Source organism: Scyliorhinus torazame, chromosome 5 (assembly GCF_047496885.1).
Source record: "Scyliorhinus torazame isolate Kashiwa2021f chromosome 5, sScyTor2.1, whole genome shotgun sequence".
NCBI lineage: Eukaryota > Metazoa > Chordata > Chondrichthyes > Carcharhiniformes > Scyliorhinidae > Scyliorhinus > Scyliorhinus torazame.
Window position 1 is genome coordinate 286257963 of NC_092711.1, and position 285357 is coordinate 286543319.

A 285357-nucleotide genomic window follows, 5' to 3' on the forward strand; every position below is an offset into this window, starting at 1 on the left:
TCCGAATAAGAATAGAGTCCCATAGTGCCAGTGATTAACTGAGTGTTTCCCGGTGCTTGGAGCGCCTAGAAACAGCACGCTATCGAATGGCCATTCAAGTAGATCAGGAGCCTCAGTGGGAAATGGGTGGCCGAGGCCACACTTAGTTCCGTGTTCTGCACTGAGGAGCTCTGCTCACCGGAACTCGTCAGTGCAGGGAGAGATTGGTGTGCCATTTAACCCTCTCCCAGCCCCAGCTCACCTATAAGGTGGTCCTCGCCGCCCCACCACACACCCCAGCGCTCGATTCCCATTGCGTGGAAAATGACGGCTTGGCACCTTGGCAGTACCTCTGCCAGCCAGCAGTGCCATCTAAGAACGTTGGCAGTGCCAGACTGACGCCCAGGGTGCAGTGCCAGGGTGTAATCCTGGTCAGAGGGCAAGCACCTGGGCGCCTCTGATCTCCTAGGAGACCATCACGAGTGCCGTTCCATCTGGTCCCCGTTTGTGGAGACCATCACAGAGCGGCGCACGCCCGAGGTCTCTAATGTGAGGGGGTTAGATCGCACACTTGGATTGATATTGGGAATGCATATTGGAGTGAGACTAGCTGTCTCAAATGAATAGTCAGATTTGCCAGAAAGTGATCATGCCCACAATGGGCAAGCTTCACATTGCAACGTCTCACGAGATCGTGTTCAATCTTGCGAGGTGTGGCAAGCCGGATAGATCCCGGAAGAGGGATCCCCCAGCACCTACTGGCCATGCCGCTTTTCGGGCATAACATGGCCGGTGGCTCTCGCCCTACATTTGTTAGCTAATAAATTCCTTAAAATTCAATTCATGCATTTTAAACAGCTACTCCTATTTCTGTTCATTATATTACATCTTCCTCTGAGCAGGAAATTAGTTAATTATTTTGTTAAGTATTTAAAGGATATTTTTGCAACTTCAGACCTGCATATACAAAATTCAAGTGAATTCATATTTTTGTGCCCATCAACCATGGGCACAAATGTCTGCATCAAATATTCCCAGGACAGTACACTAAGGCAGACTATAGCCTACGACTCCATTCTAACAATATACATTTAGTGTGGAGGCAATGGCGGAGTCGCTGGACTAGTAATCCAGAGACCCAGGGTAATGATCTGGGAACCTGGGTGCGAATTCCACCAGCGCAGATGGTGGAATTTGAATTTAATATAAATCTGGAATTAAGTCTAATGATCACCATGAAAACATTGCCGATTGTTGTAAAAACCCATCTGGTTCACTAATGTCCTTTAGGGAAGGAAATCTGCCATCCTTACCTGGTCTGGCCTACATGTGACTCCAGACCCGCAGCAATGTGGTTGACTCTTAAATGCCCTCAGAGATGGGTAATAAATGCTGGGCCCAGCCAACGAAACCAACATCCCGTGAACGAATAAAGAAAAACATTAGTCCTAACCTCATAAGCATTGCAGTAGAGTAACTGCCAGCTAACCAACTTTACAATCTTAAACCATAATTTGAGGTTTGAATCTTTGGGCTGGGTTTAATGCTGAGGGTGGGCTCCCTGTCACCATTAATTTTTAAGACGGGTCTTTAATTACTAGGAGGTGAAACTTCTGCCCATTTCCAGAAGGAAGTCCCACCTCATAAAGCTATTGGCCAATCAAAGGTAGACGGTTCTGCAGTTCCACCAGGAGCGGTGGCTGCTTCGGGTACTGCACCAAAGACATTGAAGAGGCGTTCAATGATGGGCCAACTTTTAGATACGTCCAGATCTCGCCAAGGCCAGGTTGACAGGCGCTGGCAAGAGGATTGGGGCAGAGAGAATGTTGGATAGGGTGGGGGAAGGACGAGTGGATGAGAGGAGAGAAAGCTATAGTGGAGGCCTCCCAATTGGTATTGGGGACCTGGAAAGGACACACCTCAAACACACACACCCCTCCCCATCCAGCTCCCTTCACTCGCCAGCAGCCCATAGGATCAAACTGTCAGGGCTTCTCTCACTACCTATTAAATATTGTTGATGGTGGGATGAGGCCCTCAATTGTCTCAACAGCAATATGCTGACTCTTAATTATCCTCTGAAATGGCCACTCAATAAGTGCTGGTCTAGCCAGCGACAGTCACATTCCATGAACAAATGAACAAAAAAGCCTTGACGTGGGACATGATAGGGTAAATAGGAAGCTGTTTTCCCCTTAGTAGGGGTATCAATAACCAGGGGGTGTAAATTTAATGTAAGAGGTAGGAGATTTAGAGGGGATTTGAGCAAAGGCTTTTTTGCCCAGAGGCTGGTGGGAATCTGAAACTCGCTGCCTGAAAGGGTGGTGGAGGCGGGAACCCTCACAATATTGAAGGAGCATTTAGATGAGCACTTGAAAAGCCATAGCATAAAATGCCACGAATAGGTAGGTGCTCGATGGCCGATATAGACATGATAGGCCGGAGGCCATAAAACTCTATCTCGCTATGCCTATCTGGGCCATGGGCAGGCAGCGTGCTTGATGCCTCCCCTGCCCTTGTAAAATTGTGATGGCAGGTATGGCAGTGCTGAGCCTGCCATTGCTGATGGCAGTGCATCTTATTTTACCGATCCACCCGTCTGCCTTCCCAGCCTGTAAAACCCAGCCCATTTTTTTTAACCCAGGGATGAGTACTCCTGAGTCAAGCCAGTATCTTTTATTTTAATCTCATAATATTACTTGATCTTGAAAATGTCTTAAATTTTAAAACTAAACAGGGACTAAAATTACACTGTCAGCAAATTCGTAAAATTTTCCTGAGAAATTCTTCAACCATCATTTTCAACCATTTAAAAAAAAATTCTGTTACTCAACTGAACCTTATCTTATATTCCTTATATACCTGAATTGATTCTGGATCCATTTGGAGCTAATAAAAGAAATGAAATTGTTGGAACATATGCTTACACAGCTATGATAGAAATCATTTGTAAACAGCAATGAATTCAGTTCCACCATTACTGATCTGTTAACTTCTTTTAAAAAAGACAAAAATCCAAGTGAATAGGTATTTACTCAGAATTACTTACACTAAAATATTTATAACATAAATCACTAATGATAAAACACAGGGCACAATTAAACCACTGGCGCGAATCTGGGCACACCAAATAGCAGGAAAGGCCAAAATCAAGATTTGCGCCGGGCACCAATCAGTTTTGCAGTCTAACCGCAGGAACAAGCACAAAGCACTGGGGAGAGTGAAAGGTGTCAGCCAGTGTTTGTGGGGGGCAGGATTGGGAGTTTGAGGGGTGGCAGGTGGAACTGATGCCAGAAGAGAGGTGGTACGTACCCTTGCAGCTCGGTGGAGACTATTGGTCTTCATTTGACATTGGTCCTCCCGGTCATGCAGCCCGCACTGACAGCTGCTGCCCCTACCTCCCAGGCGGAATTGGTGGCCGTCTTATGGGAACAGGATGCCCAGTCACTCATCAACGGTGTCGAGAAGCCTGGCCAGGTTGACATCCCCAAAGCAAGGAGTAGGTATGTGCGGTGCAATGCTTGTGTGTTGACTGGGAGTGAGTGCTGAGGGTGCGTTTAAAAGCAGCTCCCCATTGTTAGCTGCAAGATGCTGAGGCATGAGTCTGGCGAATCAGACGTCGAGACAGCCAGTCATGGCAAGAAGCTCATGGAGGCTCATTTCTGAAGCTAAGTGCTGTTAAATATGGGCCATGATCTTGCCAATGTGGCCTTTGAGAAAAACCCCGCCAATCACGCCCAAAATGACACTTAGAAATGCTTCCATTAAATCATGCCCACAGATCAAGAAACCTAATTACTGACACAATGGCCTTTCTTCCATCATAAGGTCAGAAAGTGGGGATGTTCGCTGAAGATTGGACAATGTTCAGCCCATTCGCAACTCATCAGACACTGGAGCAGTCCATGTCGAGATGTAGTAGGCCTGGACAACATTCAGGCCTTGGCTGCTAAATAACAAGTTACATTTGTGCTACACAAGGGCCAGGCAATAATCATCTCCAACAGGCGAGTATCCAACCATCTCACTCGACATTCAATAGTATTACCATAACTCAATCCCCCACTCTCAAAATCCCTGGGGTTACCATTGCCCAGAAACTGAACTGGATTTGCGATATAAATACTGTGGCTACAAGAGCAGGTCATAGGCTGGGAACTCTGTGCTGCATAACTCACCACCTGGTCCTCCCAAAGTCTGCCAACATCCACAAGGCGCAAGTCAGGAGTGTGATGGAATACTCTCCACTTGCTTGGATGAGTGCAGCTCCAACAACTCTCAAGAACCCCGACACCATCCAGGACAAAGCAACCCGTTTGATTTGCACTCCATCCACCACCTTCAACATTCGCACCCTCCATCAACCGATGCACAGTGGCAGCAATGGGTATCATCTACAAACTGCACTGCAGCAACTCACCAAAGTTCTTTCGACAGCACTTTCCCAACCCTTTGACCTCTACCACTGTGAAGAACAAGGGCAGCAGATGCATGGGAACACCACCATCTGCACGTTCCCCTTCAAGCCACACACCATTCCGACTCGGAACTGTACACATTCACTGTCACTGAATCAAAATCCTAGAACTCCCTCTCTAACAGATCTGTGGGTGTACCTACATCACATGGACTGTAGCAGTTCAAGAAGGCAACTCACTACTAACTTCTCAAGGGGAATTAGGGTGGGCAATAAATGCTGGCCTAGCCAGCGATGTCCACATCCCATGAACGAATAGAAAAAATAGGCTTCTACTAGTTTTGAATACCAACATATATGTGTGTTTTATGCAATCCCTACAGAATCATAGAATCCCTAGAGTGCAGAAGGAGGCCATTCAGCCCATCGAGTCTGCACCAACCCTATGAAACAGCATCCTATATAGGTGCATGCCCCCACCCTATCCCCATAGTCCAGTAAACTCTACTAACCTTTTAGACACAAAGGGGCAATTTTATCATGGCTAATCCACCTAACCTGCACATCTTTGAATTGTGGGAGGAAACCGGAGCACCCGGAGGAAACCCACACAGACACGGGGAGAAAGTCAGGTCCCTGGCACCATGAAGCAGCAGTGCTAACCTATGTGCCACCGTGTCACCCTGTGTTTTTTTCTTGAAACCATCAACTTGAAAGGAATAAAACTCCCAGGATGTTTTTGTTAGAAATATCTTGAATGTCCCAACAACAAGCCATTTGGTGAAAGCTTCAATTGTGTGATATAATTGGTCTCAACAGCTTAGGCTATGAACATTGAAAAGTCAGCATTTCTGACCAATATCTCGTCTTTTTTGCAGAAAGGTGCAGGGGTGGACATGACGAGGATTGGACTAGGTTTTTAACATTCTTTGTGGTCACATAGCCCTAGAACGCTCATTATGCAGGCTCACCAATGAAAAATAAAACTTGTAGGAGGTTTCCGCTGAGCTGCAGTTTGATGTTTATCTGTGTCGCAGGAAGAATATAGCACTTTCAGCAAAACAACAGGGACATTTTTTAAAAAGCAGATACAAAAGCGTTCCTTGAGATGCCCTCAAACATGCCTAAAGTAGAAATTATTTTTAGCACCTTACAGTTTTATTGGAATTAATTCAAATCGGAAATGAAATGACAGACACCTACTGGAGTCTGCTCTTTTCACTACCACCAGCATCTTGCATGAATTTGTTAGAGTAAAAGAGGAAGAAGACAGCATCAGGCCATTCTGCATCTGGCCTATTGTAAAAATACCTGATTCAAAAGATTCTATTAAACCTGAATGAAATAAGGAGAGCTTCCAGTGATCACCTGAATCAAACATCGGAGCTTTTTTAATGCTTCCCGTTTATACTGCTTTTAATTGCTGTCATGTGGAAAGAAAAATAGGCGAAATGTAATGTGCAAATGACTATTATTTGTTGTCAGTTGTTAATTGCTAACTATACTGCACAAAGATTCCAGAGTTTCAGTTATGTAAATAGATAAAGTGTGCACTCACATTGGCATTTTTATTACTTCCACATAGTAACAGGAATAAACGGGCACTTTCCTTCCATTAAAAAAAACACGCATTGGGTTTGGTCAATGCCCAGGGTGTGAAGAAACTGGTTTCTGTTCATTTTCCTAATTTGGTGTCAGTTTATTGCTTCCTCAAAGAGCCTGTGCATCAATCATCTAGAGGATAAATACTCAAATTGGAAGCTAAAAGCCTCTCGGGCATACTCTTCGAATGGCATTTAGCTAGCTATGGGTGAATTTGATATGAAGTTAAGGGATGGTACTAAGTTTCCTGCTTCATGAGTTACCTTCTCATTGCAGCTGGGTCAAAATCCTAGACCATTTCACATAATAGCACTGTGGGAGCTCCTTCACAACATGGACTGCAGCAGCTCAGGAAGGCGGTCTACCACCATCTCCTGAAGAACAATTTACAATGGGTAATACATGCTGGCTTTGCCAGGAACACCCACATCCCAAGAACGCAGGGCAGCACGGTGGCACTGTGGTTAGCACTGCTGCCTCACAGCGCCAGGGACCCACGTTCGATTCCGGCCTTGGGTCACTACCTGTGTGGAGTTTGTATATTCTCCCCGTGTCTGCATGGGTTTCCTTCAGGTACTCATTCCAAAGATGTGGTTAGGTTGATTAGCCACACTAAATTGCCCCTTAGTGTCCAAAGAGGTTAGATGGGGTTACGGGAATAGGGCAGGGGGGTGGGCCTGGGTGCAGTCCACCTTTGGAGGGTTGGTGTAGACTCGATCGACCGAATGGCCTCCTTCTACACTGTTGGGATTCTATGATATACAGGCAAGGGAGACTAATCATCCATCCATAGGGAAGAAAGCGTACAGTATCCCATCACACCATCCAACTGCAAGGCCAATCTTCACCAAACCAAACTATTCCAAATCATAGCTCTTTACACATTTTCCTGGCATTATTCTTAAATTAGTTTTATGTCAGTTTTACCATGCTGTCTCATGCTTTAACATCCTGTCTTATTTAAAGTAGTATGCTACATTTCCCATTCCCCACAGCATTCAATGTCTGCGTAATTCTCTAAGAATTCTTCTACAACACTACTTTTCAGACCTAAAAAGCCTAGATTCTCTAATCTTTTCACATAAAGCATCTGTGATGCTACAATTAAACTTCTCTGCATTGCCTCCATATTTTGAATATTTCCTTTGTAAATAAAATGTAAGCACATGTGCACACTGACTAGAATATCACATTAAATACCTTCTGTGTTATAATCTACTGACTAACTGCCGATCAATGTTCAAAGGCGAGCTTGTACAAGGAACACAGAAGGTTAGCATGCAAGTGCAGCAAACATTTCGGAAGGCAAATGGCATTTTGGCCTTAATTGCAAGGGGATTGGAGAACAAGATTAAAAGTCTTGATACAGTTGTGCAGGGTTTTGGTGAGACATCTGGAATACTCTGTGCAGTTTTGGTCTCCACGTTTAAGAAAAGGTATTGGAGGTGGTATTGGAGGTGGTACAGCGAAGATTCAATAGATTGATCCCTGTGGTGATGGTGTTCTCCAATGATGAGAGGTGAAGTAAGTTGGGCTTACATTTTCTGGAGTTTAAAAGAATGAGAGATGATCTCGTTGAGCCCTACAAAATTTTGAAAGGGCTTGAAAAGTTGGACGCTGAGAGATTGTTTCCGCTGGTCAGTAAGTCCAAAACACCAGGGCACAGGCTGGGGCTAAAGGGCCAATCATTTAGGACTGAGATGAGGAGAAATTACTTCACTCAAATGGTTATGAATCTTTAGAATTCTGTACCCCAGAAGGTTGTCGATGCTCCATTGTTGAGTGGATCTAAGGCTGGGATAGACAGATTTTTGGTCTCTCTGGGAATCAAGGAATATGGGGATTGGTGGAAAAATGGAGTTGAAGTCAGTCATGATCATATTGAATGATGGAGCAAGTTCAACGGGCTATATGGTCTACTTTGCTCTTTTTTTCTTGTGTACTTACCACCATTTTATTTACTTTGTTTAGTGCAGCTCTAGTCATTTTGGCCGCTAGCTGCACCACTTTTACCCCTACTCTCATCTCCAGTTTGAATTATTCTGAACCATCTATTATATGCTTATGACGGGTATGTAATTTCCAAAGTACAATATCTTACATTTATCTGTTCAATCTGCCTCCCCGAACAGGCGCTGGAATGTGGCAACTAGGGGCTTTTCACAGTAACTTCATTTGAAGCCTCCTTGTGACAATAAGCGATTTTCATTTCAAGTGTTCCACTCATTTCGAGGTACATCCATTTTTTGCGCTTTATGGTTGTTTTGTGTCCTTGTACCCACCATCTTGCATAAAAAATACTTTCGGAAAAGTTTGATGCAAATCTACATCTTGCCCCGTGGTTTTTCAGTCTATTTGAGATGGCATTTCTTCAAAACTGAATTAGAGATTAGCTGGGCAAAATCTCTTTCTCTTCTGAAGCAGAATTGGCAACTATCTTCTAGGTTATCACACGTGTAATCTTGTTTCTGATTATCAATTTGATTAAAATTTAAGCATTTTGTTGGTTTAATTTTGGCATGGTCCCTTTAAATTCAGTCACAATATATAACACAGAACATACAGTGCAGAAGGAGGCCATTCGGCCCATCGAGTCTGCAACGACCCACTTAAGCCCTCACTTCCACCCTATTGCCGTAACCCAATAACCCCTCCTAACCTTTTTTGGTGACTAAGGGCAATACGGCCAATCTACCTAACCTGCACATCTTTGGACTGTGGGAGGAAACCGGAGCACCCGGAGGAAACCCACGCAGACACGGGTAGAATGTGCAGGCTCTGCACAGACAGTGACCCAGCGGGAATCGAACTTGGGACCGTGCCGCTGCAAAGCCACAGTGCTAGCCACTGTGCTACCGTGCTGCCTTTGAGTTCAACAACTTGAGTCCAACAACTTCAGACCATGAACTTTGTCCTCCATTTGATGATTTTTTAAATAATATTTTTCCCAACACCTCCCCCATCCCTCAACATGGCCAGTCTGTAATCTGTTGTCTTGCTTTCAGAGAGCACGGACTCTTGTTCTCCTATTCGTACATTCTGCTATCTGATCTTTATGCCACAATTTGCATGTTCCTTGGTCTTCAGCATTATCATCGCCATTCATTTTGTCTTGTGTTCCAGATCTTTGTCAAATCATTCCTGAGCTTCCACCTATCCCTGACCTTCCACTTTGCTCCCCCTGCTCCGCCCCCTCTCTTCAATGGTAGAAATCCCATCACTTTTCTCCCTCTCTTTAGCTCTGAAGAAGAGTCCAATAGACTCAAAACATTAACTCTGTTTCTCTCTCCACAGATGGTGCCAGACCTGCTGAGTCTTCCCAATATTTTCTGTTTTTCATTTTATATTTTTTAAAAAGCAAGCCATTTTCAAACGAAGATGGACTGTTCAGGATGTGTATGGCAGCCAAATGTGGTCAGTAGTTGCTCAGATACAGGAGGTGCTAGTATTTGTTTTGGATATCGTTAAAGAGCTGTAGCTGTTTGAATTTTTGACACAGTTTGAAATTCTCCAGAGAACAGACCAGGCAAATTGATTTCCTCCGGCAGTAAGAAGTATCAAGAAACACTGCATATAATAAGTATATTAGAAAAAATACAGCTAAGTAGTAACTTACAGATTCATATATATATTTTTAAAGAAGCAACGTAGGAAGATTTTTACCTGGTTACTTTAATTTTTTAGGAATGGGCAATAAACGCTGGCCTGCCAGCAATGCCCACGTCCCATAAAAGAATAAAGGAAAAAATATATATTTTCTTGTAAACTAAAATAGTTTAATAACATAAAATGGTTGAGCTGAAGGGTGAACGCCACTGCCTATTAAAGACAAAAGAGCAATTCTTTCAGAACATAGGGGGCGGGATTCTCCCATTCGGCGGCGAGTGTCCACATCGTCGGAAACGGCATCGCGTTGCACGACGGTGTGAACGGGCCGCTGGGAGTACCAATTCTGGCCCCTACAGAGGACTAGCACGGCGCTGGAGCGGTTCACGCCACTCCAGCCTCCCATCCCGGCACGAACTGTGCGCTGCGGGATCTGCGCATGCGCAGTGGCACCGGTGCCAACTCGCGCATTCGCGGTGGCCTCCCTCAACGCGCCGGCCCCGACGCAGCATGGCGCAGGGGTTCAGTGGCCGGCGCGGAAGAAAATTGGCCCAGGGTGCGAGATGCCGGCCCGCCGATCGGTGGGCCCCAATCGCGGGCCAGGCCCCATCGGAGGCCTTTCCCGGGGTCGGAGCCCCCCTATCCCCCCCACACAGGCCGCCCCCCCCGACCCTGCGCGCAGAGTTCCCGCCGACTGCGACCAGGTGCGGATGCACCGGCGGGACTCTGCCTTTTTAGGCCGGTTGCTCGGCCTCATCAGGGCCGGAGAATCGGCGGCCCGGCCGCATACAGCGGCCCGTGACCGGCGGCGCGCCAGACGCACCGGCGCCGATTCTCCACTCTGCGGAGAATCGCGTGCCGCCCCCGAAGCGGCGTGGCCCGGTTGCGGGGATTCTCTAGCCCGGCCCCTGGCTGGGAGAATCCCGCCCAGGATTATTTTGGCTGCTAAAACAGAAATCAACAGAAATGTTGCTTGGTGGGCAGGACGGTGATGCAGCGGTTAGCACTGCTGCCTACGGCACTGAGGAACGGGTTCAATCCCGGCCCCGGGTCACTGTCTGTGTGGAGGTTGCGCATTCTCCCCGTGTCTGCACGAGTTTCACCCCCATAACCCAAAAATGTGCAGGTTAGCTGAATTGTAAAATTGCCAAAGCTGCCCCTTAATTGGAAAAAAAATAATTGGGTACTCTAAATGTATTTTAAAAAAAGAAGTGTTGCTCGGTTTGTCTGGTACACATTATTGAAATCCTACCAAAATAAAGTTTTGTCTAGACTCTTTCAAAAGCACAGGAAATTTAGACTCATCCGTATGAGTGATATAAAATTCAGGGCCAGAAAAGCTGGAGTTATAAGCAGTGGGAACAAATTGCCAAAAACATTACAAATAATTATCAGTTATTGTAAGGCTGGTGGAGTCTGCCAAGGTTAGATTTATCACCTTTTTATCATAGATCATCATAGAATTTACAGTGCAGAAGGAGGCCATTCGGCCCATCGAGTCTGCACCGGCTCGTGGAAAGAGCACCCTACCGAAGGTCAACACCTCCACCCTATCCCCATAACCCAGTAACCCCACCCAACACTAAGGGCAATTTTGGACACTAAGGGCAATTTATCATGGCCAATCCACCTAACCTGCACATCTTTGGACTGTGGGAGGAAACCGGAGCACCCAGAGGAAACCCACGCACACACGGGGAGGATGTGCAGACTCGGCACAGACCCAAGCCGGAATCGAACCTGGGACCCTGGAGCTGTGAAGCAATTGTGCTATCCACAATGCTACCGTGCTGCCCTTTAAAATATGAGTATTACCTAGATTGGACTTACCCATTATTGAAGGATTCTCTCATGACAACTGCATTCATTCTTATCTCTAGCTTCAGTGCTGTGGACCTGTAGGCCCAATGGGGTTGCTTCACTTAAGCCAATGTGGTGGCCAAATTACAGCACTTCTGTTACTTAAATAAGTTTATGTCCCCTTTCAACAGGATGGTGTCACCATGTTCCACCATGGCAACAGTACTATTCACTGACACTGTTATGCAGGGTGCAGAATCACCAGTGTCTGTGTGACAAATTTCAAAGGAGCCAAACCAGTAGCTTGCAAGGAGTGAAACTGGCGTTTACAAAGAGATCTGCAACAACATTAACACTTCTTTCACAGCAGGCAGCAGTGCCAAGCAAGCAATGGCATCCAGAGTGGAGCAGCAACAACAAATTGGTGAGTGAAACCAGGCAACTTGACCATGTATAAAGGTCCAGGGGATTTTGGCTTTGGAAGTGTGATTTGCTGCCGAATATGGAGGTTTAAATCTTGGTAATGCTGAAATTCTGGTGGAAGCACAGTACTATTGAATGGGATCCTTCTGAGCAAGTGAAGTGCAACTTGCCGTAGAAATTATTTTTAATAGGAAGAATATGTGCATTTTGAAATAAAGCACACTGTGGGCTCCACTGGAAGTCTCGATGTAGACAGCTGTCAGTGCACTTGAACATACGAATTAGGCACAGGAGTAGGCTGTAGCGCACAAAGACTCCATGAGACGAATAGAGTGAAGTCGATGAGGCTTTATTAAGTGTGTCTGTTCCCCCGCAGCTCGATAGTAAACTGGCCTGCGGGGGAAGACTCCGGCTTCTTATACTCTGCCTTCAGGGCGGAGCTTGAGGTCAACGGCCAACCAGGACCCGGGATCTGTCAGCCAATGACATTAGGGCTTCCAGTCCCACATGACCCCCAATACATACTACCACATTCACCCCTTGTCAAAAATGAACCCGGCGGGGTGATGCTTCGTATGGTGGTAAGGGTTTACAGGGCTGGTCCTGGGAGGACAAAACATTCACATGGCAATACAGTATTGGACAATTTTGTCCTGTTGCAACTATTTACAGAGGGTATAGGAAGAAAAGCAAAATGTTCTTGTGAACAGTCCATATTTGTTTTACATTGACGCCACAAGTCGGTCGGGCGGTCTGGTCGTCCGTGTCGATCGCCTCGGCCCCGGCGGTGGTGGTGGTGCTTGTACCAGTGTTGTCGCCTCCAGGAGCCGTACGGTTTCAGCTTGGGCTTGATTCTTGGTCGGAGCTGAGGGGAGGGGGACCGATCCTCCTGGGAAGGGGGCGGTCGCGGGGTGCGGCGGTGGCAGGAAGGGTTGGGTTGATGGTGTCGGGGGGGTGTGCGTGTTGCCGGCGGGCGCCAGATCCCGCAGGGAGACCGTGTCCTGTCGGCCGTCGGGGTACTCCACGTAGGCGTACTGGGGGTTCGCGTGGAGGAGGTGAACCCTTTCGACCAACGGGTCCGCCTTATGTGCCCGCACATGCTTTCGGAGCAGGATGGGTCCTGGGGCCGCCAGCCAGGTCGGCAGCGACGTTCCAGAGGAGGACCTCTGTGTCGGGGTGTATAAAGCTTTCCGTGCTCCCGGAGTCGACTAGGCATGGCGTCTCGTGGCCGTTTATTAGTACCGTTGTCGTCGTCGTCTGGAGTGTCCGGGGCCGAGCTTGATCGAGCGTAATCGAAGCGAGCCGTGGTTGTAGTAGTGGAGTGGGGTCCGTTGTTGCCGTCCAAGATGGCGTCGGGGATGAACAAAATGGCCGCCCCCATACATTGCACGTGGCTGGGGGGTCACAAGATGGCGGCGGGGGTGGACAAAATGGCCGCCCCCACGCGTCGTACAGGTCTGGGGCGGTCCAAGATGGCGGCGCCCCTCCTCCCCTCGTGGTGGCCGGGACCCAAAATGGCGGCGCCTGCGGGTCGCACATTGGCGCCCCTCCTCCCCTCGTGGTGGCCGGGACCCAAAATGGCGGCATCTGCGGGTCGCACATGCTGTGCTGGGGGGGCTGGGGAGCGCTAGGACCGCGCGGAGCTCCCTCACAGCGAGCGCTAGGACCGCGCGGAGCTCCCTCACCGGGGACAGCGGTGGTCGGGGCCCAGGTCGGCGGCGCCGGCGGGTCAGGCGTGGGGCCGCGAGCGCTAGGACCGCGCGGAGCTCCCTCACCGGGGACAGCGGTGGTCGGGGCCCAGGTCGGCGGCGCCGGCGGGTCAGGCGTGGGGCCGCGAGCGCTAGGACCGCGCGGAGCTCCCTCACCGGGGACAGCGGTGGTCGGGGCCCAAGTAGGTGGCGCCGGCGGGTCAGGCGTGGGGCGCGCGGTGGGGGTTAGGGTGGCGTTAGGGACGCGGAAAACTCCCTCCTCTCCGTGGAGAGTGTTGGCCGGGACCCAAAGCGGTAGCGCCGGCGGCGGGTCATACATGGGCTGCGGGGAGGGGGGTTGGGGGGCGTAGATGGCGTGCAGGGCTCCCAGTTCTCCCGGGACCGCGGTGGCCGGGGCCCAGAGCGGCTGCGCCTGCGGGTCGCACATGGCGTGCTGGGGGGGTTGGGGCGCGTAAACTGCTTGCAGGGCTCCCTGTGCTCCCGGGATGGCGGCGACCTCGCGGGACCGGCACACAACCGCATAATGGCCCTTTTTCCCGCAGCTTTTGCAGATAGCTGCGCGGGCCGGGCAGCGCTGCCGGGGGTGTTTCGCCTGGCCGCAGAAATAACAGCGGGCGCCCCCGGTGCGACTCGGCGTTTGGACTGCGCAAGCCTGTGGGGGGGGGGGGTAGGGGGTTTGCCGCGACGGGTACATACGGGGCCCAATGGGTTGCCGCGTGGTCGGGGCCGTAGGCGCGGGTATTACGCGCGGCCACGTCTAGGGAGGCTGCTCGGGCCCGTGCCTCTGAGAGTCCTAGCGACTCTTTTTCTAGAAGTCTTTGGCGGATTTGGGAGGATTGCATACCTGCCACAAAAGCATCGCGCATTAACATGTCCGTGTGTTCGTTTGCGTTCACCGACGGGCAGCTGCAGGCTCGTCCCAAAATCAGCAGCGCGGCGTAGAACCCGTCCATCGATTCTCCGGGAGCTTGCCGTCTCGTCGCGAGCTGGTAGCGAGCGTAGATTTGGTTAACTGGGCGAACGTAGAGACTTTTCAGTGCTGCGAACGCCGTCTGGAAATCGTCCGAGTCTTCGATGAGGGAGAAAATCTCCGTGCTCACCCTCGAGTGCAGGACCTGCAGTTTTTGGTCTTCTGAGACTCGGCCGGTGGTCGTTCTGAGGTAGGCCTCGAAGCAAATCTGCCAGTGCTTGAAGGCTGCTGCCGCGTTCACTGCGTGGGGGCTGATCCTCAGGCATTCCGGAATGATCCTGAGCTCCATAGTCCTTTTTTTTTTAGGCACGCTTAATAAATTGTAGCGCACAAAGACTCCATGAGACGAATAGAGTGAAGTCGATGAGGCTTTATTAAGCGTGTCTGTTCCCCCGCAGCTCGATAGTAAACTGGCCTGCGGGGGAAGACTCCGGCTTCTTATACTCTGCCTTCAGGGCGGAGCTTGAGGTCAACGGCCAACCAGGACCCGGGATCTGTCAGCCAATGACATTAGGGCTTCCAGTCCCACATGACCCCCAATACATACTACCACATAGGCCAACTGGACCCTTGAGCCTTCTCCGCTATTCAATAAGATCATGGCTGATCTAATTTTAACCTGAGCTTCACATTCATGCCTAGCCCAATAACCTTTCACCCCCCTCGCTTATCAAGAATGGTTAGTTTAATTTGAGAAGTATAGTTTAATTTGACCACTATTATCATAATAGACAGTAGCTGTGTTGTTCTCTTATTGTTGAAGGCACTCCTGGGCCTTTCTGACACTGCAAGGAGAATACAGCCGCTAGATATCACTCGAATAAATCTCAATCTGTACATTTAAAATGACCTGAAATATAATTGCTCTTGTCAGATAACATTTTCTTCTTCTTGTTCGTGTTTTGAAAAATTGGTTACTTCGGCATACCTGCTACACCTATTTTGTTGATCTGAAGTCTGAATATGCTTGGATTAGTCGCCTGAAGTGAATTCTCGATTGAAATGATTTTGAGTGCATTAGCTATGGGCGGGATTCTCGCTGACGGTGGGATTCTCTGTCAATGGGAATTCCCAGTGGAACCATCCCATGCTGCTGGAAGACCCACAGGCGGATATGCATCAGAGAATCCCGCCGTCAGCGAAGGAGATTTCCAATCTATGTTCATTCGTATTTTAATCTCTTATTCGCATCCTTTAAGGTTCTTCTCTTTCTCGAGTGTCCAGCTTGCTACTATTGTACAAGAAATGGCCCAGCAGCCACTCAGTTGTGACAAGCTGTTACAGAAAAATAAAAAAACAATACAAATGTATGGACTATTAAGCGTTGACCCAGACACCGGAAACGACAATGGAAAGCCAGCCCTGTTGACCCTGAAAAGTCCTCCTTACTAACATAGATTTCCTACAGTGCAGAAGGAGGCCATTCGGCCCATCGAGTCTGCACCGGCCCTCTGATAGAGCACTCTATCTAGTCTTACACACCTGTCATATACCCGTAAACCCATAATCCCACCTAACCTACAGATCTTTGGACACTAAGGGGCAATTTAGTATGGCCAATCCACCTAACCTGGATTTAGTTGGATTGTGGGAGGAAGCCAGAGTACCCAGAGGAAACCCAGGCAGACACGAGGAGAAAGTGCAAACTCCACACAGGCAGTCACCAAGACCCAAATTGAACCCGGGTCTAACCACTGTGACCATCGTGCTACCCATCTAGGGGCTTTTATCGGTCTCACAGACTAGTCAAGGACAACTTGACATAGTCATGCCTACCAAATCATACATTACAGGCAATATCCCAGACACGACTATCACCATCCTTGGCAATGTCATGTTCTGCCGGAAGCACAGATCCAACAGAGGTGACGGCACACTGGTATACAGTCGTGCGGAGGTTGCCCTGCGAGTCCTCAACATTGACTCTGGAGCTCACAAAGTCTCATGCCATCAGGTCAAACATGGATAAGGAAACCTCCTGTTGATTACTACCTACTGCCCTCCCTCAGCTGGTGAACCAATACGCCTCCATCTTGAACATTATTTGGAAAAAATCACTGAGTGTGGTAAGGGTACAGAATGTACTCTGGGTGGCGGACCTCAATGTCCAACACCAAATGTTGCTCAGTAACAGCATTACTGACCAAGCTGGCAAAATCCTGAAGGACTTACCTGCCAGTCAGGGCTGCAGCAGGTGCTGAGGGAACCAACAAGAGGGAAAAACCAACTTGACTTTGTTCTCACCAAACTATCTGTTGCAGGTGCTTCTGTCTGTGACTCTTTTGGTAAGAGTGAGCACCGTACAGTCCTTGTGGAAATGAAGTCCCAGCTTTACACTGAGGATGCTCACCATCGTGTTGTGTGATACTACCACTGTGCTAAATGGGCAAGATTCAGAACCGGTTCAGAAATTTAAAAATTGGACATCTATGAGGCGCTGTGGGCCATCGTCAGCAGCAGAATCATATTCAAAATACAATCTGTAACCTCATGGCCCGGGCATATCACTCCCATTAGCATAAAGCCAAGGAATCAACCCTGGTTTAATGAAGAGTGCAGAAGAGTATGCGAGGAGCAGCACCAGGCACACCTAGAAATCAGGGGCGAAATTCTCCAGTATCGGCGCGATGTCCGCCGACCGGCGCCCAAAACGGCGCTAAACAGTCCGGCATCGCGCCACCCCAAAGATACGGAATCCTACACATCTTGGGGGGCCAAGCCCTAACCTTGAGTGCCCCGCCCGCTGGCGCGGAAATGACATTGCCGGGCGGCGCATGCGCGGGAGCGTTAGCGGCCGCTCACAGCATCCCCACGCATGCGCTGTGAAGGGAATCTCGTCCGCCTCCGCCATGGTGGAGACCGTGGCGAAGGCCGAAGGAAAAGAGTGCCCCCACGGCACAGGCCCGCCCGCGGATCGGTGGGCCCCTATCGCGGGCCAGGCCACCGTGGGGGCATCCCCCAGGGCCAGATCGGCCCGCGCCCCCCCCCAGGACCCCGGAGCCCGCCCGCGCCGCCTTGTCCCGCCGGTAAGAGAGGTCGTTTAATCCACGCCGGCGGGACAGGCATTCTAGCAGTGGGACTTCGGCTCATCCGGGCCGAAGAATCGCGGGGGGGGGGGGCGCCAAACGGCGCGATTCCCGCCCCCGCCGAATCTCCGGTGCCGGAGAATTCGGCAACCGCCGGGGCGGGATTCACACCAGCCCCCGGCGATTTTCCGCCCCGGCGGGGGGTCCTTAGATTCTCGCCCCAGGTGTCAATATCTTGAAGCTACAACACAGGAATACTTGCATGTCAAACAGCAGAAGCAGCATGCGATAGATCGAGCTAAGCAATTACACAACCAACACATAAGATCAAAACTCTACAGTCCTGCCCCATCCATAATTGTCCAGTGGTGGACAATTAATCAATGATCTGGTGGAAGCAGCTTCGCAAATATCCCCATCCTCAATGATGGGGGTACCCAGCATATCTGTGCGAAGGATATCTGTCCACATTAACAAGGCACAAGCCAGGAGTCTGATGGAATACGCTCCACTTGCCTGTTTCCGTGCAGTTTCAAAGGGGCTGGTTTAGCACAGGGCTAAATCGCTGGCTTTGAAAGCAGACCAAGGCAGGCCAACAGCACGGTTCAATTCCTGTACCAGCCTCCCCGAACAGGCGCCGGAATGTGGCGACTAGGGGCTTTTCACAGTAACTTCATTGAAGCCTACTTGTGACAATAAGCGATTTTCAAGAAACTCAACACCAACCATGACAAAGCAGTTCACTTGATTGGCAACACATCTATTCATTAAACATTCACTCCCTCCAACACCAACACACAGTAGCAGCAGTGTACCATCAGCAAGATGCACTGCAACAATCCATCAAGCCTTCTTCAACAACGCTTTGACACCCCGTGGGAGTAACACCAAGCTCTTCTCCAAGCCACAAACTATCCTGGCTCGGATATCACTTTTCCTTGACTTTCGTTGGTCAGAATCCTGGAAATTGCTCCCTAACAGCACTGTGAGTATACCTACACCACACGGACTGCACCTTCTCCAGGACAATTAGGGATGGGCAACAAATGCAGGCGTGCCCGACAATGCCTGCATCCCATGAATAGAATTTTTAAAACTTTCTTAGTGTCAGCTGTTACATTGATTTCATTCAACCTCTTGTCCTTTGGCTCTGTTTTGAAGTGCGTTTGGATGTTTCTGTATTCTTCCAAGCAGAACACACTCCCACTCGCCTTCCTCACTGTGGATTTAGTGGTTCATTTTTCCCTCTTGCTTCAGCTTGGATTGCCTTGTTAACTCATTTAAAATGTTCTGAACACCTGTATTTATCATCCTACATATTCCCAGTACTTGATTGAATACATTCGATTTGTCTTGACTTGAGGTATAAATTAGCAAACCCTCCCAAATCAATCTCTTTAAGTCTTTTGCATACTGAGTCTTGTGGTTGGATTTTCGTGGTTCCAAAGAGGGCCGATATGGAGGTGGATGCAGGATGCAACATTTAGGCAAATATATGAGAGTGAGTGAAGATGGCTGGGAGGTGAGATGAACATAAAACGCATCTGCATTGTGTTATTTATTGTTTCAAGCACCAATGTTCTCATTCACAAAGACAGGCCCTGAACCAGGCTGCATCTGCTGTGGTCCGCGTCTATCTCTGGGCCCGTTTCCATCTCTGGCCTGTCTCTAGAGGTGATGGGCCCATCTCCATCCATGCCCAACTCCCCAACACAAAAATAGGGCAGCCGGATGCCTCCAAAATGGAAATTGAACTGTGGGGGACAAGAAAATTCCCAGCTCTCAGTACCTGTCTCAACCATGAAAGTCTAGGCCCTGAATCTCATATAATGGTCCAGGATTCTGTTCTATGTATACTTTTTGGGTAACCGACTATTACCTAGTCAAGCTGAGAACTGCCTATTGTGCCCTCCCCACCATTCCCATTCCTGGTATCATTACACAATTAAGCATTCACCCAGTGCCTGCAGTGGTAATGACTGCAAAATGGTTAGCATTTACTGTCATCATTCCACTGAAATTGACACCAACATTGGGGGTCCACACATATACCAAATAACCTGGAATTCCAACAGCTGCTATCAGTAATCTTAGCATTGACAAGAACTTCCATTCCTAGGCTGTTAATCTTATTTAAAAACCTTTGGAAAAGTTGCATCTTATTCAATGAGATATAGCTAGGTTTGTAAATGGTACGTTAGCTTCATTATTCATGCCAAACACTCTCACTGGCCTTGAAAAGCTAATTTTATATTTGTGGTATGTCAAATTTCTCCACTAAGATCAACAAGTTCACATATTTTTAAAATATATACTTTTAAAGTTTAGCTTTATTTTAGTTTCAGGCACAATTCTCCCAAAAGGTTTTTACATTTTGTTTCCCGTCGGGTGAGTCGGTGCGATCCAAACAGCAATCCACCCAACACTTGGACATTTTTTTGGAGGTTGGGGTGGTTTGCGGCATGAATGAGGTATGCGGGACCTAAAGACTGGCTCCTCAGAGATTAGGGGGCCTGGATTTCAACGTTAAGGCACCCTTATCCTCCCCCACAGACATTGCGACTCCCCGCAGACAAGGGGAACACGCACAACCCTTGATCACAGAAGGTCAACCTCCCCCCCCACCACTAAATGTTTGGGTCACTCCCCACTCCCATACCACACATGCATCAGTGTGACTCCCTTCCTCCCACCCCACCCAAGGATCGCTGACCCTCTCAATGAGTCTCCCTACAAGCCCTGGGATCTCCCTCTATACCCTGCCCCCTCAGGCTCCATTCCTTGGCACTGCCCCAGTGCCAATCTGGTTGGCGCTTTCAGTGTGCTGGGCAGTGAGACCACCCTCTGACCACCCGGGGGTAACAATGGCCTCCGAGGCCCCAAGCATGGTCATTGCACCGAGTCTATGTTTGTGGAGACCAGTACTGATCCGTGCCCGCGGGAATTGCAGGAGCTGGGAGAATTTGGCTTAATGCCGATCCTGCATAATTAAAGGAGAATTTTAACATGCTAATCTGGTTCACGGCCAGATTACGTCTTCAAGGAGAGCCCGGGAGCATCGGAAACTGTTTGCCGCAAGTCCTGTTTCATACTCTCTCGGAATTCTCCAGACAAAGCAGAATTTTTTTTTGCTATCTTTCTTTTAATTTAAAATTGAAGGGATTCAGTGCTTTTAACTTCCCAGTTTGCTGTCGACATTAATACTTCAATGTGAAATGACTGCTCACCCAATCAGGCCTGTAGTCCTCTTAATTTAGCGTCCGATTGAAACTGCAGTCATGAAAGGGGAAATGTGGGTCACAGAAAATGCTAGATCCTTAGGAGTTGTCAACCCTCCAGAATTGCCCTCAAGTCTCCAGGAATGAACAGACTAATATCCAGGACAGGGCTACAAGCAAACCAGAAAGAAAATCAAGGAGGCATTAAAAAAAAGTAATATTTTTTCAATTAGGATGGAGCAACCTTGGATCTGGCCTTAAGTGGCTGAGATTGAACAAACTCCCATTTATTCTGTAGTTTAGCTCCACTCCAGCAGGGAGTTTGTTGAAGGCGAGATGGAGCATTGCAGCAAGGAAGATGGCGAAGAGTGTTAGTGCGATTTTGCAGCCTTGCTTGACGCCATTCCAAAACGTTTGTGGTGAATCCATTGGTCAGGGTCATGTCATCGTGGAGCAGGCAGAGGATGGTGACAAGCTTATGGGGGCAGCCGGAACGGAGGAGGATGCTACATAATCCCTTGCAGCTGACAGTGTCGAAGGCCTTTGTGAGGTCAATGAAGGCCACCTACAAGGGTTGGATGGCGCTCCCTGCATTTCTCTTGCAGCTGTCACGGCATGAAAATTATGTCTGCTGTGGGCGGAATCCGCATTGCAGCTCTGGGTGGAGCTCTTCAACCACAGGGAGAGGGCCTCAGGAATTAAGGAGATTTCTTGCGATGACCTTGCCTGTGGCCAACAGCAGTTACTGAAGTCGAACTTGTCGCATTTCTTGATGATGGTCATGATTACTGCATCTCTGAGATCTCCTGCATGTTCTCCTCCATCCAGAAATAGGAACCTACCAGGCAACAACCAAGATCTTAGCCCAGGCTTGCCCTCATCTATACCATATTCTGCTGGAACATCTGCACTTCTGTATCTGTGCCTTCTTGACTAATTGATCTCTACGTGCCTTCTCATATACGTCCTTGCTCTGGAAAGTCGGATCACTCTGCAACAGTTTCAGGCTACTAATTTCTGAAGGATTATACCATTAGGTTTTTTGACTCTGGGTTCACGTGAAACCATAATTCTTATTTTTTGTCTGTGGCCTTGGCCCTGAACCTTCTTCTTTCCTCCCTTATCCCTCTTTTGTTGTATGACTGCAAATGTGCAGATGCTGCGAACCTACTTCCCACATTTTTAAGTGTGTGTAAAATAAGCCAACCCTCTAATTTTACCCTTTCTCAAATTTTCTGCGTTATAGAGGATTGGATCACTCCTAAACTGAAGGGTTGGGGGTAAAGCTAAATCGCTGGCTTTTAAAGCAAACCAAAGCAGGCCAGCAGCACGGTTCAATTCCCGTACCAGCCTCCCTGAACAGGCGCCGGAATGTGGCGACTAGGGGCTTTTCACAGTAACTTCATTTGAAGCCTACTTGTGACAACAAGCGATTTTCATTTCATTTTTTTCATTTCAAACACACCACCACTTATCCAGGGGGAAATCACACAAAACAAATCAAGAATACCTTTCTGTTTATGGACGGGCAGTGAGTGGGTAAATCAGGGCTGTTCTAAATTAACTACACTTTCTAAAACATATTCTATACCCTTTATCAGATAGTCTTGGATTTGCCTAGCAACAGCAGAAAAACAAATTTAACAAAGCATTATTGGATGTGACCTGCCCAGCAACAGTTAGAAATCTGCCTAGAAACAGCAGTAGCCAGTATTCAAAAGGCTGGATGAAATCCATCTCTCGCAATGATTTGAAGCCGATTTAGATAAGAATCAGATGTGAATAGATTATGAGTAGAAACAGTTTACCTAGCCGACTGGGAAGATCTCACCCCAACTCATAAGGACAGGGCACCCCCGGACACCGGCAAGGACAAGATGTCACTCGGGCACCTTGGCACTGCCAGCCTGGCCCACCCCTGCCAGCCTAGCAGTGCCAATTGGGCACACTGGCAGTGCCAGGGTGGCACTCAGATGGCATAGCCAGGTTGCCCAAGCGGCATCAGGGATGCCAGGGTACCATCCTGCCCAGAGCCCGACCACCCCCGGTTGCCTGGGAGCCCCTCCCCAAGTGCCGGAATGCCTGGTCCACGTTGGTGGAGACCAGTGCAAAATGGCGCTCGCTCTGGGTCTGTGTGGCACGTGCGTTAGAATCTGCGCCTTGGGTAACCCCGGTGTGAACATATTCAAGTGAGCCTTACTGCATGCTTGAATATGCAAATCTGGATCCCGCCCCAGACGCTCACGAGATCTCGTCAGATCTCGCAAGGCATAACAAGACCGTTAAATCTCACAAGGGGCCTCTCGTGAAATCTGATGGCTTTGGTGCATCCCGGGCGCAACAAGGCCAGCAAATCGCGGCCGGTGTTGGAAAGGTCTTTATAGAAAGAATGATTAACAGTTGAATAGGTATGATAGTGGCAAATACTTTTGAATCAGTGAAGATGCTTCAATCGAGAAATTTAGGTTTTCGAGAGAAGAGCTAAGCTAGGTATACAGGTATTCCTCATTTGAATAATGTTTCTGTGAATTTGGGAAGAATAGAAATGGAAATCTAGACCAAGTTTTATATTTAGCCCTCCAGAAATATGCTACTCCGCCCCATTTGCAAACCTGACTTCAGTTTAAAAGGAGACTAATCCCAAACATCACACTATGCAGGCAATACTATTTTCACTGGCCTGAGCGTACTGCCCTCTTAAATGATCAGCACTGATGTGTCAATTTGAAGGGCTACCTCCTTAAGAGTTAATTATCTGAGATCTTGGTCTTAAAACACATACACTGGTGTTCTTCAAACATTTACTCTCAACCAGCATTTTATCAAATATACCAACAATTACACATATAAATATCTCTGTAACTGCAAGGCAGTTACTAGACCAAAATGCAAGTGATTCACATCAATTATCTGACCCCACTGATGAATTATTCTCAAAATTAATTGAACAGCATCAGGTATTACTCATATTCATACAATGAAATGCAAAGTGAAGTTACCTCTCGATTGTCAGTGCCGATAATGTTGTTGACCTTTAACTTCAGAAGATAGCAATCTTGGAATGTAGAACATCAATTAATACCATCAGCACCAAGGAATACTGATTTATAGATTAGAATCTCTAACATTTACCAATTATTTTATAGTCAAATGACAGAAAAATGCCTTTCATGTTTATATTATAAATGTACTCTTTAAGGAGGAGGCAGAATATTGATAATCAATGTCTGAAATACAGAGGGATCTCATTTTTTTGGTGTTACATAGATTTTAGGTCAACCAAAAGGAATCCTAAACACTGACAGTGGCCAGTGATTAGATATAGACATTTCTCTCAAATATACTAAATACCATTGGATGTGTACGGTCATTTAAAATACACAACCCTATGACCTGTTCACAGAAGCATAGTCTAAATCATGGAGAAGAACCAAAGCCATGCTCATAGAAACATGTGGCATCTTACACCAGGTGAACAACATGATGTATTTTACATACTTCTACGTGTGCTTTGCTTGGGTGTCGTTGAGCTGATGCATCAACTAAAACCATGTAAATGTAACTGCAGTTACCAACCACTCCATGAAAGACAAACAAATAACCTTGTGGGCTGGGTCATCCCATAGAACGTTACTGAATTAACTTGTTAATCAGACCACTCGTTCTCATCCAGTTCTGAGTCATCATCAGACTCGCTGTACTCCACTGCAATCCGACGGGACAGGATGGTTGCGACATCATTCCCAACGGGTTCCTTCTTTGCTTCTTGCTCTCGTTGTTCTTGCACTTTTCGAAGCTGAATTCCTGCAATGGGCAATGAGGTCTGATTACACGGCTTCTGTCTACGATTCATACTCTTGTCACTTTAATGTGGGACATTTTGCAGGAAACACATTTTTTAAAAAAGCAATATGGTATAAACTGAAAAATGATTGATAATTGTAACATGGCAGGAGTGAAGATGATTGTGGGTTTAAATTATGAGCAAATATTGAGGAAGGTATGTTTGTTTAGTTTGGGAAAACAGAATTCAGATTACTCATTTGAGGTTTTCAAGGCTATGAAAGGAATTTACATATTTAGTTCAGGCAAACTATTCACGATGGTGAAGGGTCCAAATGGCAAGAAAAAATATATAAAAATAAAGGGCTGAATTCTACGATTTTGGGGAGGATCCATGGCGCTTTACGTGGGAATAATCAGCAAGGCCGCAGCATAAATGCTCCGACCGGTGAAGGACTAGCAGCCGCACCATGTAAAATGCACGGTTTTCCCGCTATAAATACCTGGGGAATTGGCAGGTCCATGGCCACGCATGTGCACGGCGACGACCTGCAGCAGTCGCGCTGTGCAACATGGCGCCGGCCATGACCTGCCAGATAATGCCCCCCTAGACACACGCTCGCCACCCTCAGGCCACCTCCCACCAGTCTCCCCCCCCCCCTCAGCAGCACAGCTCCCGCCCGACTGTTGGCGGCGCTGGACACATTCCGCAGCCGCCACACCGGGTTCCCGACCGCTGAGACCATGAGTCAACCGCATGGTCGGGAACTCGGCGCATCGGGGAGGGTCTTCAGGTAACGTCCTGAGGCCGTCCCAACGGCGTGCGCCTTGCTCCTCGATGATGCCGCGTTGGAGGGGGCGGAGTATCCAAAAACAGGCGGCGCCACCGATTCCATCGAAAAAAGGGATTCTCTGCCCAATCGCCGATTATGAATTCGGCATCAGGGAATGGAGAATCCCTCCCAAAGAATTTAGGAATAAAAAGGGATGTGGGGGGCAGCTCTTTATATCAAAAATTGAAATAGAATGAATTTCTCGGGAAGGCCACTTTATAGATAATGGTCGCAGCGTGGCTGTTGGATCGCACTCAACATCTCTTTTTTGGGCCCTGGAGAGTTTCTCACCGGTTTAGCCCACACTTTAAATATTTTTAACACTGGGGAGCTGAACTCCACGATTAGGCTGCCATTTTGAAAGGGTGCCTCGACGTCTAAGTGAGCTTGTACCTCACCCATGGGCAATGTCACCCTCCCCCCATCCACACACACAATGGGCACTACCCCACACCTCCCCAAGTGAGGACACTCTGCTATGGGGTCCCTGGGGGCTCCCCTCTTTTTCAGACCCCCTCAAGCCCCCTTACAGCACCCCTTCCCCTCCAGGACCGCCACCCACGCCAACCTCCCAGAGGGCCCTTCTTACCTGGCCTGCACACCCCCCACCCTTCAAACTCCTCCTCCAATCTCCTTTTATGGGCATGGCCACTGGCCCTGACCCTTGCCCCGTGGCACCCTTGCATTGCCACCATGTCAGTGCTCCTGCCACCTGGGCGCCTTGGCAGTGCCAGGGTGGCAGTGCCAAGGTGCCTGCTAGTAGTGCCAATATGCCCACATTCAAGAGGGAGGGCCAGGGTCCGTCCCCCCCGAGTGCCGTTTCACCTGGTCCACGTTCTTGTGGACCAGCACTGATCGGCGCCCGACTGCAGCCTCCATGGGGAGGCCGGTAGATCGAGGGAGGCCGGAATATCTCAGGTAGGCAGGCCTTAAGTAGGTTTAAGACCTACTTTAGCAAGTGCCATTTGGTCCCACCCTTTTTGGGCGGGGTTCCCATTCCAACGACTCGCGGGAGTTAGGTTGATCCCTTGAGGCGAGAAGGCTGCCGAGAGGCCAGCGGGCGGCTTCACCCGGGATTTACCAGCCATATTGTGCTCTCACCCGAGTGCAACATGGCCACTGAATCATGGCCATTAATTCATGACCTTTCAACTCAGATGACAACATGTGTCAAACTCAGTTGAAACAGACCAAGGCTTTGATCAGTGAGGACCTAATCTATAAGAATGGAATTGGCATTTTTTTCTCTTGCAGATCGGCTTGAAGCTGCTTATCGCTAACACAGAGCCAGAAAGATAAGATGGGAAAACTGCTTTCAAAATAGCTGGCCTCACTGGTACAGCTGGCCAGGAAGAACTGTCCAACAGTTCAAATGAAATCAATTGCTCGGATGTCCTGGGGTTAAGGAGGGCATCCATGAGTATTGGTGTAGAAGAGCTAAGTTGTCAGATTCAGTAACTCCAAAGTGTTCTTTGATAATACAGTCCAAATTCATTGATTTAAACTAAAATATTAAAATTGAAGCAGAAACAAAGCAAAGAATGTCAATGTTAATAATTATATTGACTGCGATTTTTAAAAGGAGATGCAAAAAACGATATCATTTGAGTAAAAACACCAAATAGTGCGCTGCTCTGCACTTTCGCTACTTCCTGGAGGAAGAGGGGGGGTTGACCTGACTCTTGACAAACGTCTATCTGAGTCTCCTGAACTTTAAAAATTAGCTAAAATGAATTACCACTCACCTCTCCGAATAGCAGCAAGTAGATCGCTTCGAGCATCACTAATTGGCATCAGAGTTGCTTGGGCTTTCTTTATTTCAACTGCAGTGGGTGGTGAGGCAGAGTGTAGTGGGGATGGGACCAAAAGGGGTGGGCCAGGTGGAGGAGGAGGGGGTGCAGCAGGAGGACCAGGAGGGGAAGGGGTATAAGATAATGGGGGTGCAGGTGGGGGGGGTGAGGGGGTATATGTGCGGCCTACAGCTGCCACCGAACTGAGCGCTAGAGGGGGAGGTGCAGAAATAGGACTGTCAAACGCAGTTTGGGCAGATGGAATGAGGGGAGGGGGTGGAGGAGGAGGAGCAGGGGCAGGAGGAGGATAATATTCTGCCAACTGTGCTGGCTGTGCGCTGTAAAAAACATTAGAAATATTAGTCAACACTTACTTGCTAGCCAAATATCACAGACACAGTGGCTGCAGTGGAATAACCAGATAAAATTACAAGAAAGAAACAAAAGAACTAAAAAGGGTATTTCACTGCAAAAATATTGAGCGGGATTCTCCAATCCCGCGGCAGTGTGTCCACGCCCGACGGCGTGAACGGGCCGCTCCCCCCCCCCCCCCCCCCCCCCCCCCCCCCCACCACCCCCCCCCGGACCCTTCAATGCCGAGGTCCCGCTGGCCCAGGGCAGGTTAGAACGGTGCTGGCGGGACTCGATTCTTTTCCTATGGCTGCTCGGCCCATCCGGGCCGGAGAATCGGCAGGCCGGCCGCATAGAGCTGCCCGTGACCGCGCCACGCCAACCACGGCGGCGCCAATGGTGCCGATTCTCAGCTCTGCGGAGAATCGCGTGCCGGTGTCGGGGCGGCGTGGCCCATTCGCGGGGATTCTCCGGCCAGGCCCCAGGCTGGGAGAATCCCGCCCCTATTGTTTATCAAATTAAGTTTAACTTAAGTTTTCTTTATTTTGAAACCATTACACATTTTATGATCTATATAGAGGAACCTTAAAACCAAAATAAGTAAATCAATCCAAATGGCTCCCAAAAGAAGAAATAACCAATATTTCACTTTTTGTAACTTTTACTTTAACACAATCAGAACCATTGCAAATTAAATATGAATTAACAGTCAATTTTATTTTAAGCAGTTGATACAATAAAGAAAGGTCTTATACAACCACAAGCACACGCTTACAATTATAGAATCATAGAATTTACAGTGCAGAAGGAGGCCACTCGGCCCATCGAGTCTGCACCAGCATTTGGAAAGAGCAGCCCACTTAAGGCCACACCTCCACCCTATCCCGTAACCCAGTAATCACACCTAATCCAAGGGCAATTTAGCGTGACCAATCCACCTAACCTGCATATCTTTGGACTGTAGGAGTAAACTGGAGCGCCCGGAGGAAACCCACGCAGACACGGGGAGAACGTGCAGACTCCGCACAGACAGTGACCAAAGCCAGGAATCGAACCTGGGACCCTGGAGCTGTGAAGCAACTGTGCTAACCACTGTGCTACTGTGCCTCCCTAAACTTCTTATGAAGTTTATAAGATTATGATACTTTGGGACCGTAGCTTTAAGTTTAGGGTACATAGGGGCTTTTCACAGTAACTTCATTGCAGTGTTAATGTAAGCCTACTTGTGACAATAAAGCTTATTCTCACGATTATATTATGAAGGGGGTTTTGTGACCTGGTCTGCAGTCTTCTTGATAGTAGGCCTGGTTGCTTTGATTGTCAGGAATCAATGGATGGCATGGATTGTTTTACTGAGAAGATATTTACTGATATTTTACTGAGAAGACAATAGCAACAGTCTCTGAGTATACCACGAGTAAACCCTGAGTCCCTCAAAACCTAGAAAAGTCTTAGAGGCATTGGATTACAATATGTTGTGCAGGGATTGTCCAATTAATTCCAGGAGAAAAGGGAGTTGGGATCAAAGATGGCTAATTAGCAATTCTACCTACTGTACAAACAATGCTAATGTGTTTCACATTCTCATGGGGATGAGGGCAATGTAAGCCCTTTTTAGAATCAGGAAATATGTTTTCCCACAAGATCAATGAATACATCACAGACAGCAGTCTGTTTTGAGTGGTCTGTGGCCACTTGAGGCGGAGAGCAAGAGACGGAGGCAGCCAATCCTGCATCTGAAACAGAGAAAATGCTGACTCTATTATTCACCATGCAGAACATGGGTGGGAATTTGTGCTAGATTGAGTTTCAGAATTCATGAGAATTTACAGAAGGCTGGAAGATTTGCCTAGCTTGAGCTAGAGAAAAAGTATCTGCACTAACATCTACTCTCATAGTAAGTGTCAATTCTACAATCAGATGTTACTTAGCTGGGAAAGTCAGAAGGAAGTCTTCAGGAGCTGAAAACAATTTTAGACTGGTTCCTGGAAAATGAAGCATCCAATGAAGGAATAGTGTAATGTATACACATGGGTTTGTAGTACTGCTATAAGTTAACAGGGACCCTCTTTTCTGTAGTATAATTTGTCTACAAAAAATAAATAGTGCTTAGTCAATGGTATTTTGCAGCTATGTGTTATAATGAAAGTTTTAAAATGTGACAGCTTGTGTGTCCTTCTTTCAGCTGTTAACTGGAAGTTTGAATTTCTCTTCAAAAGCTATCAGTTTCTAACGAGATTATAACAACCTGCATCCCTGCCCACAGACATGTGGCATCATGTGCAGTTCCAAAGTTCTATCACGCAGCCTCTGTTATAAAGAACAAAGAACAATACAGCACAGGAACAGACCCTTCGACCCTCCAAGCCTGCGCCGATCACGTGTCTTATCTAGACCAACCGCCTGTATCCTTCTATACCCCGTCTATTCATGTGCCGATCCGGATAAGTCTTAAATTATATAAAGGATCTCTCATTTTCCCACTCAATCGATTCAGACCACAAGTTAGGTTCACCACCAGCTGTATCCCATAAAGGTCCCCAGAGACTGTCTTCACCCAAATGGCACATTCCTGCAGAAATTTCTTAGCTTGGTTCAAGATGGTCTTGAAGGCAATGATTGCCCAGAGGCTCTTTTATAAAATTGGCCAATTCACAATCTCTGCTCTAACCCAGTCTTTAGTGTTCTGTCCTGTTTAACTGCTTTACAGATATACAGCTCTTTATAAATGTGCCTTTTATGTTCCCCTCTGTTGCTGCTCCCCTTTGTGCCAGCCACACGGCATTTGTATGCTAACTCCCTTCCAGGTTAAGGGTAGCCAGTATTTCTTATTCATAAATAGAATACCTACCATGCAGGAGGTCATTCTACCCAGCGAGTCTGCACCAACCCTCCAACAGAACTCTCTACCTAGGTCCACTCCCAAGCTATGTCCCTATAATCCGTGCACTGATCATGGCAATTCACCTGACCCACACATCTTTGGACTATGGGAGGAAACCGGAGCACCCGGAGGAAACCCACGCAGACATGGAAAGAACGTACAAACGTCCCACAGTCACCCAATGCCGGAATTGAACTGGATTCCTGGCACTGTGAGGCAGCAGTGCTAACCACTGTGTCACCTTGCCACCACTATTGTTCAAGAAAATACAATTGGTCCCTTTAGAATTGATGCAAACTCTTAAAAGTCATTTTCAGACCTTCTTAGAAACAATTACAGAATACCACAGACATTTAAAAGGAATTACAAATGTTCTTCACTGTACTGCTTCTGGGTCAAAAGTCATCACACAAATCTCTCTTTTTCCTTAGTTGTAAAGCAGTCTCCAGGAGAAGCCAGGGAACAACTGATGTTCCAAACAAAGGAGATGGTTATTTGGCCCAGTGTGTTTGTGATGGGTCCTTGTTAAAGCAATCCAAAAATATTCTCATTGCCCTATTCTCTCCCTATAAGCCTTGAATTTTTCTCTGCTTCAAATGTTTCTCCGGAAAGATGGAATGGCCTCTGTCTCATATGCGTTTTGTGACAAAGCATGACAAATACCAACAACTCTGAGAATAAATGCTTCCTCACCTCTCGACTGACTCTCTTAATGATAAATTTAGATCGGCAATCAATCTCTTGCCAATGACTAAGATCACTGTCTTTTTAAAGCCTTTCCTACCTGCACTCACAACTTTAAAAGTCAATGTTTTTCCTGTATACCTGGGGTTGTCTGCAAGGTGAAATTTATTACCAATCCCTAGCTGCTCTGACAATCGTGTGGTTTGCTCGGCTGATGATGATAAAGATTTCAGTTTAAATCATTTTGGGAAGTCTCGAATCATTGTATTAGAAGTAGCATAAAACTTCTTCTAACTCAATAACAGCTAGTAATTAAACTCAAAATTTCCAATGGATGATAGCGTATATTAGTGCAATAGGGGATTCTGGTGTTGTTGCAGCAGAACAAAAGGACTTTGCATCTAACAATAGCTGACCTGACTTAGAGGTGGTTGATCCTGATGTTGGGGTCCCTAAATCTGGTCTATTCTGAGTGCAAACCTTAGAATAAGACTTTTGAAGTAATCACATTCAGATATCTGAGAGGCCCAGTATAGTAAAGTGTAACACTGGTTTTCCGGTGGCGGCATGTAGGTGGAGGTCGCATGTTAGGTGGCTCCTGCTTGATGCCTGGTTACAGGAGCAATTTTTGAATTAGCTGGTGCAGGAAGGTATAAGGAAGGAGGGAGATGTCCAAGTCCCTGAAGAAGGGCACCGGAAAGAAGGGGGCGAGTGAAAGTCCGCCGTCGAGTAAGTTGGTGACTCTGGTGGAAAGGAAGATGGTGGAAGTTTGATTGCCATGGGGGGCCGCTCCCCTCACAGTGGGAATTCTGACCAAGGTGATGGGCGGGGAGTTTGAGTGACAGTTCACTAAGCACATGGAGGTGCTGCGGAGGGCCGGGTGCAGGCAGTTAAAATGAATTCTTTGTCACAACACCTGTTTTTGTTCCAATGTCTGTCGGTCTTTCCGCCTAAGTTGTTGTTCAAGGGGGTGGACAAGCTGATCTGTCAGCAGTGGGGGGGGGGAGGGGGGGTTCGGAGGGACCATGGTGTGAGGTGTTGCGGAGGGTGAACACCTCGACTTCGTGTGCGAAGTTGGGCTGATACAGCTGAAGGTTGTACACAGGGCATACCTCATAAAATCAAAGATGAGCCAGCTGTTCAATGGGGTGGAGGATGTCTGTGAGCGATGTGGGAGGGGCCCCGCGAACTATATGCATATGTTTTCGTCCTGTCCGAAGCTGGAAAGTTATGGAGGGCGGTGTTCAGCACCATCTTGGGATTCTTACATGTAGATGTGGAGCCCGGTCCCCTAGAAGTCATATTCAGGATGTCGGACCGACGCAAGCTGCAGGTAGGTGCGGGACAGATGTCTTGGCCTTCACCTCGCTGATCGCTCGTAGGCAGGTCTTGTTGAGGTGGAGGTCAGCTGCTCTACCCTGTGCCTCAGTGTGGCGGGGAGACCTGCTGTAATTTTTGACCCTGGAAAAGGTGAAATTTGAGCTGAGGGGGGTGAAGGAGGGGTTCTACAATTGTTGGGGTTTGTTCATCGTGCACTTTCGGGAGTTGGTTACCATTGACTGTTGGGGAGGGTTTCGGGGGGGGGGGGGGGGGGGGGGTCTTAGTTTGGGGTTATTATTGTATTGAGAAAATTTCCAAAATATGTCAAATAAAGATACTTTTTAAAATAAATTAACATATAACACTCTCCACCAGAGGGTGGTAGGATACAGGTTTACCCCAGTATTCTCTGTGACATGAGATCTGAAGCTCAGGTATGTTATCACAGGATTAACATCAAGCATTGTAGAGTCTAATGCCCAAAGGAAGGGAGAAATTTCAGCTTGCCGATTCAGTCTGCCGCATTCCCATGTACCCGTAGTGACAGACCTGAGACTGTCAGAGGCAAAGGTGTGGTAGCACGTTGTCTACTTTCAGCTCAGACCCAGACATTAGGAAACAGCACGTTATCAGAAAAAGAAACAAAGCGACTTCCGGGTGCGGCGATGACCAGCTGAGTCGCACGTTTCGGCAGCTCCCGGTGGAACGGACTTTTGGGCACTTAATAAGAGCCCCAACGGCAATTTTAACGGCTAGAAGCACTGTGCGGTAAACCAGAAGGGAATCCCCCCTGGAAACGGATGGAAAAAGGAGAGGGAAGTGGCCAGATTGCAGTGGATCCTTTGGAGCAGCGGCAAGGAAGGTAAGCAAGAACCAAGATGGCGACGGAAGGTGGCAGTTTAACATGGGGCCCTGAACAACAAGAGTTTTTGGAATGTTGCGTGGAAGAACTTAAAAAGGAAATGAAGAAGGAGCTGTTGGCCCCGATATTACAGGCGATCGAAGGGCTAAAGGATGAGCAAAAAACCCAGGAGCGGGAGCTTCGGGTCGTGAAGGCAAAGGCTGCCGAGAACGAGGACGATATACAGGGCCTGGTGGTGAAGACGGAGATGCACGAGGCACACCATAAACGATGTGTGGAAAGACTGGAGGTGCTAGAGAATAACGCGAGGAGGAATAATTTAAGGATTCTTGGTCTTCCTGAAGGTGCAGAAGGAGCAGACGTCGGGGCATATGTGAGCACGATGCTGCACTCGTTAATGGGAGCGGAGGCCCTGGCGGGTCCGCTGGAGGTGGATGGAGCATACCGAGTGATGGCGCGAGGACCGAGAGCAGGAGAAATTCCTAGAGCCACAGTGGTGAGATTCCTCCGTTTTAAGGACAAAGAGATGGTCCTTAGGTGGGCAAAGAAAACTCGGAGCAGTAGGTGGGAGAACGCGGTGATCCGCGTATATCAAGACTGGAGTGCGGAGATGGTGAGAAGGAGGGCGAGCTTTAATCGGGCCAAGGCGGTGCTTCACAAAAAGAAGATAAAATTTGGAATGCTGCAACCGGCAAGACTGTGGGTCACATATCAAGGGAGGCACCACTACTTTGAGACGGCGGATGAGGCGTGGACTTTTATTGTGGAAGAAAAACTGGAATAAGCGGGTTATTAAAAAAGAACGTTTGAAACAAAGTGGTGGGGCGAGTATGGGGGGTGAAGAGGGGGGAAAAAGGGGGGGAAGGATGAGTTTTATGTTATTAATCCTGCGATGCGGTAACTTTTCTCTCTTCCACAGGTGGTGGTGGAGGGAGGAAGGGAGGTGGAGGAGATGGGGCGTTGGCCATGGGGGCGGGGCCAAAAGGGAAGCGCGGGCTTTGTTCCCGCGCTATGAGAATCATGGCGGGAATAGGGAAGCAGGAAGGAGGGGGCGTCGCACGGTGCGAGCCGAGGTCACGGGGGGAAGCCGAGGTCGGCCAGAGTCTGCTGACTTCTGGGAGCAACATGGGGGGTGTAACTACGCTAGTGGGGGATCTAGCGGGGGGGGCTGGGAGGGGGGAGTTACTGGGTTGCTGCTGCTGGGGAGAGGGGGGAGCCGGAATGGGGTGGGGTGGGCGGGAGGGCACCGCCTGGGGGGGGACACAGCTGCTTGGGAACCAGGTGAGGAGCTGGAAAAAGGGGATGGCTAATCGACAAGGCGGGGGGGGTAAAAAGCCCCCCAACCCGGTTGATCACGTGGAATGTGAGAGGGCTGAACGGGCCGATAAAGAGGGCACAAGTACTCGCACACCTTAAGAAACTTAAGGCACACGTGGTTATGTTACAAGAGACGCACTTGAAACTTATAGACCAGGTTAGACTACGCAAAGGATGGGTGGGGCAGGTGTTTCATTCGGGGCTAGATGCGATACTAGTGGGGAAGCGGGTTATGTTTGAGGCAAAGACCATAGTGGCGGATAGCGGGGGCAGATACGTGATGGTGAGTGGCAAATTACAGGGGGAGGTGGTGGTCTTGGTAAACATATATGCCCCAAACTGGGATGATGCCAATTTTATGAGGCGCATGCTAGGACGCATCCCGGACCTAGAGGTGGGAAAGTTGGTAATGGGGGGAGATTTTAATACGGTGCTGGAGCCAGGGCTGGACAGGTCGAGATCCAGGACTGGAAGGAGGCCGGCTGCAGCCAAGGTGCTTAAAGATTTTATGGAGCAGATGGGAGGAGTAGACCCGTGGAGATTTAGCAGACCTAGGAGTAAGGAGTTTTCGTTTTTCTCCTATGTCCACAAAGTTTATTCACGAATAGACTTTTTTGTTTTGGGAAGGGCGTTGATCCCGAAGGTGAGGGGGACAGGGTATACAGCTATAGCCATTTCGGATCACGCTCCACATTGGGTAGACTTGGAGATAGGGGAGGAAACAGAAGGGCGTCCACCCTGGAGAATGGACATGGGACTAATGGCAGATGAAGGGGTGTGTCTAAGGGTGAGGGGGTGCATTGAAAAATACTTGGAACTCAATGATAACGGGGAGGTCCAGGTGGGAGTGGTATGGGAGGCGCTGAAGGCAGTGGTTAGAGGGGAGCTGATATCAATAAGGGCACATAAAGGGAAGCAGGAGAGTAGGGAATGGGAGCGGTTGCTGCAAGAACTTCTGAGGGTGGACAGGCAATATGCGGAGGCACCGGAGGAGGGACTGTACAGGGAAAGGCAAAGGTTACACGTAGAATTTGACTTGCTGACAACGGGTACTGCAGAAGCACATTGGAGGAAGGCACAGGGTGTACAGTATGAGTATGGGGAGAAGGCGAGCAGGTTGCTGGCCCATCAATTGAGGAAAAGGGGAGCAGCGAGGGAAATAGGGTGAGTGAGGGATGAGGAAGGAGAGATAGAGCGGGGAGCGGAGAGAGTGAATGGAGTGTTCGAGGCATTCTATAAAAGATTATACGAAGCTCGGCCCCCGGATGGGAAGGAGAGAATGATGTGCTTCCTGGACCGGCTGGAATTTCCTAAGGTGGAGGAGCAGGAGAGGGTGGGACTGGGAGCACAGATCGAGATAGAGGAAGTAGTGAAAGGAATTAGGAGTATGCAGGCGGGGAAGGCTCCGGGACCGGATGGATTTCCAGTCGAATTTTATAGGAAATATGTGGACTTGCTTGCCCCGATACTGATGAGAACCTTTAATGAGGCGAAGGAAAGGGGACAGCTGCCCCGACTATGTCGGAGGCAACGATATCGCTTCTCCTAAAGAAGGAAAAAGACCCGCTGCAATGCGGGTCCTATAGACCTATTTCCCTCCTAAATGTAGACGCTAATATTCTGGCCAAGGTAATGGCAATGAGGATAGAGGATTGTGTCCCGGGGGTAGTCCATGAGGACCAAACTGGGTTTGTGAAGGGGAGACAGCTGAATACGAATATACGGAGGCTGCTAGGGGTAATGATGATGCCCCCACCAGAGGGGGAAGCGGAGATAGTGGTGGCGATGGATGCCGAGAAAGCTTTTGATAGAGTGGAGTGGGATTATCTGTGGGAGGTGTTGAGGAGATTTGGCTTTGGAGATGAGTATATTAGATGGGTACAGCTGCTGTATAGGGCCCCGATGGCGAGCGTGGTCACGAATGGACGGGGGTCTGCGTATTTTCGGCTCCATAGAGGGACGAGGCAGGGATGTCCTCTGTCCCCATTATTGTTTGCACTGGCGATTGAGCCCCTGGCAATAGCATTGAGGGGTTCCAGGAAGTGGAGGGGAGTACTCAGGGGAGGAGAGGAACACCGGGTATCTCTTTACGCGGACGATTTATTGGTGTATGTGGCGGACCCGGCGGAGGGGATGCCAGAGATAATGCGGATACTTGGGGAGTTTGGAGAATTTTCAGGATATAAGCTGAACATGGGGAAAAGTGAGCTGTTTGTGGTGCATCCAGGGGAGCAGAGCAGAGAAATAGAGGACTTACCGCTGAGGAAGGTAACAAGGGACTTTCGCTACTTGGGGATCCAGATAGCCAAGAATTGGGGTACATTGCATAGGTTAAACTTAACGCGGTTGGTGGAACAGATGGAGGAGGACTTCAAGAGATGGGACATGGTATCCCTGTCACTGGCAGGGAGGGTACAAGCGGTTAAAATGGTGGTCCTCCCGAGATTCCTCTTTGTGTTTTCAGTGCCTCCCGGTGGTGATCACGAAGGCTTTTTTCAAAAGGATTGAGAAGAGTATCATGAGTTTTGTGTGGGTCGGGAAGACCCCGAGAGTGAGGAAGGGATTTTTGCAGCATAGTAGGGATAGGGGGTGCTGGCGCTACCGAGCCTGAGTGAGTACTACTGGGCCGCCAACATCTCAATGGTATGTAAGTGGATGGGAGAAGAGGAGAGAGCGGCGTGGAAGAAATTGGAGAAGGCATCCTGTAGGGGGACTTGCCTACAAGCCATGGTGACGGCGCCGTTGCCGTTCTCACCGAAGAAATACACCACAAGCCCGGTGGTGGTGGCTACTCTGAAAATTTGGGGGCAATGGAGACGGCATAGGGGAAAGACGGGAGCCTCGGTGTGGTCCCCGATAAGAAATAATCATAGGTTTGCTCCGGGGAGAATGGATGGGGGATTTGGAACATGGCAAAGAGCAGGAGTAACACAATTGAGAGATCTGTTTGTAGATGGGACGTTTGCAAGTCTGGGAGCGCTGACCGAAAAATATGGGTTGCCCCAAGGGAACGCATTCCGGTATATGCAACTGAGGGCTTTTGCGAGGCAACAGGTGAGGGAATTCCCGCAGCTCCCGACGCAGGAGGTGCAGGACAGAGTGATCTCAAAGACATGGGTGGGGGACGGTAAGGTGTCAGACATATATAGGGAGATGAGAGACGAGGGGGAGATTATGGTAGACGAGCTGAAAGGGAAATGGGAAGAAGAGCTGGGGGAGGAGATTGAGGAGGGGCTGTGGGCTGATGCCCTAAGTAGGGTAAACTCATCGTCCTCGTGTGCCAGGCTAAGCCTGATACCATTTAAGGTGTTACACAGGGCGCATATGACTGGAACACGGCTTAGTAAATTTTTTGGAGTAGAAGATAGGTGTGCGAGATGCTCGAAAAGCCCAGCGAATCACACCCACATGTTCTGGTCATGTCCGGCACTACAGGGGTTTTGGGTGGGGGTGACAAAGGTGCTTTCAAAGGTAGTGGGGGTCCAGGTCGAACCAAGCTGGGGATTGGCTATATTTGGGGTTGCAGAAGAGCCGGGAGTGCAGGAGGCGAGAGAGGCTGATGTTTTGGCCTTTGCGTCCCTAGTAGCCCGGCGCAGGATACTGTTGATGTGGAAGGAAGCCAAGCCCCCGGGTGTGGAGACCTGGATAAATGACATGGCAGGGTTTATAAAGCTGGAACGGATTAAGTTCGTCCTAAGGGGATCGGCTCAAGGGTTCACCAGGCGGTGGCAACCGTTCGTCGAATACCTCACAGAAAGATAGAGGGAATGGAAAAGAAGAAGACAGCAGCAGCAGCCCGGGGGTGGGGGGGGGGGGGGGGGGGGGGGGGGGGGGGGGGGGGGGAGGAACCAGAGGGATTCTCAGGGATGTTAATATATAAGTATAATATGTATAGGTTGTTGTTATAGATAATTGTATATTGGACTGTTAGAACATATTTTTGGAGAATATTTATCTGGGACAAGGCAGTTGCCATTTAGTTTTGTTTTTGTTTATATATTATTTATTTCTTGTTTATAAAACTGGCCATTGTTATTTATATTATGATATTACTGTGTAAAGGATACACAATGTACTGTGATGGTTGGGCAAAAATTTTCAATAAAATATTTTTTTGAAAAAAGAAAAGGAAACAAAGAAAGACTCTCTTACAAATCCTCCATGTCACCTGGTGCACAGTGTTTGATCTCACAGAGGCTACTTCCAGCACCAAGGTCAGCGACTAATATTCAGGGCGATTCGAAGCATGTTGTAAAATACAAATATGAAATTGTGCACTGGATTACTCTCCCTCAGCATTAAATTTGACCCTGCATTCACTTGGCTTTTGTGCCTATTTGCATCATGCTATCGCGCCTGAACAACATTCGATTGCTGATAAGATAAAAGGCTTCAGATTTCTAAGAGAAACTATTTTTCAGAATAAGATTTTGCTGCCTAAATAATAATAATCTTTTATTAATAACATCAGTCTTAAAAATGGAATGCATTACCAAGAAAGGCCACTGAAACAGAATACATAAAATACTTCAAGGGGCAATTCTGGAGAGAAGGGATTGAGGGGCATCATAAAAGAGCAGTTAATCGGGTTCATTGATGTAAAACCCATAGGGTCTATTTGAGCCAAAGAAATCTGGGTCTAGAAATTCTGAAGCACCAATTTTTGAGCAGAGGGAGAGGGGGAATATAGAGATCAATCCCCATACTAACTAATGCAGCACAGTGGTTAGCACTGTTGCTTTACAGCACCAGGTTCCCAGGTTCGATTCCCGCTTGGGTCACTCTGTGCGGAGTCTGCACGTTCTCCTGTGTCTGCGTGGGTTTCCTCCGGGTGCTCCGGTTTCCTCCCACGAGTGCCGAAAGACGTGCTTGCTAGGTGAATTAACATTCTGAATTCTCACTCAGTGTACCCGAGCAGGAGCCGGAGTGTGGCGACTAGGGGATTTTCTCAGTAACTTCATTGCAGCGTTGATATAAGCCTACTTGTGACAATAATAAAGATTATTATATTATTATTATTATTACTAGTGAAGGCCAGGGCACCATGAGTTTGTGTCTTGGGTCTCATTTTTATGGAGCTGGCAAGCTGCAGTGAGTAACAGGCAGCTAAATGGTTGATTGAGTCACTGTTGTCTTTTCAGCTGGTCTCAGGTTAAGTGAGGAAGAGTGTGGCTGGGAAAAGGGACTGCAGTCAACTCAGGTGGGCAAAGAGCTGTAATTGGGAAGGTGGAACTCACTTGCGATCAATAGAAATGCTGGCCTAGCCAGCATCACCCACAAAGAATCCCATAGAATTTCTACCATTAGGAGAAGTTTGCACTGACCCTCTGACAGAGCACTGGACATGGGCCTACTCCCCTGCCCCTGTACTGGTAACCCCACACATTGATCATGGCCAATTCACCTAACCTGAACATCTTTGGATTGTGGGAAGAAACTGGAGCACCTGGAGGAATCCCATGCTGCACAGGGAGAATATTCAAACTACACACAGAGAATCACACAATCCCAAAGTGCAGAAGAAGGCCATTTTGCCCTTCGAATCTGCACCGACCCTGTGAAAGAGCACTCCACCCAAGCCCACTTCCCCGCCCTATTCCTATAACCCCTTAACCTAACCAACACATCCCTGGACGCTAAGGGGCAATTAAGCATGACCAATCCACCTAACCTGCACTGTGGGAGGAAACCGGAGAGCCCGGAGGAAACCAATGCAGACACAGGGAGAATGTGCAAACTCCACACAGACCGGCACCCAAAGCTGAAATTGAACCTGGGTCCCTGGCTCTGTGAGGCAGCAGTGCTAAGCACTGTGCCACCGTGCCCACCCCATGGATGCCAAAATAAAGTTGAACTTGGTGGCAATCGGGATGGGGGTGGGGGGGGGGGGGGGGAATCAATGTCCATGAGTACAATCGAGGTGCATTTGGGATGAGCATGTGGAGTCAGGAAAAAATCGATGTCCATTGGAACATGCAGGGGGTCCGGGCCGGGCCGTTCTAACCTGCTCCTAGCCAGCGTAGGCCGGCCTCTCAGGCTGGGGGCCTCCTTTCTTCCGCGCCGTTGCCCTGCAGCCCCATGCCATGTTGTGTCCGGGCCGGCGCGGAGAAGGGAGCCACTGCCCATGCGCGCATTGGTGCAGGTGCCACTGCGCCTGCGCGGACCCTGCGGTGCCCAGTTGACGTCGGGATCAGCAGCTGGAGCGGCGAGGGTCGCTCCAGTGCCGTGCTGGCCCCCTGTAGGGGCCAGAATTTCTGATCCTGAGGCCATGTTGACGCCGCCTGGAAACGCGACGGTGTTTCCGATGGAGTCAACACTTAGCCTCAGGATCAGAGAATCCCGCCCACGATGAGCATGCGTTTCCTGCCTGCCATATTGCAGGGTTAGGAGAACACTTATTGCCCAGAAAAAGCAAGTACTGCCTGCTTGAGCTTTTACAACATGATTTCTATGTTTTGGCACAATGTAAAGTGCACCAGCAGCAGGGTTCTTTAAAACTATTAAGCTTCTCTCTTACTGATCTGACTGAATATATTCCCCTGCAATGTGCCCATGTTCAACTAGGCTGGGTGCCTCATAGTTTGGAAAATGCACTTTAATCTCGGCATCATCTTCTCAGCATCTCTTCCTGACTTGCTAAATAGTATAAGGCTATCAGGTTGTCTAAAAGTGATAATCCTCATCAAAAGGGAAGTAATCTTTCCTTTCAAATAGCTCTTAGCTATTCACATTTTTCTAGTATTAATTCTTACAGTCCAATAGTCAGCAGAGTCTTGCTTACCTGTAGTCTTTAACAAGTTGGGGTCGTGGTCCATTGAGAGTAGCTTCAACAGGTTGCTTAAGGTGGGGCTGCTGTGCTCTGGTAAGTGAGGTTTGCCTAACATTTGTGGCAGGCAGTCTGTATGCACGATCCTGTGCTTGGGTTACAGCTGATAAGAGCTCTTTGTTATCGGGTACTACATAGGGAATGGAGAGTGCTGACTGTTGAATTGGATGGTTGGGACTAGCAGGATATGAAAGCTCCCCCACATCAGATACGTAGGACCTGTCAAAAAAAAAACATTTCCATTTATCTTGAGAACTGTTGTTGAATAAAAAATGGGCTAAAAGTTTTGTTGCTCTGGTGTTTGGGTGCGGGGCGTCCTCCTCACAAACTTACCCGCATTCATGCAGGTCAATGTGAGAACCATGGAACTTTCACAGAGCCACTTCATCTGCATGACTGTAGCTTTGGCTCAAGTTACTTCTGCACTGCTGTTGTTCCTCCAAGCTGCCCGTGGCCTTTGCGCACAGCAGAGGGTACAGCAGTGTTATTTGTCAATCACATGGTACTTCCAGCCTGCTCACTTTAAAGGCAGGCTGTACAATAAAGAGAGGCTGCACATAAGTATTCCTGCACTGTAAATAGTTACAACTTGAATGCCAGTGTAGACAGAGTTTTCTAGATTGATAGATATAGCATTGCAGGATATAGTAACTCTGGTGGGCAGCAGCAGAGATTTCATGGTTCCACAATGGTCCAGAAGGCCTGTTAGACAACCTTCGGAAGGGAGTCGGGATAGGTGACCGGGAAGCTAACTCTCCGAGTCTAGCCTTGAGGAGTTGGAAGCAGTGCCACACAAACTCTAATGGCATCACACAGGTGTTCAAAGGTCATCAATACATCTTCACATGACATTTCAAAGGCAATTAAGGGTGGGCAAAAAATGCTGGATAGCCAGCAATGCCCACATCCCATGAATGAATAATTCTCCCCATACCACACCACCAACCTTGCTCCATACTCAATGCACCACACCCCATTCATTCACCCAGCACCACTCACTGGGGCTCAGAACTCATGCCTAACAATTAGATACTCCACCTCACCCTCCCACCTACTAATGCTGCCAGTCTCACACTCATCTATCGTTGCCTCCACATGCCTTCAGCTTTTCTGCTCTGGCAGGCTCTTCATCCAAACAATGCTGCACCATCACTAACATTTTGCTCTCTCCCTTGCAGGAAAAGGTGGCACATAAGAGAAGGAAGGGACAAGAGCATCTCCAGAGCCCCAACAAACAACATGGCCGCCCACTCATGAGCTGGCTTTGACAGGGCCTTCGGCATCCGACATCATTCAGAACATTGAGGTCTTACAGCCTTTCCCAATCCCAGCTCACCCTCTTCCAGCTATCTGGCGTGATGAGCATGATGTTCATGGTGTGACAATGGATCTCTTGCTTCCCAATCCAACCCTGTTATCTCACAACAACCTTTGCTGAACAAATTTCGGCTTTAATACACCCGAAAATGTCTGCCTGCCCAAATATAGTAACCCCAGGTGGGTGAAGGGAGAGCAACATCACAGCACTGATGAAGAGACCCTGTCACTTTTTCTGACACTCACAACCACCAGCTCTAGCATTGCAGAAACCTTGCAGTCTATTGAAGAGTTAGGGTCGCACAATGGCAGGCGAGGAGTAAAGGATGGTTCCATTGCCAACTCACTGGTGGGCAAAGTGACAAACAAGTATTGCTCCAGAGGACTCAGGTGAGGACCTTGATGTGGCAGCATACAGAACAATGCTGGTTGGGCATGCACAAAAAGATGGCGTGTGCATTGGCTGACTTGCTCCAGCTTGAAGTTGGCACAGGGCAGGCTGTCTCCATCTCCTCTATTCTATCTCTCTGTCATGCTGCAGATCAGAAGCACTGCCCCCGATCTGTTACTGCCTTTCTGTGAACGGGTCACCTACTCCACTGCACTTGCTCACACCCTCAACCCTCCACCCCACCCCAGCCTGAGGATGCACCAACACCTCAGCCAAATCTAAGTACTCACCAAAGCACGTCCTGCAACAGCCCAAAGTACTTCCAGATATTTTACAATAAAAAATGTTCCAAAAACAATGACCTTATTTGTAACTTAGGTCCTTGATCCTTTAAATAACTCTCGTGCAAGGCCTGTTTTGCAACTGAACACTTCTTGTTTGCAAAATTATATAGGAATACATTGCCTACAAATGCATTCTCCAAATCAGGGACCCTGGTGTCACATCAGCCAGTTGGACTGTGCGAAGTTAGCATAGCATCCATTCGCAGCTTCCCAGCACACACAAATGGCAGGGTCCATGCACTCTTCTATTACCAAAATGGCAACATGCCGACACTAGGATCATACGTAACATGATGCATGACCTCCATGACAGCGCTAAAAGCTGCATAATTTGAGGGAATTTCTTGCCCAATTTTCTTTTTCATTTTTCCCCAGGTTTCTTCCTGCCGCACATCCTGATCGCCTCACTATCTAGATGATCAGAAGTCCATATTCTGGGACATTATTTTCTCCACGATCACTTGCAAAATAAGCCAAAATCTAGCTGAACTATTTAAATGATCTTCGGTATTCCCACCTGGAAATATCTGACCATAAGATAAATATGACTTGTTGATGTTTCTGCTCTTTTGTTGCCTCTCTTGTGCTGCTGCGACTGCTAATTTGCTTGTCATTCTGTCCTATTCCTTTTGGTTTAAATAACCTTGGTCTTTCTCTCAGTCTTTACTTTTATTTTTCTCCCAGCATAATAATCTTGCTTCGATACTCTCCCTCTTCATAGCTATGCATATATAGTCAGTTGTTATCCTTTTAAATACCCAATCATTGCCCCTTCATGGAATTCTGTGGATCATTTCATATCATATCGCAAAGCAAAGTAATGTTGTCTGCCTGTAGATTTCAATGTCCATACTTGACATTTCTAGAGAACGGCTGGTCATATAAAGGCCAATGTTCCAATCTGTATATTGAAGCAGCAGGACTGCAGCATGGTTAACGTTGGTCTTGACAAGGTTACAACGATCCAATCATGAGACTGATCTCACTAAATATCCATAGCGAGTTCTTGACTTATGTACCTGTGAAGCAGGTGGTCTCTGTCAGGAAGGAACTGGGAAGTATCTCTCAGTAGCCCTCAACAATAATTTCCAGAAGCCTGGTCAAGTTATAATGTCATCCTTCCAACTATCATTTACCATTCTTGCCAGTCTTGAGCTCATCTCTTCTGAATGCGGTGTGACTCAGTATCCCTAAAAGGAAAATATGTTTGATGGATCCTCTGATTGATTTCTATTTACTCTTGATTTTAGTTCTGTAGAATTTTCTTTCATTCCAGACAGGTGCTTACAACAGCCTGTCTGTCCACTGCTTTCCTCGCATTTTCAGCTATGGGTACTACATCTGCACACTTCAGGTTATTAAACTCACAATCTCGGACTTCCATCTTTTCTTAGCAGTCTATTTGGGAATGCCATGCCAATCATCTTGAATAAGCCGAGGAAGTAAATGTATCCTTGTGAGATGAAACCAGTTTTCACACTGGAAAACTCTCTTTTTATCTCACGCTCAGTTCCATTTCTGATAAATGCTACCATCATGGTGCTGCCATGTAACAGTGCTACAAAGGTATAGGCAGTATCTCATTCTTTGGTATTGATGCACGCACTTTTTCCAACTGAGGGGCCATTCCCCAATTTCATGTACGATCTTGCAGATATTGGTGCACTTGTCATTTCATTTCTTCTAAATTTTATCAGCTTATCAGTGGCACTGTGGTCCAGACAACCTCCTCAACCTCAAGCAACTGACAACTTAGAGGAATTGTGATCATTTCCATTATATCATGCACCCCGATTTCAAACCTTATTTTGTTGAAGTGCCACATAAAAGACAATTAGTTAAACTCAAGAGTTGTGGGAATTTGGGATGAACCCTGGGAAAGGATAAGAGCATGGCTGAAGAGTAGGAAATATCAAGTTCTCAGTGAGGAGTTATATCCAGGAAGAGTGGTGAGGGCAAAATCCTGGGATCTTTACTGTTTCTGATTTATATAAACTCAAAAATCAAATGACAAATGATCCAATTTGTTGATGGCACCAAACTAGGAGCAAATTCAGCACAAACATTTACTTGGCTGTCCAAATGAGAAACTGTAATACGCTGAAGTTAACATAATTCTGGGGTTAGTACCATCTGCTGAAGGAATTCATCAAACATAATCCAGGGATAATAGTTACTTTTCTGCAATGTTTAAGCTGGGAGAGTTGTACCTTGTATCTGGTGACACTGATCCTTCAGAAGATGCTGCGTGGTAGGGTGATGGGGAAAACCTGTGATCAGCTCTAAACTCTTTATCGCGTCCCATCACATCCCACTCTGGTCGTCGGGTTCGAGCTTTACGAACTTTCTTCACCTCACGAGTGGCATCTTCCACCAGTTTCTGTTCCTATGGGAGAAGAAGTTTATGTTCAGGAAATGTTACACAATTCAGTCTCAGCACTAGTTACCAGGTGAGCATTTCACCTTTCCCAAATTGGATTTGAATTAAATGGGGGAGACACAGGTGGGAGTGGGAAGGAAAATGACAGCACCAACCCTTCTAACCTAAAGAAAACTTTATTAGGGTGAAAACTTAGCCAATTTAGGGTATATAAGATATGCCTAAATTCATTGGGAATTTGAGTGCTGCTGTCAGCTCTTGGGAACTTCCAGTTGCGTGAGTACATCGTCTATTTTGTTTGGAATTTTAAAAAGTGGTGATTTATTCAGAAATGAATGTGTAATTTATGGTGCATTATATGCTGCATGTATGCTGCAGGTGTACTTTCATAGCTTGTTTGCAGTACTCCAGTTGTTCAGCAGATGGCAGACAAAAATATGGCACCTTTCATATTTCTACTGCAACTGCAAGATGCCATAAAATACAAAGGTCCAAGACATCGAATTTAGCAGTGTTATAGTATTAATAATAAAATGCTGTTCCCCAAAAAATGTTTGCATCATTATTTTTTGTGTACGTAGATTTCTCTGCAAATTGCACTAATATTTTTGGCTATTCCCCATACTCAAGAAAACTGTCTAGTCATTTGTGATTATTAACTTTCCCACTGAGTAAGGTATCATCATTTGTCCTACAGTTGCTGATTTCTGATTAATAGTGTCAAATTATCAGCTGTAAGCACATGTCCGTAGCTTGCAAAGGCAACACCACCAACTCTCTGCATTTGGTAAAATCACAAGCTTTCTCCACACTGACTCTCCCACATCAATCCGTGCAGACCCTCCAGTAATTGATTGTGTGATTCACACTTGCAGCTGTTCTACCCCATTCAGTCTTTTCTGCTAATAAATATATCGACTCTGCTGCCTGGATAAGCAAGACTATTTCACATCAGACAGAACCTGGAACCAAACACGTGAAAAAAAACCTTCAGGAAATCATATTATTTTTGGAAAGTAAATGTTACCAGGAATTCTCAGGTTCAATCCGTGCGCTATGCTGAGTAAGCTGGTTTTAATCAGATTGCGAGTATGGTGTCCTCACAGCTGGCCCAGAGCTAGGCAGGGAAATAAAATCAGCCACGGTTCCAACTCCTCAGGCGGAGCAGGCCACCAAGGAAGAGGAAATATTGGGAGAAACGGGTCGCAGCGGAATAAGAAAGATTCCTTCAGAGAGTGGAATCCAGGAAGGTTGGGTAATATTTGGGTGCACACATCAGCCAATCAGTTACCCTGCAACCATCACCCATAAGAGACTTTTTCTTACATTGGACAAAATTTAAAAAGAATTTTTGAGAATTTGTCCATTTAAACCTTCTGTTTAGAAACATAAATTCAACAGCGAATTGGATAATTATCTGAAGAGAAAGATTTGCAGTGGTAAATGGGGAAAAGGCAAGCGAGTGGTCCAGATGAGTTGTTCTTGGAGAGAGCCAGCATGGGGACAACGGGCCAAATGGCCTACATCTGTACTGTAACCATTCTATGATTCTTTAGTCAGAACAAATTTAGAAATACGGAGATCATAGGGTTCTAGTTGCCAACATAAGCAGATTGTTCAAGATAAAAACATTTAATGATTTCTGGAACATTCTTTTCGTAAAGGCATCTTCTGACGAAAGATCCTAAAAAGGATCAGCCAAAGGACAATAGTGTCTAGCCAGTAAACAGCTGTTAATAGACTGCAGGAGAACCGTCCCAAAGGAGTGCTTCCACATGCACTAGGGCACTGGCAACATGGTGGCTCATTGTTATGCAATGCTCAAAACAAGACTGCATGAATCGGACTTTGGGTTCAGTGTGATGAGCCCTCCAAAAGTGATTGCAAAATATATCATGGAGTTTACAAAGATTTTAAGGTGTTAAGAGAGGCAACCGGGTTATTTGTGGGGTTTGGGGTTTGGGGAGGGTATAAAGAGGGCAGCATGGTAGCATAGTGGTTAGCACAATTGCTTCACAGCTCCAGGGTCCCAGGTTCGATTCCGGCTTGTCTGTGCGGAGTCTGCACATCCTCCCCGTGTGTGCGTGGGTTTCCTCCGGGTGCTCCAGTTTCCTCCCACAGTCCAAAGATGTGCAGATTAGGTGGATTGGCCATGACGAATTGCCCTTAGTGTCCAAAATTGCCCTTAGTGTTGGGTGGGGTTACTGGGTTATGGGGATAGGGTGGAGGTGTTGACCTTGGGTAGGGTGCTCTTCCCAAGAGCCGGTGCAGACTCCTTCTGCACTGTAAATTCTATGATTATCAGTTGCTCGAGTCAAGTTTATTATTAAGTTTGAGATTGTTTAGTGACTTTAAAAATGTTACAAATGTTTATGTTGAAAAGAAAAGAAGTCTTGCATTTATTTAGAATCTCCACATGCAGAAGGAAGCCAATTGGCCCATCGAGTCTGCACCGACCTTTGGAAAGAGTACTCTCCCCAGACCCACGCCCGGTCCCTATCCCCGTAACCCCGCCTAACCTTTTCGGTCATTATGGGGTAATTCAGCGTGGCCAATCCACCAAACCAGCATATTTCTGGACTGTGGGAGGAAACCGGAGCACCTGAAGGAAACCCACCCAGACAAGGGGAGAAAATGCAAACTCCGCACAGTCACCCAAGACCGAATTGAACCCGAAATTGACACTGCTGCTCCAGTGTCTTTCATGACCCCAGGTCATCTCTCAGCACTTTACAGCCAATGAAGTGCTTTTTAAAGGTGTTCGCTTCTGTAATGTAGAACGGTGGAAGCCAATTCTCACCCAGCAAGCTCTAACAAACAACAACATGGTAACAACCAGGTAATGATGCTGATTGAGGGATAAATAGTGGCTAGGACAGCAGGGTTAACTCCCCTGCTCTTCTTAAAAATAGTGCCGTCAGATCTTTTACATCAACCTGAGCAAGCAGGTTTAATGCTGATCTGAAAGACAACTCCTCCAACAGTGCAGCGTTCCTCTCTATCAGAACTGAATGGAGTGTCAGCTTAGATTTGTATGATTAGGGCTTTAGAATGGAATGTTAATCCACAATCCTCAATGAGGTTGAGACTCCTCCTACTGAGCCATGGCTGATAGATAGTAGCATGTGTTAGTAATGGTGATGAGACAGCAGAACATTTTGCTTGAATTAAAATCAAATTAGAGAATATCAAAACGTAAAGACTAAGGGTGAGATTTACCCACCACCCCACCGCATTAGGCGGTCCTCCAGCAGGACCTACCAACCCCACGGGCGTCAATGGGAATTCCCGGTGCCAGCACTCCTCGTCGCCGGGAAGCCCGTGCACTGGCGTGGGACCAGAATTCCCCCCCCCCGGCATGAACAGCCAGTAAATCCCACCCTAAGCATTTGGAAGAACAGGCATTTAATCAAAAACAAAATGATTGATGGAGTACAGACTTAAAGTGCACAAGAGCAGATATACAAAGAGCAAATGACGATGGCCTCTTATTTTTATTGTCTCCATTGAGAACTAATACTCTGTAAGTGTTATTTCTCAGTAAATAAATATTAGGAATAGGGGATCATCATTATCATTTTTTATTAAAATCACAATGCTGTGTAAAATTCTGATTCAACCTGACGTTCTTCTGCGCTTTTTTTCTATTTAAAGCATATTACATATTTCCCAATCTATTCCCATTTGTTCCATTAATTGCATATACTCCCATTATGGCTCATTGCACAACTTCTGACTGCGTCTGTCAGCTGGAATGAAAATTAACTAGTGGCAGGCAAAGGCAATACCCAAACTGTGAAACCTACTAAAAGAAATTCAATGCAAAGCCTCGGGAGACCTTTCCTCCATACATAAGCTCGGGAACGTGCAGACCTTTTTTTAAAAAATGGGACACTGCTACTTCCAAAAAGACTTGCAAGGCAGCTTCCTAACCAGAACTGAGTTTAATAATCTTCCCAAAGATGTAACAGCATCATTTTGGGTGAGATTTTCCCGCCCTTCCCACCAGCATGATCTCTTTGAAGTGATTGATGTTCATAAATTTTGTGGTGAGAGCACTTCGGAGTTACTCAACCGTGAAAGAAGATGAATGAGGCACGGCTGACAGCTGTGTGTGTGTGGATGCTGTCAATCACAGCCTAGTAAGGGAAATGAATGAATGAATGAATGCAACTCAAGGATCTGAGGGGTTTAAACACAGCTGCCTGGATTTTCTTTCCAGGAATTGACCCGTGGTGCCTCCTGTGTCTGGGCCAGCAGGTGTATGCCCAGGTGAATGCTACAACAGTATTTGTTTTCACTGCCTGTGTCTGGACTGCTCTCTAGCTTCCAGACAGGGCGCTCTTTTTTCGGGGGTCTCGGGAGGTATCTTCATTTACGGTGACTCGGGGAAGTTGGGGGGGGGGCTAATTTCTGGGGTCTCTGGGAGAATGGGAGAGGGGAGGTCTGGTGGTGGGGTGGGGTGAGCAGGTCTTACATTGTAGGGGCTGGAGGGGGGCTGGCCCTCGCATGCATGGACTTTGGGGCAATCCCCCCCCCACCCACAAGGAGTTACCCTTCTTGGCCCACCACGTGTTCCACTACATCAAGGTCATGTTTGCCCAGATCCATAGTAATCCTCGTCCACAAGATACCCAGCCTAGAGGACCAGAGAACCATGCAGGCCTGAAGAATATGGTGCCCGGCCCACTAGGCTAGCGAGTAGGTGTGAACCTCAATCAGCGGGGAGCTGGAGCATTGAAAATGGGTAAGCCTCAGGCACCGATCCCGATTTCTCCTCGACTTTGGATTCTTTGCCACATCGGGAACTCCGCTACCGGCGGCAGGTGGCAGAGAATCCAACCCAGTATTAAACTGAAAGAGAAAACCTACAATGTGGCAAAGATTAGTGGCAAGCTAGACAATTGGAAAAGTTTTGAATATGAACAATAGATGACCAAAAAATTAATAAAGAGGGAGTAGATAAATTAGGAGGATAAACTAGTAAGCAATATAAAAATGGACAGTAAGAGCATCTTTAAATATATAAAAGGAAAAGAGAGGCCAAAGTGAACATAGGCCCCATAGAGAATGTGATTGGGGAAATAATAACGGGGAACCAGGATTTGCAGAGGAGTTAAATAAATACTCTGACTAAATGGCAAGTGTTGAGGTGGGACTTCCCTGCCCTGAGAGCAGCAATCATGAACCAAATTTTATCTGGATGGGAAGTCGAATGGCCACATTTAGATTTTTTGTTGTACGGAATCCAATTTTCCTCTGGACTTTTTGCAGATTGAGAATGCTTACAAAATGCACAACCATCCCCACTGTCAGTGGGTTCCCCATTTCAAATGGACGACAAAAGTTGGATTTCCTCTCGCACACCACATTTGTCTAGTGGAAGGTCATTAAATGTGTGCCAAGTTTGAGAGTTCATGAAGAAAATGGAAAGTTTGTTGAGGCATTATGAGTATTTTGGATGGTAATCATAAAGTGTTCTGACCCCTTCAAGTGTCACTATTAGATGATAATTTTAATGTATATGTATTTACAGTGCAATGTATCGTCATGGGGGTCTGTCCTGCAATGTTAGGTTGATCCGCATTCTGTTATTGTTCACATGCATTATAGTACTTTTCCAATGGAGAAACTACCGTAACATATAAGAAAATAATTCAAAAATGTCCTCTGCTGTCATGTTTTGTGATCTATTTAATTGGACTAGCTGCTTAAAAGAAACCCCTGCTTCTGAGTGTAGAACAAATGGTCTACACGTTCTCCCTTCCATTGACCGCCAGGTACTCTGCTTTGAAATGTAAATAAATTTCTGTTCTGTCACTGGGGCTGAAAGCTTTCATTATGACAGCCGTTTCATTATCAATGTTTGGCTGGGTTTCAAAAGCTTCAACTCAGCAGGTGGTCTTATTACTCCTATTACTATTGAAACGTTTACAAGCCTATAATAACAGAACATGTATGATGTGGTTTTTGTTTGTTTGCAAATTTAATAGGCATGTAAAAGATTACAACTTTGTTTTCCTTAAGTCTTTGGATCCAGTACCAATGATATGAGTTTAAATTCAAGGTTTTCTTAAGTTATTAGCAATTGCATAGCTCCTGATAACTGCATACTGGGCAGTAGCTTTGGAAGATACATGGGGACATAGAGTGGCACAACATATCTCATGGGAGAACGTGAGGCAAGCATGTGTCAATGTGAAGTGGCGTCAGATAGCATGAGGTGGGAGAGGGTGTGTGTGGGGGGGACGGTTGAGTTTGGAAGCTGGGCTGCTGTGTTAGAGAATCAAGATGGGCCTTATAACCAGCCCACTTCTGCACCCATACTCCTCATGCACTCTGTCGCGACTTGCAAAATGCTCAATGTGAAAAGATGAAAATCCCTCATAAAGTCACATGTGGGTAGGGTGTACATTTTGTTAGCCACAAAAGTGCTCAGGTTAATTTTTCTAAGCTCAGATGAAATATTGGGCCCCTACCTCCAGTCTGTTAATGTAGGTGTCGGACAGCCGGTATTCCCCTCAGTGAGCTAACCCTGACCTTTTAACCGGGGGAGGTGGAATCTGGCACCACATATAATTTAGCCCACTGAATAGTGCTACTGGAATCGATTGCTGCAAAATGTGAATGATTTTGTTTAACATGATGGCTGAATCTGGTACAAATCTATTAATGTGCTTACTCTAATTAAATAATTTGAAAGATCAGAGCCTTCACCCTTTTGAATCTAGTGTAAGCTACTTTTAATGAACTTGTTTGCACCTTGGAGTTTTGTCTGATGTAAGCAGTGGCTTGATTTATCCCTCAGGCCGCAGTTAATAAGAACTGGGACCTGCTATAGTTTGCAGGCAGGAACAGATCTTGAAAATTAAAGCCACATATCACCTTACAATAACAGCTAACACCATATTTGATCCTAACTTTTAAATTATAACTTAAGTCTTTCCTCAGGTTTCTAATTACTGTAGCAGGGCTGGAGCACTGTTCATCAGCTGAGGGAGAGCTTCATCAGCATTCAGGATCACCAGATTCCCCAGCATCCATTCAGGATCACCACCCTCCCGGCCAGCCATTCAGGTCTCTTGTCCATCATAGGCATCCCGATTAAGATAGCCCCAGTTCCCTGTTTTCCCGGCCGCCCCACAACCTCTCCCAACACCATCAGTCTTTCCCCCAGATCAGCTCAGTTCTTACTGATTGATCAGCAACCATCACAGTCAGCACCATACCAGTCATCTGACCTGTCTGACCTTTCACTACTCTCTCAGGAGCCAGCAAATCATTTGCAAAGTTCAACATTAAAATTAAACTGCCAACAATATTTTGAATACGTTTATCACTGTTCAGATCCAATGATAAAATCTCATCTTACGACATGTGATGTTTGATGTATTTCATCTCTCCCAAGGTTCCTTCCTTGCCTGCCGCACACCTCCACCCCCGTGCAGCCGTATGGCATGAGCTAACTGTTCTGTTTCAATTGTTGTTGCATGCATGGATTGAAATTCTGATAGAGGGAGTCTCTGGGTATTGTAACCATGAAGGAAGAAACACAGAGCTTGGAGCCAATTGAAATGTTTGGATGGGAAATAGTTAGGAATCCATTCAGCAGCCGAAGGTCGCCCTGGGAGACAAGGAAGCAGATGATTGGTCAATCCTGTAGACTCGATCCTTCTCAAGAGAAAAGTCTGACAAAAGCAGGACCCCAAAACAATCAGAAAAGCAAAGGTAGCTTTGGCTGGAAGCTATGGGCTGGGGAGAGTAAGCCATGGTGATTCTGTCATGTCTCAGCATTTCCTGAACTTCAAACTAAATTTTTACATTTCAACGGACTACAAATGGTTACAGGAATCAAGCCACCCTAGGAACACCCAACTTCACTATGGATTGAAACACTATCTGATCTCAATAGGGAAGAAAAATGAGTCATCCGGGCTGATGTTGATTCAATACCTTTTCCTGAAACTAATTCAAAAGCGTATTTTCAAATTGAATGGTTCAGACAGATACAAAGACACTGTTTGCCTCAAACTCTCAGGGTGTGAATTCCATACCTCAGGATGTCAAATCAACCTAAACACCCACCATATTTGGAAAAGAACTTTGAAATCATAATACGTCATGTCATGAGACATCCATGCGTTCAGTTTGCTTCACAAATATCAACAAAAAGCAGAATTCCATCAGAAAGCCATCCACCCACGGTAATATAGCAATACATTGAAAGTGGGAGAAGGACTCCTTCCAATCTGTACCACTTTCGATTTCACCTGAGGACCAATCTGGGGGTGTTTAGCACAGGGCTAAATCGCTGGCTTTGAAAGCAGACCGAGGCAGGCCAGCAGCACGGTTCGATTCCCGTAACAGCCTCCCCGAACAGGCGCCGGAATGTGGCGACTAGGGGCTTTCACAGTAACTTCATTTGAAGCCTACTTGTGACAATAAGCGATTTTCATTTCATTCATTCATTTCATCTCCCAAAAGTTCAACTACAAGATGCCTTGAAGCTTACTTAGACTCTTCTGTTTTAAAAGACCTCCATTCCGACTAAAGCATCAACTCATCTAATAAACTACAGGCCAGCCACAAAAGAGACTGAAACAATCATAAATTGTAATCTGATTGTTTTACTTTCATCTGCATCTACTATTTGCGCGTGTGATAGTGTGTGTGAGTCAAGTTACAAAGACATTGCATTATAAGCCTCCAGGGTAAATATGTTATCATAAATAATCTTCTTAATTTCAAAAATTTATACAAAGCTTGCTGTTGTGATTATTTAAATTGGGATAATAACCATGAGATGAAGAAAACACACACCTTTTGCATATAAACATATTGAACACAGGCAATAGAAAGGAACACAAAATCTGTCCATGCCAATTCTTTGTAAAGAATATGCTTGTGAGTAGAGTTGCTAGAAACTAACAGATATATGTAGAGAGGTGTGACCAGAACAGCGCACAGAATCAGTTTCAGACAAGAAACACTGGACCATTTAGTCAAACTAAAGCAAAGGAAGTAAAATGGTGAATAGTTATTCTACACATGCTGCTGAACTGGAGGGAGGTTAGGAACATTGGTGGTCCTGTAGAGCTGTGAGATTGGTTGAATAATGCTACTTTAAGCCCAGGTACGGGGGTCTGCAGCTTCATACTGCTGGATAGGGACAGCAGAGACCAGATTCAATAGTTTTCAAAAGGAAATTGGTCAAATTCCTGAAGGAGAAGAAAAGCTGCATAGATGTGGGGAACGAAGCAGGGAATGTGACGAGCTGGAGCAGGCATTTTCAAAGTCTGGGGCGCCACCCGTGGGTGGGTCGCGGTCAGGTGTCGGGAGGGTCGCGGAGCCGTCCGTCGCGGCACTCCCAATCGCCCAAATCCGCACGCAACAGACCGCAGCAGCCAGCTATTAATAATGCCGACTGCAAGCGGCCTTCAAAATGGCCACGAACATATAAGAAGAATGTGCCCGCACTGCGCATGCGTGCATCGATCTTCGGTGCGCATGCGCAAAACCGCCGGCATTATTAATAGCCTGTTGCTGCGGCTGTTGCACGTGGATTTGCGCGATCGGAGACGCAGATTTTTTTTTTAAATTGTGATATTGCTGAGAATTTAGAAGCCCAGCTTATTTCTCATTTAAAATCAGTACAGACATTTCAGATTGTGCAACCTTGCTAGTTTACGTTACGTATGTTTGGCACAATGAATTTGTTGTAGATTTGCTGTGCTACCTGACTTTAGCAACCCACACGACTGACACAGAAATTTTTGAAGTTTTGAATAGTTTTGTGGTTGGAAAGTACAGGCTCGACTGGGGTAATTGCAGAGGTATCACAAGCAATGGACCGCCAACAAGACTGGGAAATACAGCGGAGTTAGTGTAAGGATTAAGGAGGCAGCTGGTCAGGACATTGTTTGGAATCATTGTTTTATTCACCGTGAGGCACTGACATCGAAAGGAATTCCATCCAATCTTAAAGTGGTGTTGAAAGGAATAGTGAAAGTTGTGAATTTCATTAAACGTAGCGCACTCGATACCAGACTTTTTGACACTCTTGTGTTCCGATATGGGGGCTGAGCACACACATTTATTGTTCCACACAGAAGTACGTTGGCTGTCAAAGGGTCGGGTGCTACTCAGAGTTTACGAACTGAGGTACAAAATCCACGCTTTCCTCCTCAAGAAATTGTCCCCTCTGGCTGATTCTTTTGCTGATGAAACGTGGATGCTGACAACATCTTACCTTGCAGACATCTTTTCAATTCTAAATGAACTGAACCTCAAATTGCAAGGGAAGGATGATGATTGCTTTCAGCTCTGTGAAGAAATCAAAGCCTTCCAAAAGATACTGAAAGTTTGGCAATTACGAGTGCAAAGCTAAAACTACTATATGTTTCCCTCGCTGCTTCGGCACATTGAAGGAAACAGCATTAGTAAGGAAACTGTAAATAGACTGGCAAGCTTTATTCAGTTGCATCTGGCTGCCCTGATCAACAATTTTGGTTGCTACTTTCCAGTTTAAGATCTCGAGAGAGAGAAGAGGTGGGTGAAAAATCCCTTTTGAGTTTGAGACCCCAGAATCGGTTCTTAACTTGCAGCTGACTCCAAATGAAGAAACTGAACTTCTGTGCCTCAGCTGTGACAGCACATTAAAAACATGGCACAAGTTCATGAATCTGTCACCATTCTGGAGTAGCGTCTCTGAGGAGTATCTGGAGCTGAGTAAAACAAGCATTTTGTTGCTCTTGCCCTTCACAACGACCTACATGTGCAAGGTTGGATTTTCCGTCCTCACAAAGATGAAGATGGCACAAAGGAACCGGCTGAATCCTTCCCTCGATATGCGCATAGCCCTCTCTTCCTGTGAACCTGGTTGGAGTGAGATCGTGAGGACCAAGCAGGCTCACCTTTCGCATTAACGGTTAAGAGAAAATGGTGGGTCACGAAGGCCGTCCAGCATGGGTCCCGAAGGTCGGCCGGTTGGTAAAAATGGGTCCCCGGAAAAAAGTTTGAAAAACACTGAGCTGGGATACTCTTCAAAAGAGTTGCCGCATTACGAAAGGATCAATAGCCTCCTTCAGTTCTGTACTATTGTGTTAGAGACAGTGAGGGTGCTGGGCACTGGAGACAGTGAGCAGGACAGGCACTGGAGAGAGCAAGGGCTCCAGAGTAAGCACTGCAATGAATATGGCATTGCTTCTTCTGCAGCACTAAGATTGGTGAGCCCATTTAGTGCAACATATGTGAAACTGTGTTTTAATGAAAACAAAGGAACAGGCCAGGATGAGCATTGACCATGCGTGTGCTTGTCAAAGATACCGTTATATTTTGACTGAATTGTTACTCAGCATCAGCAATAAGTTTCACAGTAAGTAAAACGGATAACTGAATATGCTTAATTGTATAAGTAATTCTCATACAAAAAATATAGCTGCGCTATACATACAAACATATAACTTAGGAGCAGGAGTAGGCCACTTGGCCCCTTGAGCCTATTCCACCATTTAATTTGATCATGGCTGATCTGTTTGTAACTTTAGCTCCACATTGCCTACCCCCAAAAACCTTTCAGCCTGTCCAACCATCCCTCATAAGACAACCTGCCCATTCAAGCTCATCATCTAGCAAACCTTCTCTGAGCTGCTTCAAACATTTACAAAGATCAAAGAACAAAGAAAAGTACAGCACAGGAACAGGCCCTTCGGCCCTCCAAGTCTGTGCTAATCATGCTGCCCGTCTAACTTAAAACCGTCTACCTTTCCGGGGTCTGTATCATTCTGACACCCCTTAAACGTCACTATCGTTCCTGCTTTCACCAACTCCTCCGGTAGCGAGTTCCAGGCACCCACTACCCTTGGTTCAAAAAACATCCTTCGCACATCTCTAAACTTTGCCCCCCCTGCCCCTCCTCCCCCCACCTGAACCTATGTCCCCCAGTAATTGATTCTTCCACCCTGGGAAAAAGCTTCTGACTATCCACTCTGTCCATGCCCCTCATAATTTTGTAGACTTATATCAGGTCGCCCCTCAACCTCCGTCGTTCAAGTGAGAACAAATCGAGTTTATCCTCATAGCTATTGCCCTCCATATCAGGCAACATCCTGGTAAACCTTTTCTGTGCCCTCTCCAAAGCCACCACACCCTTCTGGTAGTGTGGCGACCAGAATTGAAAATTATATTCCCAGTGTGGCCTAACTAAGGTTCTATACAGCTGCAGCATGACTTGCCAATTTTTATACTCAAAGTCCTGCCTGATGAAGGCTAGCATGCCGTATGCCTTCTTGACTACCTTTTCCACCTGCAATGCCACTTTCAGTGACCTATGGACCTGTACACCCAGATCCCTGTGCCTGTCAATACTCAAGGGTTCTGCCACATACTGTATGTTTCCCACCTGTATTAGACCTTCCAAAATGCATTACTTCACATTTGTCCGGATTAAACGTCATCTGCCATATCTTCGCCCAAGTCTTCAACTGATCTATATCCTGCTGAATCCTCTGACAGTCCTCATTGCTATCTGCAATTCCACCAACCTTTGTGTTATCCACAAACTTACTAATCAGACCAGTTACATTTTCCTCCAAATCATTTATATATTACAAACAGAAAATGTTGGCCAGCATTAATCCCTGTGGAACACTACTAGTCACAGCCCTCCATTCAGAAAAGCACTGCTACCCTCGGTCTTCCATGACCAAGCCAGTTCTGTATCCATGTTGCCAATTCACCTCTGATCCAGTGTGACTTCACCCTCTGTATCAGTCTGCCATGAGGGACCTTGTCAAAGGCCTTACTGAAGTCCATGTAGACAACATCCACTGCCCAATCTTCATAAATCATCTTCGTCACTTCCTCGAAAAACTCGATCAAGTTAGTGAGACACAACCTCCCTTCACAAAACCATACAGCCTCTCGCTAATATGTCCACTTGCTTCCTAATGGGAATACATCCTGTCTCGGAGGAATCCTCTCCAATAATTTCCCTATCACTGACGTAAGGCTCACTGGCCAGACATTTCCCGGATTATCCTTGCTACCCTTCTTAAACAAAGAAACAACTGTAGCTATTCTCCAGTCATCTGGGACCTCACCTGTAGCCAGTGAGTATACCAAGATTTCTGTCAAGGCCCCAGCAATTTCCTCCCTTGCCTCACTCAGTATTCTGGGGTAGATACTATCAGACCCTGGGGACTTAACTACCTTAATGTTTTTCAAGATGCCCAACGCCTCCTCCTTTTTGATCTCAACCGTCCACCCCTGTCCTTGAGTGGGCCAACCCTTTATCTGGCCAACATTTTGCTCTTTATATACATAAAGCCTTGGGATTTTCCTTAATCCTGTTTGCCAATGACTCTTCGTGACCCCTTTTAGCCCTCCTGACTCCTTGCTTAAGTTCCTTCCTACATTTCATATATTCCTCACGGGCTTCGTCTGTTTCCAGCCTTCTAGCCCATACAAATGCTTCCTTGTGATTTTGGCCTATATCAATATAACAATATCCCTTGTTATCCAAGGTTTCTGAAATGTTGCCATACTTATCCATCTTCCTTACAGGAACATGCCGGTTCTGAATTCCTATCAACTGACATTTGAAAGCCTCCCACATGCCAGATGTTGATTTACCCTCAAACATCCACCCCTATTCTAGATTCTTCAATTCCTGCCTAATGTTGTTATAATTAGCTTTTCCCCAATTTAGCACCTTCACCTGAGGACTACTCATCTTTTTCAACAGTACCTTGAAACTTACTGAATTATGGTCACTGTTCGTGAAATGCCCCCCTACTGAAACTTCGACCACCTGGCCGGGCTCATTCCCCAATACCAGGTCCAGTACAGCCCCTTCCCTAGTTGGACTATCTACATATTGCTTCAACAAATCCTCCTGGATGCTCCTTACAAACTCTGCCCCATCTTTGGACTTGAGCAGTACCTCCTTGGTTTGCACAAATGACTTCTCACATTGATCCTCCCACTTACACTTTTTATTTTGACACAGTAGATAATGCAAGTGTTTTAGAATAGTCGCCAGATTGGGGACAAACTTTCCGTCGTAATTTAGTGAACGTAAGAAAGATCAAAGTTGGTTAACATTCTGAGGTGTGGGTGCCTTGATAAAAGCTCTGACATTCGAAGGTTTGAACAAAATAGTCGAATTGGTCTGTATACAAGCTGCATCTCTCTGTATTTTCATCAAACAGCCCCACGGCATCAAAAACGCCTGCCATTTTTCTCTATGGAAGGACCAGCATGTTCACAATATGGCAAAAGTTTCGCTTGCTTCCTATTTCCGAAAACAAGACACAACCTGAGCTCAGCCTGTTTCTCTTTGTGTTTAAAACACCCTCAGCTCTAAATTTGCTGTTGCAGAGTTTGTTTCAGGTGGAGCACTTGGAGAGCTTCTCTCCAAAGTTATTTTCTTCCAGGTTTCGGTGTTTTTAAAAATTCCTCCAGGTGGCTGAAACCATTGTTCGACTCCCTCGTTGCCAGTTTTCGTGTGGCAACGATTTTTTTTTTTAAGTGGCTGCAAGCGTTGCCTGGCTTCCTCATCACCAGCTTTTTGGGTGGTGTTCGCTGGATTGACATTAGGATGCCGTGGAAGCTCAACAAAAACTAAGAGCTTTATTCAGAAGATGCTAACACTATAGGCTGGGATGTTACACTGCACAGTCACCCGCACAAAAGGCCCGCCAACATTCTCTCAAAGTGCCCCTGTTCAGCTGCAAGGCTGCTGGTAAGGAATGACTGAAAATCCTATCAATACACAACACCAACTTTTTCCCCATGACAGATTTGAGCTAACTCGCCTGTTGTTTCTTGCTTTCTGTCTCCCTCGCTTTTTGAATAAAGGAGTTATATTCGCGATTCTCCAAACCAATGGAACCTTCCCTGAATCTGGGGAATTTTGAAAAATTAAATCCAACGCCATCTACCATCTCCCTAGCCAATTCCTTTATGACTCTAAAATGAGGTCCATCACGGCCCAGGACCTGTCAGCTCACGGCTCCAACCATTTGCTCAGTAGCATTTCCTTGGGGATTGTAATTTTCTTGAATTTCTCCCTCCCTTCCATTTCCTGACTTACAGCTATTTCTGGGATTTTGCTTGTGTCCTCTCTAATGAAGACCGATGCAAAAGACATATTCAATTTATCTGCACCTCCTTATTTTTCATTATTAATTCCCCAGACTCACTTTCTATAGGTTCAATGCTCACTTTGTTATTTCTTCTTTTTTAAACATCTAAAGAAACTCGTACTCTGGGCTGGATTTTCCACAACCCGACGCTGAAATCGCGGCCAGTGAGGGGGCGGAGAATCCATTTTCCCGCAAGGAATCGGGACCGGCGCGGGTTTCCCGATTCTGCGGGCCCCGAAAACAACGCCGCGCCACCTGGGACCTACCTGGGCCCATTGCCAGAGGCCCGCGCCGCCATTTTCCGCCCCCCCCACCGGCCGAAGTCCCGACGGCGTGGAACTAATGTGCTCCAGCCAGTCAGGATACTCTCATGGCGGCGGCGGACTCAGTCCGTGGCCCCCCCTGGTCGTGCCAATCGGTGGGCGGGGGTGCCTTATAGGTGGCCAGTAATTGCTTGTGCGGGCGGAGAGTGTCGTGCGTGCGGCCGATCGGGGGTTTCATTTTTGGGTCCAGCTCCACGTTCCGAGTCCACCATGGAGCACGGCGCGGCCGCTGGAGGCCGCCGCCGTGCACATGCACGGCCTCTGACCCGGACGTGCGGTGGCCCGTATCTGCAGCAAAAGCTGCAAGATCTACGCCGGGTCCCTGCCAGCCTCCTACGGGGCTAAGAGTTTGTGGTCCTTTCATGCCAGGTTTTCTGGCGTGGAACTCCACCATTTTGACGTCGTCGTGAGGACATAGTCCTAATAATGGAGAATCCAGCCCCCTGTCTTTATATTTCCAACTAACTTTCATTCGTACTCTGATCTTCCCTTCGTTATCAATCTTTTAATTATTCCTTACTGTTCTTTATATTCTGTCCTACCATCCAGCCTGCCACATCACCACAAATGGTGGTGGTCCTCCCTTGGACTGTTTCTTTCTCGTTGGAATGTATCTATTCTGTGTATTCTGAAATATCCCTTAAATGTCTACCACTGCATTTCTATGGACCTATGCCTTAACCTAATTTGCCACAATTCACTTTGGCTAGTTCTGCTTTCAAACCCTCAATTGCCCTTTGTAATAACCCCACGGGGATACCCTGATTGATTTCCTCGTTGGACTCGTGGAGTATGGGCTTCCCAGCTGAGGCTCATAAGAACTTAGTGTAAAGGCCAGCCTGGACAGGGACCGGCATGTTGGTTGTCCCAATAGGACTGTACTCTGTAATTATATTTGCTGCCGCGGGAAGACTCTTTGCGATCATCAGTAAATTGACATTCAGCTGAACGCTTGGCTTCCTGGGTCTTAATACCCTTATTTAATTTTAAAATACTATCTTAGATCCACTCTTCTCTCCCTCAAACTGAATGTAAAACTCAATCATATTATGATCGCCGCTGCCTAGAGTTTCTTTCACTATGAGTTCATTAAGTAATCCTATCTCATCACACAATACCAGATATAGTATTGCCTGTTCTCTTGTTAACACCAGAACAAACTATCCCGAATTTCTGATCTACGCTACCTTTGCCACCTGTTTTTTCCACTCTATATGTATATCAACATCATCTATGATTACCACCATACCTTTCTGACAAAACTCCATTATTTCCTCCTTTCTGCCCTGTTCTACCACATGGTTATGATCAGGGTGCCTGTACACCACTCCCCCTCCCTTTATCATTTTTCATGCTATGTTGCAGGGGGCTATGATATTTTTATAACACAGGAGTGGGGACCTCAGAATCAAAAAAGTTGTGAATCCTTGAACTGCAGCTTGAACTCAATCCTCCACTTCCACCTTGTAAACTGGAAGGGCTGGATTTTACCTCCGACTTCGAGACTCACCAACAATGGGACTAAATGGTAGTCCTGAGCACATATTTACCAGGAGCATGCCGGTCACTGCGATATTCCCAAAGACGTTCTCCTAATCGACCTCTTCCAGGTTCACCAACCTTAGGTGGGCTCCTAATGCTGTAAGCCGAAGCAGAGGCCTGGCAACTCTGCAACATGAGCAACTCCACCTGGAATGGTGGACAGGGTCCGATGTGGGCTCCGCAACATGGCGACATCTTCAGAAGCGTTCATAAATTTAGAAACCGTAGAGGATCAAAACCGGTAAGGGTTATTGCAGTGAAAAAGAAGCCCCATTGGATGATTTGTTTGGGCCATGTATGCAACCTTTTCAGCCTTCAGCTCCGTTATTGAGGCATGAAGACTCTGGCCTGCTGCAGGGGGGATGAGATGAGAGCCTCCAAATGGGGCGGGGAGCTGGGATAACCTGCTGATCCAAAATGTCATTGTCCCACAGAATTGCCTGTAATCATCATAAGATTCTGCCCACCCCTGTGACACAGGCAACCAATCTGGTTCCCTGCTGCCGCCTGGACAATTTCCCTGATGGCGGGAATTTGATGGGGAGTCATCCCATCACAGCTCCTATCTATTTTCCCAGCTTCCTCTACCATTCTCCACATCCCCATTCCCACCTCCAAATCCTGCCTGAAGCATCTAAAGTTGATCCCAAGTTTAATCTTGGATACCCACCAAAATTAGCTGGTTACATTGGGTACTATCTGCCTTTACTGTACATTTACTGCCAAATTCCACAGATTTGGTTTGGAAGTTGAGGTTTTATCCATTATACGTGGTTGCCCACCATATCTGAATCTGCCCTGGAGTGAGTGAAAGGGGCTGTATATGGGATATTATATGTGCATATTAGATTCGCAAAATCTCTTTGTAATACCTTTTGTCTTCGTTTTTCCTTCCTTTTATCCTCTGTTGCCTGCAGCATCTTTTCTTTCCATAAATTGAAGAAATAGGAGGAATCTGTGTAAAATTTCAGCCCATCTTTTCTATCGTCCCTGCAAAACATAAAATGCAAAAAGCAAAAGTGGAGAACCTTTCTGCAAAACAGAATGATAATACACCAAGGAATACAGTTCCCCTGATATTCACCCAGCCCTTCACAGAGCATGAACCTGTTCAGAATATAAAATATCACGCAAGAGTGTGCAGCAGAAAACAAATTATTACACTGCAGATCCTTCACATGATCGCAATTACCCTTCAAATCAAAAGTCAACACAAGTAACTGCACTTCCTGCCAGGTTATTAATCTTCCTACCTGTCCTCTGGCAGAACCGACAACTTCATTCCTCTCGCCAATTCTCCTGTGACGCTTTTATGCAATCTTGCAACTGCCTCTGATTCTCGTCAGATTTGTGAAATGTTGTCAGCTTTGGAAAACACTACCTGGGCCATTTTTAAAAATTAAACTTGGCCAGCTCCATGGGCCTACTCTTAATGTTCCCAATTTCTGTTGTAATATACTCACTTGTGGGTCTCATTCTGTTTGCCTGCATTAAATTGTTGGTGTACACTGCAGCCTTCTAACAAACTCCAGAACAGTGTTTGATCAAGTGCAAATCACCCCCCCAAATCTAACAACATTGACTTACTCCATTTTACTCAATTTATCTTTAAACAGAGGGTTCCTTCCATTTAATCAATGAATAAATTATCCCTCACTTAATATTTCATCATCCACTCCCCTGCTGTCAAATAGTGCGTGCAGCATCACTTCCACATAAAATGTTTAGTAAAAGAACTGCATAGAAAATAACCTGTACATCTGCAAAAAACAAAAAGTGCTAGAAATACTGAAAAAAAAACTACAAAATTAGTTTCGATTTTTGCATTCAATTAGTTGCATAGAAACATAGAAAATAGGAGCATGAGGTGGTCATTCGGCCCTTCGAGCCTGCTCCGCCATTCATTATGATCATGACTGATCATCCAACTAATCCCGCTTTCTTCCAATATCCTTTGATCCCCTTCTCCCCAAGTCCTATATCTAACTGCTTCTTGAAAACATTTGGCAATAAATTCAACAGGTCGACCACTCTCTGGGTGAAGAAAGTTCTCCACTTTTCTGCCCTAAATGGTCTACCACGTATCCTCAGACTGTGAGCCCTGGTTCTGGACACACCCACCATCAGGAACATCCATCTTGCATCTACCCTGTTAGAATTTTAGAGGTTTCTATGAGATCCCCCCTCATTCTTCTGAACTCCATCAAATACAATCCTAACTGATTCAATGTCTCCTCATACGTCAGTCCCGCCTCCCCAGGAATCAATCTGGTAAACCTGCGCTGTACTCTCTCTAGAGCAAGAACATCCTTCATAGAATTTACAGTGCAGAAGGAGGCCCTTTGGCCCATCGGGTCTGCACCGGCCCTTGGAAAGAGCACCCCACTTAAGCCCATCCCATCTCCGGAACCCAATAAACCCATCTAACCTTTTTTGGATACTAAGGGCAATTTATCATGGCCAATCTACCTAACCTGCACATCTTTGGACTGTGGGAGGAAACCGGAGCACCCGGAGGAAACCCACGCAGACACAGGGAGAACATGCAGACGCCGCACAGGCAGTGACCCAAGCTGGGAATCGAACCAGGGACCCTGGAGCTGTGAAGCAACTGTGCTAACCACTTGTGCTACCGTGCTGCCCTCAGATCAGGAGACCAAAACTGCACACAATATTCCAGGTGTACCCTCACTAAGGCCCTGTATAATTGCAGCAAGACTTCCCTGCTCCTGTACTCAAATCCTCTCGCTATAAGGGCCAACATACATTTTGCCTTCTTTACCGCCTGCTGTGCCTGCACGCTTACCTTCAGTGACTGGTGTCACTGTGTACCTAGGTCTCATTGCACATTTCCCTCTCCTAATTTGCGAACAAAATGGATATCCTCGCATTTATCCAATTTATACTGCATCTGCCATTCATTTGCCTACTCACTCAACTTAATCAAATCACGCTGAAGGATCTCTGCCTCCTCCTCATAGCTCGTCCTCCCACCCAACTTGGTGTCATCTGCAAATTTGGAGATGTTACATTTTGTTCCCTCATCAAAATCATTAATATATACAGTGAATAGGTGGGGTCCTAGTACCGATCCCTGCGGTACCCCACAAGTCACTGCTGCCAAATTGAAAAAGACCCGTTAATGCCTACTGGGCTGGTTTAGCACAGTGGGCTAAACAGCTGGCTTGTAATGCAGAACAAGGCCAGCAGCGCAGGTTCAATTCCCGTACCGGCCTCCCCGAACAGGCGCCGGAATGTGGCGACTAGGGGCTTTTCACACAGTAACTTCATTGAAGCCTACTTGTGACAATAAGCGATTATTATTATTGTCTGCCAACCAGTTTTCTACCAATCCTAATATACTACCCCTAATTCCATATGCGGGACTTTGTCAAAAGCCTTCCGAAAGTCAAAATATACCACATCCACCGGCTCCCCCTCATCAACCCTACTAGTTACATCCTCGAAGAATTCCAATAGATTTGTCAAGCATGATTTCCCCTTCATAAATCCATGCTAACTCTGTCTGATCCTTCCACTATTTCCTAAGTGCTCTGTTATAAAATCTTTGACAATGAATTCTAGAATTTTCCCCTCTATAAAGCATGTTGGGAATGTTATGACACCCTTGGCTAGAACTCGGTCAATTCCAGCTCCACTGGCCCCAGAGTCCCAACACAAGTGAATTAACTGAAATCAGGCTGACTGGTCTATAATTCCCCATTTTCTCTCAATCTCCCTTTTTCAAATAGTGGAATTACATTAGCTACCTTCCAATCTGCAGGAACTGCTCCAGAGTCTATAAAACCCTGGAAGATGACCACTAATGCATTCACTATTTTTAGAGCCACTTCCTTAAGTACCCTGGGATGTAGATTATCAGGCCCTTAGGATTTATCAGCCTTCAATCACATCAATTTCCCCAACACCATTTCTCTATTATACTGATCTCCTTCAGTTCCTCACTCTCACAAAACCTTGTGTACCCGGACATTTCTGGTATACCTTGTGTACCCGGACACTTGTGGATCTGTGTCCAGTCTCTGGCTATCTGGATCCCCAGGTAGCGAATCTGTTCTGGGCTGTTTTGAACGGGAGCTCCTTCAGCTCTCTCCCTCCCCCGTTTGGGTTCACGGGGAATGTCTCGCTTTTGCCCAGGTTAAGTTTGTAGCCCGAGAAGGTTCCAAACTCTTTCAGTATTTGCAGTATTGCCTTCAGTCCCGGCTTCGAGACATAGAGAAGCAGGTCATCTGCATTGAGTGAGACTCTGCGCTCTCTGTCTCCTCTTCGGATTCCCTTCCAGCTTTCCACGTCCCGTAGGGCTTCGCCAGGGGTTCGATCGCTAGCGCGAACAAGAGTGGGGTCAGGGAGCAGCCCCGTCTTGTTCCTCTCTGCAGCTGGAAGTATTCAGAGCTGGTGGTGTTAGTTTGGACACTCGCTTTGGGAGCATTGTACAGGAGCCTCACCCAGGTGGTGGACCCCGCTCCTAGTCCAAACCATTCCAGTACCTCGAAGAGGTATTTCCATTCGACTCTGTCAAAGGCCTTTTCTGAGTCCAGGGAGGCGATCACCTCTGGTGTTCTCTCCCCAGAGGGAGTCATTATTACATTCAGCAGCCGCCTGATGTTCACTGTGAGCTGCCTACCGTTGACAAAAGCCCGTTTGGTCCTCTGCGACCACCTCTGGTACACAGTCCTCCAGCCTTTTGGCCATGACCTTTGCGAGTATTTTCGCATCTACGTTCAGCAGTGAAATGGGTCTGTATGATCCGCATTCCGTCAGGTCTTTATCTTTTTGGGTATCAGTGAAATTGTGGCCTGAGCTAGCGTGGGGGGCAGGGTGCCCCTTGCCAGTGAGTCCGCGAACATGTCCCTTAGGTGTGGGGCCAGGACTGGTGCAAGTCTTTTGTAGAAGTCCACCGGGAACCCGTCAGGTCCCGGTGCCTTACCCGCCTGCATGGAGCTGATGCTCTCCATGATTTCTCCCAGGTCTATTGGTGCTTCCAGCTCTCCCCTTCTGTCTTCCCCCACAACTGGTAGTTCCAGTCCGTCTAGGAACTGTTGCATCCCCGCGCCCCCATTGGGGGGCTCGGAGGCGTACAGTCCCCAGTAGAAGGTCTCAAATGCCCAATTGACCTCCTTTGGTTCTGTTACCAGGCTGCCTCTGCTTGCCTTTACCTGCGCTATTTCCCTTGTGGCTGCCAGCTTTCTAAGCTGGTGAGCCAATAGGCGGCCAGCTTTGTCTCCGTGTTCGTAGAAGATCCCCGTGTCTGGTGGAGTTGGTACACTGCTTTCCTAGTGGATAGCAGGTTAAAGTCCATTTGCAGCTTTCTTCTCTCCGCCAGCAGCTATACTCCGAGGTGGGGGCCTCGGAGTATTTACTGTCGACTTCCAGGATGGAGTCCACCAGTTGTTGCCTGGCCACCCTCTCTTCCCTATCTCTGCTTGCCTTGTAGGCTATGATCTCTCCTCTAATCACGGCCTTCAGTGCCTCCCAGAACGTGGAGAGTGAGACCTCCCCGTTTTGGCTGTTACTAACGTAGTCGCCTATGGCCCGCGATGTCTTTTGGCAGAAGGCCGTGTCCAGCCTCTATATGGGGCACTTGGCACGGCCTCTCTCCCGGGTGCAGGAACCTCCATGGGTCCACCGCCCCCATCTGCTCCATAAATGCTCCTAGTTCCCTAGCTATGCCAGTCTTTTTCCCTGCTCTGGGTTTGATCTGTCGGTCAGTGGGTCCTGTACACAGTTGAACTCGCCCCCCCATGATCAGTCGGTGTGTGTCTAGGTCGGGGATTTCTGCCATGGTCTTCTTTATCAATCCTGTGTCATCCCAGTGGGGAGTGTACACGTTTACCAGTACGGCCGGTGCCCCTTCCAGGACACCGCTGACCATGGCGTACCGTCCCCCTGGGTCCGTAACTGTCTTGGTTTCCGTAAACCTCGTCCTCTTGCTAATTAATATTGCTACCCCACTAACCCTCGTCCCGAAGCATGAGTGGTATGTCTGTCCCACCCAGACCTTTCTTACCAGCAGTCGGTCCGTCTCCCTCAGGCGTGTCTCTTGTAGGTAGATTATGTCTGCTTTTAGGCTTCCTAGGTGGGTGAAGACTCTGGATCTTTTCACCGGGCCGTTGAGTCCCCTTACGTTCCAGGTAACAATCCTGGTGGGGGTTTTCGACCCCCCGCCCCCGGTCCTGCGGGATCACCCATGCTTACCTGGTGGACGCCCCCTGCACTCCAGGGTTTCCCTTCGATAGGGGGCCGTCCAAAATGGCCGCAGTCGCCGCTCTCGCCATGAGATTGGGCCCCAGGGTTTCCTTTTGTCCAAGGGGCACCCAACATGGCCGCCAGCTATGTGTACGCCACGTGGCTGCGCCCCTGCACTCCAGGGTCTCCCTGAAGACATGAAGCCCTCCCGAGTGGCTGTTTGTGGCACCATCTTGGTTCCTCGCCCTGCTCCATGCCTGCCGAGGCCTGTGTGCGTGCGGCTTATCTACCTCATCCTTCTCTTTGCTTCTCTTTTGTTCTACGCTCTCCCCCCAACTCCTCTCCCCCCCTGAGTTCTTCCCCCCCTTCTGCCCTGTCCCCCCAGTTCTCTTTGTGCCAGGCGCTCCCTCTCCCCTGAGAAGCGCGCCGCGGCCCTGCTTTCTTCTTGCCCTCCCGTGTTAGCTCTCCTCACTAACACGGTGGCCCCCCTCCAGTACTTGCCCTGCTCTGGTCCTGTTTTACCTTCCTTTTGCTAGCCCTTGTCTCACACTCCTGTCCGCCTTTCTCATCCTCATTCACCTTGCTTCGCTCCCCCCCATTGCATTGAGAGGTGGAACGAGCCCGGAAACGAGTTAGCACAGTCCCGCGCAGTACACCAAACACGTGTGTACAGTTTGTGATCGTATTGTCTCTGTTTGCGGTCTGCCCTCCGCTCTTTGTTCCGATTCTTCCTTTCTTTTCCATCCCCATCGCTTTCATGATGGCCAGTGCGGCTGTCCCTCCCCCAGTTTGTTCGCTCTAACGAACTCCTCCGCTGCCGCTGGGGTGTTAAAAAACAGCTCCCTCCCCTCAAATGTTACCCAGAGTTTGGCCGGGAATAACATCCCAAATTGCACATTACTTTTGTCAAGTGCTGATTTGGCCCTGTTGAATTCAGCCCTTCTTTTGGCCAGGTCCGCCCCAATGTCCTGGTACACCTTTATGATCTTCCCATCCCACATGCTCGATTTCAGCTGCCGGGCCCACTTTAGGATTTTTCCCTGTCTTGGAACCTGTGCAGCTTCACGATAATCGCTCTGGGCTGCTCCCCAGCTTTAGGCCTGGGTCGGAGCGACCTGTGCGCCCTGTCGATTTCTGGGGGGGTTTGGAAATTTCTCCCTTCCCACTAGCTTGCCCAGCATTTGGGTGGCGTAGCCTGTTGGGTCTCTGCCCTCCAACCCCTCTGGCAGACCCACTATTTCAACATTCTGCCGTCTGGACCTATTTTCCTGGTCCTCCACTTTCCCTCAAAGCTCCCCTGGGTCGTTACCAGCCTTTTCACCTCGGTTTCCTGAGTTACCATCCTGTCGCTCAGGTCCGAGGCGGCCCTCTCCAACTCTTGAATCGTTTTCTCCTGCGCCTCCACCTTCCTTTCCAGGCCATCGATGGTTTGCTGCATTTTGCCCGTTGTCTCCGCCAGCATCTCCTTCATAATTGTGTGGAGCTCCGACCTGAGTGTCTCCCTCATGGCGTTTATCTCCGCTTTTATCTCCTCCTTTATGGCATTTATTTCCATTTTCAGCACGCTTCTCCATTCCTCTCCCTGTGTGTGTGTGTGTGTGTGGGGGGGGGGGGGGGGGGGGGGGGGGGGGGGGGCGGGGAATGGTCGCCACATCCTGTTCCTGTTCCGCTGTCGGCTCGCCAGCTTTTCCGCTTCCATGTTCGCCTGAACCTCCGCCTCGCCCCGTGGGGTCATCTGCCTCGCCTGAACCTCCGCCTCGCCCGTGGGGTCGTCTGCCTGCACAGCCGCAGCTCCTGCTTTTTTCCTTCACCTTCGCTGCTGCTCCTTCTTACATCTCGCCGTCCCCCCGATCTAATATTATTTGCATGCATATTTCTGTTATGTGCCTTGCTCCTTTTTTCCTGGGTTTTGGTGCGAAAAATAAATTCTCCCCCCCACCCCAAAAAGAAAAAAAACCTATATAAAAAGGATTTTTTTTTTCCAGAAAGTTTTTTTTTTAAAGTTATTAAAATTTTCAGGAGAGGAACAAAAACGGTTGAATAAAGAAATTATTATTTTGTTTTAGTCTTCTCTCCGTGCTCTGACTTTCAGGCAGTTTCTTGTTGCGATCCCCACTCCTCCTCCACGTGTAGCACACCGGGGCCACGCAGATTACAAGTATAGTAAATAATGAATAGAGTCGGTGGGAATTTTACCTTGAATTAATTGTCTCATCTACAGTGAGCCGTTGGATCAGAACATATTGCTGTGAGGAGCATATCTAATGGCTCCTGTAAGGATCCTCCTGTTTAAACCTGGTTTCCCCTATGTATTCCCTTTGTTTTCTGTCATTTTGGCTCTTAGAAATTTTGTATCCAGACGATTACTTCAAGATGTGTGTTTAGTCTGGCCTCAGGAAACCCCAGGTGAGATGTTCTGCTTGGAATGGCCTCAGTGATGACACATTTTGATGGACTTGGCTGGCAGCCAATCAGTTGTTTTAAATTCTCGGGTCTTGCTTAACACAATGCTGATTGGGGCTGTCCGTTCCAGAATTTTTGCACAGACAGGCAGACCTCATCCCAAGGGAAGCTTCATTTTGGACAGAGTTGAAGTAAGCTTTGAGTTTTCTCTCTCCCTGAAAGAGGGGTAAACCTCTCTCTCTACAGTCAGATTTACCTGCAAGGATGTTCAATCCAGCATCAGCCGCAGGCAGGCCGGTGATTTAAAGAATCCTCTTTGAAATCTCATGTGTGGAAATCTGTGCTTATCGTGGAAAAACTGTTAGACATTCTGGGGAAGCTGGCAACAAATGAGAATTACACAGGCCTGGAGCTGTTCATTTGGTTGAAGGCTCAGGTTAATAAAATGAAAGTGGGCTTCATCCGGTGCTCCTGTTTCCTCCCGCTCCCTCTCTCCATTCCAGCTCCGAGCTACAGTTTTCTACCAATGGCTTTCCCATGTGAAAGCTAACCAAATTCCTAACTTGGTCAGCTGTTGGATGGGAAACAGAGAAAGACTCAACTGGACCCCATGATCTCCATATCTCTAGATCAACTTGCCGCTAAAAGCAACTCATCCTTCCATAAGTAATGGGGTCATTATGTGATAGAGAATTTTGCTTTATATCATATCTAAGCTGTACCTAATTTGACCACACTAAGTACCGATAACATCACCTTGACGGATGTACAAAAAATAATCAAACCGTCTTGAGGAAAGAATTAGATTTGCTTATAAATTTGAAGATTTGCTGAGGAAGCCAATTTTCTCCCCCAATGTATTGTCCGGATTTGTGCATTTTCGAGTACCAAGGAACCTCTTACCTGTATGGTGTCAAGATGTTGAGAGGTGGTGGTTTATCGCATTTCTGGAACATTTCCAACACTGGGTTTGGAATAGTATTCCGCGAAACCACCTGCTGATCTTGTGTTGTCGAACTCTTAAACGCTTTCCTCATGTTGATGTCCTGAAGTGAGACTGCAAACCAAAACGAACAGATGGCTATCGAAATATTATCTCCACTTTTATTTACATAGCATCAATTAGTTATTGATAAGAAAAGAGAAACTTAACTTTTAACCTCAATTCCTTCTTGCACAAATGGCCCTAATAAACACTCTCTCACATGATTTTTGCACCAATTTCAAATTGTTAAAATTTGTGGGGTGTCGCAAGGTCAGCCCATCCCTAGCTGCCCTTACACATAATGGCTTGCCGTACCATTTCAGAAGGCAGTATGGGTAAGTCACATTGCTGACTGGACTCACATGTGGGCTAAACCAGTTAAGGATGGTAGATTTCCTTCCCTGAAGGCCATTGATGAACCAGCAATTGACAATGAGACTGGCTTTGCAATTCTAGATTATTAATTGAATTCATGTCCTCAGGGTATTAGCATGGGCCTCTGGATTACTAACCCAGCAACATTATCACGAGGCACCATCACCCATCAACCGTTAGTTCTCAAGTTCATAGAATCATAGAATCACTCAGTGCAGAAGGAGGCCATTCAGCCCATCGGGTCTGCACTGACCCTCTGAAAGAGCACCCAAGCCTGGCCACTCCTTCATCCTAGCCCCACAACACCATCCTAACCTGCATATCCTTGGACACTAAGGGGCAATTTTATCATGGCTAATCCATCTAACCTGCACATCTTTGGACTGTGGGAGGAAACCGGAGCACCCGGAGGAAACCCATGCAGACACGGGGAGAAAGTGAATACTCTACACAGACAGTTACCCAAGGCCGGAATTGAACCCAGGTCCTTGGCGGTGTGAGGCAGCAGTGCTAACCAGTGTGCCACTGTGCCGCCCTTATGTAATCGGGGGCGGCATGGTGCAGGGAGGCCCTGTCGTGAGCAACAAACACAACAAAGTTGGGCAGCAGAGCCTCATTTAAATATCATCTATATAAATATGTAAGCAATAACCAAGCACACCAAGTTTACATTAACACAGCAAAGTCTATAGGGTTAAAATGCAGGTTGATATAGTGAGTTAATTAGTCAACCCCCGTGTACAGGATTAAGATTTAGGTTAATGGTGAATCATCGCTTTCCTCCTTCCACAGGGTTAATTTTACTACTGTTCTTTTTTGCTGAAGATCAAATCCTTTCCACCAGAATTAATATCTTAAGTTAGCAATCTGTGGGGGAGTGTGTGTCAGCATAAATGATTCTTCAAGCTGAAGTATAAGGGTAGAGAGACCTACAGGGTATTACTCATTACGAACAACACTGTATATTTGGTGGGGGCGGGGGAGGAATCATTGCTGAGAGCAAATTCACTTTCACAGTCACTGGAGGAGGCCCGGTTGGCTGGAGAGGATTGCTTTGAACTGACAAACCAAGATAACAAACCAGGATGAAAAGCCAAGCCCTGCAGTGCAGGACATCTGTGGCTCACGTCTCTCTGATGCAACATGTTGCAGCTACCCACAGAGTGTCGCCCGGGCAAATGAGCCCTTCAGCAAAGTGTCTGTAAAACACCTGCTGCACCATTTAAAATCATAGAACCCCAAAAGTGCAGAAGAGAACCATTCGGCCCATCAAGTCTGCACCAACCCTTTGAAAGAACACCCTATCGAGGCTCACTCCCCTTAGCCCCATAACCCCACGTAACCTTTGGACACAAAGGAGAAATTTAGCATGCCAAACCACCTAACCTGCATATCTTTTGGACTGCGGGAGGAAACCGGAACTCGTGGAGGAAACCCGAGAAAGGGCAAACTTCACACAGACACTCAAGGTTGGGTCCCTGGCACTGTGAGGCAGCAGTGCTAACGAATCTGCCACCGTGCCACCCTAAATAAGTCAGTAAGATTGTGGAGTAAATATTACCAGTTCAGTATCATATAGCAATGTAGCAACATAGGAAGAAGAGTAAGGCATTGTGCCCCTCAAGCCCATTTCATCATTTGTACCTCAACCCGCCTTTCATCCATATCTCTTGATACGATACCAAACAAAAAGCTATCGTTAGTTCCCTTCTCTCTCCACAGATGCTGTCAGACCCGCTGAGGTTGTCCAGTATTTTCTGTTTTTGTTTCAGATTCCAGAATCCGCAGTAATTTGCTTTTATATTAAAAAGCTATCAATGTCAGTCCTGAAACGTTCAGTTCTTCCAGCATCCGCAGACTTTTTGGGAGAGAGGCTAATATTTCTACTATTTTTTGCATGAAGAAGGACACCCTAATTTTACTCCGGCAATCATTTCTGCATGGATGCTGATGACACCGAGCTCTATCTCTGTATCACCTCTCTTGACTCCCGCACTATGTTTGCGCTGTCTAACAGTTTTGCAACAGTCATTCTTGGATGTCGCACAATCGCCTCCTGTGGGGAGACTGGATCCATCATCTTTGGCCCTTGGCACAAACTCCATAGCCGTGACACTGATTCCATCCTTCTCCCCAGCAACTCAGGTGAATGAGACGATTTGCATCCTCAGCACCTTTTGCATCCTGTTGGTGGACATTTGACCCCATGTGCACATCATCATAAAATACACCAATTTCAATCTCCGTAGCATCACCTGCCCCCACTCCTGCATCGGCCCATATGCTGTTGGGACCAGTAATCTCTAAACCTAACTATTCCAATATTCTCCAAGTCTGTCGCCCATTCTCCATGAGTCATAAACGTCACATGTCCAAAATTGCTACATATATCTATTCCTGTACCAAGTCTCTTTTGTCCACTGTCCTTGTCGCTGCTGTACTCCTTTGGCTCCCTGGAGCCCAATGTCTTCAATTTATAATTCTCATCTACATGTTAAACCCTTCATGACTTTACCCTCTTCTATCCCCATTACCTCCTCAAGCCTTAAAATGCCGTTAGAATTCTGTGTTCCACAAGAGTGAGTACTTTGTGTTGTCTCGGCCGGGGGTGGGGGGGCTGCCATTCCGTAGAGCAGGGACTCATTTTAGGTATCTGGGGGTGCAGGTTGCCCGGGAGTGAGGGAGGCTTTGAGGTACAACATCACTAGTTTGGTGGGGAGAGTGAAAGCCGATCTGGCAAGGTGGGACGGCCTTCCTCTGTCACTGGCAGGTCGGGTACAGGCAGTTAAAATGAATGTGTTGCCGCGATTCCTGTTTATTTTTCAATGCCTACCGATTTTCCTGCCAAAATCTTTTTTCAGGGAGATTGAGGGAAGGATTACCTCATTCATATGGGGAGGGAAGGTGGCCAGAGTGAGAAAGGTGCTGCTACAGAGGGGAAGGCAGGCAGGGGGTTTGGGTCTCCCGAACTTGTTGTACTACTACTGGGCGGCAAATGTGGAGAAAGTGCAGAGCTGGGTTAGAGGGGTGGATTCTCAGTGGGTCAGAATGGAGGAGAGTTTGTGCAGGGGGTCGGGGCTGAAGGCACTTGCAACAGCGCCGCTCCCGATAGCTCCGGGGAAATATTCAGGGAGTCTGGTAATAATAGCTTCATTGAAAATCTGGAGGCAGTTTCGCCAACACTTCGGGTTGGGTTTAGGGTCAAGGGAAATGCCGATTCGGGGGAACCACAGATTTGAGCCAGGGAGGTGGGATGGGAGTTTTCGGAAATGGGAAGAGAAGGGGATTAAGACACTAAAAGATTTGTTTCTTCGGGGTCGGTTTGCAGGATTGAGGGAGCTGGAAGCGAAGGATGGACTGGAGCAGGGAGAAGGGTTTAGGTACATGCAGGTTCGGGATTTTGCCAGGAAGGAGATACAGAGCTTCCCAGAGGAACCGGCCTCCACATTGCGTGGAGGAGGTGTTGACGACAAGGGGACTGGAGAAGGGGGCAGTGTCAGTGGTGTACGGAGCTATTCTGGAAGAGGATAAGGCACCACTGGAAGGGATCAAAGCAAAGTGGGTTATAGAGGACGGGGTCTGGTGTGAGGTGCTCCGGAGAGTGAATGCCTCCACCTCATGTGCGAGGTTGGGGCTGATACAGCTGAAGGTGGTATATAGAGCGCACCTCACGAGGGCGAGGATGAGCCGATTTTTTGAAGGAGTAGAGGATGAGTGTGAGATTAAGGGTGACTATGGGTCGGACGTCGGGGCATATGTGAGCACGATGCTTCACTCGTTAATGGGATTGGAGGCCCCGACGGGCCCGTTGGAGGTGGAGGGAGCTTATCGAGTTATGGCGCGAAGATCGAGGGCTGGAGAAATTCCTCGAGCCATAGTGCTGAGATTTCTCCGATATAAGGTCAGAGAGATGGTCCTCAGATGGGCAAAGAAAACCCGGAGCAGTAGGTGGGAGAACGCGGTGATCCGCATATATCAGGATTGGAGTGCGGAGGTGGCGAGAAGGAGAGCAAGCTTTAATCGGGCCAAGGCGGTGCTGCACAAAAGGAAGGTTAAATCTGGAATGCTGCAGCCGGCAAGACTGTGGGTCACACATCAAGGGAAACATCACAACTTGAAATGGCAGAAGAGGCGTGGACATTTATTGTCGAGGAGAAACTGGAATAAGCGGGCTAGAAAAAAGAACGTTTGGGACAAAGTGGTGGGGGGATTATGTGGGGTGAAGAGGGGGGAAAAGGGGGAAGAGATGATTTCCCAAGTTGTTAATCCTGTGACCCTGTAACTTTTCTCTCTTCCCCATGTCGTGGGGGAGGGGGGGAGGGAGGATGAGGAGCTGGGGGCGCCGGCCATTGGGGGCAGGGCCAAATGGGAAACGCGGGCTTTGTTCCCGCGCTATGGTAATCATGGCGGGAACAGGGTAGCAGGAAGGAGGGGGCCTCGCACAGTGGGGGCCGAGGTCACGGGGGGAAGCCGAGGTCAGCCAGAGTTTGCTGACTTCTGGGAGCAACATGGGGGGTGCAATTACACTAGAAAAGTATCTAGCGGGGGGGGGCGGTTAACTGGGTTGCTGCTGCTGGGGAGAAGGGGGAGCTGGTATGGGATGGGGTGGTCGGGGCGGGAGGGCGCCATTGGGGGGAAGTTACGGCTACGTGGGAACCGGGTGAGGAGCTGGATTGAAAAAGGAGATGGTTAGTCGACAAGGGGGGGGGGGGGGTAAAGAGCCCCCCAACCCGGCTGATCACGTGGAATGTGAGAGGGCTGAACGGGCCGATTAAGAGGGCACGGGTACTCGCACACCTAAAGAAACTTAAGGCAGATGTGGTTATGCTACAGGAGACGCATCTGAAACTGATAGACCAGGTCAGACTACGCAAAGGCTGGGTGGGGCAGGTGTTTCACTCGGGGCTAGACGCATAAAATAGGGGGGTGGTTATATTAGTGGGGAAGCGGGTAATGTTTGAGGCAAAGACCATAGTGGCGGATAGTGGGGGCAGATACGTGATGGTGAGTGGCAGATTGCATGGGGAGGCGGTGGTTTTAGTGAACGTATATGCCCCGAACTGGGATGATGCCAATTTTATGAGGCGTATGTTGGGACGCATCCCGGGCCTAGAGGCGGGAAAGTTGGTAATGGGTGGAGATTTTAATACGGTGCTGGACCCAGGGCTGGACAGATCGAGGTCCAGGACCGGAAGGAGGCCGGCTGCAGCTAGGGTGCTCAAGGACTTTATGGAGCAGATGGGAGGAGTAGACACCTGGAGATTTAGTAGACCTAGGAGTAAGGAGTTTTCGTTTTTCTCCTATGTCCACAAAATTTATTCACCGATAGACTTTTTTGTTTTGGGAAGGGCACTGATCCCGAAGGTGACGGGGACGGAGTACACGGCTATAGCTATTCGGACCATGCTCCATATTGGGTGGACCTGGAGATAGGGGAGGAAAAAGAACAGCACCCACCCTGGAGAATGGACATGGGATTATTGGCAGATGAGGGGGTGTGTTTAAGGGTGAGGGGGTGTATTGAAAGGTACTTGGAACTCAATGACAATGGGGAGGTCTGGGAGGCGTTGAAGGCAGTGGTTAGAGGGGAGCTGATATCTATCAGGGCACATAAAGGAAAGCAGGAGGGTAGGGAAAGGGAGCGGTTGTTGAAAGAATTTTTGAGGGTAGACAGACAATATGTGGAGGCACCGGAGGAGGGACTGTACAGGGAAAGGCAAAGGCTACATGTAGAATTTGACTTGTTGACTACGGGTAATGCAGAGGCACAATGGAGGAAGGCACAGGGTGTACAGTACGAATATGGGGAGAAGGCGAGCAGGTTGCTGGCCCACCAACTGAGGAAAAGGGGAGCAGCGAGGGAGATAGGGGGGGTGAAAGATGTGGAGGGAGAGATGGAGCGGAGAGAGTGAATGGAGTGTTCAAGGCATTTTATGAAAGATTATATGAAGCTCAGCCCCCGGAAGGGAAGGAATGATGTGCTTTCTGGATCAGCTGGAATTTCCTAAGGTGGAGGAGCAGGAGAGGGCGGGACTGGGAGCACAGATTGAGACGGAGGAAGTAGTGAAAGGGATTGGGAGCATGCAGGCGGGGAAGGCCCCGGGACCAGACGGATTCCCAGTGGAATTTTATAGGAAATATATGGACTTGCTGGCCCCGCTACTGATGAGAACCTTTAATGAGGCGAGGGAAAGGGGGCAGCTGCCCCCGGCTATGTCAGAGGCAATGATATCGCTCCTCCTAAAGAAGGAAAAAGACCCGCTGCAATGCGGGTCCTATAGGCCCATTTCCCTCCTGAATGTGGATGCTAAGATTCTGGCCAAGGTAATGGCAACGAGGATAGAGGATTGTGTCCCGGGGGTGGTTCATGAGGACCAAACTGGGTTTGTGAAGGGGAGACAGCTGAACACGAATATACGGAGGCTGCTTGGGGTAATGATGATGCCCCCACCAGAGGGGGAAGCGGAGATAGTGGTGGCGATGGATGCCGAGAAAGCATTTGATAGAGTGGAGTGGGATTATTTGTGGGAGGTGCTGAGGAGATTTGGCTTTGGAGATGGGTATATCAGATGGGTACAGTTGCTGTATAGGGCCCCGATGGCGAGCGTGGTTACGAATGGACGGGGTTCCGATTATTTTCGGCTCCATAGAGGGACGAGGCAGGGATGTCCTCTGTCCCTGTTATTGTTTGCACTGGCGATTGAGCCCCTGGCCATAGCATTGAGGGGTTCCAGGAAGTGGAGGGGAGTACTCAGCGGAGGAGAAGAACACCGGGTATCTCTGTATGCGGATGATTTGTTGTTGTATGTGGCGGACCCGGCGGAGGGGATGCCAGAGATAATGCGGATACTTGGGGAGTTTGGGGATTTTTCAGGGTATAAATTGAACATGGGGAAAAGTGAGTTGTTTGTGTGCATCCAGGGGAGCAGAGCAGGGAAATAGAGGATTTACCGTTGAGAAAGGTAACAAGGGACTTCCGGTACTTGGGGATCCAGATAGCCAAGAATTGGGGTACATTACACAGGCTTAATTGAACGCGGTTGGTGGAACAGATGGAGGAGGACTTTAAGAGATGGGACATGGGGTCCCTGTCACTGGCAGGTAGGGTGCAGGTGGTTAAAATGGTGGTCCTCCCGAGATTTCTTTTTGTGTTTCAGTGCCTCCCGGTAGTGGTCACGAAGGCTTTTTTCAAGAGAATCGAGAAGAGCATTATGAGTTTTGTGTGGGCCGGGAAGACCCCGAGAGTGAGGAGGGGATTTTTGCAGCGTAGTAGGGACAGGGGGGGGGGGTTGGCACTACCGAGCCTAAACGACTATTACTGGGCCGCCAATGTTTCAATGGTGTGTAAGTGGATGGGAGAAGGGGAGGGAGCGGCGTGGAAGAGATTGGAGAGGACGTCCTGCAGGGGGACTAGCCTACAAGCAATGGTGACGGCACCGTTGCCGTTCTCACCGAAGAAATACACCACAAGCCCGGTGGTGGAGGCTACATTGAAAATTTGGGGGCAGTGGAGACGGCATAGGGGAAAGACGGGAGCCTCGGTGCGGTCCCCGATAAGAAATAACCATAGGTTTGTTCCGGGGAGAATGGATGGGGGATTTGGAACATGGCAAAGAGCTGGGGTAGTACAATTGAGAGATCTGTTCGTAGATGGGGCGTCTGCAAGTCTGGGAGCGCTGACGGAAAAATGTGGGTTGCCCCAAGGGAATGCATTTAGGTATATGCAACTGAGGGTTGAGCGAGGCAACAGGTGAGGGAATTCCCGCAGCTCCCGACGCAGGAGGTGCAGGATAGAGTGATCTCAGAGACATGGGTGGGGGATGGTAAGGTGTCGGACATATATAGGGAAATGAGGGACGAGGGGGAGATCATAGTAGATGAGCTGAAAGGGAAATGGGAAGAAGAGCTGGGGGGGGGGAGATTGAGGAGGGGCTGTGGGCCGACACCCTACGTAGGGTAAACTCATCGTCCTCGTGTGCCAGGCTAAGCCTGATACAATTTAAGGTGTTACACAGGGCGCATATGACTGGAGCACAGCTCAGTAAATTTTGTGGGGTAGAGGATAGGTGTGGGAGATGCTCGAGAAGCCCAGCGAATCACACCCACATGTTCTGGTCATGCCCGGCACTACAGTGGTTCTGGGTGGGGGTGGCAAAGATGCTTTCGAAGGTGGTGGGGGTCCAGGTCGAACCAAGCTGGGGGTTGGCTATATTCGGGGTTGCAGAAGAGCCGGGAGTACAGGAGGCGAGAGAGGCTGATGTTTTGGCCTTTGCGTCCCTAGTAGCCCGGCGCAGGATATTGCTTATGTGGAAGGAAGCCAAACCCCCGGGCGTGGAGACCTGGATAAACGACATGGCAGGGTTTATAAAGTTAGAACGGATCAAGTTCGTATTAAGGGGTTCGGCTCAAGGGTTCACCAGGCGGTGGCAACCGTTCGTCGACTACCTCACAGAAAGATAGAGGGAATAGAAAAGAAGAAGACAACAGCAGCAACCCAGGGGGGGGGGGGGGGGGGGGAGGAACCGGACGGACTCTCAGGGATGTCATTGTATATGTATAGACACTTGTTATAAGTAATGTATATTGGATTGTTGGATTGTATCTTTGGAGAGTAACTATTTTTGACAAGGCAGTTGCCACTCAGTTTTGTTTTTGTTTTTGTTTATATATTATTTATTTATTTGTTTAAAACTGGCCACGGGTATTTATATTGCTTTGTTGTTGTTCAAAAGAAAAACTATGTACTGTTATGTTTGGCCACAAAATTTTGAATCAAATATATTTTTTTAAAAAGGGTGACTATGGGTAATCCCTGATTCCTTTTTGTCATTTGTTTATGTAAACATGTGGGCTGAGGTTTGGGGGTTGGTGGGCGGATGGGAACATTGTTATTATGGGGATTGACATATCATGCTGACTACTGTTTATTGTTGATGGGTGTAAATGTGGGCGAAAATGTGAAAGAGGAGGAGAATTAAAAAAATATATATTTTTTTAATTAAAAAAAAAGAATTCTGTGTTCCCATCAGAATCTGGCCTCGATGTATCACCTTTCCTTACATCTACCATATTGGCCATATTGTCAGTTGTGAAGGCCCCAAGCCTTTCCGCCTCTTTACTTCCTTCTCCTAAAACCCTCCCTTCTTTTCTTTGACTTGGTACAATTCCTTTGATTCAGGGCGGGATTCTCTGCCCTCCCAGCGGCGGGAGGCGGTGCCTCATTCGCTGGCAGGGGGATTCTCTGCTCCCACTGCTGTCAATGGAAATTCCCATTGCCACCAGTGACCGGCCGGAGAATTCTGGCTTCAGTCTCTTTTAATTTTGTTTTTCATTAAAAATGCTATTGAAATGCACATTGATCCTTATTCTAAAGTAGGAAACCTTGAAACAGTGTTTAACTCCATTTTTGTCTGATTCTAACTCTGCATCGCACCTTGCTGCATTAAAGCTCGGTACGGGTGCCCCAGAGATTGAGACGCCATTTAGAAAGGCATCCCGATCTCTTGCTACATTGAGGAGTTCTGGCGAGCAGAGCTCATCAGTGTACAACAGGGCTATGTGAGGCCTAGGCTGCGCGTTCCCCGCTGAGACCTCCTATCCAACCTGGGTGCCATTTTATATCACTGTGTTTCTCGGCGCTGCGAGATCCAGGAATCACGTGGCTAAACGCGCTCGCTATGTGGCTTTGTTCCCATTTTGTGAAATTCCGCCCATTATCTATTCAGAGGTCCTTTTGTTTCTCATCATGCTGTTTCGTTGTGTGTCATCTATCTGGCTAATTCCTCTTCTGCAATACATACAAACATACTACGTTGAAGAAAATCCACCCAGCGCAATACAGTGCAACTGCTTAACGGTTTGCTCTGATCTGCAAACCTCTTGCCCACTTCACTGACCTTCCTCTACAGTGGAGTCCAGTTGGGTGACTTTAATCGCCAGGCAGTCAATTCTCTCTTGGAGAGAGTTAACTCGCATACAGAAATTGTTAGCTTCATTAAAAAGCTCTCCAAATATATCTTCAGCATGTCTACCTGAGGAAGAAGACAAGTGTGTCAGTTAGAACCACTGTCCATTTTAACTGTTCTTATTTGAATGAAAAAACAGACAACTGAAAAGGTTAATTGCAGAGAATAAACTGAAGGTGACAAAGATCATGGGCGGGATTCTCCGACCCCCCGCCGGGTCGGAGAATCGCCGGGGGCTAGCGTGAATCCCGCCCCCGCTGGTTGCCGAATTCTCCGGCACCGGATATTCGGCGGGGGTGGCAATCGCGCCGCGCTGGTTGGCGGCACCCCCCCCGGCTCCCCCCCCCCCCCCCCCGGCGATTCTCCAGCCGCGATGGGCCGAAGTCCCGCTGCTGGAATGCCTGTCCCGCCGGCGAGAATCAAACCACCTCTCTTACTGGCGGGACAAGGCGGGCGGGCTCCGGAATCTTGGGGAGGGGCGCGGGGCGATCTGGCCCCGGGGGGTGCCCCCACGATGGCCTGGCCCGCGATCGGGGCCCACCGAACCGCGGGCGGGCCTGTGCCGTGGGGGCACTCTTTTCCTTCCGCCTTCGCCATGGTCTCCACTATGGCGGAGGCGGAAGAGACCCCCTCCACTGCGCATGCGCGGGGATGCCGTGAGTGGCCGCTGGCGCTCCCGCGCATGCGCCGCACGGCAAAGTCAGTTTCGCGCCAGCTGGCGGGGCACCAAAGGCCTTTCCCAGCTGGCGGGGCGGAAATTAGTCCGGCGTGGGCCTAGCCCCTCAAGGTTAGGGCTCGGCCCCTCAAGATGCGGAGAATTCCGCACCTTTGTGGCGGCGCGATGCCGGACTGATTCGCGCCGTTATTGGCGCCGGCCGGGGGACATCGCGCCGATTGCGGTGAATCCCGCCCATTGTTTTTGTTGCTGCCAGTAAGATACCAGTGCAGTTTACAAGGCAAGATTTTGTGGACAATTGGTTAAATTCGTAGGATGAGAAAAAAGTAACAAGTTTCTGAGGAGGGAGGAGTCTGACTCATCCTCTCATTTTATTTCAGGCTAGTGCCCAGTATGAGTTACCACCGTAGCATTGTCCATCTCTGCCTTAGACTTCTGTTGCTGAAACCCTTTAGCGTGCCTTTGTTACCTCCAGACCTGACTATTCTAACGCACTGCTGGTGACCTAATATGCTACCCTTATTAAACTTGAACTCGTCTTAACACAACTAAATTCTGTTCACCCATCACCCTGTCCTCAGTGACCTATATTGGCTCCCAGTTTAAAATCACCTTGCCTTTAAAATTCTCATCCTCTTTTTCAAATCCCTTCTTGGCCTCACTCCTCTATAATCTCCCCCAGACTTCTGGGTGCGGCTATGCAGAGCTAGGTCGCATATTCGGCAGCTCCAGCTTGGAACGGACTTTTGGGCTCTTTTACAGGGCCCCCACGGCATTTGTTTGACATTTCCCGGTGTGGGAAGAAGGCTGCAGCATTCCCCTGACAGTGTCCCCCAGGAGTGTTGTGCCTTTTGGCTACCAGACCCGGCAGAAACAGTGGAAGATTTGGCTTGAGCTGCAGCAGTAGACGAGGGCCTCTTCCAGCATGCAGGCGGGGGAAGGGCAAGCTTAAAGCTGCAAGCTGGCTTGACTCTATCAAAGGTGAATTCTAGCAGCAGAGGGAACAACTGTGAAAAGATCTACCAGGGCCATTGAAGAAGCAGGGACGAGGCTTCTGGTGGCGGCCATGGAGGAGTAGGTCGCGCATTCAGCAGCTCCCGTCTGGAGCCGACTCTCAGACCTTTTTCAGGAGTTTCCATAGACTTTTTGGGGCAGACTGGTGAAGCAAACACTGCCAACTTCTATGAAACGGACCAGAAGTGTAACGGCCAAAGGAGCGGCACTGGAGCAACGGGAGAAGCGAGGGAAAGAAAACAAAATGGCAGCGGCCAGGGACAAATGGGAGCTGCAGGAGTTCATCAAGCGCTGCTTCGAGGAGCAGCGCGAGGAGATGCGCAAAGAGATGTTGGCGCCTATGCTTTCGGCAATTGAAGGACTCGGGATCTCGCAGAAGGCCCACGAAGCTAAGATCCAGGAGGTACAGAAAAGGGTCAGTCAGAACGAGGACGAACTCGTGGGCCTGGCGGTGAGAGTGGAGCAGAACGAGGCGCTACACAAGAGGTGGGCGGGAAGACTCGAAGACCTGGAGAACAGGTCGAGGAGAAAGAATCTGCGAATCCTGGGTCTCCCTGAGGGAGAGGAGGGGGCTGATGACGGGGCATACGCGAGCACGATGCTCGAGGCGATGATGGGCACGAAGGCCCCTTCGAGGCCACTGGAGTTGGACGGGGCACATCGGGTGCTGGCGAAGAAGCCCCAGGCAAATGAGCCGCCAAGGGCGATGGTGGTGAGGTTCTACCGGTTCACGGACAGAGAGTGGGTCCTGAGATGGGCCAAGAAGGAGCGGAGCAGTAAGTGGGACAATGCAGAGATCCGAATATACCCGGACTGGAGCACGGAGGTTGCAAAGCGGAGAGCGGGTTTCAACCGGGCCAAAGCGGCGTTGCACCGGAAAGAAGTGAAATTCGGAATGCTGCAGCCAGCGCGACTGTGGGTCACATACAAGGGCCAACACTATTACTTCGAAACGCCTGAAGAGGCGTGGACCTTTGTACAAGCCGAAAAGTTGGACTCTAACTGAGGGTTTGTGAGGGTGGGGGGGATGTTTTGGGGTTTGATGTGTGATGGTTGTTGTATATAGGGGGTCAATCACGCGCAGGAAATGTTACATGGGCTGGGGGAGAGAGACAAGGCCGCGACAGGAGCTGCGCCAGAGGGGGCGGAGCGGGCTTTGGAAAGCGCGGGTTTTTTTCCCGCGCGCGGGAAGAAAGGCGGGAAGGAGAACGAAGGAATGCATATGGATTGGGAGACTCCCACGCAGGGAGGTCAATGGGACGGCGGGGGAAGCCGGGGTCAGCAGGCGAGTGACTTACGGGAGTGACATGGGGGGAGCAAAAAAGCTAGACAGGGGTCTAGCGGGGGGAGGGGGGGGGGGGGGGGAGGGTTGCGCTGCACTGGCCGAAAGGGAATGGGACACAGAAGAGGTGGTCGGGACGGGGGTCCCCCCTCTGGGGGACTGTAGGGTGAGGGAGGCGTAGACACGGGACTGGCCCAGAAAAGGAGATGGCTAGTCGGCGGGGCGTGGGGGGGGTGAGAGCCCCTCCAATCTGGCTGATAACGTGGAATGTGAGGGGCCTGAATGGGCCGGTGAAGAGGGCTTGAGTGTTCGCGCACTTAAAGGGACTGAAGGCGGACGTGGCCATGCTCCAAGAGACACATCTGAAGGTGGCGGGGAGGTGGCGGACCAGGTCAGGCTAAGAAAGGGATGGGTAGGACAGGTATTCCACTTGGGACTGGACGCGAAGAATAGAGGGGTGGGAAAGCGGGTGCCATTTGAGGCCAAGACTATTGTAGCGGACAATGGAGGGGGATATGTAATGGTGAGCGGTAGGCTGCAAGGGACGTGGGTGGTGTTGGTAAACGTATACGCCCCGAACTGGGATGATGCAGGATTCATGAAGCGCATGTTGGGGCGCATTCCGGACCTGGAGATAGGAGGCCTGATAATGGGAGGGGACTTCAATACAGTGTTGGATCCAGCACTGGACCGCTCCAAATCAAGGACTGGAAAGAGGCCGGCGGCGGCCAAGGTACTTAGGGGGTTTATGGATCAGATGGGGGGAGTGGACCCATGGCGGTTTGCAAGGCCGCAGGCCAGGGAATTTTCTTTCTTCTCCCATGTACACAAAGCCTACTCCCGGATTGATTTCTTTGTTCTGGGTAGGGCGCTCATCCCGAGGGTGGAGGGGACGGAGTATTCGGCTATAGCCGTTTCGGACCATGCCCCGCACTGGGTGGAACTGGAGCTGGGAGAGGAGAGGGACCAACGCCCGTTGTGGCGGCTGGATGTGGGACTGCTGGCGGACGAGGTGGTGTGTAGGAAGGTGAGGGGTGGAAAGGTACTTGGAGGCCAACGACAACGGGGAGGTGCGGGTGGGGGTGGTATGGGAGGCGTTGAAGGCGGTGATCAGGGGAGAGCTAATTTCCATTAGGGCTCATAGGGAGAAGACAGAGGGTATGGAAAGGGAGAGGTTAGTGGGGAAGATTTTGAGAGTGGACAGGAGATACGCAGAGGCCCCGGAGGAAAGATTACTTGGGGAAAGACGACGGCTCCAGACGGAGTTTGACCTGTTGACCACAGGGAAGGCGGAGGCACAGTGGAGGAAAGCGCAGGGGGCGACCTACGAGTATGGGGAAAAGGCTAGTCGGATGCTGGCACACCAGCTCCGTAAGAGGATGGCAGCGAGGGAAATAGGGGGAGTCAAAGATGGAAGGGGAGCCACGGTTCGGAGTGCAAGGAAACTAAACGAGGTATTCAAGGCCTTTTATGAAGAGCTGTACAGATCCCAGCCCCCAGCGGGGGAAGAGGGGATGAGACGATTCCTAGATCAGCTGAGATTCCCGAGGGTGGAGGAGCAAGAGGTGGCTGGTTTGGGGGCACCAATTGGGTTGGAGGAGCTGAGCAAGGGTTTGGGGAGCATGCAGGTGGGGAAGGCCCCGGGACCGGACGGATTTCCGGTGGAGTTCTACAGGAAGTACGCAGACCTGTTGGCCCCGCTACTGGTGAGGACCTTTAATGAGGCAAGAGAGGAGGGGACCCTGCCCCCGACAATGTCGGAAGCGACAATTTCTTTGATCCTAAAGCGGGACAAGGACCCACTGCAATGTGGATCGTACAGGCCGATCTCGCTCCTCAATGTGGATGCAAAGTTGCTGGCAAAAGTGCTGGCCACGAGGATCGAGGACTGTGTCCCGGGGGTAATCCACGAGGACCAGACGGGATTTGTAAAGGGCAGGTAACTAAACACCAATGTGCGGTGGCTCTTAAACGCGATAATGATGCCATCGGAGGAGGGCGAGGCGGAGATAGTGGCAGCTATGGACGCAGAGAAGGCCTTTGACCGAGTAGAGTGGGAGTACCTCTGGGAGGTGCTGCGTAGGTTTGGGTTCGGGGTAGGGTTTATCAATTGGGTTAAGGTCCTTTACAGAGCCCCGATAGCGAGTGTAGTGACGAACCGGCGGAGGTCGGAGTACTTTCGACTGTACCGAGGGACGAGGCAGGGGTGCCCCCTGTCCCCCCTGTTGTTCGCATTGGCGATCGAACCATTGGCCATGTCATTGAGGGAGTCTAATAAATGGAGGGGGGTGGTCCGAGGGGGAGAAGAGCATCGGGTGTCGCTATATGCGGATGACCTGTTGCTGTACGTGGCGGATCCAATGGAGGGGATGGTGGAGGTCATGCAGACTCTAAGGGAGTTTGGGGAGTTTTCGGGCTATAAGCTCAATGTAGGGAAGAGTGAGCTCTTTGTATTACAGGCAGGGGACCAAGAAAGAGGGATAGGGGACCTACCGCTGAGGAGGGCGGAGGGGAGCTTTTGGTATCTGGGGATCCAGATAGCCAGGAGTTGGGGGACCCTACATAAACTGAATCTGACGAGGTTGGTGGAGCAAATGGAGGAGGATTTCAAAAGATGGGACATGACACCGCTCTCGCTGGCGGGTAGAGTGCAGTCGGTCAAAATGGTGGTTCTTCCGAGGTTTCTGTTTGTGTTTCAGTGCCTTCCCATCGTGATCACTAAGGCCTTTTTTAAGAGAGTAGGCAGGAGTATTATGGGGTTTGTGTGGGCAATAAGACCCCGAGAGTAAGGAGAGGGTTCCTGGAACGCAGTAGGGACCGAGGAGGGTTGGCGCTGCCAAACCTGGGGAGCTACTACTGGGCAGCAAATGTGGCGATGATCCGCAAGTGGGTTATGGAGGGAGAGGGGGCGGCATGGAAGAGGATGGAGATGGCGTCCTGTAAAGGAACGAGCCTGGGGGCATTGGTGACGGCACCGCTGCCGCTCTCGCCGACAAAGTATACCACGAGCCCGGTGGTGGCCGCAACGCTAAGGATCTGGGGCCAGTGGAGACGGCACCGGGGTGCAATGGGAGCATCGGTGTGGTCCCCGATCAGGGGTAACCACCGGTTTGTCCCGGGGAAGATGGACGGGGGGTTCCAGAGCTGGCATCGGGCGGGGATTGGAAGAATGGGGGACCTGTTCATCGACGGGAGTTTGCGAGCCTAGGGGCACTGGAGGAGAAGTTCGAGTTACCCCCGGGAAATGCCTTTAGATATATGCAGGTGAGGGCTTTTGTGAGGCGACAGGTGAGGGAATTCCCGTTGCTCCCGGCACAAGAAGTTCAAGATAGGGTGATCTCGGGTGTATTGGTCGGGGAGGGCAAGGTGTCGGAAATACACCAGGAGTTGAAAGAAGAGGGGGAAGCGCTGGTAGAAGAGTTGAAGGGTAAATGGGAGGAGGAGCTGGGGGAGGAGATCGAGGAAGGTCTGTGGGCTGATGCCCTAGGTAGGGTTAATTCCTCCTCCTCGTGTGCCAGGCTTAGCCTGATACAATTTAAGGTGGTCCACAGAGCGCACTTGACGGGGGCGAGGTTGAGTAGGTTGTTTGGGGTAGAGGACGGATGTGGAAGATGCTCAGGGAGCCCGGCGAACCATGTCCATATGTTTTGGCCATGCCCGGCACTGGAGGGGTTCTGGAGAGGAGTGGCGGGGGCAATATCTCAGGTGGTGAAAGTCCGGGTCAAGCCAAGCTGGGGGCTAGCAATATTTGGAGTAGTGGACGAACCGGGAGTGCAGGAGGCGAAAGAGGCAGGCATTCTGGCCTTTGCGTCCCTAGTAGCCCGGCGAAAGATCTTGCTAATGTGGAAGGAGGCGAAGCCCCCCAGCCTGGAGGCCTGGATAAATGATATGGCTGGGTTCATAAAGTTGGAGAGGATTAAGTTCGCCTTGAGAGGGTCTGCGCAGGGGTTCTACAGGCGGTGGCAACACGCGGAGCGTTAGAGGAAGGTTGGTCAGCAGCAGCAGCAACCGTGGGGGTTGGGGGGGGGGGGGGGGCGGGTTGGGGGGGGGACGTCCTGGGAGGGGGGGTGAAGGGGGGGGACTGACTGGGAGGGTGGATGAGCAAGAGATAACATGAAGGGTTGGGGAAACTGGCACGTACGGGTGAGGGCCAGTGTACAAAGCTGTGTAAATACATCATTTTGCCATGTATATATCTTGCTCTGCGCGATTTCTCGGGTTTTTTTGTTACGGGGGGGGGGGGGGGGGGGGGTTATTGTTTGTAAGGGAGAAAAATTCCGTTAAAAAACTTTAATAAATATATATTTTTTTTAATCTATATATATATAATCTCCCCCAGCTCCACAATATTCCAGAACATCGGTGCGCCTCTAATTCTGGCCTCTTGTGCATCCCCGAATTTCAGTGCCATTGCTGGCCATACTTTCAGCAACCTGATCCTGGAGCTTGTGAATTCCCTCCCTCAACCTCTCCACAGCTCCAACTCACTTTCCTTCTTCGGGATACTCCTTAAAACCTATCTTTTTGACCTAATATCTCATTATAAGGCTCAGCATCATATTTTATTTTATAATGCTTCCATGAAGCACCTAGGGGCATTTTATTATGCAGTTTGCTACCACTTTAGTTTTGTTAACAACCACTATAAGGAAAGTTGGTAATATCAAGCAAAATGTGAAAAGTGCTTTGGCTTTAAGATTAACAAATTCCTTCCTCACCTGCCCCTGCATTTAGAGCATAGCTGAGGCCGTACTAACCCACATCTGAAAACTGCATTCAAATTGCTCTACTACTTGCCTTCATTGGGAGGGGTGCCCGAAGAGCATTTTTAAAAATGATTCTTTCATGGGATGTGAGCATCACTGACATGCCTAGCATTTATAATAATAATCATAATCTTTTATTGTCACAAAAATGAAGTTACTGTGAAAAGCCCCTAGTCGCCACATTCCACGTTCGGGTAAGCCGGTACGGGAATTGAACCCGCGCTGCTGGCCTTGTTCTGCATTACAAACCAGCTGTCTAACCCACGTGAGCGCATTTCTTCCCACCCTTGATCCCCCTTGAGAAGGTAGTGGTGTGCCACCTTCTTGATCCGCGGAAATAATCTAGTGTAGGCACACCTATATTTCTGTTAGGGAGTTCAAGGATTTTGACCCAGTAAGAGTGAAGGAACTGCGATATAGTTCCAAGTCAGGATGGTGCATGGTTTAGAAGGGAACTTGCACTGGTGGTGTTTCCACTTGTCTGCTGCCCTTGTCCTCCTAAGTCAGTGTTTTTCAAACTTTTTTGCCTGGGGCCCATTTTTACCAACTGGCTATCCTTTGGGACCCATGCCGGCCAACCTTTGCAACCCACACCAGCCGACCTTCGCAACTCACTATTTTCACTTACCTTTAATGTGACAGGTGAGCCTGCTTGGTCCTCACAATCTCACTTGCTTTGTCATTCAATGTTATATTTCAGATAATGACTTCAGCTGATGATTTAAGATCTCACTGCATCCGATGAAAAGAAATCAAGAGGTTTGTCCTTGAACTCGCCATGTTTATTCTTCAAATGCCTTTGAGGGTTTTAAACTTTCATTTGCCAGTGCTTCCCTGCATAAGATGCACATGAACTTTGAATCCCGATTTGCAGCGGCACAATTAAGAACCTATACCTCAAATAATCATCTTTCTGCTGTTTTGTTCCTGTTTTCAGCTTCTTCTTCATGGGTTGTTCACCATAGGCCCTGGAGTGCACACCAGCACTGCTGGCAGCTGCAAAACGGAGGAATCTCGCTCGCTCCCAGAACACGTGACATCAGCATACAGGGCATGTAACCTCTGCCCCCGTTTCCGATGGGAGAACTTTGTTGTTTGCTGAAGAAAACTGGCCCTGGACAGCACGCTGACGTCAGGAGGAGGCGATCCACCCCACTGGGCTCCTTGATCTGGCATGCATAGGTGAGATGGCCGACAACCTCAAAAGTCAGTCACTGCCGGCATTTTTAAAAGCCAATTGCGGCCGTTTGCCAGTCGTCCCACGATCGGGAATTCCGCGACCGATCATGCCGCAACTCGCCTGAAACCTGCCTGCAACCCACCCGTGGGTCGTGACCTTGAGTTTGAAACTGTTTATCCTAGTAGCAGAGGTCACAGGTTTGGAAGATGCTGTTGAAGGAGGGTTGGCAGATTTCTTCAGTACATCTTGTAGATGGTACACACTCCTGCCACTGTGCCTTGTTAGTGGGGTAGTTAATGTTTAAGGTGATGATTGGGGTGCTGATCAAGCAGGCTGCTTTGTCGAGCTTCTTGAGTGTTTTTGGAGCCACACTCATTTGGGCAAGTAGAAAGTATTCCATCACACTCCTGACTTGTGTCTTGCAGATGGTGGAAAGGCTTTGGGGAGTCAGGAGGTGGGTTACTTGCCACAGGATTCCCAGCCTATGTCTTGCTCTTATAGCCAATGGACAGAATTATCCCATTCCCCCACTGGTGGGTTCAATGGCAGGCAGGGGGATTCAACAGGAATCTGATCAGTTTTATGCCAGCGTGTATTTTCCACAGGATCTTCCGCTGGTGTTTACCATGACGGATCAGGAAAACAACTGGCTTGAAACTGATTTGCATCCCGCTAATGGGATGCAGGTGACGGTCTCCCCACACCTGAGTCTCTGTGACGCCAGCAGGAAAACACGTTGGCTCAGAACACGTTTGGAATACCATGGCGTATCAATGGCCGTATTGATTTCCTGAAGAATGCCTGGAACTGCCTCCAAGGTTCAGGATGGAGGCCACCAGTGACTGTAGGCCCTGGAACACCACAGCAGTACGTGTGGGGCGCATCTACCAAGTGGATCTTCCACCCTTAGAATGTTCCTGGAGATCCATCTTCTTTCTTCAGGAGGTCCAGTGATGTTGGATGCCTTTTAAATATGGCACCCAGGTACGTCGTGGGACGCATGCAATTAAGTCCACCTTGCCATGAAATATGGCACTAAAGCCCCAGATTCTTAATTAATGAGATCGGGGCCAGAATATATGGCATGTTTTTAAGTCGACCACCACAACGGGAAACACTTCCCATCCCTGCCCCCGCGACGAAACTTAGTTCCAGATTAAAGAAATCCACCCATTGTACTTATATGGTGAAATTTCCACCATACTCTTCCAACGACCTACCTTAACTTCAACTTTAGAAGAGCACTTACTACTGCATCAATATGGGATTTCCAGTTCCTATACTGTGTGCTATGAGCCCATGCTTACTAGGAAATGAGTTCATGTTACCCAAACCTATGGGATTTAAGTCCTTTGCAACCACCAGGGAATGAATGGTTTCCATCGCCAGAAATACATTTTTTTAGTATGAATGCTAAATCTTGGCAAGAATCTGAACAGAAAACAGATTACACGTGGTTACGTACTGAGACTGCCAAGCTGCTTTATAATGGCAGCTAATGTGCTGTTCGTCACACATTCCAGCTCGCTGGTGACACCCTCTGGTAAAGCCCCGTGGCACAGATGCCGGGGTTCAATTATCCTCTTGATGAGCGGCATCTTTATTTCAGATCGACATCAAATCCCTGAAACAGAATATATTACATAAGAAAGTTAGGCATGGCAAGGATTTTGTAGAAGTAGTCACTTTTTAAACAAACAATATCTCTCTCACAGTTGTTCACCTTTTAGCTATTACAGGAATGGTAGTATAGTAATTATGATACCGGACTAGTAATCAGAAACTCAGACTAATGATCCGGAGTTCAAATCTCTGGTGCCAACAGGGCGTTTTAGATTCAATCGACAGATAAGTCTGGAATAAAATACTAGTATCTGTAATGTTGCCGAAGAAACTACTACATTGTTGTAAAAGCCCATTTGGTTCACTAATGTCTTTTAGGAAAGGAAAGCTGCTGCCCTTACCTGATCTGCCTGAAAGTGACTCCGGACTCACTGCAGTGTGCCCTCTAAAATGGTTTGGTAAGCCACTCAGGTAAGATACTAGAGATGGGCAGTAAATGCTAGTCTTGCCTGCATTGTCCACATCCTGCAAATGAATAAATAAAACTTTCAATTGATATCAGTGAATTAATCGTGCTTTTAGCCAGTGAATTAGCCAAACTGTCATGGTCAATATTTTTTCAAGTTTTTGGACCAGGAGAATTCCCGACTTTGTGAACCCAATGCCTGAAGAACTGCGGTAGATAGTCATATGTTAGCTCAAGGGGTGAGGGGCGGGGGGTTACTGGGACTCAGGCCCACCGCCTGCCAGGTGTGGAGGTGGGCTGGGCAAAAGGCACATCAATGATCCAGCTCTTCGTCCTACCTGCAAAGAAAACATAAACAAAAAATAGCCCTCTATTCCTCACGCCATCAACCAGCTCCCCCCCCACATTTCCCATGCTCTATCCATGCCACCCAATGCCACTCAATTCCCCCCATGGTCCCTTGCACCTTCCATGCCAACCTATGCCCTGACCCAACTCACATGACCCTTTATAGCCCCAATGCCAACAGTGCCAACTCATGCCAATCCATGCTTCCTACCTACCACCCTTTAACTTTACGCCCTCACCCAGTATCTACCATGGGCAGACCTCAGGGCCCAAGCACGTTAATTGGGAAAAACCCATTTGCTACATTTAAATTCCTTTATCCATTTAATCCCTTACAACTAGAAGCATTTTAATTCATAGTGCCACTTCAAAGACTTTATCAGCACTAGAGCTGTCATACAAATTATGAACTGACAGGCACCCCACCGCAGTAAGGATTTGAAATCAGTCATTCAGCATTAATACTATAATTGTTGATCCCCAGGGTTTAATTCAATAGACAGAATGAATTAGCAAGCACTGATTTTTTTTTAAGTTGCAGAAAGCTTTTAAAATATTTAAAGGGCAGGATAATTAAACACCTTGACAACTACCAGAAAATTCCAATGAGCTTGACAGTTCCATTGAGTTTATCCACTTCTTCTTTCAATAATCCCAAAGGATACTTCGCCTCTCCCAAAGGTGTCCCAAGGTCATATCAAAATGGGTACGCTATCTCTCCAAAGAACCCCACTCAAGACCTTCTCTTGATAAGTCTGAAATGCACAAGTCGTGCTTTGGACACAGCATTAACTAAAATTGGATCTGACTGAAGGTAGCAACACTTTAACATATGTAGTTGCCTCCATCAACCACGAATATACAACTATAACTCTCCATTCCCACTCCTTCAAAAAAGGTGGAGGGCGGATTCAGGGCCACGATTTCTGGAGTCCAGCCTCTGAGCCTCTCCATCTGCGTGAACGATCAGACCAAAGTCTCAAATTGCAATGGTGGGACTGTGTGTTAATTAAGGTGTGGGTCGAGATCTTTGGATTACCAGTCCAGTAGCATAACCACTGCCATAAAAAGTGTCATTCTCAGGATGGCAGACTGTTACGAGTACAGCACCACAAGGATCTGTGCTAGGTTCACAGCTGTTCATAATCTATATGAATGATTTGGATGTGGGGACCAAATGTAGTTGTTCCAAATTTGCTGATGACGCAAAACTAGGTGGGAATGTGAATTGGGTGAAGGATGCAAAGAGACTACAAGGGGATATGGACAAGGTAAGTGAATGGGCAAGAACATGGCAGATGGAATATAATTTGAACAAGTATGAAGTCAACCACTTTGGTAGCAAAAATAGAAAGGCAGAATATTTTTAAATAGTGAGAGGTTGGGAAGCTTTGATATCCAAAGGGACCTGGGTGTGTCCTTGTTCCTGTGTCACTAAAAGCTAACATGCAGGTGTAACAAGCAATTCAGAAGGCAATTGGTACATTGGCCTTCATCGCAAAGAGATTTGAGTACAGGAGTAAAGATGTTTTGTTGCAATTGGATAGAGCCTTGGGTGAGACTGCACTTGGAGTATCATGTACAGTTTTCATCTCCTTATCTAAGAAAATATGTACTTGCTACAGAGGGAGTGTAATGGAAGTTCACCAGACTAATCTCTGGGATGGCAGCATTGTTCTATGAAGAGATATTGAGGCAATTGGGTCTGAATTCTCTAGACTTTCAAAGAATGAGAGGTGAACTCATTGAAATTTACAAAATTCTTACAGGGAATGACAGGGTAGATGTGGATAGGATGCTTCCCCTGGCTGGTGAGTCTAGAGTCAGGGGACACAGTCTCAGAATAAGGGGCAATTTAAGACTGAGGTGAAGAGGAATTTCTTCCCTCAGAGGGTGGTGAGTCTTTGGAATTCTCTACCTCAGAAGGCTGTGGAAGCTCAATCATTGAGCATGTTCAATGCAGAAAATGACAGACTTCCGGATACTAATAATATTAAGGCTGGGGATAGTGTGGGTAAATGGCATGGAGGTAGAAGTTTGACTGTGATCTGAATGGCAGAGCAGGCTTGACAGGCTGAATGGTCTACTTCCTACATCTCTAAGTTCCGATCAATGGAATTTTTGGATTTCGGCGGCAGCGGTGCGCAGGGGCCTTCTGGAGGTGAGTAGTGTATTTAAAACCACTTACCTTTCCAGGAGCAGCCCTTTGGATTTCGGCGGCAGCGGTGCGCAGGGGCCTTCTGGGAGGTGAGTAGTGAATTTAAAAGCTCTTACCTTTACAGAAGCAGCCCTTTGGATTTCGGCGGCAGCGGTGCGCAGGGGCCTTCTGGGAGGTGAGTCGTGTATTTAAAAACCTTACCTTTCCAGGAGCAGCCCTTTGGATTTCGGCGGCAGCGGTGCGCAGGGGCCTTCTTGGAGGTGAGTAGTGAATTTAAAAACCTCACGTTTACAGGAGTAGCCCTTTGGATTTCGGCGGCAGCGGTGCGCAGGGGCCTTCTGGGAGGTGAGTAGTGTATTTAAAAACCTTACCTTTACAGGAGCAGCCCTTTGGATTTCGGCGGCAGCGGTGCGCAGGGGCCTTCTGGGAGGTGAGTAGTTAGTTTAAAAGCTCTTACCTTTACAGGAGCAGCCCTTTGGATTTCGGCGGCAGCGGTGCGCAGGGGCCTTCTGGGAGGTGAGTAGTTAGTTTAAAAAGCCTTGCCGTGTCTGTTCTTCTTTTCAGTTTTATTTGTTTTTATTTGTAAATGTGGTCACACCCAAGGTGCAGGCAGAGAAATGGGTGACCACCAGAAAGGGCAGGCAGTCAGTGCAGGAATCCCCTGTGGTTGTTCCCCTCTCGAACAGATATACCCCTTTGGATACTGTCGGGGGGGATAGCCTATCAGGGGAAAACAGCAGCAGCCAGAGCAGTGGCACCACGGCTGGCTCTGATGTTCAGAAGGGAGGGTCAAAGCGCAGAAGAGTAATAGTAATAGGGGACTCTATAGTCAGGGGCACAGATAGGCGCTTCTGTGGACGTGAAAGAGACTCCAGGATGGTATGTTGCCTCCCTGGTGCCAGGGTCCAGGATGTCTCCGAACGGGTAGAGGGAATCCTGAAGGGGGAGGGCAAACAGGCAGAGGTCGTTGTACATATTGGTACTAACGACATAGGCAGGAAGGGGCATGAGGTCCTGCAGCAGGAGTTCAGGGAGCTAGGCAGAAAGTTAAAAGACAGGACCTCGAGGGTTGTAATCTCGGGATTACTCCCTGTGCCACGTGCCAGTGAGGCTAGAAATAGGAAGATAGAGCAGACAAACACGTGGCTAAACAGCTGGTGTAGGAGGGAGGGTTTCCGTTTTCTGGACCACTGGGAGCTCTTCCGGGACAGGTGTGACCTGTATAAGATGGACGGGTTGCATCTAAACCGGAGAGGCATAAATATCCTGGCCGCGAGGTTTGCTAGTGTCACACGGGAGGGTTTAAACTAGTATGGCAGGGGGGTGGGTACGGGAGCAATAGGTCAGAAGGTGAGAGCATTGAGGGAGAACTAGGGAATAGGGACAGTGTGGCTCTGAGGCAGAGCAGACGGGGAAAAGTTGCTGAACACAGCGGGTCTGGTGGCCTGAAGTGCATATGTTTTAATGCAAGGAGCATTACGGGTAAGGCAGATGAACTTAGAGCTTGAATTACTACTTGGAACTATGATGTTATTGCCATTTCAGAGACCTGGTTGAGGGAAGGGCAGGATTGGCAGCTAAACGTTCCAGGATTTAGATGTTTCAGGCGGGATAGAGGGGGATGAGCCCGGCCAGGTGGTAGATGTTTCAGTAGGGGAGCATTTCGGTAACAGTGACCACAATTCAGTAAGTTTTAAAGTACTGGTGGACAAGGATAAGAGTGGTCCGAGGATGAATGTGCTAAATTGGGGGAAGGCTTATTATAACAATATTAGGCGGGAACTGAAGAACATAGATTGGGGGCGGATGTTTGAGGGCAAATCAACATCTGACATGTGGGAGGCTTTCAAGTGTCAGTTGAAAGGAATACAGGACAGGCATGTTCCTGTGAGGAAGAAAGATAAATACGGCAATTTTCGGGAACCTTGGATGACGAGTGATATTGTAGGCCTCGTCAAAAAGAAAAAGGAGGCATTTGTCAGGGCTAAAAGGCTGGGAACAGACGAAGCCTGTGTGGCATATAAGGAAAGTAGGAAGGAACTTAAGCAAGGAGTCAGGAGGGCTAGAAGGGGTCATGAAAAGTCATTGGCAAATAGGGTTAAGGAAAATCCCAAGGCTTTTTACACGTACATAAAAAGCAGGAGGGTAGCCAGGGAAAGGGTTGGCCCACTGAAGGATAGGCAAGGGAATCTATGTGTGGAGCCAGAGGAAATGGGCGAGGTACTAAATGAATACTTTGCATCAGTATTCACCAAAGAGAAGGAATTGGTAGATGTTGGGTCTGGAGAAGGGGGTGTAGATAGCCTGGGTCACATTGTGATCCAAAAAGACGAGGTGTTGGGTGTCTTAAAAAATATTAAGGTAGATAAGTCCCCAGGGCCTGATGGGATCTACCCCAGAATACTGAAGGAGGCTGGAGAGGAAATTGCTGAGGCCTTGACAGAAATCTTTGGATCCTCGCTGTCTTCAGGGGATGTCCCGGAGGACTGGAGAATAGCCAATGTTGTTCCTCTGTTTAAGAAGGGTAGCAAGGATAATCCCGGGAACTACAGGCCGGTGAGCCTTACTTCAGTGGTAGGGAAATTACTGGAGAGAATTCTTCGAGACAGGATCTACTCCCATTTGGAAGCAAATGGACGTATTAGTGAGAGGCAGCACGGTTTTGTGAAGGGGAGGTCGTGTCTCACTAACTTGATAGAGTTTTTCGAGGAGGTCACTAAGATGATTGATGCAGGTAGGGCAGTAGATGTTGTCTATATGGACTTCAGTAAGGCCTTTGACAAGGTCCCTCATGGTAGACTAGTACAAAAGGTGAAGTCACACGGGATCAGGGGTGAACTGGCAAGGTGGATACAGAACTGGCTAGGCCATAGAAGGCAGAGGGTAGCAATGGAGGGATGCTTTTCTAATTGGAGGGCTGTGACCAGTGGTGTTCCACAGGGATCAGTGCTGGGACCTTTGCTCTTTGTAGTATATATAAATGATTTGGAGGAAAATGTAACTGGTCTGATTAGTAAGTTTGCAGACGACACAAAGGTTGGTGGAATTGCGGATAGCGATGAGGACTGTCTGAGGATACAGCAGGATTTAGATTGTCTGGAGACTTGGGCGGAGAGATGGCAGATGGAGTTTAATCTGGACAAATGTGAGGTAATGTATTTTGGAAGGGCTAATGCAGGTAGGGAATATACAGTGAATGGTAGAACCCTCAAGAGAATTGAAAGTCAAAGAGATCTAGGAGTACAGGTCCACAGGTCATTGAAAGGGGCAACACAGGTGGAGAAGGTAGTCAAGAAGGCATACGGCATGCTTGCCTTCATTGGCCGGGGCATTGAGTATAAGAATTGGCAAGTCATGTTGCAGCTGTATAGAACCTTAGTTAGGCCACACTTGGAGTATAGTGTTCAATTCTGGTCGCCACACTACCAGAAGGATGTGGAGGCTTTAGAGAGGGTGCAGAAGAGATTTACCAGAATGTTGCCTGGTATGGAGGGCATAAGCTATGAGGAGCGATTGAATAAACTCGGTTTGTTCTCACTGGAACGAAGGAGGTTGAGGGGCGACCTGATAGAGGTATACAAAATTATGAGGGGCATAGACAGAGTGGATAGTCAGAGGCTTTTCCCCAGGGTAGAGGGGTCAATTACTAGGGGGCATAGGTTTAAGGTGAGAGGGGCAAGGTTTAGAGTAGATGTACGAGGCAAGTTTTTTACGCAGAGGGTAGTGGGTGCCTGGAACTCACTACCGGAGGAGGTAGTGGAAGCAGGGACGATAGGGACATTTAAGGGGCATCTTGACAAATATATGAATAGGATGGGAATAGAAGGATACGGACCCAGGAAGTGTAGAAGATTGTAGTTTAGTCGGGCAGTATGGTCGGCACGGGCTTGGAGGGCCAAAGGGCCTGTTCCTGTGCTGTACATTTCTTTGTTCTTTGTTCTTTGGAATTAGAATAGATAAGTGCTTAACAGCCAGCTCAGACACGATTGGTCGAAGGGCCTCTTTTTTTACTGTAAAAGTCTATGACACTGAGGTTCAACAGATCAGTTAATAACCTTTCTCAGAGAGATATTAAGAATATTTACCACAGAAACGGAAATATTTCACCCTGAGGTTTTGGGTATTCATTTTAAAAAATAAATTTAGAGTACCCAATTCATTTTTTCCAATTATGGGCAATTTAGCGTGGCCAATCCACCTACCCTGCACATCCTTGGGTTGTGGGGGCGAAACCCACGCAAACACGGGGAGAATGTGCAAACTCCACACGGACAGTGACCCGGGGCCGGGATCGAACCTGGGACCTCGACGCCGTGAGGCAGCAGGGCTAACCCACTGCGCCACCGTGCTGCCCCCAGGTTTTGGGTATTCATTAAAGAAACTGTTTAAATGTTATTAGAAATACCAAAGCTTTCACCAAAGTGATCAAAATCCACACCACACCTAACAACAAGAGGAATTGCTGTGGGGCAGAATGATGAGACCTTTAAATCTGCCGTCTGTATATCTGAGGACCCTTCTCATAATGCCAAGGACCCAGATTTTCCTGGGTTGCAGGAAGAGAGATCAGTAGCATACAAGTTCTTTCTTTCAATTGCACCTCCAACAGCACCCAACGATATACTGGTACAATAAAAAGTGAGATCAGCATTTGATGGTCACAGATATCCCATTAAACATCCCTCTCCAGAGCCCCAACCTGACTGTAGAAGAAAGGTTGGTCGGAAAACGACTAGCTTTAGCAGAAGGCTGCCCCACAGCGATATTACGTTGCAGGTGGCTGAGGGTCAGACTTCTGTTCTCATCAGCAATTCTCAGTCACCCTCTCAGGGCCTGTTATTGAACAGCATTTCAAGTGTTGTCAACTTCATCTTGCGCACAAGGTGAAAAGACCATTTGCATATGCAACAATGCCCCTCTGATGTCTGGACACACAATGCATGAATACATGTCATCACAGTTACATGTCTTGTGAATATGCGCACATTCATTTCTTTGTGTCACAAAGGAACATTAAATGGAGTTGAATGGATCTCAAAATTTGCATGCATATATTTATCACTTAAACCTTGTGCATCATAGGGATCAAAATATTTTCTCTGACAAGGCTTGAGCAGTGGAAATGTCCTATTCCCTCCAGGTCTTTGTGCATATCTTTTTAGGTCAAAAGGAAAAGGGAATTACTCAATAAGTGACTTCCAGTATTTACACAGCCTTCAGCCACCACAGTTGTTTTGTGAGGTTCTGCAAGTTTGTAGAAAATCCTCCCCTTATCCCAAGGGCCGTTCCAATATAACTACTGCGCCAAACAACAAAGCAAAAGACAGCTGCATGTCATCATAATTTTTAACATTTTCAAATTTTTTAAAATGCCATTCAATAGAAGTAGCAATCAATTATTTTGACTAAAAATATAATTTTGTTTTTGAATGCTCGTCACTCATAATCTGATAACAACCCTTTTTGTTCAAATGTGTTGGCAATCTGACTCTCTGCAATCACAGATTTAATTTTTAAATGTTTATCTTTCCTCAGAGCCCTGCACATGCTCCTGATGTTGTTGTGTAGAGGGAGGACCACAATTCACCACGTGTGAAGGCTGCACACAGATATCACACACTTCAGTGGTTGTACACAATTCCGCATCCATAAGGAGCTGAAGGACTCTGCATCTGCAATGGAGCATGCACAATTAGGGCGGTGAGCAGCTGCTGCTACAACACAACATCTGCCCCAGTCACTGACTCCCCACAGCAAACACAAAATACCATCTTTCTCCTCTGAGTGCACCGTAACCATCATAAGGAATCAACATTATGACTTTGAGTCACAGATACATAAAACTCTAGGAATTCCGCCGTAGTTAGAGCACTATCATTACAGTTGCGAAGACAGACAGAAATTGGTGCCACACTCGCCGATGTTTGAGTGACTTCATTCAGTGAGCAGTTGCAGCATTCAGATCAGGAAATCGCTGGCTTTGATTACCAGTCTGCAGAGAGTTAGCTGGGCCAATGACGGGGTCATCACAACTCACCTTAGCATCACCAAGTTAAGGAGGAGAAAATCGTCATGGGTTCCTTCTTTTCGTCACAAGCAAGCAACCATGATTCATGTGGACATGGAAGTGAGGGGATGACATAATCAGACTCAGCGTTCATCAGTGGCAGCGCCTAGTCTTCTCCCTGTACCAGTGGACACAGTAGCAGTGTGCACAGTGCACAGCACACCCTCAGGTTCCTAAGTCACATACAGGAAGCTGAGCAAGGTTCCATGAGGAAGACACACAATATAGCTAATGAGATGTGGCACTTTGTGGAACCATTCATTCATTAGAAGTATTTTATTTCTCTTCCTGATATTATTTTCTTATTAAACCCAACGTTTTTTGATAGCAAACATTCAGCTTTTATTATTGACCAAAAAAGCATTTTATTTGCAAGTGATTGCACCTTTCTTTATCCCAAATTTAAGACATTAGATAGAACCTGAAAATGTAAGTTGTTTATTATATCATTAACAGTAATTCTACCATCAACATTGGCTATAAACTCGTGTTCCTTAACTGGAAGAATATAGTACGGATTTTACCTTCTCCCGTTACAATTATACCAGTGGTGAGTTGGGTGTTGGGTAGCCCACCCAGCAGCAGCCTGCCTGGTAGACGTCTGTCACGGGCTGGTGGTGGCAGTGTGAGGGGGCCCTCCTTAACGGACCCCTGGGACCATTGGAGGGCCCACCCCACCTCCACCAAAAATGTTACACCCACTCAGATTCCCCTCCCAGCCTCTAAAACCTCAGCTGGGGTCTGCGAGTAGCATGGCAACTTGCGAGACCCCCCCAACATTGCCCAAAATCCTGATCCAACCCTGCACACCACTGTCCCCAAAATGCTGGAGGGCTGTCAAACTGTGATTGGCCAGCAGCACTCTGAAGTGGGATTTCCTAATCCAAAAGTGTGGAATTCCCGGTTCCAATCTATTAGCGGCCAATGGCTGAAGGGCAGTTGGTGTTCCGCTCGGCAGGCTCCATTCACCCATTTTTTAGTTTGGGGAGGAAATCTGGTACCTCATATAATTCAACCAATGGAAACTGAACAACCAGTAGAATCATAGAATTTACAGTGCAGAAGGAGGCCATTCGGCCCATCGAGTCTGCACCGGCTCTTTGAAAGAGCTCCCTACCCAAGCCCACAGCTCCATCCTATCCCCATAACCTAGTAACCCCACCCAACACTAATGGCAATTTAGCATGGCCAATCCACCTAACCTGCACATCTTTGGACTGTGGGAGGAAACCGGAACACCCGGAGGAAACCAACGCACACACGGGGAGAACGTGCAGACTCCGCACAGTGACCCAAGCTGGGAATCGAACCTGGGACCCTGGAGCTGTGAAACAATTGTGCTAACCACCATGCTACTGTGCTGCCCGGTACCGTCATACCTACTCAGTAAAATATGGATGCATATAGTGACACCATGGGGCAATTTTGCCACCCCCTCACAGTGGACAGGAGATGGTTGTTGGGGGATTGGAGGGAATGGGGGGGGGGGTGTAGGTAATTCAGAAAACATGTGAAATGCACCTGCATCCATTTTAACTGAAGCAGATTGGGAATATCCCAGTAGCCCACTTTGGAGAGATGGATCTGTGGTACATCGGGTCCCCTGGAATACAGGACACAATTTCAAGATTTGATGGTGCTATGAAAGTATTGTGAATTGTGAGGAGGATAATGCCGAACTTTGAAAGGACATGGACAAGTTGAGGGAATATGAGTGGCAGATGAATCTCAATGCAGAGAAATGTGAAGTGATTAATTTTGATAGGAAGATGTTGGAAAGATAATTTAAAATAAAGGTTACAATTCTCAAGGAGGTGCAGGAGCAGAGGACCCTGGGTTTATATGTGCAAACATCATTGAAGGTGTCAGGTCAGGTTGAGGGAGTGGTTAATAAAGCGTACCAGCACCCTTGACTTTATGAATATGGACACAGAGTACTGTTGTTTGCTAAGTAAATAGACTTTGCTGTAAAGCTTTAAGTGCTTTAAATGTTGCCAAAAGTCCCACCCTCCTCCATCTCAGTGACTGATACAGTGGCGTCAATTCTCATTTTGGTGAAAGAGACACAGATTAATGGATGGCTGCAGTAATCCAGTTTCTGGTGTCTCAAATTGGGAAAGCAATTTGTAAGCATCAACTGGACACTGAGCTCAAAATATTGCTTTCATGTGACCCAAGACTAAAAGGAAAATTCAAGTCAAAATTGTGGGGATTAAATCGAAATGGAACGAAGGAGGTTGAGGGGAGACCTGATAGAGGTCTACAAAATTATGAGGGGCATAGACAGAGTGGATAGTCAGAGCCTTTTCCCCAGGGTAGAGGGGTCAATTACTAGGGGACATAGGTTTAAGGTGAGAGGGGCAAGGTTTAGAGTAGATGTACGAGGCAAGTTTTTTACACAGAGGGTAGTGGGTGGCTGGAACCCGCTACCGGAGGTGGTGGTGGAAGCAGGGACGATAGTGACATTTAAGGGGCATCTTGACAAATATATGAATAGGATGGGAATAGAGGGATACGGACCCAGGAAGTGTAGAAGATTGTAGTTTAGTCGGGCAGCATGGTCGGCACGGGCTTGGAGGGCTGAAGGGCCTGTTCCTGTGCTGTACATTTCTTTGTTCTTTGTTGTTGATAATAAACTGGCTGGGTCAGACTGGAAACGAGGACTTTATCTTGGACGATATGGGAAGTTACTGGGTGGGTGACTTCGGAATTAATTGGTGGGGTGTGGTGCGCCACACCTGGATACAGAGCCACAGACGGTTTAACGATCCTTTGCGTTCAGCAAGGATGATGGTGCTGCAGAGAGAGGGAGAATTCTCTTCAGCCCTCTCAGAAGCCATAATTCAGCTCTGTGTACTAGAATGGGCGATGGGGAGCCCAATTTTCTTGTCCTCATTCGTTATGAGATGGCTGCCCTCGAGATGGAATACCACTGCAGAGCTCGCTTTGCCGGTTGTGGAGAGGCAGACATCGCGGAGGAGGATCGGAATGCAGTGCACCCAGATGTGAGACTAGCGGTGAGTGTAAACAGCATGGTGTTGTGTCATCCGAAATGAAATCGTCAAGCAAGACTGTCCATCGATTCTCCAATCACAATAGTACCATGATGCAGTTCTCCATCGTCTCACCCAGCCCGACAAGCATGTGAATTGGCCATGTAATAATGGAATGTACTGATATATTGCATTCCTCCCTCAGGTGTGACATCCTCAAGAGGCTCCTTACACTCTGAAAACACCACCCTTTACCACCTGAGGAGCACACACCTGTATCAAGCATGTTGGTGGGTATCAGTTCATCGGTTCCTATGGTAATGCACAGTGAGTAGATCATGTCACATTCAGGTGAGGAACTGGCTGACGCAGAGAGTGCCCAAAGGCCCCAGCAATTGGAAGACTGCTGATTCCAAGGCAGAAGATGAATATCTGCTTTTCCGCGAGATCAGACGCCACCCGCTTATAATCTATCATTTATCCTGATTGCCCTTTCTTTCCTTCACCTTGAATTAGTATTAATATTTGTTGTTATGTCCCTGGAAGGCTTTGGGATTAGTATTGGTAAGACTGAGCTGAAAAACGCAAGAAAGCCATCGGTAAAAGATTACAGCCGGATTCCGTGAGGGCGGAGCCGTCCTTTGAATATGGCAGCCTGATCCTCGGGAGGTCTCTAGGCCCACACCCTCTTGGAAGTGGTGAAAATTATGACCGCCTCATCCGAGTTATTGACCATTTGATGTGTTGACCCAAACTCTATTCACTCTCTATGGACGGCACGGTAGCACAATGGGCAGCACGATAGCACAGTGGTTAGCATTGTCGCTTCACAGCTCCAGGGTCCCAGGTTCGATTCCCAACTTGGGTCACTGTCTGTGCGGAATCAGCATGTTCTCCCCGTGTCTGCGTGGGCTTCCTCCGGGTGCACCTGTTTCTTCCCACAGTCCAAAGATGTGCAGGTTAGGTGGATTGGCCGTGCTAAATTGCCCATAGTCTCCAAAAAAAGGGTAGGTGGGGTTACTGGGTTAGGGGATAGGGTGGAGGTGTGGGTTTAAGTAAGGTGCTCTTTCCAAGGGCTAGTGCAGACACGATGGGCTGAATGGCCTCCTTCTGCACTGTAAATCCTATGATTCTATGTGCTCATAAGGCCGAGTTGCAAAGCACCATTCAGAAACTTGATGATACGGAGGAGAGAATCCTGCACGTTGAGTGTGCCTTCTGCTCTCTCTACTATCCAGGGCGGTTCAGACTTTCTATCCGGTCTAATTGACCATGGATTCGATACCTGGAGAGATAAAGGCATTCTTAGGTTGGGAGACATGTTCAGAGGTGATTCCAGGTCATCCTTTGAGCAGCTGTGTCAGCAATTTGACATACCAAGACTTTCCTATTTTAGTATTTACAGCTTAGAAACTTTATTCCCAACAACGCTTTCCTGTATCTTGACTCCTCAATATCCCCGGTGGAAAGAATCTGGAATTCTGTGAAGACTGAACGACTGATTAACAATTTCTGTAATGTTCTGAACTACGGTTCACAACAAGATGAAGGAGACCCAGTTTAAGATACTACATTGCTCTCATATTCTGCCAAGTCTTGTAACAAGTTTGATCCTGCCTTATCCCCGATGTGTCTAAAGTCAGGAACTGGCAGTAAGGGTAAACATGAGTGTGCATCCCTTACAGGAGCGACAAAAAGCCTTGGCATCTGTGAGTGTCACAGAATGTAAGCATCATCTGAGATGCCTGGTGTGGTGGGCAGACGATCTGCACGTTCATTGAGTGGGGGATGCCTGCAATTGCCACAAAGGCTTTGGCTCTCAGCCTGGCAGACCTCCTCCACCCGATTATGAGTGAATATTATCACCCACCTGAAGGGAGCATCAGAACAAGCTTAACGCAACTGTAGGCAGCAGATTGCAACACGCCACGCAGATCCCCCACTGAGCACTGGGAAGAACCAGTGGCCTAGAAATTGAGGGCTATTGTGACCTTCATAGCTACTGGCATGGTATCCACCCACGTAGTTGGAAGCGGCCTCCAGCCCAATCATCTGGCATACAGTGGTGATTGTCCCTGGAGAGGTGGAGCCTCCTTCGCAGTGGACCTTGGACATGTTGAGATACTTGGAGCACTGAATGCACTCTGGCGTCTCCCTGCTGGCTCTGCATTCCCTGTGCCTGCACCTCTCCTCCATTTGGTCATTCTCTGGGATGCTGCCTGCTGTCACGTGGCCTCCTCTCCCTCCTGACCCTCTCTTCCTCCTCAGAGGATGGCCCACCGGCTCAGTATACGATGCCCACGATCAGAAATGCAAACGGCACTGTCTCACACAATCTACGGAAACCTTCAGACAAAGATGGCAAAAAAAAGTATTCCAAAACACAGCTATCCATGCATGATATGCATCAACAATGACAAGGAAATCTCTCAAATCAAATAAACTTCACAGCAATAAGCTCTACCGAAAGAGCCAAAGCTTTTCTCCAGGGGCATTTTATCCTGACTCTGGATGAGAACCTTTTTCTTGGTATAACATTTTATTGAAGGTTTATTTAAAATTTATATATAACCAAGCATAAACAAGAAGTACAAAAGCCAACCGCGGCAACAGGAAACAAACCCCTCCCTCCATGCATGACCTCACCCCCCCCCAGCAAACACCCCCCACTCACCCCGCTGCAATCCCTCCGCCTTCCCCCTTTTTCCAATTTTTCACGCCAAACAGAAAATAAAAATACCACCCCCCCCATGACACAATGCTCCTTAAAGAAGTCAATGAACAGCTTCCACCTCAGGGTGAACCCCTCCTCAAAACCCCAAATGGCGAACTTGATGTTTTTTCAAGTGCAGGAACTCTGCCAAATCGCCATCCCATACCCCTGCCTTCAGTGACTCCGAGTCCTGCCAGCACAACAAAATCCGTCCCCAGGCTATCTGAGAGGCAAAGGCTAACACGCGGCCTCTCTCCCCACTTGCACTCCTGGATCCTCCGACACTCTGAATATCGCCATCTCTGGCCCCGGAGCTACCTCTACCCCCAAGTGTTTTAACATTACGCCAGAAAATCCCTTCCAAAACCCCCTCAACCTCGGACACGCCCAAAACATATGCACATGATTCACCACATCCCCGCACACCGCTCACACCTATCCTCCATCCCTGGAAAGAACCGACTCATCCTGGGCACCTTTGTGTGGGCCCTATGCACCACCTTAAACTGGATAACGCAGCATCTTGCACACGACAAGGCTGCATTCACCCACTGCAGAGCTTCACTCCATACTCCGGGCCCCAAAGACCCACCCAACTCCTGCTCCCACTTATACCTAACCTGCTCCACAGGAGCACTCTCCCTCAGTAACAGCTGCCCATATATATCCGCAACATTGCCCTCCCCGATCTCATCCTTGGACAGGAGCTTATCCTGCAGCACTGGGGGCGGCAGTATTGGAAACAACCTGCAGATATCTGAACCCATTTCCCTTCAGCAACTGATATGTCCCCTCTACCTCCTCCAGGCCTGCAAACTTCCCTCCCACAAACAAATCCCTAAAATATTCTAGCCCTACCTTCCTCCACCCCTAGAACCTCACATCCAACCCCACCGGAGCAAACCTATGATTATCGCAAATTGGCACCCATAAGGACATGCCTTCCAATCCGAAGTGCTGCTGACACTTGTTCCAAACCCTCAGTGCCGATACCACCACCGGGCTCGTGGAGTACCTGACTGGCGAGGAAGGGAGGGGTATCAATCGTGCCCTAAGGCTGGTCCCCGAACACGAGGCCACCGCCATCTGCAACAAACCGACAGCTTCTCCATGGCCCATTTCCTAACCATTGCAATATTGGCTGCCCAGTAGCAGTTCGGCAAGCTCGGCACACTAGCCACGCCCCCATCCCACCGCCCAATCCCTCTCCAAAAACACCCTCCTTACCCACGGAGCCTTCCCTGCCCACACAAACCTTAAGATCATCCCATTAACCTCCCTAAAAAAGGACTTGGGCACAAAAATCAGGAGGTTTTGGAACAAAAACAAAAACTTCGGCAACACCGTCATTCTACCATCAGGACCCGATTCGCCAACGGCAACAAGTCCTACCTTTTAAAGTCCGTCTTCATTCCCTCCACCAACCGCACCAAGTTCAGCTTGTGCAGCTGAGCCCAACGCAGCACCACCTGTATCCCAAGATAGCGAAAGCCCCCACCAACTGAAGCGGCAGTTCCCCCAACCTCTTCTCCAGTCCCCGTGCATTAATTGGGAATACCTCACTTTTCCCCATATTAAGCTTATAACCCGAAAAGCGGCTAAACTCCCCCAAATCTCCAGGATCCTATCAAAACTCCCAATCGGGTCCGAAATATACAGCAGGAACCCCCCCACCCCTTCCAATACCCCTCCACTCCCTCAAACCCCTAATCGCCATTTTGAGTGGCTCAATCACCAGGGCAAAGAGCAGCAGAGAGAACGGACACCCCTGCCTTGTCCCCTGCTGCAACCCAAAATAATCACTCTGGGAACACCCGGTGCACATGCAAAAAATACGAAAACTCCCCCCCCCACTCCAATACGTTCCTTAAACCCCAGCAGCTCCTCTGCCATGGCCAAACTCTTCAGGGAGCTAGGGCATGACCGATCCAAGCTAGGATCCAGCATCATATTAAAATCCCCCGCCCATAACCAGCCAGAGTATGTCCAGGTCCAGAATCTTTGCTAAAATCCACATCATCCCGATTTGAAGCATATACATTCACTAGCACGGCCGGCGTCCCCTCCAGCTTCCCATTCACCATCACAAACCTATCCCCAGGGCTATTTCCAATACTTCCCACCTCAAAAGCCACCCTCCTATTGATCAGCACCGTCACCCCCTTGTCTTCATATCCAACCCCGAATGCAACACCCTTCCTCAGCCTTATCTGGTCCCGCAACTTTAGGTGCGTCTCCGAAGAAACAGAACATTTGCCTTCAAAGCCCTTAAATGCGTGAAAACACAAGACCTTTTAACCGGGCCGTACACATCTTCGTCCATCCCCTCCCTCCTCGCCGATCAGCCATAACCCCTCTATAACCAGCTCCCCAGGCCCACACTTCACTCACCCTCGGGCCCGTCCCAAAATGTTCGCCACTATCTCCCCTTAACCAACTGCACCACACAGCCACACCAACTCCACCCAAGTGAGCATCCCCTCCCCACAATGAACAAAGAAAAAGAAAACCCAACCAGCCCCCCCCCCCCCCACCAACTCCTTCCACAGATCAACACCCCACTTCACTCCCATTAACTAGCCATCCAGCTAGCATGGTGGCCCCCACTCGAGACCGCCGGCTACCCCTTCCCCCGAGCCGCCCTTCACCCACATTTCCCCGAAAACAGTAAAGCACACTTACCCACTCCGCACCCAGACACATTAAATACCCCGAGCGGGACTTCCGGTGACAGCGGGCGGGAGGCAGCCGCGCGTTGGAGGGCTCCCGTTCGGGAACGGCATTATCGGGGAGTAACGCCCGATCCTAGGGCCAGCGACGGCAGCAAAAGTCGGGAGACAGCGCACAGAGAAGAAGGATGTCAAAAAACAGCAAACAAACGGCCGTGAAAAAAGCGGCTGAAAGTCCGTTGGGGAGTGGAAAGGTCACCGCGGGGTCAGCAAAGAAAATGGAGGCTGGAGCACCAGGGGAGGCCGCAGTGCTTACGGCTGAAGAACTAACTAAGGTGATGGCTGCGGAATTCGAAAAGCAGTTGGCGCAGATTGCGAAATGCATGGAGACGGTGAGGAAGGAGATGAGGGAGGTTTTGAGTGCGCTGGTGGAGGAGGCGATTTCCCCGGTGACGAAGGCGGTGGCGAGCGCAGTGGCTGAGATGCGAGAGCAAGGGGAGGTGCTGAAGGAAGTGGAGGAGACGGTATTGCAGCACGGTGATCAACTTGCCTCGATGGGGAAAGAGATGCGGAAGGTGATGGATACTAACAAGGATCTGCGAGGAAAAATGGAAGACCTGGAAAACAGATCCAGGCGACAGAATTTGAGGATTGTGGGGCTGCCCGAAGGAGTTGAAGGACCGAAGCCGACTGAGTATTTTGCTGCGATGCTGGCAAAACTATTGGGGGAGGGGGAGGATCCCTCCCGATATGAACTGGATCGGGCTCATCGGTCGTGGAGGCCTGTACCAAAGGCGAGTGAGCCGCCAAGGGCAGTGACTCTGTGCTTCCCTAGGTATAGTGTGAAGGAGAAGATCCTGAGCTGGGCCAAGCAGAAGCGGGTGGTGCAGTGGGCTGGAGCTGGTATACGTGTACACCAGGACTTTACGGTGGAGCTGGCGAGGAGGCGGGCTGCCTTCAACCGGGTGAAGAGGGCACTGCACATTAGCAAGGTGCAGTGCGGCATTGTATATCCAGCGAAGCTGAGGGTGACTTACAAGCTCAGGGACTTTTATTTTGGAACGGCGGAAGCAGCGGAGGAGTTTGCGAAGGCAGAAGGACTGTGGCAGAACTGACAAATTGGGGAATGGCCATGTGCCGATGTAACCTCATGACTGTATTTTCTTCTTTTTTGTATCACTGCGCGCGGGTGTAGAGGCTAAAGGAGCCAATGTTGTATATATTTGGACAAGGGAAGGGGCGGGACTTTCACTCGAAATGAGGACTCTTTGGGGTGTAGGTGGATATGCGGGGTTTGTGTGCTAAAAGGAGATCTTTGGGCTTTCCTAGGGCCGGGCAAGGGGGAAAGGGACCCGGGCGGGGGCCTCCATGCTGGTCGGTTTAAGCCGGCCAGTGAACGGGAGTGAGGTGGGGGGAGGGGCTGCGGCCATCGGAGCCTGGCAGAACAGGGTCCGAGTGGACTAGCCGGGGTGGAAAGTTGCGGGGAAGAAACGGAGGTTGGGAGGAGGAGTTTTACAAGAGGCAGTGGACGGGAGGAGCTGAAGACTTTTTTTGGGGGGGGGGGGGGGGGGGGGGGCGGAGCTGTGTAGATTAAGGGTGACTACGGGTAATCCCGGATTCCTTTTTGTCATTTGTTTATGTAAACATGCAGGCTGAGGTTTGGGGGTTGGTGGGCGGGTGGGATCGTTGTTATTATGGGGATTGACATATTTTGCTGATTATTGTTTATTGTGTAAATGTGGGAGGAAATGTGAAAAAGGAGAATTAAAAAAAAAGTTAAATTAAAAGAAAATACCCCGAGCCACCCGGCGGGCAGACCCAAATTCCCCACATTAACATCTCCAAAGTTCAATGTCCTCACACACCTCCCAGTCCATGATCTCTCATAAGTTGATACACCTCCTCCGGCATATCAAAATAAAACTCTTGATTCTGGTGCGTGATTCACAGACGAGCATGATATAACACTCCAAACTTCACTCCTTCCTTGTAGAGAGCAGCCTTGATCTGATTGAAGCCAGCCTGCCGCTTGGCCAACCCCGCACCCAACGCCTGACAGATCCTCAGCAAGTTCCCTTCCCAGGTCCACTTTTTCATTCCACACCACTATTCATTTTGTTCGCCCACCTCAATATCTTCTCCTTACCGAGAAAACGATGCAGCCACACCACTATTGCCCATCTCCAGCCTCTGTTCCACTCTCACGATAACTGCCCCATGCATGTCCACCACCTTCATCAGGTCCTCTGAAGCCTCCGGTCTCTGCTGCTGAAAGTCCATCCGTTGCTCAGTAGACCACTGGACAGGCCACATCACCCCAGAACGCACCATCATCTTTTCCTCTGTTGCACGACGAATAATCATTTGATCAGGCTGTTGCCTCTTACTCGTTACACACCTCATCTGGTAAACCATAAACAGGCCCCATCGATGGAGCACGACTATTTCTCTGTGCTCATGCACCTCACAGCAGCAAACGCCCCTTAAATTGGATGAAAAACGAACAAACAAGTCCACCTCGAGCAGGAGCCACTAAACGTGGGGCCAATTACTCCATGGCTGCCACTAGAAGTCCCCCGGATGAGAACTTAAGGTAAATATGTTAGTTACATTCCCACATTGCCTGTGCGATGGCCGCAAAATTGCACGGACAATGTAGCATTGCTTTCAACTGGTAAATTAGTGGCTTTAATTGACCCGGGCAGTATGGTGACACAGTGGTTAGCACAGCTGCCTCACGGCTCCAGGGCCCCAGGTTCAATACCAGTGACTGTGTGTGGAGTTTGCACTTCTTCCCGTTTCTGCATGGGTTTTCTCCGGGTGCTCCGGTTTCCTCCCACAGTCCAAAAATGTGCAGATTAGGTGGATTGGCCATGCTAAAATTGCCCCTTAGTGTCAAAGGTTAGGTTGGGTTACGAGGATAGGGTGGGGGCATGGGCTTATGTAGGGTGCCCTTTCCAAGGGCCAGTGCAGATTCGATGGGCCGAATGGTCTCCTTCTGCACTGTCACTTCTATGATTATATGACCCTTTAAGTGTCAGCTTCCAATTCACATGTGAGTCCACCGACTGTAATATCGCCCATGTGTGCGATGGCGTTGGGACGCACGCTCAACGTCTTCTCATTGGATTTCACTACGTTCGGGTTGGGTGTATTGCCGCTATAATCATGTACGATTCTGGCCCATAAAATTGCTTTTGGGCATATACGAGCAGGTCGCTCTGTTACAAAATACATTTTAACTGAAGAGGTTTAGACAAAAGAAGGGAAAAGGAGGAATACAAATTGGTGGTGAGAGTAGCCGGGGATATAGAGTAACAGGTAGCTTGAGGAGTGTAGTGCAAGGAACAGTTTCTTAAGGATTCACCCATTGCCCTTTAGTTTGGTAACTGGTGGAAACATGTTTCCCCATAAAATAGATTTTTTTGTTCCAATATGGCTTTCGCCAACTATCTTCCTCTTACTAATCTATAATCTATATCATTATCAACTGCAGCAATCAGCACTTTAGAAATCTGATGGACTTTACAAAGCATCTGCTGTTGTTCCCCTATTCAAACCACTCAAAGTAATGTTTAACTTTAATGAATAAATGCTAGATTTTGCCCCCCCCCCCCCCTTCCCCCCCCCCCCGCCCCCCCCCCCCCCTCTTTCTGGGCACATAGCATATGAAAGATGGGGAGCCCACTGTTTCCCCAGTCTCCATAAAACATTGGCAGGTGAATTGACCGGAATATTCTGTTCCCATCCATAATGCGGTTTGCAGGGGCAGGTGAGCAGGGATGGACACACAATTGTTTTCGCCCAACTGGTCAAAAGATGAAACGGAAGCAGGGGTACACCCTTCAGAGGTGCCCTCCCCAAGTTAATAACCACCTTTGTGCCTCCCTGCATGGCCTTCGAAGTATCCCCCCCTCCCCAACCCACAAGGTGCCTATTTGTAATGACTTACACCAGGCCTTTGAGATTGACCAATTGGAATACGAATTCCCTTATTAGTGTCCCAATCAGGGAACCCCTTCTTTGTATGTAACGGAGTGTCAGATCCTCTGCGCTCCCAGTGTAAATAGCAAGCTGAATGCACATGGTCGTCCTGCTGCTGGTTTTGTTAATAAAAGGGATTCTGGTGAAGGGACTTCGGCCTCCATGGACTTATTACACTATTCCATTACCATCCTAAAAGCTTAGTCCAGGGTCTATTTCTCCTCTTCCCTGGACCTGCTGGAGGCCTGGCAGCACAGACCACTGATTTTTGGTGCAGCTGGGACTGCTAGATGTGCTGGTCAATCAGATTAGGTGGACGTTCTCGGGGACTTCCTCGTACTAAGGGGTGGAAGTTTCACTATCTGCTCATTTATGCCACCCCCAACGTATTACTGCTGCGAGGCAGTCTTTGTTTTAAGTCAATTGGTTTGAAAACAACTTGTGTAATTGGGCAGGGCGAGGAGGGACAATGTACCCCTCCATATATATAAAATCTACATCATTGTATATATAAGACCTGTATCATCGAACCAAAACAAGTTAAATGGCTTTCCCTTCATTTTCCTTTGTCACATTTTAGTTCACACCCCAGTCAGCTTTAGCAAAAGCTGGAAATCGGTTGCAGAGCCTTCTCAGACCTTGGAGATTGTAAGGATTTTTGTTCTCTCTATTAACGCCTCCAAATTCTAACTACATACAACATGCTATTCTCAGTACCACTGTACTCTTTGCACAGTCCAAATCTGCACCTGAAGCTATGCGTATATATGAAAATAAATAAACCACAGAAAATGAATGCATGCAACAACTTTCACTTCAGGTTAACCAAATAACTGTTTTAATGTATTCATGTGAAAAATGCACTAAACTCCATCCATATCAGAAAGGCTGTGCTCATTTGTGCTAGAATACTAGGGTGAGGACTTTCTGAACATGCACAGTGTCAGGGTATCAGCTGGCTGCATAAAACAAAAAAGTTGGTTTGACATAGACCAACAATGAAGTTCAAGCTACCTATTTCTAGATCTGTGCAGTCCTTAACCAATGGCAAGTTCTATAGTCTGCCTAATATTTATTAACTGTTCCAATGTAAAACATGGCTCTGATGATTCAGCAAGTGATGTATAACGTTTAGTAAATTAGATTAATGAATTCAGAAACCATGGAGAATTGATTACAATTTGTTTTAGTAAACATCAATAAAAATGTAATTTGAATCAAATATTTAAATCCATACCTCAAGTAGAATTCAAAAACAATGACCCTAGGATTAAGAGTTCCATTATCTATCAACTGAGCAATGATGCTCCCTTGGCAAATCCTTAACACACTGGGACGAAAATAGCATAAATGAACCAATTATTTTGTGAATTATTATGGATCGTAGAGAGTGTAGAGTGTAGAGAGTAGAGAGTGTCTTGTGTGTGGATTTAACCCCACTGACGATGCAGCGGTTTCTCTTTCAAAGCATCTGGGTGTCTTTTTTGGGCCCAGAGTGGAATGGGTGTGAGGTGTCAAGTATCAGTTCAATTTCTTCCTGATTAAATTGGCTCAAAATTGATTAGCTAGGAAGTTTGGCAAAATCTCTGCCGAAGGGAATGGCGTCAGGAAATGTTGCTTGTGCAGCAGCAGCGTGGGCCGAATGAGTGTGTGCAACTGCTCCTGGTGCCTTTCCAGTCTGTATCAGAAAATCTCGACTATGTTCTGTAATGTGACATATATCCCTGCTATGCACTGACAGAAAAATTACTTCAGACCGTTTATTATAACATCTTTATTGTCCTTTATCTAGGTCCCACTGTCCCTTAAATGACAAGTTACTCATACACTTTCTGGTGGTTCAAGGTTTCTGGTGGTAAGTTCAAGGGTTGCACGAGGAGAGATGCATTTTACTTTACAAAGAATTGCACAGATTTATCTCAATAAATAAATAAATAATCTTTATTGTCACAAGTAGGCTTACATTTACACTGCAATGAAATTACTGTGAAAAGCCCCTGGTCCCCACATTCCACCCCTGTTCAGGCCCACAGAGGGAGAATTCAGAATTCTCAGCTGGTACAGGAATTGAACCTGCGCTGCTGGCCTTGTTCTGCATCACAAACCAGCTGTTTTACACACTGAGCTAAACCAGCCCTACACTATGTCCATCCTAGCTGAGATCAGTACCAATTAGGGAATGAATCTTCTGTATGGACGAGGTACATGTCGCCTTTTCTAGCTGAGGGGAACAGCTCTGCTGAATTCTTCTCATTTCAAGAAATAACAATGAAGAGGGTGGCATGTGGCACAGCGGTTAGCACTGGGACTGCGGCGCTGAGGACCCGGTTTCGAATCCCGGCCCTGGGTCACCGTCCGTGTGAAGTTTGCACATTCTCCCCATGTCTGCGTGGGTTTCACCCCCACAACCCAAGATGAGCAGGTTAGGTGGATTGGCCATGCTAAATTGCCCCTTAATTGGGAAAAAAAAATTATTGGGTACTCTAAATTTATTTTAAAAAAGAAATAACAATGAAGGAACACCATCTGGCTGTGCAGTCTAAGAGTTTAACACAAGTCTTACAGTACTGCCAGTGAAATTTATATCAACAACCTACAGATTGTACTTCAATTTGAAAAAGCGTTGCATGATAAAGAACGATATAATTATGAACAGGCATTCTGCTTCAAGACACTGCCCAGGCAATTTTAGCATGTAGGAGCATGTGGGTTCGGATGCAGATGAGGAATTAAAACCGGCAAAAATACCAGCATTTGGAGAAGCCAGCTCCAAGCCACCATTTAACACGAATGCATTCGGCAGCTTGCTCACAATGCCCTGGTAGGTGCTCAATTGGAGTCTATTTCAACACATTTGTACGTTGAAAATTGCAGCCACAGGTTTTGCAGATTTTGCAGGAACTCAACAGCAATTGAGCGAGGTCATTAACGCAGGTGAAAATCCTGCGCTCAGTACTCACAGTTACTGAGCCAATCGTGGGAAAGCGTTTCCTCACAGTACTTTTGCTGAGAGTTTACTATCAACACTTCCAGCTGGTTTTCTGAACTACATCACCATGGATGGCACCTTGGCTTGCCTTAAACCAGACATCAGAAGCTGAGAAATGACCAGCAGCCGCAGTCTGCTGTTGAGAGGCTGGCGGCTGGACATCAGAGAGGGGACCATCATCATCAGCAGCAGCAGCCGGAGGCTGAGCTGTAGAAATGGGAGCAGCAGAGGAGGGCAGCTTAAAAGAGGCTCACGGTGTACAGGCAGAGGATCAGCTTTTTGGCGACCTGATCCTTCCAGGGCTCTGCTGCAAACATTTGCCGGATCACCCGGTCGGCAGCTTGCCAGGGCCGGCAAATATGTGAACTTGGCCTGCGATGATTCCAGTCAGAATGAGCAGGAGCTTGGGTTTGCATCTTGAATTGGCTTCCCACAGGCACCTGGTGTAATTGACTGCACACACTGGACAATTTAAAGCACCTATAGCCAAACTGTGGTGTTGCAGGCGTCAACATTCTATTTTGCCAACTATCAAACCGCCCTCTTAAAGATGGGCGGGATGATGACACAGTGGTTAGCACTGCTGCCTCACGGTGCTGAGGACCTTGGTTCGATCCCAGCCCGGGTCACTGTCCGTGTGGCGTTTGCACATTCTCCCCGTGTCTGTGTGGGTCTCACCCCGACAACCGAAAGATGTGCAGTGTAAGTGGATTGGCCATATCTTTTGATTAAAACAGTAAAAAACTTATACAAGGCCAAACAGTACAAACACTAATTTTGCGTTGGAGAGACAGGGTACCCTCTCCACAGTACCAATGTACAGGGAGAGGGATAGGATACTCTGATTATTAAAACAGTTCACAACACAGTTGTACAAAAAACAAATGGTACAAGCACTAAACTTTGCGCTGGAGAGACCAGATACCCTTGCCTCTGTACCAACAGAAGGGAAAGGAAGAGAGGGTGGTGGGAAGAGAGGGGAAAGGAGGGTGGCGGTGATGGAGTCAGGGTGTTGGTGGAGGGGGGCCCAATAGGGCATTGCCTATCTATGGAGGCAGAATAAGAAAAGAACCTTCAATTATGATGTGCCAGATTCCGGGAGTCCCCCAGAGCAGGTGACGGGCAACACAGTGTCAGGCACGAGTGAGCCCTGCACCCCATTGCAGAGAGCCTCATGTGCACCCTCCGCTCCTGACATTGCTCGGCTGACAGCCTTCGGATGGTCGCCCTGCTAAATTGCCCCTTAATTGGAAAAAAAATTGGGTACTCTCAATATAAAAAAAATTCTGGCCAGAGTTCATCATGGTTTTTATATTCCCATATTCACTATAAATTAATTGAGAAAGGTGAGTGATATATTTAAAAGCAGACTCTTATGTTCAATATTCGTTGTTGCACGTCCAGGGAATATTCCAAACCCAAGCTCTCCCGCAGGAAACTGACAGCATTTGACACCGTTCCATTTCACTCTCAACTGAAATAATTGGTGTGTACAATTAGGCAGGCTGTCTGACCGGTTAGGTTAAAATCACCCCTCTAATGTCTGCACTGTGTAACATATATTTTATTTCCGCCACACCAGCTGTCAAAGGTATTCAACAGAAGCTGGCATCACTTCACAGAAAGGAGAAACCAACCCAAATTACAATTACATCATGCATTTTTTATAATAAACCATCCCAAAGTACTTCAGAGTAGTATAAAGTAAAATTTGACACTGAGTGACATAAGGAAATATGAGGACATATGACCTAGAGCTTGGTCAAAGAGGGAGGTTTCAAGGGGGGTCTCAAAGGAGGAAAGAGATGTAGAATGTAGGGAAGGAATTCTAACGCATCGGACCTTGGCAGTTGAAGACACAACCACCAATGGTGGCGCAAATTAAAACTAGGGATGTTCAAGAAGCCAGGATTAGAGGAATGCAGATATCCCAGAAGGTTGTGGAGCTGGAGAAGAATACAGAGATGAGAGAGTGAGGCCATGTAAGGATTTGAAAACACAGATTAGAATCTTAAAATGGAGGCCCTGCTTAACCAGAAGCTAATCTAGGTCACTTGGTGTGAGTAAGGCCTTTGGCAATAGAGTTCTGGATAATGTCAGGTTTACGCAGGGTTGGGCGGCACGGTGGCACAGTGGTTAGCACTGCTGCCTCACCGACACCGAGGACCTGGGTTCGATCCCCGTCCTGGGTCACTGTCTTTGTGGAGTTTGCACATTCTCCCCGTGTCTGCGTGGGTCTCACCCCCACAACCCAAAAATGTGCAGGCTAGGTGGATTGGCCACGCTAAATTGCCCCTTAAAATAAAAAATAAAAGGTTTACGCAGGGTAAAATGTGGGAGGCTGGTCAGGAATGCAACAAAATAGTAGACACTCGAAGTAACGACGGCAGTAGTAGATGAGCTGAGGCAGGGACAAAGTCAAGAAATGTTAAGAGTTGTAAAAAGGCAGTGTTGGTGATGGCATATGAAGTTGGCAGCTCTTCTTCAAGTCAAATATGACACCAAGGTTGTGAACAATCCCGTTCAGCTTTCAGCCAGCGAGGGAGCTGAACTCGTGGTTAAGGACACTGTTTGTAGCGAGGATCAAAGGCACTGGCTTCAGTCTTCCCAATATTTAATTGGAGGAAATTTCACTCATCCAGTACTTGATATTAGATCATCATTCTGACAATTTAGCAAGAGTGTAGGAACATGGTAATGGTGAAGCATTTCCTTCACTGTACATATGAAAACTAGTGCTGTGTTTCAAGTGATGTTGTTGAGGGGTAGCTTGTGGACAGGAAACAGAAAGGAAACAAAAACAGACCAATGGGGACATTTTCGGTAACTGTGGGAGCTGGGAGCAGGGAGAGAACCCATTGGAAATGAGACTCCGAATATGATTAGGCAGACAAGAATGGAATCAAATGAATGCAATTCCAGCCAACTGGATGGCAGTGAAGTGTTGGAGGAAGATCATGTGGTCAACCATGTCACAGGCTGCAGACAGATTGAAAAGGATGAGAGGTAGTTTACCTTTGTCACAGTCACATGGAATGCCATTTGTGATCTTGATAAGAGCCATTTCAGCACTGTGTTAGAGGTGGAAACCTAACTGGATGGATTCACACAGAGTATGGGGAAAACAGGTACAGATTTTCATAGAATTTTTTCATAGAATTTACAGTGCAGAAGGAGGCCATTCAGCCCATCAAGTCTGCACTTGCTCTTGGAAAGAGCACCCTACCCAAGGTCCACACCTCCACCTTATCCCCATAACCCAGTAACCCCACCCAACACTAAGGGCAATTTTGGACACTATGGGCAATTTAGCATGGCCAATCCACCCAACCCGCACATCTTTGGACTGTGGGAGGAAACCGGAGCACCCGGAGGAAACCCATGTACATACGGGGAGAATGTGCAGACTCCACACAGACAGTGACCCAAGCCAGGAATCGAACCTGGGACCCTGGAGCTGTGAAGCAATTGTGCGAACCACAATGCTACCGTGCTGCCCTTTGGGAGGCAACAGCATGTTGAAGAACTTTAGAGATGAAAAAGATGATAGGGTGTGCAAGGACAGGTGGGTAAAGGGTCTGTTTTTTTGAGGAGAGGGTTGATGATGTCAGATTTTAGGCAGGGAGTAACAGTGCCTGAAGAGAGAGAATCATGAACAACATCAGCTAATGTGGGAACCAGGAAGAGAGGCTGGGTGGTCAGCAGCTGATGAGATGGTCTCAAACTTAAGAGACAAAGAAGTTCATGTCTTCCTCATACTTGTTGTTTCATGTCAGGACGGAAAGATGGAGAGAGGGGTTTTAGAAGACTGCTTGCAATAGACAAACAAAGCCAGGCATTACCTTTGTATCCCAAGATGATCTTGGCTTTACATGGTCCAACCAGATCTGGCGGTGAATGGTTCGCCATTTCAATTCAAGTCTGTGCCTCTCGGACGTAAGAGAGCAGGGACATAAGAGAGCCTTACCAGGGAAATAAGAATAATAATCTTTATTAGTGTCGCAAGTGGGCTTACATCAACACTGCAATGAAGTTACTGTGAAAATCCCCTAGTCGCCACACTCTGGCGCCTGTTCAGGTACACTGAGGGAGAATTCAGAATGTACAATTCACCTAACCAGCACGTCTTTCAGTACTTGTGGGAGGAAACCGGAACGCCCGGAGCAACCCACGCAGACACGGGGAGAATGCGCAGACTCCGCACAGAAAGTGACCCAAGCGGGAATCGAACCTGGGACCCAATTTTGTTACCCAATCTTTTATGTGACACTGGAACTGCATTTCTACTCTTTGCTGTTCCCTATGTGCAGTCCATTGCCCATTTCCATGGTCTAGAATCGGACTACACTCCCTCTACGTGTCACTCCCAGCAGTCTCCAATGCTGAGTGCTGGTTTGAGACTGGCACACACCCCGAAGACTCCTGCACTTCCTGCCTCTTCTTACCCATCCAGCTGGCTTACATCCCTGAACTCTCTCCACCTGTAGGGTGACCACCACCTGAAACATCTAATCCAGGAGACTCTTAGTCTCTCTGATGCTCTGCAGTCATTCCAACTGCTCCTCAAGCTTTAAAAACCCTGGGGTCAAACTAAAGCAGCAGGAACCACACAGCCAATACACCTGGTCCCCCAAGACACAAATGTGTCCTGAAGGTCATACATGTTGCAGTAATGTCTCAGCTCCCAGCCACAGCCAAAAAAAAATCTATTCCTATTTTTGGATTTCAGGTAGTACTGATTTTAATTAATAATTCTAGGTCTCATAGAGCCCATTCTGTGCTGGGAAAACAAGAATAAAGGAATAAGTTGCTCATTTGAATACCACTTCCCAGCACCTGGTCTGTAATCTTGCAAGTTACAGCACTTCAGATACAGATACCTCTTCAAATGAGTTGAGCATTTCAGCCTCAACCCAGTACCGACTTGAGCAGGAATTCCAGATACCCACCACCCACTGAGTGACAAAGCTTTTCCTCTTAATGTCCCCTATAATCCTCTACCAATCAACTTAAATGTATGTCCCTGCTAATTGACCCCTCAGTTAGGGGTAACAAGCCTTTCCTGTCTGCTCTGTCAAGGCCCCTCATAATTTTGTACATCAGTGGTTCCCCACTCCCTCTTATGCCCCTCCTTGCTTTTTGTTAAAAATACCACAACAGCACCTCTTCCCTCACTGCACAAAATTTACTCATTCACCAAATACCATGTTTAGTGCTCTGTAGGAGTATGCCGTGTTATTTGCTCCTTACATTAGCAAATGTTTCCTGATACGTATATATACAATAGCAAAAATTCCAAAAACCTGCATCATCCAATCGTGAATCAAAAATATAAATAGAATGCATTCAAAATGTGTAAAGCCTCTCAGGCCAAAGTTTGGAATCCATAAACCACTTTACAATCCTTTCACCTGTGTCACAGTTTAATCAATGTATCCAACACATGAAGAAAGTACAGAAATATTTTACCCCACAAATGTCCCCTAATTGAACTATATTTCTTGCAAGTTATTACTGTGCACGTAATATGCTAACACAGGCACAAAAATTATGCAAATAGCAACTGCAGTTAAGATGTAGAGTATGAACTATTGACCTGCATGCATTAGACATGACGGAGTGTATTCTAATGGCCACAGTCTGCTGTTATATTTGAATCAATGAGCTCGGGCCAACAGTTCAGCTTATTATAGCCTGAAAACACGAAGTGTTGGCTCATTATTTTTTTCAAAGAAATGCACCAAAACCTATTTCCACGCAGCAAATCACAATTACTGTTTCATTAAATTTATATTATGCATGCACATATTTAACATAGATCAACAATTACATTGTTAAATGTTCCTAACCTCCTATCTTCTTCGTATACATTCCAAATCGCATGGACAAGAAAATGCCTGCAATTCATTTCAACGGTTTTCATTTATGCGTTGAATATTTCTGAAACATTGGCATAGAAACCTCACATTTCAAAGCAGCTTTAAAAAAAATCAACTCTGCACCATTTTTCAGCACATTTAGGCAAATGTTACGAGGAGATTGTTTCAGAGATACTTCGATAGGTATTGCAGGACTTCATTAATGATACCATGGTTATCTCGGGGTGGAAATGTGATATTATGGTACTGCATTAACTGAATTAGGTATCTTACACGTGTTATGATCACAGCCACAAATCTGACATATCTCTATGACACTCAAAGCACTGTGCCTTACATCCCATTAAAGTGGAGCTTTGACTTGAGCTTCCGTCTCATTCCAAATTTCCCTGCAGTAATGGCTAAGATCACCTACCTTACTGGACAGCATGGCATTATTTTTGAAAGGTATCAAACGATGCATGGCGTTACAGGTAATCAACTGAAAGTTATTTCTTGATAAGTTGGCAACAATGTCACAATCCTTAATCCATTAGGGAAAATGTAACTGGGTACTAAGGGCATGCAAGAGACTAAATACTGACAGGAAGCATAGATCATAGAATTTACAGTGCAGAAGGCCATTCGGCCCATCGAGCAGAATGAACTGCTCCCAGTCATCTACATCAAAATAATTTAGATTTGTTTTCCTGAATTCATTCCAACTTTTCCTCAAAGCAAGGACTTATGCTAAGACACAGTTTCATGGTTCCCAGCAACCTCATTCAAGTTGCTTGTTCATTTGTGAAGTTAGATGGTGAGTGCTGGTGGGCTATTCAACTGGGACAGATTTTTGGGTGGATCCCACTCATGCCCTCGCCTGTTGTGCATTTTCTAGCTGTTCTGTGTAGCTCAATATCACATATGTTGTGGCTGGATTTAGACTAGACCATCAGGGGAGCCGATGGAAACCCTTTATATTGTAAATGTTAACAGATATCAGTAATAATCTTGTGGTGATTTATGCCATTTCTCTTGGATTTCCAGATACATACTGCACAAAATTGTAACAGATGATTGGAAGAACCTCTGAAAATTCCACCTCTATGACTTTCCTGTTTAACTTCATTGGGGCATGTGAAATGCCCTGAAGTAGATTTGCTGTCACTCCCATTCCTTCACATAAAATTCCCAGAAGCCTAGCTTAATTCATGTATAATATTTTGAACATAATCCACTTGCATTATATTAAACATTGCAGATTCATTGTACATCACAAGTTATCTCATTACTTTACAAACATTCTAAATAACCTTAATTACATTTGAGAACAAACTTTCAAACAAGCCAAGAAATACAGAGCAGGATTCGATATAGATTTTATTCTTGTTACATTCCCTTTCAGGGTTATGTATATCTGGGCCTGAATTTTAGGCCTGGTGGGGGAGCGTCCCTGGTGGGAGTGCCTGCGATCGGCTCCCAACATCAAATTTATGCTGGCTGGCCAATTAACTGCTGGCCAGCATGAAACGTGCACTGAGGGAGGGGTAGTGCTGCTGGCAGGGGTAGGAAGAGAGCAGGCACCGGGATGTATAAGGGTGCAGGTGGGGCTTCTAAATGAGGCTACCTGAAGGCTGCCAATCATTGCTCAACAATGATGGATAAGGCACAAAGTGACTCTGTTAACATCCGTCCATCTATAGTGCGCAAGGAGGTTCAAACCAATCTTATGTTGGCGTATGACCTGCGGCTGCATACTTGAGGCAGCACGGTAGCACAGTGGGTAGCACTGTTGCTTCACAGCGCCAGGGACCCGGGTTCGATTCTCGGCTTGGTCACTGCCTGTGCGGAGTCTGCATGTTCTCTCCGTGTCTGCGTGGGTTTCCCCCGGATGCTCTGGTTTCCTCCCAGAAGTCCCATAATATGTGCTTGTTAGGTGAATTGGGCATTCTGAATTCTCCCTCATTGTACCCAAACAGGTGCCGGAATGCGACGACTAGGGGATTTTCACAGTAACTTCATTGCAGTGTTAATGTAAGCCTGCTTGTGACACTAATAAAGATTATTATCTGGAGCCTCAGGGCATTTCTGATAATGGCAGCAGGTCCTCTCCCCCACTGCCAATGACTGCCGCATCTGAGGAGTGCAGCGCCATGGCACGGGACTCTCACGCCCAGACGAGGTCTGCACAGGCACTGGCGACCAGAGGCTTGCCACCAAGGTCATCAAGGCCGATGGGGCATCAGAGTCAGCAGCCTTCCTCCAATTCAGCTGCCAGCAAGGGGGAAGCATCAAGACGTAGCACTCACAAGCGCAAATTTAAGTCACTATGATTACATAAGAGATCCGGAGGTGATTATTTTTTCCTTGCCATGTTTGATATGCTGCATGCATATCTCTCTCTTCAATTTTAAAATTTTAAGTAATCTTCAATGGCCTTAGTGTGCTTTATGCAATTGTTAGGGGAGAGGCCTAGAAAATCGTGTGACACACACTTAATGGGTTGCAACGTTTATTTGAAAGGTCGGGACATGAGTGGAGCATGATAGGCATGCCTCGTCAGTGTTGATCAATAAGGAGGCATTCACTTGCCATCATTTTGACTTCTTGCTTTATGTCTTATCTGATAGTCCTCTGAATCAAGGCCTACCTGGTTACCCTGCCAGCCATAAGCTCCTCAATTTGAGATCTTGCTGCTCCTCCTGAGGCCAGTCAGGCTGTTCCTCAAATGCAGCACTGGAGTCGTCCTCTGCAGCCTCTGGAACAGCATCAGTGTCTTCACCCTCCAATGGTACCCTTCTTGAGAGGGCCAAAATGTGTAGGTTGCAGCAGACTGCAACAATAAGGGAGGCGCATTCAAAAAAATATTGCAGTGCTCTCTGAGCAGTCCAGGCAATTAACGTTCAACATGAGCAGGTCTATGGTCCTTTCAATTCTTGCCCTTGTGAGGGCATGACAGTGGTTGTAGCTTTCCTCACCTGCAGTCCTTTGATATCTCAGCGACGTCATGTCATCTTTTCAGCAAATAGCCTGTGTGCCCAAGTAGCCACCCACCCATCCATGCTGGAGCAACGACCAGTCTTGGCAGCTGGGAGTGACTAAGGATGTGGGCGTCATGTTAGCTTCTTGGTTTCTAGGCACAACTCTGCAATATCTCGCTCTTGAGGTCACACACCATCTGGATATTTAGAGAGTGGGAGTCCTTTCTACTGACAAAGGCAACTGGCTCCCCCACTAGTGTCATTATGGGCACATACGTGCAGTCACTAGATCCCTGAATTCTGGGAAATACTGCAAAATTAATAAAGGCTCTTGTTTGTTTTGCCTGGGTGGCCTCGTCTGCCCTGAAGTGAATGAAGGTGTTGTCCAGCGTAATACAGCTGTGGGCAGTGGTTTGCAAGACTCCACCGAGATCTCCCACTGACCGCTGAAGCGAGTCGGAGGCATAAAACTTCAGGTGTCCTATCACCTTCAGAGCCACTGGCATAGCGTGGCCTCCTGCACAATTGGAGGCTACTTTCTGGCTCATTAGTTATTTAAATTTAGAGTTCCCAATTCATTTTTTTTTCCAATTAAGGGACAATTTAGCATAGCCAATCCATCTGCCCTGCACATTTTGGGTTGTGGGGGGTGAGACCCACACAGAAATGAGGAGAATGTGCAAGCTCCACGCGGACCCTGACCCGGGGCTGTGATCAAACCCTGGTCCTCAGCGCTGTGAGGCAGCAATGTTAACCACTGCCCCCTTACTGGCTAATCATATCGCCGATAGAAGTGACAGTGCCCCTGGAGAAGCAGAGCCTTCTTCGGCACTAAACCTCGGTCATGTCCAGGATAGCATGGTCATTGTCTGTACGTTCTACATGCTGGGTATTGGGACCTTCTCCGGACCCTTCTGCCTTGCAAATCCTACTGGTCCGCCACTCCCTTCTGACTGTGCATCTTGGTCCAGAGAGCAGACTCTGGGATGGTGCCCGTGGACAACAGGCCTCCTCTTCATTTTGGCCTCTCCTCCTCTTGTGAGGTGGACCCTCCAGCTGAGTAGCGGACGGTAGAACTGTGATTAGCACTGTTGGTTCACAGCGCCAGGGTTCCAGGTTCGATTCCCGTCTTGGGTCACTGTGCGGGGTCTGCACGTTCTCCCTGTGTCTGCGTGGGTTTCCTCCGGGTGCTCCGATTTCCTCCCACAAGTCCCAAAAGATGTGCTGTTAGGTGAATTGGACATTCTGAATTCTCCCTCTGTGTACCCGAACAGGTGCTGGAATGTGGCGACTAGGAGCTTTTCACAGTAACTTCATTGCAGTGTAAATGTAAGCCTACTTGTGACAATAAAGATTATTATCATTACATGTATGGCCTGATGGTTGCACAGGTTTTTGCACCGAAGGGGCCTTTCTGCTGAAAGCCTCTGCAAATGTTTCCCAATCCCCAAATTATCGAAAAGTAACCAAACAGTGTCAGAAATATTCTCTCACAACTAAAATTCACAGTAAAACTCCTAACTCCTCACCCTACCAACGTTGTCTGGGCCTTTTATCCCGCCCTGGATGTAGTACTAGTGAAAAACATGAAGGCCACCTGGCTGATTGGACCATGCCCAAAATTGGTGACACGGTGACACAGTGGTTAGCACAGCTACCTCACAGCGCCAGGGACCTGGATTCAATTACAGCCATGGATGACTCGGTGTGGAGTTTGCACATTCTCCCAGTGTCTGCGTGGTTTACCTCTGTGAAAATGAAATGAAAATGAAAATCGCTTATTGTCACGAGTAGACTTTAATAAAGTTACTGTGAAAAACCCCTAGACGCCACATTCCGGCGCCTGTTCGGGGAGGCTGGTACGGGAATTGAACCGTGCTGCTGGCCCGCCTTGGTCTGCTTTAAAAGCCAGCAATTTAGCCCAGTGTGCTAAACCAGCCCCTTAGTATGCTAAACCAGCCCCTAGGTGCCTCTAGGTGCTCCGGTTTCCTCACACTGTCCAAAGATGTACCAGTTAGGTGGATTGGTCATGATTCGGGCGAGGGAGTGGGTTTACATTGTGTACCTTGTGTTGTCCTATTATATATTTTCTGTTCATGTGCTAAATGATCTGTTTGAGCTGCATGCTGAAAAATACTTTTCACTATACCTCGGTACACGTGACAATAAAAAAATACAAATCCTAGTTATAGTGTTATATAGTTATATTAGTGTTCTTTCGGAGGATCGGCGAAGACCCGATGGGCCGAATGGCCTCCTTCTGCAGTGTAGGGAATCTATGGACATAAAAGCCCAAGGGCCAATCAAAATTGCTGTCAATTAGTATTTGAATGGATTTAATTGGCCCTTTAACTGTTAGTGGGGGACTTCCGACTTCTCTTGCATCCAGCGACCGCGATATTGCGAGATGGCGCGATGATATCAAGACGCCCTCCTGACATCATCGCGCCCCATTTCACGAATGTTCGTGTTCAATGCACGTCCGCTCGGCAAATGAAAAATTCTGGCCCTGGTTTCTGTTTCATCTCTCGTGTGCAGCCCACTGAAAATCCCACTAGTAAATTCAATAGAATTAAAAGAAGCTGGGTTTGGTGGGAGGGTGGGATCATTGTTATTGATATGGAGATTGACATTATATTTGTTACTGATTATTGTTGGGTGCAAATTTGGGAGAAAATGTGAAAAAGGAGAATAAAAATATTTTTTTTGAAAAAGAATTAAAAGAAGCTCAGATGCATTGATAATGAAGCAACACTGCATAATATTGCAGCTCTGAAGCTTCGTATATTTCCCCTCCGTAAAATCAGTTCTTTATTCACATCTAACTAAAGGCCATCATGTTCTCTGTTACAATTTCTTGATTTATTGCAATGCTTTATCATTACTTTCATTCATTCAACAATGTAAAACCTGTCATTAATTTTGCTTTCTGCAACAGCCCGGGCCAAAATTTATTTTTCAGCGTGACTGGTCCCAATTCCGTCTGTATAGGAGATTCAGGCACATAGAATTTCATAGAATTTACAGTGCAGAAGGAGGCCATTCGGCCCATCGAGTCTGCACCGGGTCTTGGAAAGAGCACCCTACCCAAGGTCAACACCTCCACCCTATCTCCATAAACCAGTAACCCCACCCAACACTAAGGGCAATTTTGCACACTAAGGGCAATTTATCATAGCCAATCTACCTAACCTGCACATCTTTGGACTGTGGGAGGAAACCGGAGCACCCGGAGGAAACCCACGCACACACGGGGAGGATGTGCAGACTCCGCACAGACAGTGACCCAAGCCGGAATCGAACCTGGGACCCTGGAGCTGTGAAGCAATTGTGCTATCCACAATGCTACTGTGCTGCCCGGTACGGATGATTCTGGTACGGATTTCAAAGTCAGAGGCTCAGAAATAAAATATTGATTTTTCATCAAGGCTATATGGATTATGCTCTTATAAATTTTGCTCGGTGTTTTGCTCTGATTTCTTTTCAAGGTCTCTTCTCTTTTCTCCTACTGTCCTATTTATTCTCGTCTTCCAACTGAACAAGAAGCATGCCTATAGGATCAAGCATTATAGTGGGGTGGGGGTGGGATAGGGGGCTGATGATGTGGGCAATGGGAAACACAGAATTACTACACCCAAAACTTGAAAAACCAACCCGTTTGTGGTCTTAGCATGGCAGTGCAGTATTTCTTAGGGGTTGTCTGTTATTGGGTCTCTGATAAACTCTCGCTAGGTTTCCTTCACACCATTTTCCACTCATGCCTTCCCCTTAAATATTTCCTCTTTTTGTCAGTCACTGAGTGAGTAAACTTGATCCAACTCCTTCTTTGCCACACAAGAATTATGCTGTAGCTGTTGTATATCCTTCTGAATAGCTGCAGCAGTGCCCAGTCATGAAAAAGATGAAGGGCAAAAAATTGATATGGAGCTGTTTACAGGCACGGGGACCACGATTTTCTGCCATGTGCCCGAACCCACTACCTTAGTCCTAGACAGCAAGCAAAATGCATGCTACATTGTCATTTATTTGATTTCAGCATGTAGACTAGCTTAACTCATACTGCTAGCTGGATACACACTCAACAAGGGGCAAAGCAGCATGTGAGTCAAGCAGATATAACAGATAATCTTCAGCTCTTAAAGGCAATCTGTCCCCCTTAAAGGGAATCTACAGTGAATCAAAGGATTGGTGACTGCAGCATTTGGAGACCAGGCAACTAAAAATAGCAAAGCAGAGATCTGCACGGTTCACAGATGTTTGCCGAATCCCTTGGTCATGGAGATTTACAGGAGGAAACACACCACTTCCGCACAGAGCTAGTGACCTTCAAAGAATGTCCTCCAAAGGCAAAGGAGCGGGTGGACAGGGAGATCAATGCAAGGGGTCTGTACATGAGGGTCTGGCAACAATGCTGCAAAATGTTTAATGATATCAGGCAAGTGGTTACGGTCAGTGAATGCATCCTTGCATGACATCTCCTACCCACTTCACCTCCAACCTCTCACACTGCTCAATACCCTGTTCACATACAACAGCATCCTTAGCACACAGAATCCATGCCTAACGTTCAGACATTACATCTCACCCACGTTCCAATGAGGCCAGCTGCACATCTTTCAGCCTCCACACACTCTTAGCTATTCAGCCGTGGCAGACGTAACCTCAAACACTGTGCCGCACAATCACTGACGTTCTTACCACTTGAAAGATAATGTAGCTCACAATAACAGGGAGCAAAGAACCAAAAGGGCAAGACCTTCATTCCCTGAGCCTGAGGAAATAGTGATTCATATTTTGACACCAACAGTGACAGGGCCCGTAGCATTTAATATCAACGAGAAGATTTAGGGTGACAATATGTTATTGCCTTCTCCTGTTATCTGTCATGATGAGTTAGCTGCAGATGATGTGACCATAGGCTTCATGTTTTCCACCCTAACCCTCTCCTTCCGATCTTATGCCTATAGATACACAAGAACTGTCACATAACTATCTTCATCATCCGCTGAAGGAAGAGCGAGAGGAAGTCAACAGAAGAGATGAAGCGGTGGGAGTACGTGTCCATAGTGGTTAGCACAGTTGCTTCACAGCTCCAGGGTCCCAGGTTCGATTCCCCGCTGGGTCACTGTCTGTGCGGAGTCTGCACGTGCTCCCAGTGTCTGCGTGGGTTTCCTCCGGGAGCTCCGGTTTCTTCCCACAGTCCAAAGATGTGCAGGTTAGATGGATTGGCCATGCTAAATTGCCATTAGTGTCCAAAACGGTTAGGTGGGGTTACTGGGTTATGGGGATAGGGTGGAGGCTTGGGCTTTGGTAAGGTGCTCTTTCCAAGGGCCGGTGCAGACTCAATGGGCCAAATGGCCTCCTTCTGCACTGTAAATTCTATGATTCTATGACATAATCAACCGCAATACTGGCACTGTGTGTACTCTAGAGGCTAGTACGGAGTTGGAATCTGCGGCGAGTCTGCAATCAGGCTGGGGAAAAGAATAGCTCATGTGTCAGATCTGCTTCAGGGACACAGACAACCTCCTTCCACAGTCATGGAACATGGTGGAACGTACTCGCAGGGCATTGCTCAGGGTTTGGAGTCCACTCTTTCCACTGTGTAAGTGATGGCCAACTGCATGACAGCATTATTGGACTTACCCATGATGTAACATTTAGTAGCCACTATCAGCTTTACCTGCAGAACTGGTGAAAGTCTCAGTAATGCAGTGGGAGCTGAGACAGAAGATCAATATGTGTGGCCATGCAAACTCAGACGAATGCCATTATTGTTGCCAATATGAGTGAGGTTTCAGGTTAGCACAGCGGTCCAACAATCTGGCCTTCAGCAGGTTTGATGGGGCACAATCCCCAATGAAATGGCAGCGGCTCCGTGGAGCACAGACCTACTAGCTTTTCTCAGAGTGAATGCATTTGTGCTCCCACCATTGCCACTCCACTGCTGTTGCCAAGCAACCCAAACTGCTGCCACGCATGCCAAGGTGGTACAGTCTGAAGCCAGGCATTCAAGGCCCAGAGCTGCTCGAAGGCATCCTGCAAGACAATTCTCCCCCAGTGAAAGTCAGCAGTCATTCATGTAACATGTATAATTGGGCACTCTAAATTTAAACAAAAAAAAAATGAACAAATGGCTTGCAGCTATTGGATTTGAGGGGTTGAAATACAGGTCACAGCTGTTCTCCTTTCAGAAATGGCCAGGTGGAGCTTCCAGGTAAGTGTTACATGTTGCAGCCACAGGAGTAGCACTGTGTGGAAGCACCAGAGAAAATATAGGCACCTGAAGGCAGGGACTAAATGAACGTACAGGGATGAGTGCACAGTTTTGCTTGTTTAATGGGATGTATTGTCGGATAAAGATGTAAATGAAAAGGTTTTGGTTAGTGCCTTTTAGTTTCAGATATTGGCCAAGGGGGTGCTGTGATGGAGTGTCTCAGGTCAATGTTACACTAGGGAGTGGTGAACTCATAATGGCACGGAGAAACTGTCCTATGAGAACCAGTTTATGAGCATGTGCCCCCCGACAGCCCATCAAGAGTGAAGGGGTCCAGGTTACATCCACGCTCCCACCTCTTCTTCTTCCTCCTCCTCCCCTCAACTTGCAAATTCCTGGTGACAATGGCTGTGCATCAAGGTGGCCATGCTATGGAAGATGCAGCTGATCACAGTGAATTTGGACCCCCACACTAGCATGCACAGGTGGGTAACCCATAGGTGGCCTACGCAGCAGAAGCTGACTGCTCCACGGTGTTCATGATGGCTCCGTAGCTTTCACTATGGGCGGGATACTCCATTTGGGAGATTATTTGTTCCCTGCCGGAGGAGAATGACAACAGATTTGCACTTATGAGTGTAAGTCATTCAAACCAGTGTACGTAGAATCATAGAATTTACAGTGCAGGAGGAGGTCATTGATTGCAATGTAATTAACACTCTTTGATGTGGTTGATGTTTGTAAATATTGGGGTTTCTGCACTTAAAGTGTCATTCATCCATGAAGGGAAATGAATGAATCAAGGCTGTAGCTGTTTTGTGGGAGTGTCAATCACAGTCCACTACTAGAAATGATTAAATGAGAGTGGCATGGTGGCGCAGTGGTTAGTACTGCTGCCCCATGACACTGGGGTCCAAGGTTCGATCCCAGCCCCGGGTCATTGTCTGTGTGGAGTTTGCACATTCTCCCCGTGTCTGCGGGGTCTCACCCCCACAAACCCAAAGATGTGCAAGATAGATGGATTGGCCACACTACATTGCCCCCTAATTGGAAATAATAATTGGGCACTCTAAATTTAAACAAAAAAAAATGAACAAATGGTTTGCAGCTATTGGATTTGAGGGGTTGAAACACAGGTCACAGCTGTTCTCCTTCCAGGAATGGCCAGGTGGAGCTTCCAGGTAAGTGTTACAGCCGTAATTATTTTCATGGCCCCTGTCTGGACTGCTTTCTAACTTCCAGACAGGGGTCTCTTTTCTGGGGGAGGGGGAATCTGTGAGGGAGCATCCCTTTAGTCAGTGGGTCCCTCTGGGAGGCCCCTGGGTGGGGGGGGGGATGGGGGAAGTCTGGTAGTGCATTGTAGGGGGGGGGTTAGTCCTCAGATGGACTTTGGGGGCAACTCCCTTAAGGGGCCACCACCTTAGCCGCCGCGAGGACCACCACGTCAAACTCACGTTTGGTGTGACCTGCAGTAATCCCCGCCCATGTGATTCCCGGCCCAGGGAACCAGAGAATCACGGAGGACCGGAGATTAGAGTGCCGGTCCGCTAAACGGATGCAAATGGATCACTAACACCCATTTGCATTCATTTATATCCTTCAGCTGGCACATGGGTGTGAACCTCGATTCCACCACCAACAGGGGGTCGGAGCATCATTTTTGGATCAGCCCCGCCGAAGCCCGGTCCCAATCCCGATTTTTTGATTCTCCGCAATATTGCAAAATGTGCTTTAGGCCTCCCCGGGCGAAAAATTCACCCTATGCGTGTTGTCCTCATGTGGTCAGGTAGCCATTAGCCACCAAACAGCCAGTCCTGTTGGAGGCCCAAAGATGATGTAAACAGCAGTCTGCCTCAGATCAAAGGCATTTTCCAGCTGCCAGAATAGCGGGCATTTCCAGCTGCCAGAATAGCGGGCATTTTCACGCTCCAACTGCAAATTAATTGAGTAAAAACCATTGCGATGATTCTTTCTCTCCTCACTCACAATGTGGTGCCAGTATCCTACTATCTTCACAAAAGCCACATGTTGTTTCACCCTGCTATTCCTGGCTGAGGGAGAATGCAATCTATTTACCTCTCCAGGCATAAACGGCCTCGGTCATCTCCCAGGTGCATCAATGCATGGCGTACATATAGATGGAGGATATCTCACCAACTTCTGCCTGGAAAGATCTGTTGAAAAGAACTTCAATGCCTATCGTGTATTTTGTGGTCACTGGAAAAGTCATCTTCACTCTGCTGCAAGTCTTCAGATTGTATGAAAAATACGGTTCACCTCCTTGTTGAACCTGAATCACCTCTGAAACTACTCCTAACTTAAAGTAAGATACAAGAAGTGATCTAAAAAAAAGGCAAGGTGGGTAGGGCCTTTTGTGCAATGTCCTCCCCATTCTCCAACCACTTTGCAGAGATTCCATTTCTGTAGACTTTAATCCATTTCTTAGTCATTCTGCAGATAGCAGAGACTCTACAACCGCATCCCCTGATACCTCATGCACAGCTGGGTCATTTAATCCTCTGGCCATCATGAATATTAGTAGCTGTTCAACACAAAACCTCCAAAATGAAGCTACAGCACTTCCACTAGCTTTGCCACAACAGAAGTAAGTCAGCAAGTTGGATGCCTGGCTCTTTAAATGTGCTGGTAGGGGGTTCCTCATGTTGCTGAGCGCACGTTCAGCTGACCAGCCCGAGGGGTCATGCATACACCAGGTTTGAAAGATACGGGCTTATTATGTCTGATTTATGTCACAATTGGAGCTCTCCTTACTATACCGACACCCTGCCCTTTGTGGCTTCGAGGACTCCGTAGATGCTGCAATGATGCTGCAGAGTCCAAGATCACAGCTTGAATTACTATCCATTAAAAAGAGTGCAAGTAGATCTAAACTTAATATCTACTCTCTTATGAAATGCTGAGTCATTATAACTAGCCATCTAAACATCATTATGTTAAGAACAATTATTAATAAACATGTAGGCAGACAACCAATAACTTTACTAAGAAGTCTTCAACTTAAAATACTTGTTAAACAAAAAACGTTTGTCAGAAAAAAAAGAAATGGACTTGTCTTAAATACAATCATTTATATGCCCCACTGAAACTGCCAGCTTTCCAACAATGCTCAAGGACACTAATAACAGAAGGAAAATGTACACAAGAGTAGAAAAATGGCTTGCTCTCATATCAATTGCTGGTTCAATTTATGATTCCCTCATCTCATCATCGCATTGTCTCCGGTTCCTGCGATGACAAACCATTTAACAATTCTTAACTTTCTCTAACATGCAAAGTCAAAGAATTATCTGTTCTAGCCTTGCTTCTGCACTCCTGTCCAGAATACCAGACGATCCTTCTTATCTGTTAGGCAATCCTTCTCATTGCCAGACTCCAGTCTCTCATCCATTAGAATATTTAGTGATAGACATTGCCCGCTGAATGTTCAGCTCCAATTCTCTATCCATCCTTATTACAATACATAATTTTACATTTGTGCTGTGTTAAAGTGAAAACAAACTGCATTGAAATTAAGACGTTTCACGCTTTCATCCTACTTTATCTAATTTTGTCCCAGTACGTTAACATCTTGAACTCCAGAGCTACTTTAGTTTTACCTTACCCTATAACATATCTGTTTAAACAACCCAAGCTTGGGGTCATCAAAGCACTGTGATTTAATTTGTCTTCATCTACCATTTTGACTTCAGTGGTTTCACACACAATGGTCCTTGACTTTAACCTAGGTTTCGCAACCACAAAAAAGTCTGCAAAAAAAATCATATTTCCTTTTAATGTAGAATTCTTGAAAGCTTTCTGTATTCTTCTAAATATTAGCTTTTGATGTGCATTTCTATACATTCTTTACATATGTTTCTATGAAACAAATCCTCCCCTATTTGTCCTTTATTTCCCCCCTGAAGCCTTTTCATTTTGCTGCTTTTGTGGTGTCTCAGTCCTAGAAAAAAATTAAAATCCTTTTGGAATCAGACACTGAAATGGTGACATGAATGGAAGTAATGTACTATTCTGGAACAAAATATGCTGACAAATAATGATGGGGAAATGCAGTAGTCAAATGATCCAATAGTATGCCTGTGGTAACTAGTAAAAATTCTTTCAACAAGGTGGGCAGGGTTTGAGTCAAACATTTACTTACCATGCAAGATTGTTGATGTTTTGTTGCTTGGTATCAATTCTCGAAATGGTGAGCTGAGGACAGTACTACAGTAAGGTACAGTGAAAATACTAGAAACACACGTAATCCAAATGGATGTGACGGATATCAAAAAACAATGATGGTCTTCACTATCATACCTTCTCATCCACAGCAATCAGCTCATGTGGGCCAACAGAATGGATGATAATTTCAAGACAAAGATCAGGTGGCCAATAGGCCTTTAATATACTGAAAATAAGGGCAACCCTAAAGGCCATTACATAAATTGAACTCAACTCTACGCTGTTATCAGAAACCGTGCACAATATTTTCTCGGTTTTGGAAAATGGTGACATCGCCTGACTTGTAAATTATAAAGGAAGACTTGCATGTTTGGAGCCAGAAGCAATCTTTTAAATGGCTCAGCTCAAACAACTTAAAGGAAAACATTCGATCAATTCAGATGTTGCAGCACATTTCCAATACCTTAGGGTTGTCATTGATCAAAAATATTTAGTGATAGACATTGCCCGCTTAATGTTCAGCTCCAATTCTCTATCCATCATTGATCAAAAATAAAATACACCAATCCCACAATTATACAAAATGCAGCAGCCAATTTTCCAACAGCAAGGTCCCTCAGATAGCAACGTGTTAATGATCAGATAATCTGTGTTCAGTGGTATTGCTTGAGGGATAAGTATTGGCCACGACACCAGGGAGAAGCCCCCAGCCCTTCTTCAAAATAGTGCCAAGGGACATAGTACATCCACCTGAGAAGGCAGGCAGGGCTTTGATTTAACATCTCATCTGAAACACAACGGAGGGGGACTCTCCGGTCTTGTCCATGGTGGGACCTGTTGCATGTGAGAATGGAAAATTTGGCGTTCCAGCCAAAACTCCATTCACGTCAGCGACACCAGAAAATCCCAGCCACTAAAAAGGACGGAGGATTTCAACCAACACTTCAGATGGTGCAGTGTCCACCTAACATTTGGCCTCAAAGCCCAGGATTGGGACTTGAACCTACAATCTTCTAACTCAGAGTAAAGTAAAAGTAAAGTCGCCATAGTCCCAGCTGACCATTTGCTGCTTTCCCTTTGAGAGGGGCAAGGTTGAGAGGGTGAGCCTTCACAAAAAATGCTACCAAATGAGCCACAGCTGACACTACAAGAACAAGCTTACCTCTGATATGTTACAGGTCTTCAGGATATCACACTCAAATATCATTCATGTGTTGTATGAACCACAAGCTGTACTTTATTGGTGTTACAACACAGGGGATATTTATTGAAGGAAATCTAATCACTAAATGAACAGATAACTCAACAAAGCTTCAGTCTTTTTACTTACATAGGGTCGCAAGAACAATATTAAGTTCCTGCAAGTGCCACTATTGTTTATCAACAATAAAATGAAGGAGTGACAAAATGCTACTTTTCACCAGTAAAATAAGGTTTGCATGCATCTTTGGGTTCATTTTGCTTTCAACTGAAGAAATTATGACAAGATGAGCCGGCTCCATATTAAAGTCTCTCAAAGAATTCAAAAGACAATGAAAAAACAACTCTACATTTTCATAAACAATTTACATCACTACACAGTCAACAGGATATATTACATAATACAAAGATTGATAGCCAACTCTTTGCCAGTTCAGGATCTCAATTTACCCTATGCCCTGAAAGAAGGTTGCTCAAGTGGATACCAAGCTTTAGCAATCAATTCTTCAAAGACAGGGGTTATTTAGTTCGAAGTGCATTCATATTTCTCCATTTTATGTTATTTGAATTTTGAGGGCTGGAACTTTGGAAAAGGCTGATTGGTGGATAAGTCCGATATGGAAGTCAGAACACCAAGATCAATTACATGGAATTACACAGAAATTGCAATCGATAAATAGCATAGACAATTTCAAATACCAGTATATCAATGAGAACATGGTTTTAAAGTAATGAGTGGCCCCTAATGTTCCATTAACCGTATCTACAAAGGCAAGTCTGTACATCCAGTCCTAAAACATGTGATCTACAATTAATTAGTATTTGCCTATCATGAGTCTTACCCACCTCGGAAATTGTGTTATTCAAGGCTTACAGTTTCTCCACTTTCTTCTGCAGTTTGAAACTTCTCTCTTCTTACTGTATTAAAAAAGTCAAAAGTTCAATTAATCTAATGCTTTCAGAAAGCAAGGTTTGAAGCTTTTTACTCATTTTCAATGGAACAAATAGTCAACTATTTTCTTATTCAAATAAGTAATGTGGTGTATGGATTTCAGTGCCAGTGTGATGTCAGGTATATATAGGCTATATGTTGCAATGATTGGTGTATCCTATCAAACAGCACGTCCCGTCAGCTGTTTGCAACAGGCAAAGACCGACCATACTCAACCAGCCTGTGCTTATAAAACTCAAAACTTAGTGCTCAACGTTAGATGTGATTCTGTGATTAGACAACACTTGCTAAACAATCCTGATTATGCTGTGAATTACACTGACAATAATATAAGATTATCGTCAGGCTCCCAGTGTGACTCACTTACACATGCTAAAGGCTATATCTAGTCACATGCAGGGCCCTATCCTTTGCAAACAGAAGGAAAATGTTCACCTTTTTCAACTAAACAAAAGCCCCTGCTTCATTCCCCATGGCAATGCCTTGACCAAGCAGAGTTAACATGCCGGGTTTGAATTTAAGAAGATGCTTGGCAGTTAACTGTTCTCCAAGACAATGCTTCTACCAATTAGAGTCCACTTGCCAACCAACCTCTACCATTTTTCATGCAGTATAAGTTGCTGTTCCCTTTGAGATTTGGTATTCTTGCGAATCTGACCTGATGAAAAGCTTCAACAGCATGTCTTTTTCAGCCATACTCAAGTTCTGTACTATCAACTGACAAAAACTGCACATAAATTATATTATACAAGGTATAGCCTCCAATAACACTCCTTTTAGCATCATTAACCAACTCATTATGTTTGCCATCAAGATAAAATAATGGAACATTTCTGACTCCAGTTTTACTGTCAAACACTCCCAGATTAGGTGCAGGATAATGAGAAACCAGCAGGGCAATGGGATTTGTTTTATATTTCTATGCCAAAGCAGTTGCACATAATAGCTAAAAGATCTTCTTCTGTGCCATGAACCTTTATGATGACAAGGCCAAACACTCAATAAAATTTAAATAATGAAATGTATGTGACTATTGCCTTCAGCTGGAGGCTCTACCTTGTACAATTTCTACTGATGTGCAGAAATGATTAATCAACAAGGTTAATTGATCAGGGTTCAAATCAATTATCAAAAACTATCATATCAACAGAAATTTAAATAATCAATAAAATGACTTGCCACAGAAACACACGTCAGTTAGTCAATCAGATCTTGTTGCTAAGATACATTACATATTGAGATAAAGCATTGATGAAATGTTCTAACCCCTCACAAAATTCCTTCTCTTCCGCTGTACTTTTGGCACCCAAAATATCTTTCTATCGTCAGCTTTTTTTTCTCCTGCACAATGCCCTGTTTTCTTCTCCATTCTACAATGTGCTCTAAACATGGGAAGTGCTTTGGAAATTAGGTGGTAGGTAATATGTTTTTATATTTACTAACAGAGCAATTGGCATTATATGTGGGCCTAAAAATGATATGATAAAGCTTGGATGCATTAAAAATAGCATTAACATGCAACTCTAGTCAGGCAGCTTTGTACTTTATCTTGCTTGAATGTATTTAATTACATTCTCTCTCTCTAACTAGTCAATAAAATAACTAATACCACAAATTGTCAATAGACCATATAAATTACATTGAATGATTTGGTTCTAAATAGCCTACAGAACCATAGGATTGCAATTTAACGTACTTTGCTTGTCATAGGAAAAATCAAGGATGGGGGAAATCAATTCATCATAAAAAGTACTACTAACCACTTTTCCTTCTCAAGGAGACAATACTTGCACAATTAAACAACAAAAAGGACATTAATTATAGATACTGTTCACTGTTGGCATAGGCTTTTCTTCACAAAGATAGATTGGGGAGGTGTAAGTCAGAGACAATTAACTTCATCATGTTTGCCCCTGGGCATGACTCTGTACCCAACAACAACAACTTCAATTTATATAGCACCTTTAATGTAATGAAATGTCCCAATGGGCTTCACAGGAGGGTAACATAAGGAGACATAAGATCAAATGACCAAAGCTTGGTCAATGAGGTAGGTTTTAAGCAGTGTCTTAAAAAGACAGTGAGGCGGAAATATGAAGGTAGATATTCCAGCGCTTTGGGCCGAGGAAACTGAAGACACAGCCTCCAATGGTGGAACAATTACAATCAAGGATGCACAAGAGGCCAGAATTAGAGGAGTGCAGATATCTTGGAGAGTTGCAGGATTGGAGATTACAGAGAAAGGGAGGGTTAAGACCTGGAGAGATTTGAAAGCAAGGATTAAAACTTTTAAATCAAGATGTTGCTTGATCGGTGGCTTATACAGGTAAGCAAATAAAGGGGTGATAGAGGAAAGTGGGGCTTGCTGCAAGTTAAGACATGGTCAGCAGAGAATGGGAATGATATAAAATCTACAGAGGATAGGATCCGGAAGACTAACCGGGAGTGCATTAGAATAGACAAGTCTAGAGATAACCAAGGTATGAATGAGCAATGAGTTTCCATAATATCAAAGTCACATATTGTGAGACCTGGCATTACATGCTATTGTGTATGCAAAAGCAAAACTGACTAATGTCAACAGTATCCATTTAAATTGGAAAAATTAATATTATTAAATACAAGTGCCAATGAAACAAGGAGCACACTTCAATAGCAGAAATGGTGAGTGGCGGCGAGTTCAGCTGATAAACAAAAACCACTTGAGATGTAGCACTCTACAACTTATAATATCTGAGCCCCTTTACTGGATTATTGCTCTGCAATTTGACACCGTGTACGGGGATTGCACTAACTGCACCTCTTCCAGTGTGATACTGAAGAACAGGAGTATTAATCTGAAGATGCTAAGAAAGGTAAAACAAGAATTAAGGAAAATTTAAAATAATAGTTTCTGTAAAGTATACTTTTGGAAGACTAAAGAAAATAAAAGTTGCATTTAAAACTATTGTAATTCATAGAGCTGTGAATTTTCTGCCGGAAACATTTAATTGCATCCAACAGATAAGGCACACGATTGCACTATTTTATACTACAAATGTTAGCTTATCATTCAATGCCCTCCTGCATTTCAGTAACAAAACTGAAGGATGTTTGAGATACAGACACTTTGTACTGTTTCTTTCCTTCAGGGCCAGGGGAGATGCTTGGTATGTTCTATTCCTCTGTGTATAACAGATACTGAAAGCATGACCATCTTTTGCCAAGTCCAAAATGGGCAATGGAATGAAATAGAATGGGATCATAACTCCACTGCTGACATTTTTGTTTTCGGCAAACTGAAGACAAATGAAAATCTTAATCATTCATGCTTCTACAGCAGTAGGTGACACAGTAAGCAAGAATTAACTTTTCAATGCATAATTTTAGTGCTCAACGTTCAACTTAGTCATTTCCAAAAGCAGCATGCTAATACAAAACTGGGTCAAAGCCAAATCCATGGCAATCGTTGTGATACACGGTGTTGAGTCACCCCTGACATTCCCTAAATTGGTTTAGTCTAACACAACCTTGGAGAGCATTCACCAGGGTCCCGAACTGCCATCAAGAAAATATGAACAGATCACAGGATTTTAAGAATGACTTTCTTTCAACCAAAGTCTATTCTCTCCCCCACCAACAACTTTTTTTAGGTACCCCTCAAATTGTGAGAAACAGCAAAAAAATACTGCGAATGCATCCTCAGGTGAACTGTCACAGCTATGGAGAGTATAGAAAACCGAATTCCGATGGTTAAAAAAATGCTTCAAAGTTGGTAAAGTACAGGACCGAATAGATCAGAGAATCTATCGGTAGCCTCTCAAGTAGCTGCTAACCTGAACCTTGAGCTGTGCGGTGTAAATTCGGCCACTCTTGTTGGGAATCAAATAAATATTAAGTACCAACGTATGAGAGCAGGCTTGATCATGGTCTGCCTCTTGGTTTGATGAAGCTTCTCTGCATCAAATGGCTTCCCTTTGGCTCCCCCTGATTGCTGCCTTCCCATGCCTTCATTCGGAAAGAGTCGCAATGGTGGGATTTGATTTTTTTTTATTAATTCTCCCAGCCTTGGCGCAGATGGTTGCAGCCATTGTGATCAGTGTTTAAGCAGACAGCACAGTCGGGTGCTTTCTCTCTCTCTCTCGCTCTTTTACCTGATGCACTTACTGCTCCATTGGTCTGATGGAGATGTGAGGATGGGTTAAAGTCACCTGTACCTGGCTGATGAGGATGCTTTTTCCTGCTGGGATCTTCATCTTTTCTGAGGGTGCTGGCCCGGGGAAGCGAACTTCTGGCTGCCGCATCTGGCTCCCGGCGAGAACCAGCTCGCTGCCCGCAATGGGCAGCGCGCATGCGGCTCCCAGCCTGGGACCACCACCCACTCCCACACACACATATATACACTGGCTTAAAAGGGCAATGCACCTCACCGCTTGAAAAAACCTGCTGGTTGCCGAACAACTGCATCTTCGATTTGCAGGGTTTTTAGTTTGTTTTGGGTATAAATAAAATGGGATCAATGATATTTAGTTCGACCAATGATTAGAGAGAACAGTCGGAAAGAAATTACTGCGGATGCTGGAATCTGAAACAAAAATAAAAAATACTGGACAATCTCAGCAGGCCTGACAGCATCTGTGGGGAGAGAAGGGAGCTAACGTTTCAAGTCTGAATGCCTCTTTAAAGAGCCAACCAGACTCGAAACGTTAGCTCCCTTCTCTCAATACGGAACGGTGATGTTTCCTTGTTCTTCAATGGTTAGTGTGATATGTGGAATGTTATGTAGTTGATTTTCAAATCTTTGTTACTGTTGACCGTTTAATAAACAAAATATTCTGGCGCAGTGGTTAGCACTGGGACTTCGACGCTGAGGACCCAGGTTCGAATCCCTGCCCTGGGTCACTGTCCGTGTGGAGTTTGCACATTCTCCCCATATCTGTATTGGGTTTCACCCCCACATCCCAAAGATGTGCAGGTTAGCTGGATTGGCCTCGCTAAATTACCCCTAATTGGAAAAAAATAATTGGCTACTCTAAATTTTTTTTTTAAATAAACAAAATATTCTCTCCAAAGACGCTGTCAGACTTGCTGAGGTTGTCCGGTATTTTCTGTTTTTGTATTAGAGAGAACATACTTAATCCTTTAGATGCGTGGCTACAATGATCATCTCGGGCAGGTTACTTTGCCCACTTCACCCTGTAAGATTCCACATCTCATGTTGTCTCGTTATATTTCCGTCTCACCATACATTTGTCTTATTTTGCTACCCATCTGTTATTTATTAGCCACTAGCCAAGTACTCATATTTCAAAGATTCAAGTAACAGCTTCACATTAAGATTAAAATGCAACAGGATTGCAATGTTTAGTTTACTCTATCAATGTTATGAATTGTGATACATCTTTGAATTTTCGTTTTAATTATTTTATTTGACAATACTTATTTGTGGCACTATCAACATCCTACCATTGACCAGAAACTGAACTCTATGGGGAAATCGGTTACGACTTTCAAAGTTTCGATTTACAACGTGGTCCCCAGGAATCAATTGTGCTGTACATCTGAGGACTGGCTGTACATGGGGACACCATCACCTGAAAGTTTCTCTCCAAGTCACACACCATCTTGAATTAGAAATATATCACTGCACCTTCACTGTGGTTGAGTAAAAATCAACCTGGAGCTCCCTCCCTAAGCACTGTGGGTGTTTCTACATGACTTGGACTGCAGTTCACCACCACTTTTCCAAGGGCAATTAGAGATGAGCAATAAATGCTGGCTTCGCCAGTGATACCCACAGTCCATGGATGAATGAAAAGAATCCATTCTGCTTGTTAATCAAAGAAACATGATACATATTCTGCAGGCTGATTGTGTCTTGACGTACTCAGCAAGCAAAAGCAAAAAAAACCTGCAATCGTTTTTAAAAATCTATTCTTTCATGAGATGTGGGCATAATTGGCATAACCAGAATTTGTTTTCCATCCTTAATTGCCCTTAACATGAGTGGCTTGCTAGGCCATTCCGGAAGATAGTTAAGAGTCAACCACATTGTTGTGGGCCTTGATTCACATGTCAGCCAGACCAGGTAAGAATGGCAGATTTCCCTTCCTTAAAGGGTAAGAGTGAACCAGATGGGTCTTTTGAACCATTGACAATAATTTCATCTTTATTATTAATGAGATTCGTTTTTAATTCCAGATTTTTTTTCATTAATTGAATTTAAATTCCATGGTGAGATTTAAACTCTTGTCCCCAGAACACTTGCCTGGACCTCGTGGATTACTAGGCCAGTGACATTACCACTACACCACCATCTCCCAATAGTCATCAATAAGCATCCCCGCTTCTGAGCATTTGATCAAGGGAAGGTCTTATCTTCATGCATTGTGAGAACACGCCGCCCTTATCCTTCTCATAACTTGTACCAATGTCTAAGATTTTACTATTTCTAATTGGTAGGCCATTAATATATTTTTACAAAAAGTCATGTCCAGAGATGTTCACTATTGCATATGTTAACAGGTGGTGGAAAATTTGTATTTGTCCAGAGGATCTGTGCACAGGTTACCATAGTAACTATTGCCAATATGTGCTTGAGAATATGAAACAGAAATTCAGGTGGGCGATTGTGGGTTGGTGGTGACAAATCAAAGTGCTGTCTCCTGTTTGTGACGATTCTAAGTAAATTAAGTGCAGCAGCATTAATATAATTCCCAATGAGCCAGCGTTCATAATGGACAATTGTTTGGAATTGGAACTGAATTGTCAATCTCATTCGGGGAAACTCATGGAAAATGAGATGTCGCCATAGTTTAGTGAAGGTAGGGTGTATTTTCATGAATAGGAACATTGGGGACGTAGTACAGCAAATTATATTTCATCCTTTTATGATCATGGACCAGCAAGGAACCAGTAACATTCTATTTAAAGTAGACAAAGTTTGAGATTTTAGACACTTGTTAAGAGAATAAAGCTACAAGATTCCATGGGTTTTGAAAAACAAAAATAATCTTTACTATACAAGGTCAAAAAATAAAACAATTTATAATATCTATCTTATACTCTAACAAACTCCAAACTTTTCACTTTTGAAGATCATGCCTCTGAATTTCCTTAAAAGTCACTCTAACTCAGACTACCTCAACAACTGCACGCGTCTCAGGGTCTCATCTCCTGAAACTCTGTTCCTCTGGACTTCCGAGTCAGTACTCCAGCTCCTACTTACTTGCACAATTTCAGCTCTTTAATAGCTGGTTGGCTTCACAGGGCTAACACTGTCTCTGTAACCTCCAATCTCCCCAGCACACCAAGCTATTAATGGCTCCCAGGTCTTCTTCTAAGCCCTAAGCCTTTGCAGCCTAGAGCCAATGACTTTTTGCCATCTATTCAGCTCTGCGGGACTTCCGCTGAACCATAAGTATACAGATCTGTCAAAAGACTCTTGAGATTTTGCCTGAGCCCCAACTACACAGAGGAAGCTGACAGCAACACCTTTGCTGACTATAGCCTGCTTACAGCAAAGCCTTTTCCCCTGTTGCCAAACACTCACTCCCCCAACAACAAACACACAGATAAACTGAAACCTTGAACCTTCTTCAGCTCCACCCAATGCACGATGAAGTAACCTTCCACAGCTCACTGAATGTTTTGAAATTAATTGTAGCTTTGATTCCCAAGATAAAACAATTCTCTGGGCTGCATTTCTTTGTAAGCTGTGTAGACACCTCATCTCCAATTTCCCAGTTGAGTAAGCCCACCTACTATTTTATGATCTTACCCTTTGAGCGATGAACCCCTTATGACAACATGACTCTACCTTTTAAGTCTATTAGTCTTGAAACTGGTTTAGTTGAGCTTATCTCATTTTCTGCAGTTAAACTTTAATCTCCGATAGGTAACAAATGATGGGATGAATTCTCCGCCTCCCCAACAGCATGTTCCTCGGCGGTGTGCTGGTGCCAGCAGAAGGATTCTCCATTCCCGCAGCTGCCTAATGGGATTTCCCATTGTGGTCACCCCACCCATTCCGCCAGGGAATGCCTGGTGGATTGTCCAGGCATGTTCTAGGAACAAAAAGAGGATAAATGTATCCAGCCTAGGTACAGTTCTATTGGTTTCCTCTCCATCTTCTGCAATCATAAGATCATAAGCAGAAGTGGGCCATTGGACCAATCAAGCCTGCTCTGCCATTCAATAAAATCATGGTTGACCTGAATTTGGCCTTAGTTCCACTTTCCTCCATGTCCCTCCATAATCCTTAACTCCCTGGTCGATCAGAAATCTGTCTAATTCAGCCGCGAACATTTTCAATGGCCCAGCCTCCACTGCTCTCTGTGGGAGAGAATACCAAAGACTACCGACACTCTGAAAGCGACATTACTCCTCATCCCCATCTGAAATGGGTGACCGTCTATTTTTAAACTTTTCCCCAGTTGTGGATCCTTGAATGAGAGGAAACATCCTTCCAGAATCTACCCTTTCAAGCCCTCTCAGAATCTTAAAGTTTCAATAAGTTTCTTCTAAACTCCAATGAGTATAGGTCCAACCTACTTAATCTTTCCTCATAAAACAATCCCTTCACCCCAGGAATCAGCCTAGTGAACCTTCTCTGAACTGCTTCCAATGTAAGTACATCCTGTCTTAAGTAAAGAGGCCAAAACTGTAGATGGTATCCAGGTACCATCTCATGCACCAATGCCCCATTTAGCTGCACCAAGACTTTCCTTCTTTTATACTCCACCCCCTTCAATAAAGGCCAACAGTTAATTTGCCTTTCTAATTACCTGCTGTACCTGGATACTAACATTTTGTCATTCATGTGGACACCCTGATCCTTCTGTACCACAGCATTGTGCAGACGCTCTCCATTTAAATAATATTCTGCTTTTCCGTTCTTCCTGCCAAAGTGAACAATCTCACATTGTAATCTATCTATAATCCTTTGCCGACTCCTCACATCTTGCTTCCCTACCTACCTTTCTATCAGCAGAAAAGTTGTCCACAATACATCAAAGTCATTCATACGGATTGTAAACTGTTGAGGCCTCAGTACTGATCCTAGTGGCACTGCATTAGTTACAGTTTGCCTATCAGAAAATAATCCGTTTATCCAAACTCCATGGTTCCTGTTAAATAGTCAATCCCCTTTCCATGCTAATATACCATACCCAGCTCCAAGAGTTCTTATCTTCTGCCATAATATTTATGTTCTTGGATTCTTTTTGAGAATCCAAATACACTACATCTGCTGGTTTCCCTTTATCCACCCTGCTTGTTTAACTTTAAATTTGACAAACAGGATTTTCCTTTCACAAAATGGTGTTGATTCCTCCTGATATTCCAATAATGCTATTACTACCTCCTTAATAATGGTTTCTAATATTTTCCAATGGCCGATGTTAGACTAACTGGCCTCTAGTTTTGTGCTTTCTGTCTCCTTTCTTTCTTGAATAGCAGTATTACATTGTCAGTTTTCTAATCCACTAGAACATTTACAGAATTGAGGAAATTTTGGAAGATTATAACCAATACATCCATTATCTCTGCAGTCACTTCCTTTCAGTTGGCCGTCAGATACAGGGGATTGTCAACTTTTATTCTGATTATTTTTTTCAAATACGTTTTCTCTACTGATCCAATGTGATGGAAGAAGTAATCAATAAGGCCACCAAGCCACACTCAATTATTAGGAACTGCCCATGCATGCTGAACTCTGCTTCTGCCAGAAAAGGTTAGCTCCAGGCCTCAATAAGGCCCAGATCCTGATATGGACACAAGGGCCAAGATTATTATCTTGGTTTAGGAATCTGTGAGTTGGGCATTTTTATGACTTCTTCTTTTTAAAATAATTTTTATTCAAGTTTTCACAAAATATCAACAACAAAATACAGAAAGAAAAGAACAACCCCCCCCCCCCCCCCAATGTACATAAATAATAAATTAACAGCCTTCATCAACACAAAGGCAAAAATACACGCCCACTCAAGAAAAACAAACCAACGCGCGCGCCCCCCCCCCCCGCCCCCCGGCCCGGGTTGCTGCCACTGCTGACCGTCTCCTAACGTTCTGCCAGGAAGTTTAGGAACGGTTGCCACCGCCGGAATAACCCTTGTACCGATCCCCTTAAGGCGAATTTCACACTCTCCAATTTAATAAACCCCGCCATATCGCTGATCCAGGATTCCACGCTTGGGGGCCTCGCATCCTTCCACTGAAGGAGAATCCTTCGCCGGGCTACCGGGGACGCAAAGGCCAGAATACCGGCCTCTTTCGCCTCCTGCACTCCCGGCTCCTCTGCAACCCCAAATATTGCGAGCCCCCAGCCCGGCTTGACCCTGGAACCTACCACCTTCGACACCGTCCTTGCTACACCCTTCCAAAAGTTCTCCAGCGCTGGGCAAGCCCAGAACATGTAGGTGTGATTTGCTGGGCTCCCTGAGCACCTAACACACCTGTCCTCACACCTAAAGAACCGGCTTATCCTTGCCCCGGTCATGTGGCCCTATGCAGCACCTTAAATTGTATGAGGCTAAGCCTCGTGCAAGAGGAGGAAGAGTTCACCCTCCCCAGGGCATCCGCCCACATCCCCTCGTCAATCCCCTCACCCAGCTCCTCCTCCCACTTACCCTTTAGCTCCTCCACCGAGGCCTCCTCCTCCTCCTGTATCACCTGATACGTTGCCAAGATCCTTCCCTCTCCAACCCACACCCCCGACAGCACCCTGTCCTGGACCCCGCATGGCGGCAACATTGGGAACTCCACCACCTGCCGCGGAACAAACGCCCTTACCTGCATATATCTGAAGATGTTCCCCGGGGGGAGCCCAAACTTCTCCTCCAGCTCACCCAGGCTCGCGAACTTCCCATCCAAAAACAGGTCCCCCATCCTTCTAATACCTACCCTGTGGCAGCTCAGAAACCCTCCGTCCATCCTCCCCGGGACAAACTGGTGGTTCCCCCGAATCGGGGACCACGCCGAGGCCTCCACCTCCCCCCTGTGACGTCTCCATTGCCCCCAAATTTTGAGGGTAGCCGCCACCACCGGGCTCGTGGTATACATCGTTGGAGGAAGCGGCAGCGGTGCCGTCACCAGCGCCTCCAGGCTCGTGCCCACACAGGACGCCATCTCCAGCCTCTTCCATGCCGCCTCATCCCCCTCCACACCCACTTATGCACCATCGCCACGTTGGAGGCTCAATAATACCCACACAGGTTAGGCAACGCCAACCCCCCCTCCATCCCTGCACCGCTCCAGGAACACCCTTCTCACACTCGGGATCTTCTGCACCCACACAAAACCCATAACGCTCCTGTTAACCCGCCTGAAGAAGGCCCTAGGGATCAGGATGGGGAGGCATTGGAACAGGAACAAAAACCTTGGGAGCACCGTCATTTTAACTGACTGCACTCTACCCGCCACGGAGAGTGGCAGCATGTCCCACCTCTTAAACTCCTCCTCCATCTGCTCCAATTTTTGTGACTTCTAATAGCCAAGCTCACCTTGAACTGTCATGCCCAGTCCTCGCCATTTAAATCCCCATGCCACTCATGCCCCGTCCATGTTTTGCATGTATCCTCCATAGGCACTCACCCAGTATCCATTATGAGGAGTCCCAAGGATGTCTTTGAATTGGGCATTAAAGATATAACGTCCGAACAATCTAATACAGCTATCATTCAAAGACATTGCATACTGAAATAAATTCTCATTCATAAAAGCCATTCAGAAAATGAAAATCTCCTCTCGCGTTCGGTCGGTTTTAAACACAAACCCTTATCCATTAACCACATCAAAGACATACAATTCTTTAATAACCACTTTAAACTGTCAATCAAAATGTTATTTTAGCATGCTGATGATAAAAGTTGTCCTGGAGCTTTTGAAACTCAGCCTACCATTCACAATAAATCCAGCAGTAATATCAATGTTAATGATTGGATGATTATTTTGTTAAAGATACAGAGCTGATGGGCATTGTTTGAATAAGGAGTGAGAACACATATAAAGAGAATCAAGTTTAGTTACTTAAGTTTCCTTTGAGAGTTTGTTATAGTTAGAGTGCCCCCAGGAGCTGTCGTCCCCTGTTATTTGTGTTTCATTTACTGATTTTTTTCTTTAAAAAAAGAGTTTAAAGAGAGTCAAATCCCTTTAAGAGGCTGTCAATTGGTTAATTTGTTAATTCATTTATTTGTTTTCTCAAAAGGTCATAACAAATGTCAACTGGAACACTGCACTGGTAGTTAGGAGGCAGAGATCTGCAAAGCTTCATCCTGTCAATAAATCTACCAACAATGAAAATATCTGTGTCGCGTTCTGTATTTCACCATCTGACTTGGATCCATTTAGTATGATAGCAGACAATGGTAGCCCAATGGTGAGTTTTGGAAACTAAGAAGAATTTGTTTTCAGTCAGGGGACTGTAATTGGAATTATTTTTGAGAAGAATGGTTGAAACCAAGTGTAAAGTATTAGTGTATGATTTTCTGCCAATGTTCTCCAACTCTGAATTTTATGCTCCATGGAAAAATGAAGTAGATTTATGGACATTGGTTACATTCTTAACAAAGTGAAAACAAGATATGCCCTTGGAACTGTTGCTTCGTTACAAAGGCAGGATCAGGTGAAATGTATTTTTGTAGCTAGAGGCTCATCAGCTGGACAATGAAGAAGGTTTGGATAATCTGGGCTGGATTCTCCAGTCCCCCAGCCTCGTATTTCTTGGTGGCAGGATTCTCTACTTCCCACCGCTTGTCAATAGGATTTTCCACCTTGCGCCTGGGAAACCCACGGAAGGAGGTGCGCTGATGGTGGGAACAGAGAATCCCAGCGGCCGGAGAACTCTGGCCTCTATTAAGCTTTGTGCATAAAATTTAAAAGAAAGATTATCTATTAGATGCATACAAAGCACAGTAAGCTTTTGATAAATATGGGAAAACAGATGGTTATTCCATAGAAAAATATATCACAGAATTTACAGGCTGTATACAAATTCCTGCTTCAGTGCTTGATTTCAAATTGTTGGACTGTGTTAAGTGTCACACATGGATAGGCTACTACCGGTCTTAGCTGGAGTTAAGTGGACTATGTATTGGTCTTAACAGTCATATCAGAGCCCATCTAACCAGAGGGAAAACAAGTCATCCTCGATCCCAAGGGGCTTCCTAAGAAGGTCTCAACTGAGAGAGGAAGAAAAAATATATATCCCCATCAGCCTCACTACTTTTTTTAAAAATATATTTTATTCAAGTTTTTTGGCCAAACATAACAATACGTAGTGTTTCTTTTACACAACAATAAAGCAATATAAATAACCGTGGCCAGTTTTAAACAAATAAATAAGTAATATATAAACAAAAACAAAAAACAAAACTAAATGGCAACTGCGTTGTCCAAAATAAATACTCTCCAAAAATACAATCCAACAATCCAATATACAATTACATATACCAAATACCTATACATATACAATAACATCGTCCGATTCCTCCCCCCGCCCTCCCCCCCACCCCCCATCCCCCTGGGTTGCTGCTGTTGTCTACTTCTTTTCCATTCCCTCTATCTTTCTGTGAGGTAGTCGACGAACGGTTGCCACCGCCTGGTGAACCCCTGAGCCGAACCCCTTAACACGAACTTAATCCGTTCCAACTTTATAAACTCTGCCATGTCGTTTATCCAGGTCTCCACACCCGGGGGTTTGGCTTCCTTCCACATAAGCAATATCCTGCGCCGGGCTACAAGGGACGCAAAGGCCAACACGTCAGCCTCTCTCGCCTCCTGCACTCCCGGCTCTTCTGCAACCCCAAATATAGCCAACCCCCAGCTTGGTTCGACCCAGACCCCCACCACCTTCGAAAGCACCTTTGCCACCCCCACCCAGAACCCCTGTAGTGCCGGGCATGACCAGAACATGTGGGTGTGATTCGCTGGGCCTCTCGAGCATCTCGCACACCTATCCTCTACCCCAAAAAATTTACTAAGCCGTGCTCCAGTCATATGCGCCCTGTGTAGCACCTTAAATTGTATCAGGCTTAGCCTGGCACACGAGGACGATGAGTTTACCCTATGTAGGGCATCAGCCCACAGCCCCTCCTCAATCTCCTCCCCCAGTTCTTCTTCCCATTTCCCTTTCAGCTCATCTACCATGATCTCCCCCTCGTCCCTCATCTCCCTGTATATGTCCGCCACCTTACCGTCCCCCACCCATGTCTCTGAGATCACTCTATCCTGCACTTCCTGCGTTGGGAGCTGTGGGAATTCACTCACCTGTTGCCTCGCAAAAGCCCTCAATTGCATATACTGAAATGCATTCCCTTGGGGCAACCCATATTTTTCCATCAGCGCTCCCAGACTCGCAAACGTCCCATCTACAAATAGATCTCTTAATTGTACTACCCCAGCTCTTTGCCATGCTCCAAATCCCCCATCCATTCTCCTCGGAACGAACCTATGATTGTTTCTTATCGGGGACTGCACTGAAGCTCCCGTCCCTCCCCTATGCCGTCTCCACTGCCCCCAAATTTTCAATGTAGCCACCACCACCTGGCTTGTGGTGTATTTCTTTGGTGAGAACGGCAACGGCGCCGTCACCATTGCTTGCAGGCTAGTCCTCCTGCAGGACGCCCTCTCCAATCTCTTCCACGCCGCTCCCTCCCCTTCTCCCATCCACTTACACACCATTGAAACATTGGCGGCCCAGTAGTACTCACTTAGGCTCGGTAGTGCCAGCCCACCCCTGTCCCTACTACGCTGCAAGAATCCCCGCCTCACTCTCGGGGTCTTCCCAGCCCACACAAAACTCATAATGCTCTTCTCAATTCTTTTGAAAAAGCCTTCGTGATCATCACCGGGAGGCACTGGAACACAAAAAGGAATCTCGGGAGGACCACCATTTTAACCGCCTGCACCCTACCTGCCAATGACAGGGACACCATGTCCCATCTCTTGAAATCCTCCTCCATCTGTTCCACCAACCGTGTTAAATTAAGCCTATGTAATGTACCCCAATTCTTGGCTATCTGGATCCCCAGGTACCGGAAGTCCCTTGTTACCTTCCTCAACGGTAAATCCTCTATCTCTCTGCTCTGCTCCCCCGGATGAACCACAAATAACTCACTTTTCCCCATGTTCAGTTTATACCCTGAAAAATCCCCAAACTCCCCAAGTATCCGCATTATCTCTGGCATCCCCTCCGCCGGGTCCGCCACATATAGCAACAAATCATCCGCATACAGAGATACCCGGTGTTCTTCTCCCCCCCTAAGTACTCCCCTCCACTTCCTGGAACCCCTCAGTGCTATGGCCAGGGGTTCAATCGCCAATGCAAACAATAACGGGGACAGAGGACATCCCTGCCTCGTCCCTCTATGGAGCCGAAAATAGTCAGACCCCCGTCCATTCGTGACCACGCTTGCCATCGGGGCCCTATACAGCAACTGTACCCACCTGATATACCCGTCCCCAAAGCCAAATCTCCTCAACACCTCCCACAAATAATCCCACTCCACTCTATCAAATGCTTTCTCGGCATCCATCGCCACCACTATCTCCGCTTCCCCCTCTGGTGGGGGCATCACCATTACCCCTAGCAGCCTCCGTATATTTGTATTTAGCTGTCTCCCCTTCACAAACCCAGTTTGGTCCTCATGGACCACCCCCGGGACACAATCCTCTATCCTCATTGCCATTACCTTGGCCAGAATCTTAGCATCCACATTCAGGAGGGAAATGGGCCTGTATGACCCGCATTGCCTCTGCAACGAGCGATATCGTTGCCTCTGACATAGTCGGGGGCAGCTGCCCCCTTTCCCTCGCCTCATTAAAGGTACTCATCAGTAGCGGGGCCAGCAAGTCCAAATATTTCTTATAGAATTCAACTGGGAATCCGTCTGGGCCCGGGGCCTTCCCCGCCTGCATGCTCCCAATCCCTTTCACTACTTCCTCCGTCTCAATCTGTGCTCCCAGTCCCGCCCTCTCCTGCTCCTCCACCTTAGGAAATTCCAGCTGATCCAGAAAGCACATCATTCTCTCCTTCCCGTCCGGGGGCTGCGCTTCATATAGTCTTTCGTAAAATACCTTGAACACTCCATTCACTCTCTCCGCTCCCCGCTCCATCTCTCCCTCCTCATCTCAACCCCCCCCTATCTCCCTCGCTGCTCCCCTTTTCCTCAGTTGGTGGGCCAACAACCCACTCGCCTTCTCCCCATATTCGTACTGTACACCCTGTGCCTTCCTCCATTGTGCCTCTGCATTACCCGTAGTCAACAAGCCAAATTCTACATGTAGCCTTTGTCTTTCCCTGTACAGTTCCTCCTCTGGTGCCTCCGCGTATTGTCTGTCCACCCTCAGAAGTTCTTTCAACAACCGCTCCCTTTCCCTACCCTCCTGCTTTCCTTTATGTGCCTAATAGATATCAGCTCCCCTCTGACCACTGCCTTCAGCGCCTCCCAGACCACTCCCACCTGTACCTCCCCATTATCATTAAGTTCCAAGTACCTTTCAATACACCCCCTCACCCTTAAACACACACCCTCATCTGCCAATAATCCCATGTCCATTCTCCAGGGTGGAAGCTGTTGTTTTTCTTCCCCTATCTCCAGGTCCACCCAATGTGGAGCGTGATCCGAACGTTCTTTTTCTGGCCCGCTCACTCCAGCTTCTCCTCGACAATAAATGTCCATGCCTCATCTGCCGTTTCGAAGTAGTGGTGTTTCCCTAGATGTGTGACCCACAGTCTTGCCGGTTGCAGCATTCCGAATTTGACCTTCCTTTTATGCAACACCGCCTTGGCCCGGAGTGCCTCCGCACTCCAATCTTGATATACGCTGATCACCGCGTTCTCCCACCTACTGCTCCGAGTTTTCTTTGCCCATCTGAGGACCATCTCTCTGTCCTTATATCGGAGAAATCTCACCACTATTGCTCGAGGAATTTCTCCAGCTCTCGGTCTTCGCGCCATAACCCGATAGGCTCCCTCCACCTCCAGCGGACCCGTCGGGGCCTCCGATCCCATTAACGAGTGCAGCATCGTGCTCACATATGCCCCGACGTCCGCCCCTTCTGCACCTTCAGGAAGACCAAGAATCCTTGGGTTCTTCCTCCTCGCATTATTCTCCAGCACCTCCAGCCTTTCCACACATCTTTTGTGTTGTGCCTCGTGGATCTCCGTTTTCACCACCAGGCCCTGTATGTCGTCCTCATTCTCAGCAGCCTTTGCCTTCACGACCCGAAGCTCCTGTTCCTGGGTCTTTTGCTCCTCCTTTAGCCCCTCAATCGCTTGTAATATCGGGGCCAACAGCTCCTTCTTCATCTCCTTTTTGAGTTCATCTACGCAACGCCGCAGGAACACTTGTTGGTCAGGGCCCCATATTAAACTGCCTCCTTCCGACGCCACCTTGCTTTGTGCCTGCCTTCCTGGCCGCTGCTCTAGAGGATCCACCGCAATCCGGCTACTTTCCTCTCTTTTTTCCATCCGTGTCCAGGGGGGATTCCCTTCTGGATTACCGCACAGTGTTATTTGCCGTTAAAATTGCCGATGGGGCTCCTATCAAGAGTCCAAAAGTCCGTTCCACCGGGAGCTGCCGAAACGTGCGACTTGGTCATCGCCGCACCCGGAAGTCCAGCCTCACTACTTTATAAAATTATTTGTTCTCTGTTTTTCAAATTAGACAATTATTGCATTGATGAAATGGCTGCAGCAGGTCACATGCTGATTTCTGGAGTGCCTGGGCAGATTGAAAGTGAACAACGGCTAACTAACACCTCATGCCTCCTGGAATGTAACAGGCCTTGAATTATATAAACATTCCAGTCAACCCAACCCAATGCTTTATCAGATGAGATGCCTGTCCCAGCCAGCGATGGCCAAAGGCAGCTGTTTGTGATTCCTAATTTCCAATGTGATGTTAATGGCTCCAACATTACCTGCTCCAAAACACAATGTGTTTCAACCAAGGGCCCCATTAGTCGGCCCAAAATCACCCTGTCATATGACCGAAACTTGTGTTGCCTGAATTCCTTCAACTAATAAACTGCTGGACCTTATCTTCAGTCATTATTTGACCTCGGAAGAGAAACAAAACTCCAGGCAGCAGCCTGTCTCTGTCTACCATTTACAAACTCACAGGTAGCAGCCGAAAAACCCATGCTCAGGTTTACAATTGTCTGGTCCTCATCTACACTGTGAACTACTAGAACATTGGAACTGGCATCTTCAAGACTATGTGCTTTCTCCCTTCGTGGAAGTCCTCAAAAGACGGATCATCCTACAGTCAGCCAACCACTGTCTGAAAGAATACGTCACTAGACATTTGATTCTGGACTCTGGACTTAAGTAAAACCATAACTCATATTTTTATTTGGGTCTTGATCTGTACCCTATTCTTTCCCTTATCTTGTGTGTGTGTGTGTGTGTGTGTTTGTAAAAGGGCGGACATTGTGAAATGCCTTTCTTGCATTGTAGAATAGAAAATACAGTGCAGAAGGAGGCCATTCGGCCCATCTAGTCTGCACCGCCCATTTAAGCCCTCACTTCCACCCTATCCCCATAACCCAATAACCTCTCCTAACCTTTTTTGGTCACTAAGGGCAATTTATCATGGCCAGTCCACCTAACCTGCACGTCTTTGGACTGTGGGAGGAAACCGGAGCACCTCGGAGGAAACCCACGCAGACACGGGGAGAACGTGCAGACTCTGCATAGACAGTGACCCAAGCCGGGAATTGAACTTGGGACCCTAGAGCTGTGAAGCAACTGTGCGAACCACTGTGCTATGCCCCTGTGTGTGTGTGAAATAAACCAACCTTTTTATTTCATCTTAACTCGAGTTGCTGTGGGAGTAATTCATCAAGGTTTCGAACAGTCCAAACTGAAGGGCTGGGGAAAATACTCCGCCAATTATCAGGTGGGAAATCAGAAATCAAAATAACTTTCTGTGTATGGACGAACGGTGAGAAGAGAAATCAGGGCTGTTTAAATTATTCTCCTTCCTGTCCATAGCAAACAGAAGAAGAACTGAGTTCCACCACAGTTAAGGATGGAAGATTCTTGCAGCCATTTCTTCCTGTCTCTTCTGTATCATTCTTGACTGGATAATGTAAGGCTGGAGGGCTCTCCTCTGACCCGTTGGCTATGAGACTGTCTCAACAAGCACAATATTCACCTTAATTAATTCAGATTAACTAATTGAACAAAAGAATTCCGCTGTTAGGCTCTTTTAACTTTAAGTAGGTGTAATAAATGAGCCAGCTGAAGAAAATAATAATGATGCAAAATCCAAACTCTGTAGGTAGCATTCCTTAGCTGTGGAGTCCTTAAATACATTCCCAAGTGTCTAAAGTTTATCCTATGGCCGGCACTTTAAAGATTTTGACTTGTCTCAAAGGATGTTTTCCATGGAATTTTCTCAATTCTTGAAGATTTCCAGACAAAAAGATATTTTGGACACTTGGGAAATAAAGAGATATGCGGGTAGTGGGAGAAGTTGGAATTGTACTGGAAGGTCAACTGTGATCACATTGAATCACAGAGCAGGCTCAAAGTGCTGAAGAGCCAACTCCTGCTCCATTTCCTATGGTCTTAGATTCTTGCTTTTCAAATCAGTCAAGCACCCTCAACTGAGTCGCTGGAGCATCCTAAACTAGTTTTCATCTATCGTGGAAGGCAAACAGATTTAACATATAATAAATTAACCTCAAGTTAATGTAATTTATTAATTTGTCAGGATTTTCTATTTATTGCAATTTCCACAATTTCCCTGAAATTGCTTTTTGATTTGTTGAACTGTTTAAGGTTGTTTTCATTTCCGAAGATTTTAATCACCTTTAACTATCAAACTCTTTTTATTTTCTTTTTTGTATTTTTTTATTCTACATTTTCACATTTTCCTTCAAAAATTTACACCCCACCCACAAACAGTAAATGGTAACAAATACAAAATCAATCCCCTTAATAATACCAATGATCCCATCCTCCCACCACCCCAAACCACGGCCCACCTGTCAATATATGCATCCAATAAACCATACCCTCCCACGGTGGGAACAGAAAACAAAGGAGAAAAAGGAGTCCGGGACCGCCCATGGTCACCATTGACCTATAGAGACCACTCCCCCCCCCCCCCCCTACACTCAACGCCATCCAACCTCTGAAAGAGTACCGTACATGATACCCAAGAGTTGTACCCCCCCAAGTCTCCAGCTCCTCCCGTCCACTGCCTCTTGTAAAACTCCTCCTACCAACCTCAGTTCCTTCCCCCCAACTTTCCACCCCTGCTAGACCACTCGGACCCTGTTCTGCCAGGCTCCGATGGCCGCAGCCCCTCCCCACCTCACTCCCGTTCACTGGCCGGCTTAAACCGGCCAGCGTGGAGGCCCCCGCCCGGGTCCCTTTCCCCCTTGCCCGGCCCTAGGAAAGCCCAGAGATCCCCTTTTAGCACACAAACCCCGGATATCCACCTACACCCCAAAGAGCCCTCATTTTGAGTGAAAGTCCCATCACCTCCCTTGTCCAAATATATACAACATTGGCTCCTTTAGCCCATTCACCCGCACGCAGTGAAACAAAAAAGAAGAAAATACAGTCATGAGGTTACATCGGCACATGGCCATTTCTCAATTTGTCAGTTCTGCCACAGTCCTTCTGCCTTCGCAAACTCCTCCGCTGCTTCCGCCGTTCCAAAATAAAAGTCCCTGAGCTTGTAAGTCACCCTCAACTTCGCTGGATATACAATGCTGCACCGCACCTTGCTAATGTACAGTACCCTCTTCACCCGGTTGAAGGCAGCCCGCCTCCTCGCCAGCTCCACCGTAAAGTCCTGGTATACAGCTCCAGCCCACTGCACCACCCGCTTCTGCTTGGCTCAGCTCAGGACCTTCTCCTTCACCCTGTACCTACGGAATCACAGAGTCACTGCCCTTGGCGGCTCACTCGCCTTTGGTACAGGCCTCCACGACCGATGAGCCCAATCCAGTTCATATCGGGAGGGATCCTCCCCCTCCCCCAATAGTTTTGCCAGCATCGCGGCAAAATACTCAGTCGGCTTCGGTCCTTCAACTCCTTCGGGCAGCCCCACAATCCTCAAATTCTGTCGCCTGGATCTGTTTTCCAGGTCTTCCATTTTCCCTCGCAGATCCTTGTTAATGTCCATCACCTTCCGCATCTCCTTCCCCATCGAGGCAAGTTGATCACCGTGGTGCAATAACGTCTCCTCCACTTCCTTCAGCGCCTCCCCTTGCTCTCGCACCTCCGCCACTGCGCTCGCCACCGCCGTCATCACCGGGGAAATCGCCTCCTCCACCAGCACATTCATCTCCTTCCTCATTGTCTCCATGTATTTTGTAAACTGCCTTTCGAATTCCGCAGCTATCAAACCTTAGTTATTCCTTCAGCCGTAAGCAATGCGGCCTCCCCTGGTGCTCCAGCCTCCATTTTCTTTACTGACCCCGCGGTGACCTTTCCACTCCCCGACGGACTTTCAGCTGATTTTTCACGGCCGTTTTCTTGCTGGTCTTCGACATTCTCCTCCTCTGTGCTGTCTCCTGACTTTTACTGCCTTCGCTGGCCCTAGGACCAGGCGTTAACCCCCGACAATGCCGTTCCCGAACAGGAGCCCTCCAACGCGCGGCTGCCTCCCGCCCTTCGTCACCGGAAGTCCCTTTAACTATCAAACTCAATTCCATTTTCACTTTAGCAAATCAACTTCATCACATGCAATTTTTCTGATGTATCCTAATAGATCAACGAGTCAAGATTAGATTGTTATTTCTTCTTCGGATTGTTTTATTAACAATTTAGCTCATGAAGATAGTCCAGGCGGGATTTTCCGTCAGCCGACACCGAAACCGATAAACGTTATTGGTTGGAGAATCAATTCTGATGCCGATATCGCGCCAGGAGGGGGTTTCACGCCAAATCGCAATTCTCCGTCACCTCGACAGCGGCGTCAATGTGTTTCGGAACGCGCGTACAGTAAATGCCATTGGTATATCATAAGAGGGCCTGACCTGGTATTCCCCAGGTCCCATGCGATTCTTCGCCTCAGGTGGGCGAAGTTCCGACAGCGCGGTTCACTTTTAAACATCACAAAACTGCCATTGTGGCCGATGAGTGGAAGAGAGGCGGTAGGATATGGAGAGGTGCGACTGTGGGCTGCTGGGCTGGACAGTGGCAGGGCTGGCTGGCCCCCCAGGGCCGGGGGGCTGGGGGAGGGTGACCAGGGACGGGCTGTGGGCCAGGATGACCCCCCCCACAGGGCTGGGGAGGAGTCTAGGCATGGACCGCCATTGCCAAGGCCTGCAAGGCACACATCTTGCTGTGTACCCCGCTGACGACCCACCTTGGCCCTGGTTCTGCAGAGTGACACCGGCCATATAGATTCCCCCCACCGCCCCACCCCACCCTCAGCCATAATCCCCACTACCCAACTGGCCGCTACCCGCTGGCGAAGCATCAGGCGGCCCACTCAGAGCAACGCCCACTGTAGCCCCTATGGGGGTACTGGACGTGGGCGCGGAGTGTACTCCTGGCAAGGGCAGTGCCAGCCAATGGTATCCCTGGCAGCAGGGACTGGCGCCAGGGCCCCCACGGTGCCAGGCATTGATGGGACCAGAGGTGCAGGGATGGGGGGGACATGAGGGGGCAGGGTTTGTCGTGCCAACCGGGGTCACTGTGTAGACCGGCGGACCTGGTTGGGCACGGGGTACGCACCATGCTAACATGTCAGGCCTTCACCCCTATAGACAATGGATATTGGAATTCAACCAACAATGGTGGCCTTCATACGAGTCACCGCAGCCCTGTTGGGCGAGCTGTGGTTGTACAACTGGCGCTGCTCAAGCAGAAGGAAGCTGCAGCAGCGGAACCTGCCCGAGAGGAACAGGAGGCAGCCACCCAGGATGGAGCGCTGGCTGCCCTACAGGCACAAGAGGAGGAGGAGGAGGTGCAAGGGATGTGCTGCATGAGACCTTGCGTGTATCGGCAGTGCCTGTCATTCGAGGACCTGCCAGACCTGGATGTTGTTGAAGACTCCGGCTGAGCAGGGGGACAGTGCAACATATCTGCCAGATCATGGCGCACCTGGCACTGTGGGGGAATGGGGGAGGACACCCACTTCTGGTGGCCCTCAAGGTGATAGTCACCCGGAACCTTTACGCCACGGGCTCCTTCCAGGCGACGAGTGGGGACCTGTCTGGAATCTCACAGAGCTCGTACACAGGTCCGCACAGTCACGGAGACCCTAAATTCACAGTCGGCACAATACATCCATTTCAATGTGGACTAAGCCCACCAGGATGCCTAGGCAGCAGGCTTCACTGCCATCGACGGGACCAGGGGGTGATCAATATTATGCATGTCCCCCTACGAGCACCTGCATCTGACAGGCCGCTCTACACCAACCGAAAGGGGTTCCACTTGATGAACATTCAGCTGACATGTGACCATGAACTGCACAGCATACATGTCTGCGCCTAATACCCGGGCAGTGTGCACGACGCCTTCATCCTGACACACTCAACAATTCCTGACATGTTTGAGACTACCTCCCCCATGCAGTGACCAGGGGTGTGATCGAGTGGTGTTTCGGCATCTGGAAGATGCGGTTCAGGTGCCTGGACCACCCTAGAGGTGCCCTCCAGTATGATGCTGAGAGGGTCACCCGCTGCGTACTCCACTACATCGTGCAACAGAGAGGGGCGACGTAATGCAGGAGGAGGATGAAGGCCAGACTTCGTCCAATGAGGAGGATGTTGGGGAGGGGGGGGGGGGGGGGAGGATGGGCAGGACATAGGGCCCAGGCAGGCACAGCAGGCCAATCGCACGGGGTGCTCTGATCGGCTCCAGGTTCACCGACTAGGGGAGTACTGGCCAGGGACTGGACACAGCATCCTACCATCGCACCCCCCACCCCCTCGCCTGCAACCCCCTCCGTAGTACATACCTGCCGCTCAAAGGGTGAGGGCCGTGGATTGGCAGAAGTACCGGGTCTGGTCCATGGGATGGAGGGTGATGACAACCCGCTTTGCGATGAGCTCTGGTGCTCTGCAACGTATGACAATGTCTGACTCCTCCTGTCCACGGTAGCACTTTCTACCGTCCACTTGTGTGATCCCTGCATGCGAGCTGGCCATTCCATCACATGGTCCCATCGGATCCTTGGGGTGGCGGTGGATAGGGATGGTCAGCAGGGATGGTGGGGAGCCCAGGATACCCAAAACATCGGACCATTTCTGCCCCCCCCACCCACCGCGCCTCCTCTCTGGCCAGCTCAGACCAGCCCACTCCTCACACCCATCTGACAGGGCACAGAGGCAGGTTGTTGTAGTGATATCATGGTTGTGTTTTAATTCACCGACTGACCACTAGGAGTCCCATTAGTATATAAGTGAATGTTAGAGTCAGGTGACCCCTCAGACAGGCTGGAGGAAGCTGAAGAGAGAGATTGCTTGTGCTTGATCTTACTGTTATTCATCTGTTGTTTTGTTTAGAATTTACCCACAGTTAATGTTAATAAATTGTTTCTAGCTTTAGCTACAAGTGTTCTTGAAATACAAATCAGGCATCCGACAAGAATATCACAGTTGTAAGTGTTAACAGGTGTTTAATATGCACAAATATTTAGAGATATGTGCCCCAGCCCCTATGACTAAACTGTGCCCTGCAGCCATGCCAACGTAACTGGTGTCTAACTTTCTGGTCTTACGGGCCCTAACGCTATGTCTAGGTGGGGCCCCAGAGGGTACATCAGGCGTGAGGCGGCCTGTTGTGATTCTCACCCTGTGACCTGCGTCCCTGGGGGTGACCGTCTTCTGGGGCAACCAGGCCTGGATGGGCCTGGATATTGCTCGGGTGTCTCAGGTGGCATGGTGCCACCCTGTTCTGACCATTGTCCATGTGGTGCGCAGGAGGGGGAGTCTGAGGGTGCTGTGGCGTTGCAGCACTACCCCTGCGGGAATGACTGGCATGGGCCCCATCATCTCCTCTTCCCTCAGGGTGCCAATGGCTGCTCCATGGGACGGGGATGCGACCGGAGCTATTTCTGAAGCTCCCCCGCCACCTGGTCTCGACCAGGGTCTGCATTCTCGTGGCCATGGAGCACAGGGAGTGGATCATCACCATCTGGGACTGCGCCACACCATCCAGTGACTGTGCACCACATTCTAAATCATTCTAATCATCTATCATACTTTGTGTGAAGAATTCTACCAGTAAGGCTTCCCAAGCCAAACTCAGAATAAATCTGCAAAGTAGCTAAAGGGACTGCTTGAGAAGAAGTCAAGAGGAGGGCTGATTTTATAAATGCACATTACCTACAGGGAACTTCACCCGATAGCTGTGCATTGCAAAAGATCGATTTTCCATTCATGGGAGTTGAGGGCTGCACACCTGCAATTTCCCAATTTGTGCAGCAGCTGAGCAAGACTTCCTACTGGAAGCATGTGTTCATAAATCAGCTGCCAGGTTTTACATCTGCCTTGTCAACAGTCCATGAGTAATAGTCATCAATCACTGCTTCAAAGTAGCTCACTGAGCTATCTGTCGGAGATGTGCATAGATGTTCAGCACACTGAATTTACTGAATAGCAATTTTATTTCCATCATCCTTTGGATTTCCTAATATTTAAGAATAAGATTGCTGCACCTGCAGTGCGCAGTGGGGAAAAGTGACTGTTTACATTTTAGGCTCTGTGGTTCCTGTTTATCTCAATGTGAGTTAGGTGTCTGAACAGTATGAGCAGGTTAAAAGCTGGCAGTTTATGGGTGTATGACAGTGTATGGTTTGTGAACTTCCAGAATCAACTCATAATGGGCAGCACGGTAGCATAGTGGTTAGCACAATTGCTTCACAGCTCCAGGGTCCTAGGTTCGATTCCCAGCTTGGGTCACTGTCTGTGCGGAGTCTGCATGTTATTCCCGTGTGTGCGTGGGTTTCCTCCGGGTGCTCCGGTTTCCTCCCACAGTCCAAAGATGTGCAGGTTAGGTGTATTGGCCATGCTAAATTGCCCTTAGTGTCCAAAATTTCCCTGGTTTGTATATAGTGTTGATCTCGTTATTCTTGTTGCAACTTCCAGAATAATCTCATAATGGGCAGCACGGTAGCCTTGTGGATAGCACAATTGCTTCACAGCTCCAGGGTCCCAAGTTCAATTCCAGCTTGGGTCACTGTCTGTGCGGAGTCTGCACATCCTCCCCATGTGTGCGTGGGTTTCCTCCGGGTGCTCCGGTTTCCTCCCACAGTCCAAAGATGTGCGGGTTAGGTGCATTGGCCATGATAAATTGCCCTTAGTGTCCAAAATTGCCCTTAGTTTTGGGTGGGGTTACTGGGTTATGGGGATAGGGTGGCGGTGTTGACCTTGGGTAGGGTGCTCTTTCCAAGAGCCGGTGCAGACCCGATGGGCCAAATGGCCCCTTCTGCACTGTAAATTCTATGATTCTATGATTCTATCCTGCTTCTCTGCACCAGACACCTTCCCATGTAAATAGCTTAGTTCTCATGCACGTAGTCCTGTAAATATGTCTTCGCACCCTACACATAGTAAGGAACGTTCTCACCATACATTATTTATTGCCACACACATACATTCTTTTATAAAAGGGGGGATGTCATAATATACACCAGTATATCATGGTGCAGACACACACACTGATGGACACACAGCAAGACCAATCAACACACACAACACCGCAGCCAATCACCAGTTAGAGCACACTCACTATAAAGACAGAGGGCATCAGAGTTCCCGCTCATTCGGGATGCAGCCTCCTACAAGGACAGAGCTTACAGCTTACAGCACAGATCCTCACCATGTGCTGAGTGCATAGACTGGTTCGGACAGGCATAGGTCTTTAGTTTAATCTAACATCGTGTTAACCCACAGTGAAAGTATGTTCAACAGTTTCTAACTTTATAAAATAGTGTTGCACTATTTTAAATGTTGGTGGCCTGTATGTGTTCCACGGATCCAGAGCACCCAACACATCAATGGCTGCTGAGAGAGACTGAAGAGGCAAGACATGGAGAGGCGTGGCCATGCACTACCAAGCTGGAGACGGGCTTGGAGAAGTTGGTGGTGGAGGCGGTGAGGGGGAGGGGGAGGCATTGCCGGGGCACTTGCCAGCGGATGGACTGTGGAGCCAGGGTGACCCCCCCCCCCCACGGGACTGAGTTGGCATCCAGGCACGGACAACCATTTCCGCGGCCTGCAAGGCAGCCACCTTGCTGCACACCTCATTGACTACCTACCTCTTCCTGATTTTGCAGACAGACACCGGCCATATGGGTGTCCAAACCCCACCACTCCAGCCCCCACCCTCCATCCCACCACCCCCGCACCCCACCCTCCGCCATACCACCCCCCAACCAGTCGCCAACCGCTGGAATATCACGCAGCCCACCCAAGAGCACCGCCCACGGTATACCTTACTGGGGGGCGGCAGATGGGGCCACGGAGCATACCACCGAAGGGCAGCACCAGCTGACAGTACCCCTGGCAGCAGAGATGGGCGCCAGGGACAGAGGCCCCATGGTGTCAGGGAATGACGGGGCCAGAAGTACGTGGATGAGGGAGGGGGTACGTGGAGGAGCTGGGTCTTCTGTACCAACCGGGGCCACCGTGTAGCCCGTCACAACTGGTTGGGCACAGGAGTCTGCACCATACTAACATGTCAGCCTTTCACCCCCTGCAGATAATGGATATTGGAATTTAACCAGCAATGGCGGCTTTCCTCCCAGTCACCGCAGCACTGGGGGATCCCCTGTGGCTGTACAAGCTGGAGCTGCTCGAGGAGGAGGAAGCTGCAACACCGGAGTCTGCCCCAGAGGAACATGAGGCAGCCACCCAGGATGGAGAGCCGGCCGCCCAACAGGCTGAGGTGGAAGAGGAAGTCCAAAGGAGACGCCGCACGAGGCCTTGTGTGTACCGGCAGCGCCTGTCATTCGAAGACCTGCCGGACCAGGCATGCCGTTGAAGATTCTGGCTGAGCAGTGGGACAGTGCGACCTATCTGCCAGATCATGGTGCACCTGGCATTGCAGGGGAATGGGACATGACACCCGCTCAAGCACAAGCAATCTCTCTCTTCAGCTTCCTCCAGCCTGTGTGAGGGTGGCTTTGGGGGGGACGGGAGACACATGGATCACGTGGAACCGCTGCAACTCAGCGGGGTCTGACCTCCTCGCACGTCGCTGACCTCCACCCCAACGGCTGCCCTTTCCTCGGGCCTGCCGACCACGTCCAGGCCCTCTGCTCTGCCACAGTGAGGGGCCGCAGGCCGGGTGCTCCCCTCCAGTCTTTTCCTGCTACCAGAGATAATGGGTAGCCTTCTCGTGGGGGGCGGGGCGGGGGGGGGAGGTCTCAGTCATGCCTACTCGCCCTGGCTGCCTGAGGTGGGCATGCAGTTTTTCCAGCACTGCTGGCAGGTCTGGTTGGTGTTGCCCGTGGCACTGACTGCCTCTGCCACCTGCACCCAGGCACTGTGAACGCCAGCAGCTGGCAGCCCGGGCCGTGGAACAGGCTCGCCTGCATTTTCTCCAGGGCGTCCAGCAACATTTCAAGCTCGGCGGCGGTGAACCTTGGTGCCGCTCGCCTCACTGCCATCTTGTTGGTTGGGATGATGTGTGTGGGGAGTGAAGTGTGTATATGCGGCTGCAGACAGTCAGGTTCCTGATTCTCAATCGCGAAACCGACGAATCCAGCACCGTTTCTTATTGGAATCGATTGTGTTCCATGTGGCGCTGGTGCGAGCCCCTTAACAGTCACTGAATCAGTCCTGGTGTGGCGCCAGTTTTGCTGTCGTAGAAGTCTGCAAATCCTGCCCCGGCATCAACACTTAGTCTCAGGAACGGAGAATTCTGCCGCATATATTTGCTATCATTAAGCGCAAGTATGCAGCTCATTTGTGAAGAACAGTCCTTTTCCCACACGTGTTTCCACAAGGTGTAATTGTATAGTGTTTAGGCACAGGAATGTTAGCCAGTTTCACTGTGGGAATCAATACCTCCACTCTGACAGTAAGCTAGTTCAACACAACCTTTGCATTGAATTTCCAAATTCAAGGTGCATAATGTTGCTTTCCCAACCAGCAGGTCACTCCCATTGGCGAAATACAGGTAAGTGAGCACCAGAGAACTACAAGATGAAAATTCCTTTCAGCCCCCAATAAAATATGTCCCAGTTATTTCTGCTTGGGCAGAATGCCTGAGTAAATCTGAATGGAAGCCAATTACTTATGTAGTATAATAACTAAGAACCTTTAGTAGAAGTTGACATTTCGGCTGATGAAACAATCGTTTCAAGGCTTAATTAAAAGGGAAAGGAACAACATTTGCAATATTTGAAACACTCGTGTTTACACAGCTGATGCATAGGGAATTTTGTTATTTTCAGCTAATATTTTTTAAATACATATTTTTGAGCTAATGCATTGCCCATTATCATAATAATTTAATTACATTTTAGCTAATGTTAGAATATTAACATATACATTCTAGCTAATGCTCAGTTTATTTCCAGACCAGTGGAGGATATCTATTGAATGAAATAAACAGCAGGATCATTGCTAGAACCAATATCACAGGGAAACTGGGCTGGATTCTCCCCTCCAGGACAGATGCCTTCACGGCAGGGCATACGACCATCCATCCCTCAGAATCAGCCCCAACTGGCGCACGTTTCCTCAAGAGAGTATTGATGCAAAACAGGCTGCTGGCCAGGCTTCCTCCAAAACGAAAAAGTCCAACATGATCCACGTCAAAATCTCAATTATTCTTGCAAAAGGCAACTGAACATTGAAAGGACAAGAATGACCTCAAAGATTTGGAAATTAGCAGCCTTATCCGCTTCGCCACTGACTCCATGGCCACCAAGATATGTGAGGGTGCGGGCGCGCAGTATCGCATGAACTCTCTGAAGGCTGACAACTACTGTGAATATGTCTCAGGGAGCTGGAGATGGAGGGGTATCAACACATCCAAAAATGCCCCAAACTATCCAAGATGACACAATGAACAAGTGACAGCAATATGCATAAATCATCAAGCCTCAAACATTTTCTGTCCTTTTATCCCACCCTGGATCGAGAATGGTGAAAAAACATGAATGCACCTTGGCCAATTAGCACCTGTGCCAAGCATAAATGCACGTGGACCACGGGAAATCTAGGACAATTGCGTATTTAATGGCGTTATTACTCTTTTAAGTGGCAGCAGGTTCGCTTCCGACTCCCATGCCCACCCGCCTGCCATAATATTGTGCGACGGCACCAGGATGTCGGGACGCACAACCAACACTTTCTCACGCAATTTCACACAGGTTTGGGTCAGCCATGTCGCTGATTGGGTCAGTAACATTCTTGGTTGCAAGTTCTGATCGTCCCAATTTACAAAGCCAAGCAGGTCTTGATAAACCTTTTAAAAATATTGATTAGGGCCTCTGCTGAAGTGTTGTATACAATTCTGGGCACTATACTTTAAAAGAATGCAAAGGCCTTGGGGAGGGCACAGAGGAGGTTTACCTGGGTGACATCAGGGACGAGGTGCTGCTGAAGGAGTCTTTGTGAGCTGGGGCTGGTTTAGCACAGTGTGCTAAATAGCTGGCTTGCAATGCAGAACAATACTAGCAGCGCCAATTCCCAGGTCGGCCTCCCCGAACAGGCACCGGAATGTGGTGACTAGGGGTTTTTCAGTAACTTCTTTGAAGTCTACTTGTGACAATAAGCTATTATTATTATTATTCAACCTGTAAATTATGCACACAAAAACTACATGCAGGGCTGTATGAGCGAGATATGGGGAATAGCTCTTTCATGTTCGTCGATGGTACGTGTGTAAGTTCAGTAGGATGTGAGCCTCTTGTTGCAGGTAGACTGGAGTTCCAGCACCTTCTACCTTTACTTCAAATTTACAACATTTGTAGCTTTTCTTTTTTAACTTTACTGCTATAACCAGGAGCTGCATGAAACACTGATGTGCACAATATTGCTAAAATTGGTATTGCTGTCCAATCAAACCAGCACACAAATTATAGATTTATTTAAGCAACATTTTATTTGTTTCTGAATACACCATCTACACATGGAGAGGAACGTGATTGCATTTTTCAATCAGCATCATTTTTTGAACGCAAAGTACTTTTTAAATTTCATAAAACAATGTATGGTCTTAACAATGTAACGACAATACAATTGTGTGTACACGGCTGAAAGGTAATCATGTCCAATTCAGAAACACAACCAGAGTGACAGCGATGAACTAGATGCCAAAAGTAAACCCGACCAAACTGCCATTTCCTTCATTTTGTTGCCTCACCCGAGAGTTATCTCTTCACACTCTAAATATTTGGAGTTCCAGTCAACAACCATTTTGTCAGGTAGCTCTGCACCAAGAGGAGACCTACCTGGAGTAAGCCTTTGTTTGGTTCTTACAATTTAAAATAATTATCTGTGCAAGCATTGTTACCTGCCCAGTTCTGCTTGAATCTGATTAGTAATTACTGACATTGTTTAATCAGTGATCATTTAAAAAGGTAGTATTGTTTAAAATACCTCATTTGCAAGCATGCAGTGCCTGAGCAAAACAAATTAGTCTCTCATCAGTATTCAGTCTGGCGGAGACCTGTGAGCTGCTGTTTTCCTCTTTTAAAACGGCTTTTTTTTTTAAAAAAAGGTTTTGAACAGTCTAGTCTTCAGATAGAAGCTTCCTTGAAGATAATCATGTTGCTATTGGCAACAGGGAAACTTCTCTAGATTTTATCATTTTGTCACTCACACTTACACCGCTTATTGGTTTAAGAGCTATGCAATTGGAGAGCTTCGGTGTGGTGCCATTTTGTGAAATATTGGAAAATAGCTAGAATCATTAAAGGAAGATTTATTTTTCCCATCGTGGGGGTGGGGAGGAAAACACCACCCAGATTTGGCGTCAGAGGAAGTGCTTGTTCTTAAGATATTGGATCTGTGATTCTAGCAACCCGGCACAAATTTAAGACAATAAACAACTTGCATCGATAACCTTAATTGCTTTTTGGCAAGATTTTATTTTCATTTCATTAAAATGTGTGTGCCCTGAGCATGTAAGTATAAAATGCAATTGCGTCCTTGCAACTTGTCATTTTTCTTGTATTGACTATAATTTCCACCTCCCCACCCCCACCCCCCCACTTTCTCTCCCAAATATCTTGATTCCTACACATACTCATAGAAATATCACAGAAATCACAGTAAAGAATAGAAATTTACTGCCTGAAAGGAGGCCATTCAGTCCATCGTGTCAGCACTTGCCGACTAGTAGCCAGCCAGCCTTATCCCACTTTTAAGATCTTGGTCCTTAACCTTGTAGGTTAAAGCACTTCAAGCACACATTCAAGTACTTTCTAATGTTATGAGGGTATCTACCGTTACATCTTTTCAGGAAGTGTGTTCCAGATAATGGTACCTTATACCCACTGGTTAGGGATTCTTCACCCAAGGGAAAAGGGCCTTTCCATCCACTCTGTCTACACCCTTCGGAATTTTACAGACTTCAATTAGATGTCCCCTCAGACTCTTCTGTTTTAATTAAAACAATCCTAGCCTATCTAATCTTTCCTCATAACCACAATTCTCCAATCCGAGGAACATTCTTGTAATTCTCCTCTCTATCTTCTTACGGTAGCACAGTGGTTTGCACTGTTGCTTCTCAACACCAAGTTCGATTCCCGCTTGAGTCACTGTCTGTACGGAGTCTGCACATTCTTCCCGTTTCTGCCTGGGTTTCCTCCGGGTGCTCCAGTTTCCTCCCACAAGTCCCAAAAGATGTGCTTGTCAGATGAATTGGACATTCTGAATTCTCCCTCAGTGTACCCGAACAGGCACCGCAGTGTGGCAACTAGGGGCTTTTCACAGTAACTTCATTACAGTGTTAATGTAAGCCTACTTGTGACACTAATAAAGATTATTATTATCTAGTGCAATCCCCTCTTTCCTATTCCAAAACAACATGCTGCAGATGTAGGAAATTGGGTGGCACGGTAGCACAGTGGTTAGTGCTGTTGCTTCATAGCGCCAGGGACCCAGGTTCGATTGCCGGCTTGGGTCACTGTCTGTGTGGAGTCTGCACATTCTCCCATATCTGTGTGTGTTTCCTCCCACAAGTCCCGAAAGACATGCTTGTTAGGTGAATTGACATTCTGAATTGTCCCCCTGCACCCGAACAGGTGCCGCACTGTGGCGACTAGGGGATTTTCACAGTAACATCGTTGCTGTGTTAATGTAAGCCTACTTGTGACACTAATAGAGATTATTAAAACAAAAAAATGCTGGAAGCGCTCAGCAGGTCAGACTAAATCTGTGTAAGAAATAGAGTTAACGTTTCAGGTCGGTATAAACTCACAACTTTTATATTGTGTGCCTCAGCTAATAACCATCTACTGGTGATGTATACTCCTGACGTGTACTCCAAGTTCCATCTGTTCCTTTACACTTCGTTATTCCACCATCTACTGTGTATTCCCTTTGCCTTTGAGATCAAAAAGCAGGAGATATTGGGGGTCTTGAAAAACATTAAGGTAGACAAGTCCCCAGGGCCTGATGGGATATACCCCAGAATACTGAGAGGGGCAAGGGAGGAAATTGCTGGGGCCTTGAGAGAAATCTTTGGATCCTCACTGGCTACAGGAGATGTTCGAGAGGATTAGAGAATAGCCAATGCTGGTTCTTTGTTTAAGAAGGGTAGCAAGAAAATTCCAGGTAATTACAAGCCGGTGAGCCTTACGTCAGTGGTAGGGAAATTATTGGAGAGGATTCTTTGAAACAGGATTTACTCACACTTGTAAATAAGTAGACCTATTAGCGAGAGGCAATATGGTTTTGTGAAGGGGAGGTTGTTTCTCACTAACTTGATTGAGTTTTTCGAGGATTGATGAGGGTAGGGTAGTGGATGTTGTCTACATGGACTCCAGTAAGGCCTTTGACAAGGCCCTCATGGCAGATAGGTTCAGAAGGTGAAGTCGCATGGGATCAAAGGTGAGCTGGTAAGATGGATACAGAACTGGCTCAGTCATAGAAGACAGAGGGTAGCATTGGAAGGGTGAGTTTCTGAATGGAGGGCTGTGACTGGTGGCGTTCCTCAGGGATCAATGCTGGGACACTTGTGTCTGTAATATGTATAAATAATAATCTTTATTGTTGTCACAAGTAGGCTTATATTAACACTGTATGGGAAAATCCTCTAGTCGCCACACTCTGTCGCCTGTTTGGGTTCACTGATGGAGAATTCAGAATATCCAATTCACCTAACAAGCATATCTTTCGGGACTTGTGGGAGGAAACCAGAGTACCCGGAGAAAACATGCAGACTCCGCACAGACAGTGACCCAAGCCGGGTATCAAACCTGGGACCTTGGCGCTGTGAAGCAACAGTGCGAACCACTGTGCTACCGTGCTGCCCTATTTGATTTGGAGGAAAATGAATTTGGTTTGATTCGTAAGTTTGCGAATGACACAAAGGTTGGTGGAATTGAGATCGCGATGTGGGCCGTCAGAGGATACAACAGGATATTGATCGGTTGGAATCATAGAATTTGCAGTGCAGAAGGAGGCCATTCGGCCCATCGAGTCTGCACCGGCTCTTGGAAAGAACACCCTACTTAAGCCCACACCTCCACCCCCATCCCCGTAACCCCACCTAACCTTTATTTTTTGGACACTAAGGACAATTTAGCATGGCCAATCCACCTAAGCTGCACATCATTGGACTGTAAAAGGTAACCGGAGCACCCGGAGGAACCCCACGCACACACGGGGAGAAAGTGCAAACTCCACACAAACAGTCACCTGATCCCGGAATTGAACCATGGTCCCTGGAGCTGTGAAGCAGCAGTGCTAACCGCCATTGTTCCACCATGCCGCCCTAAATTACATATCCTGTGCAAATTCTGTTCATGGAAAAAGATTTAGGGCCTGACTCGGTGACACAAGGCCCTTAAATCTCTCTGGAGATTTGCAAAGCTCGGAACGCTTCGCGAGATCTAACAAGATCTTGCGAGATGTCGCGAGCTGTGTCTTGCCCTTGCCGGGCAGGGTCCAGATTTATATATTTTGTGAGCAATTGGGCTCACAATATATCTGCACCCAATGCTCCCGAGGCCCGAAGACGAATGCCCGGATCTGGGAGACCTCGCCATGGCGCCGTTTAATACTAGCCCACATAAACATGGACCTGGGGCGGGATTCGCCAACCCACTGCCGGGTTGGAGAATCACCGAGGTGCAGCATGAATCCCGCCCCCGCCGGCCGCCGAAATCTCCGGCACCGAAAATTCAGCGGGGGCGGGAATCGTGCCGCGCCGGTCGGCGGGTCCCCCCCCGGTGATTCTCCGGCCCGCGATGGGCCGAAGCCCCACTGCTGTCATGACAGTCCCACCGTCGTGAATCAAACCACCTACATTACTGGCAGGACTGGCGGCGCAGGCGGGCTCCGGGGTCCTGGGGGGGGCGCGGGGCGATCTGGCCCCGGGGGGTGCCCCCACGGTGGCCTGGCCCGCGATCGGGGCCCACCGATCCGCGGGCCGGCCTGTGCCATGGGGGCAATCTTTTCCTTCCGCCTCGGCCATAGCCACTGACGATGACGCTCCCGCGCATGCGCAGGGGGGGGGTCACTTCAGCATCGGCCATCACGGTGGCTATGACCGAGGCGGAAGGAAAAGATTGCCCCCATGGCACAGGCCTGCCCGCGGATCGGTGGGCCCCGATCGCGGGCCAGGCCACCGGGGGGGCACTCCCCAGGGCCAGATTGCCAACCACTCCGGCGCGGGCCTAGCCCCTCAAGGTGAGGGCTTGGCCCCTAAAGGTGCGGAGAAATCCGCACCTTTGGGGCGGCCCGATGCCGGAGTGGTTCCCGCCACTCCATCCCGCCGGGACCCCCGTCCCGCCAGGACGCCCCGCCCCGCCGGGTAGGGGAGAATCCCGGCCCAGGTGTCACGCACCTGGGAGAGTCTCCCAGGCTATTGGAGGTCTCGGGGTGGTCAGGCACTGCTAGAATGGCACCCTGGCACTCCTGCTGCCACTCAAACACTTTGCCACTGCCAGCCTGGCACCTTGGCACTGACACTCGAGCAACTGGCAATGCCACCCTGGTATTGCCAGGGTGCCTGGGTGGCACTGCCAGGCTGGTAGGGACACTTCCAGGGTGCCAGGCTGGCAGTGCCCAGGTGCTAGGTTGCCCATGCCAGGCATCGGGCCCAGGGGTGCCCTTGTCCTATGAGTTGGGGTGAACAATGCATCCTTAATACTGCCTACAAGGATGGCCACTGCAGCATCCAGGTGGCAAGGTTATGAAAATTTGCTTCAAACAGCAGAAACACTTCACTGTAACTGAGCAAACCAGATGCAGAAACCAAAAACATTGAAACACCAGCTCCAGACCAAAGTCACTGCAAAGCAGTTGATACTATCTCTCTCCACTTTCTGCACTGTAGGGATTCTATGATTCTCCCAGCTTGAAAAGAACAAGGGGTGGAATTCTCTGACCCCCCGCCGGGTCGGAGAATCGCCGGGGGCTGGCGTGAATCCCGCCCCCGCCGGTTGCCGAATTCTCCGGCACCGGATATTCGGCGGGGGTGGGAATCGCGCCGCGCCGGTTGGAGGGCCCCCCCCCCCGGCAATTCTCCGGCCCGGATGGGCCGAAGTCCCGCTGCTAGAATGCCTGTCCCGCCGGCGTGGATTAAACCACCTCTCTTACCGGTGGGACAAGGCGGCGCGGACGGGCTCCGGGGTCCTGGGGGGGGCGCGGGGCGATCTGGCCCCGGGGGGTGCCCCTACGGTGGCCTGGCCCGCGATTGGGGCCCACCGATCCGTGGGCGGGCCTGTGCCGGGGGGGGGGGCACTCTTTTCCTTCCGCCTTCGCCACGGTCTCCACCATGGGGGAGGCGGAAGAGACTCCCTCCACTGCGCATGCGCGGGGATGCCGTGAGGGGCCGCTCACGCTCCCGCGCATGAGCCACCCGGCAATGTCATTTCCGTGCCAGCTGGCGGGGCACCAAAGGCCTTTCCCGCCAGCTGGCAGGGCGGAAATCAGTCCGGCGCGGGCCGAGCCCCTCAAGGGTAGGGCTCGGCCGCTCAAGATGCGGAGGATTCCGCACCTTTGGGGTGGCATGATCCCGGACTGATTTGCGCCGTTTTTGGCGCCAGTCGGCGGACATTGCGCTGATTATGGAGAATTTCGCCCAAGGTCTGGAAAAGTCGTAAAGCCTTCAGACTGTCTGAATTTGTATAATCGAGATCTGGGGGAGATGGGGTAGCATGTAAATATTACTGTAAATATATTTAGGTAAAGACTTGGAGTTGGGAACCAAGGGCAATGTGTCCAAGTTTGCAGACGACACTAAGATGAGTGGTAAAGCAAAAAGTGCAGAGGATACCGGAAGTCTGCAGAGGGATTTGGATAGGTTAAGTGAATGGGCTAGGATGGAATGGCAGATGGATTACAATGTTGACAAATGTGAGGTTATCAATTTTGGTAGGAATAATAGCAAAAGGGATTATTATTTAAATGATAAAATATTAAAACATGCTGCTGTGCAGAGAGACCTGGGTGTGCTAGTGCATGAGTCGCAAAAAGTTGGTTTACAGGTGCAACAGGTGATTAAGAAGGCAAATGGAATTTTGTCCTTCATTGCTAGAGGGATGGAGTTTAAGACTAGGGAGGTTATGCTGCAATTGTATAAGGTGTTAGTGAGGCCACGCCTGGAGTATTATATTCAGTTTTGGTCTCCATACCTGAAAAAGGATGTACTGGCACTGGAGGGTGTGCAGAGGAGATTCACTAGGTTAATCCCAGAGCTGAAAGGGTTGGATTACGAGGAGAGGTTGAGTAGACTGGGACTGTACTCGTTGGAATTTAGAAGGATGAGGGGGGGATCTTATAGAAACATATAAAATTATGAAGGGAACAGATAGGATAGATGCGGGCAGGTTGTTTCCATTGGCGGGCGAAAGCAGAACTAGGGGGCATAGCCTCAAAATAAGGGGAAATAGATTTAGGATTGAGTTTAGGAGGAACTTCTTCACCCAAAGGGTTGTGAATCTATGGAATTCCTTGCCCAGTGAAGCAGTTGAGGCTCCTTCATTGAATGTTTTTAAGATAAAGATAGATAGTTTTTTGAAGAATAAAGGGATTAAGGGTTATGGTGTTCGGGCCAGAAAGTGGAGCTGAGTCCACAAAAGATCAGCCATGATCTCATTGAATGGCGGAGCAGGCTCGAGGGGCCAGATAGCCTACTCCTGCTCCTAGTTCTTATGTTCTTATTAGGATGTTTTTGGGACCGTAAGGGTTTATATGGGAGTGGAAAAACTGTACAGCCCACATTTTGATATAGAGTCACATGGAAGTAGTGGAGTGCAGTAGTGACTCTGGTAGAAGTCAAAATGGTGATAACACCTAGTCAGGACTGTATCCTTTATGTATGTATTTAGTTCTGTGTTTTTGATAAATAGTTATTGTTCAACCATGTGAGAAAACATACAAACTTACAACAAATACCACTGGTGTTGATTGCACAACATTGCAATCTTAGGTGAGATGCCACCAGGGTGCCACCTCCATTTTCCTGTCAGGTTCCAGCTTCGCTGGGGAAGGAGGTGGGTCAGAGATTAAATGCTCTCTGCTGCCAGGGAGCTCCCAGTGATATAACCATGTCCCCAATGGGCATTTAATGGGCTTATTTGGCTACCCACTGCTAACTGGTATGTAACCACAGCCGCACTGACCCTCACCTCTGGCAAGAGTGCTTGGAGGCAGAAACTTGGGTAGCGAACCTGAGGTTCTAATTCCCCAAGTCCCTCTCGATCCCGCCTCTTAACTGTCCTCCATGGAGCTCGGAAGATTCCGCCCAATCTCTGCAAGAAGAACAATGCTTGTGTTTATATAATGCTTTTAGTGTGATAAAATGTCCAAAGGCACTATCAAGGAATGTTATCAAACAAAATTTAACACTAAGTGTGGTAGTCACCACTAGCAGTATTATATATATTACGGTAAGGCCCGTATACTAGAGGTACATAGATAAATCCCTGCCTGCTGGCTCCGCCCAGCAGGCGGTGTATAAATGTGTGTGCTCGCCAGTGCTGCAGCCGTTCTGGTGGCAGCTACACGAGGCACAGCATCTTTGCTCAATAAAGCCTTGATTATTCCACTACTCTCGTCTTTGTGGTAATTGATAGTGCATCACTAAGCTGCATAAGACAATCAGAGGACAGATAGCCAAAAGATTGGTGAAAGATAGGCTTTAAGTAGCATTTTAAAGGAATGAGAGGTAGAAAGGTGTAAAAAAGAAAGAAAGAATAGCTTATATACCGCCTTTCAAGATGACCAGACAACTCAGCCAATCAAGTACCATGAGGTTCAGGGAGAGAATTCCAGGGTTTAGGCAGCTGAAGGCAAGGCCAATATTGGTGTAACAATTCAAATACGGCTTGTTCAAGAAGCTTGACTGAAAGAAGGATAGGTACCTCGGAGGGCCATGGGACTGGATAAAATCGCAGAGATAGAGGCGGGCTGGGAAGAATTTGTAAACAAGTGTGGGAACTTGAAAAGCAAGGCATTGCTTATCTGGGAACCAATGAAGGTGAACAAGCACAGGGATGATGGGTGAACAGAACTCGGTGTGAGTAAGCACTTGGCAGCAGAGTTTAGGATGGCCTCAAATTTACAGAGGATAAAATGTGGGTGGCCAGCCAGGAGTGTATTGGAGTGGCCAGTTCTGGAGGTAACAAAGGCCCGTGTGAGGGTGAGTACCTGCAGAATAAATATTTTAAGAAATAAACCTTTCGTTTTCAATAACCTTTTCATTTAAAAACCCAAACACCTTATGGAACACTTATTTAAAACAGCTTCATAGAAATAATTGCCACAGAGCACTCAGGACCAAGAGGCAATCAATTCTTTAATGTGTGCCTGAGAATGTTGGGTTGAACCATGGAGATAATGACTGAGTTCTAAAAGTAATTGCTTCTGTAAAGTATTTCAAGATGTTTTGATGCGATAAAGTGTTATGTGATTGAAAGTATTTAATCTCTTTTTTTACAAGCCAGGTAACTCTCAGTTTTGACATCTAGTCAATTCTGAGCTGTATAATCTCAGCCAAATGCTGGAGCATGAGCAAGTGGGCCCATCCTACTCAACATTTAAGCCCCTTCCGATCACCTGCACCCGGGGCCCTGATCCTCCCTGCCCTACCTCCACCCAGCCCCCTCTCACAACCTTTATCAATTCTGGAGTCCTGGCCCCCATCTCCCTTTCCCCAATCTCTGGATCTCCCCAATCTCCAGTGCTGCATTGCCATATCCGACTGGCTTGATCCTTGGCTCTGGCCCCTGGCCCTGGCCCTGACTCTGTCCTGCCTCACCTCTCTTCCCATCCAACTTGCAACTCTGGACCCATTGAACTGGGGTTTGCTGCAACACTCAGTTTTTCTCCACCTTTCTCTCACCCTGGGCAGCTGGTTGATGCACCACACCAGCTCCATCACAATAAGGTCTAAGGCCCAATATCAAGGATACCTCAGGCCTCATTGTTCTAATATCTGAATTTCTTTGGCCCTGCTTTGGGATTTACATTCTCACAACAGTGTTTTGCCATTGACAATTGGGCTTTTGAACAGTTGCTTGACTGGCAAACAACAAAATGGAATACTTAATAAACAGGAAGATATTGAGAGGAGTTGAGGAAGTGGGAGACCTTGGAATGCATGTCCACGGGCCCTTGAAGATGACAGGACAGGTAGACAAGGTGGTTAAGAAAGAATATGGAATGCCTTCCTTTATTGGGTGAGGTATTGAATACAAAAGCAGGGATGTAATTCTGGAACTGTATAAAATGCTGGTTAGGCCATGGCTGGAATTTTGTGTACGGTTCTGGTCATCACATTATAAGAAGGATGTAATTGCTCTGGAGAGAGGCACAGAAGATTTACTAGAATATTGCCAGGGCTGGAAAATTGCAGCTACAAGGAGAGATTGGACTGGCTAAGATTGTTTTCCTTAGAACATAGGAGGCTAAGGGGTGACCAAGTTGAGGTGTACAAAATTATGAGGAGCCCAGACGGGGTAGACAGGAAAGGCTTGTTTACTCTTACTGAGGGGTCAATTAGCAGGGGCATAGATTTAAGCTGATTGGTAAAAGCATTAGAGGGGCCTCATTGCTAGGTATCTGGAATTCACTGCCTAAGTTGGTGGTTGAGGCTGAAATGCTCAACCTGTTTAAAAGGTACCTGGATCTGCTTCTGAGTGCTGTGACCTGCAAGGCTACAGATCAAGTGCTGGAAAGTATGATTAAAGGGAGCAGATAGTGGGGACAAGTCTCCACCGGTGGGATTCTTCGTTCCACCTATTATATCTAAAGGCTGACAAGTCCCCAGGACCATATGGCCTATGGCCTGCATCCGAGGGTGGTTTAGCACAGTGGGGCTGGTTTAGCACAGTGGGCTGAATAGCTGGTTTGTAATGCAGAACAATGCCAGCAGCACGGGTTCAATTCCCATACCAGCCTCCCTGAACAGGTTCTGGAATGTGGCAACTAGGGGCTTTTCACAGTAACTTCATTGAAGCCTACATGTGACAATAAGCTATTATTATTATTAAGGTCTTGGCTGCAGATATAGTTGATGAATCGGTTATTCTTAGATTCTAGAAGTGGCCCTGTGGATTCACAACTAACAAACACAGCACCTTTATTCAGAAAAGGAGGGAGACAGAAAGCAGCAACCTACAGGCCAGTTAGCCTAACATCTGGCATAGTGAAATTGCTGGAATCCATTATTAAGCAGGTTGTAACAGGATTCTTATAAAACCATAATGTGATCAGGTAGAGTAACATGAAAGGAAAATTGTATTTTAACTAATTTACTTGAGGTTTTTTGAGCAGGTAACAAGCAGGATGGATGGAGGGGAACCTGTGGATGTGGTGCACTTGAATTTCATGAAGGCATTTATTAGGGTACCACATCAAAGGTTACTGCAGAAGATAAGAGAACATGGTGTAGGGTGTAACATATTGGCATGAATAAAGGATTGGTTAGCTAACAGGAAAAAGAGAGTAGGGATAAATGGAGCTTTTCCACATTGACAAGCTGTGACAAGTGGAGTGCCAGAGGGATCAGTGCTGGGGCCTCAACTATTTACAATCTACATCAGTGACTTGGATGAAGGGACTGAATGCATGGTTGCTGGTGACACCGAGATAGGTAGGTAGGAAAGTAAGTTGTCAAGGGGACGTGGACAGACTGCCAAGAGATATAGACTAGTTAAATGAGTGGGCAAAAACTTGACAGATGGAGTACAATGTGGGAAAATGTGAACTTATCCACTTTGGCAAGAACTCTGAGGTACAGGGGGATCTGGGTGTCCTGGTACATGAATCACAAAATCACTGCAGGTAACGCAGTGGTGAGACTACATCTGGAATGCTGTGTGGAGCTTTGCTCTCCGTAATTGAAAAAAACATATAGTTGCTTTTGAAGCAGTTCAGAGAAGGTTCCCTTGACTCATTGCTGGGATGAAGGGCTTATCCTATGGAGAAAGGTAGACCTTTGGACCTATACCCATGGAGTTGAGAAGAATGAGAGGTGATCTTATTGAAACATATAGATCCTGAGGAGACTTGATATGGTAAATATCAGGAGGGTGTTCCCACTTGGAGGCGAGACTAGGACTAGGGGACCAAATATAAGAATAAGGAATTTCCCTTTTCAGATTGAGATGAAGAGAACTTTTTTCTCTCAGAGAACTGAGTCATTGGACTTATTCAAGGCTGAGTTAGACAGGATTATGGAGGGGCAGACAGGAAAATGTAATTGTGGCCACAGCCAGATCAGTGATGACCTTATTAAATGGCAGAGGAGGTTTGAAAAGCTGAATGACCGCCCCCTGCTCCTTAGTCCTCTGTTCCTATGAGAGCCTCCACCACAGTGGCTGTCAGGATTTGTAAGTCTGGCACAGCTCCAATCATCTCCGCTCTCCCCTTCACATCATGGGCTCTTTTCTCCCGCAGGTAAAAAGGGAAAGTGTGTGCCAGACAATGATAAAATGATCTCCTCCTCGAATGACATCTCTCAGCCCCGCGATGGGTCCCCCTGGATCTCTCGTTCACATGTTGACTCTCATGGGACTTGGAGGATGCTGGCACCAAGAATCAGATGCTTGTCCCCCACATCCAATTATTCTTCCTGCGGCAGCTGCTGCTGGAGACTACTATTCTTTCATCTGGTTGGCCAATCCCTCGGCACATTGAGAACCATCTTACTTTGCCCACCTGGCAGCCATTGATCATTCGCTCAGACTCATCCTGGCACTACAGAAGAAGTCATTGACTCATTTCTGGCATTGGGCCTAATTGTCAGGATCCCATGGCTGCTAAACTCCGCTGCTGCCTCCGTCCTGACTTCCTTGGTCAGGCAGGAGGATCTCTTCTTGCTCTCAGTTGGGACCAAGACCTCCTGTTGTCCCCTTGTTGTCTGGAGGAGAACTTGCAGAGAGGAATTTCTGGACTGTGGGGCCTTCCTCTCTCCCCTGCATTGTTCCCAGGGGACAGCTCTTGTACCACTCCAGTGAATACTGCAGACACTGGAGATGGAAGATGTTGGTGCGATCAATGAGGAATTCCTGTCATGCTGATGTTATACAAGTGAAAGTGGTGGGCTGTGTGCATGGTGGATCCTTGTAGAGGCAGCTACAACAAGTTAGAAGCCTTGAAACACCGTAGACAGGACGGAGGCAGCAGCGGAGTTTAAAATGGTTCCAATACCTGTACTGCCATCACCTAGCTCAAGGATTCCGACCTTCCTGCCCACATCCAGCACTTCAGTGGATGGGCCTCACACCTCTAACTTGTCAATTGGCTGGCTACCACGTGACTGGGTTTGGCCAGCTGCTTCCACCCCAAATGGCAATGCCACCACTTCCAGGTTCACCGACGGATCCCCTGCTCCCAACATTAAATTCTGCCCCCTTATCAGCCAGCACTTTCAAAATGCAATGGGTGCGATCGTGCTGCCTGTCGCGCCCGACGTGGCCATTAATTGGCAAGAGGCCTCTTGTGAGATTTGCGATGCTTGGAACGCCTTGCGAGATCTTGCAAGATGTTGCAATCTGGATCTCGCCCTCACTGGGCAGAACCCAGATTTGCACATTTAAGTTAGCAGTTAAATATGTCTACGCCTGACTCTCCTCTCCCAAGGCCCGAGAACGAATGCCCACACCTGGGAGGCCTCATTTTAGCACTGGTCCGCACAAACATGGACCAAGTGCAATGGCACCTGAGAGGTTCTCACAGACCATCGGAGGCCCCCGGGTGGTCACGTTCTGGGTAGGGTGGTACATGGCACACCTGCTGCCACTTGGGGACCTTGGCATTGCCAGCCTGGAACCTTGGCACTGCCACCTGGCAGTGCCATTGTGACACCGCCAGGGTGCCTGGGTGGCACTGCCAATCTGGCAGGAGAACTGGCAGGCTGGGAGTGCCAAGGTGCCCGGGCAGTAGGTTGCCCATGCCAGGGATCAGGCCCGGGGGTGTCCTGTCCTGATGAGGTAGGGTGAGTGGCGGCTCAAGGACCCCCAACACATAATTGGGGCATTGGGGGAGTCCGGAGACCATGGTGGGGGGTTGAGAGATCGGGCGGCATTTACAAATGGCGACCCGATCTCTTCCTGTCATCAGTGCAGGAAATAAAGTTAAGTGCGGCAGCGGCCGGGCGATCCTTCCCGAGGCCAAAAAGAAACTAGCAGGGTGGTTCTTGGTGCTGCAGGGTAAACTCTCCCAAAGCACAGGACTCTGTTTCTTTCCCACTAAATCTAAAGGTTATGAGAAACTGCATCAATATATGAACCAGACCAAAACTTAGAAAAAACATATGCATCCAATTTGCTCACTTATTTTGAGTTCAATGTGGAAGCTTTACAGCACTGGTATAAATAAGATAAGCCATTGTAGCTCTCAAACATCTGCCACAAATTCACCCTCATCACTATGTAAAATTCCTGATGGATGATTGAGTATACACACTTCCCAATGAAATGGAGTCCAAAGTTTAATCCGCAATATGTGCTGAGTTAACTGATCTCAGTCAGACAGTCATTTGCGGGCACTCAATTTGAGGATAATGTCTAATGAGGTTGTACGTTTCTGCCATGCATCTTCCTGAAACTGAACAGGTTGGTTCTTTGGCCCACAGATCTTTGGGCACATAGGGCAGGACATCCCCATGAGGTAGTGGGATCTGGAGTGCAGGTTTTCCTTCCTTTTCTGTCTTTATCTGCCACTGCTCTGTCTCGTTATCAAGACTCAAAACGTGCTGCAGCTGGATGGACAGGTTATCATCATTCTGAACGATTGGTAGCAAGCTCCTCCCGGTCATTGGTGTCAATGCGCTTCAGAATGTTGCACATAATCGCATGCCTTTCGGGATCATCTCCGCATCCGAAATCTTTCACAGAGTCATGGAGCAGATGACGGAGGGCATTGAAGGTGTCAGAGTATATGTCGATGACATCAGCTTATGGTCAACGACAGAAGAAGACCACATTACTTGATTAAGACAAGTCTTCAAAAGAATTCACCAATTTGGGTTGAAACTCAACCAATCCAAGTGCACCTTTGCATGCTCATCTCTGACCTTCCTGGGTGACACTATATCAGCGCACGAGTTGAGGCTGGATAATGAAAAGATCGCAGCAATCCAGAACATGCAGCAGCCAAGAGACAAGAAAGCTGTGCTCAGGTTTATTGGATTCATTAACTTCCTAGGCAAGTTTGTACTGAACTTATCAACAAGGCCGTCGGCATTACGAAAGGTGATAAGGAAGGACGCAGAGTTTGACTGGACTCCACACCACCAAGAAGAGTGGGTGGATCTAAACCACCAATTGATGGCAGCTCCAACTCTGACATTCTTCGACCCAACGAAACCCACAAAGATCTCCACCGACGCCAGTCAACATGGAATTGGTGCAGTACTCCTCCAACAGGATGACCAATCGGACTGGGTCCCAGTTGCACATGCGTCTAGAGCGATGACCGACACAGAGTGCAGGTATGCACAGATAGAGAAGGAGTGCCTGGGGCTGATCACAAGTATAACAAAATTTCACCACTATGTGTACGGCCTTCCCACGTTCCTAGTTGAGACTGACCATAGACCGCTGGTCAACATAATTGAAAAAAATCTCAATGATATGACGCCGCGCCTACAACGCATGATGGTGAAGCTGAGGCGGTATAACTTCACACTGGTCTACACTCCTGGGAAGGACCTCATCATAGCTGACACACTGTCCTGAGCCATGGACACTGACAGCTCACCCCCTGTGTCCATTGACGATATAGAAGCTCAAGCACAGTTGTGCAGAGAGACTCTCCCGGCATCTGACGAGAAGCTGCAGCAAATTCGTCTGGCGACACGAGAAGATGAGACCTTGCTCCAGGTCATGCACAACCTTCAGCATGGCTGGCTAAAAGGACGGTGCCCGCAGTTCCAAAACATCAAAACTGAACTGTCAGTAGTGGACGGACTAATATTGAGAAATGACAGAATCGTCATTCCACTGACGCTCAGGTCAGACATGCTCCGCAGGATTCACGAGGGATATCTCGGAATCGAAAAATGCAAAAGAAGAGCAAGGCAATCCGTGTACTGGCCTGGGATAAATGAGGACATTACAAACATGATACTCACACGTGACACATGTCAAAAACATCAACCGACACAATGCAAGGAGCCACTCTAGCAGCATGAGATGGCTATGTCAACGTGGAACAAAGTTGGCATAGATTTGTTGCACTCCATGGGTCGAAACTATGTTCTTATCATTGACTATTACTCCAACTTTCAGGAAGTAATGAAACTCCCGGATCTCACGTCCGCATCAGTTATCAAAGCCTGCAAGGAAACATTCTCGAGGCATGGTATTCCACAAACAGTCATGTCATAAATAATGTCTGATAATGGTCCTTGCTTTACGAGCTGGGAGTGGACGGAATTCTCCAAGAAATACAACTTTAAACACGTGACATCGAGTCCACACTTTCCCCAATCCAACGGCAAAGTAGAGAAAGGTGTACACATTATCAAACAATTCATAAGCAAGGCCACTGACTCGAATTCCGACATACACTTGGCTCTATTATCATACAGATCATCACCCTTGAGCTCTGGGCTATCACCAGCTCAAATGCTCTTCAATCGAGATGTGAGAACAACACTACCAGCGTTACACTTCAGCAACCCGGATCACTCACAAGTGCTGGACAAGATACGACACCAACGTCACAAACAAAAGCAGCACTATGACCGGCATGCAAAATCGCTGCAACCATTAGCGGTCAATGACATGGTTCGACTGCGACACCCAGGTGGAGGATGGTCCAACGCGGCAACAGTGCTACGACAAGCAGAAAAAAGGTAGGATGTAGTGATCTTTACATGGGTATGTACATAAGGGGTCAATGGGAAATTGAAAGATCACTAGGGGGCAGCACTGGCGGGTACAAAAGCAGACGCAAGCGGCTCTCTGCCTCTCTTGGTGATTAGACTGTGACGAGAGCAGGAGCAGAAATCTAGCTCAGGGCTACTAGTGTGGTCAGACATAGCTACTGTATATAAACGTTGTTTCTACTGGTATTGATCTGAAAGTAAGAACTCACGCAGTTGTTAAATTCTGTTATTCAATAAACCTTTCAATACCTCTGGACGACTTCGAGCCTTCTTCATCAAGCTGCAGAAAGCCTCTACAGCAACTGGATTGAGTAACGCATGTTACATACATTAGTGCTACCAAACACACTACAGTAAGGTAACAAAAGAAATGTCTCTGAAGCATTTTCTTTGTCCTACCTGGAATGTCGACCATTTGAGAGTTGAGAAAACAGGACTTGGTAGGGGGAGATGGTTTTCAGCCATCCAGGCACAATGTCCATTCAGTTGATTTTTTATAAGTTTTGCCTGAATGCTTGTGGAGATGGCTTCAAGAAGGATACTAGTTTTAGTCTGATGGTCCTCCCATTGAATCCATTGCTGATGGAATTTCTCTAGCACTCTTATGTGTCACTGATACACAGTCCTCAAGCCTCTCTGCAGTACAGGAGTGTGAAAACAGCAACTGCTCTGTGCACTAGGACTTTTGTTGACTTGCAGAGGTCCTTGTTGTCAAACACTCACTGCTGCAGTTTGTGGAAAGCCAAGCTGATGCAGCTGATCCAGTGTTGGATGTTCTTGTCACGGGTGGCCTTTTGAAAGAGGAATGAGAAGTCTTCAACATATTCAAAATCTCTCCTTCACATACATTGAATATATTGCTGACCAGGGGTGGGTTGATACACGAGTTTTGTTTTGGCAACGTTCAATGCCAGGGCAGTAAGGACTGCTACAAATCGGTCTGGGTGTTGGACTAGAAACAGACAAACAAATACGATTCAAACTCCTAAAGAGGGTGGCAAGGTAGCACCGTAGTTAGCAGTGTTGCTTCACAGCGCCAGGGACCCAGTTTTGATTCCCACTTGGGTCACTGTCTGTGCGGAGTCTGCACGTTATCACCGTGTTTGCGTGGGTTTTCTCCGGGTGCTCCGGTTTCCTCCCACAAGTCCCAAAAGACATGCTTGGTAGGTGAATTGGACATTCTGAATTCTCCCTCTGGGTACCCGAACAGGTGCTGGAGTGTGGCGACTAGGGGATTTTCACAGTAACTTCATTGCAGTTTTAATGTAAGCCTACTTGTGACAATAATAAAGATTGTTATTATGACTATTTAAATCTGCACTATATTATGATATAAATTCAAGTTTGACATACTTAAAAGTGTTTGTATATTTTAATTTAGAATATGGCAACTGTAAATTTAGTGGGGAATAAGAGAAATCACAACTTCGCGGACTACTGGCAATGGAGATTTTGAAGCAGGAACAAATGTGAATAACACCGTCTCCTTACAGATGTGCACTTACAGGGGTCATTAAATGCTGTTACAAGATGATTCTGACCTGGTCATAAGACCATAAGACACAGGAGCAGAATTCGGCCACTCGGCCCATCGAGTCTGCTCCACCATTCAATCATGGCTGATATTTTTCTCATCCCCAATCTCCTGTCTTCTCCCCATAACCCCTGATCCCCTTATTAATCAAGAACCTATCTATCTCTGCCTTACAGTCACTCAGTGATTTGGCCTCCACAGCTTTCTGCGGCAAAGAGTTTCATAGATCACCACCCTCTGGCTGAAGAAATTCCTCCTCATCTCTGTTTTGAAGGATCGGCCCTTTAGTCTGAGATTGTGTCCTCTGGTTCTAGTTTTTCCTACACGTGGAAACATCCTCTCCACGTCCATTCTATCCAGGCCTCGCAGTATCTTGTAAGTTCCAATAAGATCCTCCCTTATCCTTCTAAATTCCAACGAGTACAGACCCACGGGTTCCTCATATGACAAGCTTTTCATTCCAGGGATCATTCTTGTGAACCTTCTCTGGACCCTTTCCAAGCCAGCACATTTTTCCTTAGATATGGGGCCCACAATACTCCAAATGGGGTATGACCAGAGTCTTATACAGCCTCAGAAGTACATCTCTGGTCTTGGATTCTAGCCCTCTCGACATGAATGCTAACATTGCATTTGCCTTCCTATCTGCCGACTGAACCTGCATAGTAACCTGAAGAGAATTGTGAACAAGGACTCCCAAGTCCCTCTGTGCTTCTGATTTCCTAAGCATTTCCCCATTTAGAAAATAGTCTATGCATAACCTCACACTTTACCACATTGCATTCCATCTGCTACTTCTTTGCCCACTCTCCTAGCCTGTTCAAGTCCTTCTGCAGCCCCCCTACTACCTCAATACTACCTGTGACCTAGAAGCCAGTCTGCTACGTTGACCACCGACGTGCGTGTCTCTTCAATGGTGGGTGATGCGGGTGATAGCTGTGACACTTCATCTGTGTCCTCCTCTGAGATCTCCTCCAAAGTGGTGTCGAGAGTGGGTGGTGAGACACAGCTCGTAGACTATCCTGCTTTTCCACTGGTGTTACTGCAAGGCAAGGCCTATTGTCTTAGTGCATGATCTGGTCAAGGGTTTGGACAACACAGAACTAACTTGAGACTGGTCATCTGGATGAAGATTCAGTGGCGCCACACTTTTCTGTTACTGGCCCATCTCGCTCACATTGCAGGCCCGCTCCTCTCCTGCGAGTTCCATAATTCTCTCCTGATACGGAGTCAGGATGCTTAGTTCAGGCATTCCAGTGTCCATCTTCTCTCGCAAGCTTCTCCTGAAGGAACTCAAATGGGTATAATGTGATCTGGATATCTGGTGGGTCAGATGGCGATGACACCCAACACGTGTGGACACTCCGCATTAGCAGGGAGGAGTTCTGATGAGGAATGCCGGTGGCGGGGGGGTTTGAGGATGCTAGTGAGAGATCGGGTGCTGGGACGCTGCGAGACCGAGGCATGAAGGGATTGAGGTGGCAATCCAGGGGGGTGACGGAAGGGTAGAGTGCAGAGCGGAAACAGGGACCACATACCGTGGTTGATTGGAGTAGGTCATTCATTTTCTTTTTCTACATTGCACATCCATCCTCTTAGGTCAGGCTGCTGGCACTAACCAGTGCCGCAACGTCTCCCAAGTGGGATTTGTCACCTTGCTGGAGGGTCTCCTGCCAGAACAAGGGTAGATTGTCTCCCATCTATCCTCCGCAGCATCCAGAAAAGGGCTGAGGGCACCCTCTGAGAATCGTGGTTCAGGCTTCTGTCATAATATACACCAGTGTATCATAGTGCAGACACACACTGATGGACACACAGTGGGGCCAATCAACATACACAACACCGCAGCCAATCACCAGTGAGAGCAAACGCACTATAAAGACAGGGAGAATCAGAGTTCCCGCTCATTCGAGTTGCAGCTAGCTAGGAGGACAGAGCTCACAGCCTGCAACACAGACATTCACCATGTGCTGAGTGCATCGACTGGTTAGGACAAGGCAAAGGTCTTTACTTAAAGCTAGTACCGTATTAACCCACAGTCTAAGTATGTTTAAACAGTTAATGGTTCAATAAAATAGTGTTGCACTATTTCAAGTGTTGGTGACCTGTATGTGATCCAGAACACCCAACACATCATGATACCAGAAATGGTGGGATACTAGCACTTCTTAAACCTATCTGCAAGTGATCTGCCTTTCGCCAGCATTCCGTCATCCTGCAGCATGGACAACATCGCCGGCAACCTCGGGGCCAACTGGAAGATTTTCAAACTGCGCTTCCAGCTCTTCCTCGAAGCCACGGACAGGGAGGGCGCCTTGGACGCCAGAAAGATTGCTCTCCTCCTCTCTATGGGCGGAGACCATGCCATCCACATTTTGAACTCTCTCACCTTCGCAGATGATGAAGATAAGACAAAGTTCAAGACGGTCCTCCTCAAATTTGACACCCACTGCAGCGTAGAGGTGAATGAAAGTTTTGAACGCTACGTGTTCCAGCAGAGTTTGCAGGGTAAGGATGAACCTTTCCAATCCTTTCTCACGCACCTCCGCATCCTTGCGCAATCTTGCAGCTACGGGCCCATTTCCGACTCCATGATACGCGACCAGATCGTTTTTGGTGTTCAGTCGGACCCCCTACGTCAGCAGCTCCTCAAAGTAAAGCAACTCACCCTAGCGACCGCCATCGAGACCTGTGTCTTACATGAAATCACCACGAGTCGGTATTCCCATATACAAGCGGCTGAAACGGCGCGGCAAGGTCCCCACGAGGCGGAACGGGTCCAAGTGATTGAACACCTCCAGGGCCTCAGCCTGGATTAGGGCGGCCATTTTGCGCGCTTTTCGCAGACTCCTGCGCTTGTACGCACCAAATGAGGGGACGGCGACGTTGAGGAACGTAATGCGCAGGCGTGCCCCACGCACGACCGCACCGCGCATGCCCGGTGGCGCAGCGAACGTGCTGACGTCACGCCGTGCGGCAACTGTGGCTCCGCCCATTTAAAGCGACAATGCCCCGCAAAATCTCGACAATGTCTACGATGTGGAAGACTTGGCCACTATGCTGCCTGCTGTCGAACAGCTCAGCCTGCCAACTCCCATCGCTTCAGCCAGCCTCACAGGAATGTTCGGGCAATTTAACCCACGGTCACCGAGTCTGAGCCGGACCTCCCACAGAGCAGTGACACCGAGGACCCGAAGGCGCCTTTTCAAGTTGGTGCCGTAATGAAAAACAGGCTGTCCCTGAAGCAAAGACACCAGCCGCTGTCGGTATACAGCATCAATCCAGACGATGAATGGTGTGCCACCTTGACGGTCAACCGGTCCCAAATACGATTCCGCCTGGACACTGGTGCCTCCGCCAATCTCATGGCGTGGTCTGCTTTCCAAAGCCTTCGTGTCAAACCAGCCATCCTTCCATCGGCCTGCAAGCTATTGGACTACAATGGCAACATCATTCCTGCTACCGGCTCGTGCCAACTTGAAGTGACGCACAAGTCACGGAAAGCCATCCTTCCTTTCGAGATTGTCGGCTCCTCGAAGGACTCCCTGCTTGGCGCACAGGCGTGCAAGCTGTTGAACCTCGTTCAAAGAGTTCACTCTCTCTCTCCTGATGACACGCCTGTCTTCCAGGGCGCTGACTTCAGGGCGCAACTCGACCCCATCATCGACCAGCACAGCGACGTCTTCGAAGGCATGGGCACGCTCCCATATACTTACAGGATCCTACTCAAACAGAATGCCACGCCTGTGGTGCATGCACCTCGCAGAGTCCCAGCACCCCTCAAGGACCGCCTCAAGCAGCAGCTGCAGGACCTCCAAGACCAAGGAGTGATCTCAAGAGTTACGGAACCAACCGACTGGGTCAGTTCCATGGTGTGTGTAAAAAAGCCTTCCGGCGAGCTGAGAATTTGCATTGATCCCAAGGATCTGAATCGCAATATCATGAGGGAGCATTATCCAATTCCCAAGCGCGAAGAGATCACATGCGAGATGGCTCGCGCCAAGCTCTTCATCAAACTCAACGCCTCAAAAGGATTCTGGCAAATCCAGCTCGACAAATCCAGCAGGAAACTGTGTACATTCAATACCCCCTTTGGCAGATATTGTTACAACAGGATGCCGTTTGGGATCATATCTGCTTCAGAGGTGTTTCATAGGATCATGGAACAAATGATGGAAGGCATTGAAGGTGTTCGCGTCTATGTCGACGACATAATCATTTGGTCCACCACCCCGCAGGAGCATGTCAGTCGCCTCCAGCGCGTGTTCAAACACATACGTGAGCAGGGCCTACGCCTCAACAGGGCCAAATGCTCTTTTGGTCAGATGGAACTCAAGTTCCTAGGGGACCACATCTCCCAGTTGGGTGTGCGGCCGGATGCGGACAAGGTGGCTGCTATCACAGTCATGAAAATGCCAGAGGACGCGAAGGCAGTCCTCCGATTTCTGGCATGGTCAACTTTGTAGGGAAGTTCATCCCTAACCTCGCCTCTCATACCACGGCTCTCAGGAACCTGGTCAGGAAGACGACAGACTTCCAATGGCTTCCTGCCCACGAGCGCGAATGGAGAGAACTCAAAACCAAACTCACCGCGGCCTCGATCTTAGCTTTCTTTGATCCAGCAAAAGAGACAAAAGTTTTGACCGATGCCAGTCAATCCGGCAGTGGGGCAGTGTTCCTGCAACGCGATGAGGCCTCATCATGGGCCCCCGTTGCATATGCGTCACATGCCATGACCCCCACGGAACAGCGCTACGCGCAGATAGAAAAGGAGTGCCCGGGCCTGTTGATCGGTGTCGTCAAAATTCATGATTATGTGTACGGCCTTCCCCAATTCACCGTCGAGACCGACCATCGCCCGCTGGTCAATATAATACAGAAAGACTTGAACGATATGACGCCTCGCCTCCAGCGCATTCTGCTCAAGCTAAGGCGATACGACTTCCAGCTGGTATACACCCCGGGCAAAGACCTAATCATTGCCGACGCTCTCTCCAGGGCAGTCAACACTCCGTGTGACCCAGCGGGATTCGTCTGCCAGGTTGTCGCCCATGTGGCCTTTGTGGCCGCCAATCTACCTGCCACGAATGAACGCCTCGTCCAAATTTCCCTCAAGACAGCAGCTGACCCTTTGCTACAGCGTGTCATGCGCCACCTAACAGACGGATGGCTCAAGGGCCAATGCCCGCAGTTCTACAACATCAGAGATGATCTGGCGGTAGTCAGCCATGATTGAATGGTGGAGTGGACTCGATGGGCCGAATGGCCTTACTTTCGTTCCTATGTCTTATGGTCTTATAGTCGATGGTGTTCTCCTGAAACTGGACCGCATTGTCATCCCGCACAGCATGCGCTAGCTCGTCTTGGAACAGTTACACAAGGGCCATCTTGGCGTGGAGAAGTGCCGCCGACGGGCCCGAGAGGCAGTGTACTGGCCCGGCATCAATGACGACATAGCCAACACAGTGCTCAACTGCCCCACTTGTCAGCGCTTCCAGCCGGCCCAACCACGTGAGACCCTACAGCCCCATGAGTTGGTCACGTCCCCTTGGTCCAAGGTCGGCACTGACCTGTTCCACGCACTGGGCAGGGACTATGTCCTGATTGTAGACTACTTTTCAAACTACCCAGTGGTGGTACGTTTACATGATATCATATCGCCTGCAGTCATCCGTGCCTGTAAGGACACCTTTGCTCGACACGGCATCCCACTCACTGTGATGTCGGACCATGGCCCCTGCTTCGCAAGCCAGGAATGGTCCAACTTTGCCAGGAGGTACAGATTTGTGCATGTGACATCCAGTCCCCTGTACCCCCAATCCAACGGCAAAGCGGAGAAGGGCGTCCACATAGTCAAACGGCTCCTCTGCAAGGCTGCCGATGCTGGGTCCGATTTCTACCTCGCCTGCTGGCCTATCACTCGGCCCCACTGTCCACTGGCCTGTCACCAGCCCAGCTGCTCATGGGTCGCACCCTGAGGATGACGGTGCCGTCCATTCATGTCCCAGACCTCGACCACGTTCCGGTCCTTCAACGAATGCAACTGTCTCGTGCACAGCACAAGGCGGCTCATGACGCCCGTGCAGCTGATCTCCCTGCTCTGGCTCCAGATGACAATGTCCACATCCATCATCTGGATGGTGGCTGGTCTGCAACCGCTGTGGTTCTTCGGCAGGTGGCTCCCCGCTCGTTCCTGGTTCGTCTACCGGATGGTTCCATTCTGCGCCGCAATCGACGTGCCCTTCGTCTCGTTCCGCACTCGCTACATGATCCTCCACCATTGCCACGCCCTCCTGTTGACCCTGTCCTGGATTATGCAGAGATTCCGGTCACTCTGCATCCTCCTCACTCTGACGCAGTCCAGCCCGCTCCTCAGCCGGCAGCTCCAGACCCACCCTTGAGGTGGTCAACCAGAATTCATCGCCCACCTCAGAGACTTAATTTGTGAACTTTGTGGACTTATGGACTTTCTGATTTGTTCTGTTCTTCCGTTTCATCGTTCAAGTGGTTTGTATATCGTGTTCATCTCGTTATTCTTGTGACACATTGTTTTTTTCTGCACCAGGCACCTTCCCATGTAAATAGCTTAGTTTTTATGTACATAGTCCTGTAAATATTTTGCACACACTTAGTCAGGAACATTCACTATACACTATTGATTGCCACGCAGGTACATTTTTTATGAAAAGGGGGATGGCATAATATACACCAGTATATCATGGTGCAGACACACATTGATGGACACTCAGTGGGATCAATCAACATTCACAATACTGCAGCCAATCACCAGTGAGAGCACACGCACTATAAAGACAGGGAGCATCAGAGTTCCCGCTCATTCTAGTTGCAGCTAGCTAGGAGCATAGAGCTCACAGCCTGTAACACAGACATTCACCATGTGCTGAGTGCATCGACTGGTTAGGACAAGGCAGAGGTCTTTAGTTAAAGCTAGTATCGTATTAACCCACAGTCTGAGTATGTTTAAACAGTAAATGATTCAATAAAATAGTGTTGCACTATTTCAAGTGTTGGTGACCTGTATGTGATCCAGAACACCCAACACATCAGCTTCCTTGCTGACATCCTGCTGGCTTGAATGATAGCAAGTGCTGTGGAGCCATTTAATTGCAGTGCCCCCTTCATTTCATTGCTCAGATAACCCCTGGGGTGGGCGAATCAGACATTTCAAGCCACAGACAAGCCGTTTTCACGTGTGTGTGGGGGGGGGGTGGGGGGTGGGGGGGGGGGGGGGTCATTTTAAGTGCCTGAAAATTGCAGCCCAGATTGGGCGATTGTCTCACGGAAAATGGTGCCGTATGTCTCCGTCTCTCCTATCCCAAACTGTCTCTCTCTCTCTCCTTAACTCCCACTCTGTCTTTCTCCTTACCAACTCTGTCTCTTTCTCTCCTCTCTCTTTCTCTCAAACGCTTCTTTCTCACCCCACCACTCTCTCCTATCCCTCTCTCTCGCCAGCTCAAATTCTGAGGCTGCACCTGGCTCCAGAGCCGGGCCCCTTCCCAACAGTCTACAAGGGTCACTAAGGCCTGTAGTGGGGGATATGTGAATTGAGGTGGGGTGGGGGGGAGGGGGGAGGGGGGGGGGGGGGGACCGGTGGCACGATTGAACCGGCAACCCCTCGCTCTCCTACCATGCCTGGGTTACTCACACTTGACACCCAATAGGCAGCTTCCCTTCCCCAGCCATGATGGCACCTCTCCGAGTGATGGGGACTGTGCCAGGTGAGCCTCTGGGTGGGGCTCCCTGCTCTGGATTTGTTGCTCCTGGATCTCAGTCCCCATTCCCTTGCCATAGCCCTGACCGCTGGTGAACGTGGCAATAGTGGCTCTGGCATCAGAACATGGTGGTGACGGGCCTAAAGGGCAGTGCCAGGTGGGCGTGGCCAGAGTTCAGATGACATAAAAGCAAAAATGGAGATGCAAATCAGAAAAACAGTCCCTCTAGAATAAATAAATCTATGCTAGCTTTGCTTAATTAACGCATATTTGCCAAAGTGATTATTAGAATCATAGAATCTACAGTGCAGAAGAGGCCATTCGGCCCATCAAGTCTGCACTGGCCCTTGGAAAGAGCACCCTACCCAAGCCCACACCTCCACCCTATCCCCGTAACCCAGCAATCCCACCCAACATTTTTGGACACTAAGGGCAATTTATAATTACCAATCCACCTAACCTACACATCTTTGGACTGTGGGAGGAAACCGAAGCGCCAGGAGGAAAGCCACGCAGACATGGGGAGAATGTGCAGACTCCACACAGACAGTGACCCAAGCCGGGAATCGAACCTGGGACCCTGGAGCTGTGAAGCAACTGTGCTAACCAAGTCATCATTTCAGAAAGCTTCCCCACTGACTGTCCTGTGGTTGTTGAGCTTACCTTTACACCCTTTTTTGAACAATAGTATAACATTTGCAATTATCCAGTCCTCTGGCACCACCCCTGAATCTAAGGAAGACTGAATCATTATTGCCTCTACAATTTCTACTCTCAGTTTCTTTATAATATTAGGCTGCATCTCATCCGATGCTGGTGCCTTATCAAATTTAAGTACAGACAGCCTATCCAATACCTCTTCCTTATCAATTTTCAACCCTTAAACTTTACTGAAATAACCCCTTTTTCACAATGACCTGAGCAACATCTTTTTCCTCGTTAAAGACAGATGCAAAATATTAATTTAATACCTGCCTTCATGCACAAATGATTTTTGTTGACTCAAGTCAACCTTAATCCTCCTCTTCCCACCCTTTAACTACTTATTGTTCAATAAGTGGGAATCAGTATTTGTTGTCATAATGAATCTGTCGACTAGATTTTCAGAGGCCAGAGAGTTGTCGAGGAGTTAACAATTTTTTTTTACTAGATACGAACTACCAAAATAAATCCAATCAGATCAAGGATCCAAATTTTACGTTGAAGTCATTCAGGGAAGTTATGGATAGTTTAGGAATGAATCAATTTAAATCCACTGTGTATCATCCAGAATTGCAGGGAGCCTTATAAAACAAACTTTAAAGATCATGTTGAGGGCCTATTGTCAGGATTATCCAGAGGGATAAAGGGATTCTATTTGCACTATTTGCAATTAGGGATGCACCTAATAAATCAATTAACTTCTGTACATTCAAAATGATTTGGGCCATGAGATAAGAGGACCACTTAAATTGATCAAGGGGAAATTGGAGAGTAAGAGTGTGAAGATTATAGTGTTGGGCTATGTGTCAAATTTTTAGGTCTGGTGAGTTGACTGGAAAGCATTTATAATTGTCACAGCATATAATGCAAAAAGAGGCGGATAAGAAATCAAAAATTCATAGTTTTGTTAGTGGAAGAAAGTATTAGTATTATTACCAGTGGTAAGTGAACCATTTAAAGCAAGATTTAGTGAGCCTTATCAAATCGAAAGGAAATTGTGTGAGGTGAATTATTTGATATGAATGCTTGATAGAAGGAAAACTCATAGAGTGTGCCATGTTGATATGCTGAAAAGGTATTTAGCTAAGGAAGGAAAGGAGGATGTGTTAGTCATAGAATCATAGAATTTACAGTTTAGAAGGAGGCCATTCGGCCCATCGAGTCAGCACCGGCCCTTAGAAAGAGCACCCTACCTAAGCCCACACCTCAACCATATCCCCGTAACTCCAGTAACCCCACCCAACCCTTTTGGACACTAAGCACAATTTAGCATGTCCAATCCACCTAACCGTCATTGTAACTCAAGGAGAAGTGATAAATCTAGATGATTCTGAATTTGACATTTTTTAAATTAGATTGGGTAATGAGGCAGAGGAACCACAGATATAAACGTAAAGAAAAGGGGTTTAGGAGTGGGGGGCACCGGGGGGGGGGGGGGGGGGGGGGGGCAGGGAGAAGGAGGGGGGAACAAACAGGCATAAAACCCAACCATACCCCAACACACAACAAAATACATAGCACCACGCCACCCCAACAGGTACAGGTTGGAAAACCTGAGGATCGTAGAAGGCATGTCAGACAATAAGAAGGGGAGGGGGATTGGGAAGAAAGGGGGGAGATGGGAACAGGAGATCTAACTAAAACTAGGCATGTGCTAAAAAGCATGAAATTGTTACTGATGTATATAATGAACGATAACCGATGTATATGGTTTCTATGTATGTTCACGTTCATCTTTGTTCATAAAAAGAAAAACCCTAATAAAAACATTTTTTTAAATGAGTGTTAGAAACCACTTAGAGGCTGGGTGGCTCCTAAAGGTCACCTGATTCGTCAAATGCCAGCTCATTCCCCCTCAAGGCTATTTACAGGTCAGCAAGTGTGCAGGAGCGGGGCAACCACAAGCAAACTAGGCAGTTGCCGAGAGCGGCAAAATTTGGCAGTCAGCAAAAAACTGAATGAACTATTCATGAAACTATAGGTAAACAAACAAGTCAGATGGCATCAAGGCAAAGAGAAAAAAATGGTCTGGAGCACAATATTGTAAGCAGAAGATGGAAAAGGTAAAGGAACAAGCGAAACAAGAAGGTTCCTTTTTGAAGCAGCTTCATCCACAACATTAAGATGAAGGTCGTTCAAAAAATTGACTTGAGACGACGGTTTTGTACAATTGATATCAGAATATTTTCCTTTTCCCTGTAATATTAATCAACAATAAGTTTTTAAAATCTGCATTTATAACACTAATGCTGAACATGCTAGAAAAGGGCTTTTGTTTCTTTCCAGAACAGCTTCTTGTCAAATAAGCAAACAAAAAGCACACAATTAGTTAATTAGTTAATTCATTAGCTAAATGGTCTCCGAGCTAAATTTTCCAGTCCCGCACACCATGGGAATCATCATGGGCAGAACATAGAACATACAGTGCAGAAGGAGGCCATTCGGCCCATCGGGTCTGCACCGACCCACTTAGATGCCCACTCCCACCCTATCCCCGTAACCCAATAACTTCTCCTAACTTTTTGGGTCACTAAGAGCAATTTATCATGGCCAATCCACCTAACCTGCACGTCATTGGACTGTGGGAGGAAACCGGAGCACCCAGAGGAAACCCACGCAGACATGGGGAGAACGTGCAGACTCCGTACAGTCAGTGTCCCAGCGGATGGATGGACAGTTTGACAGACCATTTAAAGGTCCGTTGAACTTGGTTGGGAATTTTTGGCCTCCGGGCAGGTACGACTGAAAATTCTTACCCACCATTATCGTTTCCAGCAATCTATTCCATGTTCCATATTATATTTAATCAACTGAACGTAAATTCACCAACTCCTGTGGTAGAATTAATGTTTTGGCCTCATTTCAACAGTCCAACAACGTAGCTACCATTCCACCATTGAGTGACGTGCCTGGATATAGCAGAGGCTGCCTGGCACAAACACCAGAACAGCCCTACTATCAATCACACCACGACAAATTCTGCTCTCTCTTTGTCTTTTGCTGTTTTTGTTTCTTAAAAATTGCAGCAGTGACTCAGTGCCGAGGTTCTTGAATATGCAATGGATGTAGGCTCTTGAACAGGCTGGAAAATAATTTTAATTTCTTCCCAGAGCAACTTCAATCAGACATCAATCAACAAACAAACAAAAAACACACAACTAAATAGATATTTTAATATGTTAAATATTTATTTTCATTGGTTGGTACCAGTTGGTTCATGCAAAATAGGCACTGAGTCAAGTTTAAAAAATTGCGATGTGGACAAATGGTCGTGTTGGTGCAAAGTCAATGAATAAGGGTTTGGAATTCTAAATCTGGCTGCATAATTTGCCAGGATTAAATTTACATGATTAATTTATGTAAATAGCTACATGGCAGAGCTGAGCACAAGGTCTCATTTGTATGTGGAGTGTGCAGAATGTGCTCAAGCTACCAATTCCCTATCTGCATTAAAGTTCAGTCAGAAGATGGAGTTTGTTGGATATTGTCCATTTTAAAGCTGACTTGCTCCATTTATGCTTTTTGCAGTTCAGGATATTGGATATATTTTCAAGATGGCCAGCTTCTTGATGGAAGGAGACCAAAGGAAGAATGTCAGATTCATTTTCATCAGGAATGGACATTGCCTGCATCTTATCCAAGGAACCTTATCCATGACATCAAGCAGCAGTTTATCAATTGTGGCATCAAGGAGAGCTCCCAAAACTGGAGTCAATGGGAATCGGGAGGAAAACCTTCCATCGGTTAGAGTCGATCATCCTCAACACCGGTACCCCACAAGGCTGTGTCCTCAGCCCCCTACTATACTCCTTATACACCTATGACTGTGTGGCCAAACTCCCCTCCAACTCAATTTTCAAATTTGCTGATGACACCACAGTAGTGGGTCGGATTTCAAACAATGATGAGACAGAATACAGGAATGAGATAGAGAATCTGGTGAACTGGTGCGACGACAGTAATCTCTCCCTCAATGTCAACAAAACGAAGGAGATTGTCATCGACTTCAGGAAGCGTAGTGGAGAACATGGCCCTGTCTACATCAATGGGATCGAAGTAGTTTTTAAGTGTCCAAATCACCAACAACCTGTCCTGGTCCCTCCATGCCGACACTATAGTAAGAAAGCCCACCAACGACTCTACTTTCTCAGAAGACTAAGGAAATTTGGCATGTCAGCTACGACTCTCACCAACTTCTACAGATGCATCATAGAAAGCATTCTTTCTGGTTGTATCACAGCTTGGTATGGTTCCTGCTCTGCCCAAGACCGGAGGAAACAACAAAAGGTCATGAATGTAGCCCAATCCATCACGCAAACCAGCCTCCCATTCATTGACTCTGTCTACAATTACCGCTGCCTCGGAAAGGCAGCCAGCATAATTAAGGACCACACGCACCCCGGACATATTCTCTTCCACCTTCTTCCGTCAGGAAAAAGATATCAAAATTTGAGGACACGTACCAACCGACTCAAGAACAGCTTCTTCCCTACTACCATCAGACTTTTGAATGGACCTACCTCGTGTTCCTCTACACCTTGCTATAACTGTAACATTATATTCTGCAGTCTCTCCTTCCTTCCCTATGTACGGTATGCGTTGTTTGTACAGCATGCAAGAAACAATACTTTTCACTGTATACTAATACATGTGACAATAATAAATCAAATCAGTCAGACCTGACACAAAGGAAGATAGCTATGGTGGTTTGGGGTCAATCATCTCACTCTAGGATATCACTGCATGAGTTCCTCAGGGTCATGTCCTCGGCCCAACCTTCTTTAGCTGCTTCATCAATGACCTTCCTTCCATCATAAGGTCAGAAGTAGGGATGTTCACAGATGACTGCGCAATGGTCAACATCATTCCCAACTCGGCAGATGCTGAAACAGTCCCAAATCCAAATGCAGCAAGACCTGGACAATATCGAGTTGTGGGCCAACAAGTGGCAAGTAACACTCACCCCACACAAGTGCAAAGCAATGACCATCTCCCGCAAGAGGGAATCTAACCATTGCTGCCTGACACTCAATGGCATTACCATCACTGAATCCCCCACTATCAATATCCTGGGGGTTACCATTGACCAGAAATCGACTGGACCAGCCATATAAATACTGTGGCTACAAGAGCAGGGCTGGGACTTGGAATCCTGCAGCGAGTAACTTACCTCCTGACTCCCCAAAGTTTGTCCACCATCTACAAGGCACAAGTCAGAAGCGTGATGGAATACTCACCATTTCGATGCAGACAGCGCGAACATCACTCAAAAAGCTGGAAGTTGTATCTTTAAACCAACTGTTAAAAAAAAATAGAATTGCAGAAGCATGTAGGTGTAATGCAAGATTAACAGAGGTTTATTGACTCAGGGTTCACTGTACAAGGTTTGATAATAGATTCCCTAAAAGTCCACGAAGTAGCCGATGATGTCACATGGGTTACATGACTCAATTCTTAAAGAGACATAGTAAACAACTACAATAACCCACATATATAACATTCCTCCCCTTCCCTTTACTTCGAAGGTGCAACATAATGAATAACTAGGATATTAACAAAGTAATATACATCTATATACAAATGCAGGCATCATATTATTACATTGTAATAACACAGTCAATAAGATAGATGATCAGGCGGGTGTCTATTTCTCGCTGGTTGCCTGCACACTTCCAGGACTTTGTTATTCTCCACCTTAGATGTATTTTCTTTTTTAAAATAAATTGAAGGTACCCAATTCTTTCTTTTCCGATTAAGAGGCAATTTAGCATGGCCATTTGATCTACCCTGCACATCTTTTTGGGTTGTGGGGAGTGAGATCCATGCAGACATGGGGAGAATGTTCAAACTCCACACGGACAATGACATCAGCGATTGAACCCGGATCCTCAGCGCTGTGAGGCAGCAGTGATAATCACTGTGCCACCATGACACCTTTCTTGTTCTGTAGATGAACGAGTAGTTAAACAGCCATATGGAAGGCCATTGCCTCTTGAGGTAGTTCTGGCACAGGAGCAAAAACGTGTGTTGACAATTATTGATCCGCATGGATCCTCCACATGAGTTTGTCTATCGTTTGGACCATGTAAGCTATTGGACCAGTCTGAGCCATACCATTGCAGGGACCTCTTAGTAGTGGTGTAGCTGCGTGATAACACTAGTTCTCCTTGTTGAAATGAGCGCTTCCTTGAGTTATTTTCTCATCTCAAGATCTGTGACTGTTGGGTTTCCTCTACTGTGGCAGATGTCTCCTCTGACAAGTGTAAATTAAAGGTAGTCCTCAGCTTCCTTTTCATCAATAGCAAAGCTGGTGATCTTTGATCTTTGTGTTGTTGCGTGTTATATTTCGGTATGTTGCTGGAAACATGTTCACACGGCATTGAAGTGAACGTTGGTCTCTTGAAGTCTTCAGTGCGTATTTCAGGGACTGGTCGAACCTTTCGGTTAAACCATTCATGGGTGGGTGGTAAGGTGCTGAATTGATATGTTGAACGCCACACATCTTCAAGTAGTCTTCAAACCCTTGGGCTGTAAACTGTAGCCCAACGTCACTCACGATCTGTTCTGGTTTCCCGAATCTCACAAAGATCTCATTGAGTTTCTCGATGGTTTGTTCTGCCATGGTCGACTTCTAAACGACCACCTCAGGCCATTTTAATTGTGCATCTAAACAACGACCGTAAACATGTGCCCCTCAACTGGACCAGCAAAGTCAACGTGCAGACGGCATTTAAGGCCACTCCCATGGATGCAAAGGGGACAACAGTGGTGCATTCCTTACCCGCACACAGGACTGGCACAGTCCTGCTTTTTTTTCTATTTGGGAATCAATTCCTGGCCACCAAAAGTAACTTTGTGCTAGTTCCTTCATCTGTACAATGACTTGGGTCACCTTCGTACAAGTGCTCTGAAACCTTTTGCATGAAATTTGGTGGAATAATTATTCTCATTCCCACTATAGACATGAGCCCTGTGCTGTTAATTCGACTCTCCTGGAAATGTACAGTTTTAACTCAGGATGTTTTCCTGCTCTCCTCACATTTAAAACCATTTCCAGTACCTTCTCCATCACAGGATCATTTCCTGTCTGTCTTTGGTCTTGAGCTGCAGTTACTGGGATATTCTCAATCTGTGAATAGTAAAATATTAACATGACTAAGGTGGTATTTGACCAGCTGGTAAAGGTAAGCGTGATAATGCATCTGGCATTAGCATGATTTTTGGATTGACGATATTTTCTCATAAGAATATGCCAATAGGATTAACGACCATCTGTCATGAATCCGCCTGGAGACAGCAGTAGACAGTATTCAAAATGCCTCAATTGGTGTGCGCCTCTCCCGGAAACAAGTTTAGAACGGCAGTTTGGATAATAATCAAGTGTGAAAAGCTGTTGGAGGATAAACAGATTATAGACGATTGGGAAGGTCCCTGAGATACACATATGTTAATGTATAGTCAAGGACTTTGATAGGGAGTAGAATCTATCCTCCTCAGGGCCTCACTCCAAATCCCCCTTTCAAAGGTCCCACCGAGCTCCTCCTCCCATTTCCTCATTATCTGTTCCAACGAGGCCTTCTCCCTTTCCATTAGCTGTCCATAAACGACCGTGACCTCTCCAATCTCCTACACAATCTTTCCAATCAGGGAAGAGGTTGGTAACTGCGGAAACACAGCCAACTCTTTTTTCAGAAAATCCTTGATTTGTAGGTACCGGAATCTATTCCCACTTCCTTGTGCGTGAAGTTAAGTTTAATCCAAGATGGTGCATAAGATGCATATGACAAAGTCGCGCATGAGATGGTTTTTCCGGGAAGTGGAGGATAAATGTGGGCGACACTTCTGAGTGACAGCAGACCACACCCATATAATTTTAAAAAAATATTTTTTTGGTATTTTCAATTTATACACAATAGCACTTTACGTTTAATATTTACAGCACATGTGGTTCACATGTGTTTTGGTCTTTTCTAAACTGGTCGAGTTGTGGGTGGCCGAATGCGCAGAAGGCATAATCAGAGAACAACCAAAGTATAATTGCTCAGATCCTGGGAAGCCAGGAGAGGCAGTTAACATCGAGCCGTCTCAGAAACAGGACAGGCCAGATTCAAGCCACCAAGCCTGAAGGCCAAGTCTACAGCAAACTAGCTTCTAAGTCTTAGAGTCAAGGCAGTGCAGAAAACCTTCACAGCAGCAGTTTAAAAAGTCTTCACTGGACCAGGAAAAAGACGGTTTCCAGATTCGAGTATCATCACTGTATCGAGTGGTAATTATAGCTGGTTATTCAATTTGGATGTTGTTTGGGGACTAGGGAATATCTTACAGAGTTCAGGAATCATAGATATAGTTTGTAACAAGGGACACATTCTGTAGAAAATGTGTGTTTAATAATTCATACACCTTAATTGCATGAGAGTAGAGTATCCTATTCATATGTGTTTGTCTTTTCTTTATTTTAATAAATAGTCTTTAATAATTGTTACCCGACGACTGGTCTGTTTATTCTCACTGGGGTTTCACTTGTCTCCTCACACCATAACAAAACAAAGTAAAACTATACAACCCCACAAATTGGTATTCCAAGTTGGGATGCCCTCGCAAACAACATCAGCGTGCTTTGTGACACCATCAAGGCACTGCTGCCTCACAGTGCCAGGGACCCTGGGCGAAATTCTCCGACACCCCGCCAGGTCGGAGAATCGCCGGGGGCTGGCGTGAATCCCGCCCCCGCCGGTTGCCGAAGTCTCCAGCACCTGAGATTCAGCGGGGGCAGGACGCGCCGCGCCGGTTGGTGGGCCCCCCCGCGTGATTCTCCGGCCCGAATGGGCCGAAGTCCCGCCGCTAAAATGCCTGTCCCGCCGGCGTAAATTAAACCACCTACCTTACCGGCGGGACAAGGCGGTGCAGGTGGGCTCCGGGGTCCTGGGGAGTGCCCCCACGGTGGCCTGGCCCGCGATCGGGGCCCACCGATCCGCGGGCGGGCCTGTGCCATGGGGACACTCTTTCCCTTCCGCCTCCGCCACGGTCTCCACCATGGAGGAGGCAGAAGAGACTCCCTCCACTGCGCATGCGTGGGAATGCTGTCAGCGGCCGCTGACGCTCCCACGCATGCACCGCCCGGAGATGTAATTTCCGCGCCAGCTGGCGGGGCACCAAAGGCCTTTTCCGCCAGCTGGCGGGGCGGAAATTCGTCCGGCGCCGACCTAGCCCCTCAAGGTTGGGGCTCGGCCCCCAAAGATGCGGAGCATACCGCACCTTTGGGGCGGCGCGATGCCCGTCTGATTTGCGCCGTTTTGGGTGCCAGTCGGCGGACATCGCGCCGTTTCCGGAGAATTTCGCCCCCTGTGTCACTTTCTCCCTGTGTCTGCGTGGGTTTCCTCCGGGTGCTCAGGTTTCCTCCCACAGTCCAAAGATGTGCAGGTTAGGTGGGTTGGCCATGCCAAATTGCCCTTTGTGTCCAAAAGGTTTGGTGGGGTTACAGGGTTACGGTATAGGGTCGGGACATGGGCCTAGGTAGGGTATTCTTTGCAAGGGTCAAATCAGACTCAATGGGCTGAATTGCCTCCTTCTGCATTATAGAAATTCTATGATCATTGGAGCCTACTTGCAGCCAATGAAGGGATGCCATCGTGTGGCTGGAAAATGGCTGTTAAGGGTCTGTGGTCACTGTGAAGTGACGCACATACAGATATTGATACTCTATACCTCCTCCTCCAGGTGAGCATAGTTAGGTTGTACACTTGTTAATGTACGAGATGAAAATGCTATTGGTCTTCCTTCCCCAGAAGGTAGTATGTGACACCACCGCACCAACACCATACGTTGAAGCAAGTTGTAATGGTAACTTACAGGCTTCCTATAAAAGCTCAGGAAGCCTGAGAAGATAAGTTAAACAGTATTTAATAAACCAACATAAAGTAAAAGCCGCAATGCAGCTTCCAGTTTCAAGATCCCAACTGGAACTTCCAGATAAGCTGGTCCCAGTCCGGGCCGACTTTCATGGGACGAATTTATGAATCCCAGCTGGGCAGGCCTCCACCCACTAGCACGGGATCTCATATTCCACAAGTCCCCCCGGGGAGATCGATTGAGGTGCCCGCGTGGATCTCGTGAGTGTTATTACACTGCTGACCTTTTCAGTGCTTCTTTTGCAGATCAATATGCTTTTTCGCAGTCTGGTATCCAATTCCATGCCTGTTTTGCGCAAAACAAGGTATGTAAGGGTTTCAACAGGGCTGCCAGATTCTGGACAAATTTTCCATAGTAGTTGATTAACCCTAGGAATTACCCAAGTCGAGTGACGTTTGTTGTAACTGCACATTAAAGGCTGTAAGCTACAGGGCTATAGGCCAGGTGTAGGTAGATAGGTTAGAGAAGGCACCTGGGTGTCTTTGGCTCGGCATGGACAAGATGGGCCGAAAGGCCCCTTCTGTGTTGTATCCTTTCTATGGTTCTATGTCCTTGGAGCCTCCATAATGGCATCCATTTTTAAAAATGCTTTATGCAGACCCTTACTTCAATTTCATGTCCAAGATATTGTATAGATGTCTGGAAATAAATCACATTTGCCTTTCCTGACAAGAAACCCATGCATTTGAAATCATTTCAGTGTAGCTTCCAAGTGTTGTAAATGTTCTTGCTCAATCTAATCAATATATCGTCCAGGTAACACTGTACCCCCTGTAAGCCATTGAGGATCTGAGTGTTGAAATAAAGCTGGTGCTGACATTATTCCTAAATCTCTTGTAGAGTTGAGATTCAGCTGCCACATACATTTGCAGGTAGACGTGCAATAGGTCAATCTTGCTGAAGTTCTGTCATCCTGCTAGGCCTGCGAACAAATCTTCAATCAATGGTAGTGGGTACTGATCCACACGTAGTACCGGATTGATTGTTGTCTTAAAATCTCCTCAGATACAAACACTGGGTTACGGGGGTAGGGTACGCAGATTGCCCATGGCGTCACTCTCAGTCATCTACCATTGCCCGTAACTTCCCCATTCCTGCCTGTAGTGGATAAAGGGGGTTGCAATTCTTAATTTTATGGATAACTTGCCAGTGACGACTACTCAGGTGTATAGACACAGCTGGATCCATGATTGGCGAAACTCCGCCACATGCCTTTGAGCGGTGGAGTACAGGACACCCTTCCTGTGGCCCTACAGCTTTTGCCCAGAAGCTCTCGGAGCTCAACATGGAGGACAGTGCCGTATTGTGGGGAGATTACTTGGTAATCCCACCACAGGGTCAGGAGTCCCTGCTGAAGGACCTACCCAGTAGGCACCCAGGTGCCTCTGAGATGAAGATGTTGGCCCGTAGCTATGTCTGGTGGCCTGGTATCGATTGGGACAATGAGAGGGTCGTATTCAGTTGCCTGGCATGCCAGGAGCATCCGAAACTCCCGCTGGCAGCCACCCTTCATTCAAGGGAAAGGCCGGCATGCCCATGCGTGCGACTACATACGGACTTCACAGGTCCATTCGTGAGGTCCTTGCTCCTCATCGTCGTAGATGCCCACTCGAAGTGGCTTGACATGTACAAGATGGCCTTGACCATGCCAAGGGCCACAGTAGAAAACCGCTGTGCTCATCCAGCACCCATGGGATCCCTGAGGTCATGGTAACGGATAATGGGATGTCCTTCATGAGTGAGGATGTTTACCATGTTTACAAAGCAGAACGACATCCGGCATATCAGAACTGCCCCATACCACCCCTGATCCAACGGCCTTGTCAAAGGGCAGTCCAGACTTTAAAAATGGGTAAACAAAAACAAACCGTGGACACGCGACTGGCGTGGTCCCTTTCTAACTACTGCACAGTGCCCCACCTGACGGCGGGAATCGTCCCTGCAAGACCGCTAATGGACCAAAGGCTTAGAACCCGGTTGAGCCGCATATTTCCGAACCTCGGCAGGTAAGGTGAGCTGCAGCAGGAGGTACAGAAACGGCACCATGACTTAACGCCAGGGCAGCATGTTTACTCAAGGGATGCGGTCAATGCCCGCAACTTTGGAAACGGTGCACTTTGGCTCCCGGGAGTTGTACTGGTGAGAACAGGACCGGTCTCCTAGGATCCAGGGGAGAGTTCAGCAGAAGCATTTGGCCCACCTCCAGCTGCGGGAGCCTGCACTACACGACGTCCAACTGACAGCATTGACATCCCCTCAGTGCCAGGAATTGCGCCTCAGCCAGGGGACCCAACCGCCTATATTCAAGTGCCCGGTCCTGCAGGAGGAGGATGACTCCGGCTCGGAAATGGACACGTAAGTATCCGTGCAGATGGACAACGAAGTGTCCGGGACCAAGATCCCGGCAATAACACTTTGGAGTTTGGCCGGAGAAAGGCCAAATGAACTGATATACACCGCCAGTCCCAAAGTCGCCGCAAGCTGAAGCATAGCGTTGGGTAAAGCGGCACAGAAGGGCCCCCATCTTTGGCCGCTGAAGGGAAGTTTTGGACTTGGGGGTGGGGGGGGGGGGGTCATAATTCCCACGAGGACCTCGGGGAAACAATTGTCGGTCTCCCCGTGGGACTCGTGGCATATGCGCTTCCCAGGTAGATTTATTTCATAGAATTTACAGTGCAGAAGGAGGCCATTCGGCCCATCGCGTCTGCACCGGCTCTTTGAAAGAGCACCCTACCCAAGGTCAACACTTCCACCCTATCCCCCATAACCCATTAACCCCACCCAACACTAAGGGCAATTTTGGACACTAAGGGCAATTTATCATGGCCAATCCACCTAACCTGCACATCTTTGGACTGTGGGAGGAAACCGGAGCACCACGCACACACGGGGAGGATGTGCAGACTCCGCACAGACAGTGACCCAAGCCGGAATCGAACCTGGGACCCTGGAGCTGTGAAGCAATTGTGCTATCCACAATGCTACCGTGCTGCCCACAAGGCAGAGGTTACCCAGCTGGAGCTTATTAAAGACTACACATGAAAGCTGGCCCAAGCAGGGTCTGCAGTTGTTGGTGTCACAACAAGGACTGATTGGGAGAGAGTTACTGTGGTGGGCAGAGTATTGTACATAGTTCAATAAATACTTGTTCCACTACCACTGGCTTCCTCAAGTTACTAAAGGGTGTCTCATTAATGGTCTCCCTGGCCTACTGGAGGCTGCCCAAGGTCATCTACTACCTTTCCCAACCCCCAATGTTCCTTCCCCCCCCCCCCCAGGCATTGTCCACTATGGCCTACCCTCCCAACTGCTTGGCCAGGTCTGCCAACTTTACCTGGTGAGGAACGCCCACTCTCCTGTCCACACTAAGCTTTGCATCTGGTTCAATGAGTTTACCTTTAGCATGGCAACTGACAGAAGGTAGCTCTATAGCAGCTACTAAACAGGAAGAATGATAACTGAGGAGTGTGGTTGCCTCAAATAAATTAATACGGTTAATACGGTTAAAAAAAAATACAACAAAGGGATAGAAACAATTGTGCATAGTTGGAAATAGGGAAATAAATGAAGGCTCCAGAGATCAGTGCCCCTGTAGGTCTATTGATAAAGGCAGAGAGGTCTCAGGTACCAGGTTGTTGGGTTGGACTGCAACAATTGGCTTCAATTGCCCCTGAATCAGGGAAGGGATATGTCAGCGACAGGCAATGGTCCCCACTTCTGATAATTATTTAGTGGTTCTGACTGTAATGTGCACTTTGGACATCAAGTGAAGAAAAAATTTGGGTTGGCTTCAATGTCCTTCGTGGTCGTATAGCCTGCCTGTCCTCACTGTCCAGGTGCATATATGAAGGCTGGCTGAGGTATCAGAGAGTTACTGGTGCCCATGGGATTACACACCACAAAATTCAGTACTTTCAAGTTCAAACAAGGAATAAAACTAGAAAATGTGCCGGCGCCCACCTCAAACCTGCTCACTTGTCCGGCTCCTCGTGGCTTGATTCACAAACCTAGGCAGCCTCGCTCTCACCTCTCATTATGGTCTCACACACACCTCAAGTTAACAGTTCGTTGTCAGTTCAGACTCACTAACGAGAGTCAGATTTCACTCTGCATTTGCTGTTGATGAACCTATCAGCAAATATAGAGTAATCAGCCTCCAATAGGATGGCCAATGCACCAGTGTTGGGCCCCACCATTGGTGTGTTTCATTGTAAATCCGCCTCTGTAATTGCCAATGGTGCGTCAGTTTTTAAGGAACAATGGATAGTGCCAGCTCAAAACAAATGCAGGGCATGTAAAAAACATGAGAACAGTGCCCACAACTAGCTACCAGCTTCATTGTCCTGTCCCCACTAGAACCTTTCTTGCAAAGATAGGACTTATCCACCTTTGCATCCACACAGCTCAATTCCTGGATGATAAACGAAGATGGTCGTCTTCAATACTGAAGGGAGAACGATGACATTTACATGGCTAGTCCAGTTTTGTTTCTGGCCAATGGTATTGTAATGGACTTTTCATAAGAACTGGAATTAGTGAGAGAGCTTCGAGTTCTATGAGGAATGACCCCTTTTATAATCACAGCTGCTAGGCCACATTATAGTTGGAGGTATAACATGGATGATCTACATCCAGCTCTGCTGTCTCCGTCATACTAAACAGGTCAAGGCCTCAAACCAATTTTAGTAAGAAAAATTAATGAAACCAAGAGTTATATAACTTCTTATAGAAAGAAAGAAAGAAAAAAATGGCATGTACTTAAGAAGGGGAAATGCCTTTAAGGACGTATGCTGGGTCCTCTTTGTTGTGAAATGTGCCATATATCAATTAGTCATGACAATAGTTCCAAATCACTTGCCTTTGCACTAAAATGAGAACATCTCTTTTCTGTTTCATCTCCTCAAGCACAAGGATTTTTTAAAAGTAAAAATAACCACATTAAAAACAGTTACAGAATTCTAGGGCTTAGAAATTGGCCCTCATTTTCCTGTACTACTAAAGCTTCAATAAAACGAGTTGGAGGCATGCACACATTTCCATCCATAAAAATCATCTTTATTGTCACAAGTAAGCTTAGATTAACACTGCAATGAAGTTACTGTGAAAAGCCCCTAGTCGCCACATTCCGGCACCTGTTCGGGAACACTGAGTGAGAATTCAGAATGTCCAAATTACCTAACAGCATACCTTTCGGTTCTTGTGGGAAGATACCGGAGCACCCAGAGGAAACCCACGCAGACACGAGGAGAATGTGCAGACTCCGCACAGACAATGACCCAGGCCGGGAATCGAACCCGGGTCCCTAGCACTGTGAAGCAACAGTGCTAACCACTGTGCTACCGTGCCACACATCATAAGAGCAGCACGCATCATATTGGGTGGGGACTCACGAAAAGTATACTTTACTCACACCTGAAAGACACAGTAAGCCTTTCACATAAGCAAATTAAGAAGCCTAATGCCAATTTAAGGGCCCTTTTTAAGAAAAGTGTTCTGATACTTTAGACTGTTCCAATTTGGCTGAGCACGATGTAATATTGGAACCCAAATTGCCCTTTTAAACTGTTGGCATTCAACAGAGTTGTAACCATCAGACAAAGACTCAGACAGCAAATCGGTAAATAGTTTTGAAATTTATTGATTATAAACAAATTTTAGAAAATTATGAACTAACTAACAGAGACAGAATATAGGAAAAGTATATTTATCAATGAAAATCCACTAACTCCATCCTTTCAAATAGGTGATCAATCCTCATCTTGAACTCCTCACGGCGACAGAGAAACCGTCACTGCCTCTGAGAAGCACGACACATTCCTGGGATTTCAACTGGGAGAGAATCCATCAACAAACCAGTCGCATTACTAATGATACTCAATACTCAACTGCTCCTGAAGTTTATTGGAAATTATCTTCATGCTGGGAAGATGCTGAACTACCCCTGAAGATCTAAACTGGTCTTCCACACTTAATGCACACACAGATGATTCTCGCAATGCCCTTTTTTATATTCAAAAGATGTTGTGAAGCCACCTCAGCCAAGTTGTTGGAAATGGCTAATTTGATAACATTTGTCAATAACGTGATAAGAGTTAACTCCATTAGTACTCGCCAATTACGCACATTATCTTAATCTTACGACAATGCTTTCCTTTAAGATCTCTTACCTGAATGTATTTTATAGGTGTCCCATTCATTAAGACAGGCTCAACAGTCAAGGACATTGTATGTTCATGACCGGGAAGGACTCGATGGGTGGGATTCTACGATAATGTGGTTAAGTGTTGACGCCATCGTAAACGCCAGAGCGTTTTTCAAGCACTGGCTGGCGTGTTTTAAAGGATATCTCGGAACGGCCAAAAACACACCCACAGGAGAGCAGAAAATGCTAGTCCTGCACTCGAGGGTGAGCCTGGAAATTTACACCCTCATCGAGGACGCGGAAGACTTCGATGCGGCAATAGAGCTGCTAAAAGGACATTATATCCGCCCAGTAAACCAGATCTACGCCCGACAGCTGCTAGCAACGAGGCGAAAAATCCCTGGGGAATCGCTGGAAGAATTCTACCGTGCACTCCTGGTGTTGGCGAGAAACTGTAGCTGCCCGCAAGTTTTGGCAAGTGACCACACAGAACTTTTGATCCGGGACGCTTTCGTGGCAGGTATGCTGTCCTCCCAGATCCGCCAGCGATTGCTGGAAAAAGACACCCTGGGCCTCAAGGAGGCATGGGCCCTTGCCGGCTCCCTGGATGTGTCCTCCAGAAACGCCCGCGCTTACTTTCCCGACCGCGCGGCAGCCCCCTGAGCAGCGTGGAACCCCTCCGCAGACCACCCCGAGACATCCCCCATCCCCCCACAAGCTTGTGCTGCAAGGCGGCCTGGTAACCCTGGCCCCGCTGCTACTTTTACGGGCAGGCCAAGCACTCCCCCCAGCGCTGCCCGGCCCGCGCATCCACCTGCAAGGGATGCGGTAAAAGGGGCCATTTTGTGGTGGTATGACAGGCCCTTGCGGTTGCCGCGGTCTCCGGTGTCGAATGCGGAGCGCCACCACAAACCTCTCCACGGACCCCGTGCAGCCAGCGGGGAGCCGCCATCTTCCTACTCCAGGGCCACATGCGGCCCCCGGGTGCCACCATCTTGTCCCGCGGACGCTAAGTTAGATGGATGGGCGCCACCATTTTGTGCACCCCCAGCCATGTGCGATCAATGGAAGCCGCCATCTTGGATGGACCCCCAGGACTCCAGTTCAGCTGACCACACACCGCCCGAAGAGAACACTCAACTGCTGCGATTAGCCTCGGTGATTCTGGATCAGTCCCGGCCTCGAACACTCTCAACTACTACAATGACTGTACTTATCAACGGGCATGAGACGTCCTGCTTAATCGACTCTGGGAGCACGGAGAGTTTCATACACCCCGACACGGTAAGGCGCTGTTCTCTCCTCGTCCACCCCGTTAATCAAAAACCTCCCTGGCCTCCGCTTCCCACTCAGTAGAGATAAATGGGTTTTGTGTAGCAAACCTCACAGTCCAGGGAAGGGAGTTTAAAAATTACCGGCTCTACGTCCTTCCCCACCTCTGCTCGGCCACACTCCTAGGGTTAGACTTCCAGTGTAATCTCCAAAGTCTAACTTTCAAATTCGACGGCCCTATACCCCCCTCACTGTCTGCCGCCTCGCGACCCTCAAGGTCGGTCCGCCTTCCCTATTTGCGAACCTCACCCCGGATTGCAAACCCGTCGCCACCAGGAGCAGACGGTACAGTGCCCAGGACCGGATCTTTATTAGGCCAGAGGTCCAAAGGTTACTGAGGGAAGAAGTCATTGAAGCTAGCAACAGTCCCTGGAGAGCTCAAGTAGTGGTGGTAAAGACCGGGGAGAAGCATAGGATGGTCATCGACTACAGTCAGACCATCAACAGGTTTACGCAGCTGGACGCGTACCCTCTCCCCCATATCTGACCTGGTAAACAGGATCGGGCATTACAAGGTCTTCTCCACGGTGGATCTTAAGTCCGCCTACCACCAGCTCCCCATCTGCACTAGTGACCGCAAATACATTGCTTTCAAGGCAGATGGGCGGCTCTATCACTTCTTAAGGGTTCCCTTCGGTGTCACCAACGGGGTCTCGGTCTTCCAACGCGAGATGGACCGAATGGTTGACCGGTACGGTTTACGGGCAACATTCCCGTATCTCGATAATGTCACCATCTGCGGCCATGACCAGCAGGACCACGCCACCAACCTCCGAAAATTCCTCCAGACCGCAAAGATCGTTAACCTTACATACAACAAGGATAAATGCGTGTTTAGCACCGACCACCTAGCCATCCTCGGCAACGTAGTGTGAAATGGAGTTATAGGCCCCGACCCTGAGCGCATGCGCCCCCTTATGGAGTTCCCCCTCCCTCACTGCTCCAAGGCCCTGAAGCGCAGCCTAGGGATTTTCAGTCGCCCAGTGGGTCCCCAACTATGCGGACAAGGCCCGTCCCCTGATCCAATCCATAGCTTTTCCCCTGTCGATAAAGGCCCGCCAGGCCTTCAGCCGCATCAAAACGGACGATGCACGCCATCGACGAGTCCCTCCACTTGCAGGTCGAGAGCGATGCGCCTGACGTAGCTCTGGCGGCCACCCTCAACCAAGCGGGTAGGCCCCTGGCCTTCTTACCCTCCATGCCTCCGAAATCCGCCACTCCTCAGTCGAAAAGGAGGCCCAGGCCATAGTGGAAACTGAGAAACATTGGAGGCATTACCTGACCGGCAGGAGATTCACTCTCCTCACTGACCAACGGTCGGTTGCTTTCATGTTCGATAATGCACAGCGGGGCAAGATAAAAAAACGATAAGATCTTACGGTGGAGGATCGAACTCTCCACCTACAACTACGAGATCTTGTATCGTCCCGGGAAGCTAAACGAGCCTCCTGATGCCCTGTCCCGCGGCACATGTGCCACCGCACAAGTGGACCGCATCCAAGCCCTCCACGAGGACCTCTGCCACCCCGGGGTCACTCGCTTTTTCCACTTTATCAAGACCCACAACCTGCCCTACTCCATCGAGGAGGTCAGGACAGCCACCAGGGACTGCCAAATCTGCGCGGAGTGCAAACCGCACTTCTACCGGCCAGAAAAAGCGCACCTGATAAAGGCTTCCCGTCCCTTTGAACACCTCAGCATGGACTTCAAAGGCCCCCTCCCCTCCACCGACCGGAACACGTACTTCCTGAACGTGATTGATGAGTAGTCCCGGTTCCCATTCGCCATCCCCTGCCCCGACATGACCGCAACCACCGTCATCAAGGCCCTCCATAGCATCTTTGCACTGTTCGGGTTCCCCACTTACATACATAGTGATAGGGGGTCTTCCTTTATGAGCGACGAACTGCGCCAATTCCTGCTCAGCAAGGGCATCACCTCGAGCAGGTCGACCAGTTACAACCCGGCGTAACGGACAGGTAGAGAGGGAGAACGGAACGGTCTGGAAGACCGTCCTACTGGCACTACGGTCCAGGAATCTCCCGGTCTCCCGCTGGCAGGAAGTCCTCCCGGATGCCCTCCACTCCATCCGGTTACTGCTTTGTACCACAACCAACCAAACACCTCACGAACGTCTCCTTGTCTTCCCCAGGAAGTCCTCCTCTGGGACCTCGCTCCCGACCTGGTCCCGGACCCATCCTGCTCTGAAAACACGTGTGGGCGCACAAGTCGGACCCGTTGGTCGAGAGGGTCTATCTTCTCCACGCTAACCCCCAGTACGGCTACGTGGCGTTCCCCAATGGCCGACAAGATACGGTCTCCCTATGAGACCTGGCGCCCGCCGGAGCCCCACGCACACCCCAGCCACCAGTCCCACCCTCCCCTCCACCAGGGCACCTTACAGGAGGATCGGTCCTTCCGCCGGCCCTGTCTAGGCCCCCCCCCACCCACCGACGCACCCCGTAGGCGCTCCCTTCCCAGGTCAACCGTTTTCCCCACCAGCGCCGTCTAGGGGTGTCGAATCTGCCACAGAGATCGAGGCCACGCCCCCGGAGTCACAGACGCCCGAGCCTCCACCGGAGTCACCACCGAAGCTCCGACGATCACAGAGGATGACCAGGGCCCCCGATCGACTGATTGCTTCATTTTAAATTGTAAATTTAAATCATAAATTGTAAATAGTTAATTGAATTGTAAATAGTTACAAAACGCTGTACGGAGGTATTATGGTACCTCCATAACTAATTCTACCACGTTGCCATGTTTGTAGTATCAGGCCACCATGCCCGCCGGACTCTTTTTTAACAGGGGATGAATGTGGTAGTCTGTGTAGAGGTATTACGGTACCTGGTAATGCTGGAACATCATTGGTAGATATTGTATGCTTCCTATTGGTCAAGCAGTATGGTAGCTCCGTCCTGCTAGGCGGGGTATAAGAGCCCGTGCCACCACAGCAGCCTTCATTCTGTACCTGAGCATCTGGGGGAAACATCTAGCTTATTAAAGCCTTCAGTTGGACTACAACCTCGCTTTAGTGGTCATTGATCGTGCATCACTATGGATGTAGGTGGGGAAACCGAACAAGGTGAAGATGCTGTGTAGGGCCTTGATGACCGTGGCGGACGTCATGTCGGGGCATGGGATGGCGAATGGGAAACGGGAGTACTCATCAATTATATTGAGAAAATACATGTTGCGGTCAGTGGAGGGGATGGGCCCTTTGAAGTCCATGCTGAGGCGCTCAAAGGGGTGGGAGGCCTTCACCAGATGCGCTCTGTCTGGCCATTAGAAGTGCGGCTTGCACTCCGCGCAGACTTGGCAGTCCCTGGTCATGGTCCTGACCTCCTCAATGGAGTAGTGGCCCCTGGGTGGCAGAGGTCATTGTGGAGAACCCGGAGTCGGTCCACTTGTGCGCTGGCACATGTACCGCAGGATATGGCTCATTGAGCTTCCCCGGGCGATACAAGATCTTGTAGTTATGGGTGGAGAGCTCGATCCTCCACCTCAAGATCTTGTCATTCTTGATCTTGCCCCGCTGTGTATTGCTAAACATGAAGGCAACCGACCGTTGGTCAGTGAGGAGAGTGAATCTCCTGCCGACCAGGTAATGCCGCCAATGCTTCCACAATGGCTTGGGCCTCCTTTTCGACAGAGGAGTGCCGAATTTCGGAGGCATGAAGGGTGCGTGAGAAGAAAGCCACAGGTCTGCCCGCCTGGTTGAAGATGGCAGCCAGAGCCAAGTCTGATGCATCGCTCTCCACCTGAAAGGGGAGGGTCTCGTCGACCGCATGCATCGTGGCTTTGGCGATGTCCACCTTGATGTGGTTGAAGGCCCGGCGGGCCTCAGCCATCAGGGGAAAAACTGTGGACTTGATGAATGGACGGGCCTTGCCTGCATAATTAGGGACCCACTGGGCGTAATAGGGAAAGAACTCCAGGCATCATTACAGGGCCTTGGGGCAGTGAAGGGGGGGGGGGGGGAGTTCCAGGAGGGGGCGCATGTGGTCGGGGTCAGGCCCTAGGACTAGGACTCCATTTTCCACACGTAGCCAAGAATGGCTAAGTGGGTGGTGCGGAAAACGCATTTCTCCTTGTTGTAGGTGAGGTTGAGGAGTTTGGCGGTATGGAGGAATTTCTGGAGATTCGCGTCGTGGTCCTGCTGGTCGTGGCCACAGATGTTACATTATCTAGGTACGGGAATGTGGCCCGCAGCCCGTACTGGTCAACCATCCGGTCCATCTCTCGCTGGAAGACCGAGACCCCATTGGTGACGCCAAAGGGAACTCTAAGGAAGTGATAGAGGCAGCCATCTGCTTTGAATGCAGTGTATTGGCGGTCCTCCAGGCGGACGGGGAGCTGGTGATAGGCGGACTTCAAGTCAACTGTGGAGAAGGCTCGTTACTGCGCAATCTAGTTCACCATGCCAGATATGCGTGGGAGGGGATACGCATCGAGCTGCGTGTACCTGTTGATGGTCTGACTGTAGTCAATGACCATCCGGTGTTTCTCCCCAGTCTTAATTACCACCACTTGAGCTCTCCATGGGCTGTTAATGGCCTCAATGCCTCTCCTCCTGCATAAGCCATTGGACCTCAGACCTGATAAAGGGCCTGTCCTGTGCACTGTACTGGAGATGGGCTTGCAGCCCGGGGTGAGGTTTGCGAAAAGTGAGGGCGGGTCGACCTTAAGGGTCGTGAGACCACAGAGGGTGAGGGGGGCAGTGGTCCGCCGAACTTCAGAGTAAGGCTCTGGAGGTGGCACTGAAAATCAAGACCTAGTAACAGGGCAGCGCAGAGGTGGGGGAGGACGTAGAGTCTGAAGTTGCTGTACTCTACGCCCTGTACTGAGAGGGTCGCGACGCAGTACCCCCGGATTTGTACAGAATGGGATCCGGAGGCCAGGGAGATTTTCTGGGTGACGGGGAGGACCAGGCGGGAGCAGCGCTTTACCGTAGCAGGATGGATAAAACTCTCTGGGCTCCCGCAGGCGAAGAGGCAGGTCGTCTCATGCCCGTTGATCCTTACAGTCGTCGTAGATGTCACGAGGTTGGGGGCCGAGAATGATCAAGGGTGATTGAGGCGAGCTGCGGAAGATGTTGGGAGTTGTTGGGCTGATCGGCGGTGGCGGAGGTATTGGCGGGCCGCGAACGGCCAGGCGAGCAGGGGTCCTGAGGCATGGTCCAAGATGGCGCCGAAGATGGCGGCGCCCATGGGGCGCACATGGCGGACGACATCCAAGATGGCGGCGCCCATGGGCCACACGTGGCGGGCGGCGGCGAAGATGACGGCGCCCCTGGATCGCATGTGGGGGGATGCAGCGATGCTGGGCCTGGAGACGGCAGCGACTGATCAGGCCTGGCAAACAAGACAAAGTGGCCCTCCTTGCCACACCCGTTGCAGGTCGCGCTCCGCGCTGGGCAGCGTTGCCTGGGGTGCTTGTTCTGGCCACAAAAATAGCATTTGGGGCCTCCGGAGTTGGCTGGATGCGCCGCGGCGCAGGCTTGCGGCGTACCCAGGTCGGAAGATGATGGGGCCCATTACACCCACAAGGGTGCCGCGCGGTCGGAGGTGCAGGCCTCCAGATTGCGGGAGGCCACTTCTAGGGAGTTAGCGAGCTGCACAGTCTCTGTAAGGTCGAGCGTACCCGCTTCCAATAACCGCTGGCGAACGTAATTGGACTTAATGCCCGTGACATAGGCGTCAGATCAGCAGTTCTGTGTGTTGGACTGCCGACACTGCCTGGAAGTTACAGTTCCTACCAAGTATCCGCAGAGCATGCAAGAAATCGTCCTGAGATTCCCCCGGGTGTTGTCGTCTCGTGGCCAGGAGGTGCCTGGCGAACACCTGATTCACAGTCCTGATGTACTGTCCTTTTAGTAGCACCATCGCTTCCGTATAGGTGGGCACGTCCCGAATGAGGGGGAAAACGTACGGGCTCACCCGTGAGTAGAGGATCTGGAGCTTCTGCGGGTCTGAGAGGGCTTCTGTGGATGTTCTGAGGTATCCTTCAAAGCAGGCTAGCCAGTGCTCGAAGGTGGCTGTGGCGTCGGCTGCGTGAGGGTTCAGCTCCAGGCGATCAGGCTTGATTAAGATGTTCATCTCTAAAATTCTAGTGCAATAAATTGATGTACCATCAATGACCACGAGACAAAATGGTGAAACAATCGAGGCTTTATTGCACTAGATATTGTGCCTCCTGCAGCTGGAACTTGAATGGAAGCAGTGCAGGAGAGCATACACTTTTATACAGCGCCTCCTGGGAGGAACAAGCAGGCTGGGATTTACTATGTTAACTGTAGTACAGTGGCAGTACCGTAATACACGTAGTGTGTGACCAGTAGTGTTTACCACACTTACATATAGCTTCCTTTATCCACACCAGAAACAGGCATTAGGCCCTTCACACATGTAAACAAGAAGCCTAATGCCGATTGGAGGGCCCCTGTAGTAAGATTGATTTGCCTTCAGGGAAAGCAACCCCTAGGTATCATTGCAACAGACCAGGAGTACTCCTCCAAACCCCACATTAATTGACCTGATTGCCACCTCTAACTCGCCGTTCCATTGTCTGGCTGTTCCCAATCCCATGAATCCTGATCCTGTTTTCCCCTCTCCTTTCAACTTGACACACATGTTCTTTCACACTGACCTCCATAACCCTTGACATTCACTTCCACGATCTCTGACCCAGGCTCCAATCCCCAATCCAGTACCTTACTTTTAAGAGTTTACCGTACTTCATAAGCAGATCACCTGGTCCTACATGGTCTAATGACTGCCGACGATCTCCATATCTGCTCTCAGGATTTTCATAACACTACTCTGGGTTTGTAGGATTTATATAGAATTATATATAGGATTTATATATTCTATATACTCTGGGATATATAAAGGATGCAAAAGTATCTCCAAACTCCCTCTCTCTGTTTCTTTCGGAAATAGTAGTTAAACTAAAACATTAGACAACAGAGTTCTAGCTTTGGCCCAGTAATAGCACTCACATCTCTGAATCAAAGATGGTGGTTTTAAACCCGAATCTCGAAAATTAATCTGGGCTCGCAGCTCAGCACAGTAATAAAGGAATATTGCACTATAGGAGTTAACATTTTCAGATGAGATGTTAAATCGAGGCAGCGGCTGTATGTATCCCTTCTGGTGGATGTAGAAGTTCCCACAGCAAAAGCCAAAGAAGAGCAGGGAACTTGTGATAGAGTTCATTTGGACTGCCCAGCAAGTTGTGAATCTGCTGTATGACGTATCCTGGTTATTCAGTCGTTTCACTTGCACTAAATTGGGCAGCACGGTAGCACAGTGGTTAGCACCGTGGCTTCACAGCACCAGGGTCCCAGGTTCGATTCCCCGCTGGGTTACTGTCTGTGCGGAGTCCCCGTGTCTGCGTGGGTTTCCTCTGGGTGCTCCGTTTCCTCCCACAGTCCAAAGACATGCAGGTTAAGTAGATTGGACATGCTAAATTGCCCTTCATGTCCAAGAAGGTTAGGAGGGGAAGGGTGGAAGTGAGGGCGTAAAGTGGATCGGTGCAGACACGGTGGGCTGAATGGCCTCCTTCTGCACTGTATGTTCTATGTTTAAAGGTCAAATCTGCTGGAATTAATGTCAGAATCAAAACAGGCTGCATGCCACTCATACACGATTTACACTTTTTTCTCCAATTCTTTCCCCACCCATGCCTTTATTCCTGACCCATTTTATTTTTCTCATTGAAGTATATCAGTGGATGTAGAAGTTCCCTTCTGGTGGATGTAGACGTTCCCACAGCAAAACTAAAGAAGAGCAGGGAAATCATTGGAAAAATGTTTAAATTGTTTTTTAACATTTTACAATTTTATACACAAAACAAAACAATGCAAAACACCAAGAACAACATAAACACCCCCCTCCCCACTCCACCAACCGATACCCCAATAACTTAAAGAACCCCCCCCCCCCCCATCTCTGCCCACCCCAACCACCCTCTCCCTCTTAGCAGCTGACAATAACCAACTATTAATCATGTAAAATAAACAGACCCCATCTCTTGTGAAACCCTTCCATCGCCCCCGCCTCCCATAAACAAACTTCACCTTCTACAAATACTTCAACTTTATCAAGTCCCCAAGCCACACTGAGGCACAGGGCATAGAAGCTGATCTCCACACCAACAGGACCCGCCTGCGAGCAATCAGCAAGGCGAATGCTAAACCATCCGCCCCCACTCCCGTCTGCAGCTCCAGCTGGTGCGACACTCCAAATATGGACCCCAGGCTCCAAATCCACGTGCAGGATCACTGACATGATGCTGAAAAACAACCTCCAAAATTTCTCCAACTTTGGGCAGGACTAAAACATGGAGCTCTTCCACACTGCTCGCAAGTGTCCTCCACCCCCTCAAACAGCCGGCTCATCATGAACCTCGTCAGGTGTACCCTGTGCACAAACTTAACTATATCAACCCCAGCCTCGCATAAGAGGTTGAGGTATTTACACCCAACAACACCTCATAACACAACCCCCTCCAGTGACCCATGTCCTCCTCCAGAACTTCTCATAAATCGCTGAGATGTCACCCTCCCCCCCCAACCCTATCACCGACAACACCCCCTCCAACAACACGGAGGGGGTATCATTGGAAACATCGGGGAAACCTTTTTTGCGAAGTCCCGCACCTGCATACACCTAAAGGCCTCCCCCCGTGGAATCCCAACCTTCTCCATCAACTCCGTCCAAAGCCTAGGACTTGGCTCCTCCCTCTACAACTGGATCCTCAACTTCCTGACCCATAGACCACAATCAGCAAGGATAAATAATGACACCTCCTCCACGAGAGTCCTCAATACCAGGGTCCCGCAAGGCTGCGTAATTAGCCCCCTACTATACTGCTTATATACACATGACTGTGTGGCGCAATTCAGCTCCAACTCCCGTCTACAAGTTTGTTGATGACACGATCGTAGTAGGTCGGATCTCAGATAACGAAGAGTCAGAGTACAGTAGGGAGATAGAGAACCTAGTGGTGTGGTGCACCAACAACAATCTCTCCCTCAATGTCAATAGAGCTAAGAGGCATGGACATTGACTTTAGGAAGCAAAGTGTCGTACACGCTCCTGTTTGCAACAGTGGTGCCATGATAGAGATGGCTGACAGCTGCAAATTCCGAGGTGTAAACATCACCAACAATATGTCCTGGTCTACCCATGTGACGCTATGATCAAGAAAGCACCACAGCAGTACACTTCCTCAGGAAATTAAGGAAATTCGGCATGCCCACATTGACTCTTACCAATTTTAACAGATGCACCTCTGTCAGAAAGCATCCTATCTGGCTGCATCACAGTTTGATATGACAACTACTTGGCCCATGACCGTAAGAAACTACAGAGAGTTGTGGACACAACCCAGTCCATCATGCGAACCCGCCTCCCATCCATTGACACTGTCCACACCTCCCACTGCCTTGGGAACCGGGCAGCATAATCAAAGACTCCTCCGACCCAGGTTATTCTCTCTTCCAACCTCGTCCATCAGGCAGAAGATACAAAAGTCTGGGAACCTGCATTAAAAGATGCAAAAACAGCTTCTTCCCCACTGTTACCAGACTCCTTTTTCTTCTGTTATCGGACTCCTGAATGGCCCTCTTATGGACTGAACTGATCTCTCTACACATCTTCTCTACTGTTGTAGCTCTACATTCAGTATGCTTCACCCGATGTCTATGCCATATCCAAGTGAATTTACATTGTGTAATAATCGTATGTCCTATGTCTTTCATGAACAATCTGCCTGGACGGTATGCAGAACAATACTTTACATTATACCTCGGTACACATGACAATAAATCTAAATCTAACTCCTCCAAACTCGCAAACCTCCCTTCAAAAATAAGTCTTTCATATCCATCACCCCTCGTTCCTTCCACCCCCAAAACCTAGCATCCAGCCTAGCTGGCTCAAACACATGATTCTCTTGGACCGGCATCAACTTTGACCCCAACCCCAACTTAAAATACTGCTGAAATTGCCTCCAAATCTTCAGTGTGGCCAACACCACCAGACTACCCGAGTATCTCCCTGGGGCAAACGGGAGCGGCAGCGTTGCCAGTGCCCGCAACCCCGACCCCCCACGAGAGATTTCTGTGTGAGTTTTGACAGCCCAATTGCGATCACCTTAAACAAATGTTCTTTTATTTTTGGCGCTGGGCTAGGCATTCACAAAACATTCATGTTGGATTTATCACACCATGATGGAATGAACTTTCGCCTAGTAAAGTGTTGCTGTAGACAAAATAACGCAATGGTAGCCTGTTTTATTTGTAGCTTTTTTATGTTGCTCAGCTTTATCTTTCAGCCTGAATGGAGTTTTATAGGAAATGAACTTTGAAACACCCTCTGATGGAATAGCACCAAAAATATAACCATGATTACTGACAGATAACAAAAAGCCCAGCACAGGGATTAGGATGGGGGGATTTCTTCTTTTCAGATCCTCTAGATAATAGCTGACTAGAGAATGGCAGAAATCCTATTATCTACCCATATGTCTAGCAGTTTGGATGTTAATGCATCGCAGTTTGATTAGATTGGAGAGTAATTTTCCAAAATTTAGAAAACAACCATACTGAAATCTGACTGCTTCCTAATTTCATGGGCAATGATTTACCTGTTAGGTTAATTAAGGAGTTAGATCATGCTCAATTATGTTAACACTTAATTATTTTGTTTCTGTCATTGAGCTTCACAGGAGCAAGAGCACATTAGTGCTGAAATTGTAGTGCTTTTAATGTACCATATGCAACAATTTTAGCAACTTTTAATTTGGTGCATGAAAACCGTTCAATGTTTTCCAGCTGTTTTGTCACACTCTCTCCCAAATACAAGGAGCCTACCACCTGCTTTAGCTGTCCACTGGGATGCTTAAATGCCCACACATTTAGCAGTGAGTCTTAAAACTGCGTCAGTTGGACACAAGCCATATATCTGCTGCTGAATTGATACGATTTGCACTCATTTTAAGTCTGAAAAATGGATGGAATGCTTACCAATTTTTTCCCAAATAGGTTGTACCTGTAAGTAATTGGAACATCTGCTCTCAATGTCCCTGAATGCACAGTTAATAGTCTGAACCTATGTTCAAGGGAAGCATGAGTGTGAATTTACATTGAGTGCTATGGCAGAGAGCATTGCAGCACCGTGCAGTATGCCTTTATGCTGCCACAGCTAGCTTTTACAATATAGGCTGAGAATTCCAGTATTCACAAACAGAAATATTTGAACATTTGATATTATTAATTGTATGCCGTCATCACAGTTACTGTTGGTGACCATTATTTCGGCCATATTGAGCAAAAGATTGACGTAGCAAGTTTCCACTGTGGGGCATTTTTTAAATGCTGAGATGAATAGATAACGTTGATACAAACAAGCTGCTCAAATTATCTGTGTTAAAACTAGAACTGCAGGAAATGAGTATGGAATTCAAAATCATCAAAGAAAACTTTTTTGAAAAATATGTTTATTTAAAAAAATTCATATTAAACAAAACCACCCAAAACAATTAAAGAGAAATACACAATAGAAGAAAGAGACAAAAGAAACAAAAGCACTTGTTTACTTTCATACAAACATTAAACTAAACTCCCTAACGGCTGACAGTGACCAGCTCCTTAAAGAAGGAAATAAATGGCTGCCACCTTAGGTAGCACCCGCCACTGACCCTCTAATGGTGTACTTAACCTTCTCCAAATATACAAAAGGCATGAGGTCACGCAACCAAGCTGAGGCACTAAGTTGAGTAGGAGACCTCCACCCAAGTAGAACTCGTCCCCGGGTTATCGACGAGGCAAGGGTGAGGACATCCGCCTTCAGCCCCGACTGAAGCACCAGTGAGTCCAACACTACAAATATGCCCACCAGCGGTCATGGATTCAAATCTACACGGATTATCTCCGACATGGTGTTAATGAAAAAAGGACCAGAAGTTTACTAACTTAGGACAGGATAACAACATATAAGTATGGTTAGCCGGTCCCCGAGAGCAGCGCTCACACTTATCGACCACCGGGGGAAGAAGCTTCATCCTCGCGTTAGTCAGATGCGTCCTGTGCAAAACCTTGAATTGAATCAAACTTAACCAAGCACACATTTTTGTCTCAACAGAGTCGATTCCATTGAAAGGATATGTATATGTCTGAAATAGACTGCCGTCAGACCCGGCCAAAGAAAAGGGGTGGGATTCTCCCGTCCGCCAGCGTGGCGCACTCTCGCTGGCAGCGGGATCCTCCTTTGTGGCAGCCGGCCAATGGGGTTTCCCATTGTGGCCACCAAAGACATCGGGAAACCCATTGGTGTGGGTGAGCTGACGACGGAGCGGAGAATTGCGCTGAGGGAGAATTCCGCTGAATATCTTCTTCAACAGGAAAGAGGGTGGTGCCAAGGGAAAGGAGGGAAAAGCCTTGCTCGAAAAATTGTGAATTTAAAAATACTTGAAAAGACTGTAAGTAGGCAGTCGGAATTTCTCAGCCGACTTCTTACAACCAGCAATTCTCCCCTCCAAGAACAGGGGCGGGATACTCCGGCGCCCCCCCCCCCCCCCCCCCCCCCCCCCCCCCCCCGCCGGGTCGGAGAATCGCTGGCGTTTGGCGTGAATCCCGTCCCCGCCAGTTGCCGAATTCTCCGGCAACGGATATTCGGCGGGGGCGGGAATTGCGGCGCGCCGGTCAGCGAGCCCCCCCCCCCCCCCGGCGATTCTCTGGGCCGCGGTGGGCTGAAGTTCCGCGGCTGGAATGCCAGTCCCCCCCGGCGAGAATCAAGCCACCTCTCTTACCGGCGGGACCAGGCGGCGCGGGCGGGTTTCCGGGGTCCTGGGGGGGGGGGGGGGGGCGCAGGGCGATCTGGCCCCTGGGGGTGCCCCCGCAGTGGCATGGCCCACGATTGGGGCCCACAGATCCGCGGGCTGGCCTGTGCCGTGGGGGCACTCTTTTCCCTCCGCCTCGGCCACAGCCTTCACCATGGCTGACGCGGAAGAGACACCTCCCCAGTGCATGCGCGGGGATGACGTCAGCAGCCGCTGACGCTCCCACGCATGCGCGGACTTCCACCGGCCGGCGAAGTCCTTTCGGCCCGGGCTGGCGTGGCACCAAAGGCCTTTCCCACCGGCTGGCGGCGCGCCAACCACTCCGGCATGGGGCTCGCCCCTCAAGGTGAGGGCTTGGCCCCTAAAGGTGCGGAGAAATCCACACCTTTGGGGCGGCCCAACGCCGGAGTGGTTCCCGCCACTCCATCCCGCCGGGACCCCCTGCCCTGCCGGGTAGGGGAGAATCCCGGCCCAGGTCTTCAACCCTCCCCAGACTGTTCTCAGACATAGACGTCGACTTAAACCTGCTGTTAGAAAATGGTAGTTGTTTCAGATATGGGCTGGAGAAGACAGGGAACAGAACATGAAATGGTGCCTGAACTGCTTCCAAATTCTCAGGGTGGAGACCATGACAGGATTCAAAGAGAATCTCACTAGAGAGAAAGGCAATAGTGTGGTAACTATTGCACAAAGGCTAGAAACAGTGCAGGTGCTCGTTTCCCTTTGTCCCCATGTGGAACCACGATCGTTAAACCACAACAATATCTCCTGAATGTCTGTCTCTTTGGAGCAAAGCCCCATGAATTCTGGGAGTCTTGCCCACCCAAATTCACCTGAGGAAGGAGCAGCGCTCCGAAAGCTAGTGACATCGAAACAAACCTGTTGGACTTTAACCTGGTGTTGTAAGACTTCGTACTGCACCCAAATAAAGGAAGATATTAATTAATTGACTTTGACAAAAAAAGGACTTGGAGGAAAAATGGGGAGACATTGAAAGGGAAACAAAAATTTTGGGAGCACGTTCATACCCGCCAAAGATAGGGGGAGGTTATCCCACCTCTGCAAGTTTATTTGATACTGTCGACCAGATTAGTGTAATTTAATTTATGAAGCAGGGCCCAGTTGTGGGCCACCCAGACCTCCAAATAGTGAAAGCTAGTCTTGGCCAGGTGAAACGTAATAACCTCAGTTCGATCCCTTCCCGGGGGGGTTGACCAGGAAAAATTCACTGTTGTCTAAGTTCAACTTGTAACTAGAGAAGGAGCCAAAAACACTAAACATCTTCATAATGTCGGCCATGGATCTGTAATATAGAGAAGTAGGTCACCCACGTAATGGGTTATCCGATGCTCCACCACTCCCCGATTTATCCCCCTCCACTTAATAAAAGACCTCAGCGCAAGCAGTTCTATTGCCAAAGCAAACAGGAGCGGGGACAGTGGACACCGCTGTCTCGTGTCCCTATTCAACCGAAAATAACCAGAGTTCAGGACATCCGTATGAACAGTGGCAGTGGGGGTCCTATACAGTAGTCAAATCCAGGAAATAAATTTGTGGCCAAAGCTGAACCTCCCAAGAATCCCAAACAGATAATCCCACTCCACTCTATCAAATGCCTTTTCAGCATCCAGGGGCACCATCACTTGCAGCTCGGGCACCGAGGAAGGGAAAAGGACAACATTTAGCAGGCGACGTATATTGGCCGACAATTGTCGACCCTTAACAAAGCCTGTGATCCTCAGAGATCACCTTTGGGAAGCAGGGCTCCAGCCACCTTGCCTACACATTGGCACGTTACTTGACATCCATGTTCAAGAGTGAGATAGGTCGTATGACCCACACTCTGTGGGTATTTGTGCTTCTTGAGAATCAAGGAGATAAAGGCCTGCGTGAGGGTAGAGGACAACGAATGCCAGGACAAGGAATCATGAAACATGGCCAGAATTAAAGGCACCAGCTGCTCCGAGAACTTCTTATGAAATTCAATCAGAAAGCTATCTGGACCAGGGACTTTGCAAACAACCAATGCATTTTATAATTTCATTTGCGTTTAATGGGGATTCCAACTAATCCTCTCCATGACCGATTCCTCCATCGGAGGCTCCAATCTTTAAAGTTCATGATAGAACGTTTCAAAAGCCGTAATAACCAGGCTACTGCTCTAATTGCTCATTTGTACAATTTCCTGAGAGGCCGTCTGTCGCTTAAATTGTGGGCCAATAGACAACTGGCCTTCTCTCCGCATTCGTAAAACATGCCAGGGGCAGCACGGTAGCATTGTGGATAGCACAATTGCTTCACAGCTCCAGGGTCCCAGGTTCGATTCCGGCTTGGGTCACTGTCTGTGCGGAGTCTGCACATCCTCCCCGTGTCTGCGTGGGTTTCCTCCGGGTGCTCCGGTTTCCTCCCACAGTCCAAAGATGTGCAGGTTAGGTGGATTGGCCATGATAAATTGCCCTTAGTGTCCAAAATTGCCCTTAATGTTGGGTGGGATTACTGGGTTATGGGGATCGGGTGGAGGTGTTGACCTTGGGACTGGTGCTCTTTCCAAGAACCGGTGCAGTCTCGATGGGCCGAATGGCCTCCTTCTGCACTGTAAATTCTATGTTAATGCCCCTTGAGCGTCGGAGCTGGCCTGCCTGTCGGCAATAGCTTTTTCCTACTTGCCAACAACTCCAAGATAGGGTTAAGTGATGACTGGTGCTCCACCTCAAGAATGGAGACCACCGCCTCTGCTGTTCCACTCTTCCTGTCTTCATCAAAAATGCGCTTTATCAGAAATAATTCCCCCCATGAGGACCACCTTAAGGGGCCCCCACAGCGTGGAAGGTGAGATTACCATCAAAGAAAACACGAGAAAAACTTGAGAACTAGGAAGAACTTTTCCCAACAGACCAGTGGGTAAGTGTAATAGATTCTCAGACAAAGCATTCAATGCAGTACTTCTTTACCATGTTTCAAAAAAAGCTGAATGAGTGTCTGATTAATAATGCTTCCACAGTTGCACATGCTTTGCCAGTTCTCAAAATTGCCATTGAAGTTTTAATTGACAATGAGCTTGTCTTGTTCTGTAAAGTATTTTCTAATTTCCCCAATTTTGGATCGCATTTCTTTATTTGATTGAGTGTTCTAAGGATAAGTCAGAGATAACCAAATAGTGAGTGGAACATGATGGTTCATGAGATACTGGAGCCATGGAATTGGCACAACAAGGAAGGTCATAGATCATAGAATTTACAGTACAGATGGAAGCCATTCAGCCCATCAAGTCTGCAACGGCCCTTGGAAAGAGCACCCCACTTAAGCCCACACCTCCAACCTATCCCCGCAACCCAGCAACCCCACCTGACATAAGGGCAATTTAGCATGGCCAATCCACCTAACCCTGCACATCTCTGGACTGTGGGAGGAAACCGGAGCACCCGGAGGAAACCCACGCAGACACGGGGAGAACATGCAGACTCTGCACAGTAAAGTATCAATTAGAATAGCACAGGGAGGTATTGTCACTGGACTAGTAAACCAGAGACCCAGAGTCATACTGCAGATGGTGAAATTTGAATTCAATAAAAATCTAGAATGAAAAGTCTAATGATAGCTATGAAACCATTGTCGATTGTTGTAAAAACCCATCTGGTTCACTAACGTCCTTTAGGGAAGGAAATCTGCCATCCTTACCTGGCCTGGCCTACATGTGACTGCAGATCCACAGCAATGTGGTTGACTCTTCACTGCTCCCTTAATAGCAATTAGGGATGGGCAATAAATGCTGGCACAGCCTGCGATTCCCATGTCCCATGAACAAATTTTTAAAAAGATAGGGGGAATGACTAAAATAAACATAAAAGGCATTTCTTAAATTGGCATAGCCAACAGATTTATCATATTTTACAACTGAATGATCTGAACATGTACACTGAGAAGATTATAAACTTTTTTTTACCAATATTAGAAATTAGGGGATGTGAAAAACAAAGAAGAATGCAAGAAGTACATTGACAAGCTAATGAGTGGAACAGGCACAAGATAAATGCATGGTGAATTTAGATAAATTTAGATAAATGTGTTTGTGACATTATGTGGTGGAAAAGTAGAGCACAGAAACATGCACTAAATGGTAAAATCCTCAATTGCGTGGGGGAACGGAAATTAATCTAGGATGAAGATTCACAGTTCATTGGAGGCTGGGTTGCAAGTGGAAAACAATACAAAAGCAACAGCAATGAGGTGATGATGAATATGTGGAAGATACTTGTTAGCCTGCAGTCAGAGTATTTTTGAAGGAAGGAATTTTGAATCAGTGAAAGGGTGCTTCTGTCCCTTGGGAACATACACATGAAGACAAAAAGCAGAACAAACTGTGAAATACTGAGGGTGAATTGTACTTTTATATCAGGCAGCTCAGAGTACATCTAACTGCTTGCTGATGGCGCTGCTGGGCAAGTTGGTTTCTGACGGTTCAAGATCACCTCCAAGAAGAATATTTGTAGAAATGCTGGTGTTCACCAAGGGCAGCATGGTGGCACAGTGGTTCGCATTGCTGCCTACGGCGCTTGAGAACTTGGGTTCAAATCCTGGCCCTGGTCACTGTCGGTGTGGAGTTTGCACGTTCTCCCCATGTTTCACCCCCACAACACAAAGATGTGCAGGATAGGTGGATTGGCCATGCTAAATTGCCCCTTAATTGGGTACTCAAAATTTTTTTTTTTTTTTAATTTAAAGAAAGAAAGAAAGAAAGGCTGGTGTTCCAAAAACACATATAACAACAGCAATGTGCATTTTTTTTTAGCACTGCTAACATGGAAAGTTGTGTGACTGCATTTCACAGAGGTGTATGGAAATAAATGATGCTTAAACCACAAACAGGATATTACCAGTGTCCAGCTAAACAGGTAGGCTTGAGAAGAGTCTTAAAGGAGGAGGTGCAAATGAAGGGGCAGAAGGATTTTGGGAGGGAATTCCAAAGCATAGGATCGAAGGCGTTGAAAGCAGAGTCCAAGGGACGTGGGCTGCATAAGAAACCACTGTAATATGAATAAGAGAGTTGGACGGTTGGGTGGGTGAGGGGGGAGTGGGGGGGGGGTGAATAATAAGAGTTAATAAGATCACCTCTCATTCTTCTAAACTCAAATGGGTATGAGCTCAACCTGTTCAACCTTTCTTTATCAGATAATCCCTTCATCCCAGGAAAGAATCAAGTGAACCTTCACTGTACAGTTTCTAATACAATTAGATCTTTTTTTCAAATAAGATAGGTAAAACTGAGTGTGATATTCCAGATGTGGTCTCATCAATGCCCTATACAGCTGCATTAAAACTGTTTTATTTCTTTATTGCCGCAAAGAGAAAAGGTGTGGAGATGCCTACACTCTGGATTCTTGTAAAACTCAATGAGAGGTTTACTAAGGGTCTTACTCCATACAATCAAGAGGGTGTTCTGCTCAAAGCCCGCGCTTTGTTCTGCTGACATCACTGCACATCTCATGACTCAAAACCAGCAAGAATGTATTCCCAGATACATTCTTTACTCTCCCTCTTTACTGAATTAGTGCAATGACAACAAGGGGAGGCAGTGGCATAGTGGTATTGTTGCTGGACTAGTAATCAAAAGACCCAGAGTCATATTCTGGGGATCCAGGTTTGAATCCCGTTAAGGCAGATGGTGAAATATGAATTTAATTTTTAAAATTCTGGAATTAAAAGTCTAAAGGTGACCATTGTCAATTGTTGTAAAAATCCTCATTAATGTTCTTTAGGGGGGTAAAAATCTGTTGTCTTTACACAGGCCTACATGTGACTCCACAGCAATGTGGCTGACTCTTAAATGCCCTCAGGATGAGGGCAGCAGGTGGCGCAGTGGATAGACTGGGACTGCGGTGCTGAGGACCCGGGTTTGAATCCCGGCCCTGGGTCACTGACCGTGTGGAGTTTGCACATTCTCCCCATGTCTGTGTGGGTTTCACCCCCACAACCCAAAGATGTGCTGGTTAGGTGGATTGGCCACGCTAAATAGCCACTTCATTGGAAGAAAAAAAAAATTGGTTACTCAATATATATATTTTTTAAATGCCCTCAGGATGAGGGCAGCAGGAGGCGCAGTGGATAGCACTGGGACTGCGGTGCTGAGGACCCGGGTTTGAATCCCGGCCCTGGGTCACTGTCCGTGTGGAGTTTGCACATTCTCCCCATGTCTGTGTGGGTTTCACCCCCACAACCCAAAGATGTGCTGGTTAGGTGGATTGGCCACGCTAAATAGCCACTTCATTGGAAGAAAAAAAAAATTGGTTACTCAATATATATATTTTTTTAATGCCCTCAGGATGGGCAACAAATGCTAGTCCCCCATACCATGAATGAAAATAAAATTAACATTAATGCTACAGATTTGGCTGCAGCATATTATGCAGTACAATAAGCCCAGACAATCACTTTAAATCATCACATGCCTCATTCGGTTGAAATTCTCCTCACTAAATGTGCCAGCCAGCACCTGACTCCGGCCCGGACAATCAAATATGAGGTACAACTGTTGGCAAACCCCAACCTGACTATTAAGCAGTGCACAACCCTCAACCCTGCCACCTTACTACCCAAAGGTGAGGACGACACCCCTCAATGTTGTGAGACTGTTGGACAATTGGTGACCAAACCACGAACAGAACTTGGTGAGGCTGCCCTCGATAACCCAGATTTAGTGTACTTTGTCAACTCAGAGACCCAAATGGCAAATGTTGCGCAGGTTATGCCCTTACACCACCCTATGTAACTGTAGAAGTGGCGGCCCAGCCAAATACCTTCTTGGCTCAACAAGCTGAACTATTCGCCCTTACACGAGCCTGTATATTGGCTATGGACAAGACTATAAACATTTATACTGATTCAAGATACACCTTTGGAGTAGCCCATGATGATGGACAAATTTAGAAATTTGGGGCATTCCTAACATCACCAGGCTCAACTATCAGAAATACGGAACCTGTGGACAATCTGTTATTGGCCATTCAGAACCCAAAGCAATTGCCAATTTAAAAATGTCAGACCCACACAGGACATTTGGATGAGATTTCACTGGGAAATGGAAGAACCAACGAAGCCACAAGACGGGCGACATTATCAGATACTTGTGTACAAGTCCTGCATATACATCCAGACATACTGTGGTAGTCACCACTGATTGTATAATAGTTGTTATTAGAGGTAATACGGTAAGGCTCCTGTACTACAGGTATGGGGGTAGATCCCTGCCTGCTGGCTCCACCCAGTAGGCGGAGTATAAATGTGTGTGCACACCGAGCTGCTCCCATTCTGGTAGCAGCTGCAGGAGGCCACACATCTCTGCCTAATAAAGCCTCGATTACTCTCTCCTCCCGTCTCGTCGTAATTGATAGTGCATCACATACCAAGCCCGTTGATTCACCACCCACAATTGATGATGTATTGGCCTTTCAATCTCAGCCGATACTGATGAGATTATGACTTGGGTTCAGAATCAATGTGCTAAGACCACTGAAGGAGTATGGGTCCACTATGACAGGCGTATGGTGGCACGCAAATCTTTACTCCTTGGATTGCCCAATGTGTTCATACCTTCACAGATGCGGGCAAAGGGCGGATGGCAGACGATATTGTAAAAACATGGTACGCACCAGATATTTCGGCAATTGCAAAACAAATTAGTGAACAATGTGTCACTTTTCAGACCATGAATCCCGGCAAAAAGGAAAAAGTACAGTCTGCCTCCCACCCGAATCCAACAGGACATTTTGTAAGTTTACAGATGGATTTTATTGAGTTACCCCCATGTCTGGGTTTTAAATATGTTTTAGTGATTATAGATGCATTCTCTCAGTGGATTGAAGCTTTCCTGTGTAAAAAGAATGATGCAACTACGATTGCTAAACACCTGTTAAAAGAAAGTGTGCCGCGATTCGGCATTCCTGTAGAACTGTCAAGTGACAATGGGTCACAGTTTACGGGAACTGTCACATGAGAAATGTGTAAAGTGGTGTAAATTAATCAGCAGTTAACATCCACAGTCAGATGGACTGGTGGAGCAATATAATGGAGTCTTAATGAATAAGTTCGGAAAATTGTGTGACGAGACTGGGCTAAAATGGGTTGAACTATTACCTCTGACATGAATGATAATGCGAACAGCAACCAACAGGACAACAGGACCTTCGACACGAGATCATCATGGGACGTCACCAACGACTACCTTTTTTAGCACCATTCATGGCAAAATAAATGGACATCCACAAGATGGAAGAGAATATGCTGAATTATTGTATTGCCCTAACAAAAAGTATCTCTAACTATCATTTGTGGATCCAGCAGAAGGGAGGTGCCATAGCCTCGAGCCAGGAGAATTTGTGTACGTGAAGGCCTTCAAGAGAAAGACCAACCTACACCCAATGTTCAAAGGCCCAATCCAGGTTCTATTAACTACCAACACCGCAGTGAAAGTCAAGGAACAGTCAACATGGATCCACGAGTTGCACCGCAAAAGAGCCCCTGACCAGGAAACAGGGGGACCGGACTGACCATACTAGCGTTTTTTTACTATTCTTCATGTTGTTTTACTATCAGCCAAACTACATGTGAACACTTTTCTGTATAATGACATACATATACGCTAAAATTCTTAACCTCTCAAGCTGTTGGACCTGTGCCCATACACTAAAGAGGGGGAGTCCCGCTAGGACTGATCCCAGTAAATAAGTCCGAAACAGCAGAATGGTGGTTGGAACCAGACAGGTCCTCTGAAGTGAAGACCAGAAGAATCCTCTTTAGAGGGAAGGGAAATAGTAAGAAACGGCGGGAGTCAGCGAGATACAATATGGAGACGTATAAGGGTTGGTTCCAACCTAATTACGATCTCTCGCATGTGGCCCCAATTCTGTTCCTCACTAATACCACAGGAAGAGGCAGCCCAAAAGGGACCATCTGCCTTGTAAGCAACCAAATGGCAGGGTAGAAGGCTGGAATCAGCAAGTGTAACCATTCCCTTCTCCTTATCCCAGCAAATCTCCTGATCGATGGGAAGGGTACCCTTAGCCTCGTGCTTTACAATAAAATGACTCAAAGCACTAAGTTTGTCACTCACTGAACTGGAGATCAGGTCGGTCAATTGAGAACTTATAATTGTACCTACTTTATTTGCGGTCATAAGGCCTATCCTTGCTTACCCCTTAACTGGTCAGGGTCTTGTTACTTGGGCTATGTGGTTCCCTACATTCACCACTCTACATGGTATGCCGGAAAGGCTTTGAATGCCCTTAGAAATAGAAGGGCAATAACCGAGACGGAGCGGTTCTTCTTTATTTTTATTTCTTGGTATTTCTTGGACCGGAAAGTTAGCACAGGAATCAATAGATATGGCAGCAACTCTGGAAAAAATAGCAAATGATACTGCAGAGGCACTGGATGGGATTACTGTGGAAATGCTGGACATTCGGACAACGGTCTTATAAAACAGAATAGCTTTAGACTGTATCCTGGTGGAAAAGGGAGGCACCTGCACCCTGATAGGGTCAGATGTTGCACCTACAAACCAGACGCGGCCGAAAACATCACCAGTTTGGCCAATCACGTCCGAAAAGAGGCTACCAAGGTACATGATGGCTCAAGCCAAGGGAAGTGGGGTTCAAGGCAAGGGTGGCTGGAGGGACTGCTGGGTGTCCTGGCTAGGCCTATTCTTCAAGGCTTAATTTTGATAATTGGACTATGCATGAACTTATATCTGACAGGCATGGCTATAAAGTGCTGCTGTCGTATGGGAGCTAAAAACATAAACACAAAACCCACTGCAATGGCCTTGATTGTTGTTGAACCCCCGCCCCCCCCCCCCCCCCCAGAAGACCTGTGGAAACTAGAGCGACAAAGAATACTGCCTGAATAAGGATGCCATATATGGATATGACAAAAGGAGGAAGTATAAACCCAGACCCATAACAATTGGGGGCTCGTCCGGGATAAAAGTCTATCGATTGGATTGGCTTTACGAACTTAAAGACAGTGAGGGGTGAGCACATTGTGGTTGCTATTCAGGTGTGGTATTTTAGTTTAAGTGGGGAGTGTGTTGTGGACAATGGCTCTTTCAGAGTCTCTGAAGTTTTTGGGGGTGGACGCGGTACACGCAATACCTTACGGACAGAGACTAAAAGCAGACTGTTAGATTTGGCAAAAGCATTGCAGTTAACATTGCCTGGCAAAATGCGAAAAGGTGAGGTACTTACCGCGTAGCTGAGGATTTAAATTTGCCTGAGATACATTCTGACTCATTAGAAATGGCAAAGCTCCAGTTGCAGATTAAGCAATTTGAACATGAAAAAGAATTAAAGCAGCTTGAATATGCAATGAGAGAAAAAGAAAAGGAGAGAGAAGAAAGAAACAAAGAAAGAGATAGAGATAGAGAGGAGAAAAAAAAAAGGAGAGAGAAGAAAGAAACAAAGGAAGAGATAGAGAGGAATGGGAAAAAGAGAGAGAGTTTGAACTTCATAAAATTTTTAAGAACAAAGAACAAAGAAAATTACAGCACAGGAACAGGCCCTTCGGCCCTCCCAGCCTGCGCCGATCCAGATCCTTTATCTAAACCTGTCTTCTGTTTTCCAAGGATCTACTTCCCTCTGTTCTCCGCCCGTTCATATATCTGTCTAGGTGCATCTTAAATGATGCTATCGTGCCCGCCTCTACCACCTCCGCTGGCAAAGCATTCCAGGCACCCACCACCCTCTGCATAAATAACATTCCACGCACATCTCCCTTAAGCTTTCCCCCTCTCACCTTGAAATCATGACCTGTTGTAATTGACACCCCTACTCTTAGAAAAAGCTTGTTGCTATCCACCCTGTCCATACCTCTCATAATTTTGTAGACCTCAATCAGGTCCCCGCTCAACCTCCGTCTTTCCAACGAAAACAATCCTAATCTACTCAACCTTTCTTCATAGCTAGCACCCTCCATACCAGGCAACATCCTGGTGAACCTCCTCTGCACCATCTCTAAAGCATCCACATCCTTCTGATAATGTGGTGACCAGAACTACACGCAGTATTCCAAATGTGGCCTAACCAAAGTCCTATACAACTGTAACATAACCTGCCGACTCTTGTACTCAATACCCCGTCCGATAAGGGCAAGCATGCTGTATGCCTTCTTGACCACTCTATCGACCTGCGTTGCCACCTTCAGAGTACAATGGACCTGAACTCCCAGATCTCTCTGTACATCAATTTTCCACATGACTCTTCCATTGACCGTATAGTCCGCTCTTGAATTAGATCTTCCAAAATGCATCACCTCGCATTTGCTTGGATTGAACTCCATCTGCCATTTCTCTGCCCAATTCTCCAATCTATCTATATTTTGCTGTATTCTCTGACAGTAATCCTTGCTATCTGCAACTTCACCAATCTTAGTATCATCTGCAAACTTGCTAATCAGGCCACCTATACCTTCGTCCAGATCATTTATGTATATCACAAACAACAGTGGTCCGAGCACGGATCCCTGTGGAACACCACCAGTCACCTTTCTCCATTTTGAGACACTCCCTTCCACCACTACTCTCTGTCTCCTGTTGCCCAGCCAGTTCTTTATCTATCTAGCTAGTACACCCTGAACCCCATACGACTTCACTTTTTCCATCAACCTGCCATGGGAAACTTTATCAAACGCCTTACTGAAGTCCATGTATTTAACACCTACAGCCCTTCCCTCATCAATTAACTTTGTCACTTCCTCAAAGAATTCTATTAGGTTTGTAAGACATGACCTTCCCTGCACAAAACCATGCTGCGTATCACTGATAAGTCTATTTTCTTCCAAATGTGAATAGATCTTATCCCTCAGTATCTTCTCCAACAGTTTGCCTACCACTGACGTCAAGCTCACAGGTCTATAATTCCCTGGATTATCCCTGCTACCCTTCTTAAACAAAGGGACAACATTAGCAATTCTCCAGTCCTCCGGGACCTCACCCGTGCTCAAGGATGCTGCAAAGATATCTGTTAAGGCCGCAGCTATTTCGTCCCTTGCTTCCCTCAGTAACCTGGGATAGATCCCATCCGGACCTGGGGACTTGTCTTCCTTAATGCCATTTAGAATACCTAAAACTTCCCCCTTCCTTATGCCGACTTGACCAAGAGTATTTAAACATCCATCCCTAGCCTCAACATCCGTCATGTCCCTCTCCTTGGTGAATACCGATGCAAAGTACTCATTAAGAATCTCACCCATTTCCTCTGACTCCATGCATAAATTCCCTCTTTTGTCTTTGTGTGGGCCAATCCTTTCTCTAGTTACCCTCTTGTTCCTTATATACGAATAAAAGGCTTTGGGATTTTCCTTAACCCTGTTAGCCAAAGATATTTCATGACCCCGTTTAGCCCTCTTTATTGCACGTTTGAGATTTGTCCTACTTTCCTGATATTCCTCCAAAGCTTCATCAGTTTTAAGTCGCCTAGATCTTATGTATGCTTCCTTTTTCACCTGAGCTAGTCTCACAATTCCACCCGTCATCCATGGTTCCCTAATCTTGCCATTCCTATCCCTCATTTTCACAGGGACATGTCTGTCCTGCACTCTAACCAACCTTTCCTTAAAAGACTCCCACATTTCAAATGTGGATTTACCCTTAAACAGCTGCTCCCAATCCACATTCCCTAACTCCTGCTAAATTTTGTTATACTTGGCCTTTCCCCAATTTAGCACTCTTCCTACCACTCTCGTCTTTGTCCATGAGTATTCTAAAACTTACGGAATTGTGATCGCTATTCCCAAAGTAATCACCGACTGAAACTTCAACCACCTGGCTGGGATCATTCCTCAATACCAGATCCAGTATGGCCCCTTCCCGAGTTGGACTATTTACAGACTGCTCTAAAAAACTCTCCTGGATGCTCCTTACAAATTCTGCTCCATCTACGCCTCCAACACTACATGAGTCCCATTCAATGTTGGGGAAGTTAAAATCTCCCATCATGACCACCCTATTGCTCCTACATTTTTCTATAATCTGTCTACATATTTGTACCTCTACTTCACGCTCGCTTTTGGGAGGCCTGTAGTAAAGTCCCAACAATGTTACTTCACCCTTCCTATTTCTTAGCTCTACCCATATTGCATCAGTGCTTGAATCCTCCATTGTGCCCTCCTTATTCACAGCTGTGATATCATCTCTGACCAGTAATGCAACTCCTCCACCCCTTTTACCTCCCTCTCTATCCCTCCTGAAGCATCTATACCCTGGGGTATTTAATTGCCACTCTTGCCCTTCCCTCAACCAAGTCTCAGTAATACCAATAACATTATATTCCCAGGTACTAATCCAAGCCCTAAATCCATCTGCCTTACCTGCTACACTTCTCGCATTGAAACAAATGCACCTCAGACCACCTGTCCCTTTGCGTTCATCATCTCTTCTCTGTCAACTCTTCCCCTTAGTCACATTGAGTTTATTATCTAGTACCTTACTGGCTTTAGTTGCTGCCTCTTTACTGACCTCTAACTTCCTAATCTGGTTCCCATCCCCTTGCCACATTAGTTTAAAACGTCCCCAACAGTGTTAGCAAAAGCACCCCCGAGGACATTGGTTCCAGTCCTGCCCAGGTGTAGACCATCCGATTTGTAATGGTCACACCACCCCCAGAACCGGTCCCAATGTCCCAAAAATCTGAACCCCTCCCTCCTGCACCATCTCTCAAGCCACGTATTCATTCTGACTATTCTTGAATTTCTACTCTGACTGTCTCGTGGCACTGGTAGCAATCCTGAGATTACTACTTTTGAGGTCCTACTTTTTAACTTATCTCCTAACTCCCTAAATTCTGATTGTAGGACCTCATCCCATTTTTAATCTATATCGTTGGTGCCTATATGCACCACAACAACTGGCTGTTCACCCTCCCCCTTCAGGATGTCCTGCTCTTCTCAGAGAAGAGATCTGAGACATCCCTAAAATGGCTAAGAAACATGAAACTCAGTTAAAATTGGCAGACGCAAAGGGAAACATACAGTTGGATGAGATTGATGAGGATAGTAGACAGAGCGTTATAGTCAAAGACGTGGTGGGGATCTATTTAAATATGTCCAAGCATTGCCAAGGTTTGACAAGAAGGAGGTAGAAGCCATTTTCATTTCATTTGAGAAGGTAGCTAAACAAATGAAATGGCCACAGGACATGTGGGTATTCCTGATTGAAATAAAGCTGGTAGGTAGAGCTAGTGAAGTGTTTGCATCACTACCGGAGGAAGTATCTGGAACGTATGAGGAGGTGAAAAAATCCATCTTAGGTGCATATGAGCTAGTGCCTGAAGCTTACAGACAAAGGTTTAGAAATTTAAGGAAAGAATTTGGTCAGACATATATGGAGTTTGAAAGGCTCAAACAGAGTAATTTTGATAGGTGGATAAGGGTTTTGAAAATAGACCAAATGTATGAAGCTCTCAGAGAAATTATACTTCTGGAGGAGTTTAAAATTTCAATATATTTTATTAAAGTTTTTCGATCAAACAAAAATTTCCCATTTTACAACTTTGTAATAATATATACATTGATCGTTTTTTAAATAAATAATATGCTAACTAACGGCAACTGCCAACAACAAAATAAGAAACAACAGAAATAATAACTAAAATAGTAACTTTGTGAAATCAAATATAAATAATTAATATATAAACACACACATAAAACCCCTGAAGACCCAAATGAGCTCCCCCCCCCCCACCCCCCTCCCCCCTGGGTTGCTGCTGCTGCCTTTCCTATTTTCCCTTATCGCTCTGCGAGATGGTCGAGGAACGGTTGCCACCGCCCGGTGAACCCCTGAGCCGAACCTCTTAGTGCATATTTTGTCCGCTCCAGTTTTCTTAACCCTGCCATGTCGTTGATCCAGGCCTCCACACCCGGGGGCTTAGCTTCTTTCCACATAAGTAGAATCCTTCGCCGGACTACTAGGGACGCAAAGGCCAACACGTCGGCCTCTCTCGCCTCCTACACTCCCGGCTCATCTGCAACCCCAAATATAGCTAACCCCCAGCTTGGTTTGACCCTGACCCCCACCACCTTCGAGATCACTTTTGCCACACCCACCCAGAACCCATGCAATACCGGACATGACCAAAACATGTGGGTGTGGTTCGCCGGGCTTCCCGCGCATCTCCCGCACCTATCCTCCACTCCAGAAAATCTACTCAGCCTTGCTCCCATCATATGCGCCCTGTGTAGAACCTTGAATTGTATCAGGCTGAGCCTGGCACACAAGGACAAAGAGTTTACCCTACTTAGGGCATCTGCCCACAGCCCCTCCTCAATCTCTTCCCCAGCTCCTCCTCCCATTTTCCCTTCAGCTCCTCTACCATCGTCTCCCCCTCGTCTCTCATTTCCCTATATATATCTGACACCCTACCATCACCCACCCATGCCCCCGAAATCACTCTGTCCTGGATCTCTTGCGACGGGAGCTGTGGAAATTCCCTCACCTGTTGCCTCACAAATGCCCTCACTTGCATATAGCGAAATGCATTCCCAGGTGGTAACCCATATTTTTCTGTCAGTGCTCCCAGACTCGCGAACATCACGTCTAAGAACAAGTCCTTCAATTTCGCAATTCCTGCTCGCTGCCAAGATTTAAATCCCCCGTCTATCCTTCCCGGGACGAACCTATGGTTGTTCCTTATCGGGGACCACACTGAGGCACCCGTCACTACCTTATGTCGTCTCCACTGCCCCCAAATTTTCAGAGTTGCCACCACCACTGGGTTTGTGGTGTATTTTTTCGGGGAGAACGGTAACAGCGCCGTCGCCAGTGCTTTTAAGCTAGTTCCCCTACAGGATGCCATCTCCAGTCTTTTCCACGCCGCTCCTTCCCCTTCCCTCATCCACTTACATATCATTGACACGTTGGCGGCCCAATAATAATTACTTAGACTCGGCAGTGCCAGTCCCCCTCTGTCCCTACTGCGCTGCAGGAACCCCCTCTTTACTCTTGGGGTCTTTCCAGCCCACACAAAGCTCATAATACTCTTGTCCACCTTCTTAAAAAAGGCCTTTGTAATCAGTACAGGGAGGCACTGGAACACAAAAAGAAACCTCGGACGGACCACCATTTTAATCGCCTGCACCCTGCCCGCCAATGACAGGGGCGCCATGTCCCACCTCCTAAAGTCCTCTTCCATCTGCTCTACCAGTCGTGTCAAGTTAAGCTTATGCAAGGTTCCCCAGTTCCTGGCCACCTGTATCCCTAAATACCGGAAATCTCTTATTACCCTCCTCAATGGTAAATCGTCTATTCCCCTGCCCTGTTCTCCAGGGTGCATCACAAACAGTTCACTCTTCCCCATATTCAATTTATATCCTGAAAATTCTCCAAACTCCCTGAGTGTCTGCATTATCTCAGGCATCCCCTACACTGGGTCCGCGACATACAACAACAAATCATCCGCGTATAATGACACCCGATGCTCTTCTCCTCCTCTAAGTACCCCCCTCCACTTCCTAGAGCCCCTCAGCGCTATGGCCAATGGCTCAATTGCCAACGCAAACAGTAACGGGGACAGGGGACATCCCTGTCTTGTGCCCCTATATAGTCGGAAGTGGTCAGATTGTTGCTTATTTGTAATCACACTTGCCACCGGGGCCCTGTACAGGAGCTGAACCCATCTAATGAACCCCTCTCCAAATCCAAATCTCCTCAGTACTTCCCACAGGTAGTCCCACTCCACTCTATCAAATGCTTTCTCTGCATCCATCGCCACCACTATCTCCGCCTCCCCCTCCGGTGGGAGCATCATCATCACCCCGAACAGCCTCCGTATATTAGCATTCAATTGCCTCCCTTTAACAAACCCCGTTTGATCATCATGCACCACCCCAGGGACACAGTCCTCTATCCTCGTCGCCATCACGTTGGCCAGAAGCTTGGCATCTACGTTCAAGAGGGAAATAGGCCTGTATGACCCGCACTGCAGCGGGTCTTTGTCTCTTTTCAGGATCAGCGATATCGTCGCCTCCGACATCGTCGGGGGTAGTGTCCCCCTTTCCCTAGCCTCATTAAAGGTTCTCGTCAGAAGTGGGGCCAGCAGGTCCACGTATTTCCTATAGAACTCCACCGGGAACCCATCCGGTCCCGGGGCCTTCCCTGCCTGCATGTTCCCAATTCCTTTTACCACCTCCTCCACCTCAATCTGCGCTCCCAGTCCTGTCATCTCCTGTTCCTCAACCTTCGGGAACTCCAGCTGGTCTAGGAAATGCATCATTCCCTCTTTCCCTTCCGGGGGTTGAGCCTTATATAGCCTCTCATAAAATACCTTAAACACCCCGTTCACCCTCTCCGCTCCCCGTTCCATCTTTCCCTCCTCGTCTCTAACCCCTCCAATCTCTCTCGCCGCCCCCCTCTTCCTAAGTTGTTGGGCCAGCAGCCGGCTCGCTTTCTCTCCATATTCATACTGCACTCCCTGCGCCTTCCTCCATTGTGCCTCCGCCTTACCCGTGGTCAACAAGTCAAAGTCCGCGTGCAATCTCCGTCTTTCCCTGTATAGCCCTTCATCTGGAGCTTCCGCATATTGCCTATCCACCCTCAAAATCTCCCCCAACAATCTCTCCCTTTCTTTACCCTCTTGTTTCCCCTTATGGGCCCTTATGGAGATCAGCTCCCCTCTAACCACCGCCTTCAGCGCCTCCCAGACCACTCCCACCTGGACCTCTCCATCATCATTGATCTCTAGGTACCTTTCAATACATCCCCTCACCCTTACACATACCCCCTCGTCCGCCAACAGTCCCATATCTAATCTCCAGAGTGGGCGCTGCTCCTTTTCCTCTCCTATTTCCAGATCTACCCAATGTGGGGCATGATCTGAAATGGCTATAGCCGAATACTCTGTTCCTGCCACCTTTGGGATCAGCGCCCTTCCCAGGACAAAGAAGTCTATCCGGGAGTACACTTTGTGGACATGGGAGAAGAAGGAAAACTCTTTACTCCTTGGTCTAGTAAATCTCCAGGGATCCACTCCTCCCATCTGCTCCATAAAGCCCTTAAGCACCTTGGCCGCTGCCGGCCTCCTCCCGGTCCTAGATTTGGACCAGTCCAGCCCTGGGTCCAGCACCGTGTTGAAGTCCCCACCCCATTACCAACTTTCCCATCTCCAGGTCCGGGATGCACCCCAACATACGCTTCATAAAGTTCGCATCATCCCAGTTCGGGGCATATACATTCACCAGCATCACCGCCTCACCTTGCAGTCTGCCACTCACCATCACGTATCTACCCCCACTGTCCATCACTATGGTCTTCGCCTCAAACAATACCCGTTTCCCCACCAGTATTGCCACCCCTCTATTTTTCGCATCCAAGCCCGAGTGGAATACCTGTCCCACCCATCCTTTTCTTAATCTGACCTGATCCGCCAGTTTCAGGTGCGACTCCTGAAGCATGACCACATCTGCCTTTAGCTTCTTTAGATGCGCAAATACCCTTGCCCTCTTAATCGGCCCATTCAACCCTCTCACGTTCCACGTGATCAACCGGGTTGGGGGGGCTCTTTACCCCCCCCCCTCTCGTCGACTAGCCATCCCCTTTTTTAGACCAGCTCCTCACCCGGTTCCCACGCACCCGCTTATCCCCCGGACGGTGCCCTCCCGTCCCGACCATCCCATCCTATAACAGCTCCCCCTTCCCCTTAGCAGCAGCAACCCAGTTAACTCCCCCCCCCCCTCCCTCCACTAGATCCCTCTCTAGCTTAGTTGCTCCCCCCATATTGCTTCCGGAAGTCAGCAAACTCTGGCTGACCTCGGCTTCCCCCGTTTATCCTTAGCCTCCCATTATGTGAGGCCCCCTCCTTCCTGCGCCCCCTTTTCCCGCCACAATTTCCATAGCGCAGGAACAAAGCCCGCGCTTCCCTCTCGGCCCCGCCCCTGATGGCGCAGCTCCCTCTCTCCTTCCCCCTCCCCTTCCCCACCGGCGCCCACATTTCTTTGTGTCCCCCCCCCCCTTCGAGGGGAAAGAAAATTTTCCCCCATCTGATTCACAGTCCCTTGCCACCACCTCGCAACTTCATTTCAAACACTCTTTCTCAAATCTAGTCCAACTTCTCCTCTTCAATAAATGTCCACGCCTCCTCTGCCGTCTCGAAGTAGTGGTGTTTACCCTGGTGTGTAACCCACAGTCTTGCCGGCTGCAACATTCCAAATTTCACTTTCCTCTTGTGGAGCACCGCCTTGGCCTGATTGAAACTCGCCCTCCTTCTCGCCACCTCCGCACTCCAATCCTGATACACGCGGATCACCGCGTTCTCCCACCTGCAGCTCCGTGTCTTTTTCGTCCATCTCAGGACCATCTCCCTGTCCTTGTAGCGGTGGAACCTCACCACTATTGCTCGAGGTATTTCTCCTGCCTTTGGTCTTCCCACAAGGACTCGGTACGCTCCCTCCACTTCCAGGGGGCCCGTCGGGGCCTCAGCTCCCATTAAGGTATGGAGCATCGTGCTCACATGCGCCCCAACGTCCGCTCCCTCTGCCCCTTCGGGAAGACCCAAGATTCTTAAGTTCTTCCTCCTCGAGCTATTTTCCAGGGCTTCCAGTCTCTCCATACACCTCTTATGCAGTGCCTCGTGCGTCTCCGTCTTCACCACCAAGCCCTGTATCTCGTCCTCATTTTCGGCAACTTTTGCCTTCACTCCATGGAGCTCCATCTCTTGGGTCTTCTGCGCCTCCTTTAACCCCTCAATCACCTGCAGCATCGGCGCCAGCACCTCCTTCTTGAGCTCCTCCACACATCGCCGGAGGAACTCCTGCTGTTCCAGGCCCCATACCAACTGGCCTCCCTCCGCCACCATCTTGCTTCTCACTTCCCTTCTTTGCCGCTGCTCCAGAGGATCCTCCGCAATCTGGCCACTATTATCTCTTCTATCCATTCACATCCGGGGGGACTCCCTTCTATGTTGCCTCACAGTGGGTTTAGCCTTCGAAAATTGCCGTTGGGGCTCCCGATAAGAGCCCAAAAGTCCGTTAAAACGGGAGGTGCCGAAACGTGCGACTTAGCTGGTCATCGCCGCAGCCGGAAGTTCAATTCATGATGTAGTGAGAACTCATGTGGAGGAGCAGAGGGTTAAAACTGCGAGATTAGCATCAGAAATGGCAGATAATTATGAATTAGTTCATAAATCAAGGCTTGGTTTCCGACATCAATTTCAGCCGATGAGGGATAGAAACTGGGGACATGAGAAATACTCAAGTGGCAAAGGTAAAGGTAATCTGATGGGAGACAATAAACAGAGTGTACCTAAGATTAAAAAATAAATCCAGGAGGATGGAAGAGAAATGAGAAGTTTCAAATGTTTTCACTGTAATAAACTAGGCCATGTAAAGTCACAGTGTTGGTGGTTGAAGAAAAGCACTGGGAAGGCTGATGTGGTAAAACAGGATAAGACAGTGGGGTTTATTAGGAAACCCCACTGTGTTAAAGGAAAGCCCAAGGGAAATGAAGGAGGATTGTACAGCCTGCTCAAGAAGTAATTGATAAGAAGGTGTCAGGTGTCTTTAAAGAATTTACTTGTGTGTGTAAAGTTTACTCATGTGTATCAGGAGGAGCAGGTAAAGAAGTCACAATTTTAAGAGATACAGGAGCTAGTCAATCTTTAATGGTAAGAGATAAGGAATTATGTAGTTTGGGAAGAATGTTGCCACAAAAGGTGGTAATATGTGGAATTCAGGGTGAGAGGAGTAGCGTTCCATCATATAAGGTAAGGTTGGAAAGTCCAGTGAAGAGTGGTGAAGTGGTAGTAGGAGTAATAGAGAAGCTATCGTGTCCAGGAATACAGTTTATCTTGGGTAATGATACAGCTGGATCGCAGGTGGGAGTGATGCCTACTGTGGTTGATAAGCCAGTGGAAAATCTGACAACTGAAGTGTTGAAGGACGGATATCCTGGGATTTTTCCGGATTGTGTAGTAACAAGGTCGCAAAGTCACAGGTTAAGACAAGAGGAGAAATCAAAGAGTGAAGATGAAATTGAAGTGCAATTATCAGAAACGATTTTTGATCGAATAGTTAAAAAAGAACAAGACCAGGTGGAGGATGAGGCGGATATTTTTAGTTCAGGAAAATTGGCGGAGTTACAACAGAAAGGTGTAGAAATAAAACGGATATATCAGAAAGCATATACGGAAGAGGTATCTGCGTGTATACCAGAGTGTTATTACCATAAAAGTGATGTCTTGATGAGAAAATGGAGACCTGTACATATGCAGATGGATGGAAAATGGGCAGAAGTTCATCAAGTAGTATTGCCGGTAGGGTACAGAATGGAGGTGTTGCGAGTGGCACATGAGGTACCAGTGGGAGGTCATTTGGGGATAAGGAAAACTCAAGCTAAAATCCAAAAACATTTTTATTGGCCTGGACTACATAAAGATGTAGTTACATTTTGTCAATCATGTCACACATGTCAAGTGATAGGGAAACCTCAAGCAGTGATAAAACCAGTGCCCTTAATACCCATTCCAGCATTTGAGGAACCTTTTACAAGGGTCCTAATTGATTGTGTAGGACCGCTCCCTAAAATAAAAAGTGGAAACCAATATCTTTTGACTATATTGGATGCATCTACTAGGTTTCCAGAGGCCATTGCAGTATGTAATATTACAGCTAAAAAGATTGTGGAGGAGTTACTTAAATTCTTTACTAGATATGGACTACCCACAGAAATTCAATCGGTTCAAGGATCAAATTTTACCTCAAAGTTATTCAAAGAAGTTACGGATAGCTTAGGAATAAAACAATTTAAATCAACTGCGTACCATCCAGAATATCAGGGAGTGTTAGAAAGGTGGCATCAGACATTAAAGACAATGTTGAGGGCTTATTGTCAAGATTATCCAGAGGATTGGGATAAAGGAATTCCATTTGTACTGTTTTCAATTAGGGATGCACCTAATGAGTCAACCAAATTTAGTCCTTTTGAACTAATTTTTGGTCATGAGGTAAGAGGACCACTTAAATTGATTAAAGAAAAATTTGTGGGTGAGAAATCGGAAATTATACTATTGGATTACGTGTCAAATTTTAGGGAACGATTAAATAGAGCAGGTGAATTGGCTGGACAACATTTGAAAGTTGCACAAAATGTGATGAAACGGGTCGCGGACAAGAAATCCAACGTTCGTAGTTTTACCAGTGGAGATAAAGTTTTAGTGTTGTTACCAGTGGTAGGTGAGCCTTTAAAAGCTAGGTTTTGTGGACCTTATCAGATTGAAAGGAAATTAAGTGAGGTGGATTATGTGGTATAAACACCAGACAGAAGGAAGACTCACCGATTGTGTCATGTGAATATGCTTAAAAGGTACTTTGAAAGGGCAGGAGAGAAAAAGGAGGTTTTAATGATTCTAACTCAAGGTGACGAACCAAATCCAGATGACTGAGAATTTGACATACCTCAAATTAAATTGGAAACTGAGGATGTTGTTAAAAATTGGGATGAATTGATAAGTTACCTTCCAGAGGATAAACAAACTGATCTGAAAGAGTTATTGATATCACATGGGCAAGTTTGTAGAGATAAATTGGGAAGTACTAAAATACATGATGTTGATGTGGGAAATGCTGTTCCTATCAAACAACATCCATATAGACTTAATCCTTTAAAATTGGCACAGGTTAACAAAGAGATTGAGAGTATGCTTAAAAATGGCATAATTGAAGTGGGTTGCAGCCAATGGAGCTCACCCATAGTGATGGTACCTAAACCAGACGGTACCCAACGGTTGTGTGTGGACTATAGAAAGGTGAATGCAGTTACAAGAATGGACTGTTATCCTATCCCACATTTGGAGGATTGCATTGAGAAAGTGGTACAATCCGCTTTTATTTCCAAATCAGATTTAGTTAAAGGTTACTGGCAGGTACCTTTATCCGAAAGGGCGAAGGAGATTTCAGCTTTTGTGACTGCAGATGGTAGATACCAATTCAAAGTTATGCCATTTGGCATGAAAAACGCCCCAGCCACATTTCAACGGTTAACTAATGCAGTCGTTTCAGGATTACCCAATTGTGCGGTATACATCGACAATTTGGTAGTTTTCAGCCAGACATGGAAAGAACATTTGAACCATCTGATGGAGTTATTCGATCGACTTCAGGAGACGGGTTTGGTGATAAGCCTAGCCAAAAGTGAATTTGGAAAAGCCCAAGTCACTTTCCTTGGCCATACAATCAGACAGGGTCGATTGGTCCACGGGATGTGAAAACGAAAGTTATTGGGGAGTTTCCGATACCCTCGACAGGACAGGAAATAAATGATTTCTTGGGATGCGTGGATTTTACCGGAAATTTGTACCAAATGTTAGCAGTGTGGTTGCGCCACTGACAGACTTACTCAAGAAACGTAACAAATTCCAGTGGACAGCGCAGTGTCAACAGGCATTTGACGGCCTGAAGGCTGTGTTAACCACTGCTCCTGTGTTAGTCATCCCAAATTATACCAAACTATTCAAAGTGGCGGTTGATGCGAATGATGCGGGCGTAGGTGCGGTGCTTCTACAAGACGACGACGAAGGGCTAGAGCGGCCTGTTGGTTATTTTTCAAAGAAATTGAATTCTCACCAGAAAAAATATTTGATGATTGAGAAGGAGACTTTGAGTTTGATGCTGGCTTTGCAACATTTTCTCATTTATGTGACCAGCAATCCGTCTGACCCCATTATATATACTGATCATAATCCGTTGACGTTTTTGGAGCGATTCTGGAATTACAATGCGAGGCTGTTTCGCTGGAGTTTATTGTTACAGAAATTTCATTTAAAAATAGTACATGTGGCAGGATGAGAAAACATGATAGCTGATGCTTTGACATGTATGTGATGAACGGAAGGATTTTGGTTGGAGGAAGAAGAACGGGGGGAAAAAATGGACTATATATTATACCTGTTTGCGTGTGTTGTTTTTTTTGAACCAGTAAAGTGTTTTTACTGTGTGCATTTCTTAATTGACGGTGCAAAGGTGAAATATGAAACCATCTTGAAGTTGATGGGTTTTTTTTCTTGGGGGGAGGTGTCATGTGAGAGTACATTTAAGAAATGGATGTTTAAGCAATGTACCTTTAAGAAATGGAGCTGATCATATTACTGAAGTGATGTCAGAGGGTGGGGGGAGCTGAGCTCACTTCTGCTTTTTTGAGTTTCACTTTGAGAACGCAGCTGGGAGTGTCTGTGTGTTTTGCTATGAGCTGCATGAAGAAACACAGAGCTGGTCTGTTGATTTCTGCAATCCAAAGACTATAAATATATTGAATGTATCCTAATGTGCTCCTATTTTTGAAGGTTTGAAGCCTTTTGGATGTTTATAGGAACAGTTTGAAGGATTATTTAGTGTTATAGTCTTTTGAGGTTATCTTTGAAGTAATGGGTGTTAAGATATTCAATGTTTGTTTTAAAAGGGTTAACTTGAGTTCATAGAATAAACATTGTTTTGTTTTAAAAACCGCTTGTCCATTTCTGCTGTATCGCACCTGGAGAGTACGCCGTGTGCTTCCCACACCACAATCTATTAAAAGTTGTGGCTTGGTTGAACTCCATGAAATACTTTGGGGTTCTGTAAACCCGGACCCATAACAATAGAAATGTCGATTTCTGGCTAACTATAACCAAGTCATGATGGGATACTTAGCTATAATTGTGGTGTACTCACAATACTGCTGAAAGGGCAAGAATTGGTTGGAGGGTCCCCTTTCCTTGTCTATATCCATCTGTTTCCACACATTGTCACACACCCATAGTCATGTATTGATACATTATCGATACAGCTTGACTGTAAAGAGTCACGATTTGAAGTTAAATAAGGTGTTTTAGGATTTTAAGTTGAGTAAGAGTTTTTTTTAGGTGCCAAGATTCAAAGTCAAAGAACAAAGAACAAAGAAATGTACAGCACAGGAACAGGCCCTTCGGCCCTCCAAGCCCGTGCCGACCATACTGCCCGACTAAACTACAATCTTCTACACTTCCTGGGTCCGTATCCTTCTATTCCCATCCTATTCATATATTTGTCAAGATGCCCCTTAAATGTCCCTATCGTCCCTGCCTCCACTACCTCCTCCGGTAGTGAGTTCCAGGCACCCACTACCCTCTGCGTAAAAAACTTGCCTCGTACATCTACTCTAAACTTTGCCCCTCTCACCTTAAACCTATGCCCCCTAGTAATTGACCCCTCTACCCTGGGGAAAAGCCTCTGACTATCCACTCTGTCTATGCCCCTCATAATTTTGTATACTAATGTTACTTGTTTATTCCAGGGTATAAATATGCCGGGGGGGGGGGGGGCAGTCGTACTTTGGATTCTCGCCCTAACCCTTGTTTAGGTGCAGTCTCCCCTTGTGGTAAATAAAATGAATTAACTGTTGATGATATCCTGTAATTTGTTGTCTGAGACTTACTCGGAGTCGAGTTTTCGACGGGCAGATCCGATTTTGTCAATGGAAGAGGGCCGGATGCACCACAAATGATTTGGCACCCAGCGAGGGTCTTATTTTCGGCCTCTCCCGCTATTCACCAGCCTCGTTGCGCTCTCACTGGAGCGCAATAAGGCCACAGAATCGCACCCCTTGGGTAGTTATTTCAGTATCTGTCACAATCCTGCACATCCCATAAGCAAATCCGATGGTTAATAAGGGCTGGGTGGGACCTCCTTACTGGGAGGAGTCCTACCCCGTGGAGCTGCTGGCCATTCAGATTAGCCAGCAGCTCCGTCAGTCCTGGCAGTGCAAAGAGCACATCAGTGGTAGCTGCCAGGGCGGCAGGAGAAGAAGGAAGCAGGCACCTGGGTCTCCGGAGCAGGTAAGTCCAGGGTCTTGGGCAGGGAGAGTTTGGGTAGGTCAGTGGGGAGCTCAGAGAGGGAGGGAGCATGTGGGTTTAAGGCTACAGGTGTGTAGGAAGGGAGTGTTTGATCATAGGGAGGCCACCCTGTGCTCGGCAAAGGGCAGCCCCCCCAAAATGCAAATCTCCCTTCCTTCTGCCTTTAGAAGATTTTTTTAAAATCCAGGCTGTCTGTTCCTGCACAGCTGCCCAGGCCAAAGGTTTGATGGCATGGGCAACATTTTATCAGGGTGAATAGGCTCGATAATAAGCTTAATTAATCTTTGATTACTTGTTTGAATATGGTCGATGGGCTGCCGATTTTGGCACCCATCCACCCCCCTCTATTTTGAGGGTGAGTGGGAAGGTGGTGGGGTAGACACCTGCTCTATGTCACGTGTCCCCTCCACCGAAAACACACCCTGCGGGCCCAAGTAAAATATAGTCCAATACACCATCTGCCAAGTTTTTGCCCACATAGTTTAACCTGCCCGCCGTGTGCATCAGCTCTCCAAACGAGCAATTCACCTCGGGCCATTCACCCCATATCCCTGCACACTCTTCCTGCCAATATCGCTTGACAACTTATTTTCCTATCTATCTTGGTATTGTCAGTAAATTTAGCCACCACACATTTGGTCCCCTTCTGCAAGTCATTGATATAGATTGTAAATGGTTGAGCCTCCATCACTAATCCTGTGGCACTCCACTAGTTAGAGCTTGCGAACTCGAAAAACACCTATTTATCCCTACTCTGCTTCCTGTTAGCCAACCAATCCTTTATCCATGCTAATGTATTACACCATGTTCTCTTATCTTGTGCAGTAACTTTTGATGTTGCACCTTATCAAATGCCTTTTGGCATCAGGGTGGTAAGGACAATGGCCTGGTCGAGATTGATTTTAGTCTTCAGCTTAATGCAATACTGCTTGCAGGCATGAACCTAATATCTACTGTATTTTCTGCCAGCACTCGCCGTGGGCAAAAATCATGCGTGACCATGGGAACAAGGATCTCAGCAGCCAGATCTTGTTCTCTGATTTTTCCCACCACTCACTGGTGATGTAACAAGGTTTCCACCCTCATTTAAATTAATTTTAATAAATTCACATATGCTTAAAGGGCTTCCCCGCCATATGTTCAGTGACGTTTCCAACAGGTATTTAAAATGTGAAGCAATTGAGGGGAACCTGCCAGGGGAGCAAAGGTAAATATAGCCCCCAGGGAGAGAGGGATATGCCCCGGAAGTGCCCCTGACAACCGGGCAGTGCCAAGGGCAGGCCCTCTGGGGAGCTCCATTTATGGGTTCCCCTTATCGATGGGGTGCATTTTGCCCTGTACATGTGGGGCTTACCCAGGTGCTTGTGGGGTGGGGGGCTCCCATACCCTGCGAGGTGGGGAGGAAGGGTATTGTGTAAACAGATATTAGGGCATCCTTACCTACCTCTGTGGAGCCTGCATTGGTGGTTCTATCAGGCCCGTCCTGCCAGCATGATGGCAAAAACCATGCCCCTGGATTTTCGGTGCACAGAGTCTGGAGAGAACATTTGTCTGTGCAGCTGATGAGCTACACACTCTTGTCTCAGCCTGCACGCTAAACTTCCACCCTATATATATCCTCTAACTGTTACAGCTATAAATGTATTCACTGTGAAGTTTTTTTTTTTAAATTTAGAGTACCTAATTATTATTTTTTCCAATTAAGGAGTAATTTAGCGTGGCCAATCCACCTAACCTGCACATCTTTGGGTTGTGGGGGTGAAACCCACACAAACACGGGGAGACTGTGCAAACTCCACACGGACAGTGACCCAAGGCCAGGATTCGAACCCGGGTCCTCCGCGCTGCAGTTCCAGCGCTATCCACTGCGCCACATGCCGCCCTTTATTAGCTGTGAAGTTAATGATCGTCCATATGCTGTCCAGAAATCAAAGCATTTTAAAGGTAATTTGGCTGTAATCTGAAAAGGATGAGTGCAGTGATATGGGGAGAATGGGTGACTTGCTCTTCTGAGCTGTAACAATTCTGTGATTCTGGAACAGCTCTTAATTTAAAATACATTTTTCTAGTGGAACAGTGCTCTCAGCTGGTTCCCACTATTTCCCTCAGAAATGCTGCACCAGTACCTCCAGCATTTAGAATTAGAAATATTTATTGTTTCTGTAAAAGGAAAATGCTGCGGATGCTGGAGATCTGAAATAAAAGCAGGAAGTGCTGGAAAAAATCAGCAGCTCTGGCAGCGTCTGAGTCGCAGTTTCCCTCTCTCAGTAGCTCAACGACCCACCCAGCACTATTAGCATGTTCCTCCTGATGGCGCTGGGACTGCTCAAACTGGAATGGGTGGCTTTTGGACACTGAGAATGCGGTCCTTCCACCGCCAGGGGAAGCTGCTGCTGCTGCTCAGAGTGGCGGTGGGGGAGGGCGGGACGACGAGCAAGCGGGTGGGGAAGGTGCCGGGGGAAACGTCAACGTCCTCCCGCCGCCAGGGCGGCACTGCAACTACTAAAGTGGGATGGATGTCGTCGGACACTGAGATTGTGGTCCTCCCACCGCCAGGGCGGCGCTGTGACGCAGCGGCCTCCTCCCTCCCCCCCCCTCGGCCCCCTCCCCCTCAGCGCTGGCTGACGGGTTTCCATCTCGGAATGATGGCGGCTGTGGGAGTAACAGAGCCGGAGAAAGAGGCGGTGGTAGAGGCGGAGGCGACGTGCTCTCAGGCAGAGCCCGCCGAGTTCCGCAAGCTATCCGACATCTTCGAGAGCGGTTGGAAACTGCACGAGGAGGCAGAGAGCAGCAACGAGCCATCCAACTCGGACACTTTCCAGCGCAAAGTGCGGCGAGGGGTGGAGCTGTTGGAGCAGGCCACCCGGATGGTGAACCAACTGGACCTCTTCAGGTAGCCAGACAGGGGCTGTGGGAGCAGGCAGCCTGCAATATAGGGAAATGGCGCTACTCAAGAGTGGTTCATTTACAATAAAAATCGCTGTCCCTGTTCAATGTTTAAATGCTGTTCATGTCCCCGTCCCATCTCCTCCTTTACCCTTTGGCCACAATAGGCAGCGATTCCACCGGGTGATGATAGCCTATTGTTTGACCATTGTGGTGATGCTGACAGCCAGGTGGCCCTGGTGTACTTTCTTCCCTTTTGAAAAGGTGATGATTACTTGCCACTCGTCAGCCTGAGTCCGTCCGATCGCCAGTCAAGTCCTGCTGTAAGTTGACATGAGCTGTTCTGTCATCAGAGGAGCTCACGAATGCAGCTCCGTGATCAGTGGCCACCCCCCCCCCCCCCCCCTGCACTTCCCATTGAACCATGACTTGATGGGGATCAAGGTTTGAAGAATGTACCAGACATGAGATTACAGATTGTTGTGGTATTTCAGCTGACTGCCTCTTGGGTTTTCAATTTGTGCTGCTGATCCCCTTTATTTTTTAAATGTGATTTATTATTGTCACATGTATTCGTCTACAGTGAAAAGTATTCTTTTTTGCATGCTATGCAGACAACGCATACCGTACATAGAGAAGGAAGGAGAGACTGCAGAATGTAATGTTACAGTTATAGCTAGGTTGTAGAGAAAAGATCAACTTAATGCGAGGTAGGTCCATTCAAAAGTCTGATGGCAGCAGGAAAGAAGCTGTTCTTGACTCGGTTGGTACGTGACCTCAAACTTTTGTATCTTTTTCCTGACGGAAGAAGGTGGAAGAGAGTATGTCCGGGGTGCGTGGGGTCCTTAATTATGCTGGCTGCCTTTCCGAGGCAGCGGGAATTATAGACAGAGTCAATGGATGAGAGGCTGGTTTGCGTGATGGATTGAGCTACATTGACGACCTTTTGTAGTTTCCTGCAGTCTTGCGCAGAGCAGGATTCATATCAAGCTATGATACAACCAGAAAGAATTCTTTATTTGGTGCATCTGTAAAAGTTGGTGACAGTCGTAGCTGACATGCCAAATTTCCTTAGTCCTCTGAGAAAGTAGAGTCGTTGGTGGGCTTTCTTAACTATAGTGTCGGCATGGGGGGACCAGGATAGGTTGTTGGTGATCTGGATACCTAAAAATTTGAAGCTCTCGACCCTTTCTACTTCGATCCCATTAGGCGGGGGCATGTTCTCCTCTATGCTTCTGAAGTTGATGACAATCTCCTTCATTTTGTTGACATTGAGGGAGAGATTATTGTCATTGCACCAGTTCACCAAATTCTCTCTCATTCCTGTACTCTGTCTCATCATTGTTTGAGATCCGACCCACTACGGTAGTGTCATCAGCAAATTTGAAAATCGAGTTGGAGGGGAGTTTGGTCACACAGTCATAGGTGTATAAGGAGTATAGTACGGTTCTGAGGACACAGCCTTGTGGGGCACCGGTGTTGAGGATGATCATGGAGGAGGTGTTGTTGCTTATCCTTACTGATTGTGGCCTGTGGGTTATTTGGCCCTCTTGGCACATTTTTTTTTTTTTTAATTTATTCTCCTCCTTTTTCACATTTTCCCCCAAATTTACACCCAACAATAAACAATAATCAGTTACGAATGCAATGTCAATCCCCATATCAATAACTTTTTTAAAAAAAATATGTTTTATTGAAAGTTTTTCCCAAACAACAATTTTTCCCCTCTTACAAAGCAAACGCAACAATAACAATACAGAAATTTTTAACAATACACAAGTAACAAAACCCCTTTATCTTTGACCTAAACTAAACTAAACCCCCCCCCCTTCTCCCTGGGTTACTGCTGCTGGTCATCTGTCTTCCGTTCCCCGAGGTAGTCGAGAAATGGCTGCCACCGCCTGGTGAACCCTTGAGCCGATCCTCTCAGGGCAAACTTTATCTGCTCCAGTTTAATGAACCCCGCCATATCATTTACCCAGGCCTCCAGTCCGGGGGGTTTCGCCTCCTTCCACATGAGTAGGATCCTGCGCCGGGCTACTAGGGACGCAAAGGCCACAACGTCGGCCTCTTTTGCCTCCTGCACTCCCGGCTCTTCCGCAACTCCAAATAGAGCTAACCCCCAGCCTGGTTTGATCCGGGACTTCACCACCCGCGAAATCACTCCCGTCACTCCCTTCCAATACCCTTACAGTGCCGAGCACGCCCAAAACATATGTGCGTGGTTTGCCGGGCTCCCGCCACACCTCCCACATTTGTCCTCCACTCCAAAGAACCTGCTCAATCTTGCTCCCGTTATGTGTGCTCTATGTAGCACCTTAAATTGAATCAGACTAAGCCTGGCGCATGAGGAAGAGGAATTTACCCTGCTTAGGGCATTAGCCCACATACCCTCCTCTATCTCCTCCCCTAGTTCTTCTTCCCACTTTCCTTTTAGTTCGCCCACCGACTCCTCCCCCTCTTCCCTCATCTCTCGGTAAATCTCTGACACCTTGCCCTCTCCGACCCACACCCCTGAAAGCACCCTGTCCTGTATCCCCTGTGTCGGGAGCAACGGAAATTCCCTCACCTGTTGTCTAGTAAACGCCCTCACCTGCATATATCTCAAGAAATTTCCCCGGGGCAACTTATACTTTTCCTCCAATGCTCCCAAGCTCGCAAAAGTCCCATCTATAAATAAATCTCCCACCCTCCTAATTCCCAACTGGTACCAGCTCTGAAATCCTCCATCCATTCTTCCTGGGGCGAACCTATGGTTGTTCCTGATTGGGGACCCCACCAGGGCTCCCCGCACCCCTCTCTGTCGCCTCCACTGTCCCCAGATATTCAATGTTGCCACCACCACCGGGTTCGTGGTAAACCTTTTAGGTGAGATCGGTAGCGGCGCCGTCACCAGCGCCTCTAAACTCGTCCCTTTACAGGACTTTCTCTCCAGTCTTTTCCACGCCCCTTCCTCACCCTCCATCATCCATTTACGTATCATTGCCACATTGGCGGCCCAATAGTAATCGCCCAAGTTCGGTAGTGCCAATCCTCCTCTGTCCCTACTACGCTGAAGGAACCCCCTCCTTACTCTCGGAACTTTCCCTGCCCACACGAAGCTTGTGATGCTCCTGTCTATTTTATTTAAAAAGGTCTTGGTGATTAGTATAGGGAGACATTGAAATACAAATAAGAACCTCGGGAGGACCATCATCTTAATTGCTTCTCTTGGCACATCTTAACTGCACAAGGAAGGAAGAGTGAAAGTAAAACAAATTTCTGGATCTATCTTGAGATGATTGTTATCACTAAAGAGGTAGTGATGGGCAAGCTAGTGGGGCTAAAGGTAGACATGTCTCCTGGCCCTGATGGAATGCATCCCAGAGTACTAAAAGAGATGGCTAGGGAAACTGCAAATGCACTAGTCATAATTTACCAAAATTCACTAAACTCTGGGATGGTCCCAGCGGATTGGAAATTAGCAAACGTGACACCACTGTTTAAAAAAAGGAGGTAGGCAGAAAGCGGGTAATTATAGGCCAGTTAGCTTAACTTCGGTAGTAGGGAAGATGCTGGAATCTATCACCAAGGAAGAAATAGGGAGGCATCTGGATGGAAATTGTCCCATTGGGCAGACGCAGCTTGGGTTCATAAAGGACAGGTTATGCCTAACTAATTCAGTGGAATCTTTTGAGGACATTACCAGTGCGGTAGATAATGGGGAGCCAGAGGATGTGGTTTATCTGGATTTCCAAAAAGCTTTTGACAAGGTGCCACACAGAAGGTTGCTGCATAAGATAAAGATGCATGGCATTAAGGGTAAAGTAGTAGCAATAGAGGATTGGTTAATTAATAGAAAACAAAGAGTGGGGATTAATGGGTGTTTCTCTGGTTGGCAATCAGTGGCTAGTGGTGTCCCCCAGGGATCAGTGTTGGGTCCACAATTGTTCACAATTTACATAGATGATTTGGAGTTGGGGACCAAGTGCAGTGTGTCCAAGTTTGCAGACGACACAGACGAGTGGTAAAGCAAAAAGTGCAGAGGATCCAGAAGTCTGCAGAGGGATTTGGATAGGTTAAGTGAATGGGCTAGGATCTGGCAGATGGAATACAATGTTGACAAATGTGAGGTTATCCATTTTGGTAGGAATAACAGCAAAAGGGATTATTATTTAAATGATAAAATATTAAAACATGCTGCTGTGCAGAGAGACCTGGGTGTGCTAGTGCATGAGTCGCAAAAAGTTGGTGTACAGCTGCAACAGGTGATTAAGAAGGCAAATGGAGTTTTGTCCTTCATTGCTAGAGAGATGGAGTTTCAGACTAGGGGGGTTATGCTGCAATTGTATAAGGTGTTAGTGAGGCCACACCTGGAGTATTGTGTTCAGCTTTGGTCTCTGAGAAAGGATGTACTGGCGCTGGAGGGTCTGCAGAGGAGATTCACTAGGTTAATCCCAGAGTTGAGGGGGTTGGATTACGAGGAGAGGTTGAGTAGACTGGGACTGTACTCGTTGGAATTTAGAAGAATGCGGGGGGATCTTATAGAAACATATAAAATTATGAAGGGAATAGATAGGATAGATGCGGGACGTTGTTTCCACTGGTGGGTGGGTGTGAAAACAGAACTTGGGGCCATAGCCTCAAAATAAGGGGAAGTAGATTTCGGACTGAGCTTAGGAGGAACTTCTTCACCCAAATGGTTGTGAATCTATGGAATTCCTTGCCCAGTGAAGCAGTTGAGGCTCCTTCATTAAATGTTTTTAAGATAAAGATATAGTTTTTTGAAGAATAAAGGGATCAAGGGTTATGGTGTTCGGGCTGGAAAGTGGAGCCGGGTCCACAAAAGATCAGCCATGATCTCATTGAATGGCGGAGCAGGCTCAAGGGGCCAGATGGCCTACTCCTGCTCCTAGTTCTTATGTTCCTATGCAGAGAGAAACTAAGTTAAGGCAATAACCATCATCAGTAAGAGAGAATCAAACCATCGCCCCTTGACATTCAGTGGCATTACCATTACTGAATCCCTCACTATCAACATCCTGGTGGTTACCATTGACCAGAAACTAAACTGGACTAGCCATATTAATACCGTGGCTACCATGGCACGTCAGAGGCTAGGAATCCTGTGGCGAATAACTCACCTCCTATCTCCCCAAAACCTGTCACTACCTACAAGGCAGGAGTCTAATGGAATGCTCCCTACTTGACTGGATGATTGTAGTTCTGACAACACGCAAGAAGCTCAACACCATCCAGAACTATTCAGCCCACCTGATTGACACCCCTTCCAAAAACATTCACTCCCTCCACCACCAACCATCTAGTGTGTACCATCTACAAGATGTACTGCAGGAGCTCACCAAGGCTCCTTAGGCAGCACCTTTCAAACCCACCATCACTACCATCTGGAAGGACAAGGGCAGCAGATACCTTGGAACACCATCAGCTGGAGGTTCCACTCCAAGCTACACACCACACTGACTTGGGAATATATCATCGTTCCTTCACTGTCACTGGGTCATAATCCACGAACTCCTTCCCTAATAACACAGTGGGTATACTTACAGTGGGTGGACTGCAGCAGTTCAAGAAGATGGCTCACCATCATCACCTCAGGGATAATTTAGGACGTGCAACAAATGCTGGCCTAGCCAGTGAAGTCCACAACTCGTAAAAAGGATTTTTCTTTAAAAATCCCAGATTTTGGTGAGGAGGATTTTGCAGAGTTGACTGATCTGAGACTGCCGTATCATTATTCTGATATCATAGAATTTACAGTGCAGAAGGAGGCCATTCGGCCCATCGAGTCTGCACTGGCTCTTGGAAAGAGCACCCTACCAAAGCCCACACCTCCACCCTATCCCCATAACCCAGTAACCCCACCCAACACTAAGGGCAATATTGGACACTCAGGGCAATTTACAATGGCCAATCCACCTAACCTGCACATCTTTGGACTGTGGGAGGAAGCCGGAGCACCCGGAGGAAACCCACACACACACGGGGAGAACGTGCTGATATGCCAGTTTGTTGCCAGTAGATCTTTCTGATTTTCTTGTAACTGTTTACTACTGGGTGGCTTATGAGGTAATTTCAGAGGATGCGAAGAGTCAACATGTGTATGGAAATTGAAGCACTTTACAATTTTAGTTGCCCAGCATCAATATCAAGATTTGTTATGGGCTAATTTATATTGCAAAATTGCTTCAGCATATAACATTGTTTAACAGTCCTGCTGTCATTCAGTTCAATCAATTTATCCTATAAGATGGCCTCTGTGGTGCTGATGTAGCACTTCTGATGTAACCCAAAAGCTTTAAAGATTTGATTCAAAGTTGTGTCTTCCCTGATACTTGCAAGAAAGACATTCGGGCCAATGAATGGAAAACGACTTTGCATTATGACTAAACCACTTGGCCTGTTACTGGTCACAAATTGACGAGGCAGCCACCTCTGGCAAAATTCTATTGATTAAACTTTTCAGCTAACACTGCCTATTTGGATGACTCGATTCTGCTGACAATACTTTAACCTTATCATTAGTAGTCGTGCCATGTAACAGATATGTGAAGCAAAGCACCCTGAACCTGTCTTATCAGTGTCCCTTAACCCAAATCTTAAAAGTGTACTCTCTGCTACAGTGCAGCATTTTTCCGAAGCCTCTTGCTGTTTTCACCCTGATAACTTGGTAGCTTGAATGCAGCCACAAGTTGAGAATTTATGTTGATTTGATTTACATTTATTGTACAAGTATATCTTTTTCATGTATGGAACAATCTGCCTGGACTGTACGGAGAACAATACATGTATTGTTCTCTGTACAGTCCAGGCAGATCGTTCCATACATGAAAAACGTTGGACATATGATAAATGCAATGTAAATATGTCGACAGCGGGTGAAACATATGGAGTATAGTGCTAACACAGTAAAGAAGATGCGTAGAGCAGTGGTCTTCAAACTTTTTTCCCGGGGACCCATTTTTACCAACTGGCCAACCTACGCGACCCACGCCGGCCGACCTTCGCGACCCACCATTTTCTCTTACCTTGTTTGATGCTGACAAAAATGGAGGAAATGGTTTTGGGTCCCTTTGGCCCTCGTACACGTTCCTCCAATGGAACCTGTTGGATGAATGTGAAGCTTTCCGCTGTCGGAAAGTATGGAGTCCATCTGTCCAAAGTTCTGCATTTTTTTCCTGTAAAGGTTTATCAAATAACACCCCCCCCCCCCCCCCCTCCAAACCTCCAAACTTGAAAAACAAAATTAAATGAATAAAAAAACCCCGAACTTGTAAAACAGAAAGCTGTGACCATTTTTTAAAAAGCGGCCGCACTGCGCATGTGCGCCGATGATCGGGCACGCATTTGCAGTGCGGCCACATTTTCTTTACATGTTCGCGGCCATTTTGAAGGCCGCTGGCAGCCGGCGATATTAACAGCCGGCTGCTGCGGCTGTTGCGCGCAGATTTGCACGATCGGGAGCGCCGTGACGGACGGCTCCGCGACCCTCCCAACACCCGCCCGCGACCCACCTGTGGGTCGCGCCCCCGGGTTTGGCAATGCCTGGTGTAGAGAGATCAGTTCAGTCCATAGGAAGGCCATTCAGGAATCTGGTAACAGCAGGGAAGAAGTTGTTTTTGAATCTCTTAGTGTGTGTCCTCAAACTTTTGTATCTTTTGCCTGGTGGAAGAGAGAATGACCCAGGTGGGAGGGGACCTTTGATTATGCTGCCCGCTTTCCTAAAGTAACGGGAGGTGCAGACAGGGTCAATGGATGGGAGGCAGGTTTGTGTGATGGACTGGGCTATGAATCATGACTCTCTAGTTTCTTACGGTCTTGGGCCGAGCAGTTGCCATAACAGGCTGTTCTTCTGCCAGATCGGTTGCTTTCTATGGTGCATCTGTAAAAGTTGGTAAATGTCAGTGTGGACATGCCGAATTTCCTTAGTTTCCTGAGGTGCTGTTGTGCTTTCTTGGTCGTAGCGTTGACGTGGATGGACCAGGACAGATTGTGGTGATGTGTACATCCAAGAATTTGAAGCTGGCAACCATCTCCACCTTGACACCATTGATACAGACAGGGGTATGTACGACACTTCCATAGGAAGTCGATGACCAGCTCCTTCGTTTTATTGACATTGAGGGAGAAATGGTTGTCATTATACCACACCACTAGGTTCTCTATCTCCCGCCTGTACTCTTTCTCATCGTTGTTCGAAATCCGACCCACCGCGGTCGTATCATCAGCAAACTTGTAGATGGAGTTGGAGCCAAAGTTTGCCACACAGTCATGTGTGTATATGGAGCATAGGAGGGGGCTTTGTACGCAGCCCCTTGGGGCCCTCTATACTGAGGACTAGAGTGAAGGAGTTGGCTTTGTTTAACCTTACTGATCATGGTCTATAGATCAGGAAGTCGAGGATCCAGTTGCAGAGAGTTATGTGCTAACTACGGTCTCAGTTCAGACAGCCAAAGTTCAGTTCATGTGAGTTTGGGCTGGCATCAAGCTCCTGATATGAATGTAAATGGAGAATTCTATTACATTGTATTCACTTCATATTTTTGTTATTTAACTTTATGTAACCTGTTAGTAAAGTAAGCATAGATGATACCCAGACAATACCCAATCAATTATACTACATATTGGTAAATGAAGGTGTTACTTGAATCCTTTTTTAAAATCATTCATGGGATGTGGGTGTTGCTGGCTGGGCCAGCATCTGTTGCCCATCCCTAATTGCAGTTGAGCTGAGTGGCTTGTTTGGCCATTTCGGAGGGCATTTTTAAGAATCAACCACATTGCTGTGGATCAGGAGTCACGTGTTGGCCAGACCAGGTAAGAATTACACCTCTTGTGCCATATCAGCATCACAAAGTAAATTATAACCAATGAATGACATTCCAAGTGTAGTTTCTTGACTTGTAAGCAAGCTCAACAGTCACTTTGTACACAGCAAGGTCCCACAAACAGCACCGACAGTTAAGTAAAAGCAAAATACTGCAGATACTGGAAATCTGAAATTAAAAACAGCATTTTCTGTTTTATTTTAAATGAGCTGTTAAACTGTTTTATAGTATGGACTCAATATCAAAATTGAGAATTTTTTTTGCTTTGCATTTGTTGTATTACAGTCGAAATGAAGAGCTGGAAGAAATAGCCACCGCAGACGTCAAATATCTGTTGTTGCCTGTATTACTGGGGGCTCTCACAATGAAGCTAGGAAATTCTGCAAAGCGACTGGAACATGTACAGAAGGCCCAAGTCTATTACATGGACTTCTTAAAGCGTTGCAAAGATTATAATATTATGACATTTGAAATACCTCTGAAAGTGGAGAATAATGAAGAACATAATGAAGCAAGTGTCCCAAATAATCCTGGTGTCTGCAGTCAGTCAAGTTTACTCTTCATGGCATCTAAAAGACAGGCTAAAATTGAAAGGTACAAGTTTCATACATTTCTTTGTTCTCATCGGAATAACTTTGGAATGAGTAATTGGCCTTTAGTGAAAATGTGTAGCAATCCTTGAAAGTTATTTTGTTTGTGTAATTCATTCTAACCAGGTATAATATGAAGAAAGAAACTGAAGCCCAATTGAAGGAGATTAAATCCATTATCTGCAGCGGAAAAGCAGATGATGAGCAAACAAGAAAATTTTATCTACTGAATTTGCAGCGATGGATAAACACAAGTCTAGAAGAAATTGAGAGTATAGAGCAAGAAATTGAAATTTTAAAAAGAATGGAGGGAACAAAACGGGTATGTGATTTATTTTAAACTCTTGCATTTTGTGCACTTGAGGACGAGGAATCCCTGTGATGGGGAACTGAATGAATAGAAAAAAATGGTGTAAAATAATTACATTGAGCAGACTTGGGTCGTCTCAAATTTAAAATGTTAATTGTTACCTCATTCCTCCTTATCCTTGTAACCTCCTCCAGTCTAATAATAATATTTTATTGTCACAAGTAGGCTTACATTAACACTGCAATGAAGTTAACGTGTAAAGTCCCTGGCCGCCACGTTCCGGCACCTGTTCGGGTACACGGAGCGAGAATTTAGAATGTCCAAATTACCTAAAGCACATCTTTTGGGACTTGTGGGAGGAAACCGGAGCACCCGGAGGAAACCCACACAGACACAGGGAGAATGTGCAGACCCCACACAGACAGTGACTCAAGCCGGGAATCGAACCTGGGACCTTGGCGCTGTGAAGCAACAGTGCTACCCACTGTGACCTCTGCTTTCCTTCAATTCTGCCCTCTTGGGTGTCGCCCATTTCCATCACTCCACCATGAACAACTGTATATTCCAACAGCCTGGGCCCTAATCTTCGGTATGCCTCTTTCCTTTTGGAGGCTCCTTAAAACTTACATCGTCCATCTTTCCTAATATCTCTTTATGTGGCTCAGTGTCAGATTTTGTTTGATAACACTTCTGTGCAGTGCCTTGCAATATTTTACTGATTTAAGTCTGCTATATAAATAGCTCAGTAAGAAGTTTTACAACACCAGGTTAAAGTCCCAACAGGTTTGTTTCGATGTCACTAGCTTTCGGAGCGCTGCTCCTTCCTCAGGTGAATGAAGAGGTATGTTCCAGAAACATATATATAGACAGATTCAAAGATGCCAGACAATGCTTGGAATGCGAGCATTAGCAGGTGATTAAATCTTTACAGATCCAGAGATGGGGTAACCCCAGGTTAAAGAGGTGTGAATTGTGTCACGCTGCGACAACGAATGAACGGACATCGTGCGACAATCACCAGGCAGGAATGTTCCCTTCCAGTCGGGGCATTCAGCCTCTGATCTCTGGGTAAGCGTTCTCCAAGGCGGCCTTCAGGACGCGCGACAACGCAGAATCGCCGAGCAGAAGCTTATAGCCAAGTTCCGCACACATGAGTGCGGCCTCAACCGGGACCTGGGATTCATGTCGCATTACATTCATCCCCCACCATCTGGCCTGTGAAATCCTACCAACTGTCCTGGCTTGACACAATTCACACCTCTTTAACCTGGGGTTACCCCATCTCTGGATCTGTAAAGATTTAATCACCTGCTAATGCTCGCATTCCAAGCATTGTCTGGCATTTTTGAATCTGTCTATATATATGTTTCTGGAACATACCTCTTCATTCACCTGAGGAAGGAGCAGCGCTCCGAAAGCTAGTGACATCGAAACAAACCTGTTGGACTTTAACCTGGTGTTGTAAAACTTCTTACTGTGTTCACCCCAGTCCAACGCCGGCATCTCCACATCATATAAATGGCTGTTATATATTATAAGCCAAAAGCAATGACTCTCCAGCATCTCTTGTTTAGGAATCACAAGAAACGGTTTTCTTCCCTTTCATCTTCTACCAAGTGCTGCACATTGATAAATAATTATATGACTAGCTTTGTCCCCTGTGAAAGGGCTGATGATTCATATTAAACTTTGACCTAGATTTCCTACTGATTACCCAGTAACTTCCTGACTCCCCAATGGCGGATTTCAGGATACCCCAAAGATGCGCTGGGGAACCCTCGGTGGCAATTATCCAGAATTGATTATAGTTGTCCGGAAGGGCTAATCCTGGCTGCACTAGGAAGCATCCGACAAAGCTATTTTAATCACTGATTTCAGATGATTCTGCCAGTGTTATGCTAATAGTTACTCTGAAAAAATTAAAAGTAATAAAACCTTTTCCAGCTTCAGCATAACTAGTTTAAATGCCCTGACCAGTTTCCACATAGGACACATCCCACATATCCAACCCCCAGCCTTTGACCCTCAACCCGCAAAGGATTCCTCATGTCACCCCCATGACCAAGCTAGAAAGCCCTCCCACCTTCCCCCAACCTGCCCCCCCCCACTCCCACAGCCTCTCCCTCCACTTTGATGTGTAACACCAACACACACCCCTCACCCAACCTCCCAAATCTCATCTGCTTTCTTTAAACACTTATCTTTGCCTTGACCTGTTATTTTCAATGGGGCCTTTAAACTCGCTTGCTTTACAACCACTAGTGCTGTAAAATTGGGGGGAGGAAACACCAGAGCCAGGGACCTGCTGCATTGCCTGAATCTGACCTGACCGGAGGTTAGACAGGCACTGAAGAAATTAGTGGCGATAAGTGGGTACAGAGTGGCTGATTGCCTTTCTGAGGAAGCTGTGGCCCATTACCTTTCTCGAAATGCCAGACGTCAAGGTCATGAAGTTCTTGTGACTTTTTTATCATGCGCTTACAATAGCTGTGATTGAGAAGAAGTTGATCTGGGGCTCACCTAGGTATCATGTCAATAGCTATAATTCATAAGACATCGAAGCGTCCAAATTTGGCTGCTGGGCTGGCTACAAACTTGCCTGTTCCTTTGCAGTACTGGTTTCAAGATCTCAGCTATTTTCTTTGTCCACCAACCCCAGACTTCACATCCAATAGCATTCCGTCCATGGCTTAGCATCAATTTTTAATTTATTTTCTCCCTTTTCCAGTGGTCTTGTCAGACATCATTTGCAGTTTCAAAAGGCAATTCGTCTTCTAGGATTCCACAAGCATAACTCTGATCTGGTTGTCAGGGAGCATGCAGGTGATTTTGCATGCTCCCTGACAACCAGATCAGAGTTATGCTTGTGGAATCCAATAATGTGACATTTCACTCAGTGTCATGTGTGGCAAAGGGAGTTTGGGGGATTAATGAAGTGACCTGCTGGCTGCCCGTTTTTGATGGGGCACTATTACAATTGTCAAAATATTTCAGTAAACATAATGACATGATGTACACATTTTAGATACTATGTCCGAATTGTGAAGGTCTGTAGCTGGCTATGGGAGCAATTTGAGTATTTCCTGGTTAGCACTGTTGCTTCACAGCGCCAGGGTCCCAGGTTCAAATCCTGGCTTGGGCCACTATCTGTGCAAAGTCTGCAAGTTCTCCCTGTGTTTCCGTGGGTTTCCTCCGGGTGCTCCGGTTTCCTCCCACAAGTCCCGAAAGACGTGCTGTTAGGTGAACTGGACATTCTGAATTCTCCCTCTGTGTACCCGAACAGGCATCGGAGTATGGCGACTAGGGGATTTTCACAATAACCTAATTGCAGTGTTAATGTAAGCCTATTTGTGACTAATAAAGATTGTTAATTTTAAAAAATAAATTTAGAGTATCCAATTATTTTTTTTCCCAATTAAGGAGCAATTTAGCATGGCCAATCCACCTAACCTGCTCATCTTAGGGTTGTGGGGGTGAGACCCACGCAGACACGGGGGGAATGTGCAAATTTCACACGGACAGTGACCCAAGGCCGGGATCGAACCTGAGACCTCGGCGCTGCAAAGGCAGCAGTGTTAACCACTGCGCTGCCCTTATTATTTTAATCAAACTATTTTTCTGCTTAAAGGAGACCATGCAGCCAGTCATGCTGGTGCCATCTCAGGGCAGCACTGTGACGGAGTGGATTAGCCCTGCTGCCTCACGGCGCTGAGGTCCAAGGTTCGATCCCAGCTCTGGGTCACTGTCCATGTGGAGTATGCACATTTTCCCTGTGTTTGCATGGGGTTTGCCCCTACAACACAAAGATGTGCAGGCTAGGTGGATTGGCCATGCAATTTAGCCCCTTAATTGGAAAAAATTAATTGGGTACTCTTAAAAACAAAAACAAAAATGTAAAAACAAAAAAAATCCTGGTGCCATCTCTTTGAAAGAGCTATCCTCTTTCTTTTGTCCAAGGAGGGCTGTGAAGCCAAGGGGAATGTAGGAAAAACTTTCTAAACAAAATCACATACTTGGAGGTAACAAAACAAGTTCACCCCTGAAAGTTCAAACTTCGTCAATAATACCTCCAAACTAGCAAACAGTCCCTCCTTAAATAGATCCCTTAAACTGTCAAGGCCCTTCCCCATTCTTGACCCAAACGTTGCGTCCAAATTTGACGCTGCAAATAGGCCGTTACCACAGATAGGAGCCAGCGATGGCATGGAGCCCAATTTGTATTGCTGCCTAAATTGCCTCCATATTTTGAGAGTGAACACCACCACCAGGTTTGAGGAGTACCTCATCGGAGAGAAGGAAAACAAGGCCATTGCCAAAGTCCTTCGACTAGAGCCCCTACAAGAGCTTGCCTCTATCTGTCCCCACATGGAGCTCGGCTCCCCAAACCAGCCAATGTAGCTTGATGTTGGCCACCCAATAGTAAATGAGCAAGTTGGGTAACACCAGAACCCCCTGACTGCCGATTCCTCTGAAGGAATGCCCTTCGGACATTGGGGTCTTACCCACCCAAATAAAAGAGGCCACAAACCTTTTGATCTTGGCAAAAAAAACTGCTCTATGCCAGAGACCAGTGGAAGCTGGGTCACTGAATATAGTCACGGCTGAGTTTAATCAATTTTTGATCAACAAGGGAATCAGGGTTACGGGGAAAGGCAGGAATGTGAGCTGAGACCACAATCAGATTAGCCATGATATTATTGAATGGCATAGAAGGCTCAAAGAGGTAGAATGGCCTACTCCTACTCTTTGTTATGTTCTTATCACCCAGCCTTTATATCTGCCTGTGTATTTTTTTAAATAGAAGGGAACCGATTAATTGCCAGGCTTAAACCTTTTTGGATACATCCTCGAGATTTCTTTAATAGAATGCTAAAATTACAAATTTTTGGAATTTGGGATTTTTAACATGCATAATTTCTTATTTTAATGTTATAAATTAGTATTGACGTGAGCTTCAGCATTTCAAATGACTTTGCATTTGAGGTTTACTTTGTGATATTTACTGAAAATTCAATCTATCTAGATAAATCTAGTATGATGGTCCTTTTTCCACCCTTTTCAGCCCCAGTCTACCCGACCGCAAAGACCTCCAATGCAACCTTTTATCCTTACTCAAGATGCAGTCCAAGCCAAGTAAGTGCTTGTCTGTCTCACGTCTATAATAAATTCTGTAATTGAAAGTCTTATTATTTGGTGAACGGCTCTTTCTTTTCTCTGTTTTGATTTTTCCCCTGTCTTTTTTCCTGAAGCAATAGCGTGTGGCATGATGTCACCACTCTAGTGTGCCTCCTTTATCTCAGCGAAGTAGGTATTCTTCACAAAATTATCAACTGATCATCCGGTGTGTTTGGAAGGAAGATAGCAGAAATGGTGCGGCGTGGTGGTGCAGTGGTTAGCACTGCGGCCTCTCAGCGGTGGGACCCAGGTTTGATTCCAGCCTTGGGTGACTGTCTGTGGGGTTTGCACATTCTCCCACAGTCCAAAGACATTCAGGTTAGGTGGATTAGCCATGCTAAATTGCCCTTAATGTCCAACGGTGTGGTAGCTGGGTGGATTGGCCATGATCAGTGCAGTGTTACTTGGATAAGATGGGGGGTGCTTTTTCAGAGGGTCAGTGCAGCCTCAATGGGCCAAATAACCTCTTTCTGCAACTGCAGGGATTCTATGGATCAGAATCAAACTCAGTCCTGTTCTCACTTGATGCACATGCACAGAATTTTGTATTTTCTGTATTTGTCCAGCCCAAGTCAAGTGAACAGTTTAAAGGCGTTTTATCAAGGCTAAAACTGTATGAACACACATTATCAGACAAAAAGGAAACCCATCTCTTCATTAATTTTGGCTCATACACTTTGAGATTATATAATTTTTGAAAGCTGTGATAAGAACTGTAAAATACACACCAATGCATACAGGTGAACCTCTGGGGATGTGCTGAGCGGACGCGTAAAGGTGATTCTCCTCCTGAAAACATGAGATTAGGCACTTTTAGCCCAAAAATAGGCCGCTAAACCACCCAACAGCACCACAAAGAACGAGACATGCCAGGTAACCTCAGGAGCTGAAAGGATGGCAGAATTAGCAAAAGTCTGGAGAGTAAGAATGAGGCGACAACGAACATGCGGGGAAATTAGGAATCGGCTGGGATGGGCCACTATGGCACATGCCGGGCTACCCCACCATGAAATGAATGGATGACCTCCTAACACAGGAGCTTCAATTGCCCAGAGACACCATCAAATTATAAATGAAGGCGACAGTAGGGGAGGCACTGGTCCCCCTCCAAGCAGCGCTGGAAAAAGTGGAGCAGAGACTGGAGACACAGGAGGTGACAATGGGGGCTGGAGAAGATTGCGACCAACCAGAGCGACTGGATCACCTCACTGGAGATGGAGATGGCAAGTTTGGTGGTGACACAAGGGACGCTGAAGGGGAAGGTCGAGGACCAGGAAAACCAGTCACGCAGTCAAAACTTCTGCATTTTGAGCTTACCACAGGGCACTATCCTGATTAGGGGGTTCTGTTTCCACCCCTCCTGTAGAGTCAGCCATACTTCCCTTGTGGATGCGCCCCTGCACTCCGGGTTCTCCCTTTGTTTGGGGGCCATCCAAGATGGCCGGTGTCCCATCTGGCTCGGTGTTTATTTAAGTCCAGGGCCCAAACAAGATGGCCACCATTGTAGTGTATGCCATATGGATGTGCCCCTGCATTCCGGGGTATCCCTTTGTTTGGGGGTCCTCCAAGATGGTAAGGAACTCCATGGAGCACATAGCCCAGATGCTGGGCAAGCTGGTTGGAGGGGAAAGCTTCCCAAGTCCCCAGAAGTAGATAGAGCCCACGGGTCACTCCGGCCAAAGCTAGGGAGCAGCCGCGGCCATCATCGCAACAGCACTGGTACCAAAACCGGGAAAAGATCTTGATTTGGGCCAGGCACACACAGTCCTATAAGTGGGAGGGACATTCGATCTGTGTGTACCAGGACATTAGGGCAGAACTTGCCAAGTGCCGGGCGGAATTCCAACGCAGCCAATGTGGCTCTATACAAAAGCCAGGTGCGATTTGGGATGCTGTACCCCGCCAAACCTTGGGTGACTTTCCAGGGTAAGGAGTTCTACTTCACCGTATCGTCAGAAGCAGACAACTTTGTGAGCAAAGACAGGCTGGGACATCAGCGACACCAGCAGTGAACTTAAACTCTGGTTTCCTCTGTTTAAAAAGAAGAGACTAATTACGCGGGATCGATCTGCCTCCTCTTCAGTCGAACTATGAGTCTCAGGAAGGAAGAGGCAAGAGCGGCAATGTGCAGAAAGGGGTGAGGAGAGGGAAAATGGGGGGAGAAACGCAACAGGTATGGAAGGTAAAGATCGCTTGGGGGCAGTAGAATGGCTACGACAGATCGCATATGATGACAATGGAAACGAGGGCAACACAAACAACCATCTTGGGGGACCCCAAACAAAGGGATATCCCGGAATGCAGGGGCACATCCATATGGCATACACAACGATGGTGGCCATCTTGTTTGGTCCCTGGACTTAAATAAACACCGAGTGCAGGGGCGCAGCCAGATGGTGAGTATGGCGACACCGGCTATCTTGGATGGCCCCCAAACAGGGAGAACCAGGAGTGCAGGGGAGTATCCACAAGGGAAGTATGGCTGACTCTACAGGAGAGGTGGAAACAGAACTTCATAATCAGGATAGTCCCCTGGAAAGTCAGGGGACTTAACAGTCAGGTGAAAAGAGCCAGAGTCTTCGCCTATCTGAAAAGTCTGAGAGTCGACATAGTCTGGGGAGAAAAAGTTCTTTTCCCCAGTACACTGGGTATATACCAGGATCAACTTCTCATAAGTGGGAAAGCGGTGCTTCCAGGGATACTGGGAGCGGAGAACTCCACGATCATAATTCCGGCATAGAGAAAAAGCTACAGATGGACATTGTGCACCAGCTCCGCCAGACATGAGGGACCTTTTACGAACACGGAAACAAAGCCATTCGCCTGCTGGCTCACCAGCGGCTAAAGCAGACAGCCATGAGGGAAATGCCTCAGGTTAAAGACAGAAGCGGCAGGCTAGTCACTGCACCAGAAAAGATCACCAGAGCCTTTGCAACCGTCTACCAAGGTTGTAGACCTCCGAGCCCCCAGACGGGGACTCGGAAGATGAAGCAGTTCCTCGACGGAATGCAATCATAAGAATAATCTTTATTGTCACAATACATTAACACTGCAATGAAGTTACTGTGAAAAGCCCCAAGTCGCCACATTCCAGTGCCTGTCCGAGTACACTGAAGGAGAATTCAAAATGTCCAAATTACCTAACAGCAATGTCTTTCGGGACTTGTGGGACTTGTGTATGCCGGTTGTGGGGGAAGATAAAAGACAAGGCCTGGAAGCACATTATAGCTGGGGGAAGTCATGGAGAGTATCAACTCCATGCAGGCGGGAAGGCGCCAGAGCCAGGTGGATTCCCGGTGGACCTCTACAAAACACCCACGCCAGCATTGGACCGGCACGTGCGGGTGGAGTTTGCAGACTCGCTAGTAAGGGGCACCCTGCCACCAACACTGGCACATGCCTAAATATCATTGATACCCAAAAAAACAAAGACCCAATGGATTGTGGGTTCTACAGGCCCATCTTACTACTCAACATAGACACAAAGATCCTGGCAAAGTCCCTGGCGAGGCGGCTGGAGAGCTGCGTGCAACAGGTAATTGTGGAGGACCAGATGGGCTTTGTCAAGGGCAGGCAGCTAACATGGAACATCAGGTGCCTGCTGAACGTGATAAAGACTCCATCCGGGAACAGAACACCAGAAGTGATCATCTCCCTGGACGCAGAAAAGGCCTTCAACAGAGTTGAATGGAAGTACCTCATAGAGGTACTGGAACGGTTTGGATTTGGATCAGGGTTCACCCTGGGTGAAACTACTGTACAGTGCTCCCATGGTGAGCGCTCGGATGAACACCACCAACTCTAGAAACTTCCGACTGCACAGAGGTACAAGGTAGAGATGACCGCTATCCCTGCTGGTTGTTTGCTCTGGCAATCCAGCCACTGGCGATCACCCTCCGAGCGGCGAAAGGGTGGAGAGGTATCCTCAGGGGGGCAGAGAGCATAGAGTCGAACTCTACGCAGATGACCTGTTCCGTTACATCTCGAACCCCCGAAACAACATGGAAGGGATAATGAGGTCTTTCTTCATAATGAGGAGATCTTCCCTGTAAACCCGTAGGGGGAGGGTCAGAGCAGGGGGCATTGCCGTTTAGGGAAGCCCAGACTAAATTCCACTACCTGGGGATCCAAATAGCCCATGACTGGACACAGATTCACAAATAGAACCTGACTAGGCAGGTGGAGGAAGTCAAACAGGACCTGCAGATGTGGGGACCACTCCCACTCTCCCTCGCAGGGGGTGGTAAGGGGGGAGAGGCGAGGAGAGAGAGAGCCCGACGATCCCAAAAAAAAGTTCTAAAAAAGATGCAACGTTGGAGGAAGAGAGTTCCTGCATAAAGCCACAGTCGCTCGCCCATCTCTCCCCCCCCCCCCCCCCCCCCCCCCCCGGGCCAAATACACGAGGAGCCCAATGGTAGAAGCCACGCTCCGGAGGTGATACCAAATGAGGCAACACCTCAGCATAACCAAAATGGCCACCATTGCACCACCTGCAACAACCACAGGTTTATTCCCGCAAGAATGGACACCACCTTCAAAAGGTTCAGAATGAACGAGGGGATTCTGACTGTTAGGGTCATGTCAAAAACTTACTCTGCAAGAAAACAACATATCCCCATATACCAGGACACTCATTAGTAGAAGAGCTGCTGGACTGGGATGACCTAGGAAAGGGAAACTGTGCGGACATGTACGGGAGACTGTTGGAGGAGATACGCTCTCTCCCCCCCCCCCCCCGGACAAGACAAGGAAAAAAATGGAAGGAGGAACTAGGCATAGAGATAGGGGGAAGGACTCTGGATCGAAGCACTGCACAGGGCGAACTTCACCTCCACGTACACAGGGTTGGGTCTAACGCAGCTAAAGGTGGTGCACAGAGTTTGAATGAGTAGGTTCTTTCCGGGGGTGTAGGGCAATTGCGAACGGTGCCAGAGAGGCCCAGTCAACCACATCCACATGTTCTTGGCATACCCCAGACTTGTCAGGGTTGTGGGAGTGAGGGTGGAGTCGTGTCCAAAGGTGGCGGTACTTGGGGTAATAGAGCATCCAGAATTCTTCACGGGCACAAATGCAGAAATGCATATCAACCTAACAATCACTTGTCGAACAATAGTTGCTGCGACCTGTACTGGGCCTATGGTAATGGTAATAGAAGACTTATCCATCCAGTATAAGCTCTCCAAATCTTTCAATGCTTCTAATCTTCTTCATAGTTTCTTCTGGCTGAAAACTGTTTCTTTGACATTGAATATACTAAATAATGTCATTTTAAAACAATCCTTAGCTTACGGTCTGCATGCAGCATTGCACATTTTGTGCTCAAATTTGCTGCAGCCCACCAATTTAATATTATTTCATATATAAGTTTTAACTTGGCCATGTAGAGCTTATATTTAGATGGAGATATTTTAAGTTTGACCAAAATTGAATGGCAAAACTAATGTAATCTGCAAATCAAGGACATTCTGAAAGTTTGACTATGTGGCAGACTTAAGACCATAAGACATCGGAGCAGAATTAGGCCATTCAGCCCATCAAGTCTGCTTCGCCATTCAATCGTGGCTGATATGTTTCTCACCCCACCCTCCTGCCGTCTTCCCATAACCCCGATTCCCCCTATTAAACAAGACTTCATAAGCTTATTACCTTGATCAGAAATATCATGAATCGGAGGATGATGTATATATTGGTTACTTTGCAAATATGAAATCACTCAATTCTTCATGTTTGTTTTACTTTATTAGTCTTTATTAGTATCACAAGTAGGCTTACATTAACACTGCAATAAAGAGGGCAGCACGGTGGCGTAGTGGGTTAGCCCTGTTCACGGCGCCCAGATCCCAGTTCGATCCCGGCTCTGGGTCACTGTCCGTGTGGAGTTTGCACATTCCCCCTGTGTTTGCGTGGGTTTCACCCCCACAACCCAAAGATGTGCAGGCTAGGTGGATTGGCCACGCTAAATTGCCCCTCAATTGGAAAAAATGAATTGGGTATGCTAAATTTATATTTTAAAAAAACACTGCAATGACGTTCCTGTGAAAATCCCCTCGTCTTCACACTACAGCGCCTGTTGGCCTGTATGGCCTCCTTCTGCACTGTAAATTCAATGATAATCTATGATTAATCTAGGACAAAGGTTCGGCACAACGTCGTGGGCCGAAGGGCCTGTTCTGTGCTGTATTTTCTATGTTCTATATTCTATATGTTCGGGTACACTGAGGGAGAATTCAGAATGTCCAATTCACCTAACAAGGGACGTCTTTCGGGACTTGTGGAAGAAAACCGGAGCACCCGGAGGAAACACACACTGATATTTGAGTAATGCTCCGATAGATATAGTATGGTACAACACATTAGTATCAACGAGGTTGTGTACAAACACTGCACTTAAAATGACACATGTTTACTTGCAATTCCAGTTGAAGTGGAATAGACAATATACTTTTACTGGATAAAAGGAAATTACTGTGGATGCTGGAATCTGAAATCAAAGAGAAAGGTCTGTAGGGAGAGAAAAGAGCTAACGTTTCGAGACCAGATGATCCTTTGTCAAAGTTACTTTTCAATACTTTTACTGTTGTGCTATTCATATTCTGTGCTATTCATATCCTGACGTGTTTCTAGGGTATTTGGTGCTGGTTATCCAAGTCTTCCCACTATGACTGTTGATGATTGGTATGAGCAACATAAGAAACAGGGTGTTCTGCCTGATCAGGGAGTTCCAAGAAGACATCCAGGTAGGAATATTGGCTCCATATATGTGATGCTATTGATTCATCCTATCCATTACTTTATAGATCCAACATTTCTGGTGCAACATATTTGCTAAAGTGTTTGCTGTTGAGCTTATTTGACCATCTATAAATGCCTAAAATATTATAGAATTATAAATGTTCAAAATGGAGCAATGATTCTGTATAATTTCTCTGTTGAAATGCTGCAGTTATTAACACTGCATAAGGGCCTTCAATGTGGATGATTCAAAGAGAATTTGCTGCTTTATTCTTCATGAGAACAAAGCAAATCAAATTTTAGTTGGGAAAACTGGTCTGTGAGGCTTCCCAGATTCACCTGGCCCAGGACTTAAAATCTGGAGCCTGTTATATTCCCAGCCACTGCTGGGACTACAAAGCTCTCAGAGGCCGGACTTGTGCCCAAGTGAGTAGCCAAAGTCCTATCTCCAGCCAATTAAAGATCCTCGGAGCATTAAATGGCGGTGAGGTTGCCGTGATCAGCTGGATTGCATTCTTCACTGAGTCTTTGGGTGGCGGGGTGGGAAACCCCACCATCTGAATATTCCTGCCCTTGGTAATGTGGGGAATAGTAGGGGGACGTCTTCCAAAATCTATGCAAACTTTCCACCTTCATAACTGATTCTTTTCTCACATTTAATCACAGTTTTTGTTTCAGTGTTTTCCTACGATAAATTCAAGAATCCAAATTTCTGATGATATTTACCTATGGAAATGAATTACTAGGACTACTGTCTAGCCACTGGGTTCCATTAAGTTTATAGAATCACTACAGTGCAGAGGGAGGCCATTCGGCCCATTGAGTCTGCACCGACCCTCTGAAAGAGCACCCTACCTTGGCCCAGGCCCACGCCCCCACCCTATCCCCACAACCTAACAACGTCACCTAACCTGTTGGACACTAAGGGACAATTTAGCATGGCCAACCCACCTAACCTGCACATCTTTGGACTGGGGAGGAAACCAGAGTACCCGGAGGAAACCCATGTAGACACGGGGAGAACGTACAAACTCCAAACACATGATGACCCAAGGCTGGAATTGAACCTGGGTCCCTGGCGCTGTGAGTCAACAGTGCGAACCACTGTGCTACCCCCAAGTTGCTCAAAATATTTCTTGATAAAATAAATTTCATCAGCCATTTTTTAAAATGTCAACTGAAGTTTATAAAACAAAATTACATATTACACAATAATATTAAATATATCCATAGAATCTTTTTGTTTATTAATGCCTTTGTTTTTTTTCTTGAAGTCCTCTTCTCTTTAATGCATGGGATCCAACCAAACAATTTTCCTCACATTTGTGAGCACTGAGCACATGCAATTTTCAGAAATTGCTAGCATGCAATTTGTGTATCGATGGCAATAGAAGGGCAGCATTTTGTTTTTTCAAATGACTTGGAAAGAAACCGCTGGTTGATTTCTTAATGCTTTTATTTCAGGCAAATGATGAATTTACATTAATACGCTGCACTTTTCTGTTATGCCCTGCACAAAAGCATATAATAGTAATAGCTGTTACCGTGCTTCAGACAACATTGGTAACAGTAATAAACTTATTGTGATTTATTTGTTAATTGGCTAATAAAATCCATTGTCCAAGAAATCAACACGCTGCACTTTTGCAGAGTCAGACTTAATTCGCCAGACTACATGGTCTCTTTCTGTTCAATAGGTTTCTGTGATTCTGTAAGTTCCTCTGATTGTTTTGGTTGCACATATATGTTCAATTAAAAATCTTTAATCTTTAATGATTTTTTGAAGAACTCAGAAACTCCATATCCAACAAACATTCAATGTTTTATTGATATTTTAAAAAAAATTTAGAGTGCCCAATTCTTTTTTTTTAAGGGTCAATTTAGCATGGCCAATTCACTGACGCAGCACACCTTTTTGGGTTGTGGGGGCGAGACATACGCACACTGGGAGAATGTGCAAACTTCACACAGACAGTGACCCAGGGCCGGGATTGAACCCTGGTCCCTAGCGCCGTGAGGCAGCAGTGCTAACCACTGCCACCGTGCTGCCCCTATTTTATCGGTATTTTTGTCTACGTAACATTATGTCTAGTAAAGATTATCATAGAATTATCATAGAATTTACAGTGCAGAAGGAGGCCATTCGGTCCGTCGAGTCTGCACCGGCTCTTGGAAAGAGCACCCTACCCAAGGTCAACACCTCCACCCTATCCCCATAACCCAGTAACCCCACCCAACACTAAGGGCAATTTTGGACACTAAGGACAATTTATCATGGCCAATCCACCTAACCTGCACATCTTTGGACTGTGGGAGGAAACCGGAGCACCCGGAGGAAACCCACGCACACACGGGGAGGATGTGCAGACTCCGCACAGACAGTGGCCCAAGCCGGAATCGAACCTGGGACCCTGGAGCTGTGAAGCAATTGTGCTATCCTCAATGCTACCATGCTGCCACGCTGTGACCTAAAATGTAAAATGTAAGTCAACAACCTCACTAATAATGAGCTCCCACTCACCCTTCATATTTGCTTTGTATAAATAGAGGTGCCCAGTAAGGCACATGCCAGGTATGTACATTAGGAAATTGAACACATTCAGCCCATGATACTTGCATCGCTTTATTTTTAATAAGGAGATAATTATGAAGGGGAAAATAAAGATTGTGATATCTACCAATTAGGGAATGGAACCTGATAGTTTGCAAGGGGTCAACAACAGTTCAGATGCCAATCCCTGGAATCCCTCTCCCTTAAGCATGTTAGGTCCTGCTTCCAGCATTGCCAGAATCCACCAACATTTCACATACTTCTAATGAGTTCTCACAATCTCCCACTTCAAACTTCTGCCCTCCAATTCCTAGATCCTGTTGAGCTCTTCCAATGATCACCCAACTTCCAAGGTGTGATCTCTTCTCATTGACAGTCACACTGGCGTAACTTACAACCTGGTGTTGTAAGACTTCGTACAGATAAAGGATGACATTTTGAATTTGCAAATCTATACATCCCAGAACCATAACATATGGTTTCTTTACCTGCAGTGTTGTTGACCTGGTGGAACGATTTAATTGTCAGACTTTGAACTGATCTAGGAAGCTTTCTCATTCTAGGTGATGAGGAAAATCAGGATCAAGAAGCAGAGAATGATAATGAGGCTGATGATGAACAGGCCTTGAAAATTGCACGTGATAAGGATGACTGGAAGGATACACGTAGACGTGGATATGGCAACAGGCAGAACATGGGTTAACCTTTCTACTTGAGATGCACGTCGAATATCACTGCTCACTTTTGAGCCGTTGAATGTGCACTGAGTCGAATCCTGCACCAATACTGAGATGGATTTGCCAACCATGAGGGTTACCCTCTCTCTCTAAGAAATTCAATGGTTTCTGAGTTGTCAGCAATTGCATTATTGCAGGTGTCTTTAAAAAATATATATTTTCAGTGACAGTATTGTGATGCTCAACTGAAAGCAAAGTGAGGCACTTGTTGCTGTATGCCATTTAAAACTTGAATTTTTTCAGTGTATGATAAGATAAATGGAGGAATAGCTTTGGAAGTGAGAAAAGGTGTTCCTGGCACAAATGTGTAATTGCCACCTATTGAGTAGTCTGCCAAAGTAATTGCCTTCGTGGAATTCTTCCGAGTTGCAATTATTTATAATTATAGTAAAATTGTTGAATGTAATATTAAGCAACATCTGCCAAATTTCAATTTATAGCTCCTGTGGTTTTTTTTCCCCCATTCTCCAAATCAGGAGTTCTGATTCCTTTGCCAACTTTCTTTCATGGTGGTTAACAAACTAACGCTACAACTGGTGAATTTTTGAGTTGTATTTAATCCCTTGAATTAACTAGTTCTTGTCACTTGAATTGATGTAACCTGTCTATTCAATTTAGTATCGGTAGAAAACGTTTTACTGCTCTTTCATTGTCCTTGGAAATGAACTTGGTAAAAAATATTCTCATGTTGTAAACAATAAGTTGCGAAATAAATCAATAAAACTTGGTCTGTTTAGTCTCTTACTAAACATAGAAAATAGGAGCAGGAGCACACCATTTGGCCCTTCGAGTTTTCATGCTACCTTAACCCACAGCAAAACAAAACTACTCTCCTGAGTGGCTAATTTGTTAAATCATTGACTGTCCACCTCTGCCATTCTAATACAGGTTATTCATGGATCCTGCCTCCTAAACCTTGCCCCTCGCCTGAGGTGTGGTGATCCTCAGGTTAAATCACCACCAGTCACCTCTCCCCCTCAAAGGGGAGAGCAGTCTATGGTCATCTGGAACTATGGCGACTTTACACTCTAATGCAGAAGCTAAAAAGAAAACATCAAATGCTAGCGTGTGAAATAAAAACAGAAATTTTGGAATTGTAAAGTAGGTCAGTCAGCACCTGGAAAAGAAAGTTTCCGGTTATGGGTCCGTCATCAGAACTAATTTCTGAGGACGGATCACATTTGAAACCATAATCAACATTTTTCTTTCATTTCTAGCATTTTCTGTAAGCACTCCGATGAATGATGAGGGTTGGGGGTGAGAATCATCAGTCCAGATTGCAGTTTTGATCTTTTCTGGGACCCAAATGCATTGAAGAGATGGAGACCTGAGTGTAACCTCTAGGTATGTTGCATTAACTGAATGTTTAAGGTGCATTCAACAGAGAAGTGTAAGTTGGAGGAAGAATAATGACGTGGAAGGAAATAGACATGCTGCAAAATTCTGCTACCAATTTGGAATGTTAAACTTTCAGTTATGGTTTAGCTCAGTTAGATGGACAGCTAGTTTGTGATACAGAGAAAAGCTAACAGCGTGGGTTCAATTCCAGTATGGCTGAGGTTATTCATGAAGGCCCTGCCTTCTCAACCTTGCCCCTTGCCTGAGGTGTGGTGATCCTCAGGTTAAGTCACCTGTCAGCTCTCCCCCTCAAAAGAGAAAGCGGCCAATGGTCATCTGGGACTATGGTGACTTTATCTTTTTACATGTGGTTGGAATCTGGAGCAGTGGTGATGTTCATCCAGTCTCTTAAAGCTACTGCTCTAAAAACGCAAGTCCAGGTTATTAGAACAATGAACAAAGAAAGGTATAGCACAGGAACAGGCCCTTCAGCCCTCCAAACCTGCGCCGACCATGCTACCCATCTGAACTAAAATCTTCCACACTTCCGGGTCCGTATCCCTCTATTCCCATCCTATTCATGTATTTGTCAAAATGCCCCTTAAACGTCACTATCATCCCTGCTTCCACCACCTCCTCCGGCAGCGAGTTCCAGGCACCCACTACCCTCTGTGTAAAAAAAACTTGCCTCGTACATCTCTTCTAAACCTTGCCCCTCTCACCTTAAACCTATGTCCCCTAGTAATTGACCCCTCTACCCTGGGAAAAAGACTTTGACTATCTACTCTGTCTATGCCCCTCATAATTTTGTAGACCTCTATCAGGTTGCCCCCTCAAACTCTTTCATTCCAGTCAGAACAAACCAAGTTTATTCAACCTCTCCTCATAGCTAATGCCCTCCATACCAGACAGCATCCTGGTAAATCTCTTCTGCACCCTCTCTAAAGCCTCCACATCCTTCTGGTAGTGTGGCGACCAGAATTGAACACTAAGTGTTCAAGTGTGGCCTAACTAAGGTTCTCTACAGCTGCAACACGAATTGCCAATTTGTATACTCAATGCCCCGGCCAATGAAGGCAAGCGTGCCGTATGCCTTCTTGACTATCTTCTCCACCTGTGTTGCCTTTTAGTGACTTGGACCTGTACACCAAGATATCTGCATGAAATGTTTTTGTAGCTGATGTATATTGTAGCCGATTCCAAACTGTTTGGGCCATTCATGGCATTGTATCTGTAAATATTCATCCCAGGTCAATGATTGACTTTCTGACGGCTTTTTAAAATGGCTTGTCTAACGCTTCCCAAATCCTGCCTCCATTACCCTCTTTATCCTCCTGATTTCCTCTCAACCCCCCCCCCCTCCCCACCACTCCTGTGAAGCACCAGTTATCTGCCTTACCCATTTCGACATTGCTCACTAACCTTTCTCTTCCCTTCTTTCATATTGTATTCCTCCTCACCCTACTGTTTCCTTATTTTCCCTCCTCACCGTAACCCATTTTTCCTTATACACACCAGGAAAGGCTGGTAACTGCATATCAAAAATAAATGCTGTCCCCCAAACCTTTTCACTCTGTTGCCCTGCCTTTCCTCCTGGTTCTACTGAAAGATAGAAAAATAGTGCATTGTAATTCCAATGTGGCAAAGATCACAATGAGTGCACATGCATGGATTTAGTGGAGGATAAGGGACACAGATTTCAAAGGGATCCATTGCTTAAATGGGAGAGAGATCAAGATAGGACAATGAAGATATATTGTACAATGAAGATAAATTGTACAAGAGACTCAATAGGTAACAAAGAGAGATTGGCAGGGATACATCTGGTTGCACAGAGATACAGGTACGCACCAATTTAGCTACCATAGGTAAATAAAGAGATGAGTTTAAAAATTGTCTGAAGGAAAAGATAATTCAAAGTACACCATGGTTAAAAGAAGAATTAGGGGGAAAAGTACAAAATGAAATTACCAAAAAATATATATATTTAAAGTGGAGTAATCCACACAATGTACAAGGAGGAATGTAGGGTTGAGGTTACAATCCGTCAGCTATGACCTTACTGAGTGATGGAGCAGGCCGGAAGGACCGAGTGGCCTACTCTTACTCCAAATATGTTTGTTTCTAAGAAAAAGTTAGAAGGTACTGAAATTGCAGTGAGCCAAAAGATATTGTCCCTCCGTTTATCCTGAAGGGGTAATAAAGAACAAATGCCAACAATAGAAGAAGTCAAATGGGATATTAAGATAGGAAAAAAGGTAGGTAGCAAATTATAGATCTAGATGGGCTGTGCTTATACAAGCTGAAAGAAACTAAGAACAAAATATGAAGAGACACTATCATCCCTAAATGAAAATTCAAAAGAAAAATGTATAGTACCAGAGGAGTGATAGATAACAAATATAATTAATATCTTCAAAAAGCAAGACGGAGCTAGAGTTGACGGCTGTGGGTAAACACTGGAAAATTAAGGATGTAAAAATGATGAATATGATGTTACAAAGTCAACATGATTCCTAAAAGAAAGGTGGTTTACTGCATTCTTTAAAAACAAAAGTATGGACAAGGGAAATGTGGTAAACTTGGGCTTCCAGGAAGATTTTGTCAAGGTTCCACATGAGTAATTCTAGAGAGAGCCCATAGAATCAGGTTCTAACTAATGGGATGAAATTGGATACAAAACAGAACAGATGTTAAGGGAAGTTTCTCTGACTGGCCAGAATTAGAAATATTCTGTCGAGATGCTTGCAGGAATCTTTGACATTTGTTATGCAGCAATGATTTTGGCTCATGAAGGAGGATTGTTGTTTAAATTTGGGGACACCAAATTAAAGAATGGTTAACGTGAAAGACTGCACCAAAATACAGCATAAGACATGCACAAGCTTGCAGAGTACATGAATAAAATTCATTAAAACAAAGTGTGAAGTTGTCATTTTTCATAGGAATAATAACAAGGTCACTTGTTAAGAAAATGAATAGGACAGAGGAGCATCGAGCTTTGGGAATGCAGATACAAGGATAAGATTAGTCAGAAGCTGTTTTCCCAGTTTGCCCATGTCGTTCCAATTTTCAGAGGGTACAAGACAAAACCAAGGAACAGTAGTTTGACTCCAGTTAGAATCTACAGTTCCCTCCGTTTCGTTAACCGTTAAGACACTTGTAAGGAGTATGTAGTCTCATTCCTCCTCCCAAAATGTATTACCCCATGCTTACCCCACATTGGCTCACAGTCAATCAAAGCCTTGATTTTTAAAAAATCTCATCTTTGTTTTCAAGCCCTTCCATGATCTCACTCCACCAGACCTATAACACTCCAATATAAATATATATATATATATGGTTATCTACTTTTGGCCTCTTGAGCATCCCGATTTTATTTGCTCTGCCAGTGGTGGCTGTGCTATCGGTTTCCTGGTCCTTGAACTCTGGAATTCCTCTAAACCTTCCCAACTCTACTTCTGTTCCTTACTGTAAGATACTCCTCAAAATCTACCTATATGGCCATCAGCCCTAATGTCATTTTGTGATTTGTGCCATTATGTGGAATGCTTTGGGACATTTTATTATGTTAAAGGCACTATCTAAGCAATTGTTGATCGTGTAGACTTTTCTGTTTCAAACAAAACTGACTGCCAATGTGTGTTTTATAGGCAGCACGGTAGCTAGTGGTTAGCACTATGGCTTCACAGCGCCAGGGTCCCTGC

General features: G+C 47.3%; 2 protein-coding genes across 2 annotated transcripts; one reads left to right on the forward strand and one right to left on the reverse strand.

Annotated features, from left to right (window-relative positions):
* Nucleotides 1-17563: 17563 nt before the first annotated feature.
* LOC140421177 (actin-binding protein WASF3-like) lies at nt 17564-143345 on the reverse strand. The gene is made up of 11 exons (XM_072505671.1): nt 143233-143345; nt 138931-139002; nt 93661-93784; nt 93162-93320; nt 82710-82844; nt 72357-72510; nt 63716-63833; nt 45663-45838; nt 41356-41619; nt 27112-27494; nt 17564-24554 (listed from the first exon to the last, which is right to left on the reverse strand). The coding sequence occupies exons 4-11, from the start codon at nt 93292-93294 to the stop codon at nt 24397-24399; spliced, it is 1521 nt and encodes a 506-aa protein (XP_072361772.1). The 5' UTR covers nt 93295-93320; nt 93661-93784; nt 138931-139002; nt 143233-143345; the 3' UTR covers nt 17564-24396.
* Nucleotides 143346-255110: 111765 nt separating this feature from the next.
* Nucleotides 255111-280433, forward strand: igbp1 (immunoglobulin (CD79A) binding protein 1). The gene is made up of 6 exons (XM_072505672.1): nt 255111-255396; nt 264503-264811; nt 264934-265129; nt 270180-270250; nt 276917-277029; nt 280139-280433. Exons 1-6 carry the CDS (start codon nt 255146-255148, stop codon nt 280276-280278), a joined length of 1080 nt encoding a protein of 359 aa, XP_072361773.1. The 5' UTR covers nt 255111-255145; the 3' UTR covers nt 280279-280433.
* Nucleotides 280434-285357: the final 4924 nt, after the last annotated feature.

What these genes read in the sequence shown, in the direction of transcription:
- igbp1 (XM_072505672.1), top strand. Translation starts at nt 255,146, where the DNA reads ATGATGGCGGCTGTGGGAGTAACAGAGCCGGAGAAAGAGGCGGTGGTA. An exon ending in AGACAGGCTAAAATTGAAAG is followed by an intron (nt 264,812 to 264,933) that starts GTACAAGTTTCA and finishes CATTCTAACCAG; the next exon opens with GTATAATATGAAGAAAGAAA. An exon ending in GAATGGAGGGAACAAAACGG is followed by an intron (nt 265,130 to 270,179) that starts GTATGTGATTTA and finishes CACCCTTTTCAG; the next exon opens with CCCCAGTCTACCCGACCGCA.
- LOC140421177 (XM_072505671.1), bottom strand. Translation starts at nt 93,294, where the DNA reads ATGCCGCTCATCAAGAGGATAATTGAACCCCGGCATCTGTGCCACGGG. An exon ending in AACATCTTGACACCATACAG is followed by an intron (nt 63,834 to 72,356) that starts GTAAGAGGTTCC and finishes TATGTTTTGCAG; the next exon opens with GGACGATAGAAAAGATGGGC. An exon ending in AGGAAAAACGAAGACAAAAG is followed by an intron (nt 45,839 to 63,715) that starts GTATTACAAAGA and finishes CTTCTCCCATAG; the next exon opens with GAACAGAAACTGGTGGAAGA.